At 43.1% G+C, this 227307-nt stretch overlaps 1 protein-coding gene across 3 annotated transcripts; it reads left to right on the top strand.

The window, feature by feature from the left end:
• Positions 1 to 57728: 57728 nt before the first annotated feature.
• Positions 57729 to 180984, top strand: BVES (blood vessel epicardial substance). 3 transcript variants are annotated; one of them, XM_040428812.1, is made up of 9 exons: positions 57729 to 57873; positions 103993 to 104210; positions 113439 to 113563; positions 133052 to 133239; positions 137539 to 137647; positions 149124 to 149291; positions 162490 to 162631; positions 166676 to 166776; positions 180007 to 180135. In XM_040428812.1, the coding sequence occupies exons 2-8, from the start codon at positions 104003 to 104005 to the stop codon at positions 166741 to 166743; spliced, it is 1008 nt and encodes a 335-aa protein (XP_040284746.1). In that variant the 5' UTR covers positions 57729 to 57873; positions 103993 to 104002; the 3' UTR covers positions 166744 to 166776; positions 180007 to 180135. The 3 variants fall into 3 exon arrangements, with proteins under 3 accessions (XP_040284746.1, XP_040284747.1, XP_040284745.1); XM_040428813.1 differs by lacking the exon at positions 180007 to 180135 and having other exon boundaries at positions 57730 to 57873; positions 166586 to 166706; XM_040428811.1 differs by lacking the exon at positions 166676 to 166776 and having other exon boundaries at positions 57732 to 57873; positions 180007 to 180984.
• Positions 180985 to 227307: the final 46323 nt, after the last annotated feature.

Below are 227307 nucleotides of genomic sequence, written 5' to 3'. Positions count from 1 at the left end.
GATCGTATGCTTCCAGCAAGCAGGGTGAGTGAAGCTGAGTACCAGGTGGGATGCCACCGGCACCAGCTAAACGACAAATCACCTAACAGTGAGTAACAAACTAATTGACTCATCAATCTAACAGACAGCAACAAGTCAGACTAACATACTCACTCTCCATGATGTGCAATATGAAACATTAACCGCAGCACCAATTGTATGAACTATTAACTTCTCAACTACTTGCCATTTACTTACCTTTGTGGATGAACTATTAACCATTTAATCATCTACCAATTTGTGATATATACATGAACTTGAGTGGTAGATATGCGGATGAATCGCCAAAAACTAACAACGTGGTATATATACAGTTAACTGAACTAGATCATACTAAGCTGAAATTGGGATTTTTATATTTTTATTATGTTTTTTTGGTTCTTACTATATTTTACTCATATTTCTAACTATATTGTATTATTTGGATAATTTAAGTTTGTTATTTTAGTTGATAATATATATAACCTATGTATTAGAATAAATGTGGATTTTATCTAATTATCTGTGTTGGACCATATGTTGAGTGCCTGCCTACTGTACCTATAAAAAAAACTTTTTGCGCTTCTAATGACTGGGTGAGTCACTTCAGTCAGAGCACCAATTCCACGGCAATAAAAAAGGAGAGCCGCTATAAATGTTTTTTTCACAGCAATTGTATGCAGTCTCCATTACCACAGCTCCACATTACCACAGTCTGTCCTCTCTGTACTTCATGTCTCCTCATGAACTAAATTCCCCAGATATTTAGCTAAAGTTCTTATCAGCTGTATTCAGGATCATAATCCTTGACAAGCAGAGCAGAGAGGAGGATGGGGCAGCTCTTTATCTCAGTGTTGTGAAGAAACTTGTCCTGCTGTCTGATTAGGACAGGTTTTGTGTGTACTAATAGGAGGGCGGCCATTTTATTTCTCCTAATGATTGCTCCCCAGACAAAAGGAACCATTATAACTAATGAAAGGTATTGGGAATATATTTATAATAAAGTAATATTTACGTATATTCATTGTCTTCATTCCCGGAGAACCCCTTTAACCCCTTAAGGACACATGACGTATCGGTACGGCATGTTTCCCGAGTCCTTAAGGACACATGACGTACCGGTAAGTCATGTGTTGTTCCGATCACTGCCGCCCGGCCGGCTGTGATCGGAACAAGGTGCCTGCTCAAATCATTGAGCAGGCACCTCGGCTAAATGTGCGGGGGGGTCCCGTGACCCCCCGATGTCCGCGATCGCAACAAGCCGCAGGTCAATTCAGACCTGCGGTTTGTTGCGCTTTCTGCAGTTTCTGATCGCTGCGGTCCCTGACCGCGGCGATCAGAAACTTTAGTGTGGCGAAAATATATATTTATCACCCCCCCCTGCACCTCTGAATGATTTTAGCCCGGTGGGAGGTGCAGGGGGGGTGTTGCGGGCGGTGCGGGAGGCGGGCGGTGCGGCAGGTGGGATCGCGATCCCCCGCCCGCCTCCCATTGAATAATCGTTGGTGTACAGTGGGTATACCGGGGTGCCGGCACATTGCTGGCACCCTGGTATAAACGGCTGACATCGGTGATGCGATGTCAGCCGTTTAACCCTTTCCATACAGCGGTCCGTACGGACCGCTGTATGGAAAAAGTTAACAGTAAGAGGGAGCTCCCTCCCTCTCCGATCGGGGGGCTGCTGTGCCTTTGCAGCCCCCCGATGGGAGAGGGAGAGAGCTCCCAGACAGCCCCCCGACAGCCCCGTCCTCACCCTTCCCCGTCTGCGAAGTTGTGGCAGACGGGGAAGGTTCCCATAAAAAGTAAAAAAAAGTGAAATAAAAGTAAAAATCAAAAAACACATTTATCACTGATTAAAAATTAAAAAAATAAAATTCCCTACACATGTTTGGTATCGCCGCGTCCGTAACGACCTGATCTATAAAACGGTCAAGTTACTTTACCCGAACGGTGAACGCCATAAAAATAAAAAATAAAAAACTATGATGAAATTGAAATTTTGCCCACCTTACTTCCCAAAAAAAGGTAATAAAAGTGATCAAAAAAGTCGCATGTACGCCAAAATTGTAACAATCAAACCATCATCTCATCCCGCAAAAAATGAGACCCTACTTAAGATAATCGCCCAAAAACTGAAAAAACTATGGCTCTTAGACTATGGAAACACTAAAACATCATTTTTTTTGTTTCAAAAATGAAATCATTGTGTAAAACTTACATAAATAAAAAAAAAGTATACATATTAGGTATCGCCGCGTCCGTATTGACCGGCTCTATAAAAATATCACATGACCTAACCCCTCAGGTGACCACCGTAAAAAAATAAAAATAAAAACGGTGTAAAAAAAGCCATTTTTTGTCATCTTACGTCACAAAAAGTGTAATAGCAAACGATCAAAAAGTCATATGCACCCCAAAATAGTGCAAATCAAACCGTCATCTCATCCCGCAAAAAATGAGACCCTACTTAAGATAATCGCCCAAAAACTGAAAAAACTATGGCTCTTAGACTATGGAGACACTAAAACTTTTTTTTGTTTTAAAAATGAAATCATTGGGTAAAACTTACATAAATTAAAAAAATTGTATACATATTAGGTATCGCCGCTTCCGTGACAACCTGCTCTATGAAATTACCACATGATCTAACCTGTCAGATGAATGTTGTAAATAACAAAAAAAAAAACGGTGCCAAAAAAGCTATTTCTTGTTACCTTGCCTCACAAAAAGTGTAATATAGAGCAACCAAAAATCATATGTACCCTAAACTAGTACCAACAAAACTGCCACCCTATCCCGTAGTTTCTAAAATGGGGTCACTTTTCTGGAGTTTCTACTCTAGGGGTGCATCAGGGGGGCTTCAAATGGGACATGGTGTCAAAAAACCAGTCCAGCAAAATCTGCCTTCCAAAAACCGTATGGCATTCCTTTCCTTCTGCGCCCTGTCGTGTGCCCGTACAGCAGTTTACAACCACATATGGGGTGTTTCTGTAAACTACAGAATCAGGGCCATAAATAATGAGTTTTGTTTGGCTGTTAACCCTTGCTTTGTAACTGGAAAAAAAATATTAAAATGGAAAATCTGCCAAAAAAGTGAAATTTTGAAATTGTATCTCTATTTTCCATTAAATCTTGTGCAACACCTAAAGGGTTAACAATGTTTGTAAAATCAGTTTTGAATACCTTGAGGGGTGTAGTTTCTTAGATGGGGTCACTTTTATGGAGTTTCTACTCTAGGGGTGCATCAGGGGGCTTCAAATGGGACATGGTGTCAAAAAACCAGTCCAGCAAAATCTGCCTTCCAAAAACCGTATGGCATTCCTTTCCTTCTGCGCCCTGCCGTGTGCCCGTACAGCAGTTTACAACCACATATGGGGTGTTTCTGTAAACTACAGAATCAGGGCCATAAATAATGAGTTTTGTTTGGCTGTTAACCCTTGCTTTGTAACTGGAAAAAAAATATTAAAATGGAAAATCTGACAAAAAAGTGAAATTTTGAAATTGTATCTCTATTTTACATTAAATCTTGTGCAACACCTAAAGGGTTAACAACGTTTGTAAAATCAGTTTTGAATACCTTGAGGGGTGTAGTTTCTTAGATGGGGTCACTTTTATGGAGTTTCTACTCTAGGGGTGCATCAGGGGCTTCAAATGGGACATGGTGTCAAAAAAACAGTCCAGCAAAATCTGCCTTCCAAAAACCAAACGGCGCACCTTTCACTCTGCGCCCCGCTGTGTGGCCGTACAGTAGTTTACGGCCACATATTGGGTGTTTCTGTAAACGGCAGAGCCAGGGCAATAAAGATACAGTCTTGTTTGGCTGTTAACCCTTGCTTTGTTAGTGGAAAAAATGGGTTAAAATGGAAAATTAGGCAAAAAAATGAAATTCTCAAATTTTATCCCCATTTGCCAATAACTCTTGTGCAACACCTAAAGGGTTAACGAAGTTTGTCAAATCAGTTTTGAATACCTTGAGGGGTGTAGTTTATAGAATGGGGTCATTTCTGGGTGGTTTCTATTATGTAAGCCTCGCAAAGTGACTTCAGAGCTGTAGTGGTCCCTAAAAATTGGGTTTTTGTAAATTTCTGAAAAATTTCAAGATTTGCTTCTAAACTTCTAAGCCTTGTAACATCCCCAAAAAATAAAATATCATTCCCAAAATAATTCAAACATGAAGTAGACATATGGGGAATGGTAAGTCATCACAATTTTTGGGGGTATTACTATGTATTACAGAAGTAGAGAAACTGAAACTTGATATTTGCTAATTTTTCCAAATTTTTGGTAAATTCTGTATTTTGTTATGCAAAAAAAAATTATTTTTTGGACTTCATTTTACCAGTGTCATGAAGTACAATATGTGACGAAAAAACAATCTCAGAATGGCCTGGATAAGTCAAAGCGTTTTAAAGTTATCAGCACTTAAAGTGACACTGGTCAGATTTGCAAAAAATGGCCTGGTCCTTAAGGTGAAATAAGGCTGTGTCCTTAAGGGGTTAAAAAGATAATTAATCTCAAAAACGGTATGGAAAACTGCAAACACTGATATTACTGTACACAATATAATTAAAAGAGTTTTCCAGGAGTAGAATATTGATGCCCTATCTTTTGGATAGGTCATCAATATCTGATCGTGGGGGTCCGACTTCTGTAAGGAGGTCGCAGTGCTCACTGGAGTGCCACAGCCTCTTTTAACAATTGTTCAGTGGAAGAGCCAGAGATGAACTCCCCCACCCATTTAAATATTGATAACCCTGAGGATAGGTCATCAATATTCCACTCTCGAAAAATCCCTTTAACATTATATTAAAAACTGATATTTGAGGAATTCCCTTATATTAAACATCTCATATTCCATCAGTAAACTGTCCTCTTGGCAGTTTAAAATAATCATAGGGACACTTGGACTAAGATATCTCTACCTGCAGGTAGCTTTATTCAGCATTAAAAATGGAGTTTGGTTTCTTCTTTTTTTGTAGTTTGGAGCTGGAGATATGTGAAGGTGAGTATAGTACAAACACAGTCAGGATTATTAATGTGTGGCTTCTAAACATTATGAATTATTAACACTCAATTCCTGTGTGATTGGACAGTATAATGAATACAGAGGTAATGGCTAGAACCACTTATATACAGCACAAGCTTTCTTTTGTATGTATTTCTGTAATATTTGATCATGACTGTTAAGAACCATTATCGCTGACTTTCAAGGATTTCTACAGCACAGCGTTTTAGCTCTGTTAAATTAAACATATGCTATGGCTTACACAAATCTGTGGTACTCTGAAATCCACTTTATGCATACCCTGACCCTCGGTCCCAGGATGGCTGTGGCATGCCCTGCTCTCAATTGTCTCTGTGTCCTGAGGACCCTGAGAGAAATGAGCACAATGGTGAAGCAGGGAGTTGTCAGCTCCCTGCTCCACCATTCCCCAGCCAGTACTCTCCCTAACAGCAGGCGATATGCGGTAATCTCATCACATCTGCAGGGCTAAATAACAGAGTGCCAAAGCCGGGATTGATGATCATTCACTGCCCAATGTGCTCTTGGGGTCAGTGCAGCAGGTACAATGAGGTTACTTCATCCCGTCTGCTGCTCAGGAGAGAAGGATGTTCTTCATTCGCCAGGGGAACGGGTCTAGGTGAGTGTTATTTTTTATCTTATTAACATTACAGAGGCCACCACTACTGTAAGGGAGGCACTAAAGGGACACTCTACTGTGTAAGGGCTTATTCACATGACTGTATGAATGAGTCCGCATCCATTCTGCAATGTTGCATAACGGGTGTGGACCCATTCATTTCAATGGGGCCGCAAAAAAGATGCATGTGGACATACTGTGTGCTGGCCGCATCCATTGTTCCATTCCACGACCCCGCAAAAAATATAGAGCATGTCCTATTCTTGTCCGCTATAATTGCACAAGGGCGGCATACATGTTATCCGCAATTTGTGGACCGCAAAACACGCAGTCATCTGAATGCGCCCTAAGGGGACTAAATTCGGGTATTCTACTGTATAGGACACCAATCGGGCATATCTACTGTGTGGGGGAAATCAGGTGCGCATCTACTGTGTGGGGGCTCTAAGGGGGCAATCTACTATGTGGGGGCATTGAAGGAGCATATTTACTGTGTGAGGGCCCTAAAGGTGGAATTCTACTTTGTGGGGGCACTAAATGGACATTTCTACTGTCTGTGGTGGCACTAAAGGGGCATATCTATTGTGTGGGGGGGGGGGGGGGCATAAAATGGGGATATCTACTGTGTGGCTGCACTAAGGGACCATAACTACTGTGAAGTGGCACTAAGGGAGCATAAGTACTTTGTAGAAGCACAAATAGGACTTGGTGTGATTTGGGTGTGTATAGACATTAGGTAGAGTTACAGGCATGCTGCAGTGGTCTTAGTGTGCCACTGATGTTGTCCCTTCTTGGGTTTTTTAAAAGTTGGGAGGTTGCTTTACATCATCAGAGGATCTGTCTGCTTCTCTTTATCTCTCCTAAGCTCTGCTTGTTCAGCACAAATAAAGTTTACTGGGTAGTTACATTGTGGAGAGCTGCATGTTTAGAATGCTTATAAAATCCAAGTTACTAAATCGCCTGTGTGGATAATTTAGGTACTGTGCCTTATGAAAGTTTTCCCCCTCCCTTACCCCGGTGTTTTTCATATTTTGCTGCATTACAACCTGGAATTATAATACATTTTAATGTATATTTAATATAATGCACCTGACAAGTCAAAATTATTATAATGAAATAAAAAAATACCTTGTTTATAAAATAAATAAAAAAAAGTTGAGTGAATATGTATTTACCCCGTTTGCTATGAAACCCCTATATATGGTCTGGCTTAAAGGGAACCTGTCACCAGTTTTATGGTGTCTTAACCAAGGGCAACATAAATAAGTGACTGATTCTCTTAGCACAATGCTGGGTCACTTTCTTTAATTGACCCAGTCAATCTGCCAACATCTTGTATTGAAAAGCTCCAGCTGATAATGATAAAAGGGGTTGCACAGCCAGTACATATTGATGACCTATTCTCAGGATAGGTAGGGGTCTCACCCCTGGCATCCACGCCAATCTGCTGTTCGAAGAGGAAGCGGTACTCATATGTGTGCTACTTTCTCTTCAAGATTACAATGCATGTTATGGGAAGTGTTGTGTATGAACCCAAAGCTTCCCATCATCTGAAGAGCACCATTCCCACAGTGAAGCATGGGTTTGGCTGCATTATGCTGTGGGGAGGGACTGGAAAATTGGTCAGGATTGAAGGAAAGACAGATTGCAAAAAGATCTGGAGGAAAAACTTTTTCAGTCTGCCAGATATTTGAGGCTGGGATGGAGGTCCACCATCCAGCAGGACAGTGACCCTAAACATACTGCTAAAGTTCACAATGAAGTGAATTACGGGGAAACATTTAAATGTCTTGGAATGACCTGGTCAAAGCTCAGACCTCAACCCAGAATCTGTGGCATGACTTGAAGACTGCAGTACACCAATGCAACCCATGTAACTTGAACGAGCTAGAGCCGTTTTGCCTGGCACAAATCCCAGTGTTTAGATGTACTAAGTTAATAGAGACATACCCAGAGAGACTTCCATCTGTAATTGCAGCAAAATGTGTCTCGAATGGAGTTTTGATATTCAGAAAGTGAAGACTTATTATTTAGTTGTCTCAATTATTGTTTATATCACCATAAAAATATTTTGTACCTTCTAACCAGTATATTGTGTAAATAAAATCATGCAAACTCCCCAAAAATCCATTTTAATTGCAGGTCGTAATGCAACAAAACAGGAGAAACACCAGGGGGTGAATACTTTTGCAAGGTGCTGTAATTGATACATTTTCTGATTGGAACGAGGCTCGGTAAGTTCTTTTTTAATTGTATAGAAAACATAACAATGTTTAGAATGATAAAACACAATACCTAGAAAACTCAAGTAGGTTTTATATATGGATGTATTGTTTTAGTTGTGCTTGATGATTGAATTGTATGCTTGCCCTAACATTCATCCTTTAGCCTGAGTTTCCACTGCACAGCTGCAAACTTATGGCTGCAACCTTGTCTACCTGTGCCGCAAATGTTTACAGAAGTTAAGGAAATAAATTAATAGGTAAGATGACCATTTTACCATACACATTGTTATCCTCCATAATGAGGTTTTTTTTCATCTCCTTTAGGAATCCCTCTCATCACACAAATTGAATTGCTGAGACACAAAAGATTCTGTGAGGCTTCTGACATCGGCAGCTGCTTCAGTAATTGCTGGTATAATATAAATGGCGAGTGTGACACATGTCTGCTAGAAATTGTGACAGTTACCTCATAATAATAAAAAACTGGCATTTTATTCAATAGAGGTGCAGCAGATATTGATTGTACTTATTTCTAACAATGCAAATACATAATTACATAAATGCAGGTCAATTCAGCGGGGGAAAGAAACACGTGACAAATGTTTCCTTTTAATTACAGATATTAAATACATTCAAATATGTATTCTACAAATTGGATTGGTTATCTTTTATATAATTATGTATTAGCATTGTTAGAAATAATACACGCAGACATAGTAACATAGGCACAGTTTTTTTGTTTTTTTTTAAAGACATACGTCCATAAACTTTCAGATTATTATTCTGCAACCTTGATTTAGAGAAAGGCACAGGCCCATAGGAAAAAAGGCAATTTTCCTCATATGAAAAAAAAAATCCTTCTCAACTCCAAATATGATCAAAATAAATCCCAGGATCAACAACCTTCAGAAATCTACTAACCATAACTTTGAATGTTATAACACTCAAGAAAGGCACCCAGATCCCCCTGTACTTTTTTATTAAATTGCCGTATTTTTCACCCTAAAAGACGCACTGGCCGATAAGACACCCCTAGGTTTTAGAGGAGGACAATAAGAAAAATATTTTTCATTAGACCTCAGGTCAAACCAGGAATCAGACCCACAATGTTAATCAGACCTCAGATCACAGCTCCAATCAGATCCCCAATGTTAATAAGACCTCAGATCAGACCCACAATCAGACCTCAGCTCACACCTAAAAGTGAATGACCCCCAATCAGACCTCAGATATGAGCCACAATATAAATAAGACCCGATTCAGACCTCAGATCAGACCCTCAGTCTCAAATCATCCCCCCATGCCTCATTTGATCAGCCCCCAGTCTCATATTAGCCCCCATGCATCTTTTGACCAGCCCCTAGTCTCATATTAGCTCCATGCCTCATTTGATCAGCCCCCAGTCTCATATTAGCTCCCATGCCTCTTTTGATCAGCCCCTAGTCTCATATTAGCCCCATGCCTCATTTGATCAGTCCCCAGCCTCATATCAGCCCACATGCCTCTTTTTATCAGCCCCCATTGCCTCTTTATATCAGCCCCCATTGCCTCAGATGACATAAAGTAAAAAAACACTTACCTCTCCTGCTCCTGGACGACGACACTCCGCACCGCCCGCGCTCTTCTTCCTCCTGCTGTCGGCTGTGCTGTGAACCGTTGCGCACAGCGTGAGGTCACAGAGCGCCCTCACGCTGTGCGCAGCCTTCACAGCTGACAACCGAGGACCAGGAAGCGGTGAGTACAGAGCCTTCACTGCTTCCCGGTACTAATGAGCGCTTCCATAATCTACTGTAGGAGCAGTGAGACTATGGATGGTTATTTTCGCCTCATAAGACGCCGTTTTTTTCCCCCCAAAGGGGGTGAATACTAACGAGCGCTTCCATTATGGAGTTGACAGCAGCAGATTCCAAATGCAAATAGCAGACTTGAAATGAACTCTGGACCTTTTATCTGCTCATTGTAGTTGGGATAATGAGGGAATAACACACACCTGTCCATGGAACAGCTGAGAAGCCAATTGTCCCATTACTTTTGGTCCCTTAACAAGTGGGAGGCACATATGCAAACTGTTGTAATTCCTACACCGTTCACCTGATTTGGATATAAATACCCTCAAATTAAAGTTGACAGTCTGCAGTTAAAGCACATCTTGTTCGTTTCATTTCAAATCCATTGTGGTGGTGTATAGAGCCAAAAATCTTACAATTGTGTCGATGTCCCAATATCTATGGACCTGACTGTATATGCACATTGTAAGGGATCGCCTCTTATTCGGGGGTCATTCTCACAAGGATCTTCATAACCACTGGGTTTCAGGTCCAAACAGTGCAATTTATTTTACACTCTTCATACACAACATGGCATAAAACAAAAGCCTGCCCGTCTGGGCTCTACCTAAACATAATAAACATCGTATCCCTAACTCGGCTATACGATAGCGTTCACACATGGAACCAGGTGCGGCTTACCCCAGACATACAGTCCACCAGCCCTCAGGCTGTAACAAATGCAGTACCTTTGGAGGGGGTTGTGGTCTAGCAGTCCTCCTGACTCTGACCTTTCAATGCTTGTTCTTGGGTGTCGCTGAGTCCCCCAAAGTCCAGGCTATTGCATAGCCTCGTGGCCCCTCAGCCTTGCCTAGCTGAGACCATACTGACAGAGCCTCACCAGGCCTCTGTCTGCACACTCTCCAGAGTGAGACCCACCCAGGATCCATTAGCAGGATTAAATAGCATCCCTGGACATGAGCATGCCCTAAGTCCCGGACTGGAACCTGGGGAAACAACACCTCAATGTTCACATTGCCACATATCCCCCCCCTCTGTTCAAACCTGTGGGGGTGAACACATGTACCAACTGGATGCTCGTGACAGGGCATCCGCATTTTCTTGCCATCGCCTGGCTCAACCTTCCCCCTGGAAGATGTGGTCAGGGTCAGAGGCTTCCCTTTATTTTGCCAGACCCATGCCATCAGTGCTTGGTTTGTTACCCACACTGACATCTTGCCCAAGAGACATTGTCTACAATGTTCCCATGTCCATGTGACAGGCAGACCCTCTCTTTTTATTTTTTTATCTTTCTCGCTCTTTGACTTACACAGCTGCTTCAGCCGAGCACGCTTCTTATGACTCGCCTCTTTTTGTCTCTTTATTTTAACAGTAGATCGTACATTTCTTTTTCCTTTACTCTTAGAATTTCGATCTCGGCTTCTGGAACTCCCTTCAGAATATATTTTTATGCAAACGACCGACTCTCTGTTTGACTTCGCTGGCTCTTGCAGACGCTTAGGCCTTTTCTTCTTGTCTTTGCGAAGCTCCGTCAGCAGAGCTGGCTTGCCCCCGCTCGCTTTTTTTCCAGCAGTGGTTTCCTCAGATGGTGCCTCAGTTTCAGGGTCTTCTGCCTCTTCACTGCCTCTCCCCACTTCGGCTTTACCCTTGATCTCTGGAACATCCAAGGATTTCTCCCACTTCAAGAGCTCGGCCTTAGCTTCCTTGGCCTTGGTCTCTTTGGTGTCCTCCTTTACTTTATTAGCCTTCTCACCATTCAGGGACATGGCATCATATCCTTGCTTTCTTAATTCCTCCTTCCCTTTCGCATCAAGGTTGGAGGCACTGGGGTCTTCAGCATACTCCTTGTCTTCTGGCGTTTTCTCCAGAGGCTCACCCAAGATACTGGACTCCTTTTGGGGAGGAGTCAGGAGAGACAGCCCATCGTAATAGCCCGGATCTGCAAACTGGTCGTCCATCTCCTCATATCTCTTCCCCAGCAGGCTGCTGGCTACTTGGAAGACCTTGTAGGCAGAGGGGACGTCTTTTGCAACCTGGTCCTGGTTACACACTGTCATGAGACTCTTGGCCTCTGCATGCACATCAGCCCCATCAACTGGTTCAGCCGATACCTTTTCCACCTTCTCTGCCTTGGCCAGCACCCCGGCACCACCATCTCCAGACCCACTTTTACCAGGCTCTGACTTCTTGGCACCTTCCAGAGGATCTTCCAGTTTCTCATTTTCTTCCACCTGCTGTGCAGCAGCACGCTTAGGCTTCTCCAACTCATAGATGGCATCTTTTGAGCTCATGAGAGCTTCCATCTCTGCTCTGAGTTGCTTGTTCAGCCTCTCTAATTCATTTCGCTCCTCAAGCACTTCTTCAAGGGCTCTAGCCAAGGAGAGGGCCTTGGTCGCCTTCTCTCGAGCTTCAGTCTCCGCTTGGTCACGTTCTTCGGCATATCTGGCCGAGGTGGTTTTCTCTTCAGCCAGGAGCTTGTCCAACATCTTATGTTTCTTCTCCAATTTAGACACAATTTGTTTCTGGTGGTCCAGGTCTACCATCCGAACACGCAACTCTTGATCAAGTTGAGCCATCCTGGCTTCCAAATGACTTTTCTCCTCCAAGAGAGCAGATTTTTCTGAGGCGCTGTCTAGAACCTCATCAGCCAGCTCATCTCTTTCCTGCTCTGCATGAAGTCTTGATCGCTCAGAAGCTGCAAGTTCCTCTTGAAGTTGGAGAATTTCCGCTTCTATTAGTGACTCTAGTTCCTTCAGTTCATTCATCTCTTTCTGTGACTCCTCTGGAGACTCCTGCAGTTGCTCTGCTAGAACCGCTAGCCCCATTTCTAGTGTATCTAGGGACTGTGCAGAGCGAGAGAAAACATCTTCAAGTTTGTAGCTGTACTGTCCTGTCAGGTCATCTACAACTGTCAGGATATGAGCTTCAGACACTAGGCTGTCACCCGACTGAACTCTCGTCTCGTCAGATATAACTGTCATCTGGTCGCTACTAGTAACCACTTTAGTTTTGCTGGGTCTTGACATGGTAGCCTCACTCTCAAAGTTGCTAACTGTCACGGCACATACGCCACTTATACTGTTTGTGTCATTATTAACCCTGACCTCTAGGGGCACCCATGAGTCAATCCCCACCTGGGACATTTTATTAATCATAGAAACCTGTGGAGACTGCACATCCACCTCTGGTACGTGTGGTACACCCTCTAGCCCCGCCACATTGTCTACAATGGGGTCTCCTAGGGGTGTTTCTTCAACATTTATCAACACTTTTATATCAGAAACATGTTTACCAACAGGGTTAGCTTTTTCCCCAATCACAGCCTGCAAAGGAAAAGGCCTGTCATTATTATCACATATTTCACATGACATCACATTTCCATTATGCATTTCGTCAAACATGGTACCATCACTTTTCACCTTATCTGCACCCTTGTTCTCAATGTGCAGCTCCTTCACATTATCATTTAAAGGGACAGGTACAGGTTCTGCAGGAGTTTTGTCACTCTCTGCAGAAATGTCTCCATTACTTAAAACCTCCAAGCATAAGGGGAAATTACGGCCCACCATTTCCTCATGTATGAGCGTATTTGTAACATCAGGTTCACTCTCAGTGAGAACCACCTGAGAGTCCGTATTATTCACATAATTGTCCCGAACATGTAACACTCTACCAGTCTCTGGGGCGGCCATCATGCTACCTCTTACCTGGGCTAGCATGGGATCTCTGACTTTCACCACCCCAAATCTAGCTTTGATCACCAGCTCTTTGGGCGACCCAGAAACCTTCTCCCCTGCAGGTTTCTGCGAGGGAGCAATCACAGCAGGCTTATCCGCCTGTTCAGACACAGTTTTTTCTCTGTGTGACTTATTACCTACCGGACCAGCAGGTATCAACTGCCGCCGGCTCACTGTCACTGGGTCTGCCACATAGTTAATAACAGGAACAGTGTTACCCTTTGTAATAAACCATTCTGGTAAAGCAGTGCCATTCTCTCCCGCGGACTCATCAAGGTTGTGGTTGCTCCTAGCAACAGCTTTACTGCACCTCCGCACTTCCTCTCCAGGACTCCGGACACAGTCGCAGGGAAGATATGCACTCCTGAGAACCGCACCGCTCTCCACCTCTTTGTCTTCCCGACGGTTGCCCTTGGCCACGGCACATATCTGCTGTTCATCGGATTCTCCAGGTACACAATTTGTAGCATTTTCTCCTCTCCACAGCTGCCAAAATAACGGGAAATCTTTGCCAAGCACAAACTCCACTTCCAGGGTCTCACATTTTAAGAGCTCCCACTGCACAGGGCCATAGTCTGTTATAAAGGTCAGAGACACGGTGACATCTGTCTCTGGCCCTCTCTCCAGAAAGTCCAGAATTACGGGCAGGACCTGAGACACTTGTTGGCGGGAGTCTAGTACAACCAGCAGCGGGATCCCCCCGATCACCATCTCACAGGACTTTTCCCACGCGCTCCACCATTTGGCAGCCATTTTCACAGGTCAGTTTCTTTTACTGTGCCCTTTAAATCCCTGCACACCTTACACCTCAGAAAAATAAAGTCCAGATTAACCAGCAGTTTTCCAGCAGCACCTGCTCCAGCTCCAGCGAACAAGCAGGCTTCCGGCCCTTTAAGTCACTGCACAGAAACACAGCAATTCCTTGGCAACATTCAGCAGCACCTGCTCTTTTCTGTCAGGTCGTTGCCCCTAGCAACCTGCTGTTATTGCCCGCATCCTCCACCATATGTAAGGGATCGCCTCTTATTCGGGGGTCATTCTCACAAGGATCTTCATAACCACTGGGTTTCAGGTCCAAACAGTGCAATTTATTTTACACTCTTCATACACAACATGGCATAAAACAAAAGCCTGCCCGTCTGGGCTCTACCTAAACATAATAAACATCGTATCCCTAACTCGGCTATACGATAGCGTTCACACATGGAACCAGGTGCGGCTTACCCCAGACATACAGTCCACCAGCCCTCAGGCTGTAACAAATGCAGTACCTTTGGAGGGGGTTGTGGTCTAGCAGTCCTCCTGACTCTGACCTTTCAATGCTTGTTCTTGGGTGTCGCTGAGTCCCCCAAAGTCCAGGCTATTGCATAGCCTCGTGGCCCCTCAGCCTTGCCTAGCTGAGACCATACTGACAGAGCCTCACCAGGCCTCTGTCTGCACACTCTCCAGAGTGAGACCCACCCAGGATCCATTAGCAGGATTAAATAGCATCCCTGGACATGAGCATGCCCTAAGTCCCGGACTGGAACCTGGGGAAACAACACCTCAATGTTCACATTGCCACAACATATAGACATAACTATATAGATATAAGATAAAAAATTAACACAAATAGACATCGGATTATTGCCCCCTTATATTAGTAAAACAGATCATAGTAAATATCAATATATTGTATCCTAATATATGTATGCTTAGTTATTAGGTCACTACTTGAACTGTCGTTTCTCCCTAATTTTGATAATCTTTGTGGGTACTATAGTCAAATCCTTCTATTACTTTAGGTGCCCACCTTTGAACCCTCTCACACTCAGTTATGTCTTTCTTGTGCTCTGGTGTCCAGTACGGTACACAATATTTAATGTGTGGCCTGACTACCGATTTGCAAAGTGATAGAACTAGGTTACCATCATGTGCATCTATGCCCCTTTTCAGGAACCCAATAATCTTTTTTTCCTTGGCAGTAGCTGACTGACACTGATTTGCACAGAAGAGGATCTGTCACCAGATTTCCCAATACTGTACAAGCTAAATACAGTACATAAAGTGTAGAAACACAGTCGGCACTGCTCAATGTGGTTTAATATCCAGCAGGATTCACACCCATGCGATCTGTCTTGAAGTGTTTATGGTGGCGCTCAGCTTAATATAATGTTGAATCATAATTTTTTGAAAGAGGAACAGAGAAATAGCGGCACTCACCATATATTTTTTTTCCACTTGCAGCTTTATTCCAGGTTAAAATCACAGCAGATGCGGGTCACTGCACAGAAGCACAAGGCAACAGCCGTTTCGCGCTAAACAGCGCTTTGTCAAGCCTTGACATGGATTTGCAAAGTAAGTACACTTGACTCATCAGGTCTAAAATACCTATTTAATAATATGTGCAGTTTGTATTGTAAAATCAGGTGAGAGTTTCTCTTAAAGGGAACCTGTCACATTATACAGTACATACAATGTAATCTTCAGTCAGTATGTTTATAAGGTAGAAGGAGTAAAAATTGTAATGTATTCATTAAAATATCTGCCCTTTCTGAACTCATTAGCCAAGTGGGCACTTTTGTCAGTAATTGACAGCCATCTATGTACAATTTTGTGTTAACCACATTTATCATCATCAAAAATAGAGATTTTGTTGTGTAATCGTTCTACATTCTTTATTGATAGATATATTTAAGCAGAATAGGGCCTAATACTGACCCCTGTAGTAATCCACTGGTAACAATGACCCAATTTGGAAACCAATGTTTTTTTTGTGGCACAGTATTAAATGCTTCAGAAGAATTAAGATATTAGACATCTAGCTACTCACCGGATTTAGGATAGTTTCACACCTGTGCTAAAGCTATCCAGCAGGTTGTTCAAGCGGAGGAACACCTTTCTGAAGTTCACCGTATCTGGCCTAGCCAGTTACTGCCATTCATTGCCAGACTCCATTGACTATAATGGGATCTAGCAGGGAGCCAGGCAGTTTTCGGCATGCTGTAAAATGGCCGAATCCCTGCCAGATCCCATTATAGTCAATAGGCTCCTGCACTGCATGGCCCTATCTGGTTAGATATGGTGAACTTCGGCAGGCTGCTCCTCGGCGGAAACAGCCTGGCAAACAGCTTTAGTGCATGTGAGAAAGTAGCCTTAGTCTAAACCTACCTCCTCATAGAGGCTGATGTGATGAGAATGATGTGTTTTCAAGTTATTTTTATTGAGATACTCCAGGATATTATCTCCACATAGAGGTTAAACTTACCAGACTCTAGTTTCTAGACTACTTTTTTAATACCTTTTCTAATATTGCACCACATTTACTATGTACATCATTAAACATTAAAAACAATTAACGGCCTATCACTACTTAATTCCCCTAGGACACTGGGGTGTACGCTATCATGACCAGGCGATTTGTTTATGTTAATACTATTAAGACAGCACTTCCGAGGTTAGACATTCAGTGTGCATTATATTTGATCTCTTTGAATTTTGCATGACATTTCAGTTTCCTCTGTGCAGAGAGTGGTGAGAAATATTAATAAGTTCTCTTTCTTCTTAACATCATCCACAATTCCACCCTCCATTACTTTTTTAAAAGGGCCAACTCTTTTATTTTTAACCCTTTTCCTATTCAGATCATTGATGAACATGTTAGGGTTTGTTTTGCTATCTTTAGTAATGAGGCTCCAGATTTGCAGCCTTTATCTGTTTATTACATTTTTAAATATGCTCATTGTTTTATTTCTGTTCCTAACAATTTTATTTCTATAAGGGATGTATCTCTCACAAAAAAAATGTCAGCGATTCGTGCCTGCCACTGCTCTGCTACTTTGGGTGGACATAGGTCTGTTGCAGTTCCAATGCTCTGGCAGTAGGCCCAAGCACCAGTGTCCTGTGTGTCTTTCAGGGGTATTCTTGATTGATCGTCGCCTCATTCTGCAGTGCTGCAAGGGTTAAACTCTCCTTTGGCTCTGTCTACAGCTGCTAGGCTATTTTCAATGTGCTAATAAGCTTCTGCTATATATATATACCCTGCTGTTTGCCTCATTCTCTGCCTGAGCAATATGTTTACTAGCTTGCTAGATCCTGCAAAGCTACTATAATCTGCTTGTCTGCCAGTGTACTGGCTTCTGCCTGATTTCCGGATTCTGAACCTCTGCCACCTGACCTTACCTATACCTAATCTCTGTACTGACCCTGTGCTGCCTGCCTTGACCTCTGGACAGTTTTTCTGGATGCCCTGTTACTGACTATGAGTTTTGCCTGATCCCTTGATGCTCTGCACCAGTGTCTCCGACCTCTGTGTAATGTGATTCAAACCTCAGCACCCCCACTGATCAGCTGGTGAGCGCCATGGCTTCCTCGCAGGTTACCAAGCATAGCACCATTCACTGGATAGCGGCTGTGCTTGGTATTGCAAATTTAACTGAATATAATGTTAAATTTCACTTAGCGATTCGTTGCTTCATTCTAGAGAAAAAGTATTTTTGCCATACAATTGAGCAGTTAAATACACTGTGAGTGGGCCAAGCCACTGTGAGCACCATTGCTCCTCCTGCTTCCTCTGTCAGCCACTCTCCTTCTTGACTGACAGGACCAGGCAAGATGACTTTGCAGAAACCTGTCCCTGTCAATCAAGAGGGAGAAGGAGGGCCTGGAAGAGTAATCCGGGGGACCAATAGTGCACAGAGTGGCCTCCCTGCTCTTGGTGCACTAAACTGCTCATTTGCATATGGACTAAAAGTAACTTTTTCCGAGAATGTAGCAACAGATCACTAAAGAAAAGGTATCATTACATCCACTGAGCTAGCCATACAAGGAATTTCCTGGTCACAGATTCCCTTTTCATGGCTCTTACCACTAAACTTAAAGGGAGTCTATTACCGGGAAATTCAGCTGAATGTAGTGCAAATTTTAACACCGTGATCTGTGTCATTCTTGAGAAAAAGTACAGTGATCCCTCAAGATACAATGGTCCCAAGATACAATTATTACAGGTTACAGTTACTAGAATTCTGGAGACGGGTCATTGATGCAGGGAATTATTCTGATTGCCTGTTTGGATTCGGAAGGGAATTTTTCTTCTCAAATGAGGACAATTGGCTTCTACCTTATGAGGGTTTTTGCCTTTTTCTGGATCAATTTTGCAGGAAAAACAGGCTGAACTGGATGAACTTATGTTTTTTTTTTTAGCCTTATAAGCAATGTTACTATGTTACAATGGTGGATAATTATATCCTATGCCAGCTTAAGGGGAAAAAAAAGTTGCAAACAAAAGTGGCATTTGCACGCTGCCCTCACCACTTTCTGAAAAGGAGGGCGTGGCAAGAGTGGGTATGGGGTGGGGCCAGTGGGCCCAGCACATTTATCTGAATTTACGCCAATTCCTGACTGTTATATGTAAAGACTCGCTTTATCTGTCTAAGTTATCTGCTTATTTTCCTAAACCTTCATTTGTTCTTATCTTGGGATGACATTTTGGAGCTTTGGAACCAATTACTAACTTTCCATAGAGTTATGGACTCAAGTTACAATTATTTTAACATACAGTGGTCATCTTGGGGCCAATTAATATTGCAACTTGAGGGACCACTAGCATTTTTAATCCATATGCAAATGAGCAGTTAAGTGCATTGAGGAAGGGCTCAAGCCACTTTGTGCAGCCATGCTCTTCTTGCTTCCTCTGACAGCCCCTCTTTCTCCTTCTTGATTGGCAGTGCCAGGCAGGTAATTATGCAGAAACATTGTTCTATCAATCAAGGAGGAGTAAAGGAAAATGTAGAGTTAATTACAGCCCATAATAAATTAGGAGGGAAGAGGGCGCTAATGGGATATGTAACAACAAGACACTTGGTGAATTAGGTGGCTATCAAAGTCTCTCAGGGGGCGATAGCACTCTAATGAAGAAAGTAAATCAGTGGCAAAACTGTAGACCGCAACTGTATGTTTCATAGTAGGCACCAAGCCCAGTAAAACAGGCTGAGATATGCGCACTCCACCTGGAACTAGCAAGGTGAAGCTCAAAACTTACTCTCCACTCCTCTCAAGCCAATAAACGCCAGTAGATGTCAGTCTTGCAATACGTCCATAGATGTTAGCCAAGACTCCGATAACTGTGGACTTTGCTAAAAAGATTTATTGATAACTCAACACATTTAAGGGAAATTATACTCCCCTTCATCGGGAGAAAATACAATAAAACAAACATGCATACATACTCAACTAAATACAATTACCAACAATCAGGAGCCCCAACATCAGGATTGGACCCAAGGGAAGAAAGGGTGTGCCCTTCTATCACTGTCCTGGCCCTAGGGACAGGGGTGCACCACCAATGAGGCGAAATTCGCCTCAGGCAGCACCAGGTAGGGGCAAGAAGGGGGCAGCGGAAGGGCTATGGGCAATGAGGGGGGGTTCAGTTTTCGCCTCAGGTAGCAGAAAGGCTAGGTGCACCCCTGCCTAAGGAGCATCAGTGGGAGGATTGCCACTGTGAATGATTATTGCAACCAGAGCAACTACCACTCCCATCCTCTACTCCACTCCTCCAGGGTATGTGGAGAGGTTAACTTCCGTCATCATCCAGAAATCAGTTATGCGTTGTGGAGCACATAGGAGAGAGTGGTGATTCACGCCCCCTGCAGCACATTAGTGAAAAAGAGAGTTTCATTAAAAAAAAAGTTATAAAATAACGGCAAATCAATATGTAATGGTAATATCAATATTAATACAGGAGAATTCCATAATCATACAAATTTATATACGGTAGTTATAATCAATTATTATATGTTTTATATATATATTTTACACATATTAATTTATTCTTGTATTTATTTTTTCATATCTAATAAAGAATTGATTGGTCTTTTTATTATGATTATTTGGTTTTACATTTTATATTTTAGTTTTTTTTACTGGTTATTTAATGGGGTTATCCAGGAAAAGATGTTTATAACTTATCCTCAGGATAGGTCATCAGTCTGCAGATCTGCAGGGGTGCAACACCCGGGACCCCCGTCTATTAGCTGTTAGAAGAGACCTTGAGTACCGCAGCCTCTTCCTAGGCCAGTGACATGACTGTACATCGATCACATGGCCTATTTGCAGCTCAGCCCCATTCAAGTCAATGAGGCTGACCTGCAATACCAAGCACTGCCATTATACGATGTACGGTGCTGTCCTTGGAAAGCTGCCGGGAGCCTGCATCGCTCACCAGAGCTTCGGCTAAGGCAGCAGCTTCCTGAACTAGCTAATCGGTGGAGATGGTGGGACTTGGACCCCCGCTGATATGGCAATGATCACCTATCCTAAGTCATCATTATTCCCCCCCCCCCTTTAAATATGTATCTCAAAGTTTAATTAGGGTCATAATATTTTATATATGAATATAAATAAAATAAAAAAATTTTTTCGGTTTTCCCCAATACTATTCAATATTGTAGTTGGTAATTGATTTTATTTGCTGGTTCTGTATATGTGTGAATTATATGTAATCTACATGACTATAACTATATGGTCTTTCTGGACGGAATATTTTTTACCATTATCGATATTGCCTATTGTTTACTATAATTATTTTTGATGTGTACATATTATTTTAAGAAGATCACAGCTTATAACAGGCAATATAATTGATTACAGTTTGCATAATAATGGAATTCACCTATTAAAGGGGTTCTCCGGGTTCAGAGCTGAACTCAGACATATCCCCTTCTTCAGCCAGGCAGTCCCTCTGAGATGAGCATCGGAGCATTTCATCCTCTGATGCTCTCCCATGCCCTGCGCTCAGTCTCACAGGGAAAGTTTTTTTTTCAGCAGATCTGGTGATGTACCGGGCTACGTCACCAGGTTAGGGCAGTGCTAGATCCTGCCAATTAGTGTCGGTGATGTCACCGGGAACACTGCTAGACGGAAGCCTCCGCCTAGCATTGTAAGTTTGTAAACAAAAAATCCCTTGCCCTGCGAGATACAACACAGAATGAGGGAGAGCATCGGAGCATGAAAGGAGGGGCTGCCTAGAGTAGAAGGGGATGTCAGCCTCCTAAGTCCAATATATTTAAACTAGCATAAGCTATAACTAAAATCTATACCAATCTGTAGATGGCAAAGACTTCCGTTTCAGGAGCACGGGCAGCACAAGATGCAACAAATTTACTAAGTGCCTCTAAATAAATATATTGCATCTTACTCAAACTGACTTTTTCCTATGACTGGCGTATAAAACACCAGACTTTAGAAAATGTGGTCCAGTGTGGGAAAACAATAGGTACGGAGCTCTAGTGTAAACTATTAGATAGACAGGTAAGGGCTTTCTGTTTTTCTGATCCGTCAAAAGAACAGAAAAATGATAAAATAACTCATCCTTCTCATTTTGAGCTTAAGTTGTTATCAGTTTGCCTCAGTCCTGTCAGACACCAGTTATTTTTTGACAGGAGAAAGTCCTGCATGGGGGAGAAGAAGAATAAAAAGTTCATACAGATGCAAACTCTGCCTAACTGGTACACTCCTGAATGCCTGGAGCTAACTGCTGTACTGCCGTAATTCCGTTTCTGGATTGAATCATAAATTGTAATACATGTAATATTCTAGATCTGTCCCAGGGTCTACAGCTGCCCATTAACATTTCATAGAAGTCTATCGACTTTCACATTAAAGTGAACAGTACTAGGCCAAGTGGATATTAAGTTTAGAATTCTCAAAATAAATACAGTACCGTATATACCGGCGTATAAGATGACTTTTGAGCCCTAGAAAATATTTTCTAGAGTGGGGGGTCGTCTTATACGCCGGGTATGGCGGGCGCTGCAGTGCCGGGACGCCCGAATTATCAACAGAGAGAGCCCGGGCTATTGCCTTGTATCCCCAGCAGCTGAGAGCTGCGATGTAACCCACGGCATATGCCCCCCCTGCGCTGTACCTTGTATACCGCCCCCTGCTCTGTGCCTTGTATGCCTCCCCCCTGCTCTGTACCTTGTATGCTCCTTGTACCGCCATCCTCCCGGCTGCTCGCATCTCGCTCCTACGCATGTGCGAGATTTCATGCGGCAAGCGTGGATACACGGGATGGCGGTGGTACCTAGGGATGGTGGTGGGATGCAGGGATGGCATGCAAACAGCATGTCATACTTATTTGAATTAAAATTACCATATTGAAATCAGATCTAATGCTTTTTAAATTTTTCTTTGGTGTGTGTTGAAAAAGGGGTAGTCTTATACGGCGAGTATATCCCAAACTCTATATTTTCAGTGAAAAAGTTGGGGGTCGTCTTATACGCCGGCATATACGGTAAGTCATATATTTTACTCTGGCCATAAGAATTACCTTATGTGGAATAGCCATTTGTATTCCTTTATTATTAAGGTGTGTGTTGGCCTTTTCAACTTTGATAGTTGTTTGCTATTTTTAGGTTTATTGGTATGGTCGCACTGTGATTGGATTTAGACTGCCTACATTGGCTGTGCTAGTGAGGAATTACTAGTGTCATAGTTATCTAACCTACATAACACTTGCTTTATAATGACAAGGCTTAGAAGTGCAGCTGACATTTTCCATGCGCGGCATTCTTTGCCAACCAGTAACTTCATCATGAATCATGAGGGCTGAGAAACCTTTTCTTTATGCTAGGATGCCTTCCCTTTTTTTAGGCCTTCTGCACACAACCGTATCTGCTTTGCGATCTGCAAAATACGCATTATGCAATTTTTGCGGGACCCCCTTTAAAAAAGCCTATTCTTGTTCATTTTGCAACTCCGTTTTTTCACAGGTTCTATCATTTGCGGCCCGGCATGGATAGGGACAGCACACGGATTTTATCTGTCCATTTTCTTCTGCAGACCATAGAAATGAATGGGTCTGTGTGACCAAAAATACAGTTGTGTGAATGAGGCCTTAAAGGGGTTTTGTCACTTCAAATAGCATGGCTGGGCTTGCATACCATAAAAAAGCACCAGTCTGTGTGAGCTCCCCCAGTCCCAGTCACCAGAGAGGCCGGCATTTTTTTGCTATAGTGTGGAAACACGACCACCGCTGATGGATTGCAGGGTGGCCGTAACCATGGAAACAGTGTATAATTTGATGAAAAAATGAATCCAGCCAGCAAAGGAAGCAATATGAATAATAACAATACATTAGTAAGTGCCTTGTATTAACTTTCTCTTCAAGATAAATGCTCTGCAAAACCTCTTTAATGTTGTGAATTTTGGAAAAATTTACATTAAAGTCACACCTGCATTTAAAAAAAAAAAATCCTAACGCTATACGATGTGATATGAATGATATGATGCTATTTGTTCGTACATAACAAGGAATGCAGGTAAAATCACTACTATCCTTTGGCAGTGAGCAGCTTTCAAGACAATCTGTATAAACTGGATTATGGATGCACACGCCAGAAGTATAACCTCAAATATAATTAGAATCATCAATCTATGTTAAAAAGTGTACCTTTAGTTACTGCCTACACAACTATATTGTCTGCAGCTCACATAATGCTGTCACAATGTCAAATTCTATTTATATAAGGATTTAGAGTTACAGCAATACGGTCTTCCCGATGCTTATGTTGCACACAGGCAGACAGAAACACACGTTGTCTGTGCCGCTCCGATACAAAAAGTACAGGAGCTTTGCAAAATGCTGTACTATGACATAGGCGCACAGAAACCTGGAAGTATAGATGTCCTGAAAGTGTGTGCATTGGGAGGGGGGAATATTTGGGGTTAAAAACCCCCTTCACAGATGATGAGTAGGATGAAAGTCTCTTCATTGTAGTGCAGTCTAGCACCACAGAGGACGTTATAGGCGAGCAGCTTGACTGGCAACTGAGACTTAACATCCTCTTAGTTAAAGGGTATGCGTCCCCTATCCAAAACCAGATAGGGAAACAGTTTTTTTATTTTATTTTTTGTTCTATTTAACGAACATGATTATGAGGACAGACATCTTGCCTGAGCTGTTGTTCACAGGATTTGGAGACATGCTTTACAGCAGCCACCATGGGCCATAGACACACTAGACTGGAGGGGGCTCTTTGACTTCTATGGTAGAGTTTTCTAGGCATGCTCCGTGACCTGTGCAGAGGTCAGGAGGGAGTAGATAAGCTATGATATCACCTCTTCTGATTAATGAATCCCATGTTTTTTATATATATATATATATATATATATATATACAAAAAAGAAAATAATGGCGGCACCGGAGAAATGACACAAGGAGTGTGCTATGTCCAGGGATGTAGCAGCTTACCCCGTCAATGGAAGATGAAACAACGGACAGCTTGACAAAGGCTCTTGTATGAGCTGAAACGTTGCCATCCACATGGGTGAATAAACACCACTTACTTTTACCTGGAGTGCTGTCCGTTGTTTCATCTATATATATATATATATATATATATATATATATATATATAGTACAGACCAAAAGTTTGGACACCTTCTCATTCAAAGAGTTTTCTTTATTTTCATGACTATGAAAATTGTAGATTCACACTGAAGGCATCAAAACTATGAATTAACACATAAGGAATTATATACATAACAAACAAGTGTGAAACAACTGAAAATATGTCATATTCTAGGTTCTTCAGTAGCCACCTTTTGCTTTGATTACTGCTTTGCACACTCTTGGCATTCTCTTGATGAGCTTCAAGCGGTAGTCCCCTGAAATTGTTTTCACTTCACAGGTGTGCCCTGTCAGGTTTAATAAGTGGGATTTCTTGCCTTATAAATGGGGTTGGGACCATCAGTGGCATTGAGAAGTTCTCAATGTTAGACTGAGGAGAAGTTCTCAAGACTGTTAGAATTTGTATTATGGCAAGAAAAAAGCAGCTAAGAAAAACGAGTGGCCATCATTACTTTAAGAAATGAAGGTCAGTCAGTCAGCCGAAAAATTGGGAAAACTTTGAAAGGGCTATTTGACCATGAAGGAGAGTGATGGGGTGCTGCGCCAGATGACCTGGCCTCCACAGTCACCGGACCTGAACCCAATCGAGATGGTTTGGGGTGAGCTGGACCGCAGAGTCAAGGCAAAAGGGCCAACAAGTGCTAAGCATCTCTGGGAACTCCTTCAAGACTGTTGGAAGACCATTTCAGGGGACTACCTCTTAAAGCTCATCAAGAGAATGCCAAGAGTGTGCAAAGCAGTAATCAAAGCAAAAGGTGGCTACTTTGAAGAACCTATAATATGACATATTTTCAGTTGTTTCACACTTGTTTGTTATGTATATAATTCCACATGTGTTAATTCATAGTTTTGATGCCTTCATAGTCATGAAAATAAAGAAAACTCTTTGAATGAGAAACATAGAAACATAGAATGTGTCGGCAGATAAGAACCATTTGGCCCATCTAGGTGTGTCCAAACTTTTGGTCTGTACTGTATATATATATATATATATATATATATATATATATATAAAACGAAAATCGGACAGCACTCCAAAAAACAACTAATTTATTCATCCGTGTGGCAAAAAAGAAGCAACGTTTCGGCTCAACAATAGAGCATTTCTCAAGCATGAGAAAGGCTCTATTGTTGAGCCGAAACGTCGCTTCTTTTTTGCCCGATGGGTGAATAAATTAGTTGTTTTTTGGAGTGCTGTCCGATTTTCATTTTATATATATATATATATATATATATATATATATATATATATATCCAGTACAGACCATGGTATAGGTGTTTAAGGTGCTTTGGTGGCTGTGCCCCTGTGTTTGTGACGCCAGCACCGTAAGGTGCAAATGTTGAATGTAGTAGTAGAAATGATGAGGAGTCAGTTGTAATCAAACAGTTGAACATTTACTGAATCAATTGTATTCAGGTAGTCAGTACAAATACAGTTCATTTGTATGGCATGAGTGATGACTCAGAAATAGGTTCAGTAGTAGTCCTTTTATCAGGTTTAGGCAATTGTCAGTTGAGGATTCTCTAGTACTTTAGCTTTACAGGCGAAGAATAATTAGATTTACTTTAATTCCACTTTCTATAGCACTCAGGTACTAAATATACCGTATTTTTCGCCCTATGAGACGCATAAAAAGTGGGGGGAAAATAGCAGTGCGTCTTATGGGGCAAATGCTGCATTTTGCAGAATTTTCAATGATACGCCGCGCGGCGGGTGTATCAGCTGAGAGGGAGGAGGGGGTGGGGGCCGGCATCTTCTTTTATAATGACAGCGGGGCCAGTGACTGTATTCTACTACACGGGCCCCGCTCACTGTATATAATCTTATCTATAATTAGGGATGTCCCGATACCATTTTTTTAAGACTGAGTACGAGTACCGATACTTTTATTTAAGTACTCGCCGATACCAATTACCGATACTAATTTTAACAATAAAATACACACATGTATTTTCTGACCACTGACCAACCAAAAGGCCCAAAAACAGAACTAGAACATTCCAAGGAGATGTTATACTGTATGGGGCAGCCACAAGGAGACGTTATACTGTATGGGGGCAGCCACAAGGAGACATTACACTGTATGGGGCAGCCACAAGGAGACGTTATACTGTATGGGGGGCAGCCACAAGGAGACGTTATACTGTATGGGGGCAGCCACAAGGAGACGTTATACTGTATGGGGGCAGCCACAAGGAGACGTTACACTGTATGGGGGCAGCCACAAGGAGACGTTATACTGTATGGGGGGCAGCCACAAGGAGACGTTACACTGTATGGGGGGCAGCCACAAGGAGACGTTATACTGTATGGGGGCAGCCACAAGGAGAAGTTATACTGTATGGGGGCAGCCACAAGGAGACGTTATACTGTATGGGGGCAGCCACAAGGAGATGTTATACTGTATGGGGGCAGCCACAAGGAGACGTTACACTGTATGGGGGCAGCCACAAGGAGACGTTACACTGTATGGGGGCAGCCACAAGGAGCCGTTATACTGTATGGGGGCAGCCACAAGGAGACGTTATACTGTATGGGGGCAGCCACAAGGAGACGTTATACTGTATGGGGGCAGCCACAAGGAGACGTTACACTGTATGGGGGCAGCCACAAGGAGACGTTACACTGTATGGGGGCAGCCACAAGGAGACGTTACACTGTATGGGGGCAGCCGCAAGGAGACGTTATACTGTATGGGGGCAGCCACAAGAAGAGGTTATACTGTATGGGGCAGCCACAAGGAGACATTATACTGTATGGAGGCAGCCACAAGGAGACGTTACTGTAAGGAGTCAGGACAACAATTTTTGAAGCCCCCCTCCTCAGTATAATAGTCTTGTGGCCATCATACAGTAATGTATATTTCTTCTTGCCCTAATGCCTGCTTTTAGAGATCAATGTGCAGCTTGCAGGAAGGGAAGGACCAGGGCCATAGAAGACAGACACTATCACCTTCGGAGGGACTCGCTCCTGGCAAACACAGCTATGCTGCAGTGAATGCAGTGGAGCAGACTGTGATGTAATTATAGTTATTGCAGGGACTCAGAGAATCGTCTGAGAGTTTATTAGTTAAAACGAATCGAATGAGTCAGAGACTGTGTCACCCCAGACTTCCTGCTCTGCTACATGCACCCTGTACACACCCAGCTCCACTACATGCTATGCTAATAATGCCCCCCCTTCCCCCGGACGGACTTACAGGGAGCCGCAGAGCAGGAAGTCTGGCAGGGACTCGGTGACACGGTCTGTGACTCATTGGATTCTTTTAACTAATAAACTGTCAGACGATTCTCTGAGTCCCTGCACTACGCTCCCTGTGCTGTGAGTCAGTGCTGGCTGCCTCTGATTGGTTGGAGGGCGGGGAGGGGCGGGCCTAGCTTCCACTCTAGGCTCCAATTACACTGCCTGCTGCTGCCTGTGAAGCTGTTAGCTGTGGGAGATGCAGGGGCCGCGGACGGACACATAGAAGCGGTGCACAGGTATCGGCAGTGGTATCGGGGACATTTGCACGAGTACATGTACTCGTGCAAATGCCCGGTATCGGTCCCGATACCGATACTGGTATCGGTATCGGGACATCCCTATCTATAATTGTAGGCATTGTTAATATATAAAAATTCAGGGTAATCTGCGCCTGTATTACTTACAAGCGCTCAGTAGCAGAGAGGAGGGAGGAGGCAGGCCGGGAGGACGGCCAATGTAGTAGAATACAGTCACTGCACGGGCCCCGCTGTCATTATAAAACCAGATGCGACCCCCACCCCCTGTATTGGGGTCATTCACACTACAGGGACACTGTTATGGAGGGGATCTGTGGATGACACATAGCATAAGATGCTATATATATGTGTCATCCACAGATCCCCCCATAACAGTGTCATCCACAGATCCCCATAACAGTGCCACCCACAGATCCCCCATAACAGTGTCACCAACAGATCCCCCATAACAGTGTCACCCACATATCCCCCATAACAGTGTCCTCAACAGATACCCCATAATAGTGTCACCCACAGACCACCATTAGTTCAAAACCCACCAAAAGCACACCTTTTGGTTCAAATTTTTTTCTTCTTATTTTCCTCCTCAAAAACCTAGGTGCGTCTTATGGGCAGGTGCGTCTTATAGGGCGAAAAATACGGTACTGTTTTCTACTTATCTTGAGCTATCCAATAAGGGAGGTTCTCTCTCGCGGCAGGCAAACTCTCCTGAAGTATTCAGGTTCACTATATCCCGGAAGGCTTCTAGTGAATAAGGATAATTATGGCCTTTAATCATCCAGTCGTGACCAGAAACTTGGAAAGTTACTCTTGGTCACTTGTGCTTGTGAAGTCCATAGGCCAGGATTAGCTCTAACCTTCACTAGGCTTACTTCATATTTTGACATAGACTTACTGTCTGGTGCTTGTCTGCTGTAACTACTCCTAGTTTGTCCTCTCCAGGATTGATCAGGTCCCTGAGGAAAAAAAATTGCTGCTACATCATGGATAAGGCCTATTTCTCTCCTCCATACACTTGTTTTCCTCCTCTCTCTCCAACTAACTACTTCCTTTACAACAGAACTTTATTAGCATACCCCTGGCTATATATATGTGGCGCCAACACCACCTAGGGGCGAATGGGTGTAATGACATTGCCAGCCTGATAAATAGGAAATACCATACATTACAAATGCATTAAATAAATAGGCAGAAGTTTAACATGTCCCTTTTACACACATATTTGGGACACTGCATATGTACTGTACCGCTTTCTACCCCTACTACATATACTTTATTGCATTCTATCACTACAATATCTACTGTATTGCTCTCTACATGTACTGTTCTGCTTTCTTCCTCTACTACATGTACTGTATTGATCTCTACATGTACTTTACTGCCTTTTTCCTATACTACATGTACTGTATTGCTATCTACATGTACTGTACTGCTTTCTTCCTGTACTACATGTACTGTATTGCTATCTACCTCTACTATATGTACTGCACTGCTCTCTACCTGTACTACATGTATTGTACTGCTCTCTACATGTACAGTACTGCCATCTACCTCAACTATATATACTGTAGTGCCCTCTACCTGTATTACATGTATTGTACTGCTTTCTACCTATACTACATGTACTGTATTGCTATATTCCTTCACTATATGTACTGTACTGCTCTCTACCTGTGTTACATGTACTGGTCCAATTTCAACTTGTACCACATGTACTATACTGCTCCCTACCTTAGCTACATGTACTGGAATGCTCTCTACCTGTACTATATGTAAAGTGCTGCTTCATACCTGTACTACATATACTGCACTGCTCTTTCTGTGATTTCTACATCTGATAAATGATCTGTACCGTACTACATTCTACTGCTTTCTACCTGTACTACATGTACTGAATTGCCATCTACCTCTACTATATGTACTGTACTGCCTTCTAACTGTATTACATGTATTGTACTGCTCCCTACCTGTACTACATATACTGTATTGCTATCTACCTCTACCATAAGTACTGTACTGTTTTCTACCTGTATTACATGTATTGTAATGCTCCCTACCTGTACTACATATACTGTATTGATTTCTACCTCTACTATATGTACTCTACTGCTTTCTAACTGTATTACATGTATTGTACTGCTCCCTACCTGTACTACATGTACTGTACTGATATCTACCTCTACCATAAGTACTGTACTGCTTTTTAACTGTATTACATGTATTGTACTGCTACCTACCTGTACTACATGTACTGTACTGCTATCTACCTCTACCATAAGTACTGTACTGTTTTCTACCTGTATTTCATGTATTGTAATGCTCCCTACCTGTACTACATATACTGTATTGATTTCTACCTCTTCTATATGTACTGTACTGCTTTCTACCTGTATTACATGTATTGTACTGCATGTAATGTATTGCTATCTTCCTCTACTATATGTACTGTACTGCTCTCTACCTGCATTACATGTATTGTTCTGCTTTCAACTTTTTTTTTTTTTTACTCGTTTTATAGAAGTTTAACAAGTAAGGCAAGTTACATCAGGACAAAGCAGGGGTAAATCCCACACAGGGGATACATTGACATCATGATATAGCCCTAGAATCTTGCATCGGACATGAAGAGAGATCCAGAGATAAGAGAACAACAGATATAATGAAGCAACAATCTAGAGCACGGGATCCGCACATTATCATACAGCAGGCGTATGATACATAGAGTACATGCATGCATTGTGTAAAGTTAAAGAAGATGAACACCACTCTCCCCACACCTTATGAAACTTTTGTGGGCATTTTCTGTGAATAAATGCAATTTTTTCCATACTCACAGCGTGGTTGACCAGTGATTTCCATTGGCCTGGTGTGGGTGCCATCCACCTCAGAGCAATGGCTTTTCTAGCAAAGAATAGAGTCTCACTTAAGAATACCCTGTGGTGATGTCCCCAAATCTCCTCATCTAATATACCCAAAATGCTAACTTTAGGGTCGAGCGCGCACTGCAGTGGGAACCATAGTTGTCAACACCTCTATTACTGCTCTCCAGAAGCCTTTTAAGTACATACAATCCCACATGAGGTGCCAAAAATCTGCGTTATCCTGTGAGCATCTATTGTGTGGTAGTCTGCTCATTTTGTGTAGTCTAGTGGGCGTAAGGTAACTTCTGTGCTAAATAAACAGCTGAATCAACCTGTTATTAATTGATGGAGAGACCTTCACCGGAGCCATCAAGGCTTCATTCCAGTCATCAGCCGTCAGAGAAGGTATTGAATTTTTCCACTTTCCCTCGACAGCAACAGGGTTCAGCTGCATTTGATTATTGAGCAGGTGCGTATAAAGCACATAAATGATACCCCTCGGGCCCTGTGATCTTAGAACACCTATTAAAGGGTATTTTGAAATTTGTCGTTCTCTTTACCCAAATTGAGCTGTTAACGCGTGCCTCAGTTGCAGATATCTAAAGAAGAAATTGCGAGGTAACTCGTATTTCTCCTGCATCTGCGAAAAGGAACACAGAGCGCCCCGACATATAGATCTCTCAGGAGATGAGGACCCCATGGGACTTCCTAAACGATTGCATCTTGGCAGCACTCCATACCGGGTGAGCCAATTTATGTATAGGGAGCAAGCGCCTAGGGACAGAACAATGGCCACAGGGAGGACATGTTTAAATATTCCCTAAGATAATATTCCGCATTTGGTAATTCTGACGTTGAGATCCAGGGAGTTAAGAATTTCAACTGACCAGCTAGGTAATATAGGAAGAAATCAGGCAGGGCGGCTCCCCCCTCTAGCTTAGATCTCTGCAGAACATTAAGGGAAAGTTTCCGTCTAGACTCTCCCCAAATAAAATTAGTCACTAATGAATGAATGCGACCAAAGAATCCCTGTGGTACCGGTGTGCATGCATGTGCCAGGAGGTATAGCCCTTTAGGCAAAAGAATCATTTTGACCAGATTTAATCTCCCCATGGTTGATAACGGTGGGGACTTCCACGTTCTGAATTTATCAGTAAACAGGGGTTCCAGGGGTGCTATATTTAAGGAATATGCCAATTGGGGATCCCTGGTGATCACAATTCCCAGATACTTGAAGCAGTCTACAACCGGTAAGTTACAGTATTGTGAGGGCCACGTATGTGCCCATAGGGGTATAATTGCTGATTTCATCCAATTTATGTGCAAACCCGAGTACTCCCCAAACCTTTCTATTATGTCAATCGCTCTAGGGAGCGTAGACTCAGGTTCATCCATAAAAAGAAGGAGATCATCCGCGTATAATCCCACTTTATCTATCCTATCTCCCATGCTCACACCTCTAAAGACCTGATCCTGCCTGATTCTTAGGGCGAGATGTTCTATGGCTATGGCGAACAGTAGCGGCGACAGGGGGCACCCTTGCCTAGTGCCTCTGTGGAGCTCAAAAGACTCTGAAAGTGACCCATTTACTAATATGTTTGCTTTGGGAAGTTGATATAGTATCTCCACCCACTTGGTAAACTTAGGGCCAAAACCAAAGCTCTGTAACACTTCTATTAAGTACATCCACTCCACTGAGTCAAAAGCTTTGGCTGTATCCAGCGATGCCAGGGCCCAGTGCTTATCCCTTGCCACTCCTATCTGCGCGATGGCCTGCGCTCTTCTCATGTTATCAGATGTCGATCTGCCCGGTATAAATCCTGACTGATCTTTATGTACTATAGTGGCGATTACCTTGTTTAATCTAGTAGCCAGTAGCCTTGTGAGTATTTTATAATCTAGGTTCAGGAGCGAGATCGGCCTATAAGACCCACACTCCAAAGGGTCTTTGTCTGGCTTCAGGATCACCACTATAGTAGCATCATACATAGACTCTGACATCTGATGCCGTTGCTGAGTAGCTAGATATAGTTTAAGAAGTTGGGGCCCCAATACATCAGCATATTTAGAGTACATTTCTACCGGAATTCCGTCCGGGCCAGGTGCTTTACCCGCCGGCAGCTTCTTTATTGCCATTTGGATTTCTTCTAGTGAAATGTAAGCCTCTAATAGGTTCCTGTCCTCATCACTAAGCTGGGTATGTACTACCTCCGTTAAATAGGTCCCCAACTCTTGAGTTGTGTAGTGAGCTGCGGACTTATAAAGGTCTTGGTAGAACCCCTTGAAGCTTTCCAATATATCCTCGACTGATTCTACCACCAAGCCCTCTTCTTTATTCTAATGACCGGGGGGGGACGACGACATGCTATTGCTACGTACAATATGAGCAAGCAATTTACCCGCCTGATGACCCGTCTCAAAGGATTGCTGCTTCAAAAATAATTATTTACGCTCACTCTTTTCCCTGAGGTGCATCATATAAAGCCTACTTTTAAGCATCCATTCTTGCCTATTAACTTTAGAGGGATTAGACCTAAATGAATTCTCTGCCTCCTTACAATTAGTATATAGTTCCAGTTCTTTGCGCGCTGAATCTCCTTTGATATAGGATATTGATGATTTGAGACATCCCCTCAAGTAGGCTTTCATTGTCTCCCAGAGTAGCAAATCATCCGTCATCTCATCCTGCACTTCCAGGAATAACTGAAGCTGGTCATGAATTCTAATGGATGAACGCGCATTTTGATACTCTGCTTGACAACATCATGGAGTCTAAGTTGAGCAAAAACCGGTGCATGGTCCGAGGGTCCCTGTGATCCATATCTAATATCTTTGAGATCTGTGTGTACTGCGGCACTGCCAAGAAGATAATCAATTCTGGACAGTGCACCCCTGGCAGGAGTAAAGCAGGAGTACTCCCTCTGAAGTGGATGCTTCAGTCTCCACATATCTAGCTATCCCAGTTCTTTAATCATTCTAGAAAGGTTGGTGACATGTTGAGTGTAGTCACCTTCTCTCCCCACTGAGTGAAATCTATCCATGTCTTCATACATCACAAAATTAAAATCTACCATGCAGAGTAGTTTAGCATTGGGATACTGCGCAGCGAAGCTCATCGCCACCTGGAATATGGTTAAAGTAGCAGGGGGGGGGGGGGGGGGATTGTATATATTGACCACAACATATGGAGCACAATTGATGAATGCATATACAAGAATAGGTTGCCCTTCAGGGTCCACCACCGATTGCTGAACTTCCCATCTAATGTTCTTATCATATACAAGAATATGTTGCCCTTCAGGGTCCACCACCAATTGCTGAACTTCCCATCTAATGTTCTTATAAACAAGTATAGCCACTCCTCTGGAGTGTGTTGACCCGTACGCATTTAGAGACCACTGAACCCATGGCTTCCTAATTCTATTCCCTGTTTCTGGTGTCAGGTGGGTTTCCTGCAACCCCAGGATGTGGGGATTGTATTGGCGAAGATGAGAGAATACAGCAATCCTTTTCCTAGGGCTGCCTAACCCTCTTACATTCCAGGATACATTTAAATCTGCCATCTGTATTCCAACAGCTTAGTCTCCAAATAGACCAGCACCCCAGCTTCAGGGAGATAAAGATCCTCTTCCTTGGATCTTCTCTCACATACCCTCTGCACTAGAATAGTGTGATTAGTGTACCATGCCTTTAACAGAATAAACAGTATATAACTTAACTGTAGAGTAACAGATAATTGAGTGAACCTGTAAGTGATGACATTGCTGCCATCCTGTAGTGTGGCTGAGTTACCGGAGACCTGCATAGTGCAATATGATGTTAAACCTATGCAGGTGTCTGCTCGGCCCCGTAACAATAAGATGATATTGCATAATGCGTGCACATATAGCAATTATAAAAAGAAGAAAAGAAAGAGAGAAGGAAGGGAGGAGGGATGAGATAATGAGGGGAAGGAGAGGAAAGTAATGGCGTCCCCACCGACACATCAGAGTGGAGTACTGTGAACTCAACCGCTTCATTAGTGTAGAATGAGGGAATTTCTCCCTAGTCACGGACAGTGATGTTAAAAGTCAGCGGAACGCATCTAGCAGGTAAGTATAACAGTGTGAACAGGATACTTGCGACATCTGCGGAGGCTATAGCATCAGTGAAGTCTTGGACGACTTGGTCTCTTGGAGATCCATTTCTCCTCCTCCATAGGATTAACGAAGAAGATCGTCTTCTCTCCATCTATCACCCGAAGACGTGCCGGATAGGCCATGGAGTATTGTAGGTTTAAATCGCGTAGTCGACGCTTGACAGAAATGAAGGTGGCTCTTTTCTTTTGTAGCTCAGCTGAAAAATCAGGAAATAGCGATATATTCGCACTTTCATGTTTGATGTCACGCTTGTTTCTTGCTTGACTTAGGATGAGATCTCTATCCTTCCAATTAAGCATTCGCGCCAGTAGGGGCCTTGGGGGAGCTCCTGGAGGGGGAGGCCTGGCGGGAACCCGGTGCGCTCTTTCAATGGCGTAGGCGCCAGAAAATGGCGCTTCAGGAAATTGCGCCTTGAACCAAAGTTCCAGGAAAGAAGCCGGATCCGAGCCCTCCGCTCTCTCTGGTAGTCCCAGAATCCTGACGTTATTGCGTCTAGCTCTGTTCTCAAGGTCATCACACTTTTGCTGCCATAAGCTCACAGATCTTTCCACATCATGCACTCTGCCAACAAGTGGTCTAGTAAGATCTTCTAGAGCCGAGACCCTGTCTTCTGTGTGACGCACTCGCTCCCTGAGCTGCTGCACATCTTGCCTCAGCAGACCCAGATCCACCTTCACTTCCTCTATTTTGAAGGTGAGTGAGGTCTGGCAAGTGGAAATTGCTGTCAGGAGCTGGTCAGAAACAGTTTTTAGGGTTATCTCTGGCTCCTCCGTACCTTCCGCCTCGGTCTACTGCGCTGCTTGACCTCGCGTGACTGCCGCTCGCTGTGTAGCAGGAGCGGCGGCACCATTTTGGGCCTCTTGCCTCACATATTCTTTCAGCTTTTCAGCCGCTGATTGCACTTTGCTGTGGCCCATCGTCGGCTTCCCAGGTCTTCTCCTCCTCTTATGCTCTTGCCACTCGGTGTTGAGGGTGGCCAGTATGCCAGGATGCTGCAGGATTCAATACGGGGTGCGGAGCAGTCTTCAAGTGCGTGCGCTCATGTCGGCAGTTGGCCACGCCCCCCCTGCTTTCAACTTTTACTACATGTACTGTACTGCTCCCTACCTTAGCTATATGTAGTGTAAGTCTCTAAACTCGTACTGTATATAATGTGCTGCTTTCTACCTGTACTACATATACTGCACTGCTCTTTCTGTGCTCTCTACATCTGATAAATTATCTGTACCATTCTACTTTTACATGTTAAAATTCAAACAGTCTCTGATCTTTGTGGTTACTTATCGGTGCTGCAGATCCACCAAGTGACGTGGATAAAGTTCCCTTCACAGTCAAAGTTCCAATAAATGTTGATCGTGCTGCCTATGAGTGTAGAATTCCAATCCCAGATTCTTATCCCAAATGCGCAGTTGTTTCACCTTGTAGCCAAACAATCGGTTTCCAGAGGCTGGTGCACTCACGTACACCTGCACCCTAGAGAGAAGTTATAACACAATAGTGAAGTACCACCAGGTAATTCCGCATAAAGCAGTTTATTCTACTTACAAAAAGGACATAAAAATTCAGCCTTCTAAAATCAATGTATTCTCATCACAAAAAGTCCACCCGACCCGGGTTTCACCAGTCCAACTTCGTCAGGGGCGATGGTATCCTCTCTCACAGGTGCGGTATTTATTAGTCCTAGATCACATCCACGGACCGCCCATCTATGCAAAAACCTTTTCTTTTTTGTTCCTCTAGAATACTCATCATAACTCCACAATCTTACTTCAAACAATAAATAAACATTAATTCCTAAAATCCACAAATGCTAGCGGTATTTTAACATAAAAATATAGCTCCTTCACTGCTTCCCAGAGCGTATAATCCACACATTTCCAATAACCCTCCCCTTTACATTCATAGAAAAGTCACATGGTTACGCTCCGATCACATGGTTCCCTAGAGCCAATCACAACCCACTATATTCTGTTCATTCTTAATAAACTTGAACAGGTATCCAATGACAGCGGCAACACACCACCCCCCACTTACAACTCATCCTCATTCCACCAAGCACGGCTTCAGATCGAACTCAGCATTTAACTCTGCTGGTTTCAGGGTCCCCAATCTATATATCCATCCAACTTCCTTGCGGTTGATATTAGCAACAGGGTCCCCCCCTCGCAAATTCCTCTCCACCTTTTCCAAACCACTAAACTTCAAACCCGCTGGATTTTTCCCATGCATAATCTTGAAGTGTAGTGGAACACTATAGTCCTCTTTGCCTTTCCTGATATTCCCTATATGTTCCTGCAATCGGGTCTTCAGTTTATGTAGGGTTCTACCCACATACTGGAGCCCACAAGGGTACTCCAGCATGTAGATAACCCCATCGTCTCACACGATATTTCCCCTTTAATCTTATGTACCTACTTTTACGTGTGCTACATGAGCTATAGTGCTATCTACCCTCACTACAAGTACCGTATAGCTATCTACCTGTGGCAACCCAAGCTGTGGCCTAATTTAAATTTGCTGTATGTAAGCCTACATGCACACAACTGTATGTGTATTGCAGTCCGCAAATAGCGGATCCACCAAAAAAAACGGATGACATCCGTATGGCATCCGTTTTTTTTGCAGATCCATTGTAACAATGCCTATCCTTGTCCGCAAAACGGACAAGAATAGGACATGTTCTATTTTTTTTCAGGGCTACAGAACGGAGCAATGGATGCGGACAGCACTCGGAGTGCTGTCCGCATCTTTTTTTGGCCCCATTTAAGTGATTGGGTCCGCACCTGAGCCGCAAAAAATGCGGCTCGGATGCGGAACCAAACCACGTTCGTGTGCATGTAGGCTAAAGGGGCAGATATACTAATGAAAATGCTCCTGAATTCTGGCTAAAATTGAGCCAGAATTTTTATTCACATGCCACATATACCAAGCGCCTTATTCACTTTTTGCATCTCACTAGGCAAATGTACGTGGCTTAGAGGAAAGGAGTTACAATTCTGGCACAAAGTTTTCCAACTAATAGGTGGTATAAACTCAAACCAAACGTTGCACCAGATTTATCATTCAGCATCAGCCATTGTGATAAATCTGGTGCATCTTTTAGACTGTATTAATCTGAAGTTCCTTTTACACAAACCAATGTTTCAGGCAATTATCAGGAACAAACCAAACATTCCTGATAATGGACTGATCGTCAGCTGAGATGAGGGCTGCATTTACATTCAGCAATCAGCTTCGCTGTATGGGGACAAGCGATCGTTACAGCAATCACTTGTCCCCAACTCCCCATAGAAAATTATTTTTCCTGGGAAATAGTTCCCTGTTGCACAGAAAGGATGATTTTAGGTGCCTGCCGCAAGACATTCTACCCGATAAACAAACCTTTGCTTGTTCATTGGATGATCACTGGCACTTTCCACAAACGCTCAGCCCCAATAATTGGCCTGATTATCAGTCTGTGCAAAAGAATGTCCTATATGTACTCAACACTACTGAAGCTCTTGAGCTCAACACAGGTTAATAACCAAGGTTTGGGTGATTTGTTTTACCTGTACTGTATCTGTTAATTTTCTTTTTCTATTTTGGGCTGACATTTGTGGGGATTCAGGCAGTCTTACAAACAGGGAGCAATTGAGGGATCATTGAATCTTTACTAAGCTGCACCACAGCTCCTCTTGATTATTTTTCACTACTTTTCCATAATCAACTTAGGCAATTTACATTCTCTGTACTCTTCCTTTGATTAATTAAAACTTGATTAATGTAGAACACATAGCTGCCATCTGGAATTAAGTGTCCCACGCAGGCAAACAATGTGGGCCCCCCTCCCTCCCACCACCCTTCTCAAATTCATAGCCATAACAGCCAAAACTTTTCGTGTCATTTTGCCATACACATAATATTCTAATTTCAACTTTTATCATAGGTTAAATGAAGGGGAGAAAAATGTGCTTTTTTATTTACGTTGTTTACTATCACCAAAAATAATGTGTTCACTACATTGTATTGATTTTCATGACTACAGGGATACCAAATACCAGGGATACCTGCGTCTTATGGGGCGAAAACTAATGAGCGCTTCCATTATGGAAGCGCTCATTAGTAGCGGAGGACCAGGAAGCGGTGAAGGCTCTGTATTCACCGCTTCCTGGTCCTCGGCTGTCGACTGTGAAGGCTGTGCACAGTGTGAGGGCGCTCTGTGACCTCACGCTGTGCACATCAGATCACAGCACAGCTGACAGCAGGAGGAAGAGGATTGCGATGTAGGTGAGGAGCGGCGGCATCCAGAAGCAGGAGAGGTAAGTGGTTCTTTATTTTATAAAATGAGGCTGCTGGGGGCATAATGGCTGATGAGAGGCATAATGGGGGCTGAGAGACATAATGGCTGATAATGGGGACTGAGAGGCACAATGGTGATGAGAGGCATAAGGGCTGATTATGGGGCCTGATGAGAGGCATAAGGGATGATTATGGGGGCTCATAAGAGGCATAAGGGCTGATATGGGGGCTGATGAGAGGCATGGGGGCTGATATGGGGGTGATGAGAGGCATAGGGGCTGATATGGGGGCTGATGAGAGGCATGGGGCTCTTATCAGAGGTCTGATTGGGGGTCATTTACATTGGGGTCTGAGCTGAGGTCTGATTGGGGACCTGATTTGAGGTCTTATTAACATTGGGGGTCTGATTGGGGCTGTCAGCTGAGGTCTGATTAACACTGGGGGTCTGATTGGTGGTCTGACCTAAGGTGTAATGAAAAAAATATTTTTCTTATTGTCCTCCTCTAGAACCTAGGTGCGTCTTATGGGGCGGTGTGTCTTATAGGGCGAAAAATACAGTACTACTTTGTGATATTTAATAGTGTATTATATAAACACATTTAATGTAATGGTTTTTATGCAGTTTTTTTTTGTAATATTAACTTTGCAGAAAACTAGCTTTCACCATAAAAGAAAAGATGGAAAGTAAATGTCCCATTTTTGTGCCATAACTTTAGGCATTTAGATATTTTTTTCACATTTCTCTGCTGAGAACTGAACCCCATACATGTTGCATGATAGGCAGGAAATTTACCACTACACTATAGCCACGCAGTGTTACAATGACAGTATTTTGTGTGTTTAAAAAGCTACTAGATAGTATTACTGTTACTGCTTTTTAGCCACAGAAAATTCAACCTTCATTCTTGTGTGGTCATATAGTGTAAAGCTAGGAGTACATTGCGACATGTTGCGCGACGTTCATGTCACACCAAAGTTGCTTACCATTTTTTATAATAATAATCAATGGTGTTGCACTGTGATATGCTGCTACTGCGACACGACAGTTGCACAAAAATCCAACTTAGATGGATTTTTTGCGACTGTTGCGTCGTAGTCGCAACTCCATTGACTATCATTATAAAAAGTGTCATGTGACCTATCTTGTAGCCCTAGCCTAAGGCTGCATTCACACGTCCGTGGAACACGGTCCGTGTGATACCGGCCTGGATTTCTTCAGAGTGCAGGAGCGCACGGCATCATTGGTTGCTATGATGCTGTGCGCTTCCTGCTGCCGCCGCTGTACAGTGATACACTGGTATAGATCATACAAGTGTATTACTGTACTGCGGCGGCAGCAGCAAGCGCACGGCGTCATAGCAACCAATGATGCCGTGCACTCCTGCACTCTGAAGAAATCCAGGCCGGTATCACACGGTCCGTGTTCTACGGATGTGTGAATGCAGCCTAAAGGTAAAGCCTTTGTTGGCTTTTATAAAAAAAAAAGACTGGAGTTCAATTCCCAGCAAATACCTGTAAAATGATTTCTTTAATAGAAGTAATTTTATTTTCCATCTTTTTTATGGTAAAAGTTACATTTTTTTGCAGTTAATGTTACAAAAAAAATAATAATAATAATGGCACAAAAATCATTATAATAAGGCTTCATGCACACAAACATATTTTGTTTCCGTGTCCGTTCCGTGTTTTTTGCAGATAAGATGCAGAACCATTAATTTCAATGGGTCCGCAAGAAATGCGGACCGTGTGAAAACGGCATCCGTATGTCCCGTAAAAAAGATAGAACTTGTCCTATTCTTGTCCGTTTTGCAAATAAGGACAGGCATGGATACAATGGATCCACCCAAAAAACGGATGCCATACGGATGTTGTCCATTTTTTTTGCGGACCGCAAAACACATACGGTCGTGTGCATGTAGCCTAAATTTGTTTTTGTAACATACTTAACTACTACCACAAAACAGTATTTGATATCCCTGTTATCATAATTACCTAAACAATATTGTGAACACATTGGGGCACATTTACTATAGTGTCTGCAATGGTATTAGGCATAAAAATGCTGTTTTAGGGCTTGTTCACATGGCCATTGTGGTTCCGTGGCCGTATTGCGGCCCGCATACGGTGGGTCCGCAATACACAGGAACCGGCCCGTGTGCACTCCGCATCACGGATGCGGACCCATTCACTTGAATGGTTCTGCAATCACGGAGATGTGGAACGGAAGCACGGATTGGAACTCCACGGAAGCACTACGGAGTGCTTCCGTGTTGTTTCTGGCCTGCTTCCGCACCGCAAAAAAATAGAACTTGCTCTATATTTTTGCAGTGCGGACAGATCACGGGCCCATTCAAGTTGAATGGGTCTCGATCCGTCCCGGCCGCCGTACACGCGTTGCCCGTGCATTGGGAGCCGCAAATTGTGGTCCCCAATGCACGGAACAGAACCACAACGGCCATGTGAATAAGCCCTTAGATTGTGTTATTTTTTTGCATTTAGTACTGAAAATGCACCTGTTTTAGGCCTCCTGCACACGGCCGTGTTTTTTCCCCGTTTACTGGCCGTTTTTTGCGTTCCGTATACGGTCCGTATACGGAACCATTCATTTCAATGGTTCCGCAAAAAAACGGAATGTACTCCGTATGCATTCCGTTTCCGTATTTTTGTTTTTCCGTTCCGTTTTAACATAGAACATGTCCTATTATTGCCCGCAAATCACGTTCAGTGGCTCCATTCAAGTCAATGGGTCCGCAAAAAAAACGGAACACATACGGAAATGCATCCGTATGTCTTCCGTTTCCGTTCCGTTTTTTGCTGAACCATCTATTGAAAATGTTATGCCCAGCCCAATTTTATTTATGTAATTACTGTATACTGTATATGCCATACGGAAAAACGGAACGGAAAAACAGAACAGAAACGGAAACAAAAAAACGGAACAACGGATCCGTGAAAAACGGACCACAAAACACTGAAAAAGCCATACGGTCGTGTGCAATAGGCCTTAAAGGCATTTAGTATAGATATGTAGAGAGAATCTCTAAATCGCACATCCTCATACCTATGCTTCTGATATAACAACTGTTTTCAATTATCAGCATTTCTTATGATAAAACATGGCTATACAGCGATGCTATCAATCATTTGCTGTGCACTATAAAGAGACAATTAGTATACAGTTTGATCAAAGCGCATAGGCCCACTTACCGCGACAAGGTTGCCTCTTGTTTAAGTGGGAACCTACTCTAACCATGGCGCAGAGCCGTGCGGCGACCACCACGCCTCCACACCGCTCCAGCAGGCAATGGGATCCAGCAGCCCCACTGTACAGTGAGGCCACCTGGGCCCCATCACTCCACCAGCACGGCACAGAAGCAGAGACGGCCGCCGTCCAGCGCCGCATGTGAACTGGTGCAAAGAGCTCACCTGTTCACAGCCTCTCAGGAACTCCAACTGAGATGTGGTAGTCTGCACAGGGTTTTAATTCCTACCACATCTCAGTTGGAGTTCCTGAGAAGCTGTGAACAGGTGATCCTTTAGCACCAGTTCACATGTGGCGCTGGATGGCGGCCGCCGCTGTTTCTGTGCTGTGCTGGGGGAGCTGTGGGATCCGAGGCCTAGGTGGCTCCGCTGTACAGCTGGGTAGCTGGTTGGCTGCTGGATCCCATTGCCTGCTGGAGCAGTGTGGAGACGCGGTGGTCGCCACACGGCACTGCGCTACGGTTAGAGTAGGTTCCCACTTAACAAGAGGCAACCTTGTCGCGGTAAATGGGCCTATGCGCTTTGATCAAACTGTATACTAATTGCCTCCTAATAGTGCACAGCAAATGATTGATATAACCGCTGTATAGCCATGTTTTATCATAAGAAATGCTGCTTATTACATACAGTAGTCAATAGTATAGGAATGAGGAGGTGCGATTTAGTTTCACTCTACAAACCATGACTTAAAGGCATTTAGGCCTTGTTTGCCTATTTAGATTTTTTTTTGACGAATTCAGAAGTTTTCTAACATTTGTGCTTATTTTCTGACCTAGTTATGTAGGTGCACCTTTTTTTGCACGCCTAATTCCTATTTCCCTCCACAGAGGGAGACTTAGGCCTCATGCACACGACCGTTCTGGTCTGCATCCGAGCCGCAGTTTTTGCTGCTCGGGTGCGGACCCATTCCCTTCAATTGGGCCGCAAAAGATGCGGACAGCACCCCGTGTGCTGTCCACATCCGTTGCTCCGTTCCGTGGCCCCGCAAAAAAAATATAACATGTCCAATTCTTGTTCGTTTTGCGGACAAGAATAGGCATTTCTACAATGGGCCGCCTGTTCCGTTCTGCAAATTGCAGAAGGCACACGGACGGCTTCCGTGTTTTGCGGATCCGCAATTTGCGGACCACAAAAATCGGAACAGTCGTGTGCATAAGGCCTAATGCTAGTACGCCTAGTCTAATTTATGAAATGCTGTGAGACTTTTAATAAATAGTCGGCAAAAGACCAAAAGTTGAAGCAAGTACAAGTAATTGTACACCTAAAAACAGGAGAGCTTAATAAATGTACCCCATTATTTATGATGTTTTTCCCTTAATTTTAGTAATAATATTTAGTAGCTTTTTTAAGCACTGACAAATCCTATCTTTGTAAGGGGGCAGGTCGATAGTACAGTGGTAAATCTGCTGCCTGCCATCCATACAGTCTAGGGTTTAATTCTCACCAAAGACCTGTGATTTATTTAGTACATGTCTATGTGCTGGGAGAGGGAAAGGGAAGGGCCAGACAGCCTCATTAACTGCACTGAAGTGACTATAATGTGGATGACAAAGCAGCTGAGCAGGGCTTCTGACTGCAGTACCCCCTATCGTGGATCTGATAGAACACATCAAATCAGTTATGCACATGTATCTGTTTTTCACTGTAGACTAATTTTCATTCAGTGATTTATACTAATTAAATGATCAGCTATCCTTACAACCCTCCTGAAAATTACTAAGAATAAAATCATTATAATTCAGGTGGGAGTTTCCTCTCCCTGGTGAGCAGTATCATCATGGCCTAGTGATGGCTCTCCCAAGAGACTAGTGCTAAGTACTATGCAGGTATATACCTACTGGTACTGCTCCTGATGCAACAAGCATGACATAATGTAACAATGGGCAGGTCAAATCTGCCAGAGTGGAAGATGCTCCTTTGGAGGGGTTCTGCTTACAGACAGGGTCACAATCAGGAAAACTCCCTGTACATGGCCGCAAGAGGAAATATGAGCTGGGACTGTTTTGTATGATATGATCCTTTTAAAGGCGCTTTTTTGTCGGCAGTCCCTTTAGGCCCCCTGCAGACGAGCTTGTGTCACGCTGCGAGTCCGCAGAGCAGCTCCCGGCCTGACCTCCCAGCACTGACGGGGTCGCATAGCATTATATTGATTTATGATGCTATGTAACCCATACAGTTCTGGAATGTATTGGATAACACTGGCAGCATTATGTCAGTGTTATCCAATATATTCCAGAACTGTAAGGGTTACATAGCATAATAAATCAATACAATGCTATGCAACCCCGGCAGTGCTGGGAGGTCAGGCCGGGAGCTGCTCTGCGGACTTGCAGCGTGACAAGCGCTCGTCTGCAAGGGGCCTTACCATTTTTTACCCTTGTTAAAGGGGATAAAAATGTATATATATATATTGTGGGGATTCGCTCTAGTAGGCAGGTTAGCGGACGCAGTATAGAGGCAAAGGACCAGGTTGTAAATCACTCTTCAGTGTTTATTCACAGTTATAACATAACACAACAGTCACTTTTCAGGCTTGGTGCTTGTTCACACACAGAAAAACAAAATAAAGTTCACCTGGTATCCTGGGTGTCATTTCACACCCGGCTGAATGCTCAGCCTCAGAAAGTCCACTTGCAGGCTTTAAGGCGGCCTGCTCGCCTGACACACGGTCTTCAGACCTCAGCACAGAGATCTCCAGAGCTCCACTGTCAGAGGGAGGTAATCCACACCATGTCCCTGCGTCTTATGGGGTGAATACTAATAAGCGCTTCCATTATGGAAGCGCTCATTAGTACCGGAGTACCGGGAAGAGGGGAAGGCTCTGTACTCACCGCTTCCTGGTCCTCGTCTGTCGGCTGCGCACAGCGTGAGGGCGCTCTGTGACCTCATGCTGTGCGCACCAGTTCACAGCACAGCCGACAGCAGGAGGAAGAAGAGCGCAGGTGGTGAGGAGCGGCGGCGTCCAGGAGCAGGAGAGGTAAGTGTTTTTTTTACTTTGTGTCATCTGAGGCATGAGGCACATCTGAGGCAATGGGGGCTGATAAAAAGAGGCAATGGGGGCTGATAAAAAGAGGCATGTGGGCTGATATGAGACTGGGGCTAGTCAAAAGAGGCATGGGGGCTGATATGAGGCTGGGGACTGATCAAATGAGGCATGAAGCTAATATGAGACTAGGGGCTGGTCAAAAGATGCATGGGGGCTAATATGAGACTAGGGGCTGGTCAAAAGATGCATGGGGGCTAATATGAGACTGGGGGCTGATCAAATAAGGCATGGGGGGCTGATTTGAGACTGAGGGTCTGATCTGAGGTCTGAATGGGGTCTTATTAACATTGGGGATCTGATTGGAGCTGTAATCCGAGGTCTGATTAACATTGTGGGTCTGATTGCTGGTCTGACCTGAGGTCTAATGAAAAATATTTTTTCTTATTGTCCTCCTCTAAAACCTAGGTGCGTCTTATGGGCCTGTGCGTCTTATAGGGCGAAAAATACGGTACTTGCTATACAGCTGACTGAGTTACTTACCTTGGAGTCATGGAGATAGCGGCCACTCAATGTGGAAAATATGTAGTAACTAGAAATAAGGCCCCATGCCCACGATCGTATCCATTTACGGTCCACAAATACGGATGAGGTCCGTGTTGCTCTGCATTTTTTGCAAACCCATTGACCTCAAGGGATCCGCAGTCCATATTTTTCGGACAAGTATAGAATGAGTTCTATTTTTTTGAGGAACGGATCATCCATGTGTTTTTTGCATCCATATGTCCATTCCATAAAAAACAATGGGTCTGCAAATAAAGTGCGGACAGCACATGGGCCGCATTTGTATTTTGCGGATCCGCGATTTGTGGACTGCAGAATAGACACGGTCGTGTGCTTGGGTCCTTCAAGGGAGCAGAAAGCTGAACAGTGTAATAGTAAGGGTCCATTCACACGTCCGTATGAATGGGTCCGGATCCGTTCCGCAATTTTGCGGAACGGTGTGGAACCATTCATTTTCAATGGGGCCGCGGAACGGAAGTGCGGATGCGGACAGCCCACAGCGTGCTGTCCGCATCCGCACTTCCGTTCCGCAGCCCCGCAAAAAAATAGAGCATGTCCTATGCTTGTCTGCAGACACGGACAAGAAAAGGCATTTCTATTGGGGTGCTGGCCATGTGCGGTCTGGTGTTTTGCGGATCCGCAATTTGCGGACCGCAAAACACTTGCGGACGTCTGAATGGACCCTAAGGAAGACATACAAATACCATATAACATGCAGGTGGATGGCAACAATCTACAATTCTTTACTGAATAACAGCAAGATAGTCAACAAATAACGTGACGGGTGCAACCAGCACACAACTTGAACGTCTTTAGAAACAATATTCAGATGTCCGCACAAGCACAGCAATGCAAAACAGTCAATGGGCCTCATTCATCAAAGCTTTCTTAGTTGCCTATAGTGTTTTTCAGAACACTTTAAGAAATGAAAGGTGAGCTCTGATTGGTTGCTATGAACAACTATGACAGTTTTGATAAATGAGGCCCAATATCTTTGTATAGGATACAGTTCAACAGTTCTTATACCAGGTGCCCTTTTAACTTAAAGGGCTTTTCCGGGATTTTAATATTGATGACCTATCCTCAGGATAGGTCATCAATATCAGATCATCGGGGGTCCAATACTCGACACCCCCTCTGATTGTTTGAGAAGGCCGCGCTCTGTGCGAGCGGAGCCTTCTCCTCACTGTCTACCTGCATGTTCCTATTCAAGTGTATACTACAGAGCCGTCCCATAGAAAGAACAGGACGGCATCTCGTAATTACACCTGCTCACCACTGCGATGTCGATCAGGGAACCAGTGAAGGGAAGGCTGTACTCACACTGAGCGCAGCCTTCTCTACAACTAGCTGATCAGCAGGGATGCCGGGTGTAGGACACCGGCCGGTCTGATCTTGATGACCTATCCTGAGGATAGGTCATCAATATTAAAATCTTGGGAAAACCCTTTAGGTCATGCTCCACAGCTACCCTCCATTAGGTGCTCACTCAGGCCATGGATCCTCTCCACGTGGTCCACATACTCGCAGTTCTCAGGTTTGGTTCACTATAAGCTTCAGCTTCTAGGTGTGAGGGCTAGGAAGCTCTAGATGGGAAGGAGACGTGTGTTCGAGTACAGTGTCACCAGGATTTTCTTTTTTTGCTGTACAAGGCTGTGTTCAAACATATATTTAATGGATACACTTGGAAAATCTTGAAAGTGTATGCAACTACAGTATATGCAGTACAGTAACAGATATCACCCACTGGCATCAATAGTAAAAACATACTAGCAGTATACATTTTTGTAGGGTTCCACCTTAATTGGCTTTATACTGCCCAAACTTATGCCAAAAAGGAGAACTATTATATCCAATGGCCAGGTTGCGTCTGTAAAACAGGAGATTTTATAGTCTAGGACTCCAGGATGTGGTTCATAGGAGTGGTGGGGAAATTACAATGCAAGACCATGTCACTGTGGAGCCCAAGGCTGACCTGAACCTATAGATCAAGGGTACTTAAGGGCACTTAATTGGCGGACCACTTATACCAACAGTCTGGGCTTACCTGTGCCTCGTCGGACTTGTGAAAAAAGATACCAGCCCGCCTATGTTCGCGGGCGAACAATGCGAACTGGCCATCACTGGTGATAACTCTCTGGGTACAGATAATGTAGTAGATGTCACTTGCAGTCCTATGTAACACCACAGATAACACAGTGATAACTCTCTGAGTACAGATAATGTAGTAGATGTCACTTGCAGTCCTATGTAACACCACAGATAACACAGTGATAACTCTCTGAGTACAGATAATGTAGTAGATGTCACTTGCAGTCCTATGTAACACCACAGATAACACAGTGATAACTCTCTGAGTACAGATAATGTAGTAGATGTCACTTGCAGTCCTATGTAACACAGATAACACAGTGATAACTCTCTGAGTACAGATAATGTAGTAGATGTCACTTGCAGTCCTATGTAACACCACAGATAACACAGTGATACCTCTCTGAGTACAGATAATGTAGTAGATTTCACTTGCAGTCCTATGTAACACCACAGATAACACAGTGATAACTCTCTGAGTACAGATAATGTAGTAGATGTCACTTGCAGTCCTATGTAACACAGATAACACAGTGATAACTCTCTGAGTACAGATAATGTAGTAAATATCACCTGCAGTCCTATGTAACACCACAGATAACTCAGTGATAACTCTCTGAGTATAGATAATGCAGTAGATGTCACCTGCAGTCCTATGTAACACCACAGATAACATAGTGATAACTCTCTGTGTATAGATAATGTTGTAGATGGGTGTGAGGCCCCAGAATTCAGAACACACACAGTGTGCCTGAAGTCTGGGGCGTGGCTGCGGCAGTGTGGGCCAAATTCTATATCCACCCTCCCCCCCAACCATACCGTGAAACAAATATCTGGATGGACATTACATACAGTGCTACAAAATATACAGGAGAATACAGCAGCACATATCTCTTACATCCAGTGACATCTCCTGTGATGTAGACTTTCCTCAATGTCTTCATTTGAAGATTAGACCGCCATGAAACTTTCTTTCAGCCGCGTCTCGTCTTTGCAGAGTTTCACAGATTTTTTTTTTAGATTCCTTCCTTTACTATCATCCTCCCCTCCTGCCTCAACACAGGGCCGGCTCTTTAATAAGGCAGACCAAGCGGCTGCTTGAGGGCACAGAGAAGGAGCGGTCCCAGGGTGGAAATTGGATTATTTTTTTTTTAAATACATAACTTGCCCCGCTGGGCCCGGCCACCCGTCGCAGCCTGCAGGTGTGCCCTGCGGTCCCGGCCCTCACCTCCTCACAGAGCGGCGTGCAGGCTCAGCAGCAGCACGGCATCACAGACAGTCACGGGGTCAGGGGGGTTGAACTGCCAAGTGGCGCGGCGGCGGCGGGCAGCAGGCAGCCGCAACTGGTGTAGACTGGGGAGTGGAGGTCTGGAGACTGGAGGTGGAGCTGTTGGTGGTAACTGTGTGGACAAATGTCTCTGAGTAGTCTGTTTGTGCGGCCCACAGGGAGAAATGTATGTGGAATGGGGGGGTGAAATGGACATTATGGAGGGGGGAGAAATGTGACAACATGGATGGAGGGGGAGAGAAATGTAACAACATGGTTGAAGGGGGAGAAATATGCCAACATGGATGGAGGGGGAGAAATGTGACATGGAGGGCTGATGTGACATAAGTGATTTGACATGGAGGGAGAGAAATGTGACAACATGGATGGAGTGGGAAAAATGTGACAATATGGAAGGAGGGGGAGAAATGTGACAACATGGATGGAGGGGGAGAAATGTGGCAACATGGATGGAGGGGGAGAAATGTGAGGGCTGATATGACACAGGTGATTTGACATGGAGGGGGAGAAATGTGACATTGAAGGGGTGAAATGTGACACGGAGAGGGAGAAATGTGACATGGAGGGCTTGAGGGGGAGAAATGTGACATGGGGTGCTGATGGCTGACATGGGGGCATGATGGCTGACATGGGGGCATAATGGCTGACATGGGGGGCTGATGGCTGACATGGGGGGCTGATCTGAGGCATTAGGGGTCTGACCTGAGGTGGAATGGAAAATATTTTTTTCTTATTATCCTCCTCTAAAACCTAGGAGCGTCTTATGCGCCGGTGCATCTTATAGGGTGAAAAATCCGGTCCTCAAACCAGCGATTGTCTGAAGCAGAGCGAAGATACCAGGACCACACAGAGGAGAAGCCAGCTGATGCAGACGGGATCAGGGCCAGCTGAGCTGCGGGGAAGGGGCACCAAAATGCAGCTTCGCTTGTGTTGGCAAAAATCCTTGCACCGACCTTGCCTCAACACTGTCATGCTGCTGCTACCCCCAATACTGTGGTAGAGACAGACAGATAGTCCCCCATAATACCATGCTTCCAAACTGTCCTCCATAGTGTTCCCTACAGCACAGTTCCTCACCTCCAGTCCTCAGGGACCACCTGTCGGTCACGTTTTCAGGATTTCCTTAGTATTGAGCAGATGATACAATTAGTGTCAGTGCTTCAAGACTTACCTCGGATATTCATTCTATGTGACATTCAAATCATGACCACTGCCCTACGGTACCTCCAATAGCATCCCCATTAATCTGTGCTCAGTAATAATGCCCCCATCAGTAACAAGGTCCCTCTAAAAGATACCCCTATAAGAGCATGCAGTAGTAATAAAGTCCCCTATAGTGTCTGCAGTAGTTATAATGCCTCCTATATATTGGTCCAAGTATTTATACAGACCCGCTGCAGTGCCCAATGTAGTTACAATGACCCTCTGTAGTGCCACTAGATAAAAGACCTCCCCTCCCCCCATAGTGCCCATATGTATAATGCCCTCTGTATTATTAAAATACATAATGGCCCCTCGATATTATTATTATTAATAATATTATAATGGTAATAAAGAAAAGAATGGGCACTCTTATAGCTGGACAACAAAGTTAGTAAAGTGACACTAATTTATTAAATAGAAGATATTAATAACAGTATATGGAATGATACAGAATATTAACTGTTGTCACTATGCACAAAATAAAATTAAATTATATAGTATACCCTAAAAATATGCAGGCCTATAACAATACATAAAATAGTTGATAAAAGCAGTTCAATCTAATATCAGTCCACTGATATAGCTAATAGGTGGATAAGCTGGAAGACCTGGTATCCCGGCCAAGTGGTGAATGGTATATAAAGTATGGGACAAGGTCTATCCAGGCTGCAGATAAACTAGCAGAATGACTGTACTCAATTAGTTACAGCAGTGGCTAATACCGAGTGAATCTCCGTAGAATAAACACAATCCCTAAAGAATAAACACAATCCAAAGTGCGCAGGTGTAAATATCAGGTGATAACAAATCTATAAATCAATAATAGCAGTAAATTAGTGATGAAGAAAACAGTATCATGAAGCAATCCTGTTGATTCTGATACTGAAATAAAGTGCTAATACGAGCGAATACCTGTGAAATATAAATATATAAATATAACGGTGCTCAAATCATTAAAGTGTTCGGTAACAGTGTAAAATCATAGAGTGTAGCTGGATCACAGGGGGCTCGGCAATAGTAGCAGACAGTCCGTCTCGATAGTTGTAGTATTACTAAAACTCAGTCTTTCTATTATAATGTAGCAAATCTCCTGGGAATTGGCCTTGTATTTCAATGTTAGAATCCACACAGTTCCTGGAAGTGAACTAAGTATCACAAAGTTGCAGTCCACAAGGTTTTGGTCAGGCAAGCTTTAGATTCAACGGCAGCAGTGCAGTATAGATGCGGTAAAGTAGTTTAGCAGCAGTAGATACAATTACAGTAGTATTAGTTTGTTACTCACGTTCAGTCCTGCTGTTCACCGTGGCGTCCCACGTGGCGTAAGTTCAGGGTAAGCTTACCTTTTGGCAGCGGATTACAAGGCTGCCTTACTGCTGAATGAAAATACTGTGCAGTCCGATCTTGCAATTTTACAGGTCCGGCTGTGAGTGAGAGCGCTTGCTCTATCACACCGCAGATTCACACTGGGTTTCTTTAATTGGAATAGGTGTTCCACCTGTCTTTAGCGGCACAGATGGTTCAGTTTCACCCGTAGGTAGCTGCACTATATCCAGAGGGGCCGCGGTTCCTTTTTCCTTGAAAGCGCTTTCTTAATACAGCAAATAGTATCAAGCTGTTATAGTTGAAGATTAGCCGGTTTTTGTCAGGTCCAATTCGTCCACGCCAGACGCGTTTCGAAGGTTATCCACCTTTTTCCTCAGTATAATATTATAATGGCCCCGGTTTATTATTATTGTAATAATGGCTCCTCTGTAGAATTATTATAATAATTATGGCCCCCTCTGTAGTATTATTGTAGTAATTATGGCCCCCTTTGTAAAATTATTGTAATAATTATGGTCCCCTTTGTAAAATTATTGTAATAATTATGGCCCCCTCTCTGCAGTATTATTGTAATAATTATGGCCCCTCTCTGCAGTATTATTGTAATAATTATGGCCCCCTCTGTAGTATTATTGTAATAATTATGGCCCCCTCTGTAGAATTATTGTAATAATTATGACCCCCTCTGTAAAATTATTGTAATAATTATGGCCTCCTCTCTAGTATTACTGTAATAATTATGGCCCCTTTGTAGAATTATTGTAATAATTATGGCCCCCCTCTGTAGAGTTATTGTAATAATTATGGCCCCCCTCTGTAGAATTATTGTAATGATTATGGCCCCCCTCTGTAGTATTATTGTAATGATTATGGCCCCCCTCTGTAGAATTATTGTAATGATTATGGCCCCCCTCTGTAGTATTATTGTAATAATTATGGCCCCCTCTGTAGAAATATTGTAATAATTACGGCCCCCCTCTGTAGAATTATTGTAATGATTATGGCCCCCCTCTGTAGTATTATTGTAATAATTATGGCCCCCTCTGTAGAAATATTGTAATAATTATGGCCCCCCTCTGTAGTATTATTGTAATAATTATGGCCCCCTCTGTAGAATTATTGTAATAATTATGGCCCCTTTTTTAGTATTATTGTAATAATTATGGCCCCCCTCTGTAGTATTATTGTAATAATTATGGCCCCCTCTGTAGAAATATTGTAATAATTACGGCCCCCCTCTGTAGAATTATTGTAATGATTATGGCCCCCCTCTGTAGTATTATTGTAATAATTATGGCCCCCTCTGTAGAAATATTGTAATAATTATGGCCCCCCTCTGTAGTATTATTGTAATAATTATGGCCCCCTCTGTAGATTATTGTAATAATTATGGGCCCCCTCTGTAGTATTATTGTAATAATTATGGCCCCCCTCTGTAGTATTATTGTAATAATTATGGCCCCCTCTGTAGAAATATTGTAATAATTATGGCCCCCCTCTGTAGTATTATTGTAATAATTATGGCCCCCTCTGTAGAATTATTGTAATAATTATGGGCCCCCTCTGTAGTATTATTGTAATAATTATGGCCCCCTCTGTAGTATTATTGTAATAATGCCCCCCTCTGTAGAATTATTGTAATAATTATGGCCCCCTCTGTAAAATTATTGTAATAATTATGGCCCCCTTTGTAGAATTATTGTAATAATTATGCCCCCCTCTGTAAAGTTATTGTAATAAGTATGGCCCCCCTGTGTAGTATTATTGTAATAATTATGGCCCCCTCTCTAGTATTATTGTAATAATTATGTCTCCCCTCTGTAAAATTATTGAAATAATTATGGCCCCCTCTCTAGTATTATTGTAATAATTATGGCCCCCTTTGTAGAATTATTGTAATAATTATGGCCCCCTCTGTAAAATTATTGTAATAATTATGGCCCCCCTCTGTAGTTTTTTTGTAATAATTATGGCCCCCCTCTGTAGTATTATTGTAGTAATTATATCTCCTCTCTGTAAAATTATTGTAATATTTATAGCCCCCCTCTGTAGTATTATTGTAATAATTATGGCCCCCTCTGTAATATTATTGTAATAATTATCGCCCCCTTTGTATTATTATTGTAATAATTATGGCCCCCTCTGTAGTATTATTGTAATAATTACGGCCCCCTCTGTATAATTATTGTAATAATTGTGGCCCCCTTTGTAGTATTATTATAATAATTATGGCCCCTATTCCTTTTATATATATATATAATTGCCTCCTTTGTATAATGCCCCCCACCCCCATAGTACCCCCAGTATGGCCTGCCTATTAAAATAATACTCACCTCTCTTCCTCACTCCATCACCGTTTGTGGCCATTTCTTCAAGCATCCCGGCGCAGGCGGTCAGGAACACATCACCGTGCCCTCCTGTGCAGCGTCATAACATCATCTCGCGAGACCCGATGCAGGAGGTCACAGTGAGGTAATCGTGATCTCCTGCGCCGCTCTACTGCTTCATAGGCTTCAGGTCACTAGCCTGAAGCATAAGAGGCTGAATGGAGGGGACGGGAGCCATAGGCGCCCCCTGCAATCTTGAGCCCGGGGCAACGCCCCCTCATGCTGCGCCACTACCCACAAAACATCCAACGGACGTTTGCATGAGCCCTTACTGTGCGAGTGAAGCAGGCTCGGATTGCTCTGTCCTAATCTGATTTGTTCCAAAACTTCCTTAATAATATGCGCTCTGTACAGCCTTACAATGTATTGGCTCCGCTGAGGCAATCTTCTTATTGCCACCAGTAACAGGAGACTTGTTTAGTCTCGTGCTCATTACGGTTAGTTTCTGCACATACATCAATGTTTCAAAATCCGAATCCGGGTTCGTTAATGAGCCACAAACCCAAGTTCGGATTCGTATTTTGAAACATTGATGTATGTGCAAAAACTAACCGTAAAGGGCACGAGACGAAACAAGTCTCCTGTTACTGGTGGCGATAAGATTACCTCAGCAGAGCCAATACATTGTAAGGCTTTACAAAGCACATATTATTAACGAATCTGGTTCTCACAGAGCAGTCCAAACCGAACCTAGCCTTTCTGCTGCCTGAGATGAAAATTAAAACGGCGCCCCCCCCCCCCCCCCCCCCCGATTGCCAAATTCTTAACCTAACCCCTTCCCTCCAGCTCTACTGTTAAGACATACTTGGAAAACATTACATACAGACATACAGGTAATACAGTGCCCCATACTTCTTAGGGTGGATTCAAAAACGCAGCATACCAGTTCTTATATCCTGCACAGTTCAGTAAAAAAAAGTATGTTGTTTTTTTTTACAATGGAACTCTATGGTGAACGGATGCCACTGTATGACATCAGTCTGAGGCATTTGTTTAATGTATATGTTTTTTATATACGTTAAAAGGATGGGAAAGACATGATGTGAACCCACCCTTACATCCAGTGACATGTCCTCTGACGTAGACGGTCTCTTTCTTTATCTTCTCCATTCAGACCAGACAGCTATGATTATTTCTTTCAGCCATCTCTTGTCTCTGCCGAGTTTGACAACTACTTTTCCATCCTCCTCCCCACCTTCTGAACACCCCTAATACTGTGCTTCCCAGTACTATATACTGCAGAAACAGATAATGCCCCTGAAAATAGTAGTACCACACAGATAGTTCCCCTTCAATAATTACTGGCACACAGTGCCCCAAATAAAATAACTGTGCCTAAAAAACAGTGTCCCTGAAACTTATAGTGCTGTAAACATAGTGTCCTCCAAAATGATGGTAATTGTGCTAAGCTGATACTGTGCCAGGGTGCCTCCCAATGTAACAGTCCTCCCAAAAGTCCCACCAATAGTAATAATTCTCTCCCACAGTGCACTATGTGGTAACAGTGCAGCCAATAGTAATAATGTCCCTCACTTTACCCCCAGAAGTACTAATGCCCACATAGTGCTTCCAGTAGTAATAATTCCACCTATAATCTGTGCCTTTACAAAAAATCCCCCCTTTTAATGTGTACCAGTACAAAAAAGACCCATTATAATGTTTGCCAGTAAAATAATTCCCCCTTGCAATGTGTGCAAGTACAAAATGCTCCCTTATAAAAAATGCTCCCTTATGACATGTGCCAGTACAAAAAAAAAACTTTTAGTGCCCCACGTACAACAAATGTCCCCACAGTGGCCACCTTAAAATGTGTGCCAGTACAAAAATGCTCCTTTATAATGTGCGCCAGTACAAAAATGCTCCCTTACAATGTGCGCTAAATACAAATAATGTCCCTTATGTGCCAGTACAAAAAATGCTCCCTTATAATGTGTGCCAGTACAAAAAACTACATCTTTTTAGTGCCCCCAGTACAACGAATGTCCCCGTAGTGACCCCATTATGTGTGCCAGTACAAAAATGCTTCTTTTTACAGCTACAATGTCCCCATAGTGTTTTCTCCAGTTATAAAATAATGACCCCCACCCCATTGTGGCCCAGCACCATGCTGCCAAATAAAAATAATAAACTCAAATACTTACCTCCATTCTGCTGTCAGCGATCTAGTCTGTGCCCTAAGGTTTATGCAGCCCAGCTCAGGCAGTGTGATCATGACACCGGCCTCTGTTAGGCTACAGGAACTGGGACTAAAGCCTATTAGAGGAATCGGTGGGCCCGGGAGACATCGCTCCGGTGCCCCGTCGCAGCATTTTACTGTATTGCTGTCCTGAGTACAGTGATGCAGTTTGAATATGTAGAGATGAGTGTTTCCACAATGGGAGCACTCATTGTCCATGGCCCTTCCGCTGCCCCCCTCTCGCCCCTACCTGGTGCCTCACCTCGCCTTAACCTCATTGCCTGGGACGATGTCCTCATAAAGAATAGTAAACAAAGAAGAGTACAGACACTAAACAGGATATTTTTAAAAGCATACTAAAAAATGATAATGAAGAAGCACTAAAAAATTATAAGGAAAAAACGGAATATGTAGAGATGAGCGTTTCCGCAATGGCCCATCCGCTGCCCCCCTCTTGCCCCTACCTAGTGCTGCCTAAGGCAATCACCTCAACCCACCTCATTGGCGGTGCACCCCTGCTATTGTGCGAGGAAGCGCTACTTTGTGGGGGACACTAAGGAGATTAGAGACCTGCCTTATTGTAGCCCTATGTGCATGCATACATTTTATTTCAGCTCAGACTCCATTATGTGGCCCTTTACAAACAGCCCCCCTGCTACAGCCGGTTAGAGCCCATCCTTTCTCCTTGGTGCTACTAATGTGACAGCCAGGACACACGACATAACACGTAGAGCTGTGGGAATAGGCACAGGACATGAAGGAACAGCGGCCCTGAGAATCTCCTCAGAAGTTCTGCTCCAGGATGAGGCGCCGGCATCATGTATCCGCACGTCCCCTCCCTCCCGCCCGCTGTGCCCGTCTGTCTCTCCTCCTCCTCCTCCCCCAGCAGTGAGGGAGCTGCCTGCGCTGCTAGGGAGGGGAGTGTGCGCCGCTCCGGGCTGCAGCCTATTTTAGTCACGTCTTCCCGGCCACTCGTCTTCAGTGACAAACTTTCCCGGGACGGCCGCTCTTCAGAGCCAGGTAAGAAGCGGGGCTCAGCCCGAACTTCCCCTCACACTCTGCAGGGGTCGCCTGTCGTGTGGCCCCCCCGGGGCTTGTCCTTGGTGTGCTGTGTAGAAGACTGCGCCATTTGCATTGGCTCTGGCAGTTCTTGTGACAAGTGCATGGCCGGGAGGAGAGCTCACCCCTCATGTCACCGATATGCTGAATATGTCATGGAGCTTCTCTAAACTTTCCCTGAGGAGATGAGCATCATGGATGCTGCCATGTCACTTCTCTAAGTACATCCCCAAGTTCTACCTGGGGACCATTAACTGCGTTTAATAACGTCAGTAGGAACATTACTAGAAAGATGGACTGAAAACCACACACTGAGACATGCAAATGATAAGCGCATGTTCACACAGCGCGTTTTCTGCAGCAGATGTGGATTTATTGTGGATCTGTGCATTGCAACTGGTGAAATCCGTAATAGAAATTAGCATGTTGCGGATTTTCAATTTGAACCATGGGTCAATTTACACTAGAGATTTCTTAATATCTCATCCACTAGTCTAGAACCGTAAAAACCTGCAGATTTGCTGCACGTAAATTATTATTATTTATTATTAAAGCGCCATTCATTCCATAGCGCTGTACATATGATAAGCGGTGCACATACATAATACAGACAATTGCACTAATCATAAACAAGACGAGTTAGACTGGTACAGAAGGAGAGAGGGCCCTGCCCGTGAGGGCTTACAATCTACATGGTATGGGAGAAGGACACAGTAGGTGCGGGTTAAGTTGGTCATGGCTTTATAGAGGCAGCAGGGTCACTGGTTGAAGGCTTGTCTGAAGAGGTGGGTTTTCAGGTTTCTTTTGAAGGATTCCAATGTAGGTGAGAGTCTGATATGTTGGGGTAGCGAGTTCCAGAGTATGGGGGATGCACGGGAGAAATCTTGGAGTCGATTGTGGGAAGAGGCGATAAGAGGAGAGGAGAGAAGGAGGTCTTGTGAGGATCGGAGAGTGCGTGTGGGGATGTATCGGGAAAGTAGCTCAGAGATGTAGGGAGGGGACAGGTTATGGACGGCCTTGTATGTATTTGTTAGCAGTGATGGCCAGTTCGCATTGTTCGCCCGCGAACATATGCGGGCTGCCATCTTATCTCACAAGTCCGGCGAGGCACAGGTAAGTCCTTACCTGTGCCTGTGCGCGAGCCGGTCAGAAATCAAATGCGGTCACTGGGAGCTGGCAGTTCCGAGAACAGCCCGATGAAGACCCCCGGCGTCTCGGAACTGCCTGCTCCCGGTGACCACATTTGATTTCAGACCGGCTCCCGGCACAGGTAAGGGCTTACCTGTGCCTCGCCGGACTTGTGAGAAAAGATGGCAGCCCGCATGTGTTCGCGGGCGAACAATGCGAACTGGCCATCACTGTTTGTTAGTATTTTGAACTGAATTTGCTGGGCAATGGGGAGCCAGTGAAGGGATTGGCAGAGGGGAGAGGTAGAGGAGTAGTAGGGTGGGAGGTGGATTAGTCGGGCAGATAGATTGGAGGGGTGCGAGAGTGCTAGATGGAAGGCCACAGAGGAGAATGTTGCAGTAGTCTAGGCGGGAGATGATGAGGCCATGTACAAGCATTTTCGCAGATTCAAAGTTAAGGAAAGCGCAGATATGGGAGATGCTTTTGAGTTGGAGGTGGCAGGTGGTGGAAAGGGCTTGGATGTGCGGTCAGAAGGAAAGGGCAGAATCCAAGGTCACTCCAAGGCAGCGGACTTGGTTGACCGGGGATAGCGTGTAGCCATTGATCGTGATAGATAGGTCTGTTGGGGGAGGGGGGGTTGAATAAGATGGGGGAAAGATGATGAATTCTGTTTTATCCATGTAAATCCACATGGATGTATCCCAGACTATAGGACTCAACAGGGGCGAGCTGATGGGGTCAGGGAAGGATCGGGCATGCAGGAATCCACATGCCCGATCCGTTATCTGTATGGGAGATAAGCTGCCTGGCAATGTCCCCCCCCCCCCCCTCCATTTGGTACTTCCAATAATAGCCAAGTCAGTACTCGGCCATCATCAGGAGACCCCTAGCGGTGAATGGAGAGTGGCGTGCATTGGATCCCCATTCACTTATATGCATTCTCTATCAAGCCAAGCATGCATATGTATGGGCAGATCGGGAGAGATAACTGTTCAGTGGACAGTTTTTTCATGTGTATTGCCAGCTTAGGGTACTTTCACACTAGCGTTTTTCTTTTCCAACACTGAGTTCCGTCCTAGGGGCTCAATACTGGAAAATAACTGATCAGTTTTATCCCCATGCATTCTGAATGGAGAGTAATCCGTTCAGGGTGCATCAGGATGTCTTCAGTTCAGTCACTGAACGGTGTTTTGGACGGAGGAAATACCACAGCATGCTGCGGTATTATCTCCGTCCAAAATTCTGGATCAGTTGCCGGAATGCCGGATACGGCATTAATTTACATTGAAATATATTAGTGCCGGATCCGGCATTAAAAATACTGCAATGACGGATCTGCGCAGACCGGTAAAAATGCGAAAAAAATATATAACGGATCCGTTTTTTTCGGATGACATCCGGAGAGACGGATCTGTTCTTGCAATGCATTTGTGAGACGGATCCGCATCCGGATCCGTCTACAAATGCTGACCGTTTGCATGCAGATTGCCGGATTACTCTTCCGCAAGTGTGAAAGTACCCTAAAAAGGAATTGTTCAGACCCCCCAGCGTGGTCAGACAGGATACTTACCTGACCCCCACCGAAGGGTTCCAGGTCCTTCGCTCTCCCGACACCACTGCAGCTCTCAAGTCTTCCTACATCAACATCCAGTTTGACATGGGTCACATGTAATGTGTCGCCCATGCATCATGTCACAGTGTCACGTGGCTCATGGGGATACGTCACAACCGCATTCAGTCATTGGCTGCAGTGGCCACATGACCTGCGTCAAACGGATTTTGATGCAGGGAGACCTGAGAGGTGCATCGGCAGGGATTGGGTAAGGCCTATTGCACACGACCGTATGGCTTTTTCAGTGTTTTGCGGTCCGTTTTAAACGGATCCGTTGTTCCGTTTTTTGTTTCCGTTGTGTTTCCGTTCCGTTTTTCCGTTCCGTTTTTCCGTATGGCAAATACAGTATACAGTAATTTCATAGCAAAAATTGGGCTGGGCATAACATTTTCAATAGATGGATCCGCAAAAAACGGAACGGATACGGAAGACATACGGATGCACTTCCGTATACATTCCGTTTTTTTGCGGACCAATAGACTTTAATGGAGCCACGGAACGTGATTTGCGGCCAAATATAGGACATGTTCTATGTTAAAACGGAACGGAAAAACGGAAACGGAATGCATACGGAACACATTCCGTTTTTTTTGCGGACCCATTGAAATCAATGGTTCCGTATACGGACCGTATACGGACCGCAAAAAACGGCCAGTAAACGGGAAAAAAAAAACGGCCGTGTGAAAGAGGCCTAAGTATGATTCTCTCCACAGGTCTGGCTATGCTGGAGGACCTGCCCGAAAGGTCCCCAGGGGTGATCAATCTCTTTAAGGCTACTTTCACACCTGTGTTAGGTGCGGATCCGTCTGGTATTTGCACAGACGGATCCGCACCTATAATGCAAACGCTTAGATCCGTTCAGAACGGATCCGTTTGCATTACCATGAACAAAAAAAAATATATATATTATTTTTATTTTTTTTTTTCATGATAATGCAAACGGATCCGTTTTGACTTTACACTGAAAGTCAATGGGGGACGGATCCGTTTGAAAATTGAGCCATATTGTGTCATCTTCAAACGGATCCGTCCCCATTGACTTACATTGTAAGTCTGGACGGATCCGTTTGCCTCCGCACGGCCAGGCGGACACCCGAACGCTGCAAGCTGCGTTCAGGGGTCCGCCTGCTGAGCGGAGCGGAGGACAAACGGTGACAAACTGATGCATTCTGAGCAGATCCGCATCCACTCAGAATGCATTAGGGCTGGACGGATCCGTTCGGGGCCGCTTGTGAGAGCCTTCAAACGGAACTCACAAGCGGAGCCCCGAACGCTAGTGTGAAAGTAGCCTAAGTATATTTCGATTTTTGTCTTGCACCATGCTATATTTTGTGCACTGTTATTTTGATATTCTTTCATGAGTATCCTTGTGTTTTTGTACCAGCATCTTGTCTTGAAGGGGTTATCCAAGACTGTAACAGACATCCTAGAGTGGCTGACCCGAGGTAGTGACCACCGTTTAGCTTTCCGTTCTTCTGATCCGTCAGAAGAAGAGAGAGAGAGAGAGAGAAAAAAAAAGGATTAATCAGAAATTAATTTACCATTTACATGGTTTAGAAAAAGGAAATATACCTACGTCTGTGGTGAATTGTGATTGTTATATTTCTTTTTTGGGGTGTAGAAATAGGAAAAAATTATTATTTTAATTTCAATTGAATTCTTTTATTATACAGTATGTCAGACAGACAGGTGACAGGCCTGTCAAAGGGAACGGGCAGTGGGCAAAATGTTTCTGTCGCAGGCAGCAGGAGTTGCAGCAAGAGGCCTTAGCTCAAGGTGTCATCTAGCAGTCGTGTCTTGACCAGCAACCCAGCGGTGCTTGAATGGTTGACTCGGTCTTCGACTTCGTCGCAAGTGACATCAGACACCACCAGCCAAGATTCGGTGAGTTCCTCTTACACGACGTCTTGTCTGACACGACACTCTGTGCCCCCACCTTTCCTGAACCTTCCTCTGTCATTCCATACGCAAGAAGTATTATATGCCGTAGGCTCGGCTCCACTTTTCAGCGAGAACGAGCTATTGGAGGACAGTCTGCAGCTACTGCCAAGCCAAGGTCTGGAGGAGACATCTGCCGCTTCCTCCAGCAGGTAGGCAAGTAGTGATGATGAGAGTCGCGTGGGGGCAGGTGTTGCGAACGGTCAGGCTCCTGACCCAGAGACCGTTGAGGGGGACATCAGTCACGTGCAGACAGTAGCAGATGATGATGTAGCCGATTGCACGGGAGCCGGATGAAGAAGGGGCTTTATCATCATCATCATCAGGAGAAGAGGCTGGCAGATTGCACGTGAGGCAGCGGCTGAGCCAGCAGGGTGGCAGTGAGTCAGCAGGGTGACAGCAGTGGGAGGTCGGGAGACAAATGTGACCAGGGTAGACCACCCACTTCGCGGGAACTGGAGGAGATGAACATGGCCATTTGCCAAATTTGTGGGCAGAATGTGAAGCGTGGCCAGGGTGCCAAGGTTGGCACCTCTGCCCTGCGTCAACACATCTAGCGTCACCATAAAATGGCCTGGGAGAACCGTGGCTCCGATGTGGTGGTCCAGCCTGCCGCAGCAACCGGCGTGTTGGTACCCAGTGGCACGGACCAAATTTCACACAGTCAAGGCTCCACCACCTCAGCCGAAGGGAGCTGTCTGTCCTTCCCATCATCTGCTGGTCCTGATGCTCCTGCTCCTACTCCTCATCAGTCATTCCGTCAGCAATCGATCACCAAAGCGATTGCCAAGAGACAACAGTAGTAATCCAGGGAATAGCCGGCACTTGGACCAAGGGCGCACCCGCACGGGGAGGCCACGAGACCACAGCATAAGTAAAGCAAATCCCAGCGAGTGCTTATAACGAACTTTAAGGTTTTATTTTTTCATATTATATCCAATTAATAGATGGACGCTTTCAGCATATCCAGCTTTCATTAGCATAAAGACAACAGTATGTGTGCACTCATCCAATGGTGCAGAAGCTGAACGTGCTCCTGGCCAAGTTTCTGGTGCTGCAGTCCCTCCCTTTCCAAGTGGTGGACTCTGCACCTTTCAGAGAACTGATGGCTTGTGCCGAGCTGAGGTGGAGATACCCTAGCCATCATTTCTTTGCGAAAAAGGCAGTACCAGCCTGCACACATATGTAGAACAGAAGGTGAGCCTGTCGGTGTCTGGCAAAGTGCACAGCAGCACCGACGTGTGGAGCTGTAATATATGTTCTTTACGGCCCACTAATTAAATGTGGTTCCTGCCCAGCCACACCAGCAACTTGGCCGGGTGACGCCACATCCGCCTCCACGTTCTCACGCTGTTGGTCCTGCGACAATGTCCGCCTCCTCATCCTCCACCGTGTCCTCAGCCTCCACTGCAGGGACAATTCACAGTGCCCCTCCAGCATACCACATGTGCAGGGTACGACGGTGTCACGTTGTTCTGCACTTCGTTTGCCTGGGCGAACGGAGTCACACAGGGGAGGAACTGCTCCTCGTCCTTAATCAAGAAATAGAATCCTGGCTTTCTCCTCGACAACTCAAAATCGGCACCATGGTGACTGACAACAAGAAGACTGACAACGAGAAGAACATAGTGTTGCCGCTGCGTCAAGAAGGGCTGAGCCGTGCGCCATGTAAGTGTTCAGTCTGGTTGTAAAGCGGTTCCTGAAGTCTTCACCCCATGTGCAAGACACCCTGAAAATGGCCAGGAAACCTTGCATGCATTTCAGCCACTCGTACACAGCAAAGCAAACCCACCTTGAGCTGCAGCAGCAGAACGGCTTCTCCGAACATAGACTGATATGTGACGTTTCCACCCATTGGAATTCCATCCTCCATATGCTGGACTGATTATATGAACAGAGAAAGGCCATAAACGATTTCTTGATGATACAGGCGGACAGAGGTACTCCCCTGTGTAACTTTGATGTTAGCCAGTGGCAGCTCATGCGTGACAACTCACGCGTGACAACTCTCATTTGCTCGGGCTACTTTATTTGTCGGTCGCCAGGACTACGGGATGAACTTTGTCATTCCACTGCTTCATGTCCTGGAACAGATGCTGCTAAATCTGTTTGGACAGGGAACAGGAGACGTGGCGGCTACATCTTACGGCCACATGAGCCCTGTGGGGGCTTAACTAGAGGAGGAGGAGGGCATTCGTGCAGTAGCAATGTGTAGAGAAATGGTTGGTTTTTCTACACAGGAGAGAAGGAGCAGGAGCATCCAGAGGAGCTACAGGGTGATGAGGAAGACAAGGCAGAGGACCCAGACACACTGTGGCAATATGCAGTGGAGATGGAGGCAGGGAGTCCCTCCGAGTCACTTGCGCAAATGGCCCAATGCATGCTCACTTGCTTGCGTAGTGACAGCCGAATTTTCACTATTCAGCAGAGGGATAACTACTGGCTCTCCACCATGTTAGACCCTTGTTACCGGTCGAAAATTGTGGCCTTTTTTTACACCCGCTTAGAGGGAGGACAAACTGAAATACTATTGAAACATCCTATGTAGTCAGTTGGCCGCTGCCTATGTGCGCCATCGCCCATGCTCATGCAGGTCTGCCCTGGGGGGCCCTCTGCGCTCACGTTCCACTGCCATGGCTGCTGGGGGAGGGGCCAGAGCAGTACCAGCTCCATCAGCAGCAACTTAAAGGGGTTATCACACTTAGCATTTTCATACTTACCTGCTGCCAGCGCGCCGTTCACTTCCTGGATTCTGGCTGGGGGCAGGCTTCATCTTGATTGAAGTCTTCTCCCGGCCGGGCCGCGTGCTGGACTGAATCCGTTCGCGGCTCTGTACTATTCTGGCCAGGAAGAAGTCACCATCGCGCATGTGCGGCAACGTGCACGTTCAGGACAGCGAGAAAAGGAGTCTTCTGCGCAAGCGCGGCCACTGGGATTCCGGAGAAGAGCGGTGGCTGTAACCAGGGGAAACCGAAAGACAACAATGAGGTAAGTGGGGATGAATTTTCTCCTAAAAGGTGGGAATTGGTTAATCAAATATATTTACAAAAATGATCACTGTCAAATCATTAACAGATTTAACAGTGATCATTATGATGGGATAACCTCTTTAAGTCTACTCAAGAAACTATCCACCACCAGCAGCAGCTAGACATAGAGCAGAACCTTAACTAGCAGGTTGTGGCATACTTGAAGTGCACCCTGCCACCCCTCATCTAAGATCCCCTGGACTACTGAGCAGCCAAACTCAATTTGTGGCTGCAACTGGCTGAGTTTGCCCTGGACAAGCTTTCCTTCCCGGCCAGCAGTGTGGCATCAGAGCAGGTGTTTAGTGTGGTGGGGGCCATAGTTACCCCAAGAAGAACTTGCCTGTCCACCCAAAATGTGAAATGTGGAGAAACTGACCTTTGTGAAGATTGGCGTGGATCAGACAGGATTTTCAAACACCAGTGCCTGATTTATCAGACTAGATCACCAACACTTTGACAAAAGAGACCTGTTTCTTATGGCTACCTGCTTCAGCTACTATTCTGATGCTGCCACCACCTGATGCCACACCTGCTGCCAGGTGCTCCTTCTGCCAGCCACCATCTTTAGCTGGTACTGGTATTGCCCCCCACCTCCCCACTCTGTCACTGGGCCACTCTGTGGTCTCCACAGGCTGCTGCCACCTGATCACACTGTGGTCTTCTCATGCTGCTGCTACCTCAACACTATGTCACTGGGCCACTTTGTGGTCTCCTCATGCTGCTGCCACTTCACCACTCTGTGCTCTCCTCATGCTGCTGCCACACCACTATTCTGTGGTCTCCTCATACTGCTGCCACATCACCACTCTGCGGTCTCCTCATGCTGCTGTCACATCACCACTCTCTGGTCTCCTCATGCTGCTGTCACATCACTATTCTGTGGACTCCTCATGCTGCTGCCACTTCACCACTCTGTGCTCTCCTCATGCTGCTGCCACATCACTATTCTGTGATCTCCTCATGCTGCTGCTACATCATTACTCTGTGGTCTCCTCATGCTGCTGCCACCTCAACACTGTCACTGGGCCACTCCGTGGTCTCCTCATGCTGCTGCCACCTCACCACTCTGTGATCTCCTCATGCTGCTGCTACATCATTACTCTGTGGTCTCCTCATGCTGCTGCCACCTCAACACTGTCACTGGGCCACTCCGTGGTCTCCTCATGCTGCTGCCACCTCACCAGTCTGTCATTAGGCCACTCTGTGGACTTCTCATGCTGTTCCCACCCTCTTCACTCTATGACTGGGCCACTATTTTGCCTTTTCTGATCTATCAGAAGGAAGGAAAAATGAGACGCACAACGGATCCTGTCTATGTAGCAGCTGTAAGGCCTTATGACATGGTCCCTATTTTGCATCAGAATTGGCTTATGATTTGGTAGCCAAAAGCAGGAGTGGGCAGAAAAACACAGAAAACATGCAAATATTCCATTCATGTGTCATCTCTGTTTTAGATCCACTCCTGTTTTTTTTTTTTTGGCTTTAGCAATACTGATGGATTACTGACCAAATGCTGACCGAGTGAAGGCGGATGCTCAACAGACAGGATCTGTTTTTTGGGGGTTATTGTTCTGATTGATCAGAGGAAGGACAAAATAATCAGTGACGTCAACACAAACTTACTGCTGACACCCTCCCCACTCTGTCGGGGGGGGGGGGGGGGGGCTTGTTTAAGAGTTTAATAGAACAGGTTCTGTAGACATCTATGTGGAATCAACTGACGATGGTGTAAAAGGAGTGCGCTTCTTCTTGATGCGTGTTACTGCAAGGCACAATGTTCTACACCACTATACAGTCTGTCTGCAGCCAGGAAATAGCAGTTTTTTAACGCAATTCGCCACAAATAAATTCGGATCTAATCATTTTGGAAAATTTGGCGAACCGACTGAATCTAATTTTTGAGAAATTTTCTCATCTCTAGTCTAGTGGCCATGCTGGGATGCTGCAGCTCAGCTCCTATTCAAGTCAAAGGGAGCTGAGCTGCAGTATGCTGGAAACTACACAGTATACCAAGCCTGCTGCTTCTGCTCTGTACACTGTATAATTTCCGGCATCGCGGCTGCCTGAGAGAGCTGATCGATGGGGGTGCTAGGTGTTGGACACCTATTGATCTGACCTATCTTGAATATAGGTCCATATCTGTAGTCTGGACAAGCCCTTTAAATTCAGTTTCCACATATGATGATAGTAAAATGAAAGGAATCTAGACTAAGTGAGTTCTTACCTGAAATCCTAGAAATTAAGAACCCAAAATATTTCCGTATGTTATAAAAAATATTAGACAACTTTATCCATATGACTTTATTTCTTAACCCTAGTATTGGGACAGTTTAGGGCCCATCCATCCAGTTTTGCAGTTTTCTTTAGGCCTCTCCATATTGCAATCCAGTTGACTGTACTGTTGGCTGGTGTACTTTAGTTTACTTACAAAAACTAGGAAACACAACCTGAGAACAGTGTTGTGGGATTCCTGTTATCTGAAGGTGGCTGTGACATGGATGAAGAAGAGAACGTTTCTTCCTGACAATGGTAGTCTGGCTTTTGTTTTTATTGTGGAACCAAGCTGAAATAAATTGGCCTTGGCGCTGTAACATCAGCCGTACACTGAAGGAAATAATCCAGAGGTATGTATTCAGTACAGTAAATCATTTCGTACAGACCATGGCTATGAAGGTTTCTTGGCAGATCTGATTATTTGCTGCACTGAATACTTGCTAGGCAGACCAGTAACCTGTAAGAACAAGTGGCCTGATATAATTTTGAGCATTCAGAAGTAAATTACTATAGAAAATCAGATACCGTTTCCCAGTTTTGGCCGTCTGTCGAAATATTTTTACAAGTATGTGATTTCTTAATGCTAGGACATTAAAGTACTAACATACTGTTGAATCAGCTCAATCTTATACTAGTATAAAGTCACAAAAATACACACAAAAAACCTCCTAACTGACTTGGATATTGTTTTTTTAAACTCTGTATATATGGAGGTATTCTACCTGAGAACGCGGCACCTGACAGAGCCTATATGTCAGCACATGGAGACCAGGTGGCTTCATGCTAAAGTAGAGCCATATGCACGCTCCCTAAGGTGAAAGACTCTTGTCAAGTTATTTTTATTGGGTTTATTCCATTAGAACCCTCAGAAGAGGAACTCTGTAGGCTACGGCTGAGAAGACACGCGTTGACAGCTGCGCGATAAAAGCCAGAAGCACATTTCCATACCTTATTCTCTTGCATAGATATGCAGAGCTTACATACATGGCTATGACTTCATATCGGCCCTTGAGTACTATGTAAATACATGGGCATTAACTCAGGATTGGTAAGAAAATCTGTTGTTTTTACAGGATATCAGTATATTGGTTTATAAAAATTGCCATAGCAGGACAGTTTATGCTTGTAGATGAAGGTGCCAAGTTTTCATCTGTTATCTATTAAATTCTCTATAAACCAGAAAAGCATTTTATGGATCAGGCTGAACGTAGCAAATGGAATAAAGATTTACCATCTACGCTATCCCTAAATGTAATCACAGAATAACAAGTGGTGGCTTCTAGTTACATCTGTGCTTTAGTTAGAAATATAGCAGGAGCTTCAATGAAAGCAGATGCGTGGGGCTGTTCTAAATTCTATTCAGTACCAAAGAAGGTGACCCAGATGTTTGTTCAGAAATAACAGGATTAACGTCATTAGTTGAAGGTCTGTTTGTGTGAGCATTGGTTCAAAGGATAGCAGAGAGATTCTTATTAGAGATCCATGGCTTCTTTTCCATTATGATAAAGGAAACATTTAGGGTACAGTACATTTGCACCGCAGACTATTCTGATGGAAAAATCTGGCGCAGAAGCCCCTCAAGTTTTTACAGAGTTTTGCATTTTGAATGGGATGGATCCACCTGCAGCTTTAGCCCCATTCAACAGGTCAGTCCCTGAATGGACACTTGTGGCAGTGTCCGGTGCATACACCAGTGTGGTCTGGAAAACCGTTTAGAAATAACCTGCCGCTGCATAAACTCCCACTGAATACAATGGGAATCAGTTTCCACATTGAGGCCTTAGTGCTCGTGGCATAAAAATGGCTGGAAAATCTGAGAATAAAAAACCTGATTGTCCAGAGTCCACTGTTTTTTGGCGCCTTCTCCACACACAAGTTCAGATATTTTGATCCGCGCTGACGATATCCCGAACCAGAAATACAAAGTAGCTGGGAAGACCAAGCTCCTCCTGTCCGCACGAGCACACAGACAATCGCTGTAAGGCTACTTTCACACTAGCGGCAGGACGGATCCGACAGGCTGTTTACCCTGTCGGATCCATCCTGCCGCTATTTCGCTGTGCCGCCGGACCACCGCTCCGTCCCCATTGACTATAATGGGGACGTGGGCGGAGCTCCAGCGCAGCACGGCAGTGCACTGCGAAAGGCCGCCAGACTAAAAGTACTGCATGTCCGACTTTTTAGTCTGGCGGCCTCCTCCCCATAGTCAATGGGGACGGAGTGGTGGCACGGTGAAATAGCGGCAGGATGGATCCGACAGGGTGAACAACCTGTCTGATCCGTCCTGCCGCTAGTGTGAAAGTACCCTAAGCTGGCCATGTTGCCTCTTTTCTCCCGGTTTCCTCCTCCTGTAATCCCTCGCAGAGACATACCAGAGAATATCCAAGATAGTGAAGTACTACAACACTAGGTTCAGCCAAGGATATTTATTATACTGACAGGATATTATAAAAAACACATGTGTAATAAAACCAGATGTCTTGACAAGTCCGATCCAGGTTTTGCCATGCTTTTACAAGGGCCTTATCGGCTGCGTAGATCTAAATACCCGAACATAAAAATGGCTGGGTTAAATAACTGGATTTCATCTCATATATCCTGGGTGCAGAATCTGGGCGGTATATAAAAAAAATCTTCTTTGTGAAATGGGCTATTTGCAATGCCATGTTTCATGAGCAGAACCACTTTGGGCCTTTTTAACTGTACCTGTTTAACTTTGGCTGTTTGAGATCAGTGGCAGAAAATCATTAAACCCTTTGGAAAAACATGTTATATATTGTATTAAAAAATGAATAAAAACAGGTCATCGACGTGCTTTGCTTCCAGTTTTTTGGCTCATCCTGGACTCCACCACTTTAGGCCAGGCTAGTGCTGAGAATTTGTCTTAAAGCACCCCTCTGTGTGCGGCAGTGGCCTAAAATCATTGAACCCTTTGAAAACATCAATTTCCATTTATAACACTCACTAAATTTGCACCTGCACAATCCAATCCTAAATGGGAGCTAAATGGATTATATCGGGACAATCCAAAATTCCTTTAAAAGTCTAAGGCTAGGTCTACACGACGACATTTGTCGCGCGACAAATAGGGCGCAACATTTGTCGTGCAACATTTTGTTGCACCAATTTCGCGCGACAATTTTTATAATGGCAGTCTATGGTGTCGCACTGCAACATGCGACATGCTGCAACTGCGACGCAACAGTCGCAGAAAAATCCATCTCGATGGATTTTCTGCGACTGTTGCGTCGCAGTCGCAGCATGTTGCATGTTGCAGTGCGACACCATAGACTGCCATTATAAAAATTGTCGCGCGACATTGGTGCAACAAAATGTCGCGCGACAAATGTCGTTGTGTAGACCTAGCCTAAAGGTCTGCACCATAGCTCTACCAACCAGCTTCACTACCCTTCACACTATGTAGGTTAATGAAATTCAGTTCACTGATCTATTCCTTAGCAATCTGCTATATCCATGCACTGCCCAGGAGGGCGGTCAGACTTGTTCATATACAGATCTTTCAAACCAAATGAAGATATTTCCCACCGTTACCTCCGTTAATCTCCTTTATATACTGCCGGCTGGTGCGTCTTCAGTCTGAACTGTTCATATCATGCTGTTTCACGCCTTTCAGAAGAAACAAGAAAACCTCGTGCAAACCGGGGATAAAAAGTATATATTTATTATACTCACATAGTTAAAAACAGATATATGAACAATTCCTTTGGCTTTCATGGGCAGTGCATAGATATACGACATTGTTAAGGAGTAGATCAGTAGAGAATTGGACTGTTCATCGTTCTGTCGAAGAAACAAATAAGCTAAGTGGCATGACTGTAACTTTCATTTATCCCCATAGTGTGAGCGGTAGTAATATAGTTTGAAGGGACGGTCGGTGGAGATGTTTTAATTTGTCTACCCATTTTGACGCCAGTTTTTAGAGCCCAAACCAGGCCAGGCTGTTGGGTTGTTAATCTGTGTTTCTGAATTATGAGGCAGGTGGCCCAAAGTGACTTAATCCATTCATCACACTGTTGGGTGCTCATTTTGATGCCCATTTTGTGCCAGCTATTTGTTTCTAGACTGCTTTCAACGTTCTTCTCCTCAGGGCACCTCACTGCAGCATAATATATTATCAAGATAAATTCTCCATTATTACTAAACCAGTGAAAAAAACTCATGTACATTTCTTCTGAATAAAAAGGGACCAATTTTGGCAGAGTAGCTCTTGGGTTCTTTCATCTTCATACAGCCAATGTTATTAGCGAGCGACTACGGATACAAAAAGCCATGACCCGTGACTCCAGAATCACAAAAATCCAGCATTGTCCCAGCCAGTTGTAAGTTGCGCTGTGACCCCATTCCGTTCCCTTATTTTTTTTTAGGATGTTGCACTACTCATGTAACACTTTTCATGGCCAAAGCAGCCCCGTTGATTTTAAAAAGCTACATCATGTCCCTTTAGGATTGCTCCATAAACATCAGTGTCTCTGTGACATCTGAGATATTTTGGGATTGAGAGCCAGTAGCCCGACATTGCTAGTGACCTGCATCCATAAGATATTGTGAACATTTCTTATGAAGGTGAAATATCTTAATGGACAATACTTCCCCCAAAGGACAATATACATTTACAAGTCTGCAAAGGTTCAGCTACTATGTGAATGTGATAACCTTCAGCTCTGTAACATACGTCCATTACATTTTCATTGAACCTGTTTTGAAAAGGCTGCGTATATATGATTCTAGAACAGAATATTAAGCATACCATATTATTACAGCTTTTAATGAAATGAGTACAAGTACTATATGACAGTTTTATAAAAGGGAGTATGACCGCCCTCCCAGCATTTGACATAAATCCTAATGGTGGATGGGGTGTATGACGCAGGCTCAGGAGGCTGAACCACCACCACCACCACTATGACCGGAAGCAGAGATGTGTCTGATATGAGTGGTTAGAGTGAGTGGGGGATGTCTCGCTCCTCTGATCCACCCCCCCCCCCTCCACCCCACAGTGAAATCACAGGGTGCCTGTCGGCTGTCATTGCAGCAGGACTAAATACGAAGACATCATAATCACTGTTGACTACGGTGCGAAAATATTGCAGTGTAAGATATAAGCTATCCAACTTTCACATGTTCAAGTCCCCTAAGGGGACTAAAAATAAAAATACAATTTTTTTTTTTTAAATATAAAAACCCCCAAAAGTATTTAAAATTAAAATCACTCCCTTTCCTAATTTTACATAAGGGTACTTTCACACTTGCGGCAGGACGGATCCGACAGGCTGTTCACCATGTCGGATCCGACAGGCTGTTCACCATGTCGGATCCGTCCTTTCGCTATTTCGCCGCTCCGTCCCCATTGACTATAATGGGGACGGGGCGGAGCTCCGGCGGTGCATGGCGAAAGCCGCCGGACTAAAAAGTCGGACATGCAGGACTTTTTAGTCCGGCGGCTTTCGCAGTGCACCGCCGTGCTGCACCGGAGCTCCGCCCCCGTCCCCATTATAGTCAATGGGGACGGAGCGGCGGCACGGCGAAATAGCGGAAGGACGGATCCGATATGGTGAACAGCCTGTCGGATCCGTCCTGCCGCAAGTGTGAAAGTAGCCTAAAGTAGACAATAAAAAACATAATTGGTATGGCTGTATCCAAAAATGTCCAAATAATTAAAATACCAAAGTACTGTATTTATCCTGCATGTTGAGTACCGTAATAGAATAATCTTTTTTTTATGGTCATTTCACCTCTTGTAAAAAATTTATAAAAAGTAATCAAAGAGTCACGTGTCCCCCAAAATGGTACCATTAAAAACTTCAGTTAGCAAAAACAAGACCTGGCAGATGGATATATAAAAAAGGTTTGCCAGAATATGGTGACACAAAGCAATCTTTTTGTCCAAGTACTGTTAACTGTGACACTGCGTAGCTGGGTAGGCCGGCTGCCTGCGCCCTCGTATACTGGCTGTGGTTGACGTGTTCCCTGGTTGTGCGTGTTTGCTGTGGACTTCTGTGGGTGTTCCCTGTGATGATTTGTATGCTACCTGTGTTTCATGTAGGGGTTAAAAGGGTTTTCCAAGATTTTAATACTGATGACCTATCCTCTGATCAGTTGGGGTCTGACACCCAGGACACCGCCGACCAGCTGTTTGAGAAGGCACAGGCGCTCCTGTGAGTGCCGCTGCTTTCTCTCAGCTCACTAAGCACAGTGCTGTACATTGTATAGTGGCTGTACTTGGTATTGCAGCTCAGCCCCATTCACTTCTATGGGACTGAGCTGCTCCTGGGCCATGTGACCGATGAACATGACGTCACTGGCCTAGGAACAGCTGCAAGAAGTCTGCAGTGCTCAAAAGAGCCCATCCATCAGATACTGATTACTTATTAAAATCTCAGAAAACTAGGGATGAGCAAACTTCAAGTTTTGAAGTTCGGGTATATGCTGAATTGCTTTTTGGATTCCATCATGGAATTGCGTTATGGTCTGTGGTAACGGAATCCATAACGCAATTCAGCATATACCCAAACTCAAACTTCCAATCTTGAAGTTTGCTCATCCCTACAGAACTGTTTCCCTGGTCTGTGTCTTCACATCAGGTGGTCAGGTGTCTTAATCACTCTGCTTTTTAGACCTGTGAGCTATATGCCTGGGAGATGAGTCTGTCTTCTGTCTCCAGCTGTGTGCATGTCAATGTGCTCTCCTGACCAGAGTGTTTGTGACCCTGACTGGTGTGGTCAGCCTGATTGGTCATCGATGTCTGACTTGTCTTTACGTCTCTGGTTATTTTCTGTTCTGTTTGTGAACACCATGCTTCCTGTGTGTATCCTATCCGCACGGGTTCCAGATTATGGCTTGATCCTGATTCTGAACCTCATTCTGTGTCTTTGATCTGGTTTGCTTGTCACCTTGATTCATGTTTGATTTGTGAGTTTGGGTTGTGGCTGTGTGAACAGGTCCCAGCAGTTCTAACTGTGGGTGCTTTTACTAGGTCCCCGCACTTACCATCATAGAGACTGTCGACCAGTTGGGGGCTGCTGTTTAGGACAGATCATCCAAGCAGGTAGGGACAGTGGTCGGATGATACTAGGTCTGCACTGTTCCCTCCCTTTATGTTCCCTGCCTTCTGATTTTGTGTCTTGTACCATTTGTTGAATAAAACACATTGAAATGAATGGGTCCAAACCCGTTCTGCAAAATTGCGGAACGGTTGCGGACTCATTCATACGGTCGTGTGAATGAGCCCTAAATCTCCCACATGTCTTTATGGACCTCACTTTGTGCATAGTGATGCGGAAACAAAGCTTTCCACAAACTGTTGCCACAAAGTGTGAAAAATACAATTGTCTAGAAAGTGTTTGTATGCTTTAGCATGAACATCACTTTTCACTGGAAATAGGTCCTGAAAAACATCCCCATATCATTACCCCTCCTCCACTAAATTTTACAGTAGGCACTATGATGTCCAGAGATTCGTAATGAACTCTGGACATCTGCCAATCCCAGATTTATCCATCAGACGAGCAGATACTACAAAGTGATTCATTACTCCAGAGAAACGTTTCCATTGCCTCAGAGTCCAGAGATACTTGAGCACATTTCCTAATCCTAGAGCTGGTGTAACCATATTTATAACAATAATTTATGGATGATAAATCTGGTGCAGGGATAGACCTTTTTGTCTAACTTTATACCAGCTTTTGGTTGGCTTAGTTTAAAGCACGATTTTATGCCAAAATTGTGGATCGATTTTGTTGAAGAACATCACGCAGTAGGCCACCCTTTTGTCAGGCACACCCCTTTTTTTTTTTTAGCTAGGAGCAGATAGTTTATAGAAACCTATACCTGAATTGTGCCACATCAAAATCTAGGTGCATTCACATTAATACATGTTGGCCACTGTGCTTTACACTGATCTTGGGCTTATGTGCAGCTGCTCGCCAGTGGAAACCCATTTCAGTAAGCTCCTGGTAGATGCTACATCTGAAGGCAGTTTGGAACTCTGTAGTGTGTAATGCAAAGAGGATAGGAGATACTGGTGAATTTCTATGATGTAGCACCTCGTGGTTGGGCTGCTTCTCCTAGAAAAGATGCTTCCACTTAACAATAATAGCATTTACAGGTGAAACTCGAAAAATTTGAATATCGTGCAAAAGTTCGTTTATTTCAGTAATGCAACTTAAAACCATAAATTTGTGAAAAGGTTCAATATTCTAGGCTCAAAGTGTCACACTCTAGTCAGCTAACTAATCCATACCCCCAAGGGTACCTGAGATTGTGACTTTGGGGTTTTCATAAGCTACAAGCCATAATCATCCAAATTATAACAAATAAAGGCTTAAAATATCACAGATACAGGTGAAACTCGAAAAATTAGGAAATCGTGCAAAGTTTATTTATTTCAGTAATGCAACTTAAAAGGTGAAACTAACATATGAGATAGACTCATTACATGCAAAGCGAGATATTTCAAGCCTTTATTTGTTATAATTTGGATGATTATGGCTTACAGCTTATGAAACCCCAAAGTCACAATGTTGAGGTACCCTTTGCTCAGGGGGTATGGATTAGTTAGCTGACTAGAGTGTGACACTTTGAACCTAGAATATTGAACCTTTTCACAAAATTCAAATTTTAAGCGGCATTAATGCGATTCCTTAGAAGTTGCATTACTGAAATAAATGGACTTTTGCACGATATTCAAATTTTTCGAGTTTCACCTGTACTGTTGACAAGGAAGATTGATTAGATCAGAAATTTTACAAACTGACTTGTGTCCCAAAATTACTATTTTTGTATGCAGATTTGATTTGATTTAAAAGGGTTGTTTCACTTCAGCAAATGTCCTTTAGGGCTCATACATACGAACGTATTTTCTTTCCGTGTCTGTTCCGTTTTTTTTTTTTTGCTGGCCGTATGCGGAACCGTTCACTTCAATAGGTCCACAAAAAAGGTTACTCCAAGTGCATCCCATTTCCGTATTTCCGTATTGTCCGCATTATGGACAAGGACAGTACTGTTCTATGAAGGGCCAGCTGTTCTGTTCAGCAAAATATGGAATGCACACGGATGTCATCTGTATTTTTTGAAGATCTGTTTTTTGCGGACCGCAAAATACATACGGTCGTGTGCATGAGCCCTTATCATGTAGAATAGATAAAGTTAATACAAGACACTTACTAATGTATTGTGATTGTCCATATTGCCTCCTTTGCTGGATTGATTCATTTTTCCATCACGTTATACACTGCTTGTTTTCATGGTTACGACCACTCTGCAATCCAGCAGCAGTGGTCGTGCTTGCACACTATAGAAAAGGCACCAGCCTCTCTAGTGGCTGATAACATGGGAGTGTGCATAGGCCAGCTTTTTTTCTGCTTGCAATGGGTGAGGCTGAAACACGTGAACACATTAATTAAATGTTCAAATACTTCAGGCCATCCATGAGGCAGCCATGATGTAGCAGTCGTAACCAGGCAGCCACTAGCTTCACTTATCTTCAGGTTGATGGACGTATTATCTTCACATATGTGCATATTGTAGATAAATAGATCTTCACTTCTAAGTGACGTCCAGCAAAAAATGTTTCAGCACAGATTTAATCAAATGGTTATATTAAAGGCGCTTTCCTGGCTTTTACTATTGATGTGTCCTCAGGATAAGGTCATCAATATCAGATCGGCAGCGGTCCAACACCTGGCACCCCCGCCGACGTGCCGTCTCCCCGTTCAGTGCTGCGGTCTATGGCAAAGCCTCATACAGCTGATTGGCGGGGGTGCCGGATGTCGGACTTCCACCGATCTGATATTGATGACCTATCCTGAGGATAGGTCATCAATAGAAAAAGCATTTTAAAAATGTGTAATTTAAAAAAAAGATATGTTAAGGTGTGGTCATTGGGGTCTGTGCGCTAATATGCTCACCGATTGCTGACATAAGGAAGCAGAAGCGCTCAGCTGAGTGGTGTCTCTCCTCACTCGCTGAAGACAGGCTCATAGAAAGTCTATGGAACAGACAAGTAAGCGCTCATGCACACGAACATATTTTCTTTCCATGTCCGTTCCGTTTTTTAACAGACCGTAACGGACTCCATGTGTATTCCATTTCCGTAGGTCCATATGTTCTGCAAAGAAATACTGTAGAACGTGTCCTATTGTTGTCCGCATTACGGACAAGGATAGAACTGTTCTTTAAGGGGCAAGCTGTTCCATTCCGCAAAATATGGAATGCACATGGACGTCATCTATATTTTTTGCGGATCCGTTTTTTGCGTGTGCATGAGCCCTAAGTGTGAATCTACCATATCCTGTACGTACTGCAACCACATATACACTGACTAAAGTTTTAAAATGTGATAAAAGTTTTAGCGTGGATGGAAATGTTCTGTGTACCGCGGGCTGACTGGAGGAATCACTTCTGTTTATGTTCTCTTTTACCTAGAGATGTCGATTTATTGTTTTGTTTCTCTGAGAGCTCAGGGCGTGCTGTGGATACAATTTAATGGACTGCACGGACTCTGACCATAAAGAGAAGCCGTCATTAGAGCTTGGGGCGTTCTGAGTACCACAGGACATAACAGCCATTATTTACCTTGTGGAAGAAATGTCTTGATATTATTTCAGCTAAAAAGGTTTTCCACTAGAAAATAGCTGCTTTTCTTTTTCTCTTTTGCCTAGGTTTACACATTGCTGTTGTGTTGCTTTTTAAAAACGCATCAAAAGCACATTGTTAAAAACATATGTGATTTTACCAATTTTGCGTGACAAAATTTTACCAATTTTGGTGTTTGATCAACGTGTTTCACATGTAAAAACTGCATAATCAATTACCGCATTGAGTTAACATGGTTCGCCTGTAGTAAAGTGGCAGTTACTGCAAAAATGCATGTTTTTTTTATGTTTTTTTTTTTCAATGCGCATTTCATGCAAGCAACAAAACACCAACATGTTAATCCACCAGTAGTGAGCTAAATCTTATGAGTTTTTAGCAGCTGTGGATGAGACAGTCTGAGGGTACTGCCACATGTCACAGGGTGTCTGCATTTTGGATGCGGCAAAAAATGCACCATCCAACAACATATCCACAAGGGAAAGGAAAGCAAATCACGCACAGCAATATTAAATGACATTAATGTAACTCGGTTTTGTAATCAATGTAATTTAAGTTTAGTTTTGCCTTGCCGGAAGGAAACGCAACATAAACTTACTACCTCCTGAGGAAGCCGTATGGCGAAACGGCATAGAGGTCTGAGAAGGACTTTATACTGCACCTCACTATGTTTCAACTAGGACAGTAAGGGTCCGTTCACACGTCTGCAATTTCGTTCCGCATTTTGCAGAACGGGATTGCGGACCCATTCATTTCTATGGGGCAGCATGATGTGCTGCCCGGATCCGGAATTGCGGATCCGCACTTCGGGGTCCGCAATTCCGTTCCCGAAAAAAATAGAACATGTCCTATTCTTGTCCGCAATTGCGAACAAGAATAGGCATTTTCTATTAAGTGCCAGCAATGTACGGTCCGCAAAATGTGGAACGCACATCGCCGATGTCCGTGTTTTGCGGAACACACACAGACGTATGAATGGACCCTTATGGATGTTTCATTGCTAGCACTTTGCCTTCATTAGTTCACCTTGTCACATACTAAGTATCAGTAATTTAATTGCATATACTGTAATTATGGTTTATACATTGGGAGAACATAACTATATATTATATTTATATGTATATTAGGCATTAGCAAAATGTATTGTATTTACAGTATTACAGTGTATTGTCCCTTTTTGTAATGTTGTTTTTATGGGAATGGGTTATTGTGTATTGATTATCATTATAACGTTGAGGAGCAGAGTTCAGAACGGGAACTCGCACGGCCACACGCAACGATTTTCTCGCATTGAACTCACGCGTGTGTATCTGGCCTAAGATGTGTTCTCTGGAGTTGAAAGGGTTAAAAATTGAAAGTAAGGCTGCTATTGGGCACATTAATAGTATGTCGTTTTAACCCTCTCCTTTCCGGAACGCACAGCTTAGAGGGAAGACTGACTGCATCTATCGTACGCCGTCTAGGTATCACTTATGAATTCTTACAAGGCTCTATGAGAAAAGCCGAAAATAGATCCTGAAGTGGTGCCATATTGTCACAGAATGTGAAGAAATCAGCCCTTATCACTGTCCTGTTTATCTCGTTGGCAGCGGAGAAAAAATCCTGGGAGAATGCCCAGGACATGCACTTACCAGTCAATACTCTCAGGAAGGTCTCACAAGCTGCCCGTCTTCTAAATAACATTGCAATGTGAACGCTTTTTTTCTTTGTTACTCATTTTATGATAGTATGTTATGTCATTGTAATAACTATTTAGCGTTTGTTCTAGTGTTAATGATCTGATCGGTCGACTGGTGTCACAGAATCCATACAAAATGGTAAGCATCTGGAAAACCTCTTTAAAGATGCTTATCTGCAGATCCAGATGTTTATCTGCAAAAAAAAAAACGCATGTGCAAAAAAATTCAAAAGTGCTGAAAATGGCGGTAAAATGTGTGAATCTAACCTTAAAGTGGTTGTGTCATTGCAGAAATCCATTTTCAATGGGAGCTGAGTGTTTGGCTCCTGACGTACCCCAATGATCAGCTGCAGGGGAAGTGTAATATTACAAGATGGCCTCAGTTTTTACCCCTTTAAGTCCCCAGCAGCAGTGTTATGCTATGTTGGCAATGTTGCTCGGTCTTCAATCCTCCAATGTGTCCTGAGCCCTCATGCACCCAGCTACATTTTGGCATATTTTGGTCTGGTTATGCATCAATATTCATTTTTTCCACTGTATAGGAAATTGTAGTCCATGCGGTATAGTTTTTTTTTCCATAAATCTTGCCGCAATTTGCAGTGTATTTTACATTTTGATTTGCAAAGGACGAAATCTGGAGAAATCTACAACATAAAATGACATTCTCCAGATTTACCTTCCGCAGCAGAGGGAAGCTAATGTGCAGATTCTGTTGCAGGCTTTTTTCTCAGTTATGTGGATGACAGTTTTTTAAAACAAACAAACACAGGAATTTAGGAAAGCTCCGTTATCGAAAAAAAAGAAAAGAAACCTCTCTTATAAGATTATGTTATGCTGTTTATCACACTCAATGAACACAGTAAAAAAAAGAGCAGTGACAGAATTGCTGTTTTTCTTCATAACCTCCTAAAAACAGGATAAAAAAATGCAGAAAATGCAAATATGGTACAAATGAAACCACAAGTCTCTTGCAGAAAAAAGCCCTCGTATAGCTCTGTCAGTGGAAAAATGAAAATGTTTTAGGTCTTGGAATGTGATGAAAGCAAAGTATTTTTAGGTGTATTTTATTGTACAAAAATAGTAAGAAAAAAACGATATAAAGTTGGCATTTCTGCAATTGTAATGGCAAATAGGATAAAATGAACATGTCATTTATATCTCGTAGTAAACTCTGTAATAATAAAATCCAAAAAGCAATGGTGGAATCACAGTTTTTTTCCACCAAATCCCCCCAAAAAGTTACAAAAGATACCCTAAAATAATGATGCTAAAAAATACAGTTTATCTCATAAAAACAAGTCCTCACAAGCACTCTGCATTCTTAAAGGGTTTGCCCAGGATTTTACTATTGATGGGCCTATCCTCAGAATGGGCCTTCAATACTTGATTAGTGGGGGTCTGACACTTAGCACCACTGCCAATCAGCTGTTTCAGGGTCTTCACTGTGAGATGAGTTCAGTATAAAGTCTGTGAGCCCATTTTAGGTCTGTGTCCTGCAGCAAGGAAAGAAAGCGTTCTGTGTGAGCGTTTCTTTCTCTTCCTTCTGGCCATTGGTGGGGGTCTCAGCACGCAGACCTTGACTGATCAGAACCTTTGATATGTTGCTATGAAAACATCAAAAGTTTTAGTTTTTTAAGGAATGCATGATGGCAGTATGTGCCCTCTAGTCCTGAAAATTCTGATGCAGAATTTAATGGCAAACAGCAGTGGCATGGGACCAGTGGCTGCATAAAAGTACATGGGGGACTGGACAGTGCCTGCTACATGCATAATGCAGAGACACACAGGACCAACACCAGGTGTAATGGTGTGGAGCACCTTTAGCCACCATACCTGTTCTCATCTGGTATTCATGGAGGGAACGTTGACCAGCCTTTGAGTAGAACATTGTGGAACCAGTCCTACTGACCTTTTGGACTCCGTTAGGAGATATGGTGGTCCTACCAGATATTGCCCGCTTACACACTGTCCATGCTACACAACCTGCTTTTCAGGGTGTTCAGCAGCTCCCCTGGCCAGCTCGATTGTCAAATCCCCCCTACCCCCCAATTGAGAATGTCTGTGGTAGGGACGATGGATCTCCCATGCACAGCAGCCAACAACCACTTTGGTTGAAGTATAAGTCCAAGTTGAAAGGGCTTGGAATGACGTACCACAGGAAGATATCCCGCATTTGTATGACCGATACCTTCTAGAATGGTAGTTTGTATCACAGCAAGGGGAGATGCCACCCAGTATTAATGTAACCCTGCCTCAACATACAGTATCTCACAAAAGTGAGTACACCCCTCATATTTTTAATATTTTATTATATCTTTTCATGGGACAACGTTGAAGATATGACACTTTGAGACAATGTAAAGTAGTCAGTGTACAGTTTGTAAAATTGGTGTGCCCTCATAATAACTCAACACATAGCCATTAATGAATAAACCGCTAGCAACAAAAGTGAGTATACCCCTAAGTAAAAATGGCCAAATTGTGTCCAAAGTATCAATATTTTGTGTAGCCATTATTTTCCAGCACTGCCTTAACTTATTTGGGCAAAGAGTTCACTAGAGTTTCACAGGTTGCCGCTGGAATCCTCTTCCACTCTTCCATGGCGACATCACAGAGCTGGGGAATGTTAGAGACCTTGTGCTCCTCCACCTTCCGTTTGAGGATGACCCACAGTTGCTCAATAGAGTTTAGGCCTGGAGACATGCCACCTTTACCCTCAGTTTCTTTAGCAAGGCAGTGGTCATCTTTGAGGTGTGTTTTGGGTCGTTAGCGTGTTGTAATACTGCCCTGTGGAACATGTTTCTGATTAGAGTGGATCTTGCTCTGCTTCAGTATGTCTCAGTAGATGTTGGCATTCATGGTTCCCTCAATAAACTCTGGCTTCCCACAGCCGGCAGAACTCACACAGCCACAAACCATGACACTCTCACCACTATGCTTGACTGTAGAGAAGACACTCTTGTCTTTGTACTCCTCACCTTGTTTGCCACCACACATGCTTGACAACATCTGAACCAAATAAGTTTATCTCGGTCTCATCAGACCACAGGACATGGTTCCAGTAATCCATGTCCTTAGGCTACTTTCACACTTGCGGCAGAGTGATCCGGCAAGCAGTTCCGTCGCCGGAACTGCCTGCCGAATACGGCAAAATGTATGCCAACTGATGGCATTTGTAAGACTGATCAGGATCCTGATCCGTCTTACAAATGCATTTTCACATTTTTTTGGGATCCGGCATTCCAGTATTTTGAACGAATACATTCCTATGGAAAAAAAATGCCAGAATCGGCATTCAAGTAAGTGTTCAGTTTTATTGGCCGGAGATAAAACCGTAGCATGCTGCGGTTTTATCTTTGTCCTGATCAGTCAAAAAGACTGAACTGAAGACATCCTGATGCCTCCTGAACGGATTGCTCTCCATTCAGAATGCATGGGGATAAAACTGATCAGTTCTTTTCCGGGATAGAGCCCCTAGGACGGAACTCTATGCCGGAAAAGAAAAACGCTAGTGTGAAAGTACCCTTAGGCTACTTTCACACTAGTGGCACGGACCTCCGGCAGGCTGTTCCGTCTGGTGAACAGCCTGTCAATGGGGATCGAGCGGCAGTCAACGGAACAGCCCGCCGGAGGTCCGTGCCGCTAGTGTAAAAAGTAGCCTTAGTCTGCTTGTCTTCAGCAAACTGTTTGCAGGCTTTCTTGTGCATCATCTTTAGAAGAGGCTTCCTTCTGGGATGACAGCCATGCAGACCAATTTGATGCAGCGTGCGGCCTATGGTCCGAGCACTGACAGGCTGACCCCCAACCCTTTAACCTCTGCAGCAATGCTGGCAGCACTTATATGTCTATTTTGAAAAGACAACCTCTAGATATGACACTGAGCACGTGCACTCAACTTCTTTAGTCGACCATGGCAAGGCCTGTTCAGAGTGGAACCTGTCTTGTTAAACCACAGTATGGTCTTAGCTAGGGATTGACCGATTATCAGAAGTACCAATATTATCGGCCGATATTCAGGATTTTGTACATTATCGGCATCTAACTTTGCCGATATACCGATAATGCATATAAAGCGAATACTAGTGAGCACTTCCATTATAGAAGCGCGCACTAGTATGCATCGGGTGCCGGGAACGGGGAAGAAGCACAGCAAGCACTTCCGATACTCACCCTCCCTGGTCTTTGATGGAGCCCGCGCTGCACTGTCCTGACCCCATACAGCATCAGGACGTAGTGTGCGCACTATGACCTGACGCTGCACGCTGTCAGGTGACAGTGCAACACGGGCCAGAGAACACAGGGGAGCGAGATGCCGGACCCAGAGATGAAGAGGAGCCGCAGCGCAGGAGAGGTGAGGAGTTTTTTATTTTATTTATCTGAGGTCTGATAGGGGTTAATAAAGGTCTGATCTGATGTCTGATAGGGGTTAATAAAGGTCTGATCTAAGGTCTGATAGGGGTTAATAAAGGGCTGATCTGAGGTCTGATAGGGGTTAATAAAGTCAGTGAGGAGAGGGGGATGGTGTGGAAATTGGCATTTGGCACTAGTATATTATAAATGTAAATTATAAATTGACTACCAACTAAGGGCTTTATGAATTTTCTAATTTACATTTATAATATACCAGTGCCAAATGCAAATTTCCACCACCTCAGTGACTACCAACTAGTAGTTAAGACTGACAAGTCAGCCTGTATTTGTGGGAGGGGCGGAGGTGCCTTTAAATACGAAGGCGCGCTATCCCCCGCTGCCCGTGAGCTCTCTGTGCAGAGAGGGGTGTTCATTCAGTAGTCTCGTCAGCTCACGTCGGCAGCACACTCGCTGAAGCGCACCTTCTTGTAAGTATGCAGGGGCTGCTGCGCCCTACAACCTACTGCCGCTCCGGAGCGGTTCTGCCGAACGCTCCATAAAGGTAACGATACTGCAGCCCCTGTCCCGGCTTCCATCAGTCACTCCCCGTCCTCAACCTACATTTACCTCGGCCGCCGCCCGCTCCCTCACACACGCTGCACGCCCTGGCTCCGGCGCATGTGGACGATTCCACCGTCACCGCGCTTCATCTCCCTATTCCCGTGGCCGCTTCAAATCTCGTGGTCTCATGGCCTCTTCCTTCTCGCTTCTCTCCCTATCCAGCTACCGGCCTCCACCGTCCCTCATACACTCTCAAATATCTGTAACACAGCACCTGGTCATCCTTCATTGATTCAGTGGCCTCTTCATCCAGGCGTTCCCCCCCCCCCCCCCCCCCAAAAAATAATAATAAAGAAATAAATAAATCAATAAAGTGAAGGGAAAAAAATAAAAACCCCAGCCATTTAAACTACACCCACAAATTACACACTCAGGTCCACTTAGTCCCAGTCCAGGCTGTATGATATCCATCAAAGTTGGAGATCCTGGTGCGTCTGGCCCGTCTCAACCCAAACCCGTCAGGTCTGGACTTTCAGTCCTCATTAACCCTTCATTGTCCACGGCCGGTCACGTCTCCCAGGCTCTCTTATATATCTTAGGGGCCTGTGCCTGTTATTTTTATATTTGCCTGTCACCTTATTCAGGCTTACGTTCATTTCATTCATTTTGGCTGCCGCCACGTTGGTCATGTTCACAATCATCAAGTCATTAAATTCAGGGGCCACCCCTTAGTTATGCTCAAGTTTTCAGTTTCAATTATGCCTGTTGCCTGCTACGTCATTCAGGCTTACGTATCAATTCTTTAATGTCTGTGGCCTGCTACGTTATTCAGGCTTACGTTTTAATCCATTAATGTCAAAGTCGTTACGTTTCTGGCTTACATTTTTAAATTCTTCTATGTCTGTTGCCGGTCACGTTTAACCAGGCTTACGTTTCAGTTCATCACATGTCTGTTGCCTGGTACGCTATTCAGGCTTACATTTAATTAATTAATGTCCGTTGCCTGGTACGTTATTCAGGCTTACGTTTTTAAATCATTATTGTATGTTGCCTGGTACGTTATTCAGGCTTACGTTTTTAATTCATTAATTTCTGTTGCCTGGTACGTTATTCAGGCCTACGTTTTTAATTCTTCAATGTATGTTGCCTGTCATGTTTATTCAGGCTCACGTTTTTTATTTCATTAATGTTTGTTGCCTGGTACGTTATTTGGGCTTACATTTTTAATTCATCAATTTCTGTTGCCTGGTACGTTATTCAGGCTTACGCTTTTAATTCTTTAATGTATGTTGCCTGTCACGTTTATTCAGGCTTACGTTTAATTCATTCATATCCATTGCCTGGTACATTTTTCAGGCTTACATCTACAAAGGTAAAAAAAAAAAAATACACATATATTTTATAAATATACTCTCGGTCCGCCACTCTCATGATCTCTCGGTCCGCCACTCTCATGCTCTTGAGAACTAACCTCATCATCCTGTACAATTCAGGTCCGGGGCCAGTTGTTTTTCATCTTTGTTTGTTCCTGATTCTTTCTTCAGGTACCATCTAGTCATTATCACTTTGGTGCGCACCTTTTTCCACAGTCCACCCCCTTCTCCGTTCAAGTCACGTCATTGCCAGTTTGCAACTTTCTTTCCCAGGTTCCGCACAGGTAAGCCCCACACTCCGTTCTTCACCAGCACCATCACTTCGTTAGTTTTTCACTTCACGGTCTCGGGTCTCTCTCTTTACATCAGGGCCGTCCATCCGTCCGTTAATTCTGTCATTATTATCTCACACTCGCAGCATGTCTCACTTATCAGACGTTGAAGAATCCCTATCAATCCCAGAAACTTCCGCTTCCGGCCATGGCACCACCATGTCGCTAAGAAGTTGGACAGTACCCAAACTGATTACAGAACTCAACAAGCGAGGGATTCGATATCCAGCTATACAGACTCTTGGTGTCTGAGCCGACGGCTCCACCGGCGGAACAAGTCCCCATGTCGACCATCTAACTGTCATTGGCACAGTTGCATTCTACCATCAACAACATTGCCACCTCTGTGTCAGACATGCAGGCTAGGCTGATTGCTGTAGAGTCCAGGGGACTGACACCTAGTCCCTCTGCCCCTCCTGTTCCAGTGGCCTCTGCTTACTGTTCTCATTACCCAGGTAGGACCTCATACACGCCTGAGGTAGCTCCAGCACATTTTATCCCTCACAACATTAGGAAGGATATCCTAGAGGGAAAATACATTAATCTTGCTTCCATCCTCATAGCCACCCACGACACAGTAGACAACAGGACCATCGCTTGCGGTAACGTTTCCATCATTCTAAAAGCCTACAACAAATGTAGAGCCCTGCACATTTGTAGAGCCCTGCACATTTGCTCTATTTGTTTCAGAGCCCACCCCCTGACAGCCTGCCCACAGCGTTCATCCAGGACCTCATGACTAGCCGGGATTAACTTGGACCTCTTGGCAGCACTCCTCCAAGACCATCCCAATTCCTGATTCGTCCATTTCTTAATATCCGGGTTTTCTGAGGGGTTCCACACGGGTCTAGTCGCTCTTGCCCAGTCCACTTGGGAGGGTCCTAATCTCCTCTCAGCCGCCAGGGATCCCGACTCAGTTGGAGTTTTAATACAGTACGAATTAGAGAAGGGGTTCCTTATCGGGCCATTTTCCACTGTTCCCTATAATTATTGGAGGGTCAGCCCCATTGGCATTGTCGCAAAAAAATTCTCCAATAAAAAACGTCTGATTTATGATCTCTCTGCGCCTCATGGTTCCAGCATTCCGAGCCTCAACTCTCTAATTCCCTCCGAGGAATTCTCTATGCGGTACTCCTCAGTCGATGATGCCATCCATCTCATCCTCCAGGTAGGCAGATGGGCTTGGCTATCCAAAGCAGACATCGCGGACGCTTTCAAGCTGCTGCCTATCCACCCGCAGCTCTGGAAGTTTTACTGCATCAAATGGCAAGACCTGTACTATTTTGCTAGCCGTTTGACCTTCGGGTCCAAGAGCAGTCCCTGGCTGTTCGATCAATTTGCGCAGGCTCTGCATTGGGTTTTAGTCAACGGCTGTGATTGCCCGCTGGTCATTCATTACCTGGATGATTTCCTGTTGGTGGAGCCACCAGACTGCAGACCCAGCAAACTCAGGTCCCTTCTCCAGATCGCCTCTGCACTTCACGTCCCCGTCGCATCTTCAAGGTAGAAGGCCCCTCAACGGTAATCACCTTCCTAGGTATAGTTTTAGATACCATTAAAATGGAAGCTAGGCTACCAGAGGAGAAGCTCTCAAAAATCAGAGAAGAGATATCCAAATCAGTAGGTTCCAGAATTTTTACTAAAGTAGAATTGCAATCCTTGCTGGGCATGTTGAATTTTGCCCCCAGAATCATGCCCCAAGGCAGTGCCTTCACCTCCCGGTTGTTGCAGTTACTTCCCTCAGCCCCCGCGCAGGATAGCCCCATCTGCTTAGACAGCCAAACATTTACCGATTTGGCAATGTGGAATATGTTCCTCTCCAATTGGAACGGGGTCTCCATGTTCGTTCCTCAATGGGGTCCCGCATCGGCGACAATCTTTACGGCCGCCGCCGCCTCTGCAGGTTACGCAGCAATCACCGGGAATCAGTGGTTTGCTGGTTCCTGGCCCAAAGAAGTATCTTCAGCTCAGCGTGCTTTGCAGTCTTCCCCATTGCTAAAGGTGTACCCAATTGTAGCAGCGGCCCAAGTTTGGGGCAGTCACTGGGCCAACTCTTCAGTAGTTTTCGTCTCCGACAACCAGGCGGTAGTAGACATCATCACCAAAGGCAGATTGAAGTCACCCTTCATCATGTCTTTTGTTCGCAGGTTGGTCTGGCTTTCCCTGTGCCGCAATTTTCATATAACATGCAGGCACATCCAGGGCACATAAAATGTCGCCGCAGATGCCTTATCACGATTTAATTTTCGCAATTTTTTCCAGGCAATGCCGGAGGCGGATCGAGCGGGTTTATCCCCTACAGCTTTCCAAACATTGGTCATGGATTAAAATCTTACATTAATTCAGCAAAAAATCTGGTGCAAAAGTCTTTGTCTATCAATATGTCCAGAAATTACAAAACCGGCTGGAATGTTTTCAACAGATTCACACTCCTTCACCCAAGACATAATACTGGCAAGACCGCATACATCATGGCCTTTTTGGCGTACAACCACTCGGAACTCAAACTTTCCTACAACTCCATAAAATTATACCTGGCATTTCCTCACGTTAGAAGATCCAGACAGCAGGTCGGTTTTCTCGTCACAGGCGATAAAATCTACCCTCAGGGGCATACAAAGGAGCAGTGCGGGGACTGGCACTCGCAGACAGCCAGTATCAGGAGAGCTTTTTAGGAAATTATCCACCTCCCTAGATGGCAATCCTTTTGGGCTCCTTTCTAGCACGGTTATCAAAGCGGCCATGTATCTTAGCTTTTACGGTTTCTTAAGGCCAGGGGAGTTCACCAGCACCCTGGCCAGAGTTAAGGGTTTAACCGGTGCAACGACCAATTCGTACTGTACCTCGCTTCTTCCAAAACGTCCCAAGTTGGGCCACCGGTAGAAATCAGGTACTTCCAGACTTTCAATGAATGGTGCCCGGTTCAGGTTTTCCAGAAGTTACTGGTGGCTTTGGGCGACTCGGCCCAAGACAGCCCTTTGCTCCCGTTCAAGGTTAGGTCCATCACTTCATCCCAGTTTATTTTACACATCCGCTTACTAGTGGCCGGTTTAGGGTATGACCATTTCGGGGCATTCTTTCCGTATTGGGGCTGCATCCGCAGCTTCAAAGCACAATGTTCCGGGTCACATCATTAAAAAAATGGGTCGCTGGCACTCTTCATGTTACGGTCAGTACATTTCGAACCCTCGCGTGGAGATGTCTGAGGCCTTCCGTAGTTTAGTTTTATGATTTGCTGCGTTTCTAATAAACTCCTTTCCACGCTACCTGGCTTGCTTTTTGCCCCCTTATAGGCCTACCCTCGTTCATGGCTAAGGGCACACCACCAGCCATCCAGTCCAGGTCAGTAGTAGGTAAACAGGTCAGGTCCGATCTTCACCACTTCTTCCACACAAGGTTCTCTCATCCGCAGCCATGACCACAAATATAATATATATTATGAGATATAAAATATTGGTATAAATTATCGGCTCTAAAAAATCTATATCGGTCGATCCCTAGTCTTGGCCACCATGCTGCAGCTCATTTTCAGGGTGTTGGCAATCTTCTGATAGCCTAGGGCCTCGGCCATGTTTATGTATAGCAACAATTCATTTTTTTAGTTCCTCAAAGAGTTATTTGCCATGAGGTGCCATGTTGAGCTTCAAGTGACCAGTGAGAGAGTGTGAGAGCGATGACACCAAATTTAACACACCTGCTCCCTATTCACACCTGAAACCTTGTAGCACTAATGAGACACATGACACCGGAGAGGGAAAATGGCTAATTGGCCACAATTTGGCAATTTTGACTTAGGGGTGTAATCACTTTTGTTGCCAGCGGTTTAGACATTAATGGCTGCGTGTTGAGTTATTTTGAGGGCACACCAAATTTACACTGTTATACAAGTTCTACACTGACTACTTTACATTGTGTTAAAGTGTCAGATCTTCAGTGCTGTACGATGAAAAGATATAATAAAATATTTACAAAAATGTGAGGAGTGTACTCACTTTTGTGAGATACTGTACGCTGCAGAACCCAAAATAAAGAGTGCACCACCTTGGTTGTGTGATAATTGACCAAATACTGCTAGCAGTTTATACTTAGTCTCAGCTCAGTTGCATAAATTTGTTCAGGTTTTCTCCATTTTTGGATTTTGTATCTAATATGTAAAGCTGAGTGTATGTATGTATGTATGTATGTCCGATAAAGGAATCCGCACCGTCGCATTTACAATCACGAAATTTTGCACAGCCACCTCCGGTGACTTGGGGAACGTCATGTACTATGTTTTAAAATTTTCACCCCACGCTTTCGAATTATTTGCCCAAAAATATGCTTAGTAACCTAACCGCCAAACTACAGTAGCCATTGGCTGTTGTGGCAGTTAGCCTGGATATTCATCAGGTTGCATATAGCAACCAATCACAGCTCAGCTTCTATTTTGCTACATGCCATAAATAAGAGCTCTGATTGGTTGCTATAGGCAACGAAGGACATTCTTAGTATAAGACAGCTTATGTGTGAGTTAATATGATTTTGATTGCGACGCTTAGCTAACGTTGTTGTACAGGCTGATGTAACTCACATGACCGTAAGTGTATACTAATTCTGTGGGGTTTTATATACTGTCAATTGAAGACAATAAGAAAAGGAATTGGATTGGACGATTGTCGTCAGATACTAAGAGAAAAGCTGTATAAGGGGGCTGGTTATTATGGAAATCAATGTAAACGAGATGGAGTAATGTGGAGGTTACAAATAAAGGGCCAGCCGCTGTGGATGTCACTGTTAAAGGGGCGAGGGACTGAGGAGGTCACTATTAAAGGGGCAGCTGCTGTGGAGGTCACTGTTAAAGGGGCGAGTTATTGTGGAAATCACTGTTAAGGAGACTGGGTACTGTGCAGGTCCCTAATAAAGGGGCAGCCGCTGTGGAGGTCACTTTTAAAGGGACGTTCGCTTTGGATGTTACTGTTAAAGGGATTCTGTCACCAGATTTAACCCTATTAAGCTAGTGGACATTAGCGATGTGCTAATGTCAGCTAAACCTAACTAGCCTATTCCTACTTTTATCTATGCCCCCGTTATGCTAGAAATCTAACTTTTATAATATTCTAATTAGCCTCTAGGAGCAGGGGGGTGTTGTTCCTGCTCCTAGAGGCTCCGTTCTCCCACCTTTGTGCCTCCCTCCAAGTCCTGATTGACAGGGCCAGGCAGCGCTCACATCCGTCTGCCAGCCCTGTGCTCTGGTGAAATCTCGCGCCGTTCAGTATTCGGCGCAGGCGCGGTGAGGAAGCTGGCAGCCTGCGAGCATCTTTCCCTCACCGCGCCTGCGTGAGATTTCACCAGAGCACAGGGCTGGCAGACGGATGCGAGCACTGCCTGGCTCTGACTGATACTTGCCCTGTCAATCAGAACTTGGAGCGAGGCGACAAAGGTGGGAGAACGGAGCCTCTAGGAGCAGGAACAACGCCCCTCCTGCTCCTACAGGCTAATTAGCATATTATAAAAGTTCTGGCGTAACGGGGGCATAGATAAAAGTAGGAATAGGCTAGTTAGGTTTAGCTGACATTAGCACATCGCTAATGTCAGCTAGCTTAATAGGGTTAAATCTGGTGACAGAATCCCTTTAAGGGACAGCCCGCTGTGGAGGTCACTGTTAAAGGGACGGGCACTGTGAAGGTCACTGTTAAGGGGGCAGGGGACTGTGGAGGCCACTATTAACCCCTTCAGGACACAGCCTTATTTCACCTTAAGGACCAGGCAATTTTTTGCAAATCTGACCAGTGTCACTTTATGTGGTGATAACTTTAAAACGCTTTTACTTAGCCAGGCCATTCTGAGATTGTTTTTTCGTCACATATTGTACTTCATGACACTGGTAAAATTGAGTCAAAAAAATTAATTTTTATTTATAAAAAAAATACCAAATTTACCCAAAAATTTGGAAAAATTTGCAAATTTCTAACTTTCAATTTTTCTACTTCTACAATGTATAGTAATAACTCCAAAAATAGTTATTAATTTACATACCCCATATGTCTACTACATGTTTGGATCATTTTGGGAATGATATTTTATTTTTTGGGGATGTTACAAGGCTTAGAAGTTTAGAAGCAAATCTTGAAATTTTTCAGAAAATTTCAAAAACCCAATTTTTAGGGACCAGTTCAGGTCTGAAGTCACTTTGCGAGGCTTACATAATAGAAACCACCCAAAAATGACCCCATTCTATAAACTACACCCCTCAAGGTATTCAAAACTGATTTTTACAAACGTCGTTAACCCTTTAGATGTTCCACAAGAATTAATGGAAAATAGAGATACAATTTCAAAATTTTACTTTTTTGCCAGATTTTCCATTTTAATCATTTTTTTCCAGTTACAAAGCAAGAGTTAACAGCCAAACAAAACTCAATATTTATGGCCCTGATTCTGTACTTTACAGAAACACACCATATGTGTTCGTAAACCGCTGTACGGGCACATGGCAGGGCGCAGAAGGAAAGGAATGCCATACGGTTTTTGGAAGGCAGGTTTTGCTGGACTGGTTTTTTTGACACCATGTCCCATTTGAAGCCCCCCTGATGCACCCCTAGAGTAGAAACTCCATAAAAGTGACCCCATCTAAGAAACTAAACCCCTCAAGGTATTCAAAACAGATTTTACAAACGTTGTTAACCCTTTAGGTGTTCCACAAGAGTTATTGGCAAATGGAGATGAAATTTCAGAATTTAAATTTTTGGGCAAATTTTCCATTTTAATCAATTTTTCCCAGTAACAAAGCAAGGGTTAACAGCCAAACAAAACTCAATATTTATGGCCCTGATTCTGTAGTTTACAGAAACACACCATATGTGGTCCTAAACTACTGTACGGGCACACGGCAGGGCGCAGAAGGAAAAGAATGCCATACGGTTTTTGGAAGGCAGATTTTGCTGGACTGTCCCATTTGAAGCCCCCCTGATGCACCCCTAGAGTAGAAACTCCAAAAAAGTGACCCCATTTTAGAAACTACAGGATAGGGTGGCAGTATTGTTGGTACTAGTTTAGGGTACATATGATTTTTGGTTGCTCTATATTACACTTTTTGTGAGGCAAGATAACAAGAAATAGCTGTTTTGACACCGTTATTATTTTTTGTTATTTACAACATTCATCTGACAGGTTAGATCATGTGATATTTTTATAGAACAGGTTGTCACGGATGCGGCGATACCTAATATGTATACTTTTTTTTATTTATGTAAGTTTTACTCAATGATTTCATTTTTGAAGCAAAAAAAAAATCATGTTTTATTGTTTTCCATAGTCTGAGAGCCATAATCTTTTCAGTTTTTGGGCGATTACCTTGGGTAGAGTATGATTTTTGCGGGATAATATGACGGTTTTATTGGCACTATTTTGGGGTGCGTGTGACTTTTTGATCGCTTGCTATTACACTTTTTGTGATGTAAGGTGACAAAAAGATTGTTTATTTTGCACAGTTTTTATTTTTTACGGTGTTCATCTGAGGGGTTAGGTCATGTGATATTTTTATAGAGCCGGTCGATACGGAGGCGGCGATACCTAATAGGTATACTTTTTTTTATTTATGTAAGTTTTACACAATAACAGCTTTTTTAAAACAAAAAAAAAGATGTTTTAGTGTCTCCATATTCTGAGCCATAGTTTTTTTTATTTTTTGGACGATTGTCTCAGGTAGGGGCTCATTTTTTGCGAGATGAGGTGACGGTTAGACTTGTACTATTTTGGTGGGCAAACGCCTTTTTGATCGCTTGCTGTTGTACTTTTTGTGATGTAAGGTGACAAAAAAAATGGTTTATTTAGCACAGTTTTTATTTTTTATTTTTTACGGTGTTCATCTGAGGGGTTAGGTCATGTGATATGTTTATAGAGCCGGTCAATACGGACATGGCGATACCTAATATGTATACTTTTTTTTTTTTCCCCTATTTTTTTTTACTTTATTTGGGGAAAATGACATTTTTGTTTATTTTGACTTGAAACTTTTAATTTTTTAAGGGGAAAACTTTATTTTTTCAACTTTTTTTTTTCACTTTATTTTTTGTCCCACTTTGGGACTTAAACTTTTGGGGGTCTAATCCTTTACAATGCATTCCAATACTTCTGTATTGGAATGCATTGGCTGTATGAGTAATACTGTGTGTATTACTCATACAGCTTCCGGCCTGTGAAATCCAGGGGGCCGGATCTCACAGGCTCATCACCGGAAGGCAGCGCGATGCCTTCCTTAGGCATCGCGCTGCCTTCCATGCCATCGGGTCCCCACTACAGCCGCATAGGGACCCGATGGCACCGCCGATCGCCGCCGCAAACCGCAGGTCTGAATTGATCACCGACGCGGGAGGGTCACGGGACTTCCCCCACGCGCATTTAGCCAAGGTGCCGGGCGGCGGTGATCGGAAATACACAGGACGTACCCGTATGCCCTGTGTCCTTAAGTACCAGGACATCAGGGCGTACCAGTACGCCCTGTGTCCTGAAGAGGTTAAAAGGGCAACTGCTGTGGAGTTCACTGCAAAGGCAACAGGGCACTGTGATGTCACTGTTAGGGAGCAGGGTACTGTGGAGGTCTCTGTTAAGGGAGCGGGGTACTTTGGCAGTCACTTTTAAAGGGGCGGGCGCTGTGAAGGTCTCTGTTAAGGGGGCAGGGAACGGTGGAGGTCACAGTTAAGAGGACGGTCTACTATGGAGGTCAGTGTTAAGGGCGGGGTGCTGTATGTAGAGGTTACTGTTAAAGGGGCGGGCCACTGTGGAGGTCACGGCCAGGGGGGTGGGTTGCTGTGGAACTCACTGTTAAAGGGGCAGGCTGCTGTGAAGGCCAAAGTTAAGGGGGTGGGCTGCTGTGGAGGTCCGATTTTAAGGAGGTGGGGCACTGTGGGGTGGGTCAGTGTTGAGGGCTGGATGTCTGTGGAGTTCACTTTTAAGGGGGCAGGTGCTGTAGACTTCACTTTTATGGGGGATACTGTCTATCTTTTAACGACACAGAAACATTAAATGAAATAGATGAAATATTCCTGTTCGAATCCGGGTCATTCTGCTAATATATATATATATACACTGCTCAAAAAATAAAGGGAACACAAAAATAACACATCCTAGATCTGAGTTAATTAAATATTCTTCTGAAATACTTTGTTCTTTACATAGTTGAATGTGCTGACAACAAAATCACACAAAAATAAAAAAATGGAAATCAAATTTTTCAACCCATGGAGGTCTGGATTTGGAGTCACACTTAAAATTAAAGTGGAAAAACACACTACAGGCTGATCCAACTTTGATGTAATGTCCTTAAAACAAGTCAAAATGAGGCTCAGTAGTGTGTGTGGCCTCCACGTGCCTGTATGACCTCCCTACAACGCCTGTGCATGCTCCTGATGAGGTGGCGGACGGCCTCCTGAGGGATCTCCTCCCAGACCTGGACTAAAGCATCTGCCAACTCCTGGACAGTCTGTGGTGCAACGTGACGTTGGTGGATAGAGCGAGATATGATGTCCCAGATGTGCTCAATTGGATTAAGGTCTGGGGAACGGGCGTGCCAGTCCATAGCATCAATGCCTTCGTCACTGGAAGTGTCAATTTTGACCGATATTTACCTGTTTAGGAGTTAAATGAGGTCAAAGTTCTTTACATGATGTGTTCAATGTGTTCACCGTTCTGCTGGATGCACATGGTTTTTAATACAGTCTTTGTCCTAAACTTGCTGAAAAATTGCAGGTGATACTTCTTCCCAGCACTGTAGGATTCGCCATTTCAGGTGAGCCATATTGGGCAATACTTTCACGACAAATTACACCAGTTAAAAGGGTGTGTCCAGACCACACTATATATAAATATATATTAAATATAATTGATATCGCCGTGTCCGTAACAACTTGGTCTATTGAATTACCAGCTGACACATCTGTGTTGGTCTCATGTTCATATGTGTCAGCATTGCTGAGAAAAATGAAGTTTTAATATATGCAAATGAGCCTTGCCGTTACATCTAGAGGATCTGCTCTCTCTGCAACTGTTTGATTGATAGGCCAGGTATTATGATGTTTTCACTGCCTATTCCTGTCATTCAAAGTAAAGAGGGAGCTGCAGTTGCAGAAAGAGCTGAGCCTCTACGTGTAACCTCAATGCCCCCATTGCTCCTAGAGGCTCATTTGTATATATTAAAACTTCATTTTTCTCAGTAATACGGGCACATATGAACATGGGACCAACATAGATGCCTTTAGCTGCCAAGCGCACATGCAAGAGGTAGCCAGTTTCATAGGTACAAATCTGCTGACAGATGCCCTTTAAGGGTATCTTTTTTTTTTCTATTGGGCCCCCTTGCCCGTGGTATCTGTGGAAAGTCCCTGCCTGTAAACAGATGGACAGGGTGACTTGTTCCTCTGCAAGAAATGTCTGGACTCACCAGTGATGGGTCCCCAAGTGGCACATGATTTGGCAGCGATGTGATGCTAAGGAACCCATCATCACTGAGGCTAGTCATTGTCTGCAGCAGCGAACATGACTCCCGTCCATTCGGAAGTATACAGACAGGGACTGAAAGAACAGTGGGGAGTGCCAGGTAGCCAGAATGGAGCGGTTGGGAGTATGAACTTTTCCATAGTTAATGCTGGATGGGGTAAAAAAAAAAAAATGCTGGAAATCCATTTTAAGTACCAAAGAAGGCTACATCACTTAAGGGGTTAAACAACCCATTAGAGCCAATTTATATGGTGTGTGGAATTGCTGGTCAGTTATGTCGATGGTCCTTTCAGAAGTGTATTATCTATTCAGTTATGTGTTTTCTATTATAAATGTGATAGTGATTGTGTCGTATATATGGATCTTCCAGTTGAACCTCCAGCCTTTAAGGCTTCATCCATCCTATTACATTAACATTTAGTGCTGCTCTTCAGTGACTTGCATATGAAGTGCAAACCCAGAATGGAAAATGATAAATGTCTTTAGGTATATACAAGACTTCACTCATTTCTTAGCAGCTATAGCTGTAGAAAAAAATAATTGTGTCATCTTAATAAATGCTTCAGGGTAGATCTTCCATTCCTCTGAAATTATTAAGTAGAGAGCAAGATGCTCAGACCGTGCACACTTCTACATTGTAAGATGTATTTTTTATAATCCTCAACATACATTTCATGCTAACTCTATGCTTCTTATACTTTAAAGGGGTTTTCATGAATTATGATGCTTTTTAACAGACATGCTAATGTATTTCTCCATCCTTTTTTTCAATTTGGACTCTCCTGACCCGTTTTTACCATGTAAATGTTGGATCTGGTTTGTTCCCATCCAGTGTGTAGCACTCCGTGTTGCTGTGTCCAACCAAAGCCATGATGCACTTCACCTTTGTCAGCTCCAGCACCGCCCCTAACAACACCCAGCTAGTTTATAGCTACTTACATAGACACTCCCATGGACATAACATCACAGGAAATAAGAAAGAGCTGCATGGACATGGTCATGTGACCACAGCCCAGGACGGGAGATAGGAGCAATATAGGTAAAAGAAATACATTACAAAATTACAGCTATGTACCTTAATAAGAGATAATTTTAAAGAATATTGATACCAATCGGAAAACCTCTTTAAGGGTCCATTCACACGTACGTAGAACTGCCTATTCTTGTCCGCAATTGTGGACAAGAATAGGATACGTTCTATTTTTTTTCCGGAGCCTCGGACCGGAAGTTTGGGGCCGTGCTCCGGAAATGCGGATGCGAACATTACACTGTGTGCTGTCCGCATCCATTCCTGCCCCATAGAGAATGAATGGGTCCACACCTGTTCCAGATAATTGCGGAACGGGTGTGGACACATTCTAAGGACGTGTGAATGGACCCTAAGCCGCACATGTACAGTGTGCAACCAGCAGTAGGGATGGTCATCATACACAATTGCGCAGTTGCACTAAAAGATTTGGTTTTATTATGGGCTGCATAATTATCTAACATCCAACGCCTCCACAACATGCACAGTGATTTTGGCTTTCACGCACTAGAATGTGAAGAAAAAATTTTGCAGCACAAGGATTGTGATCTTTTATAGTGTGTTGGAATAGGCTTGTGGATAAGTCTGCTGGAATTTGAATTTGTACATTGAATTTTTTCATAGATTCAGTTTTTAGGAAGATGAGGTAGTTATGATACATGAAATAAAATCATTTTGCATAATACAAGAGAAAGGCATGACAGACACCATCAAGTCTCTAGAGAATAACTGGAGATGGTACAATGAGAAGAAAATTACATGACATGCTTACGGATACCATACAAGACAACACAGAAAAAACAGACTTAAAGGGGTTGTCCGGGTTTAGAGCTGAACCCGGACATACCTCCATTTTCACCCCGGCAGCCCACCTGACTTGAGCATCGGAGCAGTTCATGCTCCGACACTCTCCTTTGCCCTGCACTAAATCGCGCAGGGCAAAGGCATTTTTTGGAGATCCAGTGACGTACCGGGCTCTCCATGGGCTGCCAGGAAGCCTGGTGACGTCACCGGCACTGGTGGGCGGGATTTAGCACTGCCCTAGCCAGTAAAAAGGCTAGGGCAGCACTAAAGCCCGCCCATCAGAGCCGGTGACGTCACCGAACACACTGCCAGGCGGAAGCTTCCGCCCGGCAGTGTGTTATGATAAACAAAAGAGCCTGTGCCCTGCGTGGTTTAGCGCAGGGCAAGGGAGCGCATCGGAGCATGAGATGCCCCGATGCTAGCCTCAGGGGGGCTGCCTGGGTGAAAATAAGGGTATGTCCGGGTTCAGCTCTGAACCCGGACAACCCCTTTAACATACAGTGTTTATTTAGAATTATTGTAAAACATTATAACTAAAAAGATATGTGACCATGAAAGGGAAAATAAGAAAATGGGAGTACCGTATTGTGCAATATCACAGCAAAGGGGATCGTAATGGGGTGATCACTAGCTGAACGGCGGGTGTCCTGCACCCCACACCCCTGCCAATCAGTTTTTCTGTGTAGCTGGAAGTCACCGCCAGAGGTCTGTCAACATTGTAGCGGACACTGCTTGTCCCTTGATTGCTGCTCCTATTGATGCAGCAGTGACAAGCGCAGTCCACTACAATAATGACAGTGCAGTGTAGTTCTGGTACTGACTTCTGTAGACGGAGCTACAGCTGATCAGTAAGGGTACAGGACGCCAGAACTCTGCCGATCAGGTAGTGATAATCTATCCTGAGGTTAGGCCTTCATTTAGCAAAGGCTGGACAACCCCTTCACAAAATTTTATGGGAAAATAAAGTTTTCCTCAGGTTCTGGATGATCCCAGTTATAATTTGTGGGAGGAATCAGTGACACGTTGGAGCCATTTTCTATAAAACAGAATATACAATACTCAGTTTCCTTAAAGTGAATTTTCCATTTTCTCCAGAGTAAAACACGTCATACATTTTAGATAGCTGTTGGCGTTAGTGACCTACCTCATACACGTGCCCGCTCAGCTTGGCCTAACATAATACATTTCCTTAAAATATAGGAATATATATTGTATAAGCTCCAATAGCTTTTATTTAATTCAGCACCATGGACAGCACAGTGATTTATAGCTGGGCGCTGGAAAAATGCACGACTTAAATGGATTTACCATATTTTAGATATTGATGGCCTGTCCTCTGAATAGGTCATCAATATTAGATTGGTGTTGGTCCAACACCTGTACCGCTATTGATCAGCCGTCAGTGCTGGAAACATAACGATGGACGGGACCAGAAACAGAAGGATCTGTCCATTGCCGGCGTATTGCAGCTCTGCTCCTATTCTTCTCACATCCAGTGACTGACACTAACAGCTCAGATCAGTAGGGGAGCCGGTTGTTGGAACCCCACCAATCTGATATTGATGACCTATTTGGAAGATAGGTCATCAGGATCTAAAAGGGGAAACCCCATTTAAAATATCATAATTCCCTACCTGCTCTTTAACTAGGCTGGGGAGTGACTGGCATTGCTGTAGCAATAACATGATATTAATATTTGAATAGACCAATCCTCACACAATGGTGTTACTCAGTATCTATCTTCTGTCTAGTACTAGCATGACCAGAAAGGGTTATTTCATCAGGACGATTGAAGTTGGCCTTGTGATCAGGTTGAATGTGCCAGAGGAAGCTGCAGGTGGCCTTTTTTTCCCAAGCAGTGGCGAATTGCAGCGTTACATGCCAGCCGTACCTGTAATTCATTGCTGGTCTAGTTATGCCGAAGCAAGATCCGTTATTTGTTAGCTCCCTCTATGACAGGGCATATGGAGAGGGCTTGTCTTATTGAGACAACTTTATAGCGCGCTCTTCATAAATACAGTGAACTCATCCATATACTGTGTTACTATTAGTATACAGTCCAGGGGGTTTATAGTTTTATGTATACAAATGCACTGTATGTTTCAAGATATTTTCCTGCTGTTATTGAACTCTGTTGTTGGACAGAGCTAGTCCATCCCTAACTTGAGAAATGGGTACAGTTGTATGATCTGTGAGCTGTATACATCAGCAGAAATCTCATGGATCATGTGCCACAATGTTTCAGGCTGGAGTCCGTTCTGTTTTGGCCTGTTTCACATTGGTGTTAATTGTTCCGGCAGCGGTATTTGTCCAGCTGCCTCTCGGCATATTTGCTGTGCTGTGGCTGGGTCTCCGCTGTTCCCCATTATAGTGCCGGAACCGTTAACGCCAGTGTGAAACAGGCCTTAGCTGTCAGGTACAATTGTATCTACTTCTCAGCTAAAGGGCCCTTTACATGGGCCGAGAATCCTGTAGTTAATCGCTAACGAACGCTCATAAAAACGCTCTTTAGTGATTATCTGGCGGTGTAAATGTGCCAACGATTACCCAATGAGTTAGTGAACCGCTCGTTCATATTGTAAGAGATCATTTGTGCAGTCACAAATTATCATTTGTCCGCCTTAAATCGTGCTGTGTAAGCAGCATCTGCTGCCGGCAAATAACTAGTCAGTATGAGGACGAGCAATTACATCACTGATCGCTCCTCCCCATACTGAGGAGGAGATCGCTGCATGTAAATATAGCTGTCTCCTGTGATTGACTGGAAGGAGTGCTTCCTTCTGACAATTTGCTACTGTATTGTTCCGTGTAAAGCGACCGTTAGAGAAGGACTAGATATGTCCAGGTTTGCAAACGAAAGTGTTCTCATTCACTTACAACAAATATCTTGAAAAGGGTCTATTCACACATCCGTATGTGTTTTGCGGATCCGCAAAACACGGACACAGGCAATGTGCGTTCCGCATTTTGCGGACCGCACATTGCCGGCACTTATAATAGAATATGCCTAATCTTGTCCACAATTGCGGACAAGAATAGGACATGTTCTATTTTTTTCGGGAATGGAAATGCGGCCCCGGAAGTGCGGATCCGCATTTCCGGATCCGGGCAGCACATCGTGCGGCCCCATAGAAATGAATGGGTCTGCAATTCCGTTGCAAAAAATGCAGAACAGAATTGCGGACGTGTGAATGTACCCAAATGGTGAGGTATTTAAACACAATGGTGAAAATTTACTAAGTTAAATCATCAAAATTCTTGCTCAGTTAGTGCCAAAAACTGGTGTTTATGCCTTGAACCAAATTATTATGTGTTTTAGACACTTTTTGCACCTCATGGGACATGGAGGAATGGCTTTGAGGAAAAGAACTGGGCCAAAGAATGCCAACCTACAGGTGGTGTGAAGTTATTCAAATGTAGAAAATGCACTCATTTTATCATATGTGACCACAGTGATGAATTTGGTGCATAGTTAGGTTGCCTGGTCTAAATATTAGATAGAATTAGTAAATTTGCTCCAATGTATGTAGAAACTAATATAACATTCATATATTTATATAGTGATCAAACATTAAAGGGAGTCTGTCCCATTGTCCTGTAGCACACCTATACATGAATGTAATGGTACCTTTGTTATTTTCTTTACACTTGCAGAAGCTGGAAAAACAGGGTTTAATTAAAATGCAAATTAGCACTCGCAAGGGCCCAGGGGCGGAGTTCACTGTGTAGGAGCCCAGGCTGCTGTGCCTTCTTTCGTGGTTACTCCTCCTCTGCCTTTGCCCGCCCTCCTATTCACTTTCGTCATCCCTAGGTCCGGCTGAGATCCCCCGCTTGCGCACTGCCTCGCCGGGCACGGCATTGCTTCAACTAGTGCGCATGCGCCAGCGAACAGACCCCATTCGGGAACGGACCAAGGGATGATGCAAGGGAATAGGAGAGCGGGCAAAGGCAGAGGCTGGGGAGGAGTAACCGTGAAAGAAGGCAGAGCAGCCTGGGCTCCTACACAGTGAACTCCGCCCCTGGGCCCTTGCGAGTGCTAATTTGCATATTAATTAAACGTCGTTTTTCCTGTTTCTGCAAGTGTAAAGAAAATAACAAAGGTACCATTAGATTCATGTATAGGTGTGCTACAGGACAATGTAAGTGCTGTATATGTTCATATTGTGGTGACAGACTCCCTTTAATTATATTGAGCCAGAAAACCCCTATAAAAGAGTTGGATGAAATTTATAGGGTATAAAAGTGCAAAAGAAACACTGATCTTTTGACAGTGTCCTGGTTCCAGTACCATAGTCCCTGGCGACCAGAAGTGGTGACATGCTGCTGGTCAATCAATGCATTAAAACAATATATATTTGGCCGGCAGCAGTCATATGCATGTATACCAGAGACCGGAAATAGTGGGGTCGGGAACCACAGCATTTTTCTTTTGTTCTGAATGTTTGAGTGTCGGACAACCCCTTTAAGGGCAGTTAAGCATTCATTCCTCTTTAGATGGGCAGTTGGACAATGTTTACATTCTTAAAAAATTGAACATGCTTCATGTAAAGTTTACAAAATATTTAGGTTTCAATAAGACTTCAGGCAATTGGTCATAGACATTAGACTTATAAGATTTATTCATACATGATTCTACCTGTCAACATTTCTTAAAGGGGAATATCATTCAGCTGTTTTGAGGTTTAGTACATTCTTTCCTCCCAATCACATATACAGTAAATGTGTAAAGAATTTAAAATACTGAAGTTATACAGAAAAATAACCAAGTTAGGGAGTAGATACACGGTATGTATTTTAAGAATTCCTCTTGTGATGACATTGTGCCACTCACCCTTGTGGTTCTGCTGATACTTCCAGAAACTAAATTTGTGTTGTCTGTTTACATGCCAGGGTTTTAAAGATGACTACTGAAAGAATAATAACCATCATGCTGCCAGTGAACTCTACAGCTGGCATCCAGAACGCTACAGAAGATGAAGTGTGTGAAAACTGGAGAGAAATTCACCACTTGGTTTTTCATTTGGCAAACGCATGTTTTGCCTTAGGACTGGTTATTCCTACGATGCTGAGCCTTCATATGATTTTTCTTCGTGCTTCACTATGTCTAGGTAAGTTGTGGGATCTCAAGGCTTTGATTTTTTTACAGTTTGCTGGATTTAATAATAAATGAACACTATATGAACACTAAGATGTTCCTATTCTTAGGCTCTGTATGCACTGTCTTTGAAATTTGGAATCCATGTCACAAAAAAAGTGGTACTCATTGATTTACGGTGGAGGTATTCTTCACTGATAGTGCCTCTTCTAGCGTAGAGTATGGGGCCTCACTCTGTATAAGTCCATCGATGCACACAGTGTCCATGAGAGTTTAAACAATGAGACGTTAAAACGAAAGCACCACCTTGAAATAACACGAATTGTACCACCTGCAAATGTAAAGTCTAGAATTTTTTTATTTTTCATTTCTTTTACAGTTTAGAAAAGGAAAACCTGTTGCCACATATCTTGCTATGTCTTCTGTTTCATTCCTATTGGAAATATCCACTAAGAATGACTCATTAACAAATGGTCTGATTAATAGATGAATTTTTGAAGGTGGCAGAGATGCTGTTAATGAGTCAAAGGAGTTGTCCCATCTAGGTCATTTATGGAATATCATCCACAGGGTATGCTATAAATGTCCAATAGTTGTGCCTTCTACCTATGGAACCTGCCCCTGTATTCAGAACAGGGCCCCATCACACCCATTAAGGAATTGAGAGGTGAGTGTGCATGTGCAGCTCTATCAATTTTCCTTGATAACACTTCCGAAAATAGGTGTACCCGCTGACTTCCAGAAGTGCAATTCAAGTGAACGATAGAACCGTGCATGTGTAGCTACCTCACTGTTCCGGGCACCATTCTGGAGTAGGATCAGGTCCCAGAAGTGGGACTTGCACCTATTGGATATGCCATAAATGTCCCAGATGAAAATACCCCCTTAACCAGTTCACAGCAGGACCTTTCGTAGGAGGTCACTATGATGTCCTAGCGGCCTCTTGCACTGTTCTACTGCCTCATAGGCTTTGGGCCTACAGATCTGCAGCCTATGTGGCTGAACAGCGGGAATGGGAGCCATAGCGTCCAGTGCTCCTGCAGAAAACTGCCGTTCTCATAGAGGTAGGTCGGCCTCTTCCTGAGGCGATATGTTCATCTCGCCTCATGGCAGATGCGGTCAAGTACTTTCAGGATGACGTGTGATAAGGCTGTTTATTATTCACCTAACAAATACATTCTCATTAAAAGTTCCTAAAGTATGTGGAGTGAAAACCATATTGTCCTCCCTCCAGCAGTGACCTTATGCATTCTCTATTAAATACAGATTATTTTGTGCTTTTAATTAAATGTCATTCAGGTTTAGAGACTTTGCATTCCAAACTTTCAGATTGCGGTAAGGAAATATAAATAGGTCAAGGAGCTATATTTGCTGGATTAAATGCCGGGGTTTGACACTAGATTTGTGCCATGGTAGAAATCCTGAAAATTATAAGCCATAGATCAGAGGCCCCTTCAGAAGTGACATATTTCTTTGTTGATATTTAGGAAATGTGACAGCTGTGAGTGATTGGTAATGCTTCTTATTTAAATTAAAGCAATTTAGTGTTTTTTTTTTTTCCTGTCTACATTCAGGCAGAATTTGTATCAAATAAGTCAGAGATATTTGAAAGCAGCTAACTTTTAATAAGTGGTATATAAATTGTGCCCAAGGTCCCTTCTAAGAAGATTGTTCCACTTGAAGATTACTGGTTCATCTTTTCCCTTTTCAGATCATGACTTCTCTTGTCGTTGCTAGCTTATAATGATATTATGGCTGAGTTGCTTAGAGCCCAGGCAATACTTTAATTGCTGATTTCTAAATGGTTTGTACCTGCATTCAAAATAGCACTTATTTAGCTACTAAATATAAAGAGGTGCAATCATGCACTCTTCAAAGTGGTTCTCCACTTTAGAGAAGCCCTGCTTGTTGTAAGGGTTCCTTGGCAATAAGCTGGGCACAGAGTGTCCCCCCGCTGGGATCTCCAGCATTCTGGCAGCAAGTGTTCAATTTCCCTGCAGTGCTGCCAGAGGGCAAATTAAAGAGGACCGGTCACCTCTCCTGACATGTCAGTTTTAGTAACTACTTGCAATCCCAATGTAATACCAATTCTGGAGCATCTATTCCTATGACTCCTATGTTGTGCCATTCCTGTATTATACCTGCTAGAAGTGTAAATTGCCAGCAGTCTGCAGTAAAGGTACTGCTGGGTGTTACCAGTAGCGGGTGTGTCTGACTGTCCAGTCAGTGCTATTGGTGTCCCCCCCCTACTGCTAACACCCATCTGTAAATTCACTGCAAGCTGCTGGCAATTCATTCATAACTTCTAGTAGAAATAATAAAGGAATGGCACATCATACAGTTATAAGAAAATATGCTCCAGAATTGTTAATACCTACCAGCATTGTAATAATAATAATAATAATTGTAATAAGACAAACATGCCTGGAGAGGTGAGGAGTCCTCCTTAAAGGGGTATTCCAGGATTTTAAAATTGATAGCCTATTCTCAGGACAGGCCTTCACCCCCGACCAATTGAAGTGAGTGTGGGTACAGCACTGCAGTAACCAGCAATGTCCACTACATAGTGGACAAGTCTGTGTAGTTCCGGAGCAAACTTCCGGCACCAGAGCTACTTGGAACGGCTGCATGAAGGAAAGGAAGGGGTTGTGCGATCACATACTGACTGATGGCCAGCAGCTCCATCAGTCAGCAGCGCTCATTCAAATTAATGTGTTCTCATTGTAGTACAGGACAAGTCCTCCGTGGTTGAGAAATGAAGATCTTAGCCAGAGAATCCCCCTGTATTAACTCATAATTCCCTAATAGGTTAACCCCTTAAGGACTCAGCCCTATTTCACCTTAAGGACTTTGCCATTTTTTGCAAATCTGACCAGTGTCACTTTAAGTGCTGATAACTTTAAAACGCTTTGACTTATCCAGGCCATTCTGAGATTGTTTTTTCGTCACATATTGTACTTCATGACACTGGTAAAATGAAGTTAAAAAAAAATCATTTTTTATTTATAAAAAAATAGCAAATTTACCAATTTTTTTTAAAAAGAAATAGCAAATGTCCAAGTTTCAATTTCTCTACTTCTATAATACATAGTAATACCTCCAAAAATAGTTTATTACTTTACATTCCCCATATGTCTACTTCATGTTTGGATCATTTGGGAATGATATTTTATTTTTTGGGGATGTTACAAGGCTTAGAAGTTTAGAAGCAAATCTTACATAATAGAAACCACCCAAAAATGACCCCATTCTATAAACTACACCCCTCAAGGTATTCAAAACTGATTTTACAAACTTTGTTAACCCTTTAGGTGTTCCACAAGAATTAATGGAATATAGAGATACAATTTCAAAATTTCACTTTTTTGGCCGATTTTCCATTTTAATAATTTTTTTCCAGTTACAAAGCAAGGGTTAACAGACAAACCAAACTCAATATTTATGGCCCTGATTCTGTAGTTTACAGAAACACCCCATATGTGGTCGCAAACCGCTGTACGGGCACATGGCAGGGCGCAGAAGGAAAGGAATGCCATACGGTTTTTGAATTGCAGGTTTTGCTGGACACCATGTCCCATTTGAAGCCCCCCGATGCACCCCTAGAGTAGAAACTCCATAAAAGTGACCCCATCTAAGAAACTACACCCCTCAAGGTATTCAAAACTGATTTTACAAACCTCGTTAACCCTTTAGGTGTTCCACAAGAATTAATGGAAAATAGAGATACAATTTCAAAATTTCACTTTTTTGGCAGATTTTCCATTTTAATAATTTTTTTCCAGTTAGAAAGCAAGGGTATGGTCTCATTTTTTGCGGGATGAGATGATTGCACTATTTTGGGGTGCATATGACTTTTTCATCGCTTTCTATTACACTTTTTGTGATGTAAGGTGACAAAAAATGGTTTATTTAGCACAGTTTTTATTTTTTACGGTGTTCATCTGAGGGGTTAGGTCATGTGATATTTTTATAGAGCCGGTCGATACGGACGCGGCGATACCTAATATGTATACTTTTTTTTTATGTATGTAAGTTTTACACAATAACAGCTTTTTTAAAACAAAAAAAAGATGTTTTAGTGTCTCCATATTCTGAGCCATAGTTTTTTTATTTTTTGGCCGATTGTCTCAGCTAGGGGCTCATTTTTTGCGGGATGAGGTGACGGTTAGATTAGTACTATTTTGGTGGGCAAACGCCTTTTTGATCGCTTGCTGTTGTACTTTTTGTGATGTAAGGTGACAAAAAAATTGTTTATTTAGCACAGTTTTCATTTTTAATTTTTTACGGTGTTCATCTGAGGGGTTAGGTCATGTGATATGTTTATAGAGCCGGTCAATACAATGTATACTTTTAATTTTTGGGGGGGAAAACTTTATTTTTTCACTTCATTTTTTCACTTCATTTTTTGTCCCAATTTGGGACTTGAACTTTTGGGGGTCTAATCCTTCACAATGCATTCCAATACTACAGCCGCATGGGGACCCGATGGCACCGCCGATCTCCGCCGCAAACCGCAGGTAAAGCCGCAAACCGCAGGTCTGAATTGACCTGCGGTTTGCTGCGATTGCCGATACGGGGGGTCACATGACCCCCCCTTGGAGTTGTGACAGGATGCCCGCTGAATGAATTCAGCAGACATCCGGTTCCTATTAACCCCCGCCGCGCCGCAATCTAGCACTGCCCCATAAAAGATTGCAGACACATCCTAAACATACCTATGTGTACTTTGTGTCTGTATTCCATGTCCAGGAAAAAGACTTTTATTCTGCTGGTAAACAGCTCCCAAGTGCCCAGCTCTGCTGCAGCAAGTGCCCAAAGCAAACCAGACTGAAGAGGGGAGGGCTGCTTTAGTCGCTCATATCTTGGAATTGGTAGCAGCTAGAAATATGAACCTGACCTTGTGTGAAAGCTGGCATTCCAATATTTCAAACGATAACAGAATCACAGCAGAAGATATAGCCGTTAGAAATCGAGTTAGGAGTAAAAGCTGTTTTTACTTTCACTTTCAGCTGGGCACTTGGGAGCTGTTTTCCAGCAGAATAAAAGTGCTTTTCCTGGGCATGGAATAGAGACACAAAATGCACACAGGTATCTTTGGGATGTGTATGCAATCTTCTATGGGGTAGTGCTCTCAGTTATATTGGTGAAAATTAGGTGACAGACTCCCTTTAAATGGAAATACATTTTCTGAACTACGCAACCCATTTAAAACGGTTTTAGAACTAATGCCATGTAAGGAACCTGTCACCAGCAACTTCTATATTTAGCAGTTGCATTGACACGTTGCTGGGGTTCACCTGATTAAAATCATGTATTCCTTTTGTTGATATGAGTTTTCATTCCTGAGTTATGATACTTTTTCTTCATATGCAAATTACACTTTTGGTGCAATTAGGGCAACACCATTGCTCTTGTTTAAGTCAAGCTCCACTCCTCAGTGCTTTGCCACTGCCTGGCTCTGACAATCAAAGCAGCCAGGGAGGGGCTTGCCATACAAAGGAGCAGAGCTTGGTTTAAACAAACGCATAGGTGACGCTCTCAATGCACCGAAGGCCTAATTTGTATATTAAGAAAACGTATCACAGCTCAACAACGGAACCTCAGATCAATAAAAGAAAAACTTTAATCAGGTGAACAGTTTATTAAGGAAGTCACTGGTGACAGTCTCCCTTTAATCTTGTAGACGATAATCCCAGCAAACGTACTTGTTGTTTGTATTATACTTTTATTCCAAATACATCATAGTTTCCCTTTAATGGTATATCCATAGGATATAGAACACTCAGCTATTTAAAAGCTGTGTACAGCGTCGGGGGAAATTTTTTTATAATTGTATTTTACTTATTTGGGGTTAAAAATCATTTTTTCAGTTGCTCTTTATTAAAAATATTGAGCCGTTCTGTCACAAAGGGTTAACTGTTTTTCAAGCGGTGTGCATCCTACTTTCACTTTGTGATGGTCATCATAAACACTTATTTAAGCCACACTCTTATCAGTAAGACAAGATTGAGCTTTGATGAGTGTTTATAAGGTAAGAGAGCAGAGATAAGGAGTCCGTCATCTCCCTGCATGACGGAAGAGAGAGAAAATTCAGATCCTGCTAATAGAGCATCTTAGCTCTGTACAGAGAAAAGGACTCCATATTTTTAATAAAGACTAATTGAAAAAAATATTTTTTAGCTCATAATGAGTACAATGCACTAATAAAAAAGAATTGCCCCCAAAAGTTAATGCAGCCCTTAAAGAGTTTGTACCTAGATATAATAATATAATTGCTGATTTCTGTTGCTGGGGCTGGCATATTGGCTCCAGTTACAGTGTTAATACAATCCCCAGAGGCTTTACAAAGCTGCACAATTCAGGAACGTCCTTGAGTTAAAATTTTACCTGTCAGGTTATTTTTAATATTGTGTATAGATAGGGATATTAAACATTTATGTAATATACTTTATTAGGGAAAGGTGTTAGTTTTTTTAGACAACAGGGTGTAAATAGTGTCCTTACCAACACTGTTAGTGAGCATTGCTAAAGAGAGTCAGTCTTCAGTGCCGCCTGAGTGCTGAAGACGAGTACTGTATGTGGAACATACAGAGGCAGTCTTCTCAGCCTGTGTCTTTTCTGCTGCAGCTCTCCTTGTCACAGTTCAGGGGATGTATCCTTTCTGCTGCAGCTCTCTCACTATCAGAGTTCAGGGGCCCTATCCTTTCACAGGTGTCCTTTTTTGCTGCAACTCTCTCCCTATAACAACTCAGAGTGTGTGGCCTTTCTGCTACAACTCTCTCCCTGTTTCAGCTCAGGGGTGTTTCCTTTTTGTCACAGCTTAGGAGGTGCATACTTTCTCAGGGACAAGTCCTTTCTGCTGCTGTTCTCTCCCTGCAACTGTCATAGCTAGACATAGTAGATACAGATACAGCAGGCAGTAGTTGAAGGATGGAACTGAGAATCTACGTCCAACTTATCAATGTTACTGAGGTGGGCAGAGAAATAAGGAAAATAGCAAACAACAGGGGGAGCTCTACAAATACGTTTTATTGAATAACTCACTGGCTATACTACATTTTAAATGTGTGGTTACAAAAATATTCAGATCTAGGTGCTGGTTTAAAAAATTTAGAATATTTCTTGTGGGACAACCTCTTTAAACATGTATTCTATTTTTCAGACGAAAAACTTGAAACAAGGCTGCAAAGCCATCACACACAGATCAACAACATGTATAAATTGCATTTTCGTCACACTGTTGATCCCTAGGTGCAGTAAGAGTATTTATCTTCAGCAGCAGCCCATGTGGGTAGCAGACTACAGTTCCTGCCTTGCACTGCTGACATCTCTTCCGGACTGTTTTAATCCTCTTATATTCCTGATTCCACCCTCTTGTGCATTTCAAATTGTGCGCCCTCACTGCTGAGAGTCCCACATTAGCTCCCAGTTAGAGCCTCCTATAACTCCTAGTGCTGCAACTGAGCACGCTCGACCAGCAACCCAAAGCTGAACCCTAGGTAGTGAGCTAGAAGCATAACATCTCAGGACAGTTGGTGGTGAGCAATTATGTGGGAAACTACTGAAATATTCAATTATCCTATGTTGAGTATTTATACTTTGTACCGCATGCTAGGATTCAGGTTTTTTATACCAGAAAACACTGTTAATGCATTGAGAAATACATTTATTCGGAGCAGGTCCTGAAAATTCAACTCAGAGTTTATACCTGAAGTTAATTGACAGATTTTCTCAGTCATGGAAGAGGCTGGGCCACAACCGCAGGGCAATAGTGTGTGCGCAGAAGAGAACAGCACAACAAAGCCAGGTGAAGCACATGGTTTAAGCGCACAGAAGAGAATTCTATGGCACTTGCTCATAAGCAGCAGGTACAGTATATTTTATTGTAGCAGAATTAATGGGGATGAAGTTCACAGCACATGACCAAAGGCCATTTCATGTGGTCTTTCTCTAAGCCTGCTGCTTATGGATGAGTGCCTTGGAACTGATTTCTGTTTTCTATACCACTGAGCAGCACCAGCGGTGAAATGGAAATCCACAGAAGTCTGTATGCATTTATGTACCTGACTGCTGATTACCACCCCACAGCCGCTACGCGGAAACCCAGCATAAAGTAGGTTTCCAACATGCCGTTTGAAGCCAAATCTAGGAGTGAATTAACAAAAAGGGAGAACCTATTACATGTTATTCTCCTCTCTTTACTATCTATGCAATGCTTTGGCTTTAAAAAACATATAAAAAAGGATAAGTTGCAGCATCCTCAAGGACATGCTTTAAATGTTAAAGGGGTTGTGTCATCTCAGACAATAAGGGCATATTGCTAGAATATGCCCCCATTGTATGAAGTGTGGGTCCCACCTCTGGGCATTGCACCTATCTCGTAAATGGAAACTTGAAAGTCATGGAGGGTGCATCGCGCTTAGAAAGCCACCGCTCCTATTTATTTCTATGGGGCCGATGGAAATAGCTGAACCAGCCCTCGGCTATTGTCGGCGGCCCCATAGAAATGAATGGAGGGCGCCCTCTGTGACTTTCAATGCTCCTTTTACGACATAGGTGCACCTATGCGACAATGGGGGGATTTCTTAGCAATATGCCCCTATTGTGTGAGATGACCCAACCCCTTTAAGTAATCACAGAAAAATACCAAGTACACTACCAGAAAAAAAGAACATCTGGAAAATTGAATGTGATTGAGCTGAGATTGAGTGGTGCTTGGCCAATGAATACACAACTGTCTTGTGGTCATCAGTGGCAAACAGTAGTGCTCAGTGATGAAACAGGTTTTGCCTTGGTACTAATAATGGCCGCATCACAGTTCACAGGAGGGCTGGAGAGCACCTACTACCATCATGTATATTGCAGTGACACATAGGACCAATGTCAGGTTTCATCGATCTTCCCTATTAAAAATGTCTAGGACTGGATGGGTCGATGGCTTTCCCATGCATGGCAACCAGCAACTTACCATGCCAGAGTTGCAGCCTGTATTACAGCAAGTGGAAGTAGCACCCAATATTAATGTGACCCTTCCTCAACGTATACTCTTCTGCAGAACCCAAGATAAAGGGGGCACCACCTTAGTTATGTGATCATTGACCAAGCACCAGTAGCAATTTATACTTTGTCAATCTCAGCTCAGTTTCATAAAGTTTTTTCATTTTTGGGCAGTGTAATTTCCTTGCGAGCTATTATGTTCTAGATGAGAATGAAAGTAAAGACCCTCTCTTCTTTTCTGTAGGTTGTTCTTTCTTCATCATTTGGGCCAGTCTTTATCGATGTGCTTTGGACATAATGATATGGAATTCTGTTTTTCTGGTTATCAATTTTATGCATTTTATTTACCTGGTATATAAGAAAAGACCTGTAAGTATTATGCAAATGCATGTATTAATGTATGATATTTAAATTGACTAATTAGTCAATTAAACTGATTAAATATTGTTCATTTCATCCATTGTGTTAGTTTTAGTGTAAAACAATACAAAAGTGCAGTCAAGGAAAGGCAAAACGGGTGGATTGCAGCCGCTCTACCAGAAACCACCATATCCAACAGTATGCAGTTTAAAAAAAAAACTGGCATCTGAGGGGTTAAATGACAGGACGTGGCATGATTGCCTTTCCCCATCATTGCAGCTGGGTGTTCACCGCAGCAGTCCGCTCGATACAAATGCGGATGCAAAAAGCCGTACATGCATGACATTATGGGTTAAGGGGTTAATGTTTTTTTTTTTATCTGCATTCAATACCCCAAACACTGCATATTTACCCCAAATAAATGGCTTTTATGTCAGTGCTTTCCTTCCCCTGTTCTCTGCATCATCTCATTCGGGCAGGATGTTTACATGCAGAACTTTATGTTTCCTCAGAATCCTGTTGGGTTTCTGACATGCTTTGCCTGCCACACTTTACCCTCATGCCCCCCAAACCTCCCTTCTCTAAGTTAAGTAGAGCAAGCCCTAAGAAATATTAGTAAACCAGGCTGGAAGCTAAGGAAAACTGGAAGTTCTGTATGCAAACATCCTGCCGGGAAGGAAAGTGCTGACTTGAAAAACAGGTGCTTAGGGCATAAATATGCAGTGTTTGGGGAACTAAATACAGATAAAAATTAACGGGACCAGAAAACACCATTAAGGTTGTTTCCACTCTACATTTTTTGAGACTTTTATTCAGGCTTTTAAGAAAACAGTATGAAATTAGTTTTTTTTTTGTTGTTGTTTTACTTGCATTTTTTTCTAGACTTTTTACTAGGTTAATTCCTGAAAAACACCCTACATCCAGATTAGGGATCGACCGATAATATCGGCCAATATTCAGGATTTTGAAAGTTATCGGTATCTATTTTGGCGATATGCCGAGAACGAATCAGGAACAAGGATCGCGCTGCTGTCAGCACGATCCCTGTTCCCTCAGCAGCACAGGGGAGAAGGAAGCAGTGTCTCCCTCCCCCCTGTGCAGCTGTTGCCGCTGCCACCAATGAGGGGAGAGAGGAGAAGAGCAGGGGTTGTGGCCACTGCGCCACCAATGATGTTGACTCACTCATTCATTCAATCAAAATCACATAGCCGGCTCCCGACCTCTATGAGCTGTAGCTGCGATCTGCGGTAGTTTACCCCTCAGGTGCTGCACCTGAGGGGTTAACTGCCGCGGATCGCGGCTACAGCTCATAGAGGTCGGGAGCCGGCTATATGATTATGCAGCCAACACCCGCCTCCTGTATATGAATTAATGAGAGAGTTATCTTCATTGGTGGCGCAGTGCACCCCCCCCCCCCCACCCCAGTATTAAAAACATTGGTGGCGCAGTGCGCCCCCCCCCCCAAGCCCCCCAGTATTAATCATTGGTGGCAGTGGCCACAGGGTCCCCTCTCCCCTCCTCATTGGTGGTGCAGTGGCAGCTTCTGATCGGAGCCCCAGCAGTGTAATCCTGGGGCTCCGATCGGTTACCATGGCAGCCAGGACGCTATTGAAGCCCTGGCTGCCAAGGTAAGCTCCATGCTGCTGTGTGCACAAAGCACAGGGCAGCAGGGAGAGTGTGAGGTCCTATTCACCCTGATAGAGATCTATCAGGGTGAATAGGACAAGGGTTCTAGTCCCTAAGGGGGCTAAAAGTTAGTAAAAAAAAAAAAAAAAAAACACAAACCCCAAAATATTAAGTATAAATGAAAAAGAAAGATTTACCAAAAATAATAATACACGTTAACAATAAACATGTTCATTTTCAGCAGATTTGTGTAGGAATTTTGTTCGGTATAAATTATCGGCTATCAGTCTGAGAGTTCACAGATTATCGGTATCGGCTCTAAAAAATCAATATCAGTCGATCCCTAATCCAGACTATATTGCAATGTGAAGAAAACAAAGGGACCAAAAAACATTAGGAAGCTGTCTTTAAACACCAGTACAAAAAATCGAATGTTTGTAGGGCATTTTATAATATCCAATTGACCAACCCGTAACATGTGACCACAGCATTTTTTAGTCCCAAAAATTTTGTGTGAGGTAGTATGAAACCACCTAATAGAGCAGTCCCTGAGGTTGTCATCAGGAAGCAATTGGGATGCAGACAATATACAGTATAATCGTATAAAACAAAATGCTTTATATACCTTTGTCTAGGAAAGAATTATTCTTATTGTGCAGACCTAGGTATTTCAGTAGTTTTGATACTAGACATTTCTTGCTATGTAAGGTATTTCAGTAGTTTTGATACTAGACATTTCTTGCTATGTAATGTTCCTTGTACCTGTGAGATTTTTTTTCTGTTAAATGCAGCAGATTACATAAATATTTAATGCTCCTTTTTTTTCAAAAGGTAAGTAACATGCAGTTTCACGTCAGTGTCCTTGCTCTCAACCTTTCTTGTCAAAACAGAATTGCAAAAGGTCCCAGTAGTTAGTAATGAACAAAATTTCAATTTGCACTTTTCATTTAAGATGTTTTATGACCTTGTTCACATTTTCATGTGTATATTGGGAAGGAATATGTGTATTCAGTGCCGAAATACACATGAAATACCAAGAACAGTGTTCCCTTGATTTCAATGGGAAATACGCACTTTAGTTCTTAAAGCATAACTGCTGATTTGAAATATGCGGCACATAAAAGCGTTAATTTTTAACGTAAATTTGTTTTCCCTTAGTCCTAACAGCAGCACAAGTGGGGGAGTTCTCCCCTGTGAAACTGGTAGGACAGGTGGAATTTTTGTTGACAATAAATTTCCTACCAAGCACTAATTAAATAATTAGAAAAACCCACCCCTATAAAGGGCAGACAGCCCACACCCCAGTGCTTTATTATCAAGTAGGAACTAAAACAAGGGTGGGAAATTTGTGTGCTGCTGTTAGGACTAAGGGAAAACAAATTTACGTTAAAAATTAACGCTTCCCTTACGTCCTAACCAGCAGCACAAGTGGGGACCTAGCAAGTAACACAAACAAATTGGGAGGGTCCCCTAATAGGTACTCAATACCGCTATTTATTAATTTTTTTATGAGAGGGCGGCAGACAGAATGGTGCGTCCGAATGCCACCCCCTCAGAGCGCCTAGAGTCTAGGCGATAGTGTTTGACGAAAGTGCTGTGGGAGCTCCAAGAAGCCGCAGCACAAATCTGTTCTAGCGGAACTAAACCTTTTTCCGCGAAGGATGTCGATATTACCCTCGTGGAGTGGGCGGTGACAAAGCTAGAAAAGCTTCCCGGATTGCCTCTTTTACCCATCTACTTAGAGAGGGTTTGGAGGCCTTTATACCTTTGCTTTTACCGGAGAAGGAGAGCAGCAGGTTCTCTGATTTTCTAAAGTCCGCAGTCCTGTTCAGGTAGATTTTGAGATTCCTGGAAATGTCCAAGGAGTGAAGGGCTTCCTCTTCAGGAGATGACGGAGTAGAACAAAGGACCAGCAAGGAGATGGTCTGATTTCGGTTACCGAATGAGGGAACTTTGGGAGCAAAGGTCGGTAAAAATCTCAACAGGACACAGTCATGGAAAAAGAGGGTATAAGGCTCAGCGGCGCCAAGGCCTGTAACTCTCCAATCCTTTTGGCCAATGTTATGGCCAGTAGAAATGTGACCTTTAAAGATAGGAATCTAAGGTCTACATTCTCTAGGGGTTCAAAGGGGGGAGAGGATAGCCTTTTTAGAACAATGGATAAATCTCATTCAGGGATAGGTCTCAGGATTCTAGGTTTTAATCTTTTGGCTCCCTTGAGGAACCTCCTTAGTAGGGGGTTTTGAGATAATGGTCTACCTAGAAAGGCAGAGAGAGCACTGATGTGGACTCTGAGAGTAGACGGGCTTAGACCCTTGTCCAGGCCGTCCTGCAGGAATTGTAAAATAGCTGAAAGAGGAGGATCTGAGGGTACTACCTCTTTAACAGCACACCACTGAAGAAAGATCTTGTGAACTCTTGAGTACGCCTTGTTTGCAGACTCCGCACGGGAGTGTGAAATAGTTATCAAGACCTCTGCAGAAAGCCCTCTAGCTTCTAGTAGGGACCTGTCAATCTCAATGCTGTCAGATTGAGTTTCCTCAGATCTAGGCAGGGACCTGTGTCCTGATACACAAGGTCCTGCGTTAGGGGAAGTCTCCAATATGTGCCCTGACTCATCTTCATGAGCTGGGTGAACCAAGACCAAAATGGTATTATTGCAATGACCGGGGTCTGGTCTTGTTTGATTTTCGTCAATACCCTTGGTATCATGGAAAGTGGAGGGAATATGTATGCCAGCCTGAATATGTAGGGAGGGAATATGTATCGCCACAGGGTTGTCCTCCTTTTAGAGAGAGCAGAACTTGTCTACCTTCGCGTTTAACCGGGTCGCCATCAATTCGATCTCTGGAGTGCCCCAGCGTAGAGTGATCTGGGAGAAGATGTCCCTCTTCAGTGACCATTCGCCTGGAACTGGCAGACCCCGACTGAGTCGATCCGCAACGATGTTGAGATCTCCCCTGATGTGAACCGTGGAAAGGTGGGATAGACTGAGCTCTGCCCAAGAGAGGATTAGACCAACTTCCTGGAGAAGAGGTTGAGACCTCGTACCTCCCTGTCTGTTGATATAAGCGACCACAGTCGTGCTGTCCGAACGGACTCTCACCGCCTTCCCGCGGATGAGACGAGCAAAATAATAAAGAGCTAGACGTACGGCTCTTAGTTCTCTCATATTGGACAAGAGAAGCCTCTCCTGTGGAGTCCAGGTACCCTGTACTGGACTGTCTTCCAGATGGGCTCCCCAACCTAGAAGGGAGGCGTCTGTGGTCAACGTGATCCAACGAGGTTGAATCAAGGACCTCCCATCTGATCCGGTTCCTCCACCATTTGAGTGAGGACCGGACTTTGACAGACAGGGAGTGAGTCTTGTCCAACCCCTTGGGGTTGTGGTTCCAGACTGCTAACACTTCTTCTTGAAGTGGACAAAGGTGCCAAAGGGCCCAAGGAACTGCTTCTGCAGATGCTAACATGTGGCCCAACATCTTCATAAGTGTTCTGATGGGCACTCGTCGAGGTGCCATGAGGAACTGTGCGGCTCTTATGACTCGATCTTTCCTTTCCGGGGAGAGAGAGAGCGTCATTCTTTTAGAATCCACTATAAAACCCAGGAATACCCTGGAGGTGGAAGGCAGGATCTGGGACTTCTCCCAATTTATCAACCAGCCTAATCGCTGGAGAGTCTGAAGAGCCAGATGAAGATGGATTTGAAGAACGTCTAGAGACGCGGCTTTTAAGAGCCAGTCGTCTAGCTATGGCACGATTTCTAGCCCTTGAAGCCTGAGCTTGGCAACAACCGGAGCCACAACATTGGTAAAGGTGTGGGGAGCAGAAGAGATGCCAAAGGGTAGAACAGAAAACTGGTAATGCTTTACCACACCCTTTATGGAGACCGCAACTCTTAGGAACTTTCGGTGAGTTGGATGAATAGGGACATGAAGATAAGCGTCCTTTAGATCTATGGTGACCATGAGGTCTCCGGGACTTAGAATATTGATTAAGGAGCGGATGGTCTCCATTCTGAAGCGCTTCTGCCTTATGAAGCGATTTAGGTAGCGCAGATCTATTCTCATGCGCCAGTCTCCGGAAGGCTTTGGGACTAAAAATATGGGGGAATACACCCCTTGCCCTCGTTCGTGGGAGGGAACCTCCTCTAGGGCTCTTTTGTGAAGGTAAAGGAGGACCGCGTCCTCCAGGATCTTCTGTTTGGTTTGAGGTAGAGGCCGAGTTAACATAAACTTCTCCTGAGGGGGAGACACAAAATCTATCGTGTAGCCGGACAAAATTATATTTAGGACCCACTGGTCCGGAATTTCTTGCAGCCAGGCTTGCTGAAAAAAACTTAAATGACCTCCGACTGGAGGAGAACTTAGGAGTTGTGCGTCGCAGGGAGGGGAAGGGGGAAGGTAAGCGGGAGAGTCATAGGTCCGCTCTGCGATCTTTACCCCGACCACGACTGGAGGACCCCTGACGTCTCTGGGACCTAGAGAGGCCCTGGGGTCTTGTGTTCCCGGACCTACTGCGGCCCCGAAAGGACTGTTGAGGGAGATTTTTCCCTTTTTTGTCTGCCAGGCTCTCCATGAGCTTGTCCAGCTCGGAACCAAATAGCTTCCCTGGCTTACAGGGCAGACCGCATAAATTGAACTCGGAGGCGTTGTCAGCGATTCAAGGGCGCAGCCAGAGGGGCCTACGGCTGGCAGAAGAAAGCGCCATACCTTTTGCAGCCAGCTTTAAATGTTGCGCCGAAGCATCGCTTAAAAAGTCTGCTCCCAGCAGAAGGGTTTTGAATTGATCCAGAATGTTCGTTCTGGCCACTCCGGCCTCTAGGTCAGACTGAATCCTCAGGATGCGGGAGCATACAAAGTCCGCGACCTCAGAGGAGGCAACAGCCACCGAAGCGGAGGCTGCCGCCACGGAGTAATTGCATCTTAACCCTCTGATCTAACGGGTCCTGTCACGGCTGAGGATGGGGGAAATCCTCAGCCGTGTGAAGCCCGGTGATGTTACGGCTGCTTGGCCATGAAGACAGGATTAGGGAGCAGGTCACCTCCTAAACGCATCCCTAACCTGACCCTGGCTCCTAGCTACATGAGCCAACCTTGATGGTAGGAGGGCCCATGCTCCGGAACCTAAAAGTCCCTGCTAGCCCTCAAGATGACCCTCACCTAGGAGCTGAGTAAGACAAGCCCACTCCTCCTAGACACGGAGGAGCAGGAGTCTCAACGGCCAAGCTGCAGGAAAAGGGGAGACATAAACAGCTCTATGGATATGGCAGGTGAACAAAGAGTTCCACCTACCTGCCACAGCCTTGCTGACTGGATCCCTGTGTTAGCAGGGTGCAGATCACAAACGCATCCCCACACAGGGACCCAGATCCATAGCTGCACAAAATCACATATAAAACATCACACGGACATCACACATAACTAGAAATAACTTAAAGCGACATTATGGTTATGACCACAGGGGTGGCTCTTACTGGCAGGTAATAAAGACATGAGGCTGCTCTCAGCTAAGCATGGCTGAAGCAACCTGCAGGCCTGCAAAAGCAGTGAGGCTTTATAGGCCAAGAAGCCACACCCCACAGTCGGACACACCCAGTGCACACACACACTAGGAAGGAGATTAACCCTTCCAACACCAGGGAAGGGAAAACACCACTTAAAGGAGATGTGCACACAATAACATAAAAAGGAAGTGCACACATACACACATAACACAAAACCGCATGCACAACGTAGCGAGCTGCAATGGCACAGCTCAGCCTGAATATGTAGGGAGGGAATATGTATCGCCACAGGGTTGTCCTCCTTTTAGAGAGAGCAGAACTTGTCTACCTTCGCGTTCAACCGGGTCGCCATCAATTCGATCTCTGGAGTGCCCCAGCGTAGAGTGATCTGGGAGAAGATGTCCCTGTTCAGTGACCATTCGCCTGGAACTGGCAGACCCCGACTGAGTCGATCCGCAACGATGTTGAGATCTCCCCTGATGTGAACCGTGGAAAGGTGGGATAGACTGAGCTCTGCCCAAGAGAGGATTAGACCAACTTCCTGGAGAAGAGGTTGAGACCTCGTACCTCCCTGTCTGTTGATATAAGCGACCACAGTCGTGCTGTCCGAACGGACTCTCACCGCCTTCCCGCGGATGAGACGAGCAAAATAATAAAGAGCTAGACGTACGGCTCTTAGTTCTCTCATATTGGACAAGAGAAGCCTCTCCTGTGGAGTCCAGGTACCCTGTACTGGACTGTCTTCCAGATGGGCTCCCCAACCTAGAAGGGAGGCGTCTGTGGTCAACGTGATCCAACGAGGTTGAATCAAGGACCTCCCATCTGATCCGGTTCCTCCACCATTTGAGTGAGGACCGGACTTTGACAGACAGGGAGTGAGTCTTGTCCAACCCCTTGGGGTTGTGGTTCCAGACTGCTAACACTTCTTCTTGAAGTGGACGAAGGTGCCAAAGGGCCCAAGGAACTGCTTCTGCAGATGCTAACATGTGGCCCAACATCTTCATAAGTGTTCTGATGGGCACTCGTCGAGGTGCCATGAGGAACTGTGCGGCTCTTATGACTCGATCTTTCCTTTCCGGGGAGAGAGAGAGCGTCATTCTTTTAGAATCCACTATAAAACCCAGGAATACCCTGGAGGTGGAAGGCAGGATCTGGGACTTCTCCCAATTTATCAACCAGCCTAATCGCTGGAGAGTCTGAAGAGCCAGATGAAGATGGATTTGAAGAACGTCTAGAGACGCGGCTTTTAAGAGCCAGTCGTCTAGCTATGGCACGATTTCTAGCCCTTGAAGCCTGAGCTTGGCAACAACCGGAGCCACAACATTGGTAAAGGTGTGGGGAGCAGAAGAGATGCCAAAGGGTAGAACAGAAAACTGGTAATGCTTTACCACACCCTTTATGGAGACCGCAACTCTTAGGAACTTTCGGTGAGTTGGATGAATAGGGACATGAAGATAAGCGTCCTTTAGATCTATGGTGACCATGAGGTCTCCGGGACTTAGAATATTGATTAAGGAGCGGATGGTCTCCATTCTGAAGCGCTTCTGCCTTATGAAGCGATTTAGGTAGCGCAGATCTATTCTCATGCGCCAGTCTCCGGAAGGCTTTGGGACTAAAAATATGGGGGAATACACCCCTTGCCCTCGTTCGTGGGAGGGAACCTCCTCTAGGGCTCTTTTGTGAAGGTAAAGGAGGACCGCGTCCTCCAGGATCTTCTGTTTGGTTTGAGGTAGAGGCCGAGTTAACATAAACTTCTCCTGAGGGGGAGACACAAAATCTATCGTGTAGCCGGACAAAATTATATTTAGGACCCACTGGTCCGGAATTTCTTGCAGCCAGGCTTGCTGAAAAAAACTTAAATGACCTCCGACTGGAGGAGAACTTAGGAGTTGTGCGTCGCAGGGAGGGGAAGGGGGAAGGTAAGCGGGAGAGTCATAGGTCCGCTCTGCGATCTTTGCCCCGACCACGACTGGAGGACCCCTGACGTCTCTGGGACCTAGAGAGGCCCTGGGGTCTTGTGTTCCCGGACCTACTGCGGCCCCGAAAGGACTGTTGAGGGAGATTTTTCCCTTTTTTGTCTGCCAGGCTCTCCATGAGCTTGTCCAGCTCGGAACCAAATAGCTTCCCTGGCTTACAGGGCAGACCGCATAAATTGAACTCGGAGGCGTTGTCAGCGATTCAAGGGCGCAGCCAGAGGGGCCTACGGCTGGCAGAAGAAAGCGCCATACCTTTTGCAGCCAGCTTTAAATGTTGCGCCGAAGCATCGCTTAAAAAGTCTGCTCCCAGCAGAAGGGTTTTGAATTGATCCAGAATGTTCGTTCTGGCCACTCCGGCCTCTAGGTCAGACTGAATCCTCAGGATGCGGGAGCATACAAAGTCCGCGACCTCAGAGGAGGCAACAGCCACCGAAGCGGAGGCTGCCGCCACGGAGTAATTGCATCTTAACCCTCTGATCTAACGGGTCCTGTCACGGCTGAGGATGGGGGAAATCCTCAGCCGTGTGAAGCCCGGTGATGTTACGGCTGCTTGGCCATGAAGACAGGATTAGGGAGCAGGTCACCTCCTAAACGCATCCCTAACCTGACCCTGGCTCCTAGCTACATGAGCCAACCTTGATGGTAGGAGGGCCCATGCTCCGGAACCTAAAAGTCCCTGCTAGCCCTCAAGATGACCCTCACCTAGGAGCTGAGTAAGACAAGCCCACTCCTCCTAGACACGGAGGAGCAGGAGTCTCAACGGCCAAGCTGCAGGAAAAGGGGAGACATAAACAGCTCTATGGATATGGCAGGTGAACAAAGAGTTCCACCTACCTGCCACAGCCTTGCTGACTGGATCCCTGTGTTAGCAGGGTGCAGATCACAAACGCATCCCCACACAGGGACCCAGATCCATAGCTGCACAAAATCACATATAAAACATCACACGGACATCACACATAACTAGAAATAACTTAAAGCGACATTATGGTTATGACCACAGGGGTGGCTCTTACTGGCAGGTAATAAAGACATGAGGCTGCTCTCAGCTAAGCATGGCTGAAGCAACCTGCAGGCCTGCAAAAGCAGTGAGGCTTTATAGGCCAAGAAGCCACACCCCACAGTCGGACACACCCAGTGCACACACACACTAGGAAGGAGATTAACCCTTCCAACACCAGGGAAGGGAAAACACCACTTAAAGGAGACGTGCACACAATAACATAAAAAGGAAGTGCACACATACACACATAACACAAAACCGCATGCACAACGTAGCGAGCTGCAATGGCACAGCTCAGCCTGCTACGCTGCCACATACACACTGTTGCCAGCGGCAACCACAGGTGAGGCAAATACCACAGCCCTCACCTGTGATTGAACACCAAAGAAAACCGCTGACAACCGCATGCGGTTCAGGAGTCACGGTCATAGCCATGGCCGTGACAGGTCCTGGAGGTTACTTCCGTCATCTGACGGGACTAGGGTCCTTTTAGACAATTTGGAAATCGCCATGTCGACCTTCGGAGGCGGTACCCAAAGGTCTGCCTCTGACTCACGGAGGGGAAACATTAGTTTAAACCTCTTGTTGAGGACTGGACCCTTTTCCGGGTGCTTCCACTCAGTTAGCATCAATCTCTTAAGGTTCTCGTCCACTTTGAAGGTCCTTAACCCCCTAGAGATGGACGGCGGAGCTTTCCCTTGCTCGACATCACGATCCCTTGACCGGATGGAGCGCAAAAGCCTTTGGGTTTTTTCGGCTGGAAACAAGTACAGCGAGTCTTCATCATCCGAGGAAGAGGAGGAGCGCTCGTCCACGGAGATAACGTCTTCCGCCATAGGCACCGGACCCGGTGAAGATATTCTTGCTCTCTTGGAAGAGAGGGCACTCTTGATTTCGGAAATGGCGTTTCCCATGAAGTCCTTCATCCAGCCAAACATGTCGCTTATGGTGGGCTGCGACTGAGGACGACACAGCGGACATCTATTATACTCATAGAAGTCTGGCATTGGCATCTCGCAAGAGGCGCAGACTAGGTGTCTCTGCTTGTGGGAAGCCTTCCCGCGCTGATCGCCATTAGGAGACGCCATCTAGAAGGAAAGAAACTTTAGCAAGTTTCAGTAGTAGCCACAGAAGCGCAGCAATAGCTCTCTGCAAAGAAAGAGGAAGCGCTCCACTTGTTTGTGGGTTTATATAGGTGGAAAAACTCCACCTTCCCCCTTAGCTCCGCCCCGCCGATAGTCCCGCCTCTATACCAAAATTTCCTCTTAATCCCACAGGAATATTTGGCCTTTATATATATATATATTATAGATATATGTTTACATAATGTACCACCTAGGTCACCGCTACCTAGTTATTCTTAAAACTAAAGAAATGACCGGCGCGAGACCCGGAAGTCGCCATCTGACGTACTTCCTGCCGGGCCGCGCACCGATCGCAGAGCAGGAGGAGCCGGCGATGGGACGCAGGAGGCCCGACGCCGGCCAGGCAAGCAGGTAACAGACTGTCGCGTTAGGCTCCGCCCGGACCGCCGAGCAAGGCGGCGGACCGCAACAACCAGCAGACGCAGCAAGGCTGGAGGGATTAGAGAGTCGACGGGGACGAAGCTGAGGAAAAAACAAGGATTAAATTGGTAGGAAAAATATATAAAAATAAGGAATGTCTTTTAAAGTAACAGGCCGCAGCCTGACCCGTCCTACTGTCCACAGGGACAGAGAAAAAAAGCACTGGGATGTGGGCTGTCTGCCCTTTATAGGGGTGGGTTTTACTAATTATTTAATTAGTGCTTGGTAGGAAATTTATTGTCAACAAAAATTCCACCTGTCCTACCAGTTTCACAGGGGAGAACTCCCCCACTTGTGCTGCTGGTTAGGACGTAAGGGAAAATAAAACTACGTCACTTCTTGATGTGTATTCTGCACAGATTCACAATGAAGTCAATGCAAGGAAGAAAAACGTTGCAAAAATACACTAGTAAGGCTCCATTCACACGGACAGCGGCAATGTGCACTAATAGAATATGCCTGTTCTTGTCCGCAATTGCTGACAAGAATAGGACATGTTCTATTTTTTTGGGGAACGGAATTGCGGACCCGGAAGTGCGGGTCCGCAATTCCGTGTCCGGGCAGCACATCGTGCTGCCCCATTGAAATGAATGGGTCCGCAATTCCGTTCCGCAAAATGCGGACGTGTGAACGGAGCCTTAAAATGGATTTCTGAAGCTGATTTCTCTTGAAATCAGTGTCATATTTTCAGCCTGTTAAAAAAACAGTAGTTGGTCAGTATTTTGCACAAGTATTTTTATGCCACTGAGAAAAACGGTAATGGAAAGATTTGTGTCTCTTTTGTGTTTTGGACCTGGTTCTGGTTTTTGGAATTTCACTAAATCCATTCTTCCCTCTACCCACAAAATGTTTTCCGTGCCATTGGCTGCAACACAACCGCAAAGCATAATGGATCTGCCCCCATGCTTAATGGTTGGAGAGGTGGTCTTTTCATGTAACCCTTATTTTTCTCCCAACATAGCTTTGCTCATTGTGGCCAAAGAGTTCTATTTTAACCTCATTGGTCCACAAGACTTGTTTCAAGATGAATCAGGCTTGTTTAGATGTTCTTTTGCAAACTTCGGATGCTGAATTTTGTGGTAAGGACCCAGGAGAGGTTTTCTTCTGATGATTCTTCCATGAAGGCCACCATATTTGTGCAGATGTCCTACGAGCAGGTCTTCCAGACATTCTCTTGAACTCCACCTGTTATCTGCCATTTCTTAATTTTATTTCGAACGGAGGAAATAACAGGTGTTTTTCGAGACAAGGTTAGAGGAGTGTGGCTATTTATAAAACTTTGAAATTTGCATGACCTGGCCTTTCCTATGATTGCAAACAAGCTTTAACCCTTAACCGGCTATTTAAGGTCTGATACCTCGGTCAATGCAAATCTCCTTGGGTTCCTATACTTTTGCAAGGTACACATTTCCTTTTTTCTCTCCTAAATAGTACAAAACCAAAATAATACACTAATATTGCTTAAATGTTGAAAAGTGTGTTTCTTCTTCAACTTTATGCCTTTTGGAGATCATTTCATTTTCAACTTGCTTAACTGTTCACAGTAATTTTGACCAGGGGTGCCAAAACTTTTGCATGGCACAGTACATTGAGTGAAAATGAATCAAAAATTGCAGCTCTCGGGCTATGTCAAACCCCAAAAAACTTGTTTTTACTGCAAAAAAGTATTACAGTGTCACTTTTACCGCATGGTAAACAGCAAAAACAATGGGGCACATTTAGATGCAAGTCCTGCCCCGCAAATTTACTAACATTTACGCTTGGAAAAGAGCATAAATGTTAGCGAAAAACTAAGCCAGCCAGGTGCAAGGACTGCCATAGATGCGCCTAATTTATCATTAGGCACACACCTTGTCAGAAATTAGACGAATCTAACTGCAGCGCAGAGGTGGAAACTAAGACAAGCGTAAAAAGCCAGTCTTAGAAAATGTGCCTTAATAAATGCAAAAAAAACAATGCTGGGATTTCTGGATTTTTTTTGGTAAGTAACTTAAACACCAAATTGAGGCAAAAGAGTAACAACTTTAACACCAAATTGAGGCAAAAGAGGGATCTAAAACTTAACTTTTACTAAGATGGAAATATTGCCCGGGTTCAGGGTCAGGACGGGCTTGCCCCTTTCGGGGTGAGTGCTATGTATAGATAGGCAGGGCACTCCTAGTTTCTTCCCTCTACATAGGGTGATATAGGGCTAGTTGTTCCTGATGTCTTTTCCATATAAGGGGACAAGAGCCACCTGCCCCTATGCCTGTTCCGTATATAATAGTACAAGAGTCACTCGTTTGTATGCCTTCATCATATCTATGTGAGCACATCGGGGCACCATACGAACTTGGGAGTTTGTGTATGACCTACATCCTGCCGAAGGCACCAGATTGGTGAGATCATTCCAATTTTCTCTCCTTCTATTGTATTTAATGTGCCCTGTGATATCTCATGGTTGTTCTACAATTTAGGTGACCATTGCATACATGATTCACTTCTATTTGTGTTTTGTATGTCTTTTTGGTGCAGTGTTATGATTTTATTTCAATCTTAATAAAAGTTACGTTTTAGCTCCCTCTTTTGCCTCAATTTGGGGTTAAAGTTGTTATTTATTGAATTTTGGGAGTTTATATAAGAGACTGTATACAGTATATATCTCTATTAGTGCTTTTTTATTTTTTTGGTAAGCAATAAATTATATGTACCCCAAAATGGTGATGTTGAAAATGGCTAGTTGTCCTGCAATAAAACAATACAGCTACATCAACAGCAAAGTAAAACAGTTATGACTCTTAAAATGCAAAGATGAATCCCTTAAAGGGGTTGTCTCACTTCAGCAAATTGCCTTTATCATGCAGAGAAAGTTAATACAAGGCACTTACTAATGTATTGTGATTGTCCATATTGCTTCCTTTGCTGGCTGGATTCATTTTTCCATTACATTATACACTGCGCTTTTTCCAGGGTTTACGGCCACCGTGGGGAGCAGGTGGCCAGGATGTGAGCTGCCGTGCATGCATGCCTATGTGTGCTCCTACGGTGCCCGCCACCAGAGAGGCTGGGGCCTCTTCCTATAGTGTGCCAGCACGAGGACGCAGAATTGCAGTTACAATATGTATATTTTGTCTTACAGTGTGTAACTCTGCAGTCTAGGCAAAGAAGCATGGTTAAGTTAGCCAAGGGCAATGGTTGTTCAGACTGGTATCCCCCTTTTTTTTTAAAAGCAATGGTTGTTCATCTGTATTTTGCACCCATGAGATATAATAAAATATTGTGGTTTATCTACATCCTGCTCAAAATTGGGATTTTAAAGGGGTTGTCCCATGAGCATTATTGTTTATCGTTAAATAAATCCACCCATAGTTAATAGTTTTTGATAAATAGTTTTTGTATGTACACATTTAAAAAATGCTTGCAGTTGCATCCAGAGATATTGTAGGAATAATGTTAGCATAGCGCCACCTGCTGTTTCTTTGTCAGTCTCAGTAAATGTGCTGGCAGCACAGTCGCTATAAACTGTATGGTGCTGTGCACATACAAGGGGACGTCATCCAATGGCTTCTTCAATAGGCTGATCCACAGAGGTGCCTGGAGTCTGATACTGATAGCCTATCCTAATGGACTACAGGCAGCAGAATCCCCTGTGTCTGCGTACGCACTGGTTGTCTACACTTAACCTCTTAATTTTTTTAAATAACAATAGAACATATACCCATCACTAGTGTTTAGGAACCAAGCTTCGCATCATATATCCACAGTCGCTTCAGTCAAAACTTTATTTGAATGCTGTACGGAGATTCGTATCCAAACAGAATTTAAATGCTTGGGCCCTGTCGGGGGGTAATAATTCAATTAAGAATTATTAATTATGGTCATAAAAATAATTAACCATAAAAAAATAAAATTTATAAAATTTGTCATAAATTTTTAAAATCATGACCTAGTGAATTGTAGACAACCTAATTGATACAATTCATATCTGAGTCCGACTATTTCCTCAGATAAATAAGTTCTTTTTGACGTGAGATGACGTTAATGATAAAATGTAGTTCTGCATTATACAATAATACACAGGTATTATAAAAATAAGCAGATTTATTGGTTACAAGATTATAAACATATATAAGTAAATAAACACAATGATACATGCAAATGAATATATATAGCGTTAATATAAAGCATTCATTACAAGCTTAACAATACATGTGAGTGGAAATAACTTGTCACATTATAACCAAGCTATTATTAGGTTAGGATATCAAAATATGAACATAAGTGATATACATCACTTCTGTTCAGAGAAAACCTCATGATATCAAGATGGACATGTCTAATCCTAGACATCATTATAGAATGCTAAATACATTCTGCCCCCCCTCTAACCAACTACACATCACATGACTTCAAGATGGGCAAATCCATTCAAGGATATAACTTAGAATAGACAATTATATCCTTCCGCCCCATCCTGGACTATTTACACATATATAACTTTGGGAAGACTATTAAGACAAATAACAGGGATCTAGGATCTTGCTAGACCATATCTTAAATGGGAAGGACTTGAAACAAGTCTTTCCTGTGGGAATCCATCACTTAGCTTGGCGAAGAATGTTCTATATATATATATAATCATTTAATGCTTTGCTCGATTATGAGTCTTGATTCTTCTGCAGGTAGAATGAAGCCTCACAATATCCTAAGACTACATCTCAATATGGAGATGATCAATTAATTTAAGGATTTATTTATTCGCCAATTTAATTATTTATTTATTCGCCAATCTAGATGGTATAATTTCACCCACACTATCAAATTAGTCTTAATAAAATGAAATATCATTTTCTGTGTCTCTTACCAAGTCCTAGTAGGAATCTCACTTCTGCTCCTAGGAAAGCTGGGTGGTCCATCATAGCGCATCTCACCATGGCTTTCCTCTTGATAGACCCCTTTAGAGAGCTTTACTTGTCTTCTCCTCTCTCCTTTTCTCTCTTTTCTTTCTTTTTCTCCTGTGTATGGCTTATGATCACAAACTTATCAGTTAGACACACCTTCCTAGTTTGGAACTTTCCAATCATTGTCGGATGGGCGTGACCATTGATAAAAACTGGGACATCATAACCTTACCCAGAATGCACTTTTGCTACTGTTGTAATGTCACCTACTCATACCTAGGTGGCACTGCTGTATAAGCTATCTGCATCATAGTATAAAGGGTTAACTTATGTAAGTCTGAATATACATTTTGACCTTAGAAGCTTTAATTCACAGCCATAGGGATTAATTCTGACACTTGTAGCAATTAGAGACAGACCTCTAGGCGTCTCTCTGAATGTTTCTCACACTGTTGATTTATGGATTTGAGTGGCCTTGTTTTCTCACAGAGATATCAGTACCTCCTCTGTCATACCAAAGATGCGATTAATGGTTACAAAATACACATCTTTACAGACACTCTTTTAGAGACAGATACTCTTCTAATGAGAATTATATACAATATACTGGATACATGTTGTCTTCGTAACATATAACAATATAATATAAAGAAATATACAGTACAGACCAAAAGTTTGGACACACCTTCTCATTCAAAGAGTTTTCTTTATTTTCATGACTATGAAGGCATCAAAACTATGAATTAACACATGTGAAATTATATACATAACAAACATGTGTGAAACAACTGAAAATATGTCATATTCTAGGTTCTTCAAAGTAGCCACCTTTTGCTTTGATTACTGCTTTGCACACTCTTGGCATTCTCTTGATGAGCTTCAAGAGGTAGTCCCCTGAAATGGTCTTCCAACAGTCTTGAAGGAGTTCCCAGAGATGCTTAGCACTTGTTGGCCCTTTTGCCTTCACTCTGCGGTCCAGCTCACCCCAAACCATCTCGATTGGGTTCAGGTCCGGTGACTGTGGAGGCCAAGTCATCTGGCGCAGCACCCCATCACTCTCCTTCATGGTCAAATAGCTCTTACTTTCAAAGTTTTCCCAATTTTTTGGCTGACTGACTGACCTTCATTTCTTAAAGTAATGATGGCCACTCATTTTTCTTTACTTAGCTGCTTTTTTCTTGCCATAATACAAATTCTAACAGTCTATTCAGTAGGACTATCAGCTGTGTATCCACCTGACTTCTCCTCAACGCAACTGATGGTCCGAACCCCATTTATAAGGCAAGAAATTCCACTTATTAAACCTGACAGGGCACACCTGTGAAGTGAAAACCATTTCAGGCGACTACCTCTTGAAGCTCATCAAGAGAATGCCAAGAGTGTGCAAAGCAGTAATCAAAGCAAAAGGTGGCTACTTTGAAGAACCTAGAATATGACATATTTTCAGTTGTTTCACACTTGTTTGTTATGTATATAATTCCACATGTGTTAATTCATAGTTTTGATGCCTTCAGTGTGAATCTACAATTTTCATAGTCATGAAAATAAAGAAAACTCTTTGAATGAGAAGGTGTGTCCAAACTTTTGGTCTGTACTGTATATATATATGTCCTACTGATTGTCTTATGCTAAGGACTAACTAAGGCTCATTAAATGAATACATACATATTATATATTTTGCTTCATTAATAAATGCCTAATTGTATAGGTAATTATCACCAGCTGCATAGAGCTTATCTTTATCTCCCGTCATAAATTTATAAGTAGACAAGGAGACCTCTTCTCAGACTGAAAAGAATAACACTGAAGTAGAAACCTTTGTATGACCTTACTTTGGCCTACTCAAGACATACAAAATTGCAACTATAGTCGAGCATGGCTCTTAAAGGTAATGAACATCCATCTTGACAATAATGAATTGGATATCAATGCATTTACCTATGAAAAGGCAAAACAGCCCCGGCAAGGTGAAATTCGTTATCTCCGAAGTGTTATGAGACTTCAGTGAATAACTTCGGACTTTGATTTTTCAACTTGAAAACCATTTTAAAACTTGAATCCGAAGGCGGCTTTGGTACTGAGGTATCAGTAACAGAATCGGTGGCAGTAAAAAAAACAGCTCTAGTCGCCATGTGCACCTTTGGCCTCACGCACACAATCGTGGTTTTGGTGCAAAACATGTGGATTGGATGCAAATCCAGTCATTTCAATCTAAATCCAAATCTAATATGTCTTGGTTTATGATAATTTGTATAATGAACCTGCTTTTGAAGTTGAAGGCTGGTTCTGCACTATATCTTAATTTCCTTGGATTGTGATATATTTGTCTGCTTGGGTCAACTGAAGCCAGTGTTTGACTACAGCGCTCACTTGCCATATACAGTCAGGTGCATAAATATTGGGACATCAACACAATTCTAACATTTTTGGCACTATACACCAGGGCAATGGATTTAAAATTTCCAACCAAGTATTAAAAAGTGAAAGTTTGATTTATGATTATTATTCTGCCCCATTACTTTTGGTCCCTTAACAAGTGGGAGGCACATATGCAAACTGTTGTAATTCCTACACCGTTCACCTGATTTGGATGTAAATTCTCTCAAATTAAAGCTGACAGTCTGCAGTTAAAGTACATCTTGTTAGTTTCATTTCAAATCAATTGGGGTGGTGTATAGAGCCAAAAATGTTAGAATTGTGTCGATGGCCCAATATTTATGGACCTGACTGTAAGCCACTGCAGCCTGTAACTACAGGTCAGAGGGGAGGACTGGAGTGGCAGCACTGGAAACTGCGGGTGATTATGTGTTGAGTATATGTTCTTTATTATTTTAACATATTTAGCGGCTTTGGGGAGCTTTTAATATAAGTTGCACAACCCTTTTACCAATGGATGTTTCTTTATTTTATAGACATATGTTTTTTTTTCTATGCATTCTAGATCAAAATAGAAAAGGAGCTTAAAGGCATCTACCACAAAATGTTCGAACCTCTTCATGTGCCTCCTGAGTTATTTAAGAGACTCACTGGACAATTTTGTAATATTCAAACTTTACAAAAGGGACAGACATATGCAGTAGAAGACAAGACTTCTGTTGATGACCGTTTAAGTATACTTCTGAGAGGGAAGTAAGTGATTTATATTAACTGACATATGCATCGTTGGCTTTGCTTATTACATTAATATTTATCTTTAAAGAGGTGTCCTTTGAATAGGCCACAGACTCCTTGCACCCCACCGGTCAGCTGGAATACTGCTTCCCTATTCTTTGTTTAACAGGCACAACACAACTGTTTGGTTCCACCTGGTACTGCACAGTATACTCTCATTTTTCCAAGCGGTCATCATTATCAGATCAGTGGGTGTCCGACACCCGGGACCCCCGCCGATCAACTGTTTGAGAAGGCAGTGGGGCTTGCAGTAGTGCTGCAGCCTTCTCTTACAGTAGCTTTCCATAGGCCAAGTGACAACATGTTCATCGATCACGTGGCACAAGCGCAGCTCAGCCCCATAGAAGGGAAGAGGGCTGAATGCAGTACCAAGCACATACGCTATACAGTGTACGGTAATGTGCTTGGTGAGCAAGGAGAAGGCAGCAGTGAGCACATGAGCACCGGTGCCTTCTCAAACAGCTGATCAGATAGTCGATCAGATAATGACCTATCCAGAGGATAGGTCATTAGTATTTAAAGGGGTTCTCCAGGAATTAAGAAAATGAAAATAGTTAAATATTACCTTTCATTAGTTGCATTGGCTCTTTTTGTCTAGAGAGCAATTAGGAGAAATAAAATGGCAGCCACACAAAAAACCTGTCTTAGGCTTCTTTTACATTATCGCTAGACTTGTCCGGCAGGCTGTTCCGGCAGGGGAACAGCCTGCCGGATCCGTACTAATACTTGTACACGTGTGCTGCCGGAAGTCTGGCCCGGCCCCATTCACTATAATTGGGAGCGGCGGAGATACTGCCGCAGCACCGCAAACATGCCGAGAGGCTGCCAGACATAAACCACAGCGTTTTAGCCAAATTTAACAAATTAGCCGCATCTCTGGCTATCTGTGTGCCAGAAACTGAAGTCTATGCCAGCCAGGGGCTGGCATTTACTTCAGCTAGATTCTGGCGTAAGTTATAGTAAAGTCAGCGGCTGTGCTAAGTCCCGTAATTTTTCTAGCCACTTTAGAAAATTGGCTAGAAGCTTAAAAATGTGCAAATTATGGTAAACCTATGGTGTTCGCCATAATTTGCTACTTTTTTATACCATAAGGCCTCCTGCACACGACCGTATGGCTTTTTCAGTGTTTTGCGGTCCGTTTTAAGCGGATCCGTCATTCCGTTTTTTTTTCCTTGTGTTTCCTTTTCCGTTCCGTTTTTCCGTATGGCATATACAGTATACAGTAATTAAATAGAAAAAAATGGGCTGGGCATAAAATTTTCAATAGATGGTTCCGCAAAAATGGAACGGATACAGAAGACATATGGATGCATTTCCATGTGTTCCGTTTTTTTTTTTGCGGACCAATTGACTTGAATGGAGCCACGGAACGTGATTTAATAATAGGACATGTTTTATCTTTCAACGGAATGGAAAAACGGAAATATGGAAACGGAATGCATACGGAGAACATTCAGTTTTTTTGCGGAACCATTGAAATGAATGGTTCCGTATACGGACCGTATACGGACGATCCGCATTTACAGATCCGCACTTCCGTATCAGTTCTTCCATTTCCGCAAAAAAATAGAACATGTCCTATTCTTGTCCGCAATTGCGGACAAGATTAGGCATTTTCTATTATAGTGCCGGCAATGTGCGGTCCGCAAATTGCGGAATGCACATTGCCAGTTTCCGTGTTTTGCGGATCTGCAGAACACTTACGGACGTGTGAATGGACCCTAATAGTGGACTACGTGCCATACTAAATGTCCCTCTGTGTATAGCATTTAATAAATTTGGTGCAAAGTACACCAATGCAGATTCAAAGACGGAAAACTGACTTCAAATATTACCCTTATGATAAACTGGCTTAGTTGACCATAGCTAACAGTCAGATTCCACCTTTCATTTTTCACAGCTTCTTTGGAAAAATTAAAGGTGGAATCTGGTTGCTATGGGGAACTAAGCCAGTTCCACTTTACAGCAGTTTGATACATTTCCCCCAAAGTGCCTAAACCAGGTTAGCTAGTACATCCCACTTGTGAGGCAACTCACATGGTGTTCCCTTCAGGCTAATTTATATGGGCGATTTTCCCATCTAGTTGATGTCTGATTGTAGAATGGGCAGCACCCAGACTCAACACTGACCCCTCTAATTCAGTAGGTAAATTCTCATGAGCGATTTTCTGCATGAACCATCCGTTCATGACAAAAAGATTGCAACATGCACCAACTGTGATTTTACCCGAAAGACTCATCTGTATTTACACTGCTCAAAAAAATAAAGGGAACACTTAAACAACACAATGTAACTCCCAAGTCAATCACACTTCTGTGAAATCAAACTGTCCACTTAGGAAGCAACACTGAGTGACAATCAATTTCACATGCTGTTGTGAAAATGGGATAGACAACAGGTGGAAATTATAGGCAATTAGCAAGACACCCCCAATAAAGCAGTGGTTCTGCAGGTGATGACCACAGACCACTTCTCAGTTCCTATGCTTCCTGGCTGATGTTTTGGTCACTTTTGAATGCTGGCGGTGCTGTCACTCTAGTGGTAGCATGAGACGGAGTCTACAACCCACACAAGTGGCTCAGGTAGTGCAGCTTATCCAGAATGGCACATCAATGCGAGCTGTGGCAAGAAGGTTTGCTGTGTCTGTCAGTGTAGTGTCCAGAGCATGGAGGCGCTACCAGGAGACAGGCCAGTACATCAGGAGATGTGGAGGAGGCCGTAGGAGGGAAACAACCCAGCAGCAGGACCGCTACCTCTGCCTTTGTGCAAGGAGGAGCACTGCCAGAGCCCTGCAAAATGACCTCCAGCAGGCCACAAATGTGCATGTGTCTGCTCAAACGGTCAGAAACAGACTCCATGAGGGTGATATGAGGGCCCGACGTCCACAGGTGGGGGTTGTGCTTACAGCCCAACACCGTGCAGGACGTTTGGCATTTGCCAGAGAACACCAAGATTGGCAAATTCGCCACTGGCGCCCTGTGCTCTTCACAGATGAAAGCAGGTTCACACTGAGCACATGTGACAGACGTGACAGAGTCTGGAGACGCCGTGGAGAACGTTCTGCTGCCTGCAACATCCTCCAGCATGACCGGTTTGGCAGTGGGTCAGTAATGGTGTGCGGTGGCATTTCTTTGGAGGGCCGCACAGCCCTCCATGTGCTCGCCAGAGGTAGCCTGACTGCCATTAGGTAGCGAGATGAGATCCTCAGACCCCTTGTGAGACCATATGCTGGTGCGGTTGGCCCTGGGTTCCTCCTAATGCAAGACAATGCTAGACCTCATGCAAATGAGCTTCTGAAGGTGCCCAGGGGTGGCATTACTGGGCGATGTGCCCAGAAAAACACACCTCAAGCCGGCAGACATCACGAGCGGCACCAGAGGACGGCGGGTTGGTTACTGGCCTGCACCTGCACACTGCTCTGCCCATTATGGGCAGAGGAACAGCTTTTCATATTGCACATGCGCCGGCCAGCTGTCTTTAGTTGGCCGGCGCATGCGCAATATGAAAAGCTGTTCCTCTGCCCATAATGGGTATTATGCAGGTGCGGGCCAGTTACCAACCCGCCGTCCTCTGGTGCCGCTCATGACGTCCGCCGGCTTGAGGTGTGTTTTTCTGGGCACATCGCCCAGTAACGCCACCCCTGGGCACCTTCAGAAGCTCATTTGCATAAGTTTAAAAAGTGTTATTTTCATGATCTGGACGAGGGACACAGAAGAGAAAGGTACGATTGTAATGAGGGTCAAAGTCTATAACCTGATCTGTGCCCGCTAAAACGCTTAGATTAGGTAAAAGACTCCCTTTTAAAGGGGTTTCCAGGAATAATTACCTGAAGGCCCCTAGACTGCATCACCTACTGATATTCCTACCTTCTTCCCACTTCTCCCGTCATATGTTCCTCCATCTTCTGGTTCTTGGATATTTTTTTTTCTGGTCCAGGCATGGACATGATCACCTGAGCTGCCCTGACCCAGTGACTTGAGCAGTGACGTGTTGCTTGAAGACCAGAAGATGGAGGAGCAGGAGCCAACGCGCAGTACCGGAGCAGTTAAGTATGAATCTTTCAGTAGGTGAGGCAGGCTAGGGGCCTTCAGATAATAATTCATTTTTGGAAAACTCTTTTTTAAGGTCAGGACTCTGTGCAAGCAACTTGATCTCCTCAACTCCAAAATCACTTTATGTGAGTGAATGCTTTTATGTATCAGAAATTCTGAAAATGATCACTAAATTTTGTTTTCTTTTTATTCATGCAATATCAGGATGAAGGTTTCCTACAGAGGTCATTTTCTACATAACATTTATCCCAATGCTTATATTGATTCTCCTGAATTCAGATCTACAGAGATGGACAGGGGTGAAAAATTCCAGGTATTCTTGTACACCAAGACTTTTATGTCTGTATTTTCTGTCTGTTTGCCTGTCTGTGTCTAATCTCTGTGTATGTATAGTTGACTGCTACGTTTATTTTTCTAAGGCTTAAAAGGAATGTGTCATCAGAAAATGACCTATTTTTTAAATGATAAACATATTTTTAAAGAAGTTTTGATGATGTATATTCTCCATGTCAATATCTATATTTAACCCCTTCCTGATGCGCTGGTCGGGTCTTTAAATATGGCGCCCGCTCCTGAGCGGAGCGGGTGCTATAGCCACGGCGTGCCTGCTGTTTCATACAGCAGACACCCACTGTTCATTGCCGTGATTGGCGATAATGTCAGTCGCGGACATTTAAGGGCTGTTTCACACGAGCGAGTCCATTGCGGGAATCGCGCTCTGTGTGTGAGTGTGATCCTCCGCTCTGGACTTGCAGGAGCGCACGGCATTATCATGATTTATACAGGGAGTGCAGAATTATTAGGCAAGTTGTATTTTTGAGGATTAATTTTATTATTGAACAACAACCATGTTCTCAATGAACCCAAAAAACTCATTAATATCAAACCTGAATATTTTTGGAAGTAGTTTTTAGTTTGTTTTTAGTTTTAGCTATTTTAGGGGGATATCTGTGTGTGCAGGTGACTATTACTGTGCATAATTATTAGGCAACTTAACAAAAAACAAATATATACCCATTTCAATTATTTATTTTTACCAGTGAAACCAATATAACATCTCAACATTCACAAATATACATTTCTGACATTCAAAAACAAAACAAAAACAAATCAGTGACCAATATAGCCACCTTTCTTTGCAAGGACACTCAAAAGCCTGCCATCCATGGATTCTGTCAGTGTTTTGATCTGTTCACCATCAACATTGCGTGCAGCAGCAACCACAGCCTCCTAGACCCTGTTCAGAGAGGTGTACTGTTTTCCCTCCTTGTAAATCTCACATTTGATGATGGACCACAGGTTCTCAATGGGGTTCAGATCAGGTGAACAAGGAGGCCATGTCATTAGATTTTCTTCTTTTATACCCTTTCTTGCCAGCCACGCTGTGGAGTACTTGGACGCGTGTGATGGAGCATTGTCCTGCATGAAAATCATGTTTTTCTTGAAGGATGCAGACTTCTTCCTGTACCACTGCTTGAAGAAGGTGTCTTCCAGAAACTGGCAGTAGGACTGGGAGTTGAGCTTGACTCCATCCTCAACCCGAAAAGGCCCCACAAGCTCATCTTTGATGATACCAGCCCAAACCAGTACTCCACCTCCACCTTGCTGGCGTCTGAGTCGGACTGGAGCTCTCTGCCCTTTACCAATCCAGCCACGGGCCCATCCATCTGACCCATCAAGACTCACTCTCATTTCATCAGTCCATAAAACCTTAGAAAAATCAGTCTTAAGATATTTCTTGGCCCAGTCTTGACGTTTCAGCTTGTGTGTCTTGTTCAGTGGTGGTTGTCTTTCAGCCTTTCTTACCTTGGCCATGTCTCTGAGTATTGCACACCTTGTGCTTTTGGGCACTCCAGTGATGTTGCAGCTCTGAAATATGGCCAAACTGGTGGCAAGTGGCATCTTGGCAGCTGCACGCTTGACTTTTCTCAGTTCATGGGCAGTTATTTTGCGCCTTGGTTTTTCCACACGCTTCTTGCGACCCTGTTGACTATTTTGAATGAAACGCTTGATTGTTCGATGATCACGCTGCAGAAGCTTTGCAATTTTAAGAGTGCTGCATCCCTCTGCAAGATATCTCACTATTTTTGACTTTTCTGAGCCTGTCAAGTCCTTCTTTTGACCCATTTTGCCAAAGGAAAGGAAGTTGCCTAATAATTATGCACACCTAATATAGGGTGTTGATGTCATTAGACCACACCCCTTCTCATTACAGAGATGCACATCACCTAATATGCTTAATTGATAGTAAGCTTTCGAGCCTATACAGCTTGGAGTAAGACAACATGCATAAAGAGGATGATGTGGTCAAAATACTCATTTGCCTAATAATTCTGCACGCAGTGTAATGCTATGTGCCTCTGCTTGACCTTATTTCTACAGAATCATACTGACCGCTTTATGTCTCTATGATTCTGTGGAAAAAAGGCCATGCAGAGACACATAGCATTATAAATCATGATAATGCTGTGCGCTCCTGCAAGTCCAGAGTGGAGGATCACACTCACACACGGAGCGCGATTCCGCAATGGACTCGCTCGTGTGAAACAGCCCTAACACTTCAGATCCTGTGGTCAGTCTGCGGCAAATGGAGGAGCTGGAGCTTGTATGCAGCAGCCCCTGTCATAGAGAATGACAGGAGGCTGCTGTCATAGTGTTTTCTATGGAGCCCATGTCTGTAGTAGGGCTCTATAGGAAACTAGTACATTTCTCATAGATGAATGCTAATGTATTGCAGTCTAAGAGAATAGCAATCTAATGATTTCTTGTTATAGTTTCCTATGGGAACTATAAAGAAGTGTAAAAAATAATAATAAAGTTTTTAAAAATTGAAAATGATAAAAATTCTAATCATTCCCCTTTCCCCAAAAAAATAAATAAAAAAAAAACATCATGGGTATTGCGATGTGTGAAAACGCCCATACTATAAAAATATTTTTCCCATACAGCAAACAGTGAAACGGAAAAACAATGTCAAAATGGCCGATTCGCCGTTTTTGGTCACTGCATTTCCTTCAAAAAATAAATGGTATCAATGAAAAGTACAGATCACCCCGAAAAAATGAATGCTCACACAGCTCTGTACACATAACTACAAAAAAGTTATAGTGGTCAGAATATGGCGAAAAAAATAAAAATGATTTTTTTGCCCAAGGTTTTTATTATTTTATCAGTATCAAAAAGTAAAAAAAAACTATACATATAAGGTGTCGCTGGATTTGTACTGACCTGTAGAATGAAAGTAACTGGTCAGTCTTATCGCACATTTAACGTCGTAAATAAATTTAAAAAAAACATAAAACTGTGGCGGAATTCCTTTTTTTTCTCCAATTTCACCCCATTTGGAATTTTTTACCTGCTTCCCACTACATCATATGGAATATAAAACGGTGGCGTTGAAAAGTAAGAATAACAAACGAATAACAAGCCCTCATACGGCTATGTGATTGAAAAAATAAAAAAGTTATGACTCTGGGAAGGCAGGGAGTGCAAAACGAAAACGCAAAAATGAAAAAACCTCAGAGGTAGAAAGGATTAAACGAAAACAATCCTGCAGTTTTCGCAACTGAGCCTAATAATAGGCGCCACTTCTTAAGGTTGATTTACATGGGACGATTCTGCAGCCAATTATCGGGAAGGAAGTGTTTCTTCCCAACAGTCGGCTGCTCGATCAGTGAAGGAGATCTTACAGAATCATGGTTTCTGAGCAGCAGATCACTGTTTAGACAGCAGGATCTGCTGCCCAGAAACCATGATCGGTAGTGCCTGAATTAACAAAAGGATCATCCGAAGAACGAGCATTTTGCTCGTTCATCGGGTGATCGACGGCACATTTATAGGGGCAGATTGTCAGGAACGACCGTTTGCAGGAACGGTTGTTCCCGATAATCTGAACAATTATTGGCTTGTGTAAATGCAGCTTTAGTCTGTACAGATTACTTTACTGCAGTTACCTGCTTTTCTGTCATTGTAATCCTGCCTGTAATGATATCACCTCTGTGCATAGAAAACACAACATCCTCCATTCACAACAGGTGATTGTCAAAGCTTATCTATTCCTTGTACAATGACCTCTGCACAGATCACACAGCATGCCTTCAAAATGCTCCCATAGAAGTCAATAGAGTCAGCTCCTGGTTATTGTGTCTGTGACCCATGTATCTGGCGTAAAGGTATTATTACACTTACAGATCAGCCAGGCGGCTGCTTGCTAGAGGAGGAGACTGCTGCTGTTACATGCAGCGATCTCCTCTTCAATATAGGGATGAGCGATCGTTAATGCCATCACTCGTTCCTATACTTGTCTTTGTTTGCTGTCAGCAGACCAGGATTTGTATATATGTTAAAAGATCCGATTACCCGATGAACGATGGAACTATAATGACTGATTAGGGAGGTCAAACCGAGGTGAAGGTCTGCGCTCCAGATTACCAAAGGTAAGGCATGATTCAGGAGGTGGGTAATCTAAAATTTAACATTTATTGATAATGCAGATAAAAAATAATTCCTAAATAAAGTGTGCAATAACAAACCTTGGGATAGAACAGATGAATGTACACTGGCTGACAGCCTAGGTGTCCATCCCAAATGAAGGATACATATAAACACAAAAAATAGTGCACGGCGGCACCAGAAACCAGTTGTCCTACCGGTACCGTGAGACAGGAAACGGAACGTTCACCCTTGACAATGCTCCTATGGCAGCTTCTTCATGAATGTTGAAAAAATGAAAAAGATGATGTCAGGCAGTGATACACAAGAGTGTAGGGTCCCTGTATAGGCCCTATGGCTGACTAGCAAGCAAGACCCTAATTCTAAGATATGGGTAGCAGCCTCACCACAGGGCACTCGTCCTTACAAGGACGACCCCGTCCGGAACCTGTCCCTGAAGATAAGACTAGATGTCCCTAAAAGGATCTAGAAAAAAAGCTCCCTACACGCATGTTTCACTGCCTGCAAACAGATGTGTATATACCGCAAGCAGTTCATCAGGGGAGATAGAGAAAAGAACACCAGGGATAAGTATAAGGTAAGTACTCAATCCCTAGAGACCAGCCTGAACAAAATTCGTCAGCCAGTGATGGAGGTTTGCCCAGATGGTGGACATCTCCTGGGGCAGTCTCTATAGATGGAGAGACTATGGATATGCAGCTAAATGATGCGCAGAAAGCTACAACTGGGACGCCAACTATACTGGCGTGCCAGCCACTTTTAAATAGTTTACCTACTTGCCGCCTTCGCCGCCCACAGTATAGTCAGGCCAATGGGCGCATCCGTGCGAGTCGCAATATAGCAGTCCTATTCTCGTCCATAAAACGGACAAGAATAGGACAAGTTAATTTTTTTTGCGGGTCTGCAGAATGGGCATACACATGGGTGCGGACCAAAAATAAGTTTGTGTACGCCCTTAGATGGTCAGAAGGTCTTACCGGAATTGGTGGGTTTGGCCGACATTTAACCCCTTAAGGACTGGGCTCATTTTCACCTTCAGGACCAGGCAATTTTTTGCAAATCTGACATGTCACTTTAAAACGCTTTGACTTATCCAGGCCATTCTGAGATTGTTTTTTCGTCACATATTGTACTTCATGATACTAGTAAAATGGAGTAAAAAAAAAATAATTTTTATTTATAGAAAAAATATTAAATTTGCCCAAAATTTTGAAAAATTTGCAAATTTCCAAGTTTCAATTTCTCAACTTCTATAATACATATTAATACCTACAAAAATAGTTATTACTTTACATTTCACATATGTCTACTTCATGTTTAGATCATTTTGGGAATGACATTTTATTTTTAGGGACGTTACAAGGCTTAGAAGTTTAGAAGTAAATCTTGAAATTTCTCAGAGATTTTCAAAAAATAGCTTTTTAAGAACCAGTTCAGGTCTGAAGTCACTTTGTGAAGCTTACATAATAGAAACCACCCAAAAATGACCCCATCTAAGAAACTACACCCCTCAAGGTATTCAAAACTGATTTTACAAACGTCGTTAACCCTTTAGGTGTTCCACAAGAATTAATGGAAAATAGAGATACAATTTCAAAATTTCACTTTTTTGGCAGATTTTCCATTTTAATATTTTTTTTTCCAGTTACAAAGCAAGGGTTAACAGCCAAACAAAACTCAATATTTATGGCCCTGATTCTGTAGTTTACAGAAACACCCCATATGTGGTGGTAAAATGCTGTACGGGCACACGGCAGGGCGCAGAAGGAAAGGAATCCCATACGGTTTTTAGAAGGCAGATTTTGCTAGACACCATGTCCCATTTGAAGCCCCCTTGATGCACCCCTAGAGTAGAAACTCCAAAAAAGTGACCGCATTTTAGAAACTACAGGATAGGGTGGAAGTTTTGTTGGTACTAGTTTAGGGTACATGTGATTTTTGGTTGCTCTATATTACACTTTTTGTGAGGCAAGGTAACAAGAAATAGCTATTTTGGCACAGTTTTTTTATTATTTACAACATTCATCTGACAGGTTAGATTATGTGGTATTTTTATAGAGCAGGTTGTCACGGACGCGGCGATACCTAATATGTATACAATTTTTTTATTTATGTAAGTTTTACACAATGATTTCATTTTTGAAAAAAAAAAAATCATGCTTTAGTGTCTCCATATTCTGAGAGCCATAGTTTTTTCAGTTTTTGGGCGATTATCTTATGTAGGGTCTCATTTTTTGCGGGATGAGATGACGGTTTGATTGGCACTATTTTGGGGTGCATATGACTTTTTGATCGCTTGCTATTACACTTTTTGTGATGTAAGGTAACAAAAAATTGTTTATTTAGCACAGTTTTTATTTTTTATAGAGCCGGTCAATACGGACGCGGAGATACCTAAGGGTACTTTCACACTTGCGGCAGGACGGATCCGACAGGCTGTTCACCATGCCGGATCCGTCATTCCGCTATTTCGCCGTGCCGCCGGACCGCCGCTCTGTCCACATTGACTATAATGGGGATGGGGGCGGAGCCCCGGCGGTTCACGGCGAGAGCCGCCAGACTAAAAAGTCGGACATGCAGGACTTTTAGTCCGGCGGCCTTTCGCCGTGCTGCGCCGGAGCTCCGCCCCCCCCCCATACCCATTATAGTCAATGGGGATGGAGCGGCGGTCCGGCAGCACGGCGAAATAGCGGAAGGACGGATCCGACATGGTGAACAGCCTGTCAGATCCGTCCTGCCGCAAGTGTGAAAGTAGCCTAATATGTATACTTTTTTTTTAATTTATTTAAGTTTTACACAATAACAGCTTTTTTTTTAAAAACTAAAATTGTTTTAGTGTCTCCATATTCTGAGCCATAGTTTTTTTATTTTTGGGGCGATTGTCTCAGGTAGGGGCTCATTTTTTGCAGGATGAGGTGACGGTTAGATTGGTACTATTTTGGTGGGCGTACGCCTTTTTGATCGCTTGCTGTTGTACTTTTTGTGATGAAAGGTGTCAAACAAAATTGTTTATTTAGCACAGTTTTTATTTTTTACGGTGTTCATCTGAGGCGTTAGGTCATGTGATATGTTTATAGAGCTGGTCGATACGGACACGACGATACCTAATATGTCTTTATGTCTTTTCCCTATTTTTTTTTACTTTATTTTTGGAAAAGGACGCTTTTTTTTTTTTTTTACTTGAAACTTTTAATTTTTTTTGTAAAACTTTAATTTTATTAACTTTTTTCTTTTCACTTTATTATTTGTCCCACTCTGGGACTTCAACATTACAGGGTCTGATCCCTGTTTCAATGCAGCACGATACATCTGTATTGTGCTGTATTGAACTGTTAGGCCCCTTTCACACGAGCGAGTTTTCCGCGCGGATGCGTTGCGGGAGGTGAACGCACAGCATCCGCACGGAATCCTGACCCATTTATTTCTATGGGGCTGTTCACATGAGCGGTGATTTTCACGTTGCGTGAAAATCGCAGCATGCTCCTCTTTGTGCGTTTTTCACTTAACGCAAGCCCCATAGAAATGAATGAGGTTGCGTGAAAATCGCAAGCATCCGCAAGCAAGAGCGGATGCGGTGCGATTTTGACGCATGGTTGCTAGGAGACGATCGGGATGGAGACCCGATCATTATTATTTTCCCTTATAACATGGTAAGGGAAAATAATAGCATTCTGAATACAGAATGCTAAGTAAAACAGCGCTGGAGGGGTTAAAAAAAATATATATATCATTTAACTCACCTTAGTCCACTTGTTCGCGATGCCGGCATCTCCTTCTGTCCCCTTTACTGAATAGGACCTGTGGTGAGCATTAATTATAGGTAAATGACCTTTGATGACGTCACTTCGGTCATCACATGGTACGTCACATGATCTTTTACCATGGTGAATCACCATGGTAAAAGATCATGTGACGTACCATGTGATGACCGGAGTGATGTCATCAAAGGTCCTTTACCTATAATTAATGCTCACCACAGGTCCTATTCAGTAAAGGGGACAGAAGGAGATGCCGGCATCGCGAACAAGTGGACTAAGGTAAGTTAAATGATATATATATTTTTTTTTAACCCCTCCAGCGCTGTTTTACTTAGCATTCTGTATTCAGAATGCTATTATTTTCCCTTATAACCATGTTATAAGGGAAAATAATACAATCTACAGAACACCGATCCCAAACCCGAACTTCTGTGAAGAAGTTTGGGTTTGGGTACCAAACATGTGCGATTTTTCTCACGCGAGTGCAAAACGCATTACAATGTTTTGCACTCGCGCGGAAAAATCGCGGGTGTTCCCGCAACGCACCCGTACATTTTCCCGCAACGCCCGTGTGAAAGAGGCCTTAGTGTCTTACACTGTAAGACGCTAACAGTTGCCTAGGAGACCCAGCCTGGGGGCTGGGCCTCTTGTCTCTGTACATGCCAGGCCCCAAGCCTTGGAATGGCTTGGGGCTGCCATGGCAACCATCGAGTCACCACCACAGCAGCGCAGGGACCGATGGATGAGGTGAGGGAGCGCAAACCTCCCATATGCCGCGGTCAGCGCTGACCGCGGCATATTAGGGGTTAATCCCCCGACATCGGCATCATCACCAATGCTGGTGGATGCAGCAGGCATCCGGCTGCCAGTAAGGCCTCTTTCACACGGGCGTTGCGGGAAAAGGTCCAGGTGCGTTGCGGGAACACCAGCGATTTTTCCGCGCAAGTGCAAAACATTGTAATGCGTTTTGCACTCGCATGAGAAAAATCGTGCATGTTTGGTACCCGAACTTCTTCACAGAAGTTCGGGCTTGGGATCGGTGTTCTGTAGATTGTATTATTTTCCCTTATAACATGGTTATAAGGGAAAATAATAGCATTCTGAATACAGAATGCTTAGTAGGTGATCAATTGAGGGTTAAAAAATAAATAAATAATTAACTCACCTTCTCCTCTTGTTCGCGTAGTTCCCGGTCTCTTCTTTACTTCTTTAATGATGAGCTGTGGACTAAAGGACCTTTGGTGACGTCAGATCACATGCTCCAATCACATGGTCCATCACCGTGGTGATGGACCATGTGATTGGAGCATGTGATCTGACGTCACCACAGGTCCTAGCCGGTAGTTCATCATTAAAGAAGTAAAGAAGAGACCGGGAACTACGCGAACAAGAGGAGAAGGTGAGTTAATTATTTTTTTTTTTTTTAACCCTCAATTGATCACCTACTAAGCATTCTGTATTCAGAATGCTATTATTTTCCCTTATAACCATGTTATAAGGGAAAATAATACAGTGAATAGACTGTCACCTAGCAACCATGCGTGAAAATCGCACCGCATCCGCACTTGCTTGCAGATGCTTGCGATTTTCACGCAACCCCATTCACTTCTATGGGGCCTGCGTTGCGTGAAAAACGCTGAATATAGAGCATGCTGTGATTTTCACGCAATGCACAAGTGATGCGTGAAAATCACCGCTCATGTGAACAGCCCCATAGAAATGAATGGGTCGGTATTCAGTGCGGGTGCAATGCTTTCACCTCACGCATCGCATCCGCGCGGAATACTCGCCCGTGTGAAAGGGGCCTAACAGCCGGATCTCTGCCTCTGATCGCGGGACCGCACGTGGGAGAAGGGAAGGATCGCAGGACGAGAATGCTTGTCCTCTAGCGCTAAGTGCCGTCGATTTAGGACGAGCATTCTCGTCCTGGGTCGTTAAGGTGTTAACAAATGTGTATGGCCAACTTAAAAGACCAGCAGCATAAAATAAATAGCATTAGCACTCTGCAACCAGCACTCCGCCCTGGCCAAAGCGTAATAAGCCACTCACCACGTCAAGGTCGCCTCTATGAGTGGTCCCTAACACTAGTTCCTACCTGTTTATGGGCCATGACAGCCACACAAAGTCCAGAGAGCGCAGGCACAGCATGAACGCCAGGCACACTCTGCTTTTAACCCCGTCCGGTGCCGTTACAGCTTTCATCGGATCCAGGGATGCAAGTACCAACATGCATGCTGAGCCCACTATATACTTCTCCTGGAGCCAAATGGCTACTGGTAGGCCCTGTAGAAGTAGACTCAGTTTTATACTGACTTTAAAACCAGCCTCCAGGGCAGACTAGCTGGTCAGGTGTGCATGACTGACCAGCTAGTCTGCCCTGGAGGCTGGTTTTAAAGTCAGCACTCCGCCCTGCCTCATTCAACATCCAGCATGGAGGCAGGGCGGAGTGCTGGTTGCAGAGTGCTATTGCATTTGTGTTCTTTTCTTTGTATATGTATTTCGCCATAGCGATGTGCACCTGCATATAGGGTTGTGCTGACTGAATCCCCCACATTTTTTCTTTGTAGTATAAAATAAATAGCGTTTGCTTCTAGCATACTTGATAAAGCTATGATGCCACATCCACATTTCTTAGTTTCAGACAGAGCAATGTTATTGTTACCTAATACACACTTCCAAAAATCTCATTCCACTGTACACATGTCCAGAATGCTACGTGTTCATGACGTGCTGAGAGCTGTAGTTATATGCCAGCTATACAGAGCTATAACTTTTTTGTTTTTTCATCAATGTACTTGTATGAGGTCATATTTTTTGCAGGACAAGTTATAGTTTTTAATGCACCATTTTGGGTACATGTAATGATAGATTAAAGCCAGTTGTTTAGCTAAAACTCCCTTTGTTTACGTCAGTAAAAAGTCGTATTAGTGGTCACTAAGGGGTTAAACATAATTTTAAGGAGTAAAAAGTGTAGTCTAGAAAAGATGCATCAAGGGTGCATCTGTCTCTGTATACAGGCTGCGCTGTACATTATATATTGTAGCTGTCACGTTTCCTCAGACCTGGAGACTCACTGTAGGATCCAGTATACTGGGGCAGATTTATCAATGTATTTATTCTAATTTCTGGCATAAATACAAAAAAAAAGTATGGTATTTGGGTTGAATGCCATATTTGCAAAGCCTCTGCTATACTTTTTCCCTATACGTATTGATGTGCTAGGATTATTTTTTTTTTTATATTGTAGACTGTGAAAATTAGATAGAAGAAATGAACATCTTCTGAAATTTCTGCTTAGGAACTTGAGGAGATAAAAATGTGGCAGTTAATATAGTCAAATACACAGGCAAAATTAATAATAGCATCTAAAGTGTGTCATTGTGAGCACCCAAGTCAGTACATGATTTCTGTAGGGGGTCAAAATTATGAGAAGGCCCCACTGTAGTAAAGAGAAATGGTGTTCAAAAGGAAGAAAACCTCAATCACTCGGAAACATCTTCTTCACATGGGAAAATCATTTAATATCAAAAACCTATGTAGGAAAAATGTTAAACTTTAACCACTTTTTTGCATTCTTAGGTTACGATAACTGCAGATGACAACTGTGTCTACCTGTGCTGGTCTCGGGAAAGGCTAACGTATTTCCTGGAAGCTGAACCTTTCTTGTATGAAATATTCAAATATTTAATTGGTAAAGACATCACGAACAAGCTGTACTCTTTAAATGACCCAACATTAAGTGACAAGGTATGGACTATATGTTTCAGTGTACTGATCTTGAAATTTGAATATTTGTATTAGTTTATACCACAGTATATAGCATACTTATGTTTTTTTCCCCAGAAAATACATTTGTCAGCTATCATGAAGATAGGTTATCAACTTATGATTGATGGGGGTTCTATAAAGTCTATGGGACTGATAAATAATCTTTATTTATATAGCGCCAACATATTCTGCAGCGAGAGTTCAAAGAAATCCAGTTTTCCCAATCCTTCTCTCCCCTGAAATCAGCTGTCAGGGCAGATTTGGGAACTCTCCACACACATTAGATTGTCGGCCAGTCCCACCGAAAGTGACGGTTTCAGCCGACAATACAATAATGTATATGGGAGCCTAAAGTCTTCTGTTATTTGTCAGGTGCTTTTGGCCTTGGACATTTCTGTTGGCTGATCAACCTCCCAAAAACTGACTGGACATGTAAATTGTCTGCCAGCACCTCTGGTGCTGTTTATCTTTGGATAAAGAAGGGACTATACAACCATCCATGTTTCCCCAGGTGAGAAGGGTGTTCGGTATTCACCATGAACGTGAGATATTTTGTGAATCCCAACAAAATTGGTGACAATGAAAAAAATATTCTATCCATTAAGTACAGTATACACAAGACATGATTATTTAAAATGTATTCTTTACTGTTAAAAACAGCTCCAACGTTTACTGTAATTTGATGTTCTATAAATTCTAAGATATGTTTCCATAGCTTGGGATCTCTTCATAGTTTTTAGCTCATTGTATTAAACAGTGATGTTCCAAAAATAGCAGTACATCTAAAAAAGCAATTCAAGCATAAAATCATTGTAATAACTTTTTTTTCCATAAATCCAAATACACTGGAAATACTACACCTTCAATTCCACATCAAAACTGTAACAAAATTTATCCAGTTTGTGTTAACCCTTAATAGAAAGTAAAGAAAAATTATTATTAGGCTATTAAAAAAAAGCTATGGCAAATTTCACTTTACTTTGAATTAGACAATGGGGGCATATTGCAAGGATATGCCCCCATTGTCTGATAGGTGCGGGTCCTACCTCTGGAACCCGCACCTACAAGGAGAACAGAGCGGAGAAACTTGAGGAGGGCACACTGAGCATGCGCAGCCGCCCTTCATTCATTTCTATGGAGCCGCTGAAAATAGCCGAGTGCTGGCTCGGCTATTTCCGTCGGCCCTATAGAAATGAATGGGAGCGGTGGCCACGCATGCGCGGTGCGCTCCCATTCACTTCAGTGGGAGAGGCGGGGAGCTGCGCCTGGTGGTGGACGGACCCCGGGAAACCCGGGGTCCTCCAGCTACTACTCTCCCCGGCTCCGTTCTCCTTGTAGGTGCAGGTCCCAGAGGTGGGACCCACACCTATCAGACAATGGGGGCATAGCCTAGCGATATGCCCCCATTGTCTAAGATGGGATAACCCCTTTAAGTATTCCGATTTAGTATTCATTGTTTCTGAGAACTGCTTGACATCTGTGTTGCCTGGAGTCAAGTTCTGGCACTTCTTATCAGGTATTCCACTCCAGAACAATTGGACTACATTCGACAGTGCTTCTGCATTTTTTTAGTTTTGTCTCATAAACCGCATTTTTAAGTCACCCCACAAGTTCTCTATTGGATTGAGGTCAGGGGATTGGGCTGATTACTCTATTACCTCAACCCTGGTTGTCGGTAACCAAGATGTTGTTCTCTTACTTGTGTGTTTTGGTCCATTGTCATGTTGAAACACCAAAGTTATTTCTTCAGCATAGGCAACATGATCTCCTCAAGTGTATTGATATATTCAAATTGATCCATGATTCCTAGTATGTGATAAATAGGCCCAACACCATGGTATGAGAAACATTCCCATATCATGATTTTTGCACCAAAATGCTTTACTGTTTTTACATTGTACTGTGGCTTTAATTCAGTGGTCGGGCGTTGTCTGACATACTGTCTGCAGCCACTAGACCAGGCATCCTCAAACTGCGGCCCTCCAGCTGTTGCAAAACTACAACTCCCAGCATGCCCGAACAGCCTACAGGTATCAGCCTACAGCAGGGCATTGTGGGAGTTGTAGTTTTACAACCGCTGGAGAGCCGCAGTTTGAGGATGCCTGCACTAGACCCAAAAAGAATAATTTGGATTTCATCAGTCCAAAAAAAGGTTGCACCATTTCTCTTTGGGCCAGACAATGTGTTTCTTAGCAGATATTAACCTATTCATTACTTGTATTTTTCTAACAATGGGACTTTGCGGAGAGTTCTTGCTGGTTACTTGGCTTCACTTATTCATCTTCTGATTGTAGCAGTACTCACTGGTAACTTTAGATCTTCTTTAATCTTTCTGAAGGTGATAATTGGCTGAGCCTTTGCCTTTTTGGTTATTTTTCGATCCATTTGAATAGTAGTTCACCGTGTCCTTCCGAGTCTTTCAGGTTTTGGTTGCCACTTCAAGGCACTTTAGATCACTTTAGCTGAGCCTATAAACTGCTGCACTTCTCTATATGTTTTCCCCTCTCCAATCAACTTTTTAATCAAAGTATGTTCTTCATCTGAACAATGTCTGGAACAACCCATTTTTTTCCAGTATATCAGAAGGAAATGCGCTATAACCAACAAGTGCAACATTTGCCACCCTCGTGCTTTAAATAAGGGCCAAAATTTACACCTGTGATTCCCATTTACTCTTCACCCATTTACTCCTCACTGCTATTATTTTGAACCAGCTTGTTTCCTTTTAAGGGGTTGTGTCACTTCAGTAAATGGCATTTATCATGCAAAGTTAATACTATATTGTGATTGTCCATATTGCCTCCGTTGCTGACAATTCATTTTTCCATCACATTATACACTGCTCATTATACCCTGCTCCGCTGCGGCGTGAATACGAGATGGCCTGGACAGGAGCTGCTGCGCATGCATGACTATGTGCTCTCCCACTGTCTCTGGCGCAGAGAGGCTGGCGCTTTTTCCTATAGTGTGCAAGCACGCCCACCGCTGCTGGAAAGTTGCAGTGTATAAAGTGATGAAAAAATGAATCAAGCCAGCACAGGAAGCAATATGGACAATCAGAATACATTAGTACAAGTAAGTGCCTTGTATTAAATTTGATTACATGATAAATGCCATTTGCTGAAGTGAGACAACCCCTTTAATGATTCAATTACTCAGAATAAGTGCCATGCATGTCCTAATTGTTGGGTCTGTTTTTTTTCTATTACTCTACTACACTTAAAAGAAAATTATTTCCTATGTAGAAATGTCACTTCTACCAAAAACTGTGATTTATCAGTTTAATAATGTTGGCCTGCTATTTTTTTTAACACTACTGTATCTGCTAAAATAAACATGAGCATATGAATAAAAAAAACATTTATGAATCATTCTATGAGTTAAAACAGATTCCTCTACATACTTTGATTACTGACGACACAGTAATAGCAATCTTTACTCTTGGGAGCATCAACACTTGCTGTAAAGCAAAAGTGGTGGTACAAAAACATGATATAGCCTGAGATAGTAACTACTGTTGCATAAATGCTGTGACACAGTGAAGGGTATGGTCTGGGAAAACAGGTATTTTCCTCCCAGTGTGTGCTGCTGGGCTGATTTGCAGCCAGGTGGGGTCAAACACCGGACTGGATTTTAAGTGCCGGTCTGGGTTTTGATAGCACCTAGCTGTCCTTAAAAGACAGTTGGGCTCAGCAGCAAAGTGTGTGTGTGCTGGCATCTGAGGCTTCTGGAGGGCTGAGACCCGTGTTTAGGGGAAACAGGCCCCTAAAAGCCTGCTATGGACTGCTGGAGATAGAACTGCCAACAAGGTGATTTTTGCTATGTGAACTTTCTATTTAGTGTGAACTAACACCAAGACTGCAAAGTGACGTTTTGTTTTTGCCTTATGTGTGAATAAACAGGGAATTTTGATTTAAGAACTGGTAATTTGCCTATGTACTGCGTCCGCATACCCTATCTACCAGAGCGAATCCCCACAATGCACATAATTGTAATGCAAGTAGAATTTGCTGCCAGAATCCATTACATGGTTCCCAATGCATTATGTTTGCAAACAGCTTTGACTATAATATTGTATATCTAGCCAATGCATTTCTATAACTGTGTATATACTAGGAGATGTACTTCATATGCAAGCAAAGGGGCACAAACTAGCTTTTCCTAACTACAGTCGCATGCAAAAGTTTGCAAGTTGAAGATGTAATGATCTCCAAAAGGAATAAAGTTAAAGATGAAACACACTTTTCAACATTTTAAGCAATATCAATCTATTTTGGTTTTGTGCATTTTAGAGTGAAACAAGGAAAAGACTACCTTGCAAAAGTATGAGAACCCAAGCAGTTTTGAGTGCTCAGATAACATTGACCGAGGTCTCAGACCTTAAAGGGATTCTGTCATGACATTTTAGGCCTATAACCTAAACATATGTCCAGGTCCGTCCAAATAGCATGAATCCGAAACTGTACCTATTAAATGTGCCTGTGGCTCTATTAGCACATAAAACAGGTTTTTATAACCTGTCATTCACCTACCTAAGGTGCCCAAGGGGACGTCGCTTCATACATGGTGCCCGGCTGCAGCCATCTCCGTCTGGTGCCCAGCACCGCCTTCCTCACCTCAGCCCCGCCTGCGCAATCGTCCAATTCTCAGGTTATGCCTAGTGCGCACGCGCGGGATCTGGCAGAGGGACCGGACGATTGCGGAGGCGGGGCTGAGGTGAGGAAGGCGGCGATTTCAACTGGGAAGGCAGCGCTGGGCACCAGACGGAGATGGGTGCAGCCGGGCACCATGTATGAAGCGACGTCCCCTTGGGCACCTTAGGTAGGTGAATGACGGGTTATAAAAACCTGTTTTACGTGCTAATAGAGACACAGGCACATGTAATAAGTACAGTTTCGGATTCATGCTATTTGGACGGACCTGGCCATATGTTTAGGTTATAGGCCTAAAATGTCATGACAGAATCCCTTTAAATAGCCTGTTGGAGTTAAGGCTTGTTCACAATCCTCGTTAGGAAAGGCCAGGTGATGCAAATTTTCAAACCTTTATAAATACTTAAACCAGCAGCCATGGGTTCTTCTAAGCAGCTGCCTAACACTCTGAAAATGGTTGAGGCCCGCAAAGCAGGAAAAGGCGATAAGGAGATAGCAAAGAGTTTTCAGGTTGCCATTTTCTCAGTTCGAAATGTAATTAAGAAATGGAAGTTAACAGGAACAGTGAGGTCAAGAAAGGGTCTGCAAATCAGACCCCTCAGATTTAGCAGACTCTGGAGTTGTGGTACATGGTTCTACTGTTTAGCAACACCTGCACAAATATGGCCTTCTTGGAAGAATCATAACAAGAAAACCTCTCCTGCATCCTCACCACAAAATTAGCATCAGAAGTTTGCCAAAGAACATCTAAACAAGCCTAATGCCTAATGCATTTTGAAAACAAGTCCTGTGGACCGATGAGGTTAAAATAGAACTCTTTGGCCACAATGAGCCCTTTTCTTTTTTGTTATTTTCATAATGTAAAAGATGAAAAAAAGAAGAGAAAAAAAGTTTTTTTCTTAAAATACAAAGGGAATGTGTAATCTTTAACTTCATGCCATTAGGGGATAATTTAATGTTCAACTTGCTTAACTGCTCACAATAACAGTAATTTTGACCGAGGGGCCCCAGACTTTTGCATGCCACTGTAATTGATTGAATACTAGTGCCCTCTTCAGTTTTGACCCCTGTTTTCACTGATTTACTTGCAGAGTGATACTGTCAAAAAGCACACAGTGGTATAGTTTGTAGTATAGTATTGAAGTACTATGCATATTTTAGATTCAATGTTATTTCATCCTCATACAAGGATGATACAAAGCCCTATTTTTTTTTTTTTTTAAGCTTAAACGGGTTCTCTAGGAATTTAGAAAATAAAAATACTTAAATATTACTTTATTGTAAATATATTCCCCAATACCTTTCATTAGTTATAATGGCTCATTTTGTTTAGGGAGCAATCATTAGGAGAAACAATATGGTCGCCGTCCTATTAATACAGACAAAATCTGTCCTAATCACACAGGAGGACAAGTAACTTCCGAGCACTGAGGTAATGAGCTGCCTCATCCTCCTCTCCTACTTGTCAGGGGTTATGATCCTGAATACAGATGATAAGATCTTCAGCTGAATCTCTGTAGCAGTGGAGTCCATGAGGAGACATGATGTATAGAGAAGACGGACAGGACAGACGGTGATAATGGAGACTGCAGACAAGTGCTGCTGCTCACTATCCACATCACCCCCACCCTCCTCTCTGTACTTAATGCCTCCTCATGAACTCCATTTCTACAGAAATTTAGCTGTAGATCATATTAAAATGTATTCAGGATCATAGAAGAAGATGAGGCAGCTCTTTGGCTCACTGCTCTGAAGTCACTTGTCCTCCTGTGTGATTAGGACAGGTTCTGTGTGAACTAATAGGATGGCGGCCATTTTATTTTTCCTAATTTCTCCCTAGACAAAACGAGCCATTATAACTAATGAAAGGTATTCAGGAATATCTTTATAATAAAGTAATATTTAAGTATTTTAATTTTCCTAATTTCCAGAGAACCCCTTTAATATGAGTTGATAAAGGGGTTTTCCTGGAGTTCAGTATGTATGGCCTATCAGGATAGGTAATCAATGTCTGATTGGTGGGGTGCAACTCCTAGCATCCCCGCCAATCAGCTGTTTAAAGAGGGGAGCGCCATGACTTCCTTGGAGCACACCAAAAGCGCTGTAAATTCCATAGTGGCCGTGCTTGAGATTGCATCCCAGGATCATTAAAGGGAACCTGTCACCGGGATTTTGTGTATAGAGCTGAGGACATGGGTTGCTAGATGGCCGCTAGCACATCCGCAATATCCAGTCCCCATAGCTCTGTGTGCTTTTATTGTGCAAAAAACCCGATTTGATACATATGCAAATTAACCTGAGATGAGTCCTGTCCCTGACTCATCTCAGGGACAGGACTCATCTCAGGTTAATTTGCATATAACATAGTAACATAGTACATAAGGCCGAAAAAAGACATGTGTCCATCCAGTTCGGCCTGTCATCCTACAAGTTGATCCAGAGGAAGGCAAAAAAAAACCCTGTGAGGTAGAAGCCAATTTTCCTCACTTTAGGGGAATAAAAAATTCCTTCCCGACTCCAATCAGGCAATCAGAATAACTCCCTGGATCAACGACCCCTCTCTAGTAGCTATAGCCTGTAATATTATTACACTCCAGAAATACATCCAGGCCCCTCTTGAATTCCTTTATTGTACTCACCATCACCACCTCCTCAGGCAGAGAGTTCCATAGTCTCACTGCTCTTACCGTAAAGAACCCTTTTCTATGTTTGTGTACAAACCTTCTTTCCTCCAAACGCAGAGGATGTCCCCTCGTCACAGTCACAGTCACAGTCCTGGGGATAAATAGATGATGGGATAGATCTCTGTACTGCCCCCTGATATATTTATACATAGTAATTAGATCTCCCCTCAGTCGTCTTTTTTCTAACGTGAATAACCCTAATTTTGATAATCTTTCAGGGTACTGTAGTTGCCCCATTCCAGTTATTACTTTAGTTGCCCTCCTCTGGACCCTCTCCAGCTCTGCTATGTCTGCCTTGTTTACAGGAGCCCAGAACTGTACACAGTACTCCATGTGTGGTCTGACCAGTGATTTGTAAAGTAGTAGGAATATGTTCTCATCACGGGCATCTATGCCCCTTTTGATGCAACCCATTATCTTATTGGCCTTGGCAGCCGCTGCCTGACACTGTTTTTTGCAGCTTAGTTTGCTGTTTATTAAAATTCCTAGATCCTTTTCCATGTCAGTGTTACCGAGTGTTTTACCATTTAGTATGTACGGGTGACTTGCATTATTCCTTCCCATGTGCATAACTTTACATTTCTCAGTGTTAAACCTCATCTGCCACTTATCTGCCCAAGCCTCCAATCTATCCAGATCCCTCTGTAGTAGTATACTGTCCTCTTCAGTGTTAATTACTTTACACAGTTTAGTGTCATCTGCGAAAATTGATATTTTACTATGCAAGCCTTCTACAAGATCATTAATAAATATATTGAAGAGAATAGGGCCCAATACTGACCCCTGAGGTACTCCACTAGTGACAGTGACCCAATCTGAGTATGTACCGTTAATAACCACCCTCTGTTTTCTATCATTGAGCCAGTTACTTACCCACTTACAGACGTTTTCTCCGAGTCCGAGCATTCTCATTTTATATACTAACCTTTTATGAGGTACAGTGTCAAACTGAGGTATATGTATCAAACTGTTTTTTTTACACAATAAAAGCACACAGAGCTATGGGGACTGGATATTGCAGATGTGCTACTGGCCATCTAGCAACTCATGTCCTCAGCTCTATACACAAAATCCCGGTGACAGGTTCCCTTTAAGTTGAATAGGTCTGAGCTGCAGATAGACCATGTGACCAATGAGCGTGATGTCACTGGCCTAGGAAGAGGTGACAGTGCTCACTGGAGTCCCACAGCCTCTTCAAACAAACATTTGACAGCGGTGCCAGGAGTCAGACCCTCACCGATCAGATATTGATGACCTATCCTGAAGATAAGCCATTAGTATTGCACTCCCAGAAAACCCTTTTAATGTTGCTGAGGTGCTACCTGAAAAAAATTATCTGAAACAGTGAGACATAGCATTTCACAAGACTACTGGTAGTAGCGCCACAAGCTACAACTAATCCAATAGACAAGACAGAGGCTAAATTGGAAGTTCAAGCCAGAGATCAGACTGAAGAGAAGAACCAATGGCATCAAATACAAGAGAGCATACAAGAAGCAGAGTATAGAAACAAATCACCTGTTATGTGATTCTTTTAACCAATCAGACAACAAATAATGAACTTTCCTTACTTTGTGATTGGTTAAAGTGTCACATGACAAGAACTGGCACTACCAGTTTCACTGGTTGTCCTTTAAATAAAGTCCCTGATTTATCATGTCTTCACTCTAAAATTCTGGCTTCAAAAAGTCACAAAATATGGCTTTTGTGGCTCTTTGCACTCACTTGCGCAAAAAGTTTGTGACTTTTTGTATTTTTACACCACTCACTCCAGGTTTGCAATGTGGGTGTGGTTAGTTATGTCACTCCAGATTTATCATCGAGACTTTTTTTTTAACAAGGATGAGACAAATTTATGAAACGTGACATTTGATAAATGTGGCATAAAGTGCGCCATCACAGACTCAACCAAAACTGACTTCAAATATTCCCCTCATGATAAATTCCCCCCATAATTTCCATTGCCTTTAAATGAAAATGTGGTGAACACATTGCCAAGTAGAGCAATGTATAGCAGGTCACCAAAGTATTATTTAGAGGACTAGTATACCCCACAATTTTTATAATTTAAGTCTGAGATGCTGAGGACCAGAAATTTACAGACGCAATATCCAAAAGACCACCTCTTTTAAGGAGACCACCCCTTTAACTAGAACAGATTTCCTATGACAGGTTATTACTTCCACCAAATACCATGCATACTGGCCATCTTCCTTGAGAGAACCACCCCTCTAGAAGTTAAAGGGGTTCTCCGGAAATTAAGAAAATAAAAATACTTGTTTGCTCTAGGGAGCAATCATTAGGAGAAATAAAATGGCCACTGTCCTATTAGTACACACAGAACCTGTCCTAATCACACAGGAGGACAAGTTACTTCACAGCACTGAGCTAAAAAGCTGCCTCATCCTCCTATCTGCTCTGCTTGTCAGGGATTATGATCCTGAATACAGCTGATAAGATGTTCAGCTTAATCTCTGTAAGCATGGAGGTCATGAGGAGACATGAAGTACAGAGGGGAGGGTGTGGATAATGAGCAGCAGCTATTATATGCAGTCTCCATTAGCACAGCCCACAGTCTGTCCTGTCAATCCTGTCTGTACTTCATGTCTCCTCATGAACTCCATTCCTACCGAGATTCAGCTGAAGATCTTATCATCTGTATTCAGGATCATAACCCCTGACAGGTAGAGCAAAGATGGGGCAGCTCTTTAGCTCAGTGATGTGAAGTAACTTGTCCTCCTGTGTGATTAGGACAGATTTTGTTTGTATTAACAGGACGGCGGACATTTTGTTTCTCCCTAGACAACATGAGCCATTATAAATAATTAAAGGTATTTGGGAATTTATTTATTATAAAGTAATATTTGAGTATTTTAATTTTCTTAATTCCCGGAGAACCCCTTTAATGCAATTCTGGGTGGTTGTCTCTAAAAAGTTTCATAGTATACCATACCAGTAATATAAATAAATAAATACAAAAAAAACACCAAAAGTGACCCTATTGCCAAGACTGAGTGTACCAATGTATATTGTGGCTAAGTGGGGGGCCAACTTGAGTAAATAACCTGGTACAAGCTCCCGCAAAGAAAAAAACAACTGAAGAAAAATTGGAGCTTACAAAGTACCGATATAAAATGTTATATTTTATTGAAAAATTGATATGTAAAAGGATATACCATTAAAAAGGGGGGAAAAGTGCCAGAAAAAGACACCATCCCAGTAATACATGAGGAACAATAAATGTATCACATATATAAATAAATATATCATGTGCAAAAGTTACTAGTAATAGTAATATGGTACAAATACATAAGAAATAAAAAATCGGATGAATCTTCTATCTACAAGAATCATGAACATAAATCAAATCAAGGATACTGGCAATGGAGAGTATATAGAATTATATCCCATACAAGTATTAGCCATGAATCCAAGAGAATACAATGTCAGAAAGACTCACCTACCTCACCAGGATGGCGTGCCTTCGTCCGGGGGTAACGCCATCGCTGTGAGATCAGATATTTATATCCCCTATCCACCAATAGGATGCATGATGATTTCAATCACCTGAATGTATAATGACTACACAGCGGGCGAATACCCGCACCGCGCCCTCCTCCCATCCGGCGTCACGCCGCCACGCCCACAAGCACATGACAAAGTCATGTGATGGGGCTGCCTCAGCGTAAAGGCGCACAGATGGGAGGTGCCGGGCGCAGCGCCGCGTGCCCACATCACAGGAGAGAGATAGATAAGGATACTTTTACTGGTCCCATATAACATTGGCATAAAATAAGACAATCCCAGTCAATCATTATTAATCCACAAAAAATTTGATTGTGTATATTCTATATACAGTCAGGTCCATAAATATTGGGACATCGACACAATTCTAACATTTTTGGCTTTATACACCACCACAATGGATTTGAAATGAAACAAGATGTGCTTTAACTGCAGACTGTAAGCTTTAATTTGAGGGTATTTACATCCAAATCATGTGAACTGTGTAGGAATTACAACAGTTTGCATATGTGCCTCCAATCTGTTGCTGTCAACTCTCAAGATGAGATCCAGAGAGCAGTCACTATCAGTGAAGCAAGCCATCATTAGGCTAAAAAAAAAAAAAAAAAAAACCCATCAGAGATATAGCAAAAACATTAGGCGTGACCAAAACAACTGTTTGGAACATTCTTAAAAAGAAGAAACGCATCGGTGAGCTCAGCAACACCAGAAGACCACGGAAAACAACTGTGGTGGATGACTGAAGAATTCATTTACTGGTGAAGAAAACACCCTTCACAAAAGTTGGCCAGATCAAGAACACTCTCCAGGAGGTAGGTGTATGTGTGTCAAAGTCAACAATCAAGAGAAGACTTCACCAGAGTGAATACAGAGGATTCACCACAAGATGTAAACCATTAGTGAGCCTCAAAAACAGGAAGGCCAGATTAGAGTTTGCCAAACGACATCTAAAAAAGCCTTCACAGTTCTGGAACAACATCCTATGGACAGATGAGACCAAGATCAACTTGTACCAGAGTGATGGGAAGAGAAGAGTATGGAGAAGGAAAGGAACTGCTCATGATCCTAAGCATACCACCTCATCAGTGAAGCTTGGTGGTGGTAGTGTCATGGTGTGGGCATGTGTGGCTGCCAATGGAACTGGTTCTCTTGTATTTATTGATGATGTGACTGCTGACAAAAGCAGCAGGATGAATTCTGAAGTGTTTCGGGCAATATTATCTGCTCATATTCAGCCAAATGCTTCAGAACGCATTGGACAGCGCTTCACAGTGCAGATGGACAATGACCCAAAGCATACTGCAAAAGCAACCAAAGAGTTTTTTAAGGGAAAGAAGTGGAATGTTATGCAATGGCCAAGTCAATCACCTGACCTGAATCCGATTGAGCATGCATTTCACTTACTGAAGACAAAACTGAAGAGAAAATGCCCCAAGAACAAGCAGGAACTGAAGACAGTTGCAGTAGAGGCCTGGCAGAGCCTCACCAGGGATGAAACCCAGCATCTGGTGATGTCTATGCGTTCCAGACTTCATGCTGTAATTGACTGCAAAGGATTTGCAACCAAGTATTAAAAAGTGAAAGTTTGATTTATGATTATTATTCTGTCCCATTACTTTTGGTCCCTTAACAAGTGGGAGGCACATACACAAACTGTTGTAATTCCTACACCGTTCACCTGATTTGGATGTAAATACCCTCAAATTAAAGCTGACAGTCTGCAGTTAAAGCACATCTTGTTCGTTTCATTTCAAATCCATTGTGGTGGTGTATAGAGCCAAAAATGTTAGAATTGTGTCGATGTCCCAATATTTATGGACCTGACTGTACATAAACCAGTGCAGTAAGTGCATAACCATGTGTGCGAAAAAAAAGGGGGTATGTGAAAACCTAATGGGGCCGGTGTATTAGTGACACAAAAAATACATGATAAAAGAGATGATAATGAGTGAATAAAAATTAATAAAAAAATCTGTGAATGTGTGCCATGAACGACTGTGATGCAATATAAATTGAATAGTGTGTGTAATAAGAAAAATGTAAAAAAATAAAATTAGGATGTGACAGTGTGCGGGAGCAAAATGATGAGTTGTGAGAAACCATACTAATATACATACTGGGTAGTTGAATTATGCATGATACCGCACTAAAAGGTGGCTTTATTCTGTATATTGCAGTTATGGAATAAAAACATGGTTGACTATACATTTTAATTTCTTTATTGAATACTCACTAAGAATGATAGTAACCATATATAGTTTTTGTAAACAGAGCTGACACACAGTATAAGTAATAGAAAACCTTTTCTACTTTTAGGTGGCAAAGAAAATTGATCGTCAGCCTAGTCTCTGCTCCCAGCTGTCTGTCATGCAAATGAGAAACAGCATGGCCAGCACAAGTGACAGTGAAGATGGTTTGCATAACTTTCTACGAGGAACATCAACGGCTTCTACTCTGAGTAAGTGCCACAGTAGAACAAAAATCTTCATCTGTCTTCATGTTTGTGAACAGATGGCAACTGCCCATTGTAAGGGTTATTAAGCAGCTTGATGGACATAGCTAGGTTCTGAATTGGGTGGAAGCAGATAATGCTATGAATGCTGCTTTGTGACCCATGATGAATACATTTATAGGACATATACAACATATTCTTATAGAGGGATATAGTAGCATTCTGATTGTGCAGCTGTGGCTAAATGAGCTCTTTTGTGACTACATACAGTGTATTCATGGCAGCATGGCATATGGAACATTTTATGGTTTGCTTAATTCTTCAATCTTGAATGGCACTAACCTTCTATATGAGACAAATCCAACAGGAAAGTTCTTTTAGAGGAAAAATAGACCTTTTTTCATATCATTGAGCCAAACTTGGCCCTACAGTATATTTGCTTAACCCCTTAAGGACCGGGCCATTTTTCACCTTAAGGACCAGTCCATTTTTTGCAAATCTGACATGTGTCACTTTATGTGGTGATCACTTTAAAACGCTTTTACTTATCCATGCCATTCTTGATTGTTTTCTCATCACATATTGTATTTAATGACAGTGGTAAAATTGAGTAAAATTTTTTTTTTTTTTATTTATAAAAATATTCAAAATTTACAAAAAATTTGGAAAAATTTAGCAAATTTCAATTTCTCTACTTTTATAATAGATAGTAATACCTTCAAAAATAGTAATTACTTTACATTCCCCATATGTCTACTTGTTTGGTTCATTTTGTGAATGCCATTTTATTTTTTGGGGACGTTAGAAGGCTCAGAAGTTTAGAAGCAAATCTTGAAATTTTTCAGAAAATTTCTAAAACCCACTTTTTCAGGACCAGTTCAGGTCTGAAGTCACTTTGTGAGGCTTACATAATAGAAACCAGCCAAAAATGACCCTATTTTAGAAACTACACCCCTCAAGGTATTCAAAACTGATTTTACAAACGTCGTTAACCCTTTAGGTGTTCCACAAGAATTAATGTAAAATAGAGATAAAATTTCCCTTTTTTGGCAGATTTTCCATTTGAATCAATTCTTTCCATTTTCAAAGCAAGGGTTAACAGCCAAACAAAACTCAATATTTATTGCCCTGATTCTGTAGTTTACAGAAACACCCCATATGTGTTTTTAAACTCCTGTACGGGCACACGGCAGGGCACAGAAGGAAAAGAACGCCATACGGTTTTTGGAAGGCAGATTTTGCTGGACTGGTTTTTTAACACCATGTCCCATTTGAAGCCCCCCTGATGCACCCCTAGAGTAGAAACTCCAAAAAAGTGACCCCATTTCGGAAACTACGGGATAAGGTGGCAGTTTTGTTGGTACTATTTTAGGGTACATATGATTTTTGGTTGCTCTATATTACACTTTTTGTGAGGCAAGGTAACAAGAAATAGCTGTTTTGGCACCGTTTTTATTTTTTGTTATTTACAACATTCATCTGACAGGTTAGATTATGTGGTATTTTTATAGAGCAGGTTGTCATGGATGCGACAATACCAAATATGACAACATTTTTTGCTTGTTTGTTTCAGTTTTACATAACAAAGCATTTTTTTTTAAAAATATGATATTTTTAGTGTCTCCACATTCTGAAAGCCGTAGTTTTATTTATTTTTTGTGCGACTGTCTTGTGTAGGGGCTCATTTTTTTGGGATGAGATGACGGTTTGATTAGTACTATTTTGTGGTGCGTATGACTTTTTGATCGCTTGCTACACTTCTTTTTTTTTTTACAGTGTTCACCTGAGCGGTTAGGTCATGTGATATTTTTATAGAGCAGGTTCTTATGGACACGGCGATACCTAGTATGTCATATTTTTTTTTTATTTATGTAAGTTTTACATAATGATTTCATTTTTTAAACAGAAAAAAATCATGTTTTAGTGTCTCCATAGTCTGAGAGCCATAGTTTTTTCAATTTTTGGGCGATTATCTTAGGTAGGGTATGATTTTTGCGGGATGAGAGGACGGTTTGATTGGCACTATTCTGGGGTGCGTATGACTTTTTGATCGCTTGCTATTAAATTTTTTGTGATGTAAGGTGACAAAAAATGTTTTTTTTGACAGTTTTTCTTTTAAAAAAATTACGGTGTTCAACTGAGGGCTTAGGTCATGTGATATTTTTATATAGCAGGTTCTTACGGACGCGGCTATACCTAATATGTCTACTTTTTTGTTTACTTAAGGTTTACACAATACCAGCATTTATGAAACAAAAAAAATGATGTTTTAGTGTCTTCAAATTCTGAGCCATAGTTTTTTTTATTTTTTGGGCAATTGGCTTAGGTAGGGGCTCATTTTTTGCGGGATGAGGTGACGGTTAGATTGGTACTGTATTGGGGGGCATACACCTTTTTGATCACTTGGTGTTGCATTTTTTGTGATGACTTTTTGTGATACACTTTATGGTATTTATCGGACAGGGTGAATCATGTGATATATTTATAGAGCCGGTCATTCCGGATGCGGTTATACCTAGTATGTGTTTTTTTTTTTTTCAATTTTTTATTATAAAATAAGGGGAAAGGGGCTTTTTTTTTTTTTTTACTTTATTAATTTTATTAAAAACACTATTTTTTTTCCTTTTTTTTTTCTTTACCTTATTTCTGATGTTAACTTTTGGGGGTCCGATCCCCTCTGCAATGCCTTACAATACATTTGTATTGTAATGCATTGCCTGTTCGTGTACTACAGTGAGTAGTACACAAACAGGTTCCCTAGGAGACCCAGCCTGAGGCTGGATCTCCTCGGCTTCCGTAGTATGCAGGTCCTGATGCTGTGCAAGGCATTGGGTAGCCTCTGCACAACATCGGGCTGCCTTCTGAGACATTGAGTCCCCGCCACAGCAGTGCGGGGACTCGATGCGATCACTCAAACACAAACCCCTTCTATGCCGCGGTCAGCAGCTTAGAAGGGGTTAATCTGCAGCGATCGCCGATACGGGAAAGGGGGGGGTCACAGAACCCCCCCCCCCCCCCAGGCACCCAGTTCCGATCACCGCACGGTGGTGATCGGAAATACACAGGGCGTACAGGTACGCCCTGTGTCCTTAAGTACCGGGACATCAAGGCATACCTGTACACCCTATGTCCTCAAGAGGTTAACCCTTTAAAGTTAATCCAACTATGATGAGCTTTGACACATTCAATTCAAAATTCTGACAGTACCAAAATCAAAATATGGCTACAAATTGGAGCTTGGAGGTTCTGAGCATCAACACTCTACACAATTTTTAATGTTATGGCAAATCTCAGCAAAGGGGGACTTATGATTTAAGGGGTTTCTCTGAAAGTCTAAAAATGAAAATATAATTTTTGGGGGGCCCACAGTAAGGATACATTCAAATATTACCTGATCACACAGCAGCAAGATGCTGCCAGATGATTGAATATGGGGGTGCAGCAGTATTATTTAGATTTAAATGATCAATCACTGGGGCATACTTTCAAAGCCCTAAAGGATCACATTACAAACTACCCATAGAGGTCCATAGAGAGGGGAGGAGGAGTAAGCTGAAATTCATCTCACTTAAGATGGAGAAGGTTAGTTACACGGAGGACGTAAAAGAGCTGATAAGTGGAGAAAAAGCCATTTTTCTCTGATTACATGTATTACAAAGTTTCTTATAATTGCCTATACTATTGATTTATGCAAAGATTTGTTAAGTTTCTGACCAATTAAGCATAACTTCATATAGTTTATAAACTTCTTACTAATTTATGAATTATTCAATTTTTATATTGTACTTAGCTACCATATAGTCACATACTTTGGTAATTCTTTAACCATATATTCATATAGTATATAAAGTTCCTACTTCTTTATGAATTATTCCATTTTTATATTGTACTTAGCTACCATATAGTCACATACTTTGATAAATCAAGTAATGTAATCAATTATTTTCTTTTTGTTTACAGGGTTGCTCTTTTAAGTATTGTAATGCCAAGACTAATGTGTGTTAAGTGTTTGCTGACTAAGGAATACTAACCATATGCTTTTACATTAAGGAAATAACCACCAAGAGTTCTATATTTCATATGGAATGGGTCGTGTGACGCATGGTGTTTTCTGTTGATAACTTCATAAATATACGAGAACTACTCACCAGGTACTAATGGGTACATCTTAGAAGAATATTTATGAGGCTTTTAATCAATGCAGTTACAATACTAGGTCATTGACGGAATAGTACAGATCTAATTCAGTCATATCCAAAGTACTAAAGTAATTAGTTGTTAAATTAATATTAACAAAAACTGTTATTTCGTGTTTTCAGCATCTTTTATGTATTGTTTAGCAAAATATGATGATGTGACTCCTTGTATGTAACATTATCTTCTACCTTGAAACTTTATTTCTGACTTTTTCACTATTTCCATTATCTTTTAACAAAGTGTTTTATATTTCTAACTATTTTTTCATTGTCATTCTCTATTTTATCTGCTAATCCATAGCTGTCGCAAATGAGCTGTCCACTCACTGGCTGCAAGGAATAGACATGTTTTATTACAATATGCACATTTGAATATACTTGACTTTTGTATAAGGTTTGCAAAAAGCAAGCATATATAAGGGGTCATTTACTATCAGAAATAAACCTGTATTAGATGTATTTCTGCCGCAAATTGCATTAAAATGCTTATTTGCATTGCAATCTGTGACTTTTCCCCACTCACGCCAGGTGTAAAAAATGTGGCTGTGATGGTAAAAGGGACGGGCTGGCAGGCCCGTCTCATGCTTCAATTTCTACTGTATGCCTGTTTAGGCGTAGAAAATGGTCTAAATTTAAGCCAGCTGGTTTACATTTAGACTGGTGCTGGATACTGTGAAGTTACGTACAGGCCGGTACCTCTACATAACTTTTGGCGGATTTACCAGCAGCTATTATTATACTGTATAGGTGGTGGCTAAACACCTACTTGCGCCAACCCTCCATTAAAATGCATGTTTAGCTTGGCTGCATGTGCATGTCACTTGACCTTCCCTCCCTCAATGGGATCATCTGAACAATGTTTATGCATGCAGAAAAGGACAATACCATTTTAAATGAACACTGCTTGGGGCTGTGTCGCTGCAAAAGGGAGGTTGCTTCAGAGGGCTATTTCTTAGGCTGTCATTGACCTACAACCACAATTTTGGTCTTGTTTTAACAATGATAATTTAGTATTTTAAACAAGACCAAGATCTGTGATCTCAGTCAACATGGAGGAGAGAAGGCAGTGGGGGAGTGCTGACAGGCTACAGGAGGAGAGAATAAGGGTCCATTCACACATCCGTGTGTGTTTTGCGGATCCGCAAAACACTGACAGCGGCAATGTACGTTCCGCATTTTGCGGACCGCACATTGCCGGCATTAATAGATTATGCCTATTCTTGTCCGCAATTGCGGACAAGAATAGGACATGTTCTATTTTTTGGGGGAACAGAATTGCGGACCCGGAAGTGCGGGTCCGCAATTGCATATCCAGGCAGCACATCGTGCTGCCCCATAAAAATGAATGGGTCCGCAATTCCGTTCCGCAAAATGCGGAACGAAATTGCGGACATGTGAATGGGGCCTAAAAATGTATTTCCTTGTTTTATCTCCACATAACCCTAGGAGGAGGGTTGCATGGACCCGTGCATGCTATCAATCCCCTTTCACCCATCAATCAAAATGTGCAATAGAAAAGTGACATTTTCGGGAGTGTTTTTTCAATTTCAATGTGACTATTGGGAAGGGAAGGGGGGTTAAACACACCCTATCACTGCAATCTACAGGCAGCATGTTACAAGACAGGAGGAGCTGAGCAGATGGATTTATAGTTTTGTGAGAAAAGATTCAGTAAAACATATAATATATACATTTAAACTCTTCTCTTTCTGAGTTTGTTGTACACAAGTGGTGTCATAAAAGGGACAGCTATACCTGTATACACACACACAGAGAATGCTATCAGTCACTTATAACAGCCAAATTGGCCATCTTGAGCTCAGAAAGAGCAGAGACTTAAAACGTTTTTCCGAGACTTAAATACTGGTGATCTATCCTCTGAATATGTCATCATTATCTGATCGGTGCTCAGTCCCATTCACTTCTATGGGGCTGAAGTGCGCCTAGGCTGTGTGACCAATGAATGTGTTGTCACTGGCCTAGGAAAAGCTGAGAGAAGGAGGCGGTGTTACTGCAAAGGCTGATGCCTTCTCAAACAGCTGATCGGTGGGGGTCCCGGGTGTTGGACGTCCACCAATCAGCTGATGACTTATCCAGAGGATAGGTCATCAGTATTTATGTCTCGGAAAACCCCTTTTAGTGTATAAAATTATAAGATTTATAGAATCTTTTCCCACAAAATCAATCTGCTCATCTCCTGCTCTATATCCTGTTGCCTGCAGATAGCACTGCATTTTGTGGTGACAGGTTCTTTAGAAAGGAAGAGATTCTGTAAATATCAGATACCTCTGGACTGACCTTTCTCTGAATGAAACGAATCCATTAGACCTGATACTTGTTTCCCCAGATGTTAAGGACTGTTGGGCAACACTCATGTACCTTACTTAAAAGGCCACCAAAATACTGGGATCTGTTAATAGGAACTAGATATGTGACTGAACTGCTGAAGAGAACAGACTTTACTACCTTTGGTATTCTTTTATTATTCTATGTCAGGAAAGTCTATACATAGCCTGACCTCTTTTAGGGTCCATTCACACGTCCGTAGTGTATTGCGGATCCGCAATACACCCGGCCGCACCCCCATAGAACTGCCTATTCTTGTCCGCAATTGCAGACAAGAATAGGACATGTTCTATTTTTTTCCGGAGCCGCAGACCGGAAGATGGGGGGCGCGCTCTGGAAATGCGGATGCGGACAGCAGACTGTGTGCTGTCCGCATCCATTCCTGCCCCATAGAGAATGAATGGGTCCGCATCCGTTCCGCAAATTGCGGAACGGATGCGGACACATTCACGGACGTGTGAATAGACCCTTATTTTGTGTAATATTACCTGTTAATTTGAACCTACACTATGACATTGCACATCATGTCTGTTCTATAGGAAGCACATACAGAGCAAGAGGAGAAGCTTGATATATAGTTATCATGTTATATATAGATATATAGTGGGAAAAGGTTCAGTTTAACTTGTAATTTATACTTTTAAAGATGACGTTTCATGGGTGTTTTATTTAAACCAAATACCTTATATAATAGTCCACCTGCTGCAGATGATCCAGCTTTTTTTTCTGATAGACCCCTCTGTTGTGCCGTTATGCCCCTCTTTGTTTTCTGGTGCCCAATATGTAAATTACTACTATTGGTACAGGGAGGAAGAGATCTCAGCTCTCCTCAGTGGGCGTCTCCTTCTCCCTGGCTGTGATGTTGTCCATTCGCAGCTGACCACAGCCAGGGAGAGGATGTGCTATTCTCATGAGATTTGGTAAATGTTATGTAAGCATGTACATCACGTACTATACTCGCTTACATAGCCTGTTCTCCCTGGCTGTGGAGCTGTCCGCTGCGATTGGACAGCGTCACAGCCAAGGATAAGGAGACGCCCACTGAGCTGAGCCGAGATCTTTTCCTCCCTGTAAGGCCTCATGCATGCGACCGTTCCGTTCTTTGCGGTCCGCAAATTGAGGATCCGCAAAACACGGAAGCCTTCTGCAATTTGCGGAACGGAACAGGCAGCCCATTGTAGAAATGCTTATTCTTGTCTGCAAAACAGACAAGAATAGGACATCTTATATATTTTTTTGCAGGGCCACAGAACGGAGCAACGGATGCGGACAGCACACGGAGTGCTGTCCGCATCTTTTGCGGCCCCATTGAAGTGAATAGGCTCGGATGCGGACCAGAACAACGGTCGTGTGCATGAGGCCTAACAATGATAATTTACATATTGGGTGCCAGAAAACAAAGAAGGGCATAGCGGCACTACAAAGGGGTCTAGCAGGAAAAAAAGCTGTAGCATCTGGTGTTCGTTTTTTTTTTTAAAACTTTACATTTCTTCTTTCTCTATGGAAATGAGTCCATTGGGTGGTCCTACTCAGTGATTGACAGCTATGTCTGCATGCACACTAATAGAGGGAAGGCTGCCTATGGACCATCCATTAGATTCCTAAGCCTAGAAATAGCAGGGATTTCAATGAAAATCAAGTTGTATTCAGCTTTTTCTGCTCTATAATATGCTACCTACAGATCAGACACCACGTTCAGTGTGACAGGTTCCCTTCAATATTATCTAGTGTAGGTCATTGACTAGACCTGCATATGTATATTAATTCTTTATTGATAGGTGTTTTTGAATGATGCCTCATTTCTTGTTATTTCTATTGGTAATTACACCTCAAAATTTACTCAAATGACTTGTTGATACCGACAGACCTGAACTTGAATGGTATTGAATTGTACCATGTACACTTAAAATCATTGTAATGACTTTTTTTTTTTTTTCATAAGATGCCAGTATGTTTAGACTGGATTTATTTGGGACAACATGGTTATTGAATTTGAAATATATATGGAAATGCAGGCTCTATTTGCTTGTGATGGCTTGTTTTTAAAATGTGATTAATAATGGCTTTAATTTTGTCACATTTCTAATGATGCATTTTTGCTATATTTTGCTAAAGACAAATGCTTATTAATCTGTGTCTGAGAATATACAATAATTAAAAAATGTGAGTTACATAGCTTACAGAGACATGTCTTGGTCAGTGGAGACTACCAGGGATGATTTGACAGCATTACATATTAACATCTCTTAGACATCTGCACATCAGCCAAGAGTCATTACTAAAAAGGAACTCCAGCTTTCGCAGACTCAACACTGTTGCCATGTTTTTGAGTAGAAACCATGTGACACTACATTTCCCTTGAGGGGAAAATAAATGGCAACATGGAGGTTTTCCAGTGAATTAACATGATACAGAGAAGCTAGAACCATGGTGAACAGGTGATCGCTAGTGTGACAGACACTCTGATATCAGCAATTTGTCACTCATATGCTAGTATGAACTGGTTTCCATGAACTTAAAGTGTAATCTCTGCAGCATGTGCTGGAGAAGAGTTGCAAGATGCATGTGAAGAGTCAGAGTTATTCATGAGCTCCCACTACCTCCACTAATGGTTGATTTACAGAGGCCTCCATAAAATCTCGCTTTCCTAAAACTTGTAGAAAACAATAGAATTGCGCTGAAAATGTATTTGGTCAAATTTGTAACAAACCTGTAGTTTAAGTAGTATAACGTCTTCTATTTTTCCTCAAATAACGCTGCTTCAAGTTTATTCAAATGTGTACAGAGAAACCTCTCAAAGGGTAGTTCTCTGAGGAGGCCACCCTGAGGGTCAGATTGGGAACTTAAAGTGGCCCTAGAAGAAACAAAAGTGTCTCCAACTTATAGGTGGTTCTAAATTTGTAGCAGATGGGCCAACACAAGTAGTCGGGCTCAGCCAACTGTCAGCCATAGTCACATGGTGTTATGTGGGGCCAGTGCAAACAGAAAATGGAATACACCTTTAAGAAAATAGGACATATCTCCCGACCCTTATATATATCTCTGGACAGATACTAACAGAATCATGTTCAGATATAACCCTTAAATGTGTTGTCCCATTACAGCAACTTATCCCTTACCTAAAGGAGAGGGGATAAGTGTCTGATCGTCTTGGATATGATCACTGGGCCTCCACCATTCAACTCTGTTAGGCTGCCAGAGATAGCTGAGCATTTATGTCCTAGTTTGTGGATAAACTGCTGTAATGGGGTAATCACTTTAACTGTGTACATATGGGACTAGGAATGAGGCTCAACTGGAAAAAAATACTGTGTAATTTTTTCTTGTATTAGTAAAAGGAGCTTGCAGAATAAATCACAATTAAAGGTATATTGATTTAGCCATAAGGGATAGTGTATAATCTGCACATGTGCAACTGTAATCTTTAAAAGAGAAATATCTATTTCTTACCTCCTATAGCTACTAAAATGTGCAGTACTCACTCAGGGGCATTGGGAAAGTAATCCTAAACTTTCTTGCACAAGTTTCATAGATGCAGATCTTGAGGTGTTAATCCATAATGACCATATATGTTAAATTTTCTCGATTTGTATCCCTATATCTTTGGTCTTTTTCTTGCAGCATTTTATGATATTGCTTTGTGCATTAAGTGTCATGGCAGGCATATGTTGACCACCTCTAAATGTCCTGCATTCCTGTTTATTAAGTTGGCTGCCACGGTGTAGGAGAAAATAATCCTACACAGCAGGGTATTGTAGTGTGTGTCACAGTGCAGTTTGCTGTGATAATCAGTGATTACACAGTAGGAGGGAGGGACTGTATGCATCAGGAGAAGAATGCCTACTGAGCTCTAATTATGAATTTTTCTGAGGCATCATCATGAAAAGATTGAGGTCTGAGCAATCTAAAAAATCTAAATTGCAAAAAACAAAAAAGAAATGTAGTTAAAGTGCAAAATCTGAACCTTTTCTATAAAACCAAATTGTCTTGGTCCTGAAAGAATTAAAGGGCTTGTCCAAGTGTTTAATATGGGTAAACTATCCTCAGGATGTAAGTATAAAATGTGGTGGCTCACTCTGTCTATAGCTATGGATTGGGTGCTACAAAGCCTAAATGATTCACCCAGTCATAGGAATAATTAAAAATGTGAAGAATTGGAAGGCTGAGCACTCACCACCTGGGCCAAACAGAGGTACGTACACATATAAGTGGTGGTCACGATATTTATTATTATGCCTGATGCAGATACAACAGCTAAAATATAGAGTACTAAAACAATAATGCTAAAATCTAACTAGTGATAAAACAATACATTTAAAATAATGGCTGAGATGAGAAAGGCATCATACAAGTATATAACATAATATAAGGTATATATTATAATACAATAAAGGATGGTATAAATGTCTCCAATGGCATATAAAACCCTTAAGAATGAATATTATCAGTGTTCTAAAATTCCAATGTTCTGAAGTTCAATATTCTATAAATATTCGCCGATAAAGTGCCCAGTATTTTTTCGAATGAATGTCTAGACAAAATTCGTATTCGATATGCTCTATTTGATTATTGTGACAAATTCGACCAATATTCGCTGAGTGAAAAGCTGTGATTACACCTCTCGATATAATTCAATTGCCGTCTGACTTGAGCACACAGTGGCGTCCCACGTGGCTAGCAATATCAGATCTGGCGGTACCTGATTATGATTAGTCAGCTGGAGCAGTTCAAGTGGTTCTGCGGTCACCAATATAGACAATCTCCAGCGGTCTTCCCAACTTTTTCAAAAAAATTCGGTCCTGATAACTGCGAGACCCTACTGGAGATTCCCCATATCTGGAAAAAGTTGGGAAGACCGCTGGAGATTGTCTATATTGGTGACCGCAGAACCACTTGAACTGCTCCAGCTGACTAATCATAATCAGGTACCGCCAGATCTGATATTGCTAGCCACGTGGGACGCCACTGTGTGCTCAAGTCAGACGGCAATTGAATTATATCGAGAGGTGTAATCACAGCTTTTCACTCAGCGAATATTTGTCGAATTTGTCACAATAATCGAATAAAGCATATCGAATACGAATTTTGTCTAGACATTCATTCGAAAAAATACTGGGCACTTTATCAGCGAATATTTAGAGAATATCGAACTTCAGAACATTGGAATTTTAGAACATTGATAATATTCATTCTTAAGGGTTTTATATGCCATTGGAGACATTTATACCATCCTTTATTGTATTATAATATATACCTTATATTATGTTCTATACTTGTATGATGCCTTTCTCATCTCAGCCATTATTTTAAATATATTGTTTTATCACTAGTTAGATTTTAGCATTATTGTTTTAGTACTCTATATTTTAGCTGTTGTATCTGCATCAGGCATAATAATAAATATCGTTGACCACCACTTATATGTGCACATGCCTCAGTTTGGCCCAGGTGGTGAGTGCTCAGCCTTCCAATTCTTCATATCCTCAGGATGTGTCATCAGTATCTGACTTTTGGGGTCCAACTCACAGCACCCCTGTTGAGCTGCCATTTGAAGAGACAGTGGTGCTCTGTGATCGCCGCAGCTTCTTCTAATGACAGTGACGTCATGTTCCTTGGTCACATGACTTAGGCGCAGCTCCGTCTGTTTAAGTGAATGGAGCTAAGCTGCTATCCAATGGATGGTGCGGTACTTTTTAAGCTGCTCGGAGGCCATAGTGCTCACCAGCGCATGGCTGCCTCTTCAAACAGCTGATCGGTGGGGTTGCCAAGTGTTGGACCCCCACGAACACATACTGATGACCTAGGATTGATGCTGCATAGATGCTCCTCTATCTGGCAATTGGCTAACACTCTTACAACTTTTAACACTCTCACCCCACCCCCAAATTCTCCTGTTAGCTGTCACTCTAGAGATCCATGGACATCTTCAGACGCACAGTACATTCAGCTGAGTGATCAGGTCTGAACAGAGACTGTCATGAGATACTGATTTCCTGTAAAGATTCCTAGGCTTCCTAAACTTGATCAGCAGTCATTGTAAAGGCGCCTCCCATATGAAGACCTCCATGGATCTCTAGAATGGGGGAGACCAAGTAAGTATACATTTTAGGGTGGGTTATGGACCTAACACCTTTGTACAGAAGTGACAAAGTAGGGTTTTTTCTACATTGTCACTTTAAGTTTTCTGTGAAGCTTTAGAATTCAAATCTGACTGACTCTGGAAACGCTATTTGCCTAAATGGACTTTGTGCACTTTTTATTAAGTTGTCTAGATTCTTGTAATCAGGGCCGGTACAAGGCAGGGGCCGAAGGAGCGGGTGCCCTGGGCGCTACCATTTGCGGACAGGAGGGGGGCGCAGGTGAAGTGCCAGCCACGGCCCCCCCTACATCATGCTGTGCCCCCCCATGTGCCCCCCCAACTAAAATGACCCCCCCCCCCCCCCCCCAAGTGAGCAGCCGCCGCCGGGCACAGGGAGATGAGCGCTTCCATTGCGCTCATCTCCATTGTAAACTGTCTGTGCCAGCGGAGGTGCAGGGGAGGGAGAGGCGTGTCCCTTCCCTTTCCTCTGATAGGCTGCAGGCAGGCACCGAAGTGGAGGAGAGGCCCCGCCCCCTAATTACTCCTGTTTACCTTTCTAAAGCTAAAGGACCTTTGATGATGTCATCACAGGTCCTGTAAGGGAACTGCACAGTGTAAAGTGTAGTTCCCAGGTTAGAACAGTGCATCTGCCAGGACCTGTGATGACATCATCTTCAACATCACAGGTCCTGCAGAATCTAGCAAAGGAACTGCACCAAAAATGGTGTAGTTCCTAGGTTTCAAAGGTACATCTGCCAGGACCTGTGATGACATCATCACAGGTCCTTCAACACCTAACAGCAAGTATTAAAAGTTCACAAGCAGCTCTGTATTGATCCATACAGACTGGAATGGAGAGGTAAGAGGAGGTCCTCCACTTTTCATCATTTACCCCCCCCCCCCCCCTCCATGCCCTGTTTTTACTCATTGCTCACTCATGTATACTACTTCAGACAGTTACCACTACCTCATGTACCTCACAGTGACTATAATGCATAACTGACCACATATTTCTATAAACACTGCATCTACAGTATTATACCTTCTATGTGTCACATCAATACACTGCTCTGTGTATATATATATATATATATATATATATACACACATACATGCACACACACTGCATATATTACACAGTATTATACATGCAATATGTACAGATATATAGTATATACCGCAGTGCACTGATATGTGAGGTATGAGGTATAATAGATGCTGTGTGTACAGATATCAGTACACTTCTGTATATACTATATATGTGAGGTACGAGGTATAATAGATGCAGTGTGTACAGATATATAGTATATACAGCAGTGTACTGATATGTGAGGTACGAGGTGTCAATACACTGCTGTATTTACTATATACCTGTACACACTGCATCTATTATACCTCGTACCTCACATATTACACTACTGTATATACTGTATACACTGCATATATTATACCCCGTACCTCACATATCAGTACACTGCTGTATATACTATATACCTGTACACACTGCATCTATTATACCCTGTACCTCACATATCAGAACACTAGGGAATATACTATATACCTGTACACACTGCATCTATTATACCGCGTACCTCACATAACTGTACACTGCTGTATATAATATACATCTGCATCTATTATACCTCTTTTGTGTGCCAGGGCTGTTTTGTAATCCCATTCCGGCCCTGATGGCATAAATTATAAAACGCAGCAGCAAGAATAGTTCATGGAACAAAGGGAGGGGCTATAAAAGGGGAATGGGGGCCCAATTTAGATTCCTGCTATGGGGCCCAGTGATTTTTATGTACGCCCCTGGCTGCAGGCACTAGGCCGGCAACATATCAGAGGCCGGCGCAATGACGTCATCGTGCCGCCTGAGCCTTACATTACAGCGTGGGACACAGGAAGAGGCTGCATCGCATCGCTGACACTTAGGTAAGTATAAGTGTTTTTTTTTTTGTTTTTTTTTACAATAGTGTTACTGGCACATTGGGGGGGCTTATTACAAAACTGGCACATGATGATGGGGGGGACTTTATACTGGCACATGATGATGGGGGGGAACTTTATAGTGTCTGTGACTTTCAAAGTCCCACAGTCCTTTGTTCTATTGCTTTAAGTATATTCTTGTTTTGAAACAACATTGATTCTTTCTTAAAAACGGGGGGGGGCGCAGTTTGCCATCTTCGCCCTGGGCACCAAATGGCCTTGTCCCAGCCCTGCTTGTAATGTCTAGTAATATGTGGCAAGCATTGCAGACTATTTGAAAAGTCCACTTATCATTACTTTCCTTACCTTTCATGTTCTTTTGGAGGTTAACTTTTCCTCATTTTATTACCATATTGGCTCATTATAAAATGTGCTTCTGAACATTTATTATATGCACAGTTGCTTTTTCTTTCCCTACATTTAGTTAATATATGTACAAAAAATGCATTCATTTCACAAATTATATTTTAATAACTTACAGCATCACCATCAAGGCCGGCGTCAGCACCCAGCATACCCAGGCAAGTGCCGGGGCCCACAGCTCCTGCAGGGGCCCACTGCACAGCTGATTATAATTTTGAAGCACTAGAAGCAGGGCAGTGGCGTGCTAAGGGCCGGGGGGTTCGCCCCAGGTGCCGGCTCTCAGAGGGTGCCAGGTCACAGAAGCAATGAGCGCTTCCATCAATACAGATGGAAACGCTCATTGCTGGAGCGCAGGGAGCTGGGTCCTGTCACTCACCGCTCAGCTCCCCGCGCTCCTCCCCTCCTTCAGGCCGGCGGCACTCTGAATGGTGAAGCAGGAAGACTTCTCCCTGCTCCACCATTCAGCCTGCAGGCAGAGATCGCGCTGCCGGCCTGTGTGGGCTAAATAAATAAAACACAGTAACTACTCACCTTGTCCTGTTCCTGAAGCTCACAGTCCTCTCTTCCCTGCAGGCACAGATCGCTCTGCAGAACTGTGTGGGCGGAGCTTCTGCAGATTTCCGGGCTGTAGACTCCCTACAGCCCGGAAATCTGCAGAAGCTCCGCCCACACCGTTCTGCAGAGCGATCTGTGCCTGCAGGGAAGAGAGGACTGTGAGCTTCAGGAACAGGACAAGGTGAGTAGTTACTGTGTTTTATTTATTTATTTTTATACAGAGGGGGCACAGAGGACTTTATTACTATGGAGGGGGCACAGAGGACTTTATTACTATGGAGGGGGCACAGAGGACTTTATTACTATGGAGGGGGCACAGAGGTCTTTATTACTATGGAGGGGGCACAGAGAGCATTACTAATGTGAAGGGGGCACAATGGGCATTTCAACTATGGAGGGGGCACAGAGCCAGAGGGCATTATTACAATGAAGGGGGCACATTGGGCATTATTATTATTACTGTGAAGGGGGCACAATGGGCGTTATTACTGTGAAGGGGGCACAATGGGCGTTATTACTGTGAAGGGGGCACAATGGGCACTACTACTATAAAGGAGGCACAATGGGCATTATTACTGTGAAGGGCACAGAGGGCATTACTACTATTAAGGGGCACAATGGGCATTATTACTATAAAGGGGGCACAGTGGGGATTATTACTATGAAGGGGCACAATGTGGGATTATTACTATGAAGGGGGCACAATGGGGATTATGACTGTGAAGGGGGCACAGATAGGGCATTACAACTGTGAAAGGGGCACAGAGAGGGCATAACTACTGTGAGGGGGCACACATCTGTACAAACCTACTGTAAAGGTTGTACAATGAGGCCAATACTACTGTGAGGGGGTACAATTTTTTAAAAAAATATTGGGGAAGGGGTGCCAGAGAAAGGACCCACCCCGAGTGCCAAACACCCTAGGCACGCCACTGAAGCAGGGAACTATTTGCTGCCAGCGCTCCACAGCAGCAGCTGCACGATGTCCTCACACATCGTCATGCTGATCTGTGTAGGAGGAGGAGTGGGGCAGGCTGGGAATCAGCCTCTGCTCCTCCTACACAGCAGTGCGATGTGTCACAATATCCTGCTGTTGCTGATGGGGAGCGCAGATCATGGGAGGAACCAGGTGATTGAGGCGAGGAGTATTTATTGTTTGTTTTTTCAATTCCTGTGAAGGGGACACATCTGGGCATAACCAATGTGAAGGGGGCACTGGGCACATATCTTGGCATATCCACCGTAAGAGGGCACATATCTTGGCATATCTACTGTGAAGGGGGCACACATCTTGGCATATCTACTGTGAGGGGGCACATATCTTGGCATATCTACTGTGAGGAGGCACATATTTGGGGATATCTACTGTGAAGGGGGCACATATCTTGGCTTATCTACTGTGAGGGGGCACATATCTTGGCATATCTACTGTGAGGTGGCACATATCTGTGAGTAAACCTGAGGGACTGAAACACTGGGTAGAAAAAAAAAGTAGGCACATAAGGACTGATTCACATATATCCGCTCTGTAGAATGCTCTGTGTAAGGTATTTAATCTATAATACATGCAGTTTTATTGTTGTAAGCGCCGTACATAATGCCACAAGGGGGCCCACTGAGACTTTATCACCCAAGGGCCAACATGAACCTGGAGCCAGCCCTGATGACCATACAAAAATAATAATAATAACGTGTTAATGTTTGTGTAAAGGAATTTCAGAAGGAGGCTCATCTAGAGGTGTGTCCAAAAAGAGCAGTCTTTTATCTAGCATAGAATTCCAAACTCAGCATAAACATAATACATGCCAAAATGTGTCAAAAAAGTAATGTGTTGTGTTTGACCATCTTGACAGACCAATCCCCCTGCATGAGAGGTTCTACCAAGATGAAGCCAATTGAAGAAAGCATTGAGGAAGATGTGTTTGAGTCAGCATATCCACTTGCAACTAAAGTCCAAAGGCTGCCATAAACACAGATGTGACCAAAGTACTTACAAAGAAAATGTTGCTTGGAGACTAAATAATCACAAAAACTCTGAAATGATCCGTTGTTTTTTTTTCCATATATTACAAATAGTTTCTTTACATTCTCACATATGCAAGATTTGTCATTTTGTACACAGTTCACTATTTGATTTTAATGTCCCTAAGTGTTTGCTTCATTGTTAATAAAAAAAAAAATCTACAATGTCAACAAGATTGAGAAAAGCACAATTTACATGGAATTTGCATTACTTTTGACACCAAAGAGAATTCCATACAGTATATCCTTTCTATATGGTATGTGTTTTCAGATTTACATATGTGAGCCTCCATCCAAGAATCAATTATACGTTTTGGAAAACCACCAATATTGTAATGAAATACAAATAAAGTGGGGCCTCAAGTTGCAAAGATCTCAGGTTACAATATTGTCAACATACAATAGTCTCTCCTGGGCGATCTTAACTTAAAACCACATTCAACCTAGGCGCTGCTCAACTGAGGCAGGTGTGATTGACTGGAAGATCCAACCTATCAGCATAGCTGTTTCACTGGTGAAACACCTGTATTACTGAGGTGTACATGTATGCATGGATTGGCTGTGTAGTAATTCCTCCCTACAGAACAGTACTATACTACATGTCTGGCACTGCCTGCTACAGTATCTATCTGTGCCAGGATAAGCTGCTCCTCTGGACACCAGGTGTGGGTAGCTCCATTTTATTTTCTGGCACACAGAAATGAAGGTCCTTTTCTCAGAAAAGATAGCTATTTACAGAGTCCAGCATCTATGCCTGACATTTATATACACTGCCTGTCCCCAAAAAAAAGTTGCCACCAAAAAAAAAATAAGATTCTCAATGGGGTTAAGGTCTGGTCTCTGTGGTGGCCAATCCATGTGTGAAAATGATGTCTCATGCTCCCTGAACCACTCTTTCGCAAATTGAGCCTGATGAATCCTGGCATTGTCATCTTGGAATATGCCCGTGCCATCAGGGAAGAAACAATCCATTGATGGAATAACCTGGTCATTCAGTATGTTCAGCTGACCTCATTTTTGGAGCACATACTGTTGCTGAACCTAGACCTGACCAACTGCAGCAACCCCAGATCATAGCATTGCCCCCACAGGCTTGTACAGTAGGCACTAGGCATGATGGGTGTATCACTTCAGCTGCCTCTCTTCTTATCCTGATGCACCTATCACTCTGGAACAGGGTAAATCTTGACTGATCAGACCACATGACATTCTTCCATTGCTCCCTAGTAAATTGAAACCCCTTTTTCTGGTTTGCCTCACTGATTAGTGGTTTTCTTACGGCTACACAGCTGTTCAGTCACAATCCCTTGAGTTCCCTTCGCATTGTGCGTGTGGAAATGCTCTTACTTTCACTATTAAACATAGCCCTTAGTTCTACTGTTGTTTTTCTTCGATTTGAATTACCCAAACGTTTAAGTGATCGCCGATCACGATCATTCATGATTTTTTACCCGCCACATTTCTTCCTCGAATATGATGGGTTTTCACTATCCTTCCAGTTTTTTATAATGCATTGGACAGTTCTTAACCCAATTTTAGTAGTTTCTGCAATCTCCTTAGATGTTTTCTCTGCTTGATGCATGCCAATGATTTGACCCTTCTCAAACAGACTAACATCTTTTCCACGACCACGAAATGTGTCTTTCAACATGGTTGTTTAAGAAATGAGAAGCAACTCATTGCACCAGTTGGGGTTAAATAACTTGTTGCCAGCTGAAAGATAATCGCCCATGCAGTAAATATCCAATAGGAGGCTCATAACTATTTGCTTAGTTAAATCCAGGTGGCGACTTTTTTTTTGGACAGGCAGTGTATAAGCACTTGCTTCATCAGTGTTAATAAACCATATATTTTTCTTTCATTCTTTTATTTTCAGGTGTTAGAACCAATTACCTGTTTTTCATAGAGTTCACAAGTTACAGTATTTTCAGTTTATAGTAGTCATCCCCGAACAAATTATTAGTGGGACTTGGAGGACTGCTGTATTTTGATGTAACAAATGTAGATTTTTTTTCCTCTTGGTAGAAGCATATTTTCATATCGAGAGAACAGATCGTTTGATGTTGTAAAAGTATGCAATTCTCAAGGATTAACATTTTATATCAGCATTATTTTACTGCAATATACATTCTAATGATATCATATTTTATTAAAAATAATTTGAAAGATTTTTCAAAGATCTGGTGTTTGGTCTCAGAGACATAAGGAACATATTTTACATGGTATCATGATAGGCTTTACCACATAGACTGTAACCACAGTATTGTACAATTTTAATTATGGTCTATGCTGCTGGTGCTTGTAAACTGCTGGTGTTGGTAAACTGATGGTACTGTGTAAACATTAAAAAAGCAGTACTACTGTATATTGATCCCCCACCAATCCTGCAGAGACACTGTCCGATCCCCAACGTTCCCTGCTTGCTGGTCCAGTGATCATGTTACAAAACGGGGGCATGTGACTGCTGCAGTCAATAACCGGCTGTAGTAGGTCTCATGCTACTGTGATAGAAGATCATGGTTGAACTAGAAACCAGAGAGCGGTGGGGACCAAACAGCAAATGTACACAAGAAACCAAGACGTGAGTACAACTTTTTAATTTTTTAACAGCACCCTCAGCAGTTTAGACCATAATATTTTCTGCCAAACATCAACATCATTAATGTACAAGACATTTCTGAGAATGAAAATAAGTAGAACACACACATGTTGTGATATTGAGCCAACAAGTTATGCTGGATGATTTATAGGATCCTAAGGATAGGCAATCAGTAGATGAGTGGTGAGGTTCTGTTCCCCAAAACCCACACTGATCAGCAGAATGCAGGAGCTTCTGGTGCTTTACACAGAATTATCCATAACAGGTGTGGCTTTGTCTGGTAAGGGGGCTTAGGCATAGCCGTATGTCTATTATTGCAGTTTTAGGTACTGCAGTGAAGGTACGGAGTGGCACCATCTTGATTCTGCTGATCGGTGTCATGGATGAAAATTCCACCACTCATATATTGATGCCTGGAAACCCTCTTCTAAGCTAGTAGGCCTGCAGAATTGCGAATGTAGCTCTAGGCTATAATGCAGACTGTAACTTAGGATCAATACAAGATACATAATGAAACATATTTGCTCAACATTTATGTAGGTTAATTTTATGTAAGTTGTAAAATGGTTGTCAAAGATGAACAGTTTACATGTTTCATGCAAGTGCTGTTTAGCCAGATGAGAGTTAGAGTTTATTGGAATGACGCTTTTAAGGCTGCATTTATCACACGTGAAATATTACATCCAGTGTTTCATTGTTAAGTTGATTTTTTTAATTTTTAGTTAATGATTCTTCGCATTAATAGGATTTTTACGCACTCATTATACCTTCCTGTATTTTTACATGCTTACTTTATAACCACAACCTAAACAAAAACCAGAATATTCACTTTATACAGCCAGGTCCATAAATATTGGGACATCGAAACAATTCTAACATTTTTGGCTCTATACACCACCACAATGTATTTGAAATGAAACAAACAAGATGTGCTTTAACTGCAGACTGTCAGCTTTAATTTGATGGTATTTACATCCAAATCAGGTGAACGGTGTAGGAATTACAACAGTTTGCATATGTGCCTCCTAATTGTTAAGGAACCAAAAGTAATGGGACAGAATAATATTAATAAATCAAACTTTCACTTTTTAATACTTGGTTGCAAATCCTTTGCAGTCAATTACAGCCTGAAGTCTGGAACGCATAGACATCACCAGACTCTGGGTTTCATCCCTGGTGATGCTCTGCCAGGCCTCTACTGCAACTGTCTTCAGTTCTTGCTTGTTCTTGGGGCATTTTCCCTTCAGTTTTGTCTTCAGCAAGTGAAATGCATGCTCCATCGGATTCAGGTCAGATGATTGACTTGGCCATTGCATCACATTCCACTTCTTTCCCTTAAAAAAAACTCTTTGGTTGCTTTTGCAATATGCTTTGGGTCATTGGCCATCTGCACTGTGAAGCGCCGTCCAATGAGTTCTAAGCGTTTGGCTGAATATGAGCAGATAATATTGCCCGAAACACTTCAGAATTCATCCTGCTGCCTTTGTCAGCAGGCACATCATCAATAAATACAAGAGAACCAGTTCCATTGGCAGCCACACATGCCCACGCCATGACACTACCACCACCATGCTTCACTGATGAGGTGGTATGCTTAGGATCATGAGCAGTTCCTTTCCTTCTCCATACTCTTCTCTTTCCATCACTCTGGTACAAGTTGATCTTAGTCTTATCTGTCCATAGGATGTTGTTCCAGAACTGTGAAGGCTTTTTTAGATGTCGTTTGGCAAACTCTAATCTGGCCTTCCTGTTTTTGAGGCTCACCAATGGTTTACATCTTGTGGTGAACCCTCTGTATTCACTCTGGTGAAGTCTTCTCTTGATTGTTGACTTTGATACACATACACCTACCTCCTGGAGAGTGTTCTTGATCTGGCCAACTGTTGTGAAGGGTGTTTTCTTCACCAGGGAAAGAATTCTTCGGTAATCCACCACAGTTGTTTTCCGTGGTCTTCCGGGTCTTTTGGTGTTGCTGAGCTCACCTGTGCGTTTCTTCTTTTTAAGAATGTTCCAAACAGTTGTTTTGGCCACGCCTAATGTTTTTGCTATCTCTCTGATGGGTTTGTTGTGTTTTTTCAGCCTAATGATGGCTTGCTTCACTGATAGTGACAGCTCTTTGGATCTCATCTTGAGAGTTGACAGCAACAGATTCCAAATGCAAATAGCACACTTGAAATGAACTCTGGGCCTTTTATCTGCTCATTGTAATTGAGATAATGAGGGAATAACACACACCTGGCCATGGAGCAGCAGAAAAGCCAATTGTCCCATTACTTTTGGTTCCTTAACAAGTGGGAGGCACATATGCAAACTTGTAATTCCTACACCGTTCACCTGATCTGGATGTAAATACCCTCAAATTAAAGCTGACAGTCTGCAGTTAAAGCACATCTTGTTTGTTTCATTTCAAATCCATTGTGGTGGTGTATAGAGCCAAAAATGCTAGAATTGTGTCGATGTCCCAATATTTATATAATTGAACAGGACATGTTCTATATTTTTGCAATGCCACGGAAGAGACATACGGATGAGGACAGCAGACAGGTGTGCTGTCCACATCTTTTGTGGCTCCATTGAGGTAAATGGGTGCGCATCAGACCCGCAAAAAATGCAGATCGGGTGCAAACAAAAAATAAGTTTGTGTTCTTGAGCCCTAATGCAGGTTGTCAACCAATGAAACTTTCTCCTAAGTTATAAAACACTCCAAAGAAACCTCTGATGACTCACAGATAACAGTGATCTTCTGGTGTTATGTTGTGCAAGGAACTGATTTGACCTTTCACATTACAAGGCTGTCACTGAAATAATTTATCATATGGGAAATAAATATCAATAAAGTACAATCATTTTAAAAGGATTGGGGAGATGCTTCCAGCTTTGTTGCTATAATCCTTCCCACTGAGTTGTGGCTGCAGCAATGATATGCCGTTATACTGCACACGCCTACATCAGGCAATCACTGGCTTGGTGGTTTTATGGCTTATACCACTGAGGATATTAAATAAGTTCTTTTTTGGGGGATGATAACTATTGCTAAAAATGTTATGGTTCTCAGAATGACAACACAAAAATATTGTGCAAACCTTGTGCTATAAAAATTTAGTATCACTGTAATCATACTGTCCTACAAAATAATAATAACATGTTTCTGATGTCAGGGGATCAACCATTTCCCTTCTCCTCTTCACTATCCTGTTTCTGGTTGTAAGACAACTGGCTGCAATAGGCAACTATCCACTGCTCTATCAACAGGAGACAAAATATGTTATACCCAACCTTTTTGGTTAAGCTCAGCCCTCTCCTTTGTCTGCCAGCCAAAAATAGATGAGCATCAAAACCTATGTTCATTGCATGATTTTAACATAATTTTATGGATTATTTGTTTCAGGAACATGGAGAAAATGTTGGCGATGAATAAAAACTCTTAATTTCATCATTCATTTGGTTTAGCATATTTTTTATTTCTGTATATATTCAAAAGTAAGGAAAATGTGAAGGTGTTGTCATTATCTGTCAGTTAAAATCAGATTGTGGACAGAAGCCCCAGTCCAGATTTACATATAGTAAAAATCACTCTGCACTCCCCAATCACAGTTAGTAAGTTAAAGCTATTGATGTTCAAGCAAAAATTTTATGTTTTTGGTCTTACAACCTTCATCAGACCATTGGACTGTCCGTTAACCACACAATGCCAGCGCTGGAAGATATACCAAACACTGCTGCATTCCAGGTGCATATTTGTGAGACAGAGCAGTTTCTAGAATACTCCCTAACACTAATGTGCTGTGGCTAAAGGACAGCCCGGCGGTCTGATGAAGGTTGTATGACCGAAAACGTTCACCTTTTTTTTTAATTGATTTGAACATCAATGAATAAAAAGAAGAAAACCTTAAATGTGATTGAGAGTGCAGTGTTTATTTTTTTTTACTAAAGAATAACTCTATTTTTAAACCAGCAGACATTACTGCCAACATTCCTTATTTTGGCCACTAGAAAACAGCACTTTTTTCTTAATATACTCAATATACTCTCTCTTTCAGTCTACCCAAATATATATATATATATATATGTTTCAAAGTGGATTGGATATTGTTTTATTATGTATTTAAATTATAAATCAATGGAGCAAGGAAAAAACACTATTTTCATTATTGTTTTAATCTATATATTTACCTAAAAAATGAATCCCCTAATTCACTGGAGTATAGCGATACCAAATATGTGTACATTGTGTAAGGCATGATAACATCTCTATGAGAACAAAGCCTCCATTTTTATTTCTTATGAGTGCCCTCTCCAGGAGTTGTACAGACATCTAAGTTCCATTTTTCTTTTGTTGTCACATATAGGATTTGTCTGTCATGACATCCTAGATCAGCTGTGCTGTGCTGAGCAAGCAGTGCCATCAAACAGCAGACAAAATAGTGAAGACTGCTCCATAAGCGTATTAACTTAAGTGATACAGGAAGGGGTTACGTAAAACTAATTACTTTTCGTCAAATATAAGTTTATGCTATATGAAAGGTTCCCTCCCTCCTCCAATCTCACTCTGCCAGGACACATGAGAACAATATTTTACAGCACTTACCCTAGTAAACTTTGTTGCTACAGCAATTTTTTCCTGTGAGCGCCAAAATTGTTTGTAATGGTGATCACAGGATCTGTACCAATCAAGTCCCGATGATGCCTCTAAAACCAAAGGTTTTTAGTAGGATTGGAATCTAGGTGTTGAGGTGGTTGTTGGGCACATCATTTAGCACCAGAAGGAAAGTAAATATGCTGTCACCAACTTGTCAGTCCGAGCTCCACCGCTTCAGTCTGGGGCTCGGACACTGCAGCGCGGTGCCAGACGTGCTGTCATGCCAAGCCCCTTGATGACTCAGTGTTTAGGCCACACCACTGTCATGATGTTTAGGCCATGCCCCTCCTGGCGCTGTATAGGCCATGCCCCCTCTCGAGCGCCCGCTTTGGCCACGCCCCCTTAGGTCACATCTGAACTATGTCCCCCGGTGATGTCAGCGCTCAGGTGATTAGCTCCCTATTTAAGGCTGCAACTGTAAATCACATTTGCCAGTTATAGGTTTTCCTTGCTGTTTTCTTCTGCTACCTGTGTGTATTGAACTGTTGCTTTTGGATTTGATCTCGGCTATACCTTGACCTCTCTCTCTGCTTAGCGATTCTGTACCTTCTTCCTGTCCGGTATTGACCCTTGGCTTGTTATTGCTCCCTTCTTCCGCTTTGTGATTCTGTTGGTATCAATCTCCTGGTTTGACTGTTTCTGTCCTGTGTGTGAACAGGTGCCTGCGGTTTTGCGGGCACTTGGATTGTATCTCTGCACTTATCAGTATAGGGAACGTCGACCAGTTGTAGACTTGTCGCCTAGGACTTATTCTGCAAGTAGGCAGGGTCAGTGGGCTTGGTATAAGTTAGGGCTCATTGTGTGTGTACGTGTCCCGTGCCTACGGCCGTGACATATGCATCAGTTTTGCAACAACAAAAAAAAAGGAATGAAGTCTGGATGTATATATCAAGTTAGTGGTCCTGAAGTGGTTAATTTCATAAATATGAACAGGGAACTACAAGATGAATGACTCCAGTATGTTTAGGACCTCAGGAGCTGAGTCTGTGACAGTTGTGTTACACAGTTGACACTGGCAGGCAGTGAAAACTCAGATACTGTGGTCAATAGCGATCGTGGCATCTGAGCGGTCAAAGGGGGACAGGCAAACAAATTGTGGGGATTATCTGCTCTCATGGCAGCCAGGGGCCTTGTGAGTCACAGGCAGGACTTACACAATGAATGACATAACTGAAAAAAAATGCCCAAATCTTTATTTATTTTTGTCACTTCGCCCTCTGAAAAATAATTGAATAAAAAGTAATAAAAAAAGTTGTATGTTCTCGAAAATGGGGTGATAAAAATTAGAGCTTTCCCTGCAAAACAAAAGCCCTTAAACAGCTCTGTAGATCATAATATAAAAAGTGATGGGTGTTAAAATATGATGACACAATGCAAACTTTTTTTTTTTTTATGTATAAAGCATAATTAAAACTAAAAAAAATTTGGTATCACTGTATTTGTTCTGACATATCAGTTTTAGTGCACAGTGAACACAGTAAAAATAAAAAACCATGGCGGAATTGCATTTTGACAGTTTCACTATCTAATTTGGTAAATAAATTGGTACCCTTAAAAGTACAACTTGTCCTGAACAGAACAGAAAACTAAAAATGTTATGGCACTGAGAGGAAACAAGTGAAAATTGCTTATGGTGCCAAGGAGTTAATTGGACACCTAAATACATATTATTTTTATACCAGCAATATGCTATTGATTTTTTAGTTTTTTTGCTAATAGTTGTTTTGGCTAGGGTCCATTTTTCTTGAAAACCAAGATCCACTGTCATAGAGGATGGCAGTTATGCATGTTTGATATACTGTTGTACACAAAAGTGCTGGCAAATGTCCATGCTTTCTGCTAAACCTGTGTTCCTCTGCTATTTATAGCAAGTGGCGAAGGCAGATCTCCAAGACAGCTGACATTGCTGTATTCATAAAAGTGGTATAAAATTAGCAATTCTCATTCGAGAACTAAAGTGAAATTTCATAGAAAGTGCAACCTCCAAAGCTCCGCTGGGAGATATCCTTGTTATTGTGAAACTGTAAAAGTAAGAATATATCTTTCCATAATACTTCATGAATTTGTAACCTCTACTTACTGTATCCCCAGGACATATTGCTTGTACTGTGCCACAGGGAAATCAGAGCTGAATAGATACACCTTGTTGAGGAACATAGGGGACAATGTACAGTACTTTTTTGTACAGCTGGAGATCAGGTGGGCAAATACTTTGCGGCTGAAAACGTAATAAATATATAATTTCTCTGAAAAAGCTGATACTTAGAATTTAAAGAGAATTGAGAATTAATTTAGCAGAGAACGGGGAGTCAGGGCCCGTGCATTTGGGGGACATGTTTTAGTCATGGATAACCCCTTTAACCTCTTAACAGTCATGTTAAAATTGGAAAAACTCTCCCAAAAAGTCACTTTTTTAATTGATTTTTAATGTGTCTGCAGTAAATCATGTTGGCACACAACTCAGAGGCCATTATTACATTTTTACCCATCAGTAATTAATTTTAGCTTTAAGGACTAATAATATTTTCCACAATTGTGTTCTAGCAGTCATAACTTTTTTCTTCTAAGTTTTTTTTTTTTTTGCAGGCTTAGTTGAAGTTTTTTTAGGAACCATTTTGGGGTGTATATATAGTGTATTAAATAACTTTCATTATTTTATCTTTAGGGGGAAAGAAAAAAACTGCAATTTTTACATTATTTTGGGAAATTTATTTACACCGTTCACTGCAGCCTGTCAGCTCTGCAACTGCTCCCTACTTTAGCTTCTCATATCTCTGGTTTGGTACCAGCTAGAGATATGGGCTTTGTATTGTTTGAAAACTGGCATTCCAAGCAATGCCAAAATTATGGCAATATGGTTCAGTATATGGGAAGATATTACTGTTAGAAATTGGGATACAGCAAGTACAGCTGAAAGTGAAAGTAAAATCATGCTTTACTTGCAATTATTCCTGACTCGAATTCTAACAGTGATATCTCCTCTGTTGCTTGGACTAAGGGTGCATTCACATCATCGTTTAGCTTTCTGTTCTTCTGATCCGTTTTAAAATATTTATTTTCATTTTCAATGAAACATAACAAAAGGTCGTAGACCAGAATGTAACATGTAACAAGGTACAAGACATTGGTGGACAATGATAATCAACATATGAGAAGAAGGATGGTGACAAGGAGTGATGAGATTCTATTGAATCTAAGTAGAAGCAATATGAAAAACAGGTCAAAGACTATAGTATGTAGTCAGGTAATCACTTCAGACATATTTATAAAGAGCAAGCATATATCTAGATGCATAGGTATATTAGTATGGTGTAGCAGGTGATAATATAGAAAACTTCTATTAATGGAACAGCGGAAGCCAAAATAGCAGAAGTATGACTGCGTGTTAGTCTAGGGCTGTAGAGGACTAGAAAATCTATATCTTGACCAAAGGATCCAGCGCTTAAGAAAGGTTGGATGTGAGCGGGATTCCCAAGAGAAAAGTTCTTCAAATCTATAAAGCTGGTCTTCTTTGAGCCTCCACTGCTCCATGGAGGGTAGAGAGGTCTGGAGCCAACACTTGGGGACCAAGACACGAGCTGCAATTAGTAATTGTTTGAATAGGTAGGGAGGAGAGGGAGAACTTCCCTCATTAAAATAAGAAAGAAGGGCTCCGTATAGGGACATCTTCACTGAAGACAAACAAATCTGGTTACTGATTCGAAAGATATCGGACCACCATTTGTTTATTAATGGGCAGGACCACCAGATTTGGAGGAAAGTTCCTCTTTCCCTAAGGCACCTCCAGCACATGTCCGAAGAAGCATTGGCAAAGAGCGAGGATCTAACGGGGGTGATATACCACTGGGTTAGGATTTTGTATCCATTTTCCTGAATGCGGACACAACGTGACGCTTTGTGTGGTAGGTTGAAGAGTTCAGGGAGTATTGAGATTGGTAGTTCAATCCCTGTGTTTTTTCCCCAGTTACTTATGAAAGCTGGTTTGATGGTGAGAAGGGGAGAGCGTAATTTATTGTATAGTTGTGAGATAAATTTTTTAGGTGGATTTGTGATCAGGGCTTCAAACCAGACTAGGGGTCGAAAAAGTCCCCCCTGTGTGTTATACCTGACCACAAAGGATTTAATGTGTGGTATTAAGGTGAAGTCGCATGGGTGAGGGTTTAGCAAGTCCCGCAAAATGTCTGAGTTAACCAGGGTACCAGGCGTATCGAGTAGGTGGTTTACGGGGAGAGAGGATGATCTAACCTCTTTGGAAGAAGACTCGAGCATGGTTGGAGAAGATGTGCCTAAGATATCTCTGACCGTTAGTAATGGGGAAGGGAAGGGTACCGCACAGTGAGAGGAACCCATCCACCTCCAGGCGTCTAATGTTGCTTTTATGATTGGGTAAGGGGATAGCAGAATATGGGGTAGGGCTTGATGACCCAGTAGGAGGGTTCTTGTAGGTAGACCTAATATGCTTTGATCCAGAGCCACCCAGTCTACAGTTCTGGCTAGCAATATGGCTTTTCCATATAGTTCCGGGTCAGGAAGTCCTATACCCCCTGACTGGCGCGAATGGGATAGGAGCTTGTAAGAGAGTATTGCTTTTTTCCCAATCCAAATAAAATCTCAAAATTTTTGTTTAAGGGAGGTGTAGTAGGGCTTGGGTATAGGGATTGGTAGCACCTGTTGAAGATATGTAAGACGGGGGAGAATTAGGGAGGTAAGGATATTTTTACGGCCAAACCATGAGAGCGTTGGGGCAGAGATTTGTAGTTTATCGATTGCTTTGAATACTGACTCCTTAAGAGGGGTATAGTTAAGAGAAAAGAGGTCTGTGATGTAGGGGCTAATTTTAACTCCTAAGTATGTGATGGTTGGGGAGGACCAGTTGAAAGGGGAGTCTTTCATCAGTAAGTGTTTTATATGGAGAGGTATCCCAGTACTAAGTATTAAGGATTTACTAGCATTAATCTTGAAATTGGAACGGGTGCTATATTGGTGTAAGTGTTTTTGTATATTAGTGAGAGATTCCTTAGGATTTGTAGTCCTTATCATTACGTCGTCAGCAAATGCTGCTATCTTGTGTTCTTTGCCTCCCAGGATCATGCCCCTAATACCTTGGTCTGCACGTAGAGTAGCTAGTAGAGGTTCCATTGCTAAAATAAAGAGGAGAGGGGATAGTGGGCATCCTTGGCGAGTTCCATTGTGTATGTGGAATGGTGCTGACAGACCTCCATTGACCCTGACTAAGGCTGTGGCTTGGGCATACATAGCGAAGACAGCTTGAACAAAGGGATCAGGTAGGCCAAAGTTTACTAGGACTTGTTTCAGATAGATCCAATTAATTCTATCAAATGCTTTCTCAGCATCGGTGCTAAGGAGGAGAAGTGGAGAGGAGGTATGTTTTGCATGGCACAACACATTGATTACTCTGGTTGTGTTGTCCCTGCCCTCTCTGTTGCGAACAAATCCTACCTGATCCCCAAGTACCAAGAGAGGGAGAAAATTTGCTAAGCGGTTAGCCAACATTTTGGCTAGTAGTTTAATGTCTATATTCAGGAGGGAGATAGGCCTGTAGTTTGAACATAGTTTAGAGTCTTTTCCCTCTTTGGGTATCAGCGCTATGTGTGTCGTTGTCATGTCTCTGGAGAGTGTACTGCCTTGTAGGGATAGATTACAGACATGAGGAGATGAGGTAAGAGTTGTTTTTTAAATGTTCTATAGTAAGAAGCTGGAAGGCCATCGGGGCCAGGGCTTTTGCCCAAAGGCATCTGGGAGAGGGCAGAAGAGAGTTCCTCAATAGTGAAAGGGACTGACAGCAAGCTTTTTTGGGGATTAGTAAGTGAGGGGAGGGAGATCGATTCAAGGAAAGAAGCAATAAGGGCGAGATGAGAATCAGGGGAGAATCTGTAAAAAAAACTGATCCTGTTGCATCAGATGTCATCTGTTTGAGCCATTTCCATTTGAGATCTGTTTTTTTAGATGGAAACAAAAATTGATCTCAGACAGAAATGGCTCAAACGGATGACAACTGATGCAAAAGGATCAGTTTTTTTTTACTGGATCCAGTTTTTTTTCTTTCTCTCTCTCTCTTCTTCTGACGTATCAGAAGAACGGAAAGCTAAACGATGATGTAAATGCACCCTTAGGCCTCCTGCACACGACCGTTGTGTGCACCCGTGGCCGTTGTGCCGTTTTCCGTTTTTTTCCAAGGACCCATTGACTTTCAATGGGTCCGTGGAAAAAGCGGAAAATGCACCGTTTTGCAGCCGCATCCGAGATCCGTGTTTCCTGGGCCAACGGTTCACGGACCCATTCAAGTCAATGGGTCCGTGAAAGAACACGGATGCACACAAGATTGGCATCCGTGTCCGTGATCCGTGACCGTAGGTTACTTTTTATACAGACGGATCCGAAGATCCGTCTGCATAAAAGCTTTTTCATAGCTGAGTTTTCACTTCGTGAAAACTCAGAACCGACAGTATATTCTAACACAGAGGCGTCCCCATGGTGATGGGGACGCTTCTAGTTAGAATACACTACAAACTGTGTACAAGACTGCCCCCTGCTGCCTGGCAGCACCCGATCTCTTACAGGGGGCCGTGATCAGCACAATTAACCCCTTCAGGTGCGGCACTTGAAGGGGTTAATTGTACTATCATATCCCCCTGTAAAAGATCAGGGCTGCCAGGCAGCAGGGGGCAGACCCTCCCCCCCTCCCCAGTTTGAATATCATTGGTGGCCAGTGCGGCCCCCCCCCCTCTATTGTAATAATAGGTTGGTGGCCAGTGCGGCCCCCCCCTCCCTCTATTGTAATTATTCGTTGGTGGCACAGTGTGCGCCCCCCCCCCTCCCTCCCTCTATTGTAATAATTCGTTGGTGGCACAGTGTGCGCCCCCCATCGGCCCCCCCTCCCTTTATAGCATTAACAACATTGGTGGCCAGTGTGCGGCCTCCCATCTCCCCCCCCCCCCCCGTCATTGGTGGCAGCGGAGTTCCAATCGGAGTCCCAGTTTAATCGCTGGGGCTCCGATCGGTAAACATGGCAACCAGGACGCTACTACAGTCCTGGTTGCCATGGTTACTTAGAAAAGATTCATACTTACCTGCTGGTGGCTGCTGCGATGTTCGTGTCCGGCCGGGAGCTCCACCTACTGGTAAGTGACAGGTCTGTGCGGCGCATTGCTAAATGAACTGTCACTTACCAGTAGGAGGAGCTCCCGGCCGGACACAGACATCGCAGCTCCCAGGTAAGTATGAATCTTTTACTATTGTACTATTGCTAGTAACCCGCTGCCACCAATGATCGGGGGGGGGGGTAGATGGGAGGCCACACACTGGCCACCAATGTTGTTAATGCTATAGAGGGAGGGGGGGGCCGATGGGGGGCGCACACTGTGCCACCAACGATTTATTACAATAGAGGGAGGAAGGGGGGGCGCACACTGTGCCACCAACGAATTATTACAATAGAGGGAGGAAGGGGGGGGCGCGCACTGTGCCACCAACGAATTATTACAATAGAGGAAGGGGGGGGGGCGCACTGGCCACCAATGATATTCAAACTGGGGAGGGGGGGGGGGTCTGCCCCCTGCTGCCTGGCAGCCCTGATCTCTTACAGGGGGATATGATAGTACAATTAACCCCTTCAGGTGCGGCACCTGAGGGGTTAATTGTGCTGATCACGGCCCCCTGTAAGAGATCGGATGCTGCTAGGCAGCAGGGGGCAGTCATGTACACAGTTTGTAGTATATTCTAACTAGAAGCGTCCCCATCACCATCAAAAACGGTCACAGATCACGGAAAAGCGGGACCCGTTTTTGCGGACCGCAAAAAAATACGTTCGTGTGCAGGAGGCCTTATGCTGTCATTTTGGTCTTGTATGAAAGCCTGGAATGCCAGCTTTTAAACAAGACCAGTTCCATGCTTCTTCTCCATTCAGGAAATTTTAGCATGGCAGGATCTATTGGATACTGCCATGCAACATTTCAGTGGGCACTGCCCCTTTCCTCATGCATAACTGTTACACATGAGGAAGGGGGCAGTGCCTCCTGAAAAATTGCATGGCAGGATCTGATGGATCAAACTTCAGCTTTATTTAGTCTTCACTGTTCCTATTGATTTTATGGAAAGATACAAATAAAGGAGGTCCTATTTGGACTACTTAAATGTGAGTAGTCTGATTAATGCATAATTTGTAGCCCAGAGGAAGGTGTCGTTTTCATTATCTTGGACAATGTTCACACACCTGGGTGGAAAAGCATTTAATATTGGGACAGCAACAAAGCTAAGTGATCCATAGGTACATCCCAGCAATGCCAGCCCTAGTACCATATACATTTCAGCTACCCTGCCCCATGAGTGGAAGTCCTAGGAGCCAGCCACTTTGTCCATCTTAAACCAAGACAATCCTTTTAATATATTTGTTGCATCGCAAGGAGCTGGCACAGGTTTCTATTGTAATTTTTTAGAATAACGTTGAATGTGGCACATTTGCAAAACAATTTGAGTTTCACCAAAATGTTTCAATTTTTCAGCCAGATCTGCTGGATGAAAATAAGCCATGGGCATTCAAACACTAATACAGGCGCTATGGCTCTATGGCATTACCAGATCCAGTGAGAAAGTCAAGCTTGACAGCAATTGAACCAAGACTACCCCCCTTCTCCCAGCCTTCCTTCAGGCAGTACAGTGTTGTTGTCATCATCAGCTACTGCTTCTCCTGCTCAAAATACTTCTCTGCTCTTTTGTCAGTCAGGAAACAACTATATGCACCTAGTAATATGTGTGCAAACTGAACTCCCTCCTGGCCAAGTTGCTGACAGTGCAGTTGCTGCTGTACCACTTAGTCAATTCCACTAATGTTAGGAAACTGATGGCGTACACTCAGCCTTAGTAAAAAACAATCCTAGCCATTATTTCTCAAAAAAGTCATCTCTGATCTCTGCCTTGTACTCTCATGTGGCAGAAAACATCCTGGGAAATGTCATTGTGCAGCAAGATGCATGCCACCATTGACACATGGAGAAGTTGTTACAAGGCCCACTGTGTCAATATTTTGCACTGCAGCAGCAATGAAGCACCTCAGCAATGAAATCAGGTCTTATTGACACCCCCACGTTTGTGTCAGTCTGATTCTCACACCAGGCAGTTATCCACCTCCTCAATGAACATCCTTCAAACAAAAACAAGGCAGCATTGCTTCCACTGCCCCTCTCCTTTCACATGTGTAAACTGAAGCATTGTCATGTCAGAACTGATGAGCCTGGGCAAGAGAAGCCACACAGCAAATCAGTTGCTAATCGGCATCAAGCAGCAAATTTCCTGCTGTATGTCTCCCCACCAACTACAATTGGTCAAGGTGGTCAGTGGCAATGGCAGGAACATTATGATGGCACTGCATTTTGGGGAAATAACATGTGCTCCTTTCATGGTGCACATAATAAATTTAGTGGTGCAACACTTTTTTTTTTTAAAGTATTGTGGCTTGCAATTGGTGCTGGTCATGTCAGCCATTCTTATATGGCTATGAAGGCCCTCCTGGACTTGCAACAACAGAAGAACAGTCTCAACGTCTTGCTCTCTCCCCTGCAGGGCAGGAGGAAGAGGAGATATGAATGAAGGAGATGGTGGTACAGAAAGACATGGAGTTTCCCCATGCACAGGTAGGAGATGAGGCTAATAATGATGATGATCATGACATTGGCCATGACCCAACCATCGTAGCCCAGGGAAGAGCCTGAAAGAACTGGTTCCTCGAGCTCGCTGACGAGCATGGCAGGTTGCATGCTGGGTTGCTTTTGTGCTTCCCACAGTCTGTGCTACAACACGTAGCATAAGCTGCAGCAGTTAACAGTGTGAACATAATGGAACAGTTTGTTCAAGTACCGCGCTGGATGCATATCAGCAAATGTGCCACCTTAGCCAGGTACATTCATACCTAGACTGTGCCCTTTCTCCTGCACATACCTTGTTCCCTGATCCCATTGACTTTTGGGAAGGCAGATTAGAAGAGTGGCATGAAAGGCCTAGTTTGCTATTGGTGTACTGTTTTGTCCAGCCTTCAATGTACTATCAGAGAGGATATTCACCATGACAGTGGAGTCATTACACCCAAGCCAATAAAATAGCCATCAACAAGTGTACAAAACATTACATTTATAAAAATGAATCAGGCATAGATAATTGAAGATTTTCTCATAACTCTGACTAATGCCATTAAGTAGATCTGGCTTTGCTGACAATGACTAATTATCACTGTCCCAATCATGCCACAGTTGCTGACTGCCTCTCCATCATGTTCCATAATGTATTGCTGTTTCTACCGCAGCTGCTACTCCCCCTGCTTCAACTACTACTACCACTACACAGCTGCCCACTACTGCTACTGCAACACATTCACCTCATCTCCTGACTTCTCTGTTAGGTTCCATACTGTGCTACTGCTACTACTACCCTTACACAGCCACACATTTCATAAGGTTCCACACTGTACTGCTGCAAAAAAAATAAAAATCATCTTTGGATCACTTTTTCAGAACAAAACATTGATTCTTCTTATATTACCGAGTGTGTATAAACACCAGCAGGCATCTGACAAAGTAAAGGAAAAGCAAAATGCATAAGTCCGATGGCACTGTGTGTTTTTAACTCCTTAGTGACTAATGACGTACTGTGTACATCATGTGGTGTTAGTTAACGGATCATGACGTGCACAGTACGTCATGAGATCAAAGTGTCACCGCAAGTATACTTGCAGTGACACCGGCATCTAAATGGATGCTACGGACAGCTGAGCTGTCCAGGGACCAATGACAGCAGTCCCTGCCTTTGGATCGCTGTGATTGGTCTGTCAGATTTGAGTGACCAATTGCAGCTTTCAGCAGCGCAGCTCCGATCTCCTCAGTGAGTGTTGAGGAGAATGATGCTGCGCTGCTGTGTTCACTGTGCCCCAATCTCCCCCCCTTCAGGATACCTGAGCAGGACCAGGTAATAATGAGGGGGCTTACCCCCCACCCCTCCCCACCCCCACAATTATTCAGGATGGCTGAGCAATAGTAGATTGTCAGCTGACATACAGCTGACAATCTACTGTAATGGCCGACATCGGTGCTGGCACTGATGTCGGCCGTTTAACCCCTTCCATGCTGTGGTCCTTAGGGACCCCTCTATGGAAGGGGTTAACAGGATGGAATCTCTCTCCCCATCAGGTGCTGCGCTGCTGTGGCTGAGTCCTGATTGATCATAACAGAGGAAGGGAGCTCCCTCCCATCTGGCCTCTGCTCTGCTGTAGTAGCGTCCCAATGGTTACCATGGCAACTGGACGCCTTACACAGGCATCCAGGCTTGCCATGGCATGTAAGCCTGACAGAGTCCTGCCAGAGGCAGGAGCCTGATCAGGCTTACTGTGAATGAAAATACACTGCAGTACACTATACAATGTACTGCAGTGTATTGTAGAGCCATCAGACCCACTGGATATTCAAAAACCAAGTGGGTCTGAGTCAAAAGAGTGTAAAAAAAAAATGAAAAAAGTAAAAAAAAAATCTAACATTTTCCCATATACACACATTTATAATTGGGTAAAAATGAAGAAAATAAAATACCCTAAACATGTTTGGTATCGCCGCGTCCGTAACAACCAGCTCTATAAAAATATCACATGACCTAACCCCTCGGGAACACCGTAAAAAAAAAAAAAAACAGTGCTAAAAAAGACTGTATACCATAACAAAAAGTGCAACACCAAGAGATTAAAAGTGCGTATGCCCCCCAAAATAGTACCAATCAAACCGTATCCTGCAAAAAATGACACCCTACCTAAGACAATCGGCCAAAAATAAAAAAGCTATGGGTCTCAGACTATGGAGACACTAAAACATAATTTTTTTTTTTCAAAAATGCTATTATTGTGTAAAACTTAATAAATATGAAAAAGTATACATATTAGGTATTGCCAGGTCCTTAACGACCTGCTCTATAAAAATATCACATGACCTAACCCCTCAGATGAACGCAGTAAAAATAAATAAATAAAAACTGTGGCAAAATTACCAATTTTTTTGTCACCTTGCCCCAAAAAGTGTAATAGTGAATGATCAAAAAATCATATGTACCCAAAAACGGTACCAATAAAAAGTCAACTCTTCCTGCAAAAAACGAGCCCCTGCCTAAGACGATCGGCAGAAAAAAAAATGGGGTTACATAGATAATATGGTTAAAAAAAGACAGAAGTCCATCAAGTTCAAGGGATAGGTGGGGACGCGAATCCCAGAAGGAAGTGAGACTCAGATTTCTACACGTTTTCATAAGCATTAATGTTGTTAACTTTTAAGAATACATCTAAACCCTTTGTAAATCTGTCCACTGTTCCTGCTGTGATCACATCATGAGGAAGTCTATTCCACAGCTTCACAGTTCTTACAGTAAAGAAGCTTTGATGCTTCCGGAGACTGAACTTTTTCCTCTCCAATCAGAGGCAGTGCCCCCTTGTCTTTTGAGCGCATTTTACATGGAACAGGTTTTCACCATATTTTTTGTATGGCACATTTATATATTTGTATAGGTTAATCATGTCCCCCCCTTAGACGTCTCAAGACTAAATAAATTTTATTATTTTAATCTTTCTTCATAACTAAGACCCTCCATGCCCCTTATCATTTTAATCGCTCTCCTCTGTACTTTTTCCAGCTGTAGTGTGTTCTTTTTATGGACTGGTGCCCAGAACTGAACTGCATATTCCAGATGAGGCCGCACCAACGCTTTGTAAAGTGGTAGTATTACATCCCTGCCCCACGAGTCCATGCCTCGTTTAATGCATGACAATATGCTGGTGGCCTTGGAAGCAGCTGATTGACATTGTATGCTGTATTTAATCTACCATCCACAAGGACACCCTTCTCTATAACTGACTCCTCCAGTGTTACATCCCCTAGGACATATGAAGCACAGAGATTATTACTACCAAGATGCATAACTTTATATTTTTCCACATTGAACCTCGTTTGCCAAGTTGATGCCCAATCCAGTGTTCAAGTCAGCTTGTAGTTTATGGACATCTTCCATAGACTGCACAGTACTCCATAGCTTAGTGTCATCTGCAAAAATAGAAATGGTGCTATTAATCTCGTCGTCGATATCATTAATAAATAAATTAAATATTAAAGGGCCCAGCACTGAACCTTGCGGTACACCACTTATAACCCAGTACCATTTTGAATAGGAATCATTGACCACAACCCTCTGGACACGGTCCTTCAGCCAGTTTTCAATCCAATTACAAACTATACTTTCCAAGCCTATAGACTTTACTTATTAAACTTCTATGAGGGACAGTATCAAAAGCCTTTGCAAAATCCAGAAACACTACATCCACAGCTACTACTTACCTCCTCATAAAAACAAATCAGCTTAGTCTGACAACTTCTGTCCTTGGTAAACCCATGTTGGTTATCACTTATATTTTAATTTACAGTCACATACTCCTGTATATAGTCCCTTAGGAGTCCTTCAAACATTTATCCCACAACAGAAGTTAAACTAACTGGTCTATAATTACCTGTGAAGGACCTTGATCCTTTTTTGATTATGGGCACCATGTTTGCCTTGCGCCAATCACTTGGCACTGTACCAGTACCTAGAGAATCTTTCAAAATTATAAAAAGGGGCACAGCAATGACTGAACTAAGCTCTTTAAGCACTCGTGGGTGTAATTCATCTGGACCCAGAGCCTTGTTCACATTTACCCTATTTCACTTGTCTTGGATCATATCTACAGTTAGCCAATTCAGTATATTAGCCCCATCGCCACAGATATCAGCTCCTTTCTCTTCTTTTGTATATACAGAGTTAAAAAAAAACATTTAGTAAGGCCTCATGCACACGACCGTATTTTTTCACGGTCCGCCAAACGGGGTTCCGTTGGTCCGTGATCCGTGACCGTTTTTTCGTCCGTGGGTCTTCCTTGATTTTTGGAGGATCCACGGACATGAAAAAAAAGTCGTTTTGGTGTCCGCCTGGCCGTGCGGAGCCAAACGGATCCGTCCTGAATTACAATGCAAGTCAATGGGGACGGATCCGTTTGACGTTGACACAATATGGTGCAATTTCAAACGGATCCATCCCCCATTGACTTTCAATGTAAAGTCAGGAGTTAATATACCATAGGATCAGAGTTTTCTCCAATCCATACATAGTAACATAGTACATAAGGCCAAAAAAAGACATTTGTCCATCCAGTTCGGCCTGTTATCCTGCAGGTTAAACCAGAGGAAGGCAAAAAAAAACCTGTGAGGTAGAAGCCAATTTTCCTCACTTTAGGGGATTAAAAATTCCTTCCCGACTCCAATCAGGCAATCAGAATAACTCCCTAGATCAACGACCCCTCTCTAGTAGCTATAGCCTGTAATATTATTACGCTCCAGAAACACATCCAGGCCCCTCTTGAATTCCTTATTGTACTCACCATCACCACCTCCTCAGGCAGAGAGTTCCATAGTCTCACTGCTCTTACCGTAAAGAATCCTCTTCTATGTTTGTGTACAAACCTTCTTTCCTCAAACGCAGAGGATGTCCTCTCGTCACAGTCACAGTCCTGGGGATAAATAGATGATGGGATAGATCTCTGTACTGACCCCTGATATATTTATACATAGTAATTAGATCTCCCCTGAGTCGTCTTTTTTCTAACGTGAATAACCCTAATTTTGATAATCTTTCAGGGTACTGTAGTTGCCCCATTCCAGTTATTACTTTAGTTGCCCTCCTCTGGACCCTCTCCAGCTCTGCTATGTCTGCCTTGTTCACTGGAGCCCAGAACTGTACACAGTACTCCATGTGTGGTCTGACTAATGATTTGTAAAGTAGTAGGAATATGTTCTCATCACGGGCATCTATGCCCCTTCTGATGCAACCCATTATCTTATTGGCCTTGGCAGCAGCTGCCTGACACTGTTTTTTGCAGCTTAGTTTGCTGTTTATTAAAATTCCTAGATCCTTTTCCATGTCAGTATTACCGAGTGTTTTACCATTTAGTATGTACGGGTGACTTGCATTATTTCTTCCCATGTGCATAACCTTACATTTGTCAGTGTTAAACCTCATCTGCCACTTATCTGCCCAAGCCTCCAATCTATCCAGATCCCTCTGTAGTAGTATACTGTCCTCTTCAGTGTTAATTACTTTACACAGTTTAGTGTCATCTGCGAAAATTGATATTTTACTATGCAAGCCTTCTACAAGATCATTAATAAATATATTGAAGAGAATAGGGCCCAATACTGACCCCTGAGGTACTCCACTAGTGACAGTGACCCAATCTGAGTATGTACCGTTAATAACCACCCTCTGTTTTCTATCATTGAGTCAGTTACTTACCCACTTACAGACGTTTTCTCCCAGTCCGAGCATTCTATATATATACTAACCTTTTATGTGGTACAGTGTCAAATGCTTTGGAGAAGTCCAGATACACGACATCCATTGATTCGCCGCTGTCAAGTCTAGAACTTACCTCCTCATAGAAACTGATTAAATTAGTTTGACATGACCGATCCCTCACGAAGCCATGCTGATATGGCGTTATTTGCTTATTTCCGTTAAGATGCTCTAAGATAACATCTCTCAGAAAACCTTCAAACAGTTTACCCACAACAGATGTTAAACTTACCGGCCTATAGTTTCCAGGGCTCTGTTTTTGGACCCTTTTGAATATTGGCACCACATTTGCCATGCGCCAATCCTGTGGAACATTCCCTGTCAGTATAGAGTCCGCAAATATCAGAAATAAGGGTCTGGCTATGACATTACTTAATTCCCTTAGGATACGGGGGTGTATGCCATCCGGTCCTGGCGATTTGTCTATTTTGATCTTTTTAAGTCGCTGTTGTACTTCTTCCTGGGTAAGACAGGACACTTTTAATGGGGAATTTATTTTTACATTCTGCATGTCATCTGACAGTTTATATTCCTCAGTGAATACACTGGAGAAAAAAATATTTAACAGCTTTGCTTTCTCCTCGTCGCTCTCTGCGAATCCCCCCTCATTACTCTTTAAAGGGCCGACACCTTCAGATTTATAATTTTTAACATTTATATAATTGAAGAACATTTTAGGGTTAGTTTTACTCTCTTTGGCAATTAATCTCTCGGTCTCTAGTTTGGCCGCTTTTATTTGTTTTTTACATGTTCTGTTTTTTTCCTTATAGTTTTTCAGTGCTTCCGTGCCACCCTCCTGTTTTAGTGTTTTATATGCTTTCTTTTTGTCATTTATTGCTTTCTTTACAGTTCTGTTTATCCACATTGGCTTCTTTTTGTTCCTTAACCTTTTATTCCCATACGGTATGTACCTCTCACAATGAGATTTTAGGATGTTTTTAAAGATATCCCATTTTGTGGCTGTATTTTTATTTTTGAGGACTTTGTCCCAGTTAGTTAGGCCTATGGCCTCTCTTAGTTGGCTAAATTTAGCTTTTTTGAAGTTTGGTATTTTTGTTCCTCCCTGTAGAAACGCTCTTTTGAATGATAATTGGAAGGTTATTACTTTATGGTCACTATTTCCCAGGTGTCCCCCAACCTGCACGTCTGTTGTTCTGTCAGGTCTATTGGTTAATACTAAGTCCAGTATGGCTGTCCCTCTAGTCGGGTCCTGAACCAGTTGGGAGAGGTAATTGTCTTTAGTTATTGCCAAGAATCTGTTTCCTTTTTGAGATATACAAGTTTCAGTTTCCCAGTCTATATCTGGGTAGTGGAAGTCCCCCATAATAAGCACCTCATTATGCTGGTATATTTTAACTTGAAGCGTCCCCATCACCATGGGAACGCCTCTATGTTAGAATATACCATCGGATTTGAGTTACATCGTGAATCTCAGATCCGACAGTATATTCTAACACAGAGGCGTTCCCATAGTGATGGGGACGCTTCTAGTTAGAATATACTACGAACTGTGTACATGACTGCCCCCTGCTGCCTGGCAGCACCCGATCTTTTACAGGGGGCTGTGATCAGCACAATTAACCCTTCAGGTGCCGCACCTGAAGGGGTTAATTGTGCATATCATAGCCCCCTGTAAGAGATCAGGTGCTGCCAGGCAGCAGGGGGCAGACCCCCCTCCCTCCCCAGTTTGAATATCATTGGTGGCCAGTGCGCCCCCCCCCCGGCCCCCCCTCTATTGTAATATCATTGGTGGCCAGTGTGCGGCCTCCCCTCCCTCCCTCTGTTGTAATATCATTGGTGGCCAGTGTGCGGCCTCTGTTGCCCCCCCCCTCCCTCTATTGTAATATCATTGGTGGCCAGTGTGCGGCCTTCCCTCTCTCCCCCCCCTGCCCGATCATTGGTGGCAGCGGAGAGTTCCGATCGGAGTCCCAGTTTCATCGCTGGGGCTCCGATCGGTAACCATGGCAACCAGGACGCTACTGCAGGCCTGGTTGCCATGGTTACTTAGCAATATTACAATATTAGAAGCATCATACTTACCTGCTGCGCTTTCTGTGACCGGCCAGGAGCTCCTCCTACTGGTAAGTGACAGGTCTGTGCGGCGCATTGCTTAATGATCTGTCACTTACCAGTAGGAGGAGCTCCCGGCCAGTCATAGACAGCGCAGCAGGTAAGTATGTGTAATGACCGGCGTCACGCAAAGGGAGGGAAATGGGAAGGCCCTGTCCAAGGGAGAGGGAAAGGTGGTGACCCCTGACTCACCTTGCGGCTGGCACCTGACTGCCCTGACGTCCCTAGACGGGTTCCTCACCCGTACGCCGATCACGTGCCTAAACCCTGGCTTTCCCTAAGATGAGCCCTATGTAGTGAACGGGGCGGTGGGATCACTAGTCCGCACCACTGACACTAAGAGGAAAACACCAAGGAGAGGACAGACAATACAGACAAACATATAATCCCAGGTGGGCGACAACAGCAGACCACCAAGGCCCAACAGGGATCCGGAGGGTAACGTTCTGGAACAACAACCAGGGAACACAGCTACACAGCTCCAGTGGGTCAGTATAGAAGTCCAGGCAGGAAGCTCTATATCTGGCAACCAGAGAAGTGAGAGATGGGAATACAAGGAGGTTGGGATTGCTGGACAAGAAACAGCTGAGGAGGAGAAGCTACGGATCCCTGAGTGAGCCAAAAAGGATTGCAAGGCAAACCCAGAAAGCTACCATTAATAAACAGCACTGTTTTTAGACATAGAGCGCGCAGCCACCCGCTGCGACTTCCTGACCCCGGGTATAACGGAGTCAGGCGTGGCTCTTGACACCCTCGTGACAGTACCCCCCTCTCTACGAGGGGCCTCCGGACACTTAGGACTAGGTCTCTCAGGATGAGAGGCATGAAAAGCCCGAACTAACCTGTCGGCGTTTACCTCAGACGCTGGAACCCACATTCTTCCTCGGGACCGTAACCCTCCAATGCACCAGATATTGAAGTGAGCGGCGGACGACAATTTTGGATATTTGAAACTCTAGATTACCATCCACAACAACAGGAGGAGGTGGCAGCGGTGACGGTTCTAGAGGTGGAACATACTTCTTGAGTAACGACTTATGGAAAACGTTATGGATTTTAAAAGTCTGAGGTAGCTCCAGGCGAAAAGCCACAGGGTTAATGATGGCTACTATTTTGTAAGGGCCAATGAACCTAGGACCCAGTTTCCAAGAGGGAACCTTTAATTTAATATTCCTAGTAGACAACCACACATAGTCATTCACTCCTAGGTCCGGACCTGGCGACCGTCTCTTATCAGCCATGCATTTATATTTGCCTCCCATATTTTTTCAAATTAGCTTGCACTTTCTGCCATACAGAAGAAAGAGATGACGAAAACCGTTCCTCTTCGGGAACCCCAGAAGACCCCCCCTCTTTGAAAGTACAGAATTGGGGATGAAAACCATATGCACCAAGAAATGGTGACTTGCCAGTAGATTCCTGACGGCGATTATTTATGGCAAACTCGGCTAACGGTAAATATGATGACCACACATCTTGGTTTTCAGACACAAAACATCTTAGATATGTCTCAAGGTTTTGGTTGGTACGCTCAGTCTGTCCATTCGACTGAGGATGGAAAGCTGAGGAAAAGGACAAGTGTACCCCCAAACGGGAACAAAAAGCTTTCCAAAATTTAGAAATAAACTGGGTTCCCCGATCCGAAACAACATCGGAAGGGACCCCGTGAAGCTTCACAATTTCACTGATGAATACCTGAGCAAGAGTCTTAGCATTAGGTAGTACGGGTAACGCAATGAAGTGTACCATTTTGCTAAACCTGTCCACTACTACCAAGATAACTGTTTTACCCGCAGACAAAGGTAAGTCAGTGATAAAATCCATTGACAGATGTGTCCATGGTCTATTGGGAATGACAAGTGGCAATAAAGACCCTGCAGGACGTGTATGAGAGACTTTCGCGCGCACAAGTAGAACAGGAAGACACAAAATCCATTACATCCTGACGCAACCTTGGCCACCAAAAACGACGAGACAATAGCTCCAAGGTTGCTTTACTACCCGGGTGTCAGCAAGTGCCGAATTATGATGTTTCTTTAATAATTCGAGACGCAGGTTTAACGGTACAAACAATTTCTCTGAGGGGCAAGAGACCGGGGCGTCCCCCTGGGCCTCTAACACCTTCCCCTCCAGAACAGAGTGTACCGCAGAGACAACCACTCCTCTTTGTAGAATGGGTACCGAATCACTCACATTACCCCCTCCAGGGAAACAACGAGATAGTGCATCTGCCTTGGTATTTTTTGCCCCAGGACGATAGGTAATAACAAAGTTAAACCTGGTAAAAAATAGCGACCACCTAGCTTGTCTAGGGGTGAGACGCTTAGCTGATTCGAGGTACAGAAGGTTTTCGTGGTCCGTAATCACAGTGACGGGGTGGATTGCCCACTCTAAAAAGTGACGCCATTCTTCAAACTGTAGTTTAATAGCTAATAGTTCACTATTGCCAATATCATAGTTCTTCTCTGCTGCAGATAGTTTTTTAGAAAAGAACGCACAAGGACGCCATTTGCCAGGAGATGGACCCTGAGACAGCACAGCCCCCCACTCCCACCTCTGACGCATCTACTTCAACAATAAAAGGCTGGGAGACATCAGGTTGGATTAGTACAGGTGCCGAGGTAAACCTCTCTTTTAGAGAGGAAAAAGCAATTTTAGCGGCGTCAGACCATTTAGAAAAATCAGTCCCCTTCCTAGTCATGTCAGTAAGGGGTTTTACAATCACCGAATAATTTTTAATGAATTTTCTATAGAAATTTACGAAGCCCAAGAACCGTTGCAGTGCTTTGAGGTTCTCAGGAAGATCCCAATCTAAAATTGCCTGGACCTTCCTAGGATCCATACGGAAACCTGAAGCAGATAATAAATAACCTAGGAACTGTATTTCCTGAACGGTGAAAACACACTTTTCAATTTTAGCATATAATTTCTTCGTCTGTAGGACCTGCAGTACCTGTCTGACATGCACCTCATGTGTTTTCAGATCCGACGAATAAATTAAAATATCATCTAGGTATATCACCACAAACCTGCCGATAAGATGACTAAAAATGTCATTAACGAAATGTTGGAAGACAGCAGGAGCATTGGTCAGACCGAAGGGCATGACTAGATTTTCATAATGCCCCTCAGGGGTGTTAAAAGCTGTCTTCCACTCATCCCCTTCCTTGATACGAATCAGATTGTAGGCCCCCCTAAGATCAAGTTTGGAGAACCACCTAGCACCCGCAATCTGATTAAACAGGTCAGGAATGAGAGGAAGAGGGTATGGGTCTCGGATGGTTATCCGGTTTAATTCGCGAAAATCTAGGCAAGGACGCAGGCCCCCATCTTTCTTTTTAACGAAGAAAAACCCTGCAGCCACGGGTAAAGAAGAGGGTCTGATGTGTCCCTTAGCCAAGCTCTCGGAGATATAATCTTTCATAGCTTGTCTCTCTGGACCCGAAAGATTATATAACCTGGTCTTAGGTAATTTTGCACCGGGAATCAGGTTAACCGGGCAATCATAAGGACGGTGAGGTGGTAACTTCTGACAACCCTTTTCAGAAAAAACGTCCTCAAAGTCCGAAACAAATGTAGGTAGGGTAGCTATGGAGGCAACTAAGCAATTGCTATTTAAGCAATTTCCTCTGCACTGCTCACTCCACTCCAATATCTCCCTGGCCTGCCAATCCACCACTGGATTGTGTGCTACCAACCAGGGAAGACCCAACACCACCGGAGTGGGAAGCCCCTCCAGAACATAACATGAAAGCAACTTGTTATGGTGGTCCCCTACCCGAAGGTGTAAGTTATGGACAATGTGAGTGAGGAGCAGAATCAATAGCGAATATGGGAATAGGTCTCTGTAGCGTACAGAGAGACAAACCCATAGTGTGGGCAAAATGGGCATCTATCAAATTTACTCCTGCTCCACTGTTTAGAAAAAAAGAAATAGTCTCCGTCTTAACGCCAAAAACAACAACCGCTGGCAACACAAATTGCGATGTTCGTATGGAGGAAACGTATACCCCCCAGGCTGACATCCTCCACACAGCCTGGGGTTAGTAGTTTTCCGACGGTCTTTTGTTTTTGAGGAAGGAAGGACAGACCTTAATAAAATGACCCCTCTCCCCACAGAAAAAACAAACCCCACTCCTACAGCGAGCCTCAGGAGGACGGACCTGACGAGTAGTTCCTCCTAGCTGTATAGGCTCGTCTAAGTCCGTACAGACTAACTGCTGCTTGGGAGGGGTTACCAATTGCTCCGGATTTTTCAATCTGTCCCTAAGACGTCTATCTATTCTGATAGAAAGGGACATCACCGCATCAAGGGAAAAGGGAGTCTCATACAGCGCAAGCGCATCCTTAATCCTTTCGGATAACCTAGAGCAGAACTGACTCCTGAGAGCCGGGTCGTTCCACTGGGTATCCGTAGCCCACCTACGGAACTCTGAGCAATACTCCTCTACTGGCCGCTCTCCCTGTAGGAGTCTCCGTAATTTTGATTCAGCCAGTGCGACTCGGTCAGGGTCGTCATATATGAGACCCAAGGCCCCAAAAAATTCATCCACTGACCGGAGAGCCTGGGAATCAGTGGGTAAAGAGAACGCCCAGGATTGCAGGTCCCCCTGCAGCAGGGAAATAACAACCCCCACCCGCTGTTCTTCATTACCAGAGGAGTAAGGGCGCGGATACCAATCTTGTGTGCATCCGTGTTCTTTCACGGACCCATTGACTTGAATGGGTCCGTGAACCGTTGTCCGTCAAAAAAATAGGACAGGTCATATTTTTTTGACGGACAGAAAACACGGATCACGGATGCGGCTGCAAAACGGTGCATTTTCCGATTTTTCCACGGACCCATTGAAAGTCAATGGGTCCGCGAAAAAAAACGGAAAACGGCACAACGGCCACGGACGCACACAACGGTCGTGTGCATTAGGCCTAACTCTGTCTTTTCTTCAGTGACTACTCCCCCCCACCTTTACCATAATTTAGTGGACCTACCTGCTCAGACCTAGGTTTTGGGGCATTTATATATTTAAAGAATTTTTGGGGATTTGTTTTGCTCTCTTTTGCTACCTGCTGTTCGTTTTGTATTTTTGCCCTTTTTTTTGTCTTTTATTGCCCTTTTTACAGTAGCTGTAAGCCATGGGCATGGGTGTAGGAACCCCCAAAAATCTGGGGGGACAGCATTTTTGCTCGCCGGGTATATTCTTATTGAGTAAACTGCGAGTTGTTTATATCGTTAAATTTTAAGTGTGTTTGTGTGAGAACCCCCTCCCCACACACACACACACTTACAGTTCTGAAGACTCAGGGGTGCTGGCTGGCTTGCCTGAGGTGCTGGCTGGCTTGCCTGAGGTGCTGGCTGGCTTGGCCGGGCAGAAGGAGTGTGGGAGACTGTGAGGCCTTTTTCTCCAAGCTGCTCCGGATCAGTGCTCTGGGCAGCTGGGCTCCGGGCTGGAAGTGGGCACAATAAGAAAAAAATATTTTTCATTACACCTCAGGTCAGACCACCAATCAGACCCCCAATGTTAATCAGACCTCAGCCAACAGCCCCAATAACATCCCCAATGTTAATAAGACCTCAGATCACACCTCAGCTCAGACCCCAATATGAATGACCCCCAATCAGACCTCAGATAAGAGCCCCAGTGCCTCTCATCAGCCCCCCAGTGCCTCTCATCAGCCCCCCAGTGCCTCTCATCAGCCAGTAATAACAGCCCCCCCAATCATGTGCCAGTAATAACAGCCCCCCCAATCATGTGCCAGTAATAACAGCCCCCCCAATCATGTGCCAGTAATAACAGCCCCCCCAATCACGTGCCAGTAATAACAGCCCCCCCAATCATGTGCCAGTAATAACAGCCCCCCCAATCATGTGCCAGTAATAACAGCCCCCCCAATCATGTGCCAGTAATAGCCCCCCCAATCAAGTGCCAGTAATAGCCCCCCAATCATGTGCCAGTAATAGCCCCCCCAATCATGTGCCAGTAATAGCCCCCCCAATCATGTGCCAGTAATAGCCCCCCCAATCATGTGCCAGTAATAGCCCCCCAATCATGTGCCAGTAATAATAGCCCCCCCAATCATGTGCCAATAATAGCCCCCCCCCCCCCCCAATCATGTGCCAGTAAAACAAAGTATTGTATATATAAAATAAAAAAAATTAACACTTATACTTACCTCTTTGGAGCGATGCGATGAAGGCCTCTTCCGGCCTGTCACTGTGTCCCGACTCCAGCGCTGTACGGCTCCGGCCTCTGATAGGCTGCCGGCCTAGTAGTGCCGGCAGCCTATCAGAGGAACAGGAAAGGGACACACCTCCCTGCCCTGCTCCTCCGCAGCCTTCTGTTTGTATCGCTGTCCTGAGGACGGCGATACAAACAGATCACTATGGAGATGAGCGCTTCGCTTCCACAATGGAAGCGCTCATCTCAGTGCCGGCCCCGCCGCCGCCGCACACATTGCCCCGCTGCCGCTGGGGGGGATTTGACCATACCTGTCCCCCCCGCATTATTTCCTGGGGGGATCCGTCCCCCCGCTTCCTACGCCCATGGCTATGGGGGTTTAATTTTACAGTAGCTGCACCCAGTCTATGCCTTTCAGTATATTGGGCAGACTAGATGGGCCAAATGGTTCTTATCTGCCAACACATTCTATGTTTCTTAATGCCCTGAAATGCTGCCCTCAACCCAGGGAAATTAGCCTTTTTGAAATTTAGTGTCTTTGCTCTGCCTGACAGAGTTTGCTTCTTATAGTTTAGGGGGAATATAATTATATTGTGGTCACTATTACCTAGTGTTTCTCGAACAGTAACATTTCCAACAAGCTCTGCATCATTAGAGATTACCAGATCCAACAGAGCATTGCCCTTAGGGTCCATTCACACGTCCGTTATAACACTCCGTTTCCGTTCCGATTTAAATCGGAACCTTTTTTTTCGGATCCATTAATTTCATATGCCTCTGCAAAAATGCGGACACCAATCATAGTGCTGTCCGAATCACGTAATCCGTTCCGTTTTCCTATTTTCGAGTATGCGGATCCTTAGGCTCCATTCACACGTCAGTATTTTTACCTTTCCAGATAAACGTTCCTTTTTTTTGCGGATCCGTTTTTCAGTACAGCCTTCAGTTTTTTTTACTAAAGTTCTTCCGAATCCGTTCCGTGTTTCCGTTATTCCGTTTTGTTTTTTTTTCATCCATTTTCCTGTCAACGGATCCGCAAAATTGGATGACATTCGGATGGTTTTGTGCATGTCATCCGCATTTATGCGGATCCATTTACTTGAATGGACAACGGACCCGAAAAACGGACAGAAAGTAGGACAAGCTTAATTTTTTTTCAGGATCTGCATACTCGAAAATAGGAAAACGGAACGGATTCCGTGATTCAGACAGCACTATGATTGGTGTCTGCATTTTTGCAGAGACAATTGGAATTAATGGATCCGAAAAAACGTTCCGATTTAATTCGGAACGGAAACGGAGTGTTATAACGGACATGTGAATGGACCCTTAGTGGGAGCTTCTACAAACTGGCCCATAAAGTGGTCCTGCAGCAAGTTGAGGAATCTTCTCCCCTTTGCGGTTGAGGCAGAATCATGACCCCAGTCAATGTCTGGGAAGTTAAAATCTCCCATTATGACCACTGTGCCGCCCGCTGTATTTGGTTATGCAGTTGCATTTCTATCTCTTCTGTGATGTTAGGGGGTCTATAGATTACACCAAGTATTATTTTTTCAGTGTTTATATCCCTTTGAACTTCCACCCATAAGGTTTACACATCCTCACCATCCTCACCATCCTCACCCACAATTGCCTCTTTCACACTTGTCTTCAGATCACTCCTCACATAAAGGCACATGCCCTATTGACCCTATCTTTCCTAAATAGTGTAAAACCCGTAATATTTACAGCCCAGTCATGTGAAGAATCCAACCATGTCTTAACCACACCAACTATATCTATGTGTTCTTCTAGTACCATAGCCTCCAGCTCCCCCATTTTGCTAGCTAGACTAGACCCATAATTTTTTTCAAAAATGCTTTATTATGTAAAACTAAAACAAACAAACAAAGAAAGTAGATATATTTGATATCATCACATCCGTAACAACCTGCTCTATAAAAATAGCACATGATCTAACCTGTCAGATGAACGTTGTAAAAAACAAAAAATAAAAACGGTGCCAAACATAATATAGAGCGATTAAAAATCATATGTACCCCAAAATAGTACCAATAAAACTGTCACCTTATCCTGTAGTTTCCAAAATGGGGTCACTTTTTGATTGTTTCTACTGTAGGGTGCTTCTGGGGGGCTTCAAATGGGACACAGTGTCTAAAAATCAGTCCAGCAAAATCTGCCTTCCAAAAACCATATGGCGCTCCTTTTCTTCTGTGTGTGCCCCTACATCAGTTTACAACCACATGTGGGGTGTTTCTGTAAACCGCAGAATCAGGGTAATAAATATTTCGTTTTGTTTGGCTGTTAACCCTCGATGTGTTAAAGAAAAAAATGGATTAAAATGGAAAATCTGCCCAAAAAAATTTAATTTTGAAATTTCATCTCCATTTTCCTTTCATTCTTGTGAAATACCTAAAGGGTTAACAAAGTTTGTGAAATCAGTTTTGAGTAACCTGTGGGATGTAGTCTCCAAAATGGGATCATTTATGGGTGGTTTCTCCTATGTAACCCCTACAAAGTGACTTCAGACCTGAACTGGTCCTTAAAAAGTGGGTTTTGGAAATTTTCTTAAAAAGTTTAAGAATTGCTTCTAAAATTCTAAGCCTTCTAACGTCCCAAAAAAATGAAATGACATTTACAAAATGATGCCAACATAAAGTGGACATATGGGGAATGTTTAGTAATAAATATTTTATCAGTTATCACCTTCTGTTTTAAAAGTAGAGAAATTAAAATTTTAAAAATTGCTAATTTTTCAGTATATTTGGGATTTTTTCATAAATAAAGGTGAAATATATTGACTCAAATTTATGACTTTCATGACGTACAATGTGTCACGAGAAAACAGTTCCAGAATGGCTTGGATAAGTAAAAGTGTTCCAAAATTATTACCACATAAAGTGACACATAATAAGCCTGGTCACGAAGGTGCAAAACGGCCCGGTCATTAAGGGGTTAAACAGGCTGTCAACATGTCAACCATGCATTTACTCATAGCTATATATGTCATTGTCACTCTGACATTATTTACTACTGCTGTCTTTACATTAATGAGTCTGAAAGGGGGGGGGGAGACAGAGAGATAGAAAATTAGAAAAAAATTTAATTGATCATTATAGTGGTGGCCTAAAATACAGCTGTCACTCTTCCTTGTTCCCTGGCAGTCTTGTCTCGGCACTCTTCCACTTCTGCGGTCTGGCAGGTCCAGCTGCCAGAGCAGCACTGTTCAACTCCTTTGTAGGCTGCGCCTACTCCTTGCTAGGACTTTCACTCTCTGCCTATAGGTTGTGCCCATGTTCCCACTGGTAATTAAAGGGCCAGCATGTGCACACCATAATCTTCCCCAGCCAATGGCTGGACATCCTAAGGTACTTAAGAAATCTACCTGGTCAGAAGATACCTGAGCAATAGGTTTTAGTTCGTTAGCAGCCTGCAAAGGTGTTCTGTTTCTACATTTGTCTGCCTGCTTACCAACTTTTGTTTCCTGGATTTGACACTTGCCTGCCTGACCTGACCTCTGCCTTATCTCCGTTCTGACCTGGAGCTACCTGCTCTGACCTTGAACTGTTTATGAGATTGCACAAACGCTGCCTGCCCTGACTACTGTTTTGCCTAATCCCTTATTGCTCCATACCAGTATCCCTTGACCCGTGGTTTAAAGGGTAAAGACCAGGGGGCTGTCAGGATAATGCCCTTAGGATTAACCTGAAGCCAAGTCTGTTTGGTAGGCACAGCGAGTTGACATCTGCTTTGTAACAGAAAGACAAGAGAGAAAAAAAATATGTCTTAGCGTGTCATATACCAATTCTTAGGCCAATTGGAGCAGTTCTGAATTGGGTCAAATGTATTTGTACCCAAATCTTATTTTCTGATCGATTCATTGCAATCTGACCAGAAATTAATTTTAAAAAAAATTGCTCATCTTTAATTAAAATCCAATTTCAATGTTTTTGGTAAAGGATAATTTTATATATCGCATATTAATAGCCTTGAAATAATAAATATTTTTCTGCAAAAAAGTAATTCTGTTGGGTAAGGGAGCTCTCTAGTGGAGGCATGTACAATTACTCATGAAAACCATGCACTATATTTATTAGTTTACTATTTATAGTTAAAATAAAAATTATTGAGTCAGTAACTATTTAGCCACTACACCACCTTTCCATGTGCAGCTGCAAGAACAGTTCAGCCATTTATGTACAGAATTAAAGGGGTTGCAGCATGATTAAATGGAGTCTGTCATCAAAGTTTCACCTTTTTAACCCTTCCCATAGCTTTCTAGCAGCCTTACAGTTAATAAAAACGTTACCTTTATGTGCAATCCTGGACTTATAAAACCGGCAAAAAACAACTTAGTAGCATATGCAAATGAGGGCTCGCAAGTGCCCAGGGGCGGCGTTACCCTCGTAGGTGCCCAGCTAGCTCAGCCTTATTGTCGCTTCCCCCCGCCCATTCTTTCCCTCTGCCCCCCCATCCTTTCCCTCTGCCCGCCCATCTATTTACTTCTTGTTTTGCCGAAATCCCGCTCCTGCGCACTCAGTCCGTCGGCCAGCGCATGCGCACTGCGATGCACATTCCTTGTACGGCATCACAGTAATTAATGCGCATGCGCCGATGGACAGCCTTCTTTGTGGTGTTTTCACGCCGTTAGCCGACGCATGCGCATTAATTCCCCATTTTGGAAAGAAGACACCCCAAGGTATTCCGTGAGGGGCATGGCGAGTTCATGTAAACTTTTATTTTTTGTCACAAGTTAGTGGAATATGAGACTTTGTAAGAAAAAAATAAAATAAATCATTTTCCGCTAACTTGTGCCAAAAAAAAAAAACTTCTATGAACTCGCCATGCCCCTCACGGAATACTTTGGGGTGTCTTCTTTCCAAAATGGGGTCACTTGTGGGGTATTTACAGGGAGTGCAGAATTATTAGGCAAGTTGTATTTTTGAGGATTCATTTTATTATTGAACAACAACCATGTTCTCAATGAACCCAAAAAACTCATTAATATCAAAGCTGAATATTTTTGGAAGTAGTTTTTAGTTTGTTTTTAGTTTTAGCTATTTTAGGGGGATATCTGTGTGTGCAGGTGACTATTACTGTGCATAATTATTAGGCAACTTAACAAAAAACAAATATATACCCATTTCAATTATTTATTTTTACCAGTGAAACCAATATAACATCTCAACATTCACAAATATACATTTCTGACATTCAAAAACAAAACAAAAACAAATCAGTGACCAATATAGCCACCTTTCTTTGCAAGGACACTCAAAAGCCTGCCATCCATGGATTCTGTCAGTGTTTTGATCTGTTCACCATCAACATTACGTGCAGCAGCAACCACAGCCTCCCAGACATTGTTCAGAGAGGTGTACTGTTTTCCCTCCTTGTAAATCTCACATTTGATGATGGACCACAGGTTCTCAATGGGGTTCAGATCAGGTGAACAAGGAGGCCATGTCATTAGATTTTCTTCTTTTATACCCTTTCTTGCCAGCCACGCTGTGGAGTAATTGGACGCGTGTGATGGAGCATTGTCCTGCATGAAAATCATGTTTTTCTTGAAGGATGCAGACTTCTTCCTGTACCACTGCTTGAAGAAGGTGTCTTCCAGAAACTGGCAGTAGGACTGGGAGTTGAGCTTGACTCCATCCTCAACCCGAAAAGGCCCCACAAGCTCATCTTTGATAATACCAGCCCAAACCAGTACTCCACCTCCACCTTGCTGGCGTCTGAGTCGGACTGGAGCTCTCTGCCCTTTACCAATCCAGCCACGGGCCCATCCATCTGGCCCATCAAGACTCACTCTCATTTCATCAGTCCATAAAACCTTAGAAAAATCAGTCTTGAGATATTTCTTGGCCCAGTCTTGACGTTTCAGCTTGTGTGTCTTGTTCAGTGGTGGTCGTCTTTCAGCCTTTCTTATCTTGGCCATGTCTCTGAGTATTGCACACCTTGTGCTTTTGGGCACTCCAGTGATGTTGCAGCTCTGAAATATGGCCAAACTGGTGGCAAGTGGCATCTTGGCAGCTGCACCCTTGACTTTTCTCAGTTCATGGGCAGTTATTTTGCGCCTTGGTTTTTCCACACGCTTCTTGCGACCCTGTTGACTATTTTGAATGAAACGCTTGATTGTTCGATGATCACGCTTCAGAAGCTTTGCAATTTTAAGAGTGCTGCATCCCTCTGCAAGATATCTCACTATTTTTGACTTTTCTGAGCCTGTCAAGTCCTTCTTTTGACCCATTTTGCCAAAGGAAAGGAAGTTACCTAATAATTATTCACACCTGATATAGGGTGTTGATGTCATTAGACCACACCCCTTCTCATTACAGAGATGCACATCACCTAATATGCTTAATTGGTAGTAGGCTTTCGAGCCTATACAGCTTGGAGTAAGACAACATGCATAAAGAGGATGATGTGGTCAAAATACTTATTTGCCTAATAATTCTGTACAGGGTGTATACTGCCCTGGCATTGTAGGGGCCCTAAAGCGTGAGAAGTAGTTTGGAATTCAAATGCGTAAAAATGCCAATGTCAAATGCAATGTGTTTTGGGGTGTCTTTTTACATCTACCCATACTGTGTGTGAGAAATATCTCTGTAAATGACAACTTTTTACATTTTTTTATACAAAGTTGTCAATTTACAGAGATATTTCTCTCACCCAGCATGGGTATATGTAAAAAGACACCCCAAAACATATTGCCCTACTTCTTCTGAGTACGGCGATACCACATGTGTGACACTTTTTTGCAGCCTAGGTGCGTAAAGGGGCCGAAAGTCTTACGAGTACCTTTAGGCTTTACAGGGTTGCTCACAATTTAGCCCCGCCCAAAATGCCAGAACAGTAAACACACCCCACAAATGACCCCATTTTGGAAAGTAGACATCGCAAGGTATTCCGTGAGGGGCATGGCGAGTTCATGTAAAAAAAAAAAAAATTTGTCACAAGTTAGTGGAATATGAGACTTTGTAAGAAAAAAATAAAATAAAATAAATAATTTTCCGCTAACTTGTGCCAAAAAAAAAAAATTCTATGAACTCGCCATGCCCCTCCCGGAATACCTTGGGGTGTCTTCTTTCCAAAATGGGGTCACTTGTGGGGTATTTCTACTGCCCTGGCATTTTAGGGGCCCTAAAGCGTGAGAAGTAGTTTGGAATTCAAATGCGTAAAAATGCGCTGTGAAATCCTAAAGGTACTCATTGGAATTTGGGCCCCTTTGCGCACCTAGGCTGCAAAAAAGTGTCACACATGTGGTATCACCATACTCAGAAGAAGTAGGTCAATGTGTTTTGGGGTGTCTTTTTACATATACCCATACTGTGTGTGAGAAATATCTCTGTAAATGACAACTTTTTACATTTTTTTATACAAAGCTGTCAATTTACAGAGATATTTCTCTCACCCAGCATGGGTATATGTCAAAATACACCCCAAAACACATTGCCCTACTTCTTCTGAGTACGGCGATACCACATGTGTGACACTTTTTTGCAGGCTAGGTGCGTAAAGGGGCCGAAAGTCCAACGAGTACCTTTAGGCTTTACAGGGTTGCTCACAATTTAGCCCCGCCCAAAATGCCAGAACAGTAAACACACCCCACAAATGACCCCATTTTGGAAAGTAGACACCCCAAGGTATTCACTGAGGGGCATAGTGAGTCCGTGGGAGATTTTTATTTTTTTTGCCAGAAGTTAGCAGAAATGGAAACTTAATTATTATTTTTTTCCTCAGAAAGTGTCATTTTCCGCTAACTTGTGAAAAAAAATTAAATCATACATGAACTCACCATGCCCCTCCGCGAAAACTTTGGGGTGTCTTCTTTCTAAAATGGAGTCATTTGGGGGGTATTTATACTATCCTGGCATTCTAGCACCTCAAGAAACATGACAGGTGCTCAGAAAGTCAGAGCTGCTTCAAAATGCGGAAATTCACATTTTTGTACCATAGTTTGTAAACGCTATAACTTTTGCGCAAACCAATAAATTTACACTTATTGGATTTTTTTTTAATCAAAGACATGTAGCACAATAAATTCTGACACAAACTTGTATAGAAATGTAATTATATTTGAACAATTTAACCAGAGAAAGTTAAAAATACACTTTTTTTGAGAAAATTGCGGCCTATTTTGATTAATATCGGAAAAACGAAAAATCTTAGCAGCAATCAAATACCACCAAAAGAAAGCTGTATTTGTGAGAAGAAAAGGAGGTAAAATTCATTTGGGTGCCAAGTTGCATGACCGAGCAATAAACTGTTAAAGTTGTTTAGTGCCAATTTGTAAAAAAGGGCCTGGTCACTAAGGGGGTATAAACCTGTGGTCCTTAACCACTTGCCATCTGGGCCATTTGCCCCCTTCCTGACCAGGTCTAATTTAGCAAAACTGACATATCTCACTTTATGTGGTAATAACTTTGGAACGCCTTTATTTATCCAGGTCATTCAGAGATTGTTTTCTCGTGACACATTGTACTTCATGATAGTCATAAATTTGAGTCAAAATATTTCACCTTTATTTATGAAAAAATCCCAAATTTACCCAAAAATTTGAAAAATTTGCAATTTTCTAAATTTCAATTTTTCTGCTTTGAACCACCTCCGGACCGCTGTACGCACAGACGCGTCCTGGAGGTGGTTGATTCATTCCTCCTGGACGCGCCGGCGCGTCCTCTCGCGATGGCCGAGATTTCCTGTGAACGCGCGCACACAGGCGCGCGCGCTCACAGGTACGGAAGGTAAGAAAGTGGATCTCCAGCCTGCCAGCGGCGATCGTTCGCTGGCAGGCTGGAGATGTGATTTTTTTTAACCCCTAACAGGTATATTAGACGCTGTTTTGATAACAGCGTCTAATATACCTGCTACCTGGTCCTCTGGTGGTCCCCTTTGTTTGGATCGACCACCAGAGGACACAGGTAGCTCAGTAATATGTTGCACCAAGCACCACACTACACTACACCCCCCCCCCGTCACTTATTAACCCCTTATTCACCCTTGATCACCCCTGATCACCCCATATAGACTCCCTGATCACCCCCCTGTCATTGATTACCCCCCTGTCATTGATCACACCCCTGTAAAGCTCCATTCAGACGTCCGCATGATTTTTACGGATCCACTGATAGATGGATCGGATCCGCAAAACGCACACGGACGTCTGAATGGAGCCTTACAGGGGCATGATAAATGACTGTGGTGATCACCCCATATAGACTCCCTGATCACCCCCCTGTCATTGATCACCCCCCTGTAAAGCTCCATTCAGATGTCCGCATGATTTTTACGGATCCACTGATAGATGGATCGGATCCGCAAAACGCACACGGACGTCTGAATGGAGCCTTACAGGGGCATGATCAATGACTGTGGTGATCACCCCATATAGACTCCCTGATCACCCCCCTGTCATTGATTACCCCCCTGTCATTGATCACACCCCTGTAAAGCTCCATTCAGACGTCCGCATGATTTTTACGGATCCACTGATAGATGGATCGGATCCGCAAAACGCACACGGACGTCTGAATGGAACCTTACAGGGGCATGATCAATGACTGTGGTGATCACCCCATATAGACTCCCTGATCACCCCCCTGTCATTGATTACCCCCCTGTCATTGATCAACCCCCTGTAAAGCTCCATTCAGACGTCCGCATGATTTTTACGGATCCACTGATAGATGGATCGGATCCGCAAAACGCACACGGACGTCTGAATGGAGCCTTACAGGGGCATGATCAATGACTGTGGTGATCACCCCATATAGACTCCCTGATCACCCCCCTGTCATTGATCACCCCCCTGTCATTGATCACCCCCCTGTAAAGCTCCATTCAGATGTCCGCATGATTTTTACGGATCCACTGATAGATGGATCGGATCCGCAAAACGCACACGAACGTCTGAATGGAGCCTTACAGGGGCATGATCAATGACTGTGGTGATCACCCCATATAGACTCCCTGATCACCCCCCTGTCATTGATTACCCCCCTGTCATTGATCAACCCCCTGTAAAGCTCCATTCAGACGTCCGCATGATTTTTACGGATCCACTGATAGATGGATCGGATCCGCAAAACGCACACGGACGTCTGAATGGAGCCTTACAGGGGCATGATCAATGACTGTGGTGATCACCACATATAGACTCCCTGATCACCCCCCTGTCATTGATCACCCCCCTGTCATTGATCATCCCCCTGTAAAGCTCCATTCAGATGTCCGCATGATTTTTACGGATCCACTGATAGATGGATCGGATCCGCAAAACGCACACGAACGTCTGAATGGAGCCTTACAGGGGCATGATCAATGACTGTGGTGATCACCCCATATAGACTCCCTGATCACCCCCCTGTCATTGATTACCCCCCTGTCATTGATCACCCCCCTGTAAAGCTCCATTCAGATGTCCGCATGATTTTTACGGATCCACTGATAGATGGATCGGATCCGCAAAACGCACACGGACGTCTGAATGGAGCCTTACAGGGGCGTGATCAATGACTGGTGATCACCCCATATAGACTCTCTGATCACCCCCCTGTCATTGATCACCCCCCTGTCATTGATCACCCCCCTGTCATTGATCACCCCCCCTGTCATTGATCACCCCTCTGTAAGGCTCCATTCAGACATTTTTTTTGGCCCAAGTTAGCGGAAATTTTTTTTTTTTTCTTACAAAGTCTCATATTCCACTAACTTGCGTAAAAAAATTAAATCTCACATGAACTCACCATACCCCTCACGGAATCCAAATGCGTAAAAATTTTTAGACATTTATATTCCAGACTTCTTCTCACGCTTTAGGGCCCCTAGAATGCCAGGGCAGTATAAATACCCCACATGTGACCCCATTTCGGAAAGAAGACACCCCCAGGTATTCCGTGAGGGGCATATTGAGTCCATGAAAGATTGAAATTTTTGTCCCAAGTTAGCGGAAAGGGAGACTTTGTGAGAAAAAAATAAATAAAATCAATTTCCGCTAACTTGTGCCAAAAAAAAAAATTTCTATGAACTCGCCATGCCTCTCATTGAATACCTTGGGGTGTCTTCTTTCCAAAATGGGGTCACATGTGGGGTATTTATACTGCCCTGGCATTCTAGGGGCCCTAAAGCGTGAAAAGAAGTCTGGGATCCAAATGTCTAAAAATGCCCTCATAAAAGGAATGTGGGCCCCTTTGCGCATTTAGGCCGCAAAAAAGTGTCACACATCTGGTATCGCCGTACTCAGGAGAAGTTGGGGAATGTGTTTTGGGGTGTCATTTTACATATACCCATGCTGGGTGAGAGAAATATCTTGGCAAAAGACAACTTTTCCCATTTTTTTATACAAAGTTGGCATTTGACCAAGATATTTATCTCACCCAGCATGGGTATATGTAAAATGACACCCCAAAACACATTCCCCAACTTCTCCCGAGTACGGAGATACCACATGTGTGGCACTTTTCTGCAGCCTAGGTGGGCAAAGGGGCCCACATTCCAAAGAGCACCTTTCGGATTTCACAGGTCATTTACCTACTTACCACACATTAGGGCCCCTGGAAAATGCCAGGGCAGTATAACTACCCAACAAGTGACCCCATTTTGGAAAGAAGACACCCCAAGGTATTCCGTGAGGGGCATGGCGAGTTCCTAGAATTTTTTATTTTTTGTCACAAGTTAGTGGAAAATGATGATTTTTTTTTTTATTGATTTTTTTCTTACAAAGTCTCATATTCCACTAACTTGTGACAAAAAATAAAAACTTCCATGAACTCACTATGCCCATCAGCGAATACCTTGGGGTGTCTTCTTTCCAAAATGGGGTCACTTGTGGGGTAGTTATACTGCTCTGGCATTCTAGGGGCCCAAATGTGTGGTAAGGAGTTTGAAATCAAATTCTGTAAAAAATGACCAGTGAAATCCGAAAGGTGCTCTTTGGAATATGGGCCCCTTTGCCCACCTAGGCTGCAAAAAAGTGTCACACATCTGGTATCTCCGTACTCAGGAGAAGTTGGGGAATGTGTTTTGGGGTGTCATTTTACATATACCCATGCTGGGTGAGAGAAATATCTTGGAAAAAGACAACTTTTCCCATTTTTTTATACAAAGTTGGCATTTGACCAAGATATTTATCTCACCCAGCATGGGTATATGTAAAAAGACACCCCAAAACACATTCCTCAACTTCTCCTGAATACAGAGATACCAGATGTGTGACACTTTTTTGCAGCCTAGGTGGGCAAAGGGGCCCATATTCCAAAGAGCACCTTTCGGATTTCACTGGTCATTTTTTACAGAATTTGATTTCAAACTCCTTACCACACATTTGGGCCTCTAGAATGCCAGGGCAGTATAACAGTATAACTACCCCACAAGTGACCCCATTTTGGAAAGAAGAGACCCCAAGGTATTTCGTGATGGGCATAGTGAGTTCATAGAACTTTTTATTTTTTGTCACAAGTTAGTGGAATATGAGACTTTGTAAGAAAAAAAAAAAAATCATCATTTTCCGCTAACTTGTGACAAAAAATAAAAAGTTCTATGAACTCACTATGCCCATCAGCGAATACCTTAGGGTGTGTACTTTCCGAAATGGGGTCATTTGTGGGGTGTTTGTACTGTCTGGGCATTGTAGAACCTCAGGAAACATGACAGGTGCTCAGAAAGTCAGAGCTGCTTCAAAAAGCGGAAATTCACATTTTTGTACCATAGTTTGTAAACGCTATAACTTTTACCCAAACCATTTTTTTTTTTTACCCAAACATTTTTTTTTTATCAAAGACATGTAGAACAATAAATTTAGAGCAAAATTTATATATGGATCTCATTTTTTTTGCAAAATTTTACAACTGAAAGTGAAAAATGTCATTTTTTTGCAAAAAAAATCGTTACATTTCGATTAATAACAAAAAAAGTAAAAATGTCAGCAGCAATGAAATACCACCAAATGAAAGCTCTATTAGTGAGAAGAAAAGGAGGTAAAATTCATTTGGGTGGTAAGTTGCATGACCGAGCAATAAACGGTGAAAGTAGTGTAGGTCAGAAGTGTAAAAAGTGGCCTGGTCTTTCAGGGTGTTTAAGCACTGGGGGCTGAGGTGGTTAAAACAGAAAGTGATACCTCATAAAATATTTATTACTTAACATTCCCCATATGTCTACTTTATGTTGGCATCATTTTGGAAATGTCATTTTATTTTTTTAGGACGTTAGAAGGCTTAGAAGTTTAGAAGCAATTCTTCAAATTTTTAAGAAAATTGCCAAAACCCACTTTTTATGGACCAGTTCAGGTCTGAAGTCACTTTGTGGGGCCTACATAGTGGATACCCCCATAAATGACCCCATTGTAGAAACTACACCCCTCAAGGTATTCAAAACCGATTTTACAAACTTTGTTAACCCTTTAGGCGTTCCACAAGAATTAAAGGAAAATGGAGATCAAATTTTTAAATTTCACTTTTTTGGCAGATTTTCCATTTTAATCCAATTTTTTCTTTAACACATCGATGGTTAACAGCCGAACAAAACTCAATATTTATTACCCAGATTCTGCGGTTTACAGAAACACCCCACATGTGGTCATAAACTGCTGTATGGGCACACGGCAGGGCACAGAAGAAAAGGAACTCCACATGGTTTTTAGATGCCATGTCCCATTTGAAGCCCCCTGATGCACCCTTACAGTAGAAACTCCCAAGAAGTGACCCCATTTTGGAAACTAGGGGATGAGGTGCCAGTTTTATTAGTACTATTTTTGAGTACATATGATTTTTTGATCATTTATTATAACACTTTATTGGGGAAGGTGACCAAAAAATTGGTTGTTTTAGCACAGTTTCTATTTATTTATTTTTACAGCGTTCACCTGAGGGGTTCAGTCAAGTGACATTTTTATAGAGCCGATTGTTACGGACGTGGCGATACCTAATATGTATACTTTTTCTCATTTATTAAAGTTTTACACAATAATAGCATTTTTGAAACAAAAAAATTATGTTTTAATGTGTCCATGTTCTGAGAGCTATAGTTTTTTTATTTTTTGAGAGATTTTCTTATGTAGGGGCTCATTTTTTGCGGGATGAGGTGACGGTTTTATTGGTACCATTTTGTGGGACATACGCATTTTTGATCACTTGGTGTTGCACCTTTTGTGATGCAAGGTGACAAAAATTGCTTGTTTTGACACAGTTTTTTTTTTTTTTTTTTTTACGGTGTTCACCTGAGGGGTTAGCTCATGTGATATTTTTATAGAGCTGTTTTTTACGGACGCGGCAATACCTAATATGTATACTTTTTTTATTTGTTTCACTTTAACACAATAATAGCATTTTTGAAACAAAAAAAAATGATGTTTTTGTGTCTCCATGTTCTAAGAGCTATAGTTTTTTTTATTTTTTGAGAGATTTTCTTATGTAGGAGCTCATTTTTTGCGGGATGAGGTGACGGTTTTATTGGTACCATTTTGTGGGACATACGCGTTTTTGATCACTTGGTGTTGTACCTTTTGTGATGCAAAGTGACAAAAATTGCTTGTTTTGACACAGTTTTTTTTTTTTTTTTTTTACGGTGTTCACCTGAGGGGTTAGCTCATGTGATATTTTTATAGAGCTGGTTTTTACGGACGCGGCAATACTTAATATGTATACTTTTTTTAATTTGTTTCACTTTAACACAATAATAGCATTTTTGAAGCCAAAAAAATGATGTTTTAGTGTCTCCATGTTCTAAGAGCTATAGTTTTTTTATTTTTTGAGAGATTTTCTTATGTTGGGGCTCATTTTTTGCGGGATGAGGTGACGGTTTTATTGGTACCATTTTGTGGGACATACGTGTTTTTGATCACTTGGTGTTGCACCTTTTTGTGATGTAAGGTGACAAAAATTGCTTGTTTTGACAGTTTTTTTTTTTTTTACGGTGTTCACCCGAGGGGTTAGGTCATGTGATATTTTTTATAGAGCTGGTTTTTACGGACGCGGCAATACCAAATATGTCTATTTTATTTAATTTTTTCTATTTTTAACATTTTTCTTTTTATTCCTTACTTGGGGACTTTTTTTTTTACATGTGAAACTTTTTTTTATTTTATTTTTTCAACCCTTTATTTTATTTTTTATTTTTTTTACACTTTTCGTCCCCCATAAGGTCATACAAGACCTCTGGGGGACATTTGCTTTACTTTTTCTTTTTTTTTTCACTGTTGATTTCTCCTGTAACTGGGGCTGACATAGTAGCCCCAGTTACAGAAGAAATGCACCCCTAGAGAGGCTGTACAGCAGCAATCCAGCGCTGTACAGCCTCAGAGCAGGGCTGATCGAGGTCTCTGAGAGACCTCACACAGCTCTTGCACTCTCCGGTCCCGGTGATCACATGACCGCCGGGCCGGAACAGGAAGCGCATAGCGGGCAACTCGATCAGCAGCTGCACGATTAGCGTGCAGCTGCAATTTCTGAACGGACGTTTAAAAACGTGCGTTCAGAAATAGAGATCCACCCATAGGACGTTTATATCCTATGGGCGGACGGGAAGAGGTTAAGTGGTTAAACTCAAAGGATTTTGAATACATTCAAGTCAAATTCATCTTTTAAGAAAACCATACTGGCAGCCAGTAACCTGTGCGCACTTTACTGCGGGACTTTCTTAGTGTCTGAAGATGGAATAGAAGAGAAAGAAAGATGGACCGCTTGCCTAGCTGCCATTAACCCCTTTAGGACACAGCCTTATTTCACCTTAAGGACCAGGCCATTTTTTGCAAATCTGACCAGTGTCACTTTAAGTGGTGATAACTTTAAAACGCTTTGACTTATCCAAGCCATTCTGAGATAATTTTTTCGTCACATATTGTACTTCATGACACTGGTAAAATGAAGTAAAAAAAATTCATTTTTATTTATAAAAAAATACAAAATTTACCCAAAAAATTTAAAAAATTGCAAATTTCCAAGTTTCAATTTCTCTACTTCTATAATACATAGTAATATCTACAAAAATAGTTATTACTTTACATTCCCCATATGTCTACTTCATGTTTGGATCAATTTGGGAATGATATTTTATTTTTGGGGATGTTACAAGGCTTAGAAGTTTAGAAGCAAATCTTGCAATTTTTCTGAAATTTTCAAAAACCCACTTTTTAGGGACCAGTTCAGGTCTGAAGTCACTTTGTGAGGCGTGCATAATAGAAACCACCAAAAAATGACCCCATTCTAGAAACTACACCCCTCAAGGTATT

Source organism: Bufo bufo, chromosome 4 (genome assembly GCF_905171765.1).
Source record: "Bufo bufo chromosome 4, aBufBuf1.1, whole genome shotgun sequence".
In the NCBI taxonomy this organism is placed as follows: Eukaryota; Metazoa; Chordata; class Amphibia; order Anura; family Bufonidae; genus Bufo; species Bufo bufo.
Note: the sequence above shows the minus strand (reverse complement) of the source record. Positions and strands in the feature narration are given on the sequence as shown.

Coding starts and splice junctions, on each gene's coding strand:
- BVES (XM_040428811.1), top strand. CDS start 104,003: ATGACTACTGAAAGAATAATAACCATCATGCTGCCAGTGAACTCTACA. Junction 113,564..133,051: donor TGGTATATAAGAAAAGACCT/GTAAGTATTATG, acceptor TATGCATTCTAG/ATCAAAATAGAAAAGGAGCT. Junction 137,648..149,123: donor ACAGGGGTGAAAAATTCCAG/GTATTCTTGTAC, acceptor TTGCATTCTTAG/GTTACGATAACTGCAGATGA.